This window comes from Scatophagus argus, chromosome 11 (genome assembly GCF_020382885.2).
Source record: "Scatophagus argus isolate fScaArg1 chromosome 11, fScaArg1.pri, whole genome shotgun sequence".
Lineage (NCBI taxonomy): Eukaryota > Metazoa > Chordata > Actinopteri > Scatophagidae > Scatophagus > Scatophagus argus.
Genome location: NC_058503.1, coordinates 11,474,246 through 11,762,603, shown reverse-complemented (window position 1 = coordinate 11,762,603; position 288,358 = coordinate 11,474,246). Strand labels below are relative to the sequence as shown.

At 40.8% G+C, this 288,358-nt stretch overlaps 13 protein-coding genes and 4 long non-coding RNA genes across 35 annotated transcripts in view; 7 read left to right on the top strand and 10 right to left on the bottom strand.

The window, feature by feature from the left end:
• hoxd9a (homeobox D9a) overlaps positions 1-1,442 on the top strand; it is a 1,866-nt gene extending 424 nt beyond the window's left edge. Inside the window, exons 1-2 of the mRNA XM_046405113.1 lie at positions 1-238; positions 769-1,442. The exon at positions 1-238 is cut by the window's left edge and continues 424 nt beyond it. Coding sequence (XP_046261069.1) covers positions 1-238; positions 769-1,013 — 483 coding nt within the window. The 3' untranslated portion in view covers positions 1,014-1,442. The remainder of the gene's footprint in view (positions 239-768) is intronic.
• A 10,201-nt stretch (positions 1,443-11,643) lies between these two features.
• On the top strand, positions 11,644-16,943 carry hoxd4a (homeobox D4a). The gene is made up of 2 exons (XM_046404584.1): positions 11,644-14,539; positions 14,946-16,943. The coding sequence occupies exons 1-2, from the start codon at positions 14,071-14,073 to the stop codon at positions 15,242-15,244; spliced, it is 768 nt and encodes a 255-aa protein (XP_046260540.1). The 5' UTR covers positions 11,644-14,070; the 3' UTR covers positions 15,245-16,943.
• A 3,715-nt stretch (positions 16,944-20,658) lies between these two features.
• LOC124067315 lies at positions 20,659-22,565 on the bottom strand. Its single transcript, XR_006844737.1, has 2 exons — positions 21,982-22,565; positions 20,659-20,803 (listed from the first exon to the last, which is right to left on the bottom strand). It is a non-coding gene; the product is annotated as an uncharacterized LOC124067315 (long non-coding RNA).
• On the top strand, positions 20,795-26,069 carry hoxd3a (homeobox D3a). Its single transcript, XM_046404583.1, has 4 exons — positions 20,795-20,933; positions 22,790-22,849; positions 24,485-25,031; positions 25,210-26,069. Exons 3-4 carry the CDS (start codon positions 24,587-24,589, stop codon positions 25,953-25,955), a joined length of 1,191 nt encoding a protein of 396 aa, XP_046260539.1. The 5' UTR covers positions 20,795-20,933; positions 22,790-22,849; positions 24,485-24,586; the 3' UTR covers positions 25,956-26,069.
• Positions 26,070-117,341: 91,272 nt separating this feature from the next.
• On the top strand, positions 117,342-124,176 carry hnrnpa3 (heterogeneous nuclear ribonucleoprotein A3). 5 transcript variants are annotated; one of them, XR_006844787.1, is made up of 12 exons: positions 117,342-117,497; positions 118,270-118,392; positions 118,550-118,696; positions 118,780-118,990; positions 119,095-119,184; positions 119,275-119,346; positions 120,373-120,420; positions 120,578-120,715; positions 120,833-120,949; positions 121,049-121,116; positions 122,583-122,652; positions 123,948-124,176. XR_006844787.1 is itself a non-coding variant. In XM_046405195.1 (11 exons), the coding sequence occupies exons 1-10, from the start codon at positions 117,492-117,494 to the stop codon at positions 121,099-121,101; spliced, it is 1,005 nt and encodes a 334-aa protein (XP_046261151.1). In that variant the 5' UTR covers positions 117,342-117,491; the 3' UTR covers positions 121,102-121,116; positions 122,583-124,176. The 5 variants fall into 5 exon arrangements, 3 of the variants coding, with proteins under 3 accessions (XP_046261151.1, XP_046261150.1, XP_046261152.1); XR_006844786.1 differs by having other exon boundaries at positions 122,806-124,176; XM_046405195.1 differs by having other exon boundaries at positions 122,583-124,176.
• Positions 124,177-124,537: 361 nt separating this feature from the next.
• nfe2l2a (nfe2 like bZIP transcription factor 2a) lies at positions 124,538-131,958 on the bottom strand. 2 transcript variants are annotated; one of them, XM_046405192.1, is made up of 5 exons: positions 131,769-131,958; positions 128,282-128,548; positions 127,917-128,009; positions 127,639-127,812; positions 124,538-126,556 (listed from the first exon to the last, which is right to left on the bottom strand). In XM_046405192.1, exons 1-5 carry the CDS (start codon positions 131,805-131,807, stop codon positions 125,291-125,293), a joined length of 1,839 nt encoding a protein of 612 aa, XP_046261148.1. In that variant the 5' UTR covers positions 131,808-131,958; the 3' UTR covers positions 124,538-125,290. The 2 variants fall into 2 exon arrangements, with proteins under 2 accessions (XP_046261148.1, XP_046261149.1); XM_046405193.1 differs by lacking the exon at positions 131,769-131,958 and adding an exon at positions 130,939-131,341.
• Positions 131,959-132,110: 152 nt separating this feature from the next.
• Positions 132,111-135,952, top strand: LOC124067649. The gene is made up of 3 exons (XR_006844788.1): positions 132,111-132,278; positions 132,390-132,531; positions 134,325-135,952. It is a non-coding gene; the product is annotated as an uncharacterized LOC124067649 (long non-coding RNA).
• A 1,023-nt stretch (positions 135,953-136,975) lies between these two features.
• On the top strand, positions 136,976-164,294 carry agps (alkylglycerone phosphate synthase). The gene is made up of 20 exons (XM_046405191.1): positions 136,976-137,220; positions 140,921-141,010; positions 142,181-142,271; positions 142,362-142,482; positions 142,583-142,657; positions 143,714-143,785; positions 144,714-144,793; positions 146,077-146,157; positions 147,276-147,401; positions 147,683-147,791; positions 150,830-150,957; positions 151,445-151,496; positions 153,055-153,131; positions 153,225-153,337; positions 155,046-155,115; positions 156,009-156,070; positions 156,858-156,947; positions 158,530-158,629; positions 158,736-158,793; positions 162,597-164,294. Exons 1-20 carry the CDS (start codon positions 137,036-137,038, stop codon positions 162,716-162,718), a joined length of 1,902 nt encoding a protein of 633 aa, XP_046261147.1. The 5' UTR covers positions 136,976-137,035; the 3' UTR covers positions 162,719-164,294.
• A 1,025-nt stretch (positions 164,295-165,319) lies between these two features.
• On the bottom strand, positions 165,320-204,295 carry pde11a (phosphodiesterase 11a). The gene is made up of 20 exons (XM_046404737.1): positions 203,147-204,295; positions 202,334-202,492; positions 192,031-192,120; positions 191,273-191,413; positions 189,994-190,058; positions 188,349-188,481; positions 187,102-187,177; positions 184,442-184,509; positions 184,254-184,346; positions 183,120-183,170; positions 180,252-180,398; positions 180,010-180,117; positions 178,767-178,876; positions 177,820-177,910; positions 174,509-174,609; positions 174,242-174,319; positions 174,062-174,125; positions 173,696-173,770; positions 172,639-172,722; positions 165,320-168,270 (listed from the first exon to the last, which is right to left on the bottom strand). Exons 1-20 carry the CDS (start codon positions 203,933-203,935, stop codon positions 168,037-168,039), a joined length of 2,757 nt encoding a protein of 918 aa, XP_046260693.1. The 5' UTR covers positions 203,936-204,295; the 3' UTR covers positions 165,320-168,036.
• A 1,254-nt stretch (positions 204,296-205,549) lies between these two features.
• On the bottom strand, positions 205,550-207,139 carry LOC124067485 (cytochrome c-like). Its single transcript, XM_046404863.1, has 3 exons — positions 206,982-207,139; positions 206,231-206,409; positions 205,550-206,134 (listed from the first exon to the last, which is right to left on the bottom strand). The coding sequence occupies exons 2-3, from the start codon at positions 206,400-206,402 to the stop codon at positions 205,989-205,991; spliced, it is 318 nt and encodes a 105-aa protein (XP_046260819.1). The 5' UTR covers positions 206,403-206,409; positions 206,982-207,139; the 3' UTR covers positions 205,550-205,988.
• A 1,234-nt stretch (positions 207,140-208,373) lies between these two features.
• Positions 208,374-242,988, top strand: osbpl6 (oxysterol binding protein-like 6). 8 transcript variants are annotated; one of them, XM_046403244.1, is made up of 23 exons: positions 208,374-208,778; positions 215,963-216,202; positions 223,699-223,821; positions 224,244-224,297; positions 225,754-225,867; positions 225,943-226,098; positions 228,230-228,374; positions 228,510-228,613; positions 229,136-229,228; positions 230,343-230,511; positions 231,410-231,540; positions 232,811-232,918; positions 233,320-233,451; positions 234,316-234,403; positions 235,607-235,860; positions 236,199-236,336; positions 237,256-237,319; positions 237,516-237,594; positions 238,315-238,459; positions 238,584-238,728; positions 238,949-239,075; positions 239,245-239,367; positions 239,984-242,988. In XM_046403244.1, the coding sequence occupies exons 2-23, from the start codon at positions 216,056-216,058 to the stop codon at positions 240,138-240,140; spliced, it is 2,796 nt and encodes a 931-aa protein (XP_046259200.1). In that variant the 5' UTR covers positions 208,374-208,778; positions 215,963-216,055; the 3' UTR covers positions 240,141-242,988. The 8 variants fall into 8 exon arrangements, with proteins under 8 accessions (XP_046259200.1, XP_046259198.1, XP_046259199.1 ...); XM_046403242.1 differs by having other exon boundaries at positions 228,203-228,374; XM_046403243.1 differs by having other exon boundaries at positions 225,943-226,113.
• On the bottom strand, positions 216,137-220,331 carry LOC124066655. The gene is made up of 3 exons (XR_006844635.1): positions 220,255-220,331; positions 217,007-217,209; positions 216,137-216,271 (listed from the first exon to the last, which is right to left on the bottom strand). It is a non-coding gene; the product is annotated as an uncharacterized LOC124066655 (long non-coding RNA).
• On the bottom strand, positions 239,070-240,033 carry LOC124066654. Its single transcript, XR_006844634.1, has 3 exons — positions 239,912-240,033; positions 239,567-239,596; positions 239,070-239,302 (listed from the first exon to the last, which is right to left on the bottom strand). It is a non-coding gene; the product is annotated as an uncharacterized LOC124066654 (long non-coding RNA).
• An 861-nt stretch (positions 242,989-243,849) lies between the features above and the next one.
• prkra (protein kinase, interferon-inducible double stranded RNA dependent activator) lies at positions 243,850-249,774 on the bottom strand. 3 transcript variants are annotated; one of them, XM_046403252.1, is made up of 8 exons: positions 249,521-249,774; positions 247,629-247,795; positions 246,982-247,063; positions 246,798-246,876; positions 245,770-245,887; positions 245,586-245,680; positions 245,324-245,486; positions 243,850-244,898 (listed from the first exon to the last, which is right to left on the bottom strand). In XM_046403252.1, the coding sequence occupies exons 1-8, from the start codon at positions 249,571-249,573 to the stop codon at positions 244,741-244,743; spliced, it is 915 nt and encodes a 304-aa protein (XP_046259208.1). In that variant the 5' UTR covers positions 249,574-249,774; the 3' UTR covers positions 243,850-244,740. The 3 variants fall into 3 exon arrangements, with proteins under 3 accessions (XP_046259208.1, XP_046259207.1, XP_046259209.1); XM_046403251.1 differs by having other exon boundaries at positions 247,629-247,804; positions 249,521-249,772; XM_046403253.1 differs by lacking the exon at positions 249,521-249,774 and adding an exon at positions 247,348-247,424 and having other exon boundaries at positions 247,629-247,769.
• Positions 249,775-250,052: 278 nt separating this feature from the next.
• Positions 250,053-257,118, bottom strand: casp10 (caspase 10, apoptosis-related cysteine peptidase). The gene is made up of 13 exons (XM_046403250.1): positions 256,499-257,118; positions 255,860-256,148; positions 254,794-254,899; positions 254,468-254,603; positions 253,405-253,478; positions 253,227-253,269; positions 252,685-252,701; positions 252,571-252,601; positions 252,383-252,481; positions 252,187-252,254; positions 251,940-252,060; positions 251,356-251,854; positions 250,053-250,982 (listed from the first exon to the last, which is right to left on the bottom strand). The coding sequence occupies exons 2-13, from the start codon at positions 256,138-256,140 to the stop codon at positions 250,820-250,822; spliced, it is 1,638 nt and encodes a 545-aa protein (XP_046259206.1). The 5' UTR covers positions 256,141-256,148; positions 256,499-257,118; the 3' UTR covers positions 250,053-250,819.
• Positions 257,119-257,728: 610 nt separating this feature from the next.
• LOC124067227 (protein FAM237B-like) lies at positions 257,729-259,801 on the bottom strand. The gene is made up of 3 exons (XM_046404393.1): positions 259,662-259,801; positions 258,974-259,325; positions 257,729-258,259 (listed from the first exon to the last, which is right to left on the bottom strand). The coding sequence occupies exons 1-3, from the start codon at positions 259,689-259,691 to the stop codon at positions 258,135-258,137; spliced, it is 507 nt and encodes a 168-aa protein (XP_046260349.1). The 5' UTR covers positions 259,692-259,801; the 3' UTR covers positions 257,729-258,134.
• Positions 259,802-263,030: 3,229 nt separating this feature from the next.
• Positions 263,031-284,106, bottom strand: LOC124067306 (disintegrin and metalloproteinase domain-containing protein 23). 5 transcript variants are annotated; one of them, XR_006844735.1, is made up of 27 exons: positions 283,664-284,100; positions 282,787-283,007; positions 282,380-282,456; positions 278,773-278,836; positions 277,770-277,852; positions 277,579-277,642; positions 276,601-276,673; positions 276,098-276,165; positions 275,850-275,915; positions 275,556-275,624; positions 274,524-274,690; positions 273,730-273,814; positions 273,538-273,625; positions 272,496-272,547; positions 271,142-271,241; positions 270,966-271,037; positions 270,797-270,883; positions 270,625-270,705; positions 270,457-270,507; positions 270,284-270,347; positions 270,052-270,157; positions 269,020-269,139; positions 268,688-268,856; positions 267,969-268,080; positions 267,420-267,510; positions 266,515-266,605; positions 264,536-264,575 (listed from the first exon to the last, which is right to left on the bottom strand). XR_006844735.1 is itself a non-coding variant. In XM_046404574.1 (26 exons), exons 1-26 carry the CDS (start codon positions 283,737-283,739, stop codon positions 264,530-264,532), a joined length of 2,352 nt encoding a protein of 783 aa, XP_046260530.1. In that variant the 5' UTR covers positions 283,740-284,100; the 3' UTR covers positions 263,031-264,529. The 5 variants fall into 5 exon arrangements, 3 of the variants coding, with proteins under 3 accessions (XP_046260530.1, XP_046260529.1, XP_046260531.1); XM_046404574.1 differs by lacking the exon at positions 266,515-266,605 and having other exon boundaries at positions 263,031-264,575; XM_046404573.1 differs by lacking the exon at positions 267,420-267,510 and having other exon boundaries at positions 263,031-264,575; positions 283,664-284,099.
• Between the last annotated feature and the right edge of the window lie 4,252 nt (positions 284,107-288,358).

Below are 288,358 nucleotides of genomic sequence, written 5' to 3'. Positions count from 1 at the left end.
TCGAACCACGTTTCGTTTGCCGGATTTCACTCCGGCGGTCGGCCGTACGGGACAAAGCCGGAGGTCCTGCCACCGAAAGCTGCAGAGTGCGACACGTTGGAGGCAGAGGCTCGGCCGCTCGCCGGTGAATTCGCTTGTGGAGTATCGGAGTGTCCAGAAAAGGCGACCAAAGAGCACAGTGGAAGTGAGCTTTCGAGCCACAGCGAGCCCAAAGAGGAGAAACAACAACTTGACCCAAGTAAGTAAACGAAATAGCCAGTCCTGATTTACAGCCCCTAAGAACTGTATGAGCTGGGTGTGTAAAACTGGAGGTTTTACTAACCTATAAAAGTGTCTCGTACTATACCGCGACTCGGGAAGGGGAAAAAACCCGCCCTGCAAGGGTTATTGCAGGGGATCCGAAAGTTTTTCATGTCACAGGACACCCAAAATAGATACACATTGCTCCATGTCGATACGATTTTACCTGAGCTAAACGAATAGATGGAGGTCTGCTTTATTTACCTCGGATGGAGACCTATCAGTAAAGGCAGCAAAACGTGTAATCTGCTGACATTTGCGCATTGTCTGTCACACTGAACATCTCGTTGTGCTTTTGGTTGCTTTTGATTTGACCCGGCGACCACACCGGTGTCCCTTCACGTCCCCTTACCACAATTTGGGAACAGATTACTTGAAGTTTAAAAATCGCCCTCATCATCACATGTGTCTTCACTTCGCATGCCCCCCCCCCTCCCCACCCCCACCCCCCCTTCCTCTGTTTTTCAGACAATCCTGCAGCAAACTGGATTCACGCACGCTCAACGAGAAAGAAGAGGTGCCCTTACACGAAATATCAGACTTTGGAGCTGGAGAAGGAGTTCCTCTACAACATGTATTTGACAAGAGACCGGCGCTATGAAGTGGCCCGCATACTCAGTTTAACCGAGAGACAAGTGAAGATCTGGTTCCAGAACAGGAGGATGAAAATGAAGAAGCTGAACAGAGAGAGGAGCGACAAGGAGCACATATGAAACCACCGCTGCTGCCATTTAACACATCTGATGTTGATACCAAGGAAGGCATCTGAACAATGGCAATTATTTTTGTAGGATCCTCGGCAGCCATTTCATTTTTTTTAGACCCTCTAGCGTAATATTGCGTGTCATAAGGTGTTGGCCGAGTAAGCATAAGAATCCCATGTGCGGGGATTTGTCTTGAGATACAGACATGGATACGGTTGATATCTCGCTATTTCGAGGCATCTGAAGTTCTCCTTTTTCTAGTTTTACACAAACACACACTGGGATGTTCAGGCAGAATTGTTCAGCATCCAACACACACACACGCACACACACACACACACCTCTACAGTATAGGAAGACGTGCCTATATGTGTTATTGCTTTTCTAGCTGTTAAGAATGTGGAGTTGTATATAAAACATTTTCACAGCTTAAACTACTTGGGCTGCTGTCTGTGTCAGTACACACACACGGAGGTAAACCGTGCTCTCACCTATTTTCTTTATTTGTTAAAAAAAACCAACAACTGGTGAACATAAGGTTTATGATCGAGAAATAGTCCCGCGTGTATTTGGGGAAAGCACATTATCCATCTTAGGTTAAACATTTGTCATCTTTCTCTGATGGGTTATTTCATTTAAATATTATATATATATATGAAATGTTTGAGGCCTTGTTTGCAGTAACCTAAGGCTACTGCACCACATCAGAAGAATACAAGACAAAATCCTAACCCAATACTTTCACCGTCTGACAGTTGAATTTTCTTATTTGTAGCCAACAAATGAATCCGGAGCAATTAAAGGGATCAAAATGACTTTATTTTATTGTTATTTCACTTTCCTAAAAAGCGCATTTGAAACGCAGAGGAACGAGCAGACCTAATAAAGTGTTTACGATTGGGAGAGGTGTTGCGGCGGATTTCCAATTTATTGTTCAACTTGTACGAATAATTACTTTAAAGCAGGAAGAAACGCGGCCCAATAAAGCTATAGAAATGGCTAGACGTCTGGCCTAAATGACTTTATGGTCCTGGCCACTAATTACACTCCTCTTTGAAACCCCCTTTTTCTTGGGCGTTTGCTGACAAACAGAATGTAGACACTTTTCCACAGGGTGTCTGGTCGATGAATTGTTTTAGAGGAAATCGCCCCCCACTTTAATGGTCACGTTTATTCTTCAACTGCACTTCCCAGCGATGGGAAAAAAAAACCTCCCAAAACTTCACTTTGACTGGTGTTCGATGCAGCGTCACTGCCTGATGAGTTCAACTTATTTTAATGTGTGAAACAGGGACATGAGTCCTGATTTTAACCTCACAGGCCTGCACGGACAAAACCTGGATAAACTAAACCGACTTTTAATGAAAATGAACTTCTAATTCCTCTCAGACTTGTGCATGAATGAACGATGGTATTTTTTAACAGCATTATTCAAATCAAAATGGGGAAGCTTTGAATTTTGCTGAGCTAAAAAAAACAAAAAACAAATCCAGTTTAACTCTGCTGGAGCTTGGAAAAGTAGTAAATATTGGAAAATTAATGAGAGCGCTAGAGGGCGATGTTGTTCTTTAAGTCTTCACGTTGGGCCTGCTGCAGTTCCTGCACAGCTGGAACATGCAGGCAGCACATGGACCATACCATGCAACATACATTCATGGATTCATTGATTTATATGAGAAAAACGGCTTTTTGAAGGAAAAAAAAAATATTCAGAAAATCCTTTCTCAAAGCTGAATGTTTTCTGCTCACGGAGTCCACATTGAGTATGGGGGTCGATTTTACAGCCTTGTAAACAATAATAACCCTACAATTTTCTACCCCGAATCCACAGCTGTTGTTTTTTAGGGTAAATTAATGGAACTTCACGGCTCTTTTACAGCCCAAGTTCCTAATTTATGTTTTTCAATCGCCCGTTAAAGTTGTTAATATGCATAAGTTGTTAAAAGCAAAAAAAAAATAAAAATCTCTTGATCATTTTCAGACACCACATTCCAGCAATAAGTCGTAGCTTACATTTGCACAGAAGAGCAACCAGTTTTAATGGGTGCAGAAAAGAGTTAGAGAGGCCGAAGCAGCTGAAGGAAACAACAGAAACAATTATAGTCCACTTTCAGGAATGCATTCCTCTAAATTTCCCCTTCAAAGTCCGTACATCCTCCTCCAAACTTTATCAAATCGATTTAGAAGAATAAGTGTCTTTACTGTCCGTGCGTCAGCCTATACTGTCCTCACTTGAGATCGTGAACGTACTGATGACAGTAAGTCAGTGAAGTTCCCACGCAAATTCAGCTTTCACATGTAAGCAGCGGCGCAACGGGGACGTTTACACGTAAATTACTGACATCAACAATAATATGCCACACTGGACCTTTGGAAGTAAATAAGTTGATCGTTTATTCCAAAATAAACAACGAAATCAATCACCGCGCAGAGTCCTTAGGCTTATTAAAATAGAAAAATACAATAAATTTATTAAGAATAATTAAAATAGACTGCAAAGAAGATTTATGTGACCGCAAATAACACAATAACACAAACACGAAGGGCCACTGAGTGGAACAATGTCCATTATCTGCAGCAAAACCCGGTGACAGTCAAGCTTCAGGGCTGAGGCATTTGGTGTGCATTTATTGTTGCTTACTTGCATCTGAAAACAGATTATAAGAGCTTTAAACACCGCAGAGCTGCAGTTTGACACGTCTGTTGAAAACGCGGCGGTGAGGCCTCCCTCAGCTGCTGCCTATTGAGGAGTTTCAGTGAACATTCCTTCAGTCATCGCCATTAAAAGTGATGGTTGTCATGAGGTCTCCAGTTGTTTGAAGCCTGACAGCCAATGGCGGCGCTCGCAGAGCACAAGATGGATGCAGGATACTGAAGCAATTAGAGAAAATGTTGGAATGATTACTTGCGTCTTGGTCTGATGTCTTGATGTATCGAGCTACGTGTGCGTATAGAGGACAGTGGACTTGGAGACAACGAAGGGACTGTCTCTGGTGAAAACTTGACCCCAGACTTAAGAAGTTCATCATCTTTATTCAGGAACATATTAGCCTATTAATACGCACGCGCTGTAACCTGATAAAACACCTTCTTGATCAAACATCAAGGGGAATTTCTTTAAATCTGTCCATAGCCACGCAGTCTCCTCCTCACGGTCCATGAGTGGGGTCAGCTATTTCACTGTGGCGATTAGCTGCAGCCATATTGCTCCCGTAGATGCTGTGTTTCTCCATGGTCACACACTTTGTCCAGTTCCGTGGAGGCTGCACACTGGGCCGGCCATGGGAACAATAAGAACCACGAGTTAATGCTGCATTTGCATATTTAACTCTGTATAACAGAGTTAAATAAAGTAACAGAGAAATACCTTATGTGGATGATATGTCGACAGATTGAGGTTATAGATGTTCCCTCATTACTCTGTGTGTGTGTGTGTGTGTGTGTGTGTGTGTGTGTGTGTGTGAGTGAGAGACAGAGGTTCTGAATTTGTGGAAACCTAGCTTCCTTTATCCCTCGTGTCAGACTATCCGGCATTAACACGGCCTTTAAACAAGTTTCCATTAGTCTGCTTTTCGTTTTTTTCGCCCTTTAAAACAAAACAAAACCAAAAAAAAACCCATAACGAAACCGTAAAACAGACGAGGCCTGTGACGCAATCTGACGAGCAGTTATGACAGGCCAGACTGTGACGTCTCACATCCTGTAGAACGCGAACGTTCTGGAACGTGCACGGTGAAAAGTAACTACGTACATTGTACCATGCTAAGCTAATTTGCACTTAACTTGACTTGCCTGTTTCTGCTAATTCTTTCATTCCTCCACATTTGAGAGACAAATATTGTACCTTTTAATTCAGCTCACATTTATTTAAAAGATTTAGCCGCTAGTTTGTCAGATTAATAACACAAAATATAATAGCAATTTAAAAGCGTAAAGAACAATAGTACAAAGAAGCGTAATAGCTAATAATCTAACTTTATAACATATTCTGAAATATGATTCTGCGTACTGAGTACTTTAGTATATTTTGATGCAGACATTTTGAAAGCGGGACTTTTACTTGCAGATTATTTACGCACTATGGCATTAAACTACTCTCCTACTGAAGAGGAGCTCAGAATAAAACCGGGCTGTCCAATAACGAATATAAGTCCAGAATCAGTCGTTAAATCCGGGACAGTCTGGTCCGTGCTGGTGCGCGTGTAGAGATAAACAATAGAACATATTTAACCATTCGTCACTTTCTTGGCCACGGACTTTGGTACGATGTTTTCAAGCTCTGAACCCATGTGCTTGGAAACACATACAGCACCGAAACAGTGCAGCCAACATGGTGTTAATGTATTGGTGTGTCCAGACATGTGGGCCAACGTCCTCTGCGTGTGAGGTCATAATCAGGCCGTGCAGAATTCTGTGATGAAAGCAAACCACATCAGCTGAGCCTTTTGATAATGATGTCCATCATAACACTGCCATAACGTACAGGCCCTACTTCTCCCTCAATTTCTGCCTTCATGTCAATGTGCCCTTTTTTTCAAAAATTTAAATTGTTTAATGCTGGGCGAGTCATATATATATATATATATATATAACAGACTCATGAATATGCAAACATGGAGACGTGCTGTGGCTGCCACGTCTTTATTAGTCCTCTCGGTGTCCAACAACGTTTCAGCAGTGTTTATAGCGTATCTCTCCCACCCATCGCCATCCGCATGTCTTAATGTCTGTTTTTTTTTTCTTGATATTAGTCCGGGGTTTTAAACCAAAACAGTGGAAGGTAATATTGGAGACAATATTGCACGGACCAGGACATCTATCTATCTATTTATCTAACCATCTAAATAAATGAGTCTGTTTTGTATATTAAAAGTCGTATAAGAGCATAGTTTAACTTGATTTGTACTTCTCTTATGATATGGAGACCTGCTGAACCTGAAGGAGGACATAATAAATAATCCTGCGTTTATCCCCTCGCATCGAAATTTAAAGCACATTTTCTCCTTTGCCAGTAACATACCCTTCTCTCAATGGCCTACACTGGAATATGGAGTTACAATAACGTCACATGTAGGCCTAATGCAACAAATCCTGGTTTCACACACACACACACACACACCTATAAGACAGGAAACCAGAGACCGAGCCATAGCCTGACTATAAATCGCACCGTGCTGACTCTGGCATGCCACCAGATGAACGAGGAACGAGAATGAAATTCCTTTTTGCTGCAGAAGTGTACACATGGAGCGGACTGCATTTGCAATATTTGGCCTTTAAATCTCGAGGCTCAGTGGTCATATATCTTCATTGCTTTCTCCGCAATCTCGTCTACGTGTTTATGAATAGCAGCAGGCCTGTAAGGGCGTGCAATGGAGGCAAAATATTTCGTACACACGATGCGCACAGATCGTATTAAAACACGTTTTGTCGCCTCGAGCAATAATTGTGCACCTGGAAGGCCCGTGTCACAGTGTATGGCTGCACTGTTTGTTTGTTACAAAAGTATTTGTAATAATTAAGCCTAATGAGATTTTATCAGGCCATATTTTGTCACCAGTCGGTGCATAGACCGCACAAAGAAAAACAAAAATAAGAAAATAAAAACATTGAATTTCTTCGTCCTTTCAATGGCTCAAAAAGCTTCCGATCGACGCCAAAACGGCCTCGATTTCTTACAAATTCATATTTTTATTATTCCTCTTAATGTTAAACGTTCGCCTCTTATTTTGGCAAAGCAATCCTTGCGTCATCATGATTTTGCCATATGTTAAATAAAAGATTTTTTTAGATTTTATGTTCCCAAAATGCTCTATTTTCTGTGTTATATTAAATAATTTCTATTATGGGGAAGCTAAAACGTTTTAAGGCTACATTCTAGCTGTTCTTTTGCTCTTAAACATTTTATGGTTGAGTGACAAAAACAAAAACAAAAAACAAAAAAAAAGGGGGGAGGAAGAAAAACCTCTTGTTTTCCTCCAGATGACATGGAGAGGCGCTTCTGCTATTATGCGCAAAGATGGGGAGAATTGCTGCAGTCTAAATTCCTTTTTTGTGAGAGGACAATTTACAACTTGGTAATAGACCTTTTTATGTGCCTCCATCGCCTGTCATTGGATGCCACTGGTCATGTGTGAGAGGGAAACGTCTTCATGGCTCTTTTCCTGATTTCCCAGGCGATTTTTTTCCCACTGCATTCTGAGCTTATGGCGTTCAAACCGATACGCCACGGTCGTCTTTTCGTAAAAATTGCATTGGTCTCATAAACGTCTGATCAGCACATATTTGCGGCATTACAGCGCTCATTCTCCTGGATGACAAGAGCAGCGGTCCAACTTTGTGCACATCTGACCTCTTCACACACACAGCAACAGCAGCAACAGCAGCAGCAGCGGCTTTGGCTCCTCACAGATTTCTGCAAATGCTCCGCATAGGTAAACTTCAGAGAATAAACATGGATTATCTCCCAGCTTTAGGTAAGCTTTCTGTGTGACACTGGGCTTTGTTTACTCGCGTGTGTCTGCATGTGAAGTTTGACAGCTTCCTGTTTCGTTAGTCATGTAAATTAGCAGTCGGTTATTTCACATGTTCACGGATGTCTTGAAATTAATTGTTTTTATACTCTACACTCAGAAAAGGTGGGTGATGGTAAGAAGGTAAATGAAAATGTACCCTCACTTCTGTTATGCTGCAAAAATCAAAGAGGCATATTTTCAGCAATAATCAGATGGATTATCACATGTTTTAATGTTTCATGTTGTGTCGACTGTGGCTCATGCTTTAAAGATTATCCTGCAGAAATGTGCCGGTAGACTGTGTTTGAAGTCAGGGATGTTGGTGTCTCAGCCTTTTAATTTATTTATTTATTTTGATACAGTAATTTCTCCATCAGTGAACCAAGTGAGCTCCATGCTAAACTCCACTTCGTTTTCAGTTGGAAGCAACTTATTGCATGTCGAATAGCCATTTTATGCCCTCAGTTTACCAGATTCGACAGTGAACATCAGAGTTGTTGTTGTGTGCATTTCTTCATCCAACAGAGAATGTGCATTGATCTGATGAACCCACCCACCATTTCACACACTGTTTACTTGCTAAAACGCTGCACTACAAGCCACGCAGAACAAATCTGTTTTGCTATATTCCACATATTGCATATCTGGCAGAAGAAGTTCAGTTTTCATAGCTGTTTTCAGCTGCCTGGAGATGGGGCCAGCTGAACAAAGACAGTATTTCACTGTGGCCTGACAGGCAGCTGCGAAAGTATTTACAGCCTTACTGCAATGCGGCAAAATGGACCCTGAAAGGCAGGCACAGGAGAAGCCTGAGAAAATCAGACAGGACTCCCTCGGTGTTGTCTAGTCTGAGTGTGTGCACGTTTTCTGTAATGTTTGCATGTTTTTTGTTACATCCAATTATGTCGAACAATGTCTGACCGCGGGCCGTGGACACATTTTAACACATAGCAGTTCCCATGAATGGATGTGGTTTCCCCTTTCCACGTTTAACCCCTCAGGACATGTAGTCCAGTCCAATATTAGACTCGTTTTATTATTATTCTAGTGGCATAGTGAGAGCTGTCGAAAACACATCTTTATTACCATTGAGTTTTATAAAACCGGAAAGGTGCAATGACTCTCTTTTTTTCGTTTTCCAGTTAGATACAATTATTATTAATTGAACTCATCACTTTTTCACTTTCATCACTTTGATCATTTTCATTATATTCAGAACAACAAGTTGATTTCGATGCATCTGCATATTCAGTCCACAAATCAGCTTGAATTCCAAAACATCACGGAAGGCTGTTTTGCAAAAGGCTGACCTTGTTTTTCCTCTGCAGTTTTATTCGTTTTCAGAACTTAATTAAAGATTCATTAACCCACACGCTTAACTTAATTAAGCTGATGCTGAAATAAATGAATTGCATGTGAAATCTCTTCCTCCGTCTTGCTCACCTGTGGTAGCAGATAACCTGTGATAAGGTTCCTTGTTAGTATGAGATGACTCTCTTTTTTTTTGCAGTGGAAAAAGGAGGGGAGGCCTTTGAAAGGCCAGCAGAAGGCGCTGTTGCCCAACAGTCAGCCTCTCTGCTCCTATTCAGCGGTCTGTCGCTGAGCGCTGTGATTGGCTGTGACTCGTGTTCATGTGATGTGGTTCACTTTTAAAAGTGGGTTTGGGAGAATCGTGTGTTTGTATGTAAGAAAAATCACATTGTTTAAGTTGTTATAGTATTCACGTTAACAAATGAGGTCATCTCTTCTCTTATTGCTCGTCCCTGCATTTGGTCCTAGATGAGTATTTTATGTGTTGAAGTCCTCCACAGACTGCTGGTTTGCCGAGGCCAGCAGTTGTTTGTCGTTAATGAAACAGGCAGCACAGAGCTGAAGAGCTGAAGATGCTGCGCTGTGGCTTCGCTGACTTCAGCTGATTGGACATTTTCACACAGAGTTGTAGTGTAGGATGTAGTACACAGAGTTAAAACACTGTGTACTACATCCTCGTCCTCGTCGCGGTGATGACAATAGTGATGATAAAGGAAGTGGTCTTCAAGAAGACTGCGGGAGCTGAGAGTAAAATGGTTACCTTCAAAGGCAAAAAAAAAAAACGGTTTAATGGCGTAAAAGCCATTAAACCCCAGAAAACATGAAAGCAGGAGCTGTGTGTGCGTATAGCTTCCAAAACACCCTGGAGATATTTTATTTTCAAATGATCTCCAGGGAAATCACTTTTTTTATGAGGACATGGGTGTAAAAAGTGACATTCCTCTGATTTGATGCCCCTCCATATATCATACCTGCCCCTCAGTGGCAGCCAACCAAGCCTCGACGTCATCAGCCCTCTTCAGATTGCACAGGAAAGGAGAGGAGGGGCGAAAATGCTCTGCACTTTGGGATTGGCCCGGATGGATGAATGACATCAGTCTTACTGTGTCAGGTTCACTGGGGAGAAAAAAAATGTATTTGTTGTATGTGATGTGTATGTTTGATGTGCAGAGGTTAACAGGCTTCAGTAAAGTGACAGGCCATAATTATGCCTTATACGATGGGGAGCAAAAATAAAAAAACAAAAAATGAGCAAAATAACAGAATATCATATAACTTTTAATATTTCTAGTATCGGACTTTGCTGTTTGTCTAAGCTTTGTATTAGTAACTTAAAGCTGATATGCATGGAAAATAAAAAATGGCTTCCTATATTCTAACCTTTCTGTCATGACAGTTACAACCTCCCTAACCTCTCAGCTTCCTCGTTTCTACGACTTTTCCTTAGTGCACATCAGCGCAATCGGCGTTATTGAGTAAGTGCAACTTTGAGGATTATTTATGGGCCTGCGCGGTGTTGTGAGTGGCTGCGAGGAAACACGTGATGCCATTAAAGTTTGTTTTATGGCCCGGGACTTGACAAGCCAAAATATAATTCTCATTGTGTATTAGTACGGTCCAGATGGGTCGGAATAGAGCTTCAATTGGCAGGGAAGCTGTACAGGGCTGGCTTCTCCTTCAGCATGGAGGTTTTCACCGCACGGTGCGCCTCGTGTTGCGGTCTCGGTGGTAAGCTGTGTTTTATGCTCATTATGCTCGTGGTATGGGCGTGTGATGTCACACGCATAGCGCTCAGGCTTTACCGTTTCCTGCCTCTAAAAGCGGAGGACGAGCAGAGGCGGTTAGATGACGCACTGCTGTTTAATCCCAGTTAGTGTGTTGTGTGTTTGAGTGCAAACCTTTCGTGACTCGGTCTGCTTTGCTTTGCTGGATGCTGTTGTTCAAGTTGCTGTTGATCTGCTTCACTTCCACGTGATTTAGTTTCTCGGTGGCATTGGGAGTTTGCCTGCCTGGTGGTGGAGAAATCAACCTGTTGTCACCAGACTGGTGTTTTTAGATATTTAGATTTTTAATATATATATTCCTGAATTTTTTTTGGATGAATCCTGGAGGGTTGGTTAAAGCAATACAAGTTTATGGTGATAAGTTGAGTTTGTGAGAGTCTGCAAATCACACTTCATAATTCGCAGTTCGTTTGTGCGACAATACGAGCTTCAGTTTTAACCACACTGAAATTTATAATCTGAGGTTAGAACAATAAAACATTTTTTCCTCCTTTTTATTTAAACAAACAAATTTACATTATGTGGCTGCCGCTTTATTTACTGTAGGCCGGAAGCGTTTCTTCTGCAGGCCTTTTAGTAATTAATTTCGTCAGTCTTTGTTTGTAATCCATAATGGTTAAATACTATAAAACACATGCTGGGTAGAGAATTTAAGCTTTATTTCTTACTATTGCCAATCAAAAAATATTCATTTAATTTCGCCCGAAAACAAGTTTCTCCAGGCCTCGAGTTTTCTGTCGCTCTGAAAACGCTCAGTTGGAGCTTTTGGACAGTAAAAGCTTGTATATGTGATGGGAGGCAAAGGAGGCGAACTGAACTAGTTGGCCTTTGGTTTAACGCAAGCTGCCAGGAAACGCTGACTTTATCATTCTTTTGTTGTGGATCTCGGCTTTGACCCGTCTGAAGGGCTAGCAGGGCAAGGTGAAAGGCAGGTCAGGCTGTCTAACTAATATTGAAAAGTGACGTGCAATTTTTTTTTAAAATAAAACATATATAATCTAATTGATATTTTGACTGTGAGTGGAACGAATGTTGTTGTTTTTTTTGGCTTTTTTGTTTAAACTTGAAAGGAAATGCGCAGAGTGGAGATAAAAGCCTGCTTCTGCGTTATGCCAAGTCTCATTTTGATGTATTTATCACATTCTGTATTATAAGTTTTTTTTATTTTTTAATCTGACAACGTGAATGAAGCTGGTAATGCAGCAGCAGCCAAGACGTTAGGCCTAAAATTAAACTGAATGACTCGATGCGTCATCCAGTAAATCAGTGGATTAAAACGTTCCCACGTGCCTTATTCCCAGTTAGAGAAGGAAACACTGGCTGCTCGTCTGGCTCAGTCTCGATTAAAGTGAACCCAGTGTCACATTTTACGAAATGAGCTTCATTAGAGATTAATTTCATTCTTCAGATCTCACCGTATCTGACTGAAAGCGTCATGCAGGCGCCATAAAAATTCATTACAAACTCTCGCGCTCAGATTGTTGTACATATTTGAACTGAATTACATTGTTAGAACATTGATTTTTGTGTGTGTGTGCTTGAAAAAGTACATTCTGCTCGTCCTGGTTATTTTCTAAAGCAACGGGCTAATTTAAAAGATGATCAGCCTTGATTCGTCTGTGAGGATGTTTTCAGGAGGGGCTGGCAGTGGTCGCCATGGTGGTTTAGTTAATGGCTGACGGGGAGCTGGTAAACTTTTGCACCCTTTGAGCTGTCACCAGGACCTAAAATAATTGAACTTTTTGATAAGTTTGTAAATGATTTTGTTTGACCTCCGTGGCCTCTCGCCTCATCCTTCGGTCATTGGTGATAAACTCCTCTGTATGAGCCAGCAAGTTATCTGTTGGTGAGGTTATTGCGCTTATTTCTTTGGTTATGAGGTGACAGCTGGCAAAGGTGAGCGCTGTTCATATTATTTAAAGAAGGCGTTTTACCCTCTTTTTTTTTTGGTGAACTTGGATTGACCTGATGCACAGAAACCTGGCCTGACCCGAGATAGATGGCTGATATTTTCGTTCCTGAAACTGACAGCAAGGCCCTGGGCAGCTGTGGGCTTACAGTTTTCTCCTCGGGGAAGCAGACTGACAGGAACTTTTGAAGCGGTGTGACGAGTTTTTGTGTCTTTTAAAACCCACCACATAAAGGCCAAATAATCCTCTGGGCTCAAGGAGAAGCTTGTACAGGAGTTAATAGGTAAACAATCAGAACAAAAAGCGGACAGTGGACAGAATAAGACGCTCTGATGTTATTATTACAGGAGCTCTTCTGGGTGCGTTTTGGCCCGTGTGGTTGTGATGCGCGCCTCGTTATGTAACCACGTCCCTCTGATGTTTCTGTTTATCCTGACTGTGGGCCACTTTGTGTACATTTTGTTTGACTGAAGTGCTCTGCAAATCAAGCGCTGCGGTTATGGGGGCTAAAAGTGGGCAGTGTCGCTTGCCGTCGTCTATATATACCCTGTAGAACCGAATTTGTGTGATTAAATCACAGTCACAGATTCGATTCTAGGGGAGTATATGGTCGATGAAAAAACTTCGATTTATTGGCTTATCGCGATCAGGTGCCTGGCGTGCTGTCAGCTGCTTACAGAGCTGATGTATGAGTGACATGACAACACAAAAATAGTTCATAAGAAGGTCTCAGGGGCCATGTTGAAACTCTGCAGGCTTAAAAGGAATCTGAAGAAGCTATCATGGATGGAAATAAACAGAATTATGAAGGAGTTTGCATTTCTGCTCAGATCAGTGTTATTGGGATGAAATGCCAGCGTGTATTCAGCGAAAGAAACGAAGCCACAGCACACTCCAGCTGTAGCTTTTTCCCCTCCTGTGAGTCGTTTGTGTGTCTACATTATTGATTCCCAGAGGCTGCTGCTGCTGCTGCTGGCCAATGGGCTCCTGAGACAGTGGGGTTTTTTTTTTCAAAGGGATGGGAGCAGATGAAGTGATGAGATTCGTGTAACTTTTGGATGACCCCTTCTTGACAAAGACAGTCTCCATCAATTGTCCTCAGTCATTATTCGCTGCTTTTATGCCATGGGGCTTTTTGTACCTTTTGTTGGTTTCTCTGTTCAACACCATGCCTTCAAGTTAGACCTTAGCAACTGATTTATTTTTTATTTTTGCTTGCATAAAACACTCAAAGCACAGGCAGGTTTCTTATTTCACGTGTTCATTTGTTTTTATGATTCCAAATATTGAAGTAAATTGCAGTTTTGTGTATTTTTCTTATGTTTTTAGCATTTTTTTTTTAATTGTCCAAATGTGCACAAAGATGTTTGAGGACCACATTTATTTGTTTGTTTTCCACCAGGGTCTAATTTTGGTTTATCTTAAGTTTGAAGAAATTGCTTTTAGTTGTATGTTTACCCGTTTATGGACCAGCATCACCTCTATTGGCCGATCTGGTCACATGGTTCGCTAACTTTATTCAGTTGACACCAAGTAGGAGGGCTTTATGGAGGGAGGAAAAAAAGACAACTCGAGAAAAATTAGTATTTTCTACCTTCAGAAATTAATGGCCATGAGTTCGTATATGGTGAACTCTAAGTATGTGGATCCTAAATTTCCTCCCTGCGAGGAATATTCACAAAATAACTATATACCTGAGCAGGGCTCGGACTACTACAGTCCATCGCAGGACACAGACTTTCAGCATCCAGGGATCTACCCACGGTCAAACTACACGGAGCAGCCCTTCGGCTGCGACGCTGTGCAGGACTCCTCAGTGCAGCCACGGGGTCATGTGCACGAGAGATCCAGCCACTCGAGCCCTTTTAGCGCACAGACTGAGCAGGGCCCCCCGGTCCAAGTGGCCGGACCACGGACTTGTGGACAGCAGCAAAACACAAAAAGCCAAAATGGGATACAAGCTAAGCAGCCTGCAGTAGTTTACCCCTGGATGAAGAAAGTCCACGTAACTACTGGTAAGATTTCTGCTACTTCTTCCTCTTCCTCTTCTTCTTCTCTTCTGAGAGCAGCCGAGACCTGTACTTTCGAAATCATTCAGTGTAATATTTATGGGAGTCTTTGAAAGGCCTCGCCAATTACACAAGTCATAAATTTTTATAGCTCAGGAAATAGGCCGCTAGGTGAGCTCCTGAAAGCTCCTGAAAACACATATTGACCGGTTGTAATGGTGCTTAAATCTCTAGCAAATCTGCTTAAATTCAGTTTAAATCGCTCATGCCTTCCGGCTCTCGCCTCCTCATGAATTCCCTTAAAGTTTGAGCGCCCCGGGTAGGGAGACTCCTCTTCTGTCGTTTTTGTCTGCGTGCTGCTTTGGCCACGTTTGGTGACTTTTTTTTTTCCTGCTTGTTTTCTTTCTCCCAGTGAACCCGGATTACACAGGACCTGAGCCCAAACGATCCAGAACAGCTTACACCCGGCAGCAGGTTTTGGAGCTTGAAAAGGAGTTTCATTTTAACAGGTATCTGACCAGGCGGCGGCGGATTGAGATTGCCCACACTCTTTGTCTCTCCGAAAGGCAAATCAAAATCTGGTTTCAAAACAGACGGATGAAATGGAAGAAAGATCACAAACTACCCAACACCAAGGGCAGATCAGCACCAGCCTCCAGCCATCTGCAAAGCATTCAGAAGGATAACCAGACTGATATCACATCTTTATAAGAGACGAAGGTGTCCCACCTTTAGAGATGAACTGTACATAAAAAAGACAAAGATTGCATCTGTCTTTTGCATGGACTGATGTCGTTTTTAGCCATTTTTTTAAAAATATATAATTTAACAAAAATGACCCCAGCAGTGTTGACTTAAGACTGAGTCAGAAAATCAACCAGTCTTGAGGTTTGAGAAGTTTTGAGACTCTTCGTTGTTTTAATTTCCTCAAAGAGACTCAAACACATCGAACCAGTTCTCGTGTTGATTTGAATTTTATTTTATTTTATTTTTTGTTTTGTTTTTTGTTTTGTTGTTGTTTTTTGTTTTTTTTGGGAAGGGAGGGGGGACGTTTCCCCCACTGAGGACATTTAATGAACAACCTCGGCTGATTTCATGGGTTTAAACAAAGTGTTTCTGCTCTTCTCACTTGGATTCACGCTGGCTGAAAGATTTAATTGCTTCATTCAGAACAGGGAAGTCCTTATTACACACACACACAAACACACACACACACACACGTTATTTCAGTTTCAGTCCTACTGAAACTTCTCATTAAACGCACAATATATATAATATATATATAAATGTATACTTGAAGTAAACATTATTTCCACGGAGCACGCCAAACACAACCTACTTTCGTGAAAATCCCGTGAATCTTTCAGATCTTTTAGACTTTAGTATGTTTTAACTTATTTTGTACAATAAAAGCCTTGAATTTTTCTTAGCCTAAATATTATTCCCAAAAAGCAAGACATTCCTGTGTGCAAACTATTCCGAGTGCCCTTATAAATCTCTCCTGACGTCTGTGTAAACAGTGTACATTTTCAGAGGCTCTCTCGTGCCATTTGAAACTCTAATATGAAAAATCATTTTGTTCCTGCATGGCATCAAATTGATATTGGATGTTTCTCATCGGAAATAATCAAATCCGGTATATTTAGGAGTCTAATTGTTTATTTTTCTTAATATGATTTTTACGGCATTATTTATTTGTTTAAAAAAGTAAACGTGTACATTTTCGTATAGCACACCTACAATTTTAATTAAAAGTATTCGTTAAGCTTTTATTCATCAAAAAAAAAAAAAATAATGTTTGAACTCTTGTGCATTATTAGCATGGCTATATGCAAAGTTTTAGTCTTTAATCTTGAGAGTTTTTCATTTACACCGAGCGGGGGGGCTTTCACGTCACCTTTCAAGGCAGATATTTCTTGTTTTATCCCGTCATTGTCTTCGGACAAAAAAACAAAAAAAGCCCAGAAGCTCTCCCCAGTACGAGGAGGGTCTTCTTTCTGAAGTCTTCACCATGAGAAGCTTGAAAAGGTATTTCAACCGAAGGTCGACAAAGCAGCAGTGGCAGGTTCATCCAGGGGACACATTTCAGCCGCAAGGACTGACCCCAACACCCCTGACCCGCCGGACAAGGAGGCATTTTCTTCTCCCAGGCGCTCCTCGCTTTGGTTTGGAGCGCTTTTCCACCCTTAAAAAGCCAAAGCGTTCAGAACAAGAGCCCGTCACAGTTTTACACGCGTTTTAACAGTATTTATGTCAGGCGAAGCCCCCAAAAGGCTCTGATTTGTGCGTTTGTCTCCTCATGTCAATATGCAATCTTTTTTGGTTTTATTTTTGTACATGCTTTTTACCTTGTATTGTGCATTGAGATGCGAGAAGTATATTGCAAAAATAAAGATTTCTACTGATTATGCATTTAAGTGACTGTATTGGGCGCTTTGTTGCGATTTTTCCCTTCTTATTTTCTCCAATGGAGAAATATTTAGATTCTGAGGAAATTTATTTTCCCGGCACCCGAGTTATTTTACAATTTCACCAGACCTGATTGCGCCAAACCTTATTTTGGTTTGATCTTTTTACTTATGTAGTGTCGCTGATTTCGCACCATTTGCAAAAGGATGACTTTTGGTGGGAAAAGAGTTTTTTTCTCCAGTGATAACAAGCTCGTGGAGCCATATGGACCTTTAGCCCCCTTTCACAAAACATCCACAAACGCACCAAATGTGCGCTGCGTGGGCAAATTTAGCCTCTTTGCTGTCAAGCATAACATCTACGGGCGGAACTACAACACTGGTCTACAATAAATGAGAAAGAGCTTTAAAAATATAATAAATAAGGAGCTTATACTCTGGCTTTTCTTAACCTTCTTCTGTTAGTTTTTATCTAAAGGAGCTCACGGTTGTGCAAAAACGTCTCATAGTGGAGCTTTTCAAGGTAATTTTATTCATTGAAAGACTGTGACTTGAGTATCTGTTAAACTTTGTGAATAGTTGTTACATGGGTCTTTGTTTTAGAATAAAAACACAAATGAAGTGTCCTGTGGAGTCAAACTGACAGGTAAAAACTCAGGTGGTCCTCCTGTTCCCAAACCAGTTTGCGACACATTTATCAGTAGCTGTTTTACGCACGTAATGAAAAACTTCATGGCCTCAGTTTGATATTAAGCCCGCTTCCCCACGTGGTTCACGACTCAAGGGCTTTATAGAGTATGACCCACTGCAACACCGACCTCCGACCCACCACGGTACACCGTCAGCCGTGATGCAAACAAAAGTGGTCATATATAAACAGACATGTGGAAAGACAATCTTAAGCCACTCAGCAGTGTTTTCATCCCGGCTGACCACTGTCTGATCCCCACTGAACACGCACGGGCACTTATATGACTCAGTGTGGCTTGTGTATGTGTAAGAGTGTAGATGTGTGTAGATTCAGAGAGAAGCTGAGACAAAGTGATGCTACCAATCCACCATCCTGCCATAAATGATCTGCACACACATAGATGCTGAGGGGAGGGTGAGAGAGGGGGAGGGAGGGATGGGGGAGAGAAGGGGGAGAGAGGGGAGATGATGGGAGTGTGTGTGTGTGTGTGTGAGATGGTGGGGGTTGGGGGGAGGGGGAAAGGGGGGGGGGGTCACAACTGGACAACTAATCTACCTAACACACTTCCTAGAATATAATTTAATATAACGTATTATTATAAGCCATTTAATATCAAACCAGAGCTGTGTGAACTCTTTAAAACGCGAGATGAAAAGAAATATATCACAGCACAGGCTTCCTCCTCCAGCAATTACCAGGTCAGAGCAGCCTACTACACCGTACAGTGTGTATGTAGCCACACTGACCTACATGTCTGAACAGCAATAAATGGGAGCCAAAGGCAGTGCCATTTTCAATGACACTGCACCCAGTGCACGAATACAACGTCGTCGCTCTCCATCCGGCCATATTTGATTTCCAGCTGTTTTCGCAGAAGCCTCTCCGAGCCAGACAAGCCCCTTAAGATATATTAAAGTGCGCTGTCTGCATTCGGAGATATAATCCAGAGACTATACCACTCCGCTCTCTATTCTCGACCACGTGATTGTCTAAATAATTAATGCAGCACGTCCCCCTAGAAACACGGCGTCGTCATTAATCGCAAGGACTCTATCAGACTTGAAAACTGAAGAGATCCCCCAAGAAAATAATATCCGATACCCGGCGCAACCGTAGCCCCGCACTTTAGCGACACATCCGAACCGATGGATGCTTGGGTAGGTAAATATTTCAGCATTTTTCATGTTGCTCGAGCTGCTAAATGACGATATCAAATGTCGTGATATTTGATAAATTGCTCCCTTTGATGTGTGCGCTCTGAGCTGAATTGTGTAGGCTGTGGTCTCGTTTGTATGTCTTCTTCTTTTTGTTCATTGTTGTTATTATTATTATTATTGGATGTATCAGAAATGGTAGAGTTTTTTTGGGGGGGGGGGGGCTTGTTGCTTTACGCATATATCCTGAAAGGGATTGATAGGATAAATGGTGAAAACTAAAGGGCAGTGACATGTATTTATGGATGCTCGCTCTGAATAAATGCTTTTTCAGACAGCTCAGTGTGGCCCCTCCACTGGGCCCACTGATATCTTCAGTCTAATGCAGGTTTTTTACCAATTTGGTCTAAATACCTTTTTAAAAAACAGAACAAAAAAAAACAGCATTGAAATGAAACATTGCTGTGTCTTGTTTGTCAACTAGAAACTGAAATATCTTGATTTACAGTCAAACTTTAAACACGAGATACCGGCTTCTTAATCTTTGCTTTTCTTTCTTTCTGTCTTTCTTTTTTTGCATGACATCAGACCGTTTCTGGTGTTTTGCCTGTTGTTGGGGGATGATTTGATTCAGATTTCTAAGAAGTCGTGGAAGTTTGGGCAGGCTGACAGTTCTGCCTCCTTGTAAATCATTCTCAGTAATTCCTAAAAGGGTGCGAGGCTGTTGGGGGGCCGGGCGAAAACTGTAAATCTTTCACTTTTATTACCCTCTGAACATATGCTGCGACGCTACCAGTCCTGCATCCCTTCTTCTTCTACTTCTTCTGCTTCTTCACAGCAAAGCTAATCCACCGCTGAAACCAGCCGACGCTCTCTGCGGCTCCAAAACCTTTCATTTTCCAAAACCATTCTGGTCTTTTTCACTATATATATGTATAAGTATATATATATTTTAAACCATGCTATTGGTTTTATTTCTTCTCTCTTTCTGTAAGTTAATATTGAAAACAATGCAGGAGAAGACGTGTCTCTCCCACGCTTTTGTGTTTCAGCAGTGTGTGAGGACAGACACAACAAACAAAAGATCATAATGTGGTTTATTTGAATACAATCCAGTCCCAGCTGGACGACAGAAGAAGAAGAAAAAAAAAAACCCACACACGTCGTTTATTTCATAAATCATTTTTCAAACATCACTGCAGTTGTAGAGTGAGGACAACGTGAGAAAGTATAATAGTATTGTTCAACAGTATTATCCAACACGCTTAACTGTGCTGCGGCCCACGTCGCACGTCTTATCGTGAAACTGCGGATCGCTCCTTTGAAACTGGACAAGCGAGAAGCAAGTGCACAAAAATCCGGAAATTAAAAAGTTGCTTTAACGTATAAAATGCACAGGAAATCGGTTACGATAACGCACGCAAATACGTTGCACCACTGATGCTGCAACTGCTGCCCTGATGGAGCATCACCATCATCATCATCGTCGTCATCGTCATGTGTAAATCTGAATCATTAATACCTCAACAACACCGTGAAGGCTAATGTGAGACTTTTAAACGCTGAAGTGCGGGCTTGTTGCTGCAATGCTCGCAAAATCACAAGGAGGTGAACAGAAAGAGTCAGTCAGTGGACGGGTTTCACACACACACACACACACACACACACAGTTCAGATGAGGAAATAAACGCCACCCTTTATCAAAATGGATTGGTGAGGTAAGGCTTGGTTTGAAGAAGAGAACAATCACGTGAACAAATATGCTTGTATCTTAAGGCAGCGCCTTTATTTGTCATCACAAAGCTTCCGAAACACCCAAAAATCTCCTAATGTTATAGCTCCCAATCTGCACAGGGCCTATCCTGCTCTGAATTCCTGTATATTTCAGCGGGTGATTGATTGCCAGAGATTTTTTTTTTTTCTGGAATAAGGATACCTTGTTCGCTTTTTATTGGTAGTTGAATGCGAGTCCTTCCATTCTTTCGGGAATACTGTCTCCATTGGTATATGGAAATGTCTGAAAAACAGCAAGATCAGGTTTAGGACAGCATTGTCTACAGACAAAGGCTGAAGGATTTATTCTAGAGACTGCGTGGAAAGGAACTGAGGCTGAGAGAGAAACCGGTTTATGACAAATTGATTCTCAGGTAAGAAACTGCATGGCAGAAAGCAACCTTTAACCACGGGTTAATATAATGCAGGAGAAATATATGTGATTTATTCCACACAAGGAGGCGATGCTTGTTAATGTCGCTCTCGCCGGCGACCGTGCGGATGTGGAGCCCACAGCAACCTGCTCAGAAACACGTTCATATAAGTATGTTTTGGGTTTTTTGTTTGGTTTGGTTTTTTTTTTATATGGAAGAAAAAGTGTTCAAACATTATCGACAGATTGAGCTCGAGCTGTCCTGCGCTTCTCAGCTGATTTTCACGTTTCGATGAAAAGCGGCTCGCAGGAAGAAGTAGGAGAGGAACTTTTCTTTTTTGACTCTTGGATCGTAAATCACATTAATTTGTTGTCTTATTGCCACAGTGGCGTTTGCGGTGATTTATGTGGTTTCAGCTATATGGCTTTGTTAACCTGCAACGTTATATTATATAGGAATTTATATTCGATGTTTTAAAAGATGACCGGGATGGATAATGAGAGAGGATAACGACAAATACTTCGATTTTCATACATTTTTGGACTTACTGGTAAGCTATTTGGTTAGCTGTGACTCGTGTGAATATTAATATTTTTTTTTCTTGTTGATGTTTTAAATAACAACGAGGCCTGAGTCGCAAAGACAATAAATGCTTTTATTTAATTTGATTATTCTACATTTTTCTCATTTTCTGCTAACACACTCCGCACTGCTGGGTGGATTAATTCATGTGCTCCACATCTTTCTAAACAATATTGCGCATCTTTGCAGAAAGGCTGCCGGATTTTCTACCGAAACCTACAAAAGCAAAAACCTGCAGTTGGTGATTTTTACATTTTGTGAGCATTTTCTCCAGGAAAACCAGACCTTGCATTTAACAACAAAGCCAGCGACACTGTCACTCCACATTTTTTGTTTTGTTTTATGTGAGAAATATTTTCCTAAGTTGTATCACGGTCAGATTTTGGAGGGTTAACCAGGAGAGAGGACTAACTGGGATAATAACACTCGACACTGGAGTCCGGCCCATTGTGTGAACCAAACTTACCGTAACAACGCGTAGGCGAAGAACACTGCTGTTTGAAAAGAGGAGCATGTCTGCTACTAGCAGCCCAGTGTGCTCACAAGCACTTCAGGCGCAGATTATCGACCAGCTTTAACAAATATTCCACATCGAAGGAGTCCGAACTCTCCATGATTACATTTTAAGTGCTTATCCTCGGACACAAGCGGGGAAAGACAGACATGGTTTCACACAGTCACAATGAAGAAAAAAAAACAAAAAACAAAAACAAACAAACAAAAAAAAAACCCTTAAATTTTCTGAGGTTTCATTTCCCGTCGGTCCAGCATCTTCTTCTGTGTCTCAGCCCCGTCAAATCCGCTTTGAGTTTAGTTGAGACTTGAATCTACTTGAAGCCAAACTGCTCGTTGTTCATTAAACTTTGACTTATTGCAGAATGACCCAAAGGTCACCTAAAAAAGCTTATGACTGCTAAATATTTGGCCTGGCTCTTTGTGTAAAAGTGCACATGTAAGACTTTTTCTCTTCTCGGCCAATGCAAGCAGAGACTTCAAGAAAGAAAAAAGTGTCTTCCAATTCGTCAAAATTCAACTGGCAAAAATACAATTAAATTTAAAAGGGTTAATATCATTCTAAATAAAATAAATCTTTGACTTGAGCTTTCATGATTACATTTTTAATTACATTTTTAATGGTGGACAGTATTGGGCTTGATCTTACTATTTTCCAGCTCTATAAAATATGAGCATATACACCCAATTTTATGTCCATATTTGACTGTGATTTAAAAAAAATCTAATGTGAAGAAATATTTATTTTATTTCTCTTCCAGGTCGTGGTGGGAGCAGTGATGAATGCGTGAGGGATACAAAACAGATTTGCGCGGATTTCGGTGAGTAACATTTCTTTAATGAAGGGAGTGGACAGCGCAGCCAACTGCTAACAAAGGCGAAAGGGTGATTTGTTATTAGGCTGCACATTAACGCTGGCAGTGTTTCACAGAAGGCCTAAATCACAAAAACGGACATGAGGAGCTGACTTCAACTCAACCTGTACGCGCTGTTATTCCAATGCCCCAAGTCCAGTTTTCAACAAGGCCGAGCGAATTAGAGAGCACATTTAATACTATTTGAGCACAAGGAAAACAGTCAGAAACACACACCGGTCGCGGTTGAGTTCTTGCCACACATTACTGAAAACAAACAAACAAACATGCAAATTATAAAACGTATAAAATCAAGAAGAATATCAGCACCTCATAGCACGTTTTCCACATTTTAACCGGATTACAAGATGCGTCAGCGCCAAACTTCGCTGCCTTTTTTTCCCCCTACCAAGTAAAACATCTCCGGGCTCTCAGCTCTCAGGAGTTTGGCTGCAGAGTCGCGCTCAGTCAGAATGGAGGCATCATTTATAAACCGAGCCTCTGTATGGGCGAAGCCGCCGAGTATGAAATTCTTTCCCTTGCCTTCCTCCTACGCTTAGTTTTACACTTCTGAGTGCCGCGAGTCTTGAGGAGTGTTTTGCTTTTCATTCCTCTCTGAGGCCGTTTACAACCATAACATTTGCGGTCATAAATTTTGCCGCGGTCCACACTGACAGGTGCAATTGTTATGCACGGCGCAGGCTGCACCTCCTCAAGCCACCAGCATACAGTACAGGGCCCTTTAATATTTCTGTTTCGATTTGGTTAAAAATGCTCTTCACAAACAGATGTAGCCGCAATCAGGGTTATGCACCGGGATGTTTGAGAATGAATTTAAAACTTTCGTTCACAATAAATGCTTACATTTGGCACGAATGGCTCAGAGCTAAGAAAAATCAACGTAGCAGTCAACATGTACGCGTTGAGGCATGCGTAAAAGCTAAAGAAATATCATATTTAACTCCCACCCCCACTCCCACCCAGCAACCCCACCCCCACCCTCTCCCCCCCAACACACACACACACACGCACGCACGCACACGGACGTAAGCACACAGTTACACACACACACCGCCACCACCCACATATTTGATATTAACAGTAATAACAAACAGTGGAGGAGATTAGTGCTGAGCTTCGTGTGTGCGTAAACTTGTGGTTCGAAACGCATGTGCGCGGCCTTGGTGGGCTATATTTCTGCTACTGGGAACAATGCATGACGGGCTTTGTCAGGCCTTGGTGATTAGTGAAAAGGGTATTGTGTGTATGTGTGTCAAATGCTGATTCAGCTTATTTCTGAGGGACTCCTAAAGCCTCCCAGAGGGTCCTTTTTTTAGACAAGTTAAACTTTAACTGTTTTGTGCCAGAAATGAGTCAGGCGACTTGAATGTGGGGCTGGGAGACTTGTCACTGCTATGACACAGGAACAGTTGATAATTTCTAACTTATTAGCTGCTAGCCTATAGCAGCTGGGTTCCTGGGCCAAGCAGAGTGACTCTCCTGGTTTATGGTGAACTGGTTTCACCAGACTGACGTTGAGGCAGCTCTAAAGGCCTTATTTTCATGTGTGTCCACATGAGTCAGAAATATTTCTCTTTATAGGTCACAGACTGGAGCAACGGTGGGAAACACCAATCACGTGAATACACAACATCCATGCCATTGGATAGAGTTGCACTGGCTTATTGGCTTTGAATCCACAAAATGCAGAAAGCAACATACTACGATAACTCTGGACTTTTTGGGGGCTACACTTACCCCAAACCAGACTCTTACAACTACGGCCCCGCTCATCAGTCCTACCCTGCTGCTAACATCGAGAGTGACTACCAGGGCTCAGTGTGTCCCATCCAGACCTCTGCTGTCCGGCCACCAGCCCTTAAAGACAGTGACCTGAACGGAGACTGCATGCGGCAAGGCAGCAGTCAAAGCAACAGCAGCAGCCAGTCCACGAGTATTGGGGAGCAGCAGGCTCCTCCACTGTCCGCATCATCTCCCAGCTCTAACAGCTCTGCATCCCAGAAGAAGAAATCCCCATCCAGCAGCACTTCTAACAGTGCCACACCAGCCCTCACAAAGCAGATATTCCCCTGGATGAAGGAGACCCGGCAGAACGCAAAGCAGAAGAGCAACAACTGCACCACTGCAGGTAGATGTTGGAGATGTGTGTGTGTGTGTGTGTGTGTGTGTGTGTGTGTGTGTGTGTGTGTGTATACGTGTGTGCGTGAGGGGAAGGGGGATGAGGATGCACTGGGCCTTGTTGTGCTTCCACTTTATGACTGCACTGGTAATACAATGGCTAAGACGTTGCTGTGGTTCCTTTACAGGTGGCGAGGTGAGTGATGAGAAGAGCCCACCGGGACCAGCCTCCAAACGGGTCAGAACTGCGTACACTAGCGCACAACTGGTGGAGCTGGAGAAGGAGTTTCACTTTAACCGCTATCTCTGTCGCCCTCGGAGAGTGGAAATGGCAAATCTGTTGAATCTCACCGAGCGCCAAATAAAGATCTGGTTTCAAAACAGGAGGATGAAATACAAAAAGGACCAGAAGTCCAAAGGGCTCGCACACTCTCCCCTGGGACACTCCCCGGATAGAAGCCCGCCGCTGAGTGGCCCAAATCACATTGGATACTCTGGCCAGCTCCAAAACGGCCTCAGCTATGACGCGCCCTCGCCCCCGTCCTTCGCCAAGCCCCAGCAAAACATGTACGGTTTGGCCGCGTACACGGCACCCTTGGGTGGCTGCATCCCGCAACAGAAGAGGTACCCGGGCTCCGAGTACGAACACCACGGCATGCAGAGCAACGGCGGCTTTGCCAACGCCAATTTGCAAGGCAGCCCCGTTTATGTGGGTGGGAATTTTGTTGATTCCATGCCAGCTTCGGGCCCCATGTTCAACCTCGGCCATCTTCCCCACCCCTCATCCACCAGTGTGGACTACAGCTGTGCCGCTCAGATCCCAGGAAACCACCATCATGGACCCTGTGATCCCCATCCCACATACACAGACCTCACCTCTCACCAAGCGTCTCAGGGAAGGATTCAGGAAGCGCCTAAACTCACGCATTTGTAATATGTGGTTCCTGTGTGTGCGTGTGCGTGCGTGTGCGTGTATGTGTGCCAAAATTATGTTGCGCTCTTTTTATTACCTCACTAGTCTAATAACTACACTCCAAGCGAGTAGTGTGTATTATTACAGTATTATTGATATTACTATTAATGCTATTGTGTAATTCTTTTCTAAATAATACAGCTTTGTCCATTTCTCTTGAATATTTGGGATGAGCAGAGGCAGACTAGCCTGGTTGTCAGTCGTTCCTTTTTTCTTTTCTTTTTTGTTTTCTTAAGTGCAATGCGCAGTTTTTGAGTGAATATTTCATTCCGTTACTTGAAGGTAAGTCTTGTAGATCACGAAAATAGAAGCTCATCTTTAGACAGAAGGACTTTTAGGGAAGATTTTTCGTCTGTTTGTCAGGATCTCATCCTCCTCACGGGCATCCTATTTATTTATTATTATTTGTATTATTTTGCATAATCTTTCGTACTAGCATATAGCATATTTATTATTTAATAACTTTTGTATTGCACATTATTTATCGTTTATATGCGAGTATTTATAAGTGTGGAGTTTTTTGTCGGATTGGACAGATCAGTGCACTTGGAAGTGTTGGCAAAACAGGGTTTGGAAAATGCTATGGCTCGCAATGTATTGTTGAAAAAGAGCATTTCTCATTGTAAATCTGGGATAAATGGGGCATTTTATAGTGTATAAACACCACTATATGTCCATGGTTAATCTTGTGTCAAACCTTAAGCAAAACGTAGACTATCGAAGTATGAAATATTAAACACACCAGCATGTCATTTCGTGTAGTCCATTGCTATTTTTTATTTGTCTTTCATTGTTATTACGTTCAGTTGCCATAAATTTATGAAACCCTAATGATATTGAAATGTTATATTTTATTGTGTTTAACATTTTGTAAATAAAGTGCTCAAACTTGTACATTTATGGCATTTTTCTTTTCTTAAACCGCAGCTCTGTTCATCTATTGTTCCCGATCATTTGGATTCAGCTGCTGCTGGCTGCATGGGAAACTGTCAGGTTACAGTACCGAGGAGGCTTATTGACTTCATAGCTCTACTATACTGTCCAAACAGAGAGAGCTGATCAATAATTAGACACCGGGATATCTAAAACTCATCAGACGGCTCTATGCTTCCAATGCAAAGTGCATTTCGGCGGTATAAAAGGCTCTGGAGTTTATTGATGTTTTATTGGTATGAGGGAAGTGAGTCTATGGGCCTATTGCGTCTTCCACTTGTCATTTTTTTTAGAGCCGGCCACATGATTACCTTCCCATCTGCTGGGAAAAGGGAATAAGCCCCATTTTCCTATAGACCAAAGCCTAATCACTTGCTGTCTAATTGATTGCTACACACAGAGACTCGTCTTCTAAATCATTTCTCATAAATTGGCGGAGCGGAAGTATAGAAACGTGTCCACTCAGAGGTGGGTGAGGCGGCGGCGGCGCACATTGGTGACAATAAAACCAAAGGAAGAAGAAAATATATATATGCTTTGACAATGGAAATGATGCAACAATGTATGTGCGTGTATATGTGTGCGCAGTGTGTGTGTGTGAGAGAGAGAGAGAGAGAGCGAGAGCAGTTCATCCTTTATTGCTCCTGGAGAGCCATTTCAAAGCTCATTAATCAAAAACTCGTCGCTTTCAGACTCCTCGCTGATCCCTCCTCCTCCTGAACAAAGCATTTGCATTCCAAATCCAAGAAACACATTTCAAACCGAGCAGCCCAATCTTTAAGTGTGGGGGAGATTTTGGGAAGGGGGGCTACTGTGTTCACAGTTTCTACATCCTCGGATTTAAGCGCGTATCCAAGGCAAATGAACCTCCATGACACACGAATCACCAGCGACTTTAGAGGTTCCCCCCAAAAACTTTGTGCCAATTAAGTACACGCAAGTATTACCCTGAATTTTTCGGTAACCAAGCTGATTTAATCCTATCACATTTATCACATTTTGGTTATGAGGCTAAAAAAAAAATCACCTCAGTGTTGAGTGGATGGCGGCCATTTTAACCCTGGATGAGCTCTTCCTTTCATCTGCCCCCCCTGCGGCTTTCTGCACAGCTCAAGCTGGTTTACTGAGCCTTTACTTGAGTTAAAATAATTTTATGAAAAAAAAAATACTCAGTGCGGTCTGGATTGACTCAAAGGAGAATGCACTGAAGACAAATTAATAAACTGAGATAGCATCTTTTCAATTAAAACCTCTTAAGCCTGATAACAAATATCAAGGCTAACATGTAATCAAAACAGGGCATGAATAGAAACCAGAATCTCACTGACTGTAGCACCAAATTGACCAATGGTGTTTCAGCTTTTATCCCCGCCATCTTGGCCCTGGCTCTGTATTTGAACGTGGGTGTAGCTCAGACCAAATTCAACCATCTGGCATATAAACAGGAAGTTTCTCCTCAATTGGAAATAGCAGGAGCGTAGTTCATTTGATTTAATCACCTCTGAAAGAAAAAAAAATCTACCACATAAAAAGTTATCTGGTTAGAAAATGACATGAAAACATGTTACTCTACTCTTTAGAAACTGAGTTTGAATCTTGCAAACAGAATCATATGGCTTGTTTTAGGTTTATGCTAATATTGTTATTTGTACCTTACACAGCATTAATAGATAAATAAATCTTAGCCAGGAATGAGTGTAACTCACACTTAAACCAAGACAAGCTTTGAGAAAACAGTGGAGCTCGTTTTGCGCTCCTGATTGGATAAAAGCATGGCAGACCACGCCTGCTCAGTGGAGGGTAATGTTTACATATGGGGACGCAGCCCTACTGTAGGACTAACTATTAATGAGAACAAGAGGTGCTTACAAGTCACCTCTACAGGACATCCTCACTGGAAACAAGCGGTTTTTAAAATTATTCCTGATATGTATATATATTTTCCTGTTATTTGATGATGGACACATCAGGTATCAACAGAGATGTTGGACCACCGAGCCAGCCTTTCATTCAGACTGTTTGAAGTAGTGTAAAAGAGGGGCAGTCACAGATGCTTCTTTTATTTCTTTTGTAACTACGATAAACTGCATGGAGAAATATCTACACCCGCTGCTCCAACACAAGACGTTGAAAAAAAAACAAAAAACCAGCCACTCAGAGAAAGTTGCGTGTGTACGTCGGTGCTGGCAGAACATATCGCGATGATTCCTCTGTGCAAGCGAGCGCATATTCATCTCCATCCCAAGAGGGCTTGTATTGTTTTTTTTTTTATTTATTAATTTATTATTTTTTTTTAAAACACGGGCTGGCTCGAGAGACAAGAGGGAGCACGAGTTGTGAAAACGATGCAGAAGAAATTAAGACGAGTAAGTAAACGTCTCCTTTCTCATTTACCAGCTGGGATTTTTATTGAACGCGTCCCATCAGACTTGATGGGCACCGACCGAAATCGCTGCGGATTATCGCCGGATCAAGACTTGAGTTTCACAGCAGAGCAGTTGACGGAAGTGAGCGGAGGAAGGATTTTCTGACAAAAACTAGAAGGACTGACCCGCAGTTCAGACCTGAAGAGAGGAGCGGAAGCCCTGAAAGAATAAGGGGGCCTGAAGGTGTGCTTTGGTTTTTTATCACAACATCCCCCAGCTAATTTATTTCCTGTAATGGAGCAATAGTTGCTGTTTGTTGTCTGTGAACTGCTATCACTCGTGATTAAAAAGCTCTAACTGTAACAACGTGAGCAAAGTGCAGGACTTATTGTTGTGGTTGACTCGTGACTTTGCAAAAAAAAAAAAAAAAAAAAAAATAAAACAAAGGAAAAAAAAAACCAACAACCCCGATCCAATCAGAGCAGCTAATGCACAACAAACAGCTTAAATGCCTGATGCTGCAGGATACAGTTTCGGGTTAATTTGCTTTGAAATCATTTGCTGTACGATGTGATTGTCCTTTGACTCAAGGGAAAGCCACCAGATTACATTGCTGTGGACCTGTGTAACTTTATATTCCCCTGGTTTATTTACACGGTTTTGTGTCTTTCTCAGTCTGAGCGACAACAACAAGCACTCAATGACTAATTTTGTGTTTCATTTAAGTTTATAAATCAGTGGATAACACTTCTATGTGGTTAAACCTGACTGCCTGCTATTATTAGACCATTATGTGATGAAGTTAAGTACCACAATGATTATTTTTTTTACTTTGTATTGATAAAAGACAATGTATTCATATATAAAGAGCAAATAAAGGACTTAATTTGCTTTGAAATGTTGTGTTTTCTCATCTGATGCTCATTCACTCACCATTCTTCTCTTTGATTAATGAAAAAATACAGGAAGGCAATCTCTTTCCTCACCGCAGTCAACGCACCTACACAGCACACGTTTTACACAAGGGTCCATATAACCTGTCCTATATCTTCCTTTTCGTTTCAGAGCATTAAACTGACGGGCTAGCAGGATATCACTTCTTTGTTCACACAGAGCCGTCGTTTGTGTTGGTGTTCAGCAATTTGTTGGTATCAGACACAAGGAAGAAGGAAAGCTGATCTGTTTCACACACCCTGACCAGCTGTAAATCCTGACAGAGGATGTGAATGTTAGAGGACACCATTGTCACAAGTCCTTCCTGTTCTCCGGCCTCTGCTGTCGTTAAAGATTCCCCACACAGCGTGTCGGTGAATGAGCAGAGGAGGCAGACGTCTCTGTTCGTGGTGGGGGCAGCTGTGTTGTTTGCCAGCTCATAAAGTCTGCGCTGTGTTTTTTTTTTTTTCCCTCTGAAAAGAGGCAAACTAAACATCCACTGCAGGGTTACATCACATCCACATGAACACTCATTGTTTGTTTAGGAGTTGCAGAGGTCTACATCTGTCCCGCTGGTTGTATATTATTAAAGAGGCCATATTGCATGGGAAAAAGGCCCACACACATACACACTGACCAAAGTGAAATCATCATTTAATAGCCCAATAGCAGCACTGGAGGCTATCCGCTGAGGAATAATTGACTGATGTGGGGTTGTTGTTCTCTATTTTGCATGATCTACATCTCAAGCACCTTCTGCAGCCCGTCAGCTCCTGCTCTCCTGTCGCCGGCCCCCGGGCAGCTGACTGAAATGGATTCCCAGTGAAGTGTAGGTGGTCCTTTTTCTGCAGTGTGCCATAACAGCAGGGTTACGGGTTAGTGTTTCCAATAAGCACGTGCAAAAATATTAAACGAAACCTTGAAGAAAGGTGGCAGTTGATCAGGGCATGAAAACCCAGACCTCATACTTTAATACATCAAGTTTCTTTGTTGCGTTTGTAGGCTTGCTGATTCATAAAATGCTAAAACTGTGAGAAACCAAACTGCTAAGAGTATCTGTGACTGAAGAACCAACCCACATTGATCATGCATGTTGTCGCAGAAACTGATGTGCGTGGATTTATGGCAGCTCTTATGTGTTAGTGATATTGATATAATTGTAACTATAATAAATGACTCACTCCTCTGGGTATGATTTAGAGGGCTTGGCCAAAAGGCTCTTCCCCTCCTTCCCTCTTGTAAAAGATGGCTCACTGATGTGAGGAAACCTGAAGTAACTCATACATTACCCGAGCCTAGACTACAATGCTCTGGTAGTCTATATCAGAAAGTATTAGTACCTCTACCCTTTTCTGATGCTCATATGGATTTCTTTCACGGCATTTTCCGTATGAAATTATGAGTGAATAAATTGCATCTTCATTTATCTTCGAAAAAACCCTTCTGTGCTGACTGCGATACTCAGCTCTCAGCGCTTTACATAATTATATTAGTCTTCTGCTACACTATGAAATTGATTGCCCAGGAAAATGAACCTGGCTTTGCTATAAATTACACCTATGGATCATAAGAAATGTGTTATTTTGTTTAAAATAGTACCTAATATAATTAGAGCTCTAATTCATGGCAAGCTACAAGTGTGCCTATTACAGTAACAGGGTTTGGAATTTAATCTGTCTGCTGGATAAAGAATGATCCTGTGTGGTTTTCATTTGTAATCCCAGACACATTATTTCAGTAAAATAGTCTGTGACTTTTAGATATGAGAGATGGATTGTTGAATGAATAACTATATTCATAAGTTTCAGTATTAAAGTTAACAATTCATCCGTGGAAGGAAGTTTCAACACCGATGCCACAGTCTGTCCTGTGCAACTTTTCCTTCACGGTGAACGGCAACACGGAAACTGGATTCTGATTCGTCGACGGTGTGCTGAGGGTGTCAGGTAGACCTCTTTCAGTCTGACAGCATGGATCTTTACAGGATGTCACAAGCAATATCTCAAGGGAAATTCACCTGCAGAGAAAAGAAATACTAAGACTAATGTGTAGTGTGTCCCATTAAAATCAATGGAAAAGCACATTTAAAAATTAAGGCAGATGAATTTTTCTTCCTGGTAGCAATGTGTTGCTCTATCTGCCCCGTGTGTGCTACTCAGCCCTCACTTTATTTCTTCCGACTGAAGTCACAATTTCATTTTAAAGAAAGGCTAAGTAATTTCCCATAACATCTGGGCACTGTAGGTTTCAGCAAATGTTATTGACACAGGAGTAAATAGCACATCTGTTGAGGACTCTTTTATGTGGCGGATTAATACACATTTTGTTTTCTAGTAAGTATTTACAGCCTCGGGATGGTTCAAAATAAACTACAATGCCCTTGTTCACTAAAATAAAATATTTGTGGACAACAGTGAAGCTTATGATACGGAAGAGTGAGGTATGTCAGACATAAAGACAATACTTGTTAGTGGGCTTCGCTTGTCACTTTCAAGTACACGTTGTTGCACGCTCAGGTGTTGTAGGGAAAGTAGAGATAATTTCTTTAGTATAGTGTATCTGTAAGTTGATCTTGTAGAGAATTGAATATATTACTATTTAGCCACACAAAACATACATGATTGAATGATTATATAAGAAACATATACAGGTACTCTTGGTGCCACCCCTCTAACAATTCTCTTTCTAAGTGTCAAACCTCAAGGTGCTTAGCCCCATTGTGAATCATACATCTTAAAACTACCCAAATGCAGAGACACATTTCCTACCGCTATTGTTCTCCCTACCTACAGGCCTCTGCATTACAATCTAAAATCCGAGAGCACTGTGGCACCGTGCAGGGTTAAGTAATTCTGCACCACTGAGAAAGACATTTGATTTCATTTGTAGTGTGTCTTGCAGCGGGCGGAGGTGAGCCCACCTTTGGCTGCCGGAGGAGTGAAGCGGCACACATATCTAGTGTTGGGAGACACAAAATTGACAATGCATTTATCTTTGAATAATGTAAATGTCCTGAGAATACGGTGGCAGTGGTCCTGGTGTGTCCGCTGAGGGCGCAGGGCTGTCAGACACTGAGCTCTCTGGCCCTGCTGCAGCATAATGTGGCCTCCGGCTTCCCTGGAGCATCCCGCTGCTCCGCTCTGCTCTGCCTCAGGCCCACATTCCTGCTTCGGCACACTGCACTAGCTCCCCTCTTAATTTACACACTGGTAGGAGAGGGAGTTAATGCAGAGGAGGCTGCCAAGAGGAATCTTATCTGCTCTCCCTCTTCAAAGCACAATATATCAAATAGAGGTGTGGAAGGTGACTGTGTTTTTCCAGCACGTCTCGTCTGCTCATTTGATCCAAGTAATATTTGTTTATCTAACTTCATTAAGCATAAAATGGAATCTGTGTAATGAGAGCACACACTTCCAGTGTTAGAATAGTTTCTATTATTTGAAGTAGTTGGCTTAACTTGAATGCCTCTGTGGATGGCTGTGAGTTATTGTGTCCAAGAAATGTGAAGCAAAAACATGTATTGTTTAAAATGGATGGTTCCTGGCAGGCTGACAGTGCTGTTCAGTGAGGCAAAGTGCCAGTAAATTGTTTGTCTTCTGCAGTGCTGCTCTATAATTCTTCTGGGAATAAATGGCATTGTGTTTGCCAAAGAGAATAATGATAGATGGGATAAAATCAAACTAGAGGATTTTGGGATGCACTCTGACCACCAGGCATAATCTGAATACATTTGTGTCCCCAGGAACAACGCTGGCAATTGTTTGTGCTTGTGTCTTCCCTGCCTTTTGTCTGTCCCAGGTAGCATAAGTGATTTCATATAGATAATTTTGAGTTTGTGGGCTTTGCAAGTACTCATTAATATCATCACATTTATTACACTACCATTTAAATCTTGATTTGTTTAACGTATGCTTTGGATTATTAAAATTGTACATTCATGCGCTGACAGCTGTGTGTATCCGACCGCTCTAGACGATATATGGCAGATGTAACGATGCATGTTACTCAGTATAAAGCAATGGCTCATAATGTTCCGAGGCGTAAATGTTAATGTGCAATCTGCCTGTTCAAGTGTCCTGTTGGCCCAACAACAGGAGCATGTCCCCATCTGTTCCCTCTCTCTGGAGTGCCCAGACAATACATTTCCCCCGCCAGGCCGTCCCATTTGCTTGAGCAGAGGTTCCCAGGCATTTCTAAGGTTACGAGGTGGCTCACAGTTCTCTGATCAGAACTCGCTGGTCCTTACTTGCAGGTAGAGTTGGGCAAGATTTTTGATGCTGAGTAATATTTAAATGTGCTGCCCTTGGCTTCCAGGCCCTATTGTTGCTGTTGCTGCAGTTCCATAGGATATGAGTGGCGAAAGACGAGCATGGCTGTCAGTGGAGTGTGATTTGTTGCAAGCCCAGCCTTGCCAACTGTGACGCACTGAAGTGTGACCGCAGAGATGCCTAACGTCTCCAGTTGCTCCAGGGCCAGCTAGTCAATTACACAATGCTGTCTACCCTGAACAATGTCATGTGCTCAATAATGGTCCAAAGGCAAAGAGGAAACCCATCCCAGAACAGTTTATATGAATGGCCACACCATTATTAGAATAGTTTTGGTCAGATATTATTGTTATAGTGTTGTGGTCAGCCGTAAAAATGCACAAATGTGTCTGTTTCTACCATAGTATTACTGTCTTCTAGAGTAAGTATGTTTTCACAAAAAGCTGCTCAGATTCCATTTTCTATTATAGTGCGGGAATGTTGTGCTGTGCAAGTGTATCTGGCTAGCTACAAAAATGTTAAAACTCAACGCATCAGCAAAATGTTCACTGACAACATGTTTTCATTTGTTTTCCACCAAAATACCAAGTCTTGAAATACCATATCTACTCACATCGAGTACTGCGTTGTTTAACTTCTATATGTTTATGCAAGGGGAATATGATGGTTTTGAATATGATAAAGAAAAAGTCCAAAGTGAATCAAGACATGGCACAATTATTAATTGTTCACTGCTTTTGTTGAATATTGAAAATAGATGAGACTTGTGATGCAAATCGTCTCAAGTTTCGGTTAAGTCCTGCGGCTTGTCGTGCCGACCCTCCACCCCACAGCCCACTGCTTTACATAACAAACAGCATTTCTCGGTGGTAGGTTTTGTGGAAGAATTAAATTTTATATCCAACATTTTAATACCTAGGTAAAATATTTTTTTAAAGGTGCAGTTGCCTGTGCGTTCAACAGTTGTAAAGTAACATTTTGGTTACTTCTGGACCTCAGCTGTTTATAAGGACCATGTGTGGGACCTCGTTCAAAGAAACCTGCCTCTCCTTTGTGAAACACTTTATCGTGTGGATGCAGATGGTTTTTTTTTGTTGGAACCTTGCACCTCATCCATTACCCTCGGCCTGCCAGAGAGATAGTGGAGAGTGAATCCATTCAAAAGGATCTCGACAGAGCCTGCTGCTCAAATGAACTTTCCGTGAACTAGGCTCAACAGCAGGATCCATGCATCAAAAAAATAAGTAATTTCTCCTCGCTGCTCTGGCCTGTGTTTCATACAGATTGCTACTATCAACACGTCCAGCATCCCCATGTATCAATCTGTCAATCTGATATTCGTTTGAGCACTGTATCTGTCTCCAAAGATTCAATCGAGTAGAGCCTAAGAATGAGCTGGAAGTTTTGTGACTATCTTGTCTTGTTGAATCAAGATTTTGCTGTGCAGTTTGTAAAGATATATTGAAAATAATCTACATACAATGGTGGGCTAGTGATGTGGATACATTTGTGAAAAAATGTTAATAATAATAATAATCATAATAAAATAATTTTAAAAAGCAGTGCTGTAATTTTCAGATACAGAAGTAGCTTTGGCTGTGGCTTAAATAACATGCTGCTGTAACAAGAAATCCCACAGAAATGGTTGCTCCAATGAAGAGATCCAGTGAGTGGGCCGCTCCCCAAATCTGCTTTACTCATATCAACACATTCATGTTATCTCTCTCCACTGCATAAACACAGGAAGATTGTCGTCGCTGGTGAGAATGATGCAAGCTACCTCTTGGCTAGTAAACGTTAGCTGTAACATTAGCCTTGCTATCATTTGGTGTAAAATTAAATGTAAGTAGACCTCAGCCCTCACCCATTTTTAGCTTAGTTTTAGTTTTGATTTTTACGTTGATATTGTATATTTCATTAGCATCATCACAATGCACATTTTTGTCACAGTCTTTGCTGATTAAAATTAACCTGCCTGTGATTGCAATATGCTGCTGTAAACAGTGGAATACTGAACATATACACAACCATCTTTATTATTAACTACTCATTAGAATGTTGACTGTCTTTCAGTGGTGTTTCACAGTACACATTGTGATGTTTTTGCTTTATCAGAAATGGATAATGTGAGAGAGAGAGAGTGATAAAAGGAACTGAAAGGTTGATGTTTGGAGTACAAACGAAAAGGCTTTTTGCCTGCTCTGTAATGGTACAGAAACTCTGGCACTATTGACATAGACCTTGGCTTGTTATATGAAAAGTCCGTGGACACAATTTAATTTCTGTCAGCAGTCAGGCTCCACAGCCACAATGGATTCCTTTTATGCCCTAGCCTCTGACTCTCACCGAGCATCTGTGTGTGCTGGAAACAGAGTCTCTGCCCGAAACCTTCCCCTCCTCCACCCACTCCCTCTGCCCTTAAGGTGCATTTCATCCACATAGAAAATGAAGTTATATCTGAACTTCGACCAATAGTCTGGCTAGCCCAGGGGAAAGCACTGTAAGGAGCTCGCGTTGCTATGACCAGGCAGCACAGACCGCACAGTGCTGCACAAATCCATCAATCTCCTTCTGTTCTACTCTAATGACTGCATACATAACGTAAACCATCTTCTCCATTCGAAATATTCTGCTGATATGAAATATGCTGTTTATTTTTTAAAAAAACAAACTGTACAAGTAATGTTAAACCACATTCTTTCTAGAGTGATTTTGCATGAGGCTGCTTTACTTATTTGTGGAAATGCTGGTAATCTTCCAGCTGCGATATGTCGTACAAATCATCCCATATGTGTTAAAGAGCTCTCGCACTGAAGCTGCATATCGAAGGCTGGATAACGTCCAGAAGGCTGCGAGTAAAGCTCCCTCATGAAAAATGTGTTGCTGACAACCTGGGTGCAGCAACTCTTGAAAATGCGACTGTTTCCGATCTTAATGGTATGTAGCAGAGCAGTGTGTTCATGGCTCTTTTGCTTATGGTGACTGACAGCACTCCAGTCAGGTCTGACTGACAGGAAAATAAATGACGCGATGTTCTTCTCGGGAAGTGCTGACATTAGACTTCTTTAGTCAAGGGCTTTAGGAACGTGATTTTCTACTAATGTGACTCGCATTCTGAGCTGTTTCTCCATAGTGAATCTGTGCACAGAGCAATGGCACATTATATTTTGTCTCATTGAGCATAACTATATCACGCTCCATGTATTCAGAATCTGACCTGCCTCAAACTCCCAGAGAGGCCAACTGAATGTGTTCCTGACTTCTTATATATCAGTAAAAAAAATAAAAAATAAAAAGCATATTCAACAGCTTCATTAGTGTGTCTTACTTAGTTGCAGTCTCTCATTTCTGCCACTTGGGCGACACTATAGCGATAGGCAACCAGATGAAACACACAACAAAGGTCTTGGCATTTTTTAGACATTTTAATGTGGAATTGTTTCATATTAAAGCTGCTGGAAGTAATATTTTTTTATGAACAATATGAAAGGATTCACTCCACCCCAGCAGCATCTTTTGCCATACACTAAGCTGGTCATCGTTTTCTTTTCGCTTTGCTAAACAAATACGCCCCAAAAGAGACTCAAGCATAATATTTCAGGCACAAGCACTCATCGTTCATCATAATCTCAACAAAAACTGATCCATGCTGTACTCTCTTGTATCCTTATCTCTACTCCTGGCATCTGCCCTCTGACAGGCACACATTAGATAAGACCGTCCTTGTTGAAGCTCGGAGGCCAATCAGAAGTGACAAATGACAACCTGCGAACACGACGATATAAATTTAAAAGGTGAGAATACAGTGTGTCGGTGTTGTGATTCAGTTTGTTTCTGTTCGCCCCAAGAGGACAATGTAATCTGCTAGAAACTGCATGTCACAGTTACAGTCATGTCAATCAGACTGTTGACAATCAGTATAAAGACTACAGTATCTACAGAGAAGCAACGCATGGGCGCATTTTTTCTGTGCCACTGTGAAATGTCATTAATGACATGTTGCTAACCTTTTCTCATTACAGTCATCCCATCATAAATCACACCACGTGCCAGTGGGATGTTGCCTCACTATTACAACAACCCTTGTTTTTGCTGTTTTAGTTTGAAATGCGTATCTACTGTATGTGTAACAAATTTATTGTCACCCATTAGTTGGTCTCCATCATTTCCTCCTCCTCTCAGCGTGTCCTCCTGCTGTCCCCCAGCAGTTGTGTCCAGCTGGTTGTCACATGATGTGGGAGAGCCACCTAAGAGATGGTGTCCCCGCCGCCCCCCCAGATCATTTGTCTTCATGAAAATTTTATGAAATGTGGCTCTCTTTACATTTGTGTCTTGCAGCTCATAAATGAAACATTGTACTTTGTAGCATTACTCACAAAGTGCTCCATACATTGTTTATTTATGCAATGCTGCAACAAATAATAAACCCAGCACAATAAAGTATGAGGGCTCAATTAATAGCTCTGAAAAAAAAAACTGCATGTAAGAGGCATTCAAAGTTTTCTAAGTCAAGGGATGTTTGTTTTCAGGAGAGTTACACTGTGGATGCATTGAATTATGCATTTTGAGAAATGCATAATTCAGTGCAATTCAGTGTTGACTCAAGGATACAAGGAGTGCAAGAAATGTGCAGGTCGAGGTCCAATAGCAGGATATAATTTATGTTGAAAGTAGCCTGTAACAGACCAGTATAGACTGACTTCATTAATTCAGTAGTGAGCTGAAGTCCTGACCTCAGCTCTGGGCGAACCACTGGGTCCACCAGCTTCTGTGACCCAAAGAAATCTGCCATTGAGCATCTCTTTTATCTGTCTGACTGAAAATAATAAATTTGGTCTGTCCACGTTTTAAAATGGATGAGAATCTACCGTAGCACTTGAACCTTTCATGGATTTTAACAAAGTTAAAAAAGATAGTAAATCAATTAGCATACAAAAGAAAATACCTGAATGACAGTGTTCCTTGATGTTCACAGACACAGACGTTCTAATCTCATCTTTCCAAATTTTGGCCATCTAGAAAAACATCTACATCGTTTGGTCTTCTCTGTTCAATGACTGAAGCTGTTGATGTTTCAGCTGCAGTGGTACCACCTGTATGAGAAACAACAAACAACATATTATTATTGATATTGGATATTGATATGATATTAGATAATTTCTCCAAACATCCACCTTTAGAGACATATGGAGTGACCCACACACTGCACTGTTGAGTAAGGCTATGCGCTAAAGCAGGACTTTGAGTAATTGCCATAGAACTTTTTCCTTGTCAACCCAACCAACCAATGGACCAACTGTAGAGAAGCTGCAACCAGCTAGCAAGTATTTGTGTTTGTGTGATAGCTGACATCTCATCCATACTTCCCCAGTTATTTTGTGGAATCATGCAGCCTCAGGATGAGTGATATTTATCTGGTTAATTTGGTGTTAATTTTCTTATTGCACCTCATCTTGTACCACATAAGGTATTTCTATCTGGTCACAATGCCATTTCTTAAATTTACAGTTTTATGTGAACACACTTTAGGAGTTTTCAATCAGAAAATGTAGCACATATTGTTGCTATGAAGACTGGTAATTTAATGGACTTTGGCAGATTATTATGAGGAGTTATTTCAATGCTGCATGAGCCACTAAAGTAATGTGTGGAATGAATGTTCAGTATCCAAGGAAGAAATCCTCTGTTGGCTCAGAGTCAGCACACAGACATTAGCATCTTGTGAACTGCTCAGAGTGCTGGATTACAACAAACTGATGGACAAACCCCTGCTTTAAGATAAAACAGCTCGCACTGTTGCTCTGTGTTTTTGGTTGTTTAATATACATTGCAAAATTTTATCAGACTCTGTGATCAATACTTTGGTGATCAGTTTGACATGAGATTTATAGTTTCAATCTGTGACTTGTTGAGGTGGCAGATTTATAATTATTATGTTGTAATGCTTGTAACACTACAGAGGAAAATCACACCTCTTGGCTTGATATGTGGCTGATAAATAATACATTTTACTTGCTGTATGGGCACAGTTTGTTATTAGTGAACCTGTCTGCACATCCTACAGGCAGCAGGTCTTGAACTAACATAAAATATCTGCCTAAAAGCCATCTGATATCTGATCTTTATCTGAAAATTACTTTTTTATGCTAATATTACTTGCGTGAGATTCTGTGCTTTTAACCTGCGCTGCCCATTAAAGACTGTGAAAATAGAGAGATTTGTTTCAAAGAAACGTAACCACGGAAAACATGTAAAAAGACTGTGAACTATGGAGCTACCAAGCTGTGGTGTTAGGCCAGGATTGGAAACGAACCAGCAGCCACTTGGCTCCAGCAGCCACTCAAGTTATTTATTTATTTTGTTTTACCACATTCTTATATTAACCATCTGTTTTGTGTAACAGTAAATAATAAAACAACATCTACAATATAAAAACAGTCGCCTAATTTATTAAACTCTTAAGGAGAACATTGACATTCTGTCTCTCATACACGCACACAGCACACACAAAAACACATAAAACTGAGAAGTGATGTTGTGGGCGCTACTAAACAACATGTTGACGCCTTCATGATATCCTCCAGAGCCAATTTAGTTGTATCTAAACCTTGGTTGAGAGACTACACGATCATTGTTTTGCTTTAAAACTATGTATGACAATGAGGAGTGCTGCCAAGCCCATATATTGTCTGGACTGACTGCTGACCACATTTACTGCTGGAAACTGCAAGTTTTATTTCATTTCATCAAAGTGCATATGAACGCATGCTCACGTGTGACTTGGTTCACCAAGTTGCAGCTTATAAATGCAGTTTCCAGCTGGCATTTATCAAACTAAAAATCATAAAACTTCTGTCCAACAGAAAGTTACTGAACGCAGCCCTGGAAGTGGCTGCAAGATGCAGACAGAACAACAGGTTTACTGGCCAGCTGGGCGAGACAGACAGACAGACCAGAGCGCGATGCACAGTGAGCTCACGCATCAACATAATGTTACTGTTTTTGATTTATCCAAACCTGGAGAGGAGAGAGTGCAAATTTACCTGACAGCTGCCCTGCAATTTGCTCTCAAGTTGTTGTTTTTTTTCACTTTCATGACCAGAAGGATGGTTCCTCTTCGTCCTTCCATCGCGTTGACATGACTGTTTATCAGACAGGACGCTATTTTCAATAACCACCATATATGACCTCCATATGAGCCGATTCAGGTATTGTACTTGTCATATACTTTGTTATAGACAAAGACTTACGCTCTCATTCTTGTGCTGTTTTTAAATTCATCACTGTAATCCAAGATGATGAATTCTGAGGTGGGAGAACTTTTATGAGGTGTAAATTACAGGTGAGGGTCATTAGAGATGATTAAGGATGATGTAATGAGTTTAATCCCCACCTTTGTCTAATATTGGGCTATTACCTTCTTCCCAACTAGCTTTTTAATGGTCTTGCCTTACAGCCTTTAACACAAATTAGCTAAACTTATCCTGACCTCAATATTTCTCTGTGGTTGCTTTAATTTGCAGGGGACAGACCTTCAGTGAGTCGCTGCTCATGTCAAGTGCTCGCTGGCTCACGGCACCTTTGTGTACTTGCAACACTTGTGCATTATTTAAAAAAAGACTGTAAATCAATATAGCAGTGAAACGTTTTTTAAAAGCTATATTTAATATTCTTCAGACTTTTGATTAAGTTGATTTGATTTAGTGCATTTGTTTCTTACATTTTAAATCTTTATCAGGCAAAATTTAAATAATTCCTTGCAGTGTTAACGACATGTTAGTACTGAAACCACTACAGGCACTTAAACAGCTTAGTTGTATGTTTGGAAGTTGCCATTGTGCTCGAGCCATGTCGAAGCAGCTTTTGACTGTCTTTCTTACCTGAATAATATGACAGGTTTGCTGAATTATCATCGAATGTGAAAAGGTAGCTTCCATGAGCTAAACTGAGATGCATTTCCAGTTTACATTTTGATGAATGGAAATCTGCAACGTAAATTTCAGCATTTGCATCCAAAATCGTGACGATATATTTTACACACAAAAGCTGGTCACTTTTTGCAAATATGACATGTTGTCAGGTTATATTAACAAGGTAACGAATTCATCTGGTATTTATTCAGTATCATGTAAGCAAGTCAAAAGAGGTTTTCATTAAACAAATCTGGTGAAAATAGGAGCACTGCTGTGTTTTCTGATCTCTGACATCAAACAAGTATTTTAGGAATAATTTTGCAGTAATTTTTATGTGTAAACAAGAAGTATCACGAGAGTCGCTGTGGATGATGAGCAGTTTGTGTTGGGAATGTAGATTTGTGAGTTTGTGTGCTCTCACCTGAGCTCTAAAGCAAATGTAGCTTCTTCTAATGGAAGTCAGAGTTGATTGTCAGCCTAATGTTCATTGTTTCATTTTTTAGGCTTGTGAAAATAAATTTAAGTTATGAACAATGACTTAATACAATCTATTATGTTCTGCATCATGAGGCCTTGGTGGTAAATAACTTAACTGGGCTTTCGTGCAGCTGAGAGGCAGCAATCGCGGGGAGTCAGAAGAAAAAAAGCCTTTGGCATTTTCAGCTTTACCAAAGTTTTGAGTTAGGATGATACCCCTCATGGAAAGTGGCACCATCCGTGATATTGCCGCCATATTTTTTCAGGACAGTAACACAAAGGAGTCTGTCCTGTTGGAGTTTCCTGGCACATGATGAACTGGGAGGAGATTCTTGTCTTTGAAGTGCATCAGTTGTGTCTTTGTTATGCACAGTGGCTTCAGGGAGGACCCCAGGAGCAGACCCCTGGTCCCTTCATTTCATTTACTTTCAGGAAGGGTGAAGGGTAAAGCCACTGGAATGATGAAACGCTGTTACCCAACTCTCATTGTTTTTAGGGGCGCCTGTATGTGTTCAATTTTCTCTTTAACTCTGAGCGCAGGGGGAAATTATAATTAATCTGTTAATGACAGTCGGGGCTGTCATAAGCTCGGGGAGTGTATAATAAATTGCTGTAATAAAAATTAAGATTGCATGCATCATTGAGGCCTTCAGAGGGTTTGTTTAATGTAGTTACAAAAATGGTAGCAGCTGATGTGGCGTCCACTGCTCTACCAGGAGAACGCTAATTTCTGAGTGACACTTAACCTGCTGTAGCTCAACCACAGCTGAGGGAGGTGAGGGGAAACCTAATGAGTTTTTCCTGCGTCCCATTTTGAGAATCACTGAACTGGATGGCCTGGTTTGTATCCGAAAGGCAAAAAAAAAAAAAAATGTCTATAAAAAAAAAGAACTTGCATTGTTCATGGAAAATTAATTGGACCCTCTGAAAATCTACCCAATTTCGAATTCAAAGAAAAGAATTCATTACGGTCAGTGAATGATTGGTCATTGTTTCGGAGGGCTCAAACTTTAGATAAATCACCACATGCTTCGAAAAGTCATGTGAGGGTTAAAGGTTGGCTTGTTCACTTGTTCCTCTTCCCCTTAACTGCAACATGAAAGATGCTGCATCGTCTGTAACAGGCACTCTTGAGAGGCACGGCGTAGTTACAGCAGCTGAGCACTTCCTCTTCTTTGATGAGAGACAAAGCTTCCTCTGTAGCACAGGGTCCCATTAGAGGAGAACCCTGGACTTGTGCCCTGGAGGAACAAAAGAACAAATCTTAAGTACTACGATTATTGTTTTAGATAATAAACTCCCACTGTTAGAACCACCTAAAAAGAAAACCATGCAAGTGTCTTGTTTTGCACCCAGGTTCATGCACGCTCTTCAGTTCAATGGGGATTTGCTGACATACTAAACAGAGGTTGGCTGACCGGTTTCCTGTCTAGTCACCACGGCTGTGTCACCTCTTCAGGCCCTTTCAACCAGAAATATTTGTCAAGGAGGAGGCTCACACCCTTATCTTTGGTTGTGTTGTTTGGGACACAAGGGGCCTCATTTGGGCTTTTGCCTGCAGGCAAGCTGGTATATTGCACTTGTAGCCTGACACCAGTTGACACAGCATAGTTGCCCAGGTCACCCTACAAAAACATGGCTCTCTCCTTGTGGATGAAGCCACCGAACAATGGAGATATTTTGGCTGACAGACAGCCCATGGTGATCTATTTGAGTAAGATTTTGGAGTGAAATTTAAAGCAATAACATCCTTCCTTTCCTGCTGTTCAACTTAGCAAGAGACTTGTTCCGTTAGAGGATGTGTCAGGTCACATCAACTCCTCTCTGGAGCTCAGTTACACACTATATTTGATGAGTAAACTAAGGAAAAAAACTTCAACAAAGGTAACTTCTTAATGTTTTACAGAGTATTACATAAAACTTTCAAAAACAGGGTTTTCTGAAATGCCTGTTTCAACTCAAGCCTGGCCTTTCAAAGCTGTAATCAGAAGTCGGTGGCTGAAACACTCAGTAAAGCTTGTGAGCTGAGTCTAATGGGGCCTCAGTGGAGGGTAGACTTGAGCAGCAGATCTTCCACTGAGATTCATCTGTATTGTTTTGCTGGTTTGTTACCTTTCTCTCAAAGAGCCTATTGCTCCCGTGGCTCCCACAACAATTATCATCTGCTTGTCTCTAGGCTCAGTCTGACTACACTGCGTTGATGTCTCGGCTTCTGTTTCTCATCCTCTTCATCTCTGTATTTACCTTTTTAGTTATGCATCAACCATTAGCCATGAAAAATAATTACAGACCAAAAGGACCAATGGGTTTACTTTTCCAAATTAAGTAAAACTTAATAATTCTCGCCTAAATCCTGGCAGTGATTAATGGCTGTGAGGGGACAAAGCAGAAATGTTCTGCACATGCAGGTCAACATCGTTTTATGGTAGATAAACAAAGCATTGTTAAATAAATACAAACCAACATTAAACAGAAATAAACTATATGAGGAAAGGAAATCATATACATATGCATTATAATGCTTGCTGTAATTCCACTGTCACTCAAAAGTTTCCACCAAGCAGTATGTTAGAATCATATAGGCAGTGCTCATCATATATAAGACCAAAGCAGCTAGCACCACCCCAATGGACCATCCACTTTTTCATACATTTAGGGAAAATATAATCATTCTTTTTAATTACTGCACCTAGGCACTCTATTAAAATTCTAATTCACCTCATGCACCTCGATTGATCTGTTCACAGTGGGTGGCTGTGGTGAAATGCACTGTATAATATTCATGCTGGTACGCCTTGGTTGTGCTGTGTGTCAGAAGCCATCTTGCAGCGAATCCCTCACCCACCTTGGAGCGCAGCCTGTGGAACTGATGAGGTGAAGAGCATTGCTCTGCAGCTCCATGCTAGTAATCACGGGACTGAAGAAACACATACATCATCTGCCACACAGGTTGGCATGGCGAGTGAAAAGCCTTCACATCACGTAAGATGTTGGACAAATGATGGCCATACGCGTGTTTGTCTCCTCACAGATGGCTGTGCATCTTCAGTCAGGAAAAAGCTGAGCCTGGCACTTATTCCCCTCCCCCAATCCACTCCTCTTGCTCCCTCTTCCTCTCTCTCTCTCTCTCTCTCCATCAGTCTTTTGTAGCACGTCCCTTTTTTTTCTGTCTCTCCTCTACAGGAGGTTTGATATTGGCAACGCAGTTAGTGCCCTCCACGGAAATAACAGTGGAAAAGATGACATAAATTATTTGCCAATTGTTTGACACATGCAGGGCATTGTCCTTGCTATAATCATCAGCACTCTGTCACCTGAAGGTATGAACGGTGCCACTGCTGCTTTGTGTCTCTCTGCTAAACCTCCTGGGCTTTTCAGGGCTCCTGCTCTCTTCTTCGATAAAAAGTGTAAGATGCACCTTTCCTCCAAGCAGCGAGGAGGAATGAATCATGCTTTTAAATTGTAGAGCCTCAGTGCTGGCATTCGCATATGTGCAAAAACATAAGGCCAGTGCAGTAATTAAGCAATAACAGTGACTACACTGCATGATGCATATTTTGCACATAGAGACCAAGTCACACTGCTCTAAAGAACACTCACCAAATGCCATCATCTCACTGTTGTCGAAGCACTGGAAAATATTTAATACCATGTACATGTGAAAAGCAGCAGGGACAGATAGCCACCAGGCCTCAGGTGATGTTGCTTTAAGTTGTAAAATGACTATAAATGTTTTTCTTCAGAACAATCCTGACATGCTGCTTTAAGCTCTCTGAAGTCCAGGTTTAATTTGGCAAATTTTTTGCCAACTTTCTGTCTTTGTTTTACTTGCAAGAATTGGTACATAAGAGAGACACTGTGTGAAAGCCCCACAGTTGGACTTTCAAGTTGTTTTCTCTGTAGCTTGTCACTACATGACATACAACTGAAGTTATGTTACTGTGAAGAAAACATGCTCAACATCTCGGATGAACTCCAGAGAGTTTTAAATACTAACATACTGCATGTTAATATCAAATAACTAATTAACAATGAGAAAGAACATCACAGTTACACTGGATCCTGTATATTTTACTTATTGTGCAATTATTAACCAGAAGATTCACCAGATATGCCAAAAAAGAAAAGAAAAGAAAAATCTGAAGTGAGATCAGTGAATCTGTCCAGGCCTGTTCAGCAGTTGCAACCAGCGATGAGTGGCACCCAATATATAAACATTGTTTTCCAGTTTTATTACTCCAGGCAGTGAAATTATATTCAGCAGTCCGTCACCAGCGGCTGCATGCATGTAAGACAGAGAGTAAGAGAGGAAGAAATGTTTGTGCATGAATGTTTGGTTTATTTTCAAAGAGCATGATGACATCAGTGTAAAAAACATTTTACTTAGCTCAGGTAAAGACTGCTGTTATTAAACTGTGAACGGTGATGCACCGTGATTCATATGTCGCATCCACAGTGAGGAAGAAAATTTCCCAGTGGCTTTGATTTCAAAAAGGGCTCAGGCGCATGGCATGCACAGTACACAACACATTATAGTGCATGGATATGAGATATAGTGCTGGATCAATACATGATTTAGCTAGATGAAGAATGATGTGCAGCTCAGTACAGGAAAATACAACAAGAGACGAAAACGGTTCCCGCTCATGAAAAATGCTCATTATCAATGGGGGAGGTGTTTTGTCTAGATATAATGAGATACTGTCATGCTGTGGTACAGTGCAGAACAAGCAGAGCCACCCCTATGCAGCCTGTACCATTCTATAATGTCCTTGCCCTTGATCAGTTCCCGCTGCCTTCAATTGCACTGAAACCCATTATAAATTAATCACCTCGTCTTGCAATTTGCATAAAACACACACAGCACCATTTCCATTCACCTCTAACTATGAACTGGATTAGGAGAAACTGCATTAAATGGCACATTAAAGAAGAGAAAGCCGATCTGTAGCAAGAGGCGGTAATTTGGTGAAAATGGCAGAGGAGCAATTCCTGTAAGCAGTAAAATTAATGTATGCCTTGCAACCATACACGGGTGCGTACAACAGCTGAGTGCATTTGGGAACAAAAAGCGAGAAATCTCTCCCATGAGTCCTCCACTTCTCTCTTGCTTTCTGTAATTTCTTCAGCATAATATAATCTGATTTTGCTGCCATGGCTTTTAGGTTTTGACAAATCTCTGCATACAGAATTGCACTGAGATTGCAAAGAATTTACACGTCTTATCTTCTGTGTTTATTTTGGCTGCACAAGGCAGTAAGATGTGTGCCTCCTGACTCAAATTATAACGGATTTGCCCAGGTGCGATGAGGTAATCAGCTATAAGAAAACCGCCTTGTGATTACTCAGACAACGAGGAGCCAGTCACGACAATAAACTTAACTGAAAGACTGAAGATTGATCACAGAGTTCTTATTTAGACAAACTCGACTTTGAGAAAAAGGCAATTCATCTGATCTGTCCTGCTGTATTTTCCCTATGAATCAGCAAAAACAGAGAGGCCATCCCTGACTTAGATTAGAAAAAAAAGAGTATAAATCATGTAATTACATTGTCAAAACAACATCTGATCTTTTGCACACACGCAAACACACACACACACACACTGTTGTCTACCGATTAAAAAAAAGTGCTTTCATCTTTTATGCTCTGCTTAGATGTTCCTAATTAATTTGAGTTTTCACACTAACAGCTCACTTCCTGAATTAAAAGCATGAGTATGAACTTGAGAACATGAGAATGAAAGATGCTAAATCACAGGACCCAATGTTTGCACAGTGTAACATTTCGATTTTGTCTGGCTTACATTTCTTCGATTGGTAAAACTATTAACATATTTGAGAACTGTGAGCTGAAAACAAGAGATAAGTGCATGCAGTATAATTACCAAAAGATCCGGCTGCGTAATGGACATCAGGCGTGTAAAGCCGCCTGCCCGACAATCTATTTTGGCAGCGAGGAGTCCATATTAACAACACAACAGTAGTTATTCTCCCAGTGCTTTCCTAAATGTCACAGTTTGCATTTGTCAGATTGCAATGTATCACCTAGAGGGGGGTGATGGGAAACCCTCCAAGAGTAACCTTGAATGGCAGCCAATCGGCACGGGACCAATGGCCTCCCATTCCTCTGCTTCACTGCACTGCACTGGTGCCGCACGCTACAGTATATTTAAACACATGCCGACACCCAAGAGGAGGAGAAATAACACCTGACCCCTTGAAACTGATATCCTCACAAGCAAGCGAGAGGGGAAATTGTTTAATGAAGATGGATCACGGTGATGGCTTTACATTTCATTTCTTAACAGCGGGCATACGGCTTTATTACAGCCAGTCCTCACCTTTGTCCTCTGCCTCTCAGACGAGGCACTCAGGAGGCTCTGTGTACTCACTTTAGTTTTGGTTTTAGTGCCTTTTTTGGGAGTTGTGTGAGTGTGTGTGAGTGTGTGTGTGTGTGTGTGGTGTCTTTTGCCTCCTGAATGTAAAAATCTGCCTGTATTGTAGAACCTGCTTAGCTGGCTAGTCAACAGGGAAATGTTGACAATTCAGCCCAGTTCCATCTGGCCACATTCTTCCTGGTCTAGCTGCTCTGTGAGGTCTCCTGTGAAATGATGTCCTCTATCAGCAGTGAATGTCACAAGCCCTACAACATTATTGCAGAACAGAATCCCCTCAGAGTGGATGGCAAGAAAGGGACTAAACATCTCTTCTGCACCTTGTTTAGACTAGTTTCCTCTCCCATTTAAAACTTTCAGTGCAGGAGTAGAATTTGAATGTGGTACGTTCAAATTCTACTCTTGCAGTTGTATCTTGAATGAAATTAGGATACCTGCATATTACAACAGATAGAAAAAGAAGGTTTGCCAGAAATGTTATCTGATTACATTGGAAGGCTGTGTTTATGGCTGCTATGACCAAACTGGAAGGTGAGGTGTAAAAGCTGTCATCAGAGACCGGAAGGCTGCGATAGTCGCTGAAATGTGAGGATAATGGTGCATACTTTCGGGCAGTTTCGAAATATAACAGAAATTGTCACGTTAAAAAATATTACAATGAACAACGACATATTAATCCAAACAAATATTTGATCTACAAGTAAATATTTATCCTTTTTAAAATTTTCCTTTATTTCATCACATAAAAGACCTGGCTAAGAGGGCAGCAGGGAAATATTATTATAAGGATTGATACAAAGGTGATCGTTTTTGTAGTGTGTTCACAGTAGCTGTTGTATGCTGTAAAAGAAGATAGACGGTCTTTGGTTATTTTGCATTAACACGTAGGATTTGCCATAATTACATGCTGTCTAATCAAGTTGAAGAAATAAATATATAAGCAAACCCACTGACCAAGAGTGCTAATAGCATACATTACAAACATAGCTTCAGTGCAGTCAGTTTCACCATTTGTTTCCACATTCAGTGTTTGACCTTCATAGATCCTAAAACACACCAACTGGCTGCATTACATCATCTCCTGAAATCACATTATTCCTGACCCACCAAGTTTCTCTGATGTAACAAGCTGGAGAACAAAGAGTTTTGAATCTAACCTGGAGCTTATGGGACTCTTAACCTGATGTTTACTTCATGAAGAAAAATTATATTTCATCTTCAGCGGGACTCTTGTTGTCTGAGAGGCTGAAACAAGCCGTGTACGCAGACATGGGCTGAAGCTGACTGAACTCAAGTCAGTCACTCGAGTTGTCACTGGCAGCTTTGCTGTGTGTCATCAAGTTCAACCCTGCTAAAGCGCAGGTCACGTCAAAAGAAGCAGCTGTATTATGCTGTAAATAGAGGCAGCTTTGCACAGACTGTTGTGTGTTTGGGAGGCTCATTCAATGACTGAGTTTTCTTCTCAGAGGGCTTTCTACAATGAAAACAGTTTTAGCTTTGATCCATTTTCTAATCTGGCTTTTAATTTGAATCTAGACTATAAACCTGAAACCTGCCTACCATTCTAATTATTGAGTCAGTATGGCAGAGAGTCAACGGTCGTGATCATCTTATTTGCATACAGATGCATGCAGTGGATGTCTGAGATGGAGCTGAGTCTGAACCTCTAAACCCTGGACCAAAGGCCAAGGGTTCAAATGGACAACAGGGCCCTTGGGCAGAATATCTGAACCCTTCTCACCTTTGATGGCAAACCCTAAGAGCATCAGCAGTGCAGTATTTCCCTGAAACTGAGCAACCTGCTAGTTGTATTGAATATTTTTACATCATGGAGAGATTTTAATCCACTTATGGCGCTAAACATTCTGAGGATTTGAGGCTGTGCTTCAACAAATTCAATTTAGCTCTGCGAGTAATTCATTTTTGTCCGGTATACTGAGATACAGATGGACATGTGGGTACAGTAGTGCCTCATGCAGGAGCAAGTGAATTTTAAATGAAACTTATTGGAAGTTTCAGTCATCAAAAAACTCTGATCTTGCTCTGGTCATGAACCAAAGGGAACATTTGTCTGATATAACAAAGATGTATGAGTTCTGCAGTACGCAGCTCGCTAGTCTTAATTAGGTAGCTACCATCAAATGGGAATTGTATCATCACATTGGTAAGTGTACCACAACATGCTCACCCCTAACCTTATACATTTATGAATTTCAATATTAACGGGGGCATAGAATACTTAGAGAAATAATTAATGCCGGACTAAATTGAGTTTGAAAAGCTTGTGGTTTACTGTGTCATTGGTGCACACTGTCAGCCAATTGCAGAGGCTGAGGGATTGGGAGGGTCAATGTGTAATGTCCATGCGATGAGTACTGCTGCTTTACGACTTCCATTTGCTCTGCTGCGGGCAGCCTTCCCACTGGTCCTCACTAATGACGCCTCTCTAATGCTGCATGGAAGAGCAGAGGAGGGTAATGTAAGTGGAGATAGGGGAACCACTTGGGTAAAAATTAAAACACGATAATTGATAATATTTCAGTCTAGCTTAACGGAATTGCTCCATATCATGTTCAAGAGGATTATCAATTAATAATGACTAAAACATACACGCATTTCATAATTGAAAGATGTGAGTATTGGATGTTGGTCTACGGTGTGGATATAATGGTCAAAGTACTGGATAAAACAAATGCTCGCCATGAAAGTGATACGCGAATTATGAGCAGTTTAAGTGCAGGCTGTACTCACATTTTGTTCTCTGGCAATTTATGTTTGTTTTATTTGCTGGTTTTATGAATCAAATGTATCAGTGTTATGAATTACTTCTGATGTCAAAAGCCGCCCACAAACCCGTCTGTTTGTCCACATCTTCCACATTACTTCCCCAATGACTTGTGATTAGAAAACTCTCGTGTTGTTGACACGCTCAGCCTCAGTCCCTAAGCGCTCACAGTATCGTGCAAACCGAGCCTCTCGTATGTGTCCTGCGATGTGTCTTTTGTGGTGTCTGAAACAAATGCCGTCTTTAACCTCCGTGCTTTTAGCAGCAGACTTGTTTTTGACTTAGTTACTTGTTTTTGCAGGCATGATGCTTTATAGGTTCATTGAAGCAATGGTGGCTGCTGTTCGTGGTGGTTAAGTATGTTATCAGGAAGATGTACTTTAAGTATGAATGGTACTCGTTGCAGAAAATGCCTCATTCTAAGGTGATAAAAAACACAACAATTCTTAGTTTCAAATCACCCAAAATCCTACACACTGGACCTTTAATTTAAAGAATTTCCCCTCTGGGATAAATAAAGCAATTCTGATTCCGATTCTGAAAACACCATGTTTTATAAGCTCCGTGTGTTTTCAACCTCAGATTTGCACTACACACAGCGCTGTACTCGAGTAAATAAATGCACTTAGTTACTTTCCACTGCTGCCCTGTGGCGAAGGTAATGGGTTAATAGCTGTCCAGGCTCGGCTATAGGTGAACTGGAAGAGTCATTAGAGTCGTGGAGCTTTCAGCTCTGGTGGTGTTGTGCTTCGGAAGTAAAATAATTGCAGGAAGCGAGCGGCCCGGCTAAATCATGCCAGTCTGGGGGACAGAGGGCAGCAGACAGGAGCTGGTCTGTGATGCCTATAAATGCATTTCCTCCCATGTGCCCCCTCTGATCCTGCTGTCCCTTATATCAAAGATGCTCTGTTTATGTATGGAAATCAATTGATATTGTGCATGATGGATTAGCTGTTGGCAGACCTGCCCTCTCTTTGGAGAGGAGTCAGAGGTGGCCCGATTTAATGGATAGCTTGTCGGCCTCAAAACTAACTGTGCAACTATCCTGAAACATAAAATATGCAGCTACTGATACTTCATGATGTCTACAGTGTACACAAATATGATGAGTGGTATGATACCGCCTCTTCCTCAATTCAAACTACCCTCAGATGGGACATATTTCACTTCACGTCTTGTAAAGTGCCTAAAAATCTGCACATATTGAATTTAAATGTGAAAACAGATACATTAATGTTTTTGCGAAGACGCAGTGTGACTCGTAGCACAGAGAAGCCTCATCTTCAACACATTATAAATGCTGTCACACACATGACGCTTCACAAACGTTTCCTTTTTAGACGGTTCAGTTTAACGTATGGAATAGGTGGATTATGAGGCGCTGGAGTGCTTTTTAATGGAGTTGCTTGTGCTTCTGCTTTCGGCTAGTCTGCGAAGGATAAGACAGATAGGTGGTCTAGATTAGATAAAGCTGTGTGTGCGTGTGTGTGTGTGTGTCTTCCCAGTCTTATACAAATAGGGAGAGCCCAGCAATAGCCATCGTCTGAACGTGCACTTTCATCCTGGTGCTGTTTCTTGCCTCCAGCGATGGGAGTGGATGACCTTTTACTGTCAACTTCCAACATGACAAATTACAGAGGCTGGATGACCGTGTTTTTTAGGAATGCAAGAGTTCACTGCCTGGTCAGGCCGCTAGCAGGGCAGCGGACCCCTACAATGGAGACAGATGTATTAATTGATAGATAATAGTTGTAGATATATTGACTGAGGGCTCAGTTTTTGAGGCCAGAAATGTGATATCTAAGAAAGCCTTTAAAGGGTTTTGCTGTTCCTTCCCCGCAGGGGCTGCCTGAACAGTACAGACCTGCACAGAAACTAGATCACATACCCAACATCAGAGCAGAAGACTCCTGGAATGAACCTCGTCAGTGCTTCTTGTGGCTTTGCCTGAATATAAAGACAAAATTAAGCGCAACCATTTCTTCTGTACTCTCTCTCTCTCTCTCTCTCTCTCTATCTCTGTGTGTGTGTGTGTGTGTGTGTTGTGTGCCCCCCTTGACCCTACAGACTTGTGCTGAAAGCTATGAGGGTGTGTGTGACATGTCTTGGCTGATGATCCAGAGGTGGCTCACATGCTCTGCTCTGTTGTGTTATGTCAATGCCCTGTTTAATTGGAGATCAGCTGGGCCAAATGCAGCGAGAGCTTTGCTATCTGACCTCATCGAGCTGATCTGTGCCATCCATTCAGCCCACTCTTTTGCAGCCACATCATTCACAGGCCTGTCGGTTTGCGCAAACAGCTAGTAAGTATTTATTATACTGATTACATGTGCTGCGGTGACTGCCAGGGGCCAGCCTTTTAAGATGCACACCTCACTCCTACCCAGTTTACATGCACTTCCTGCCAATAGCCACAGTGAGGTCATTGATGCATTTAGTGCTGACCAGACTGACAACTGTATGATCAGGGTCATTCACAAGACACAGTGAGGGCTTTTGTGTCTCTCGTCAGATGTGCAGCCATGTGGAAAATATTACATATTTACTTGCAGTGTTCATTCTGTCCCACACAGATTGGATCATTACATATTCCTCATTTGTTCAACGACACCGCTGTATTATGCAAATACTCATTGTAATGGATTTAGTCCCATAGACCAAATATTACTGCCATAGTTATCACATATTGCAGTGTAGCCAACAGTTAGTGAGCTGAGAAAATGAAACAGAAATTGCCCATCCACAGTTATAGAACTGAGCATTCTCCATTGTGGTGAAAATGATTATTTTATCCCCGGGGTTTTGAAACACTCATAAACAATCACACAGCTTTCCATGCAAGGAGAAATTCATGTTGTCTTTGATATTAACTCAGGTTCTGTTCTGGACTTCAGTGCAGTTATTCCATAAAAATTAATTAAACTCAGTTCATACTATGAGCGGGTGCTGCGTTAGTCACAACTGCACATCTTTTTCACTTCCTTCATCTCAAACATCTTTGCTGCAAAGGTAGAGGCCTATATTTTTGTCGTCGCATTGCAATGTAGCATTTTACCGTAAATAAAAGATAGTTAAGAACACAGCAACGTGTGGAGGAGGCTAAAGACTGAACACACATCTGTTTGCTATTTTCACCACTGAACTGGAAAGACATAGTCCTCAGTGCTCGGAGTACGTAGAAACAACTGTTTAGCTAATAAAATCTCTCATGCAGACTGAAGGACTCAACCACACTGTGGCAATATCACTGAAGGCTACCTAGATTCATGACTAGTGCTCCAATAAAATAAACAGCCAATAAAACATCAGGCTGGGACTCCCCTGACAGCACTTTAACATCATTACACTTTCAACAGGCTTTCATTGAAAACTTGAATACATATTTGACTGTTCCCTATTACTTGTAGTCAACCACAAGGGTCCAGACAAGGTTTTATGGCTGTCTACTTAATATCACATATCTCAAAGCTCCATGTAGTGCACCGCAAGCTCAGTGAGTGTGAGCATCTTGTGGGGAGATCTGGGGCCGATTTGCGCTCAGCATTGCTTACATAAACTCCACTTCCACCTAATCACTCTGCCTTGACATCAGTAGCCAGAGAGCATATGGAGCATATACATTTTCCACCCACAGAGGAATTCACAGGGACTTTAACCATCGCACAGGGAGTTATAATACTGGAATTTACAAATAATAATAATCATAATAATATGATTACCCAAAGATAGCAGATTATGGGAGAAAAATTAGCACATTAAACACCAAAAAAAGAGAAACATTAGAATTTAATGATGCGAATTATGTCTAAATAAACTGTATGACTGTTTACATTATGTTTTGTTCTCATGCTGAATCATTTACAACAAATTACAGCACTGTATTATCTGCATGAAACGAATCTTGCATAGTACATGTGTGATACCATGGCAGACAAAACATGTATGTATGCACGTTATTAAATGGCCAACATAAACTTTATGAAAGTTACTTTATTTTTACATGCAATCGAGCCAAGAATCACCTTTTAATGAGCTCTACTTTTCGTCTTTTTGGAAACACCAACAGATCACTTTCTGCCAGGTTAATCTTTTTGACCTTTGCTATTGCTACAGTATTTAACCCGGTGTGTATACAAAGGATTGTCAAGAGGATTACAGAGGTTCCTAATAGGGGATTAGCCAAATCCTCATGTTGTATGTTCCAAACTATCACAACCAGGGATTAGACTATCAGTAGTATCAGTATCAATAGCTGAAGGCTGCTGGGTTAAGAGGGTGATGTTTAAGACGTGTTGCTCTCCTTGTTCTAATTGAACTTCAATGGCTTGTAAATTTGACAACAGAGTGTAAAATTAAAGGGCTGTGTGCCACTTTCTGCTGAAATCAGGGAATAGGCGTGAAAGACATCATCATGAAGAACAGCTTTTTTCCCCTTTTGTTTTAACTCCGAAGGTTGGAGCTTGCTGGTTAAAGTCTGTGATTACAAGATGATGACAGGATTGCACATTCCATCAGTGTGTGGTCCATTGTGTGTGTGTGTGTGTGTCCTCCTCACACACAGAAGTGATGCCTGACTCCCCCTATAGGACTCCACCAGTACTTCAATACCTCATTGAGGCCTCCTCAGTGATGAAGCATATCAACAAGGACAATTTCATGAATACGCTGGTGACATTAGTGGGTTTCATGTCTTATTAAGTTAAAGCAGTTTTTATTAAAGAATATTAATTTTTTGGTGCAGTTTTGTTCACATTGTGCCTTTGTCTCAGATTTGTGGCATCTTCTAACATGACGTAACATTGAAGAGCTGTTGAATTGTATTGCATTTTACTCAGAGGTGTCCAGTTTGTTCTTATAGATGAAGATAGATATGAGAGGGGTCTTCTCAATATTTCAGACTACCTTCGTTGATGTAATCTGTCAGCGTGATACAAAACAGGTAGGATTTCTTGCATGACTATGCTGATAAACTGCTTTAGTTTCAGCTGGGTGTACCTCATGAACTGCCAGCTGAGTGTGTGTTACATGTCATACTGTGAACCTGTGAAAAATAAAGACAGACTTTAGATTATTTGAATGTAGCTGGACCTTGTAAACAATGCTACACCAAGCTGTTGTAATGCATGCCAAAGATTGCTACAATTGAACAAGATACTGAGTAAATAAAAATCAGCATTTTAATATTAATTCATTGTGGTTTTGCCTGGGATTATGCAGAGTCACTTATCTCATGTACCACCACAGTGAAGAACCCTCCCCACACCATCGCCTCCCGCTTACCCTCGATGAGACACTGAGAGGCCACTTTACTCCACGCTCTCTGGCTCAGTACTGTTTGTTTGTGTGTTTGCGTCCAGGCCAGGGGGTGCAACCAAAGGCCAGCACACTCCGCTCTTCAGATTGTGTTCTTCATTGTTTCCTCCTCAAGAAACACAAATAACTCAATTTGTTTGCGATTTACGTTTTAAGGCATCCCGCTTGTCAACTGACATTCAGGGAATTTCGTCGAGGGCTTCGTGGTGAGCCTAAGCAGAGACGCAGGGAGGCTGACAGCGCTAATGGCTGTAAAGATAAGTAGAAGAATGTTGACGCTTAAGAAAGCCACAGGCAATGGAAGAGGATGAAAGAGAGAGTTCAGCACTTAGACCGCTCCCTCACAATGGGGTAACACAACTATCAGCTATACCGCACTTAAAATCACTCCCTTACAAGAGTGAATAAATAAAGCTGACTCATGCAATCCCACAAACCAACACTGTGTTTGATGCCATTATATCATATTCTGTCAGTAAATGTCTCTGGCCGCTCGCCTGCAATTTCAGTGTGGTTTCGGCAGAAACATAAGGGTATAAATAAGCAAAGAGAAGACAGTTGATAGTTGCCTGTTGCGAAGTGAGATGTTGAGATTGGTGCTGTCTGCCTGCTCCTCTGTCTCTTTCTGCCCAGCCTCCCTCCCTCCATCTGCTTCTCTCTGAGGTGCAGCCAAAGTAAACACCATGTTCAACGCTCTCAATCACAGGATCTCTCAGAGGAAGAGGGGGCAGTGCCCTGGCACGGTGCTGGTGGCCAGACCTGGGGAGAGCGGCGGAGGAAGTAGGCCACTGCCTCAGAAACATTCTATCATTCCAGTGCCATCAGGGAATTCACATCTATCAGGGCATGTGCTCGCATACTCAAGTGCTCCTACTTGACATAAATATTTGCATGACACGGACTGACACGGGAGATCCTATCATAAGTCATACAAACTCATCATAGCCCATTACAAGCAGCACTCACAGTGACCACCAAGACAGTCAGTGGCTAAGTAGAGAATAATGGCTGACTCCTGGCCAGGCAGCAGCTACAGTTACAGAGACATGGGATCATTCTGTCATCGCGTTTTTAAACAAAATGTCATCCCTGCTATTAGATTGTCATTTTTAGCTGCTCTGTCACAGCCCTGCAGAAAGTCCAATGACTGATAGTTCTCCTGCTGAATGCCTCTCGGCAGTTATGTGCCTCTGCTTTTTCCCACGTACTTCAACCTTTGCCTGACTGCAGCACACATCACTCTCAATTGTTCTTTGTGTAGCAGCACAAGGAAGATCCTCTCCGTTATTTTTGGTGTATGAATGTGTCCGTGAGGTGTTGTGCGTTTGAGACAGGCCTATTTATTCTACTATCGTCCATCATCACCTACTGTATTCGAGAGGAAGTCCCGGCTTTCGTGCCACACAGGGGCGCAGTTTGCGTCCATGTGAACATTTCCTCCATTTAGTGTACAAAAAGAAAACACACACACACACACACACGCTTTGTGACAATATAGCTGGCTTGTTTTCCTGCTCGGCCTGTGCCTCTGATTCAAAGTGTGTTACAGAGAGCTTTGGCTGGGAACCAGCACAGTTTGCCAAGCAGGTTATCCCGCTGTGCTCTTAAACATAAATCTACTGTTAAATAGTAAGTCCTAACATGCAGGCATGTTGGTCTAAGTAGCCTGAATAAAAAAATAAAATGAAAAACCTGGTATGGTATGTTGGATTGGTCGAAAATGTCTCTAATATGCGCGTAAATTTGAAATGTGTCCTAATCTCAGTGTGAGTCGCTTTCCTGCTGCCATTCCATGTAGTGAAGGATTATTCTGCAGTGTAGATTTACATGTACAGTCTGCAGGTCTGCAGGTCCTTACATTCAGATTTACAGTACTGTTAGACTCCGTTAAATAACAGATGTCAGTGTGGTCAGTTCACATGGCTGTGATGGGGATTATTTGCATGTATTCATGCTGCGACTGTGCAGAGAATGATCACTGTCATCCCACAACAATGGAGCTGATTTATGAAATATGACAATACTGAGACATTCATGATTATTGATTGGTATTGTTAGCAGCTTTAAAAGAGCCATATGTCTTCATCTTCAGCAATGACACACGTATAACAAATAAGTGTACCACACTGTGTGTGCTGAAAACCCAAAGGGGACGTTTTAGGGTTCTGATACACATCACAGGGTTACTTCATTATGTCTTGTGTCATTATAGTGAGATTCTCGCATGAATTAGCAAAATAAATGAATATAAACCTTTTCCTTGACAAGCACATCCATAAAAAAACAGGAGGGAAAAGTTTGTTATTGAAATACAAATGAGTGTCTTATTAGACAGGTGTGCAATTATTGTACTATGATAAATACAATATCATAATGCACTTACAACTTTTACCACTTGGTGAGAGAGAGAACCACAGTATGTGGATTTGGAACCCATGCATCTTAGTCAAGCGTGATTCCTCTTGGAAATGTGTTTATGAAAATAATCTATTCTCTATTTGTTTTGGATTGTCAAAGACAGGAGGATGTTGCTTCCTCTCAAGGTTACTGAAGTCGCTCAGATGAATGGTTGTTTGAGACTGCGCTCGTATGTCAATGTTTACCCCATTAGTGACAGCTCCGAGGCAGTAGGCCACTTAATATTGTCTGTGGAGCCCCGACTGTCCCCACACAAAGGTTCAAGAGTTCAGCCACTTCCTCAAGGGTCTCATCACATTCTCGCCACATCTTGATTTTCAGAGCTACACGGAGAGACTCGACCTGTCAGGAGAGATGCCACAAAACAAACCAAAAAAAACAAACCAAAAAAAATAAAATAAAGAAACATGATGGAACACAGGATTGGAGCCAGGGCCCATCAGGCCAACGAAGCTGCCTCCTGGCTCTCTGGTTAGGACGCCTGGACGATGGAGCTCATAATAAAGGCTGCGTAGCGGTCCAGAGCACGGCTGCCTGCATTCAGCTAGAGGAGGAATTGATTGTTCTGGAAACTGATGAAGCTTGGGCACAATTAGATTGCAAGGCAGTGCTGTGAGGTGAGAGAGCACCTTGCCTGCCTCGCAGTTGATTGATGGTAAAATAATAACCGCTGCGTATTAACTATGGAGTTCACCACCAGGTTAAGGTGGGCCAAAAATTGCTGCTCTTATTAGATTCCGATATGACTTGCGATGTAAAAAGATCATTATTATTATTTTTTTTTTTTAGCGTGGCAGTGGACAGTCATTTTGCATGCAGTAAGATGGTGTCTTACAGTGTGTAGCTGTCAAACATCAACGGGAGGGTTTTGAGTTAGGAGGGCACTGGGTCAGGAGTCGCACCAGGACATTAGCGAGTGTTATTCTGACAATCCAGCCTGCAAAAACAGATGTGTGGCTTATTCAAATACAATCACTCACGCTGGAAGGTCACACAGGGTCCCTTTATGTTTCGCTGTTTCCTCATATCTTCTGCACTGCATCAATGTCTGCTCAAAAATGTGGCTCCTAAAAAGCTGCAGGAGCATCAGTGCATCATGTAACTGGACTTCAAGATGAATATCCTTTTTCATACATATGTCACAGAGCCAAACCAGTGAGCGCACAACCATATTATAATATATGAGTGAAGAAATATGTTAGTTTCACTGAGCTATCTATCCCTGGTTTAGATAAGGATTAGGGAGGCCAGACAGTCAAACAGCAAATGTATTTTTTTTGAAGAGTGTTTCCTCAATGTGTGGTTACAAAACAATTTTCCCTCCTGCTCAAAGTGTGTAATCCTGCTGGTCATTTGTTAGCCGGTGCATCTCCCTGTGGAGGCGAGGCCGCTGGCAGAGTGTTGGGGTATACAGGAGGTGAAGGCTTATAGTAGCATATCAGAGCTCGGGGATTCACGCTCATTTATCTCCATTTCTCGCACACGGTGTCTAGTAATAAAGGCTCAAGTGAAAATGGTGTTTATCATTGGAATGACAACATCTCCCAGATGCTGCAGAAGAAATCTAGAGAATAGATAACACATTACAATAACAAGTCCTTACTCTGCAGAGAATCCAATTAGGAGAGCCTTACATCATGATAATCTCGCGGAGGTGGACTGGTTCATTTAGACCGGTGGATAACAGAGCAGAGGGAGGTCTGGTCTGGGGGATCAGGGTTAGTTGCAGTTAGACCTGCAGCATACATCAGCAGCCATCTAGCGTGGGGAGCTTTACCCCCTAGTGGTTTAGGGGAGAAAAACAAGCCCGAGATGATTTTAATACACATTATGGAAAATGTGTTTAATCGCTGATTACTGCAATTGAGTGAAAACACCCACAAAGAACTGGAAGCATCTTAGTGAGTTTCAGTTTCTTTTTGACAATTACAGTTGAGTTAACTTCTGGCTAAACAATATGAATTGCAGGGGTTTTACTGCAGCAACCACCTGGGAAGTTTTCATATGTGCTCATATGTGCAGATGTTCATATGTGCATATGTTAGGAGCGACTGTGGTGGTGGGATATGTTGTTGTGTTGTTGTGGAGAGGGTGCTCCGCTGGGCCTGTCTGTTCTGGTGTGCTGGTTTCCTGCTGCTCAGCATTTCACAGGGCCTCAGGGGGACACAGGGGGGACATATGACTGGGCCATGCAAAGCTGAGCTAGTCACTCCTGTCGTTCTGCAACAGACACATCCCTTTGGCGTCCTTCTGTCTCTTCATTGGCAACCAAGTCGGCACCAGACACAGCGATGAGCCGGATGTTCCCTCTTCCTCACAGTTATCAGCTTTAGATCCCCCACATTTCTGAGCTGGTGACTGCAGAGCAGGTGCACATGTTGCCACAAGGGCAAAATGGACATTTCTGGACTCCTTTCTCAGCAAAACCCTCTGCTGACATAACAATTTACCACCCACTAGGACATGCTATGTTTGGATCTTTAACATTTACATGACCATGGCGTGATTTATTGGCGCTGTGATGTGTGACTTCTCGGTGCTGTGGGCTCTCACATGTAAAAGTGAGAGCACACCTATGCTGACACATTAGAATTCTGGTTCTTTGAAGAATTAGCAGCATCTACATATTTTTTCTTTTATTTACAATTATGCATGTACACCCAAACCAAATTGAAGGTCTGCTATATCTCTAATACAGAAGTGGATATATTCAGGAAAAAATATGAGCTGATTTAACTGAATAACAAAGAGGCCTCTTAGCCATTCAACAAGTTCTCAATCAATTCAAAACACATCTGATCTACAGCCCCTCCCAGTCAAATAAATGTGTAATTTTCACACATTTTGGACGCACTTCTGTGGATAAATTAACATGTAACAGCAACACAGAAAGTTGCACTAGAAAAGACTTAAAAAAAAATTTTAAAATGGCATAAATACAGTAAAGTAAATATGTCTTTGGTATGATGCATACTGAATAAGCTGCAAATGAGTTTCTTTTTGAGAAAAAAGCAAAAACTAAGAGAGAAATCAATGAATACTAAAAGGATAAAAGCATGTTTTTGCATAATTATATGCTGGTTCATATGAGCAGCCTGTGGTGACTGTCCTTTCTCTGTGCTGCGGGCAAAACAGTGCATTGTTTGTGATGAGCATGAATGCTGACCTTTGGCCTCGCCGGTGGCCTCTGCAACCCCCATGAAAGTTCACAGGAGGGTCAGAGAGTCCCTGTGCCTCCACAGACTGTGTGTTGATGGAAGCTCCAACCCCCACCTCACCCAACCCCCTTAGTGAGTCTGTCTGTCTGTCTCAGTCAGACACACACATACACACACACACAAACCAAACAAACAAAACCTGGTCATGATGTGAGCATGAGGTTCAGGAAATATTTTAGGTCTGCTTAGGTGCTGAAAATATTGGGTCAACACTTAAAAAAAAAAAAAAACACATTTACCATGTAGTCAATAGCTAATATTAATTAAAAAGAAACTCTGTAAAATGAAATGATTTACATCACATACTGTAAAATGAATAAAAGCTGAACTAATCTGCACACATTTAAAAAAAAAAAGAGTCCCATTGTGTTTTTACACAGTGATCAATGATGGCCTATAGAGATGCATACAGTGAATGTCACGATGTGGCGTTCAGGACCTCAGCTGCTGGGGAGGATTCATGCGTTTTCCCATGCTCTGTGGCTTCAGGCACGACCACTGGCAAATGGGGTTGATGCTCATCACATGAGATATCACATGCTGCTAGGCGGAACATCTAGCATGTCCTATACGTGAGATATGCTGCTGTAACATGGAGATCATTTTCGTTCGGGGAAGCCATTAATACTGAAGATCTCACAGTCCCACTGATTTCAGTATGTAAATTATTTTGTGTGAGCCCAGAGCATGGCAGAGTGCTCTGGGTCTGCAGTGATGGGTTGTTTAGGGATCAGATTAGGCCCTGTGTCATTTCATGCTAGAGATGATAATAATGGCCGCCTCTGCCGAGATGACTGTTGACATCATTACTCATGTGTTCTGCCACACGCATCAATCTTCACATGCTGTACAGACGCTCCTGAGGTGAAAGAATTTTTCACTTTGGAGTTCAGAAGAGGGTCACCGGGACACACACCCTCACATTTGAAAAGAGCACAGCAGGTAAACAAAAAGACTTACACCGCTCATTTTTCTTTCCTTCTCTTCGGCAGCAGATTACATTGCTTGATTCTACCACTCAGCTGACTGATATCTTACTGTACGCGATCTGGAGGAGTGTTTCTGATCCAGATCCAGATGCATGATGCTATCAAGTTCAGTGACACGCTGCCCAGCAGATGTTACAAGTTTGAATATAATATCCCTAAATTGTCAACTGGTTTGAAGTTTTGGTATTGTTCAAGACAAAATTGCATATTAAAAAAAGTCTCTTAGTACACGGGTGTGTCTTTTATAAGATCACAAAGATGTTTCTTTGACTGTGGGTGGTATAGTGGTTACACAGTCTGTAACCCTGCAGTGGTAAAGCTATGATCTGCCCACTGGGCTTTATAGGATAAAGGGGGCTAATCCTCAATGAAAGACCAGAACGTCACATAGCTACAGATCAGTTTCTTTCTTTTATGTTCCTTTTTATCCCCTTTGGGATCTCTGATGTCTAGGAGGACAATACAGATGTAGATGTGATGGTGTATCAGGTTTAAACAGAGGTATTCACCGCTGACAGGAGGAGTGAAGGTGCAAGAAAGGCAGGCTTTACCCTCCTAAACTGTGTGCTGTCATCTTTACAAAGTATGTTCAGGAGGTGTGAAAGGGATCATTAGTTGTGTGGCAGCGGAAGCAACCGTGTTGTCAGCTACCTGCTATTTACTTCCCCTCATTACTGTACGCTGGCTGGCGCTGGTGGGAGTGTCAACATCATTAACATGACTGTCATTAGTCCTGTCCCACACTGCATGGAGAAGTTAGTCCTGGGGAGAAAAATGAAGCCTCCTTCACCACCAACCTCTCTGCTGCTGCAGGGAATGCACTGTGAACACCTCCATTCAGTTGGAGTTGATGGAGAATAGGCTGCCTGAGAGGAAGAGACAGGAGCTCTGCATAGTTAACAGAAATAACTCCTTGTGAGATGCATCATCAGTGTAGTTTATGCCATCTGAGAGACAAATTCATAATTCAGAACAGCACAAATACATAGAATACTACAGTGTAATACCCCCTGACTGAGGAGACACTTTCACAGTGCGACACACTTGATGCAAGCACAACTGCTGAAGTCCAAGCAACAACAGTTTTTGTATATTCACAGTTGCTGCAGATGTACAATGGTACAAAAGAAACTGGCAATTTTGCCCATATTCCTCTAAAGGATCCTAATTTTTTACACATTTGACACATTTTATAAGAACACAAACACACCCAGAAACTATAGATACACACTTATAAACCACTATTATCCTGAGTCACTAACTCTATCAAAATACACTCTGGATCGCCCCCTCTATTGTCACCCCCAGTGTCTCACTTTTGAATTGGCACCTACAGCAGGATTAAAACAAACAAGATCCCTCACACCTTGTCATCTGCCTGACTTGGCTGGATGTTATTGTAGCCAACTTCAAGGCCTCAGCAGCAGCTGCAATCACTTATGGCAGTCTGCCTCAGTGCTCAGCCCCTCAGTGCCCCCAACTAGTTTCCCATCAGCCTTGAGGGGGTAGATCTCCTTGCACTCAGTTTCAACCCTCCTGCTCTCTGTCTTGCCTCGCTGAGACCTCCTCGACCTCTGCAGAGGTGACTGGAGAAGTGGAACAACCAAGCGCGTAGCAGTGCACAACACGTCCCCACGCAAACTGATTGCGAGTGGATCCACATATTATGTTTCCACATGCCTTTTGTACAGGGCTCAGGTTCAGAGTGGGAGGGGCTTCCAGAGGCACAGAACTGACCAATAGCAGCGCCTGGATCGCTGTGTGGCTCGTCTGATTTACGGTACATCATTAAGTCAGCGCATTCCTTCTCCCTGTGGCCCAGGTGGCTGTGGGGCCTGAGGCCCAGACTCACAGGAGCAGAGCGAGGCTCTCTGTGGAGCAGCGCACAGCCAAGGGGAGCAGCTGCAGACCAGTGCATCACCCCAGCAATGCCACATCCCTCCATGACAGGAAGCGCTTCATACAATACATCTCGGCACCCTCTGTGTCTATGAAGGATATATGTTGTCTTATTCATAGGTCTGCAATCCTGTTTTTATTCAACTCCAACCGTGCTACAACTGCAACAAAGATTAAGAGCTAAAAAGCAAGAGGGTGCACTGACCTATGGCCTGTGCAACAACAGGATGGGTCACAAACAGGCCGTCATTTATATAACTTTAGATGAAACGAGATTATCCCTCCAACTCAAAAATGAACTGTCAGGGTAGTTCGATGTTAAGGTCTCACTGAGGAAAATGCATTGGCTTGTTCCTGTAAAAAACATTCATTTAATTGAGGATTTATGTGCTATATGTTGCATGTTGTAATTAGTAATTTACACCCTAGTGAATAAATGATCTGCCAAACATGGTGTTTTTTCATCTCCAGTATCTCAGCCGTCACAAACAACTGAGGGTGGTGTGAGCCATGAGAGATTTTTGGAGCTGCTTTGCCCTCTAGTGGCAACTCACTGTGTCAGAGTCCACAGACATGACACCCCCCCCACCTCTGCTAACACACAGCCAGGCAGCCAGTGAATGAACCACAGCTTACAGTTAAACTCTTTGAACATGTAATAAGATGACTTGTCAATCTGCACAGGATTTCACATCAACAACTTTGTAATTTTTTGCAGACTGACAGTAAAAGAAATTAGCTGTTAGAGATTTCAGCACTTTATGAAACTTTACAAGCAGACTTTAATATTTACAAGGCTACTAAAAACCCTGGCAGGCCTTTCAGCTCTGACCTACGCATTAGTGACATACTGTGGTTTATGTTGGGGAAAGAGGCAGCTTACAAAATCTGGCTGTACAGCTCTTTGATTTATCAGTTTTATGGTTTGAATATACATGTGCAAGTGAAGAAGAAAGGTCACAGCAGACAGGACTCCAGGGTGTCTGACATCGACTAAATCAAAATCGAACAGCCCCTATTTGGTGGTGTAGTGTTTTTGTACAGCGATCAGTTTGTTTCTGTGTGTGTGTGTGTGTTTGTGTGTATATGTGTGTGGTTAAGAGAGAGAGAGAAACAGAGTGAGAGAGATATTTTATTTACTATCAAAGATGAGTTCATTCAGGAGGGAAAAAACGTTGCCGTCGTTCCAGTTCTTGGCTGAAGTGCTGGGAAATAGAAACAGTATGGTGATGAGGTACTTCCTGCAAGCTGTTCCTGTGTGTGCGTGTGTGTGCGTGTGGAGCGCTACAGAAATTGGCGCTGGTGTTGGTGAAAAGCTCCTCGGCCCCCTCGCTGACAGTGGTAACGCGAGACAGAACAGTGTGCCATTTGCTGTGTGTCTCACACACATGTCTTGACCCGGGCCAACTGGACAGGCCTGACTTCCAGCTCTGGCTTATCTCTCTGGCACAGCATTGGTCACTTCACACCCAGCGGCTTGATCGGGCCACATTTACATGGGATCACTGAGACAGAAGCAGGTCAGCGTGCAGCATTTTGTAATAATGTGGGTGTCACAGCGGCACCTAAAGTTAGTTACTGTTCAGTACCTCTCTGTAGCTTTAGATGGATAGATAGATAGTTAAAGCCAAACACAGATGCTGCATTTTATCAGTTTTGCTTTGATATCCTTACCTTTAATTTATTTAAAATACACTTGTTGCTGACATTATGGCCGTATGAGTGACTCCTGTGTGTAAACTTGTCACCAACATAAAACAATGTTATATTAAAATTTAAATGCATGCTTGTTTTGCCAAATATTCTTACAAACTTCTTACTTATTTAACACACATATTAATGTATAAAGCCCCCAAAAGGCATTTTTGCTATCCACTTAATTGGCTTTGGCTTTGGCTTTATATACACACTAATGCTTCTTTTCTGCCTGACAAATATCTGACTGGTCATCTGGCAAAAAAAAAAAAAAAAATCCTCATAATAATTAGCTTGAAACTCATCATCATTTTCTTGGTTACATACAGTGAAAGTAAGCAAACATAAACAAATGTCTTCACCCTTGTGTCTGCATTAATTCATCAGTGACACAAAATGAGGTTAAGCAAGCACACATTACCTAAATGCATACTTTGAAAAAAATGGCTTATTGAACAAAATGAATGGAGTAGATGGGGTGTAACATGGTCCAAAGTCTACAAACACTATGTTTGTATTTTGTGTATGGACACATTTTTTTTCACTCAAGCTCACAAGTCTGCAAGTAAACATTAAAACTTCCAACAAGACAAATACCTTGAAAAGCAGGTAACACCTACACACAATCCTGTTTGCTGACACAGTATGCCTACACCCGTCACACAAAATGAATGTCCCGCCCAATAGGAAAGCAATTTTGCAATGCATCACTTTAAGTGAGTGGACCTCTGTGCCGTAACGGCTGTCTCTTAACCTTTCCTTAATTTGTCTTGTCTTGTTATGAGCTCTCACAGTCCCACTATGTCCTTTCACTAGCAGGTTGCGAGTGCTGCACAGAGCTGGACCACATCAGGGCTCAATGTGAGAGGATGAAGATATGAATCGAAGGCTCCGGTGAAATAAGGTTTTGTCATGTTGCTCCCTGCTAGAGTCGATGCAGCTGTTTCCTCTCTCTCATTTGGTGTTTGAATACGCACAGAAATACTGCATCGCGATGCGAATGCGACACTCTGGCCCCTGTGTTGCTTCCTGTTGTCAGAGCGCCATCATTAGTGGGCTCAAAATGAGAGGTTCATAAAGAATAAGTTACTGCAACTTTCACTTGATTTACTGCCACCATCTTTCTACAGCACACAAACATCAAACACTTCATTTCAACAGAGAACTGATAAGGAGGTGTTATCTCAGTGTGAAGGAGGCAGTGACCTCCCATCTGGCTTGTAAGGGGTTGCAAGAAAAACATTTGCAACATTGTCCAGCATCGCCATCCTCTGAGAGCCAAGTTTAACAATGAATAGCTTGTTTACTACATCTATCGAGTGCGTAGCAAAAATATGCACGTGGAGAGCGCCGATTGCTGCCTTCTCTCAGGAGTGCAGCTTTCCCACTTGTGTAGGTCATCATCACTCTTGCTCAACAACCTGACACATATTTTGGTAGGATTGTCGCCACAAGAAGGAAGTTGTAAACCAGAGAGGCTCCCAGTGCAGGAAGCCTCCTTTCAGTGTGGACAAAGTCACCTTGAAAACATGGTGGACCATACACAGAGCTTGCAAGAGCAGGAACAATGCCTACCAGGGTACTCTCTTTAAAACTGATTGTTGATAATGATAGAAACTGATCACAAGGATCAGGCACAAGAACAAAAATAAACCCTGTTGCTAGTTTGAAGTGTTTTCCAGCAACATGTTTCAGATTGGAAAGTTTAATTTTTAGGACTTGTTTATGTTGTGTTTATTCCCTCTCATTCCCTGGACACTTTGGTAACGCCAACCCTTCATTAAGCCTTATTATGCACACCACTCACTCCACATCTGGCTTGGGGCTCCCAGAATGGCTCATTTGCCGTGCTTTTTATTGCAGTCATATAGTTGGAGTTGTAAATGACTGTGTGGCTGTGTATTGTCTTCAGTTGTGGGGAGAAAGCAGTATTCTCACCAGCGACGTGGAGCATTAATGTGCTCAAGTCACGGTTGCACATCCTGTGAAATCCTCTCAAACACAAGGTTTTTACAGTAGAAGTGCTTTTTAAATCGAGCAGCAGTGTCAGTTTTGAATCACAGCTTTATGATAAAAAAAAAAAAAAAATGCCATTTGCAGCAACAGTATTTGTACTTAAGTGGAAGTGGGTTGTTCAGTTTAGCTCTTGCCCTACGATTGGTTGAATGTCAGTTGAATGAGTGGCACGTAGTGGAGGGATTGGCAGCTCTATAACTCCCTCAGACAGGGTTGTCATCTGTGTCAATGACCCACCAGGGAGCAGGCCCTAATATCAAACCCAGTGCTGATGGATGACCACAGTCGAAGCTGTTAAAGGCACTGTCACAAACAGGTTTTTCCATAGCCCGTCACTGTGTGTGTGTGTGCGCGTGTGCACATGTCGTAAGTCAGATGCAAAGACACGGTCAGCCAAACCTGTAAGGACGGCCAAACCTGTAACAATTATGTTTTGTCAGTTTTCTGTGGCTCTCACATCACACCACGTATGCCTTTTCACAAACATTAATGTTTTGCCTGTTCACACAGCAACACTTTCCAAGAGCTTCTCATTGTGGTCATGCCTGTTTTCATGCATTTGTGACAGCAGTTGAACTGTTTGCCAGAGTCAAAACCAGAAATCCCAGCAGGAAATGTTATATGTAAATGATTATATGTTTGTTTTATTTAGATAATTCTGAATACCTTAATGTACATGTCTGTACTGGACATAGTAATAGCAGGTTTTAATTAGATTTCAAAGATCAAATTCATATCACAGAAATACCTCACACACACAGAGGGACGGACGGTTTGAATTAACACCAAAGCAGGGAGAGATTATTATTGAAAAACATCATGGAGGTGTTGCAAACCACATGTCAGCTGCTTCACACTGGCACTTCTCGCTACAGTAAACGGCCTCATTGTTTCATTGTTCTGCCTCGCTTCTTTCAGCAAACGTGGTTCATAGCGGCTCAAGTGTAAACTACAGTACATCGCAGGAAGGAAGAGGGACCTGGTGGTGGGGGTTGGGATCAGGATCCCAGACCATAAAACCTGGCAGCCGCCCTCCTGCATTGTTCACCGCCACCATTCCAGCCCAGTTTCACTATTTTCTCCATGTGCTCTGAGTATCCTGTCCTTTTTAGAGGCAATAAATGTTGCTGTTGTTCATCAGACAAACATGAATCCCAACCAGGCTGCACATGTGCCTTTGTTCTTACCGTGAAGACTCTTGTAGGCAGGAAGAAGGTTGTACTAAAAAGCAAATAAATACCCTGGTTATAGAGTTTCAAACAGGCATCATATGGGTCTAATCAGACACATATCAGATTTCATGCAGCATGTATTACACCATACAGAGAGCACAATAAATACATAAAGACAGTTCCAGCCTTTCGACATCCAAATCTCCTCTTATAGCACCACCTTGTGGCTGCACTGAGCTGCCTTCTGTTTGAAAGCAGCAACTGCTGCAGTGTCATATATCAACTGAAAGAGACACTGATTCAAAGTAGACTTACACTTCACAACTGTTTTGTTTGTCTTTTTACTGCACTAAAATCGTATCACAGCATTTTAATCCACGTAATACTGATAAATACTGCCATTTTGCAATTATTTTTTTTTCACAAACACAATAGAAAATGTGATAACAGGATGAAATACTTTTTAAGTAATGCTGCCACAAACTGTGTCAAAGCTGTTCACTAAACTCCCTATCATAAACCATTTCCCTTCTCTTATGTGTGCCGTGAAACATTCAACATGACCGCAGAAGGAGTGTGCAACTTTTGTGGAATGCAGATGCTTCTCTCTCAGTCTATTAATGTGATTTAAGGCTGTCAAGGAAGCCAAGCAGCAGGGCCCAGACAGGAGGCTGGACATGACAATGAAGCTCAGGTCCTGCAGAAACTGCTCCCCCTGCTGGCCGGGCCACGAGGAGGGGAGGATCTGGAAACACTGCAAGACCAGATGAAGGAATGTGATCTCTGGAACATCTTTGCAAGTGTGAGATAATGTTAATATGGAGTCAGTTATACATTATGAGTAATTTTGAAAAAAAAAAAAAACAACAAGAAAGAAAAACAAAAAAAATGAATGTTTATATTTATTTATTTATTTTTTACCAGAGTTGGTTATCACATTTTTCTTAAACAAATCAGTGTCACAATAGTGACACATTTCCACATATGATGTCCTTGTCTTTACCAAAAACCCACATTTTTATTCCCAGTTCATCTGATGACCACCACCACCTCCTTCTGCTTAAAGCTGGAGATACAGCAACACTTTTTTTTATTTTTTTATTGAAAAGCTCCTTACACTCCACGCTAAATGCAGCCTTTCTCTGAGATCAGAAGGACTGATGAAGCCTGTCATAATCATTTCTATGCTACATTAACAGAGGCAACACTGTAGTTTGCCTTGGCGTGGGCAAGTGTTGCTGAACAGCCTCAAGCATTTGGAAACTCCAACCTCCTCTCCCGCTGAAGTGAAGGGTCGATGTCTGTCTGAGTTTAGGAGTTTCACATCAGCACCACTTGGAGTTGCCTTTTAACGCTCTGTGTTTTTGTTCAGTGGAAAACCAACATTCATAATCTGTTGTAAAGTCCAGTTGCATTTTTTCCATCAGTATTTATGCATAAATCATATGCGCCTGCAAGTTTTGCAGAATCGACAGGTATTTATTAGACTCCATATTCTGTGTTCAAGATGTTTTGTTATTTGAGATGACTACAGTTTGTAGATCAGATCGGAGCTCCTGGGAAACACCCCCGCAGTTTCCAGCCACATGGTGTGTATTTTCAAAATCAATTTCTGTCTCACAGTTGGTTGCCGTGCCACTGAAGTCATCAGGGTCACGCACCTCCCTCCATAGTCGTTTGCCAGCCGCTTCCAACTGAAAAATGGAGCTTTCTCGACTAGAGGGGTATATGAACAGAGATAGCTTGACACAACCATTTGTTTGGCTCAGGTGAATACAGCCAGACAGCAACACAGTCCCTGCTCTGCGGCGGGGCTTGCACTATGGCCAGATCCTACTGGACACTCATTCCTCAAAGACGCTCCAAAAGCTCAGCTCAGACACACTGCTGCTGTGCCGTACCACAGTGCAAAAAGACATGGCTGGTGTTTTATATTTGCGGTATATATTTTACATTAATGGTCAAGAGTTTAGCGGAGAGTGTTTGGTAAGGGGGGAGGGTAAGTTCATAAAACTGTTCAGGTACTGGAATACACTGTATTGTACATGCACTGCCTGTGTATTTTAGAGATAAAACCAAGAGCAATTTTTTTTCTAGAACTGAATGATTTTATAATATAGGATATGTTTCATTTCTCAAATCCACTAATAAAAAAAGTGACAGAAATCTTCAGATTCTTAATTTAGGTAGGTAGGTATACTCCATTACAAATGAAGATTCTGCATTTGAAATCTTATGTAATAGGACATAAATGATATTGAATATCAAAAATAAAAGTACTCATTATGCAGCAAGATGGTCCCTGTCATTTTTAAATTAGCATAAAGTGCCATTTGATTATTTTGCAAAAGCATTAATATGTTAAAAACATTTTAATGTTGGAGTTGGGTCTTCCATCCATCCAATCCATCATATTTTGTTTGTAAAGAATGTTTTGTTTGCAAAATTATAATCTCCAGATTAACAGCAAAAACTACAATATTTACTTCTTCATAAAGGTTCAAGTGAAACATGTTGCAATTGCCAAGTACGTCCGTGAATTTCAGAGACAAAAATATCACGTTAATAAATACAATCAGCAATAAATGCCAACGATGATGATGTTATCTTACTCACATTAATTTCTCTGCTCTTTGTTGACTGTGTCCTGTGCCTTCATATGCAGAGTTTTGCTGTAACTCTTGTGTTCGGCTGTCACACTGCTGTATTATTCATAGTCTGCATACAGGTATGAACAGAAACAGCCCGGCACCTTGAGTGTAATGAATTTGAATCTGTGGCTGATTCAGTATTAGTCTGGGTTACTGCTCAGCCCCGCAGGAAATGAATTGCCCTTTATTTAACATTACAAATTACAGGTGACCCACAGTGAAGAGAGCTGCGAGTTTGAAAGGTGCGACAAATAGATTTAGAGGGGCAATGATTCCCTCCTAGATTCCTGTTGTGCAAATGCAAGAGATTAAATGACAGAGGATATTAGGAAATAATTTGTGATTCCCACTGTGATAAACGTAATGCAGTTAGGAGGCAATGAATATGTCTGTTTTCGTCACAATTAAATCAAATTAAGTATTAGATTACATTACACTGATTTGTTGTATTGCAAATTGTCGTGTTGATGGTGCTAGCAGAAGGCAAATGAGGATATAAGGTTAGCTTGGCTGCAGGGGTGGATTTGTTGGAGGTTATAATGGAAGTGGTCTAAGTGTTTCAGGACTGAATACTTTCATTAGACTTCCTGGACCCTGTGGTAAGGATTAAATCCTCCACTTTTTTAGTCAGCTTTAACCAAGCTAAACTCAGCATGGTGAAATCCTGTTGTCAGCATGCAGCGGCCACTTTTAACTTTGTTCTCCGAGAGACTACTCTGCCAGAGTGGACCACATCAGTCGCATGTTAAGATCGTATTACCTTGGAGATAAATCCATCAGTCCCCTCGCCTACGCATTGAGCCAAATGTGTTCAAACCACGCTTTACACCATTTTAGGCTCCCTCTCCAACCAGTGACTTGGCCTGTTGAGTAATGAAGTGTTGGAGTTCAGTAATGAGACTGTTTACAGGGCGTGCTTGTTTCACATGAATCAAGCCCAGTGTGTGGCTAGATAAATACCAGCTCGGCCCCGCACGAAGCCAGTCAAACCTTCTCCTCTGCTCAGGAAATGGCAGCCAAATTCCTGTGGAATGAATGAAGAGGAAATCTGCGAGTGGCAGCCTACCACGAGATCGCTCTGAAAGGAGAGGGTGGAAAAGCAGTGGCCCTTCCTCTGACGTGGACCCGGGCCAGGGCTCACTAGGTGAGACTGATGGAATAATAATACACATCCTGAGTGTTCTTTTCATTAGCAGCACGGTTTCATGTTTTTCATCATCCTGCTGAGAGAAATGGAGAGACCCTTATTTCTGAGCTGGACAAATTACCCTTTCCCCTCTGGGAGATGCAGCTGCATTCAATATCGTGTATGTGTGTCTCTGTGTGTGTGTGTGTGTTTGTGTGTGTGTGTGTGTGTGTGTGTGTCAGTGTGTTTTAGGTGGGGGTCGTTGCTGGATACAGGGATTTCCTGTGGAAATAATAATTAACCACTACATGCACACAGGGCCGGCGATAAACGCTTGGCCCTCACACTAAATATTGTCTTTTACAAGCAACCAGGTATCTGGATTCATTCCATTTCCTCCATGAGCTTTAGATGTGAAGCAAACTTCCATTAGGATGTAAGGAGTATTAGTTTAAAGCCATGACCTCAATCTGTCAGTTGTGTAAACCCATCAGTCCATGCTGTTTGAACTGAAGTGACAGCATGGCCATCCATATTTAGAACACATTATCGGTGATTCATATTAGCCCTTAACCAGCGCAATCCCCCCATTAACTCCACCTGCAAACACCTCATATCCCATGTGACCTATTTTCCCAATTACCAGTGCCATTACTCTGCACTTTCCCTCCCCATCAGCCATCAGCAGACATCCAGATTAGAGCGGATTTCATAGAAACTTCTCCGACTGTTACATTAGTGAACATTTTTCTGCACTCTTATTACAGAGCACAGAGAGGAAGAGTTACAGCTCCTCTCAAATGAAACAGGCTTGAGTGATAAATCTCTGGCACTAATGCACACGCTTAAGAGTATTTGACTGTAAATAAAGTCATGGGAGACATGTCGTACTTACATGGGGAAAGCCTTGAGGAAATGGCTTCCTCCTTGAAAGAACATCTGGGTGTGTGTGTCTGCAGCCAATCAGGATGCAAGTTGAACCCCCCCACACACACTACCACCACCACCACATTCACCCCTCATTGGAGCCCTCACAAAGGCCTTTAACACTGTTGTGTTTAGGGTAGCGTAACCCAATATCTGACAAATTATGACCTAACCATACTTGACTCATACTGATAGAAATAAACACCACTTTCATATGGTGTTTGTTTCAGCTTCTACCTAAAAAAAACAAAACACGATCGTCTTTTCGACGATGAAACAGGTGGAGCAGGCAGTCGTGTAAATATTTGTCAGATAAGTGGGATGACAGTTCATTCCGGGTCAATATATTGCTTTTCATCGTCATCATCAAAGCGTCATCCATCTCTCCGTGCAAACACTGGTGACACCTTAATTGCCTTTGATAATGCATTCATCCTGTCAAAACGAGGTGATAATCAAGTCGTTTCCACAGCAGTCGTCGATGTCCACGCTAAATCGGTGTTCATCTGATGCTACAGCACGTCACTTCTGAGGATAATCAGGGCACTCAGCTTACCTCATTTGTTTTATTTGCACAATATTTTTGATCATATATTCATACATCCACTCACAAAAGTTTTACGCATACCATCAGCTACAGTGTGAGAAAGCATGATGCACATTTGATGACTGAAATGGGACGTGGAGAAGAGAAGTGTTGCCTGCCACCCTCTGAAAATGATGTCTCTGCTTTCTTCTACACTTCTGCTAATATTTTCAACAGCCTTTGATGAGAAATGTGAATTACAGGCTGTAGCAGCAGATAATGATATATATTTTTTTTAACATAAACACATGGCCTAAATAAACCATCTTCACCCCCTTCCTATGGATTGTTTTATAATTGGGACAAAGACGAGCACTGAGTAAGACAACTTACCAGTGCCTTCTGGTTTCTGGCTGATATCAGCTGATACATCAGCCGAGCGTTTTATACAAATCAAAACAGACTTAGTCATAACATAACTCACTTGGTCCATATTGTCCAGTTGTTTGCATGCATTTTTTTTGCAGTGATTGCTTCACAGTTTTTCCAAGCTGTCGTACTGTCCCTCCTCTGCAGCCCGGCACAGAAACTCTGTTAAGAGGGAAAAATGTAAGAAATTTTATCCTAAAAAAAACGGAAACTTTGGAAAATATTCTTTTGATTTGTCTCAGTGAGACCGCCCAAGCTTCATACTGGCTGCAGATAATTTTTTATTTTTGCACAAAATGAGGGTTGAGGGCTTGTTCCCATCACCGAAGTATTACATAAGGATGAGTCCTCATAAAAGTCAGTATGAGCAGGAAGAATGATTACAGCAAGCAAAACCTGTTTGTTGCATGGGAGTAACATATGACATGTGTGAGTATTGTTTCAAGACAGACTTGAAAAATGTGAACCTATTATTATTATTATTATCATTATTAATTCATATGCATAAATAAGTCCTAACCTTTGCCTAAAGAAGGCCTTTTGAATCCACCTTATTTTTTTTCTTCTCTTCTTGGCTTCTTGCAAAGGTTTTCTGAGGAACTGCATCTGCCCTCTACACAGTAATAAGCTAAAACAAGTGAGAAGCTGTGTATATATATATATACACTGTGCAGAACTCACTAAGCGAATCATTTATCTATAAAGGTTGGAAAATAAACAAGTTATAATGCAACATATTTAACATATGTTTCATTTTAAATTTCCTAGCACTTAAACTCAAAGTTCAGCAGGCTGGCAATGTATTGACTATTTAGTTTAGCTTTCACTGGAGTGGAAACCACCGTCACGCAGACCATCAAGTGATAATTGGTTTGGAATGGAGAAAAGGTATCAAGGAACAGATTCCAGATGACACACCAGTGATGGAAACATCTTTTAAGTAAATGCAGCAGTCAGCTCCAGCACACAGCACCATGCTTCATCTGCTCAGGATTACGCAAGCACTGACCGCCTGCTGAAGCACAGGATTCCTCTGTAGTCTTCTTTAACGAAGTGCACGGCCACAGTTGCAGTTCTGCTCTGGGTCTGTGTGAAAGTCATTTGCCCAGCTTGTATGTGGGAAAGTAACTGAAGCTGTGACGTCCCGATGGGATACACTACAGATGGAGCAATTAAAGGCGATGCACAGCAATTGTCTTTTTTTTTTTTTTTTTTGAGCCAGACATATTGGAAAGTAAGTAGAAACAATACATCCCATCTAGAATATTTTACTGAAGTTCACAGAAAACAATATAACTAGCCACAGGAGGACCGAAAATTTGAGGCTGTAACTAAAATAGCCACCAAGTCTGTGTTGTTCAGCGATTTCTGTATTTTGCTGGTAAGTGGATCATGAAAACAAAACTGTTTATATGCAGTGTGTCTACCCACTGTTATTTTAATGCCATACATGTTCTCCTTGTCAAAACAGGTCATGATAAAAAGACTTTACAGTCAAATGGTTCCCACTTGAACAGAAGCTAAAAATCTTACACTGTTTCTACCTTATTGAGAGAATTTAGGTTCTACATGTTGCAAAAGAAGACATCCTTGCTCCTATGTCTATCAGAGATCATTCTGAAGAGCAGACCAGCCTCTCCTGGCACATCGCCCTCTAATAGACCATCTCCTCAGCTCAGTGGGAGGGGGACAACAGCAGGAGGGATTTGTTGGGAATTGTATTTTCTCTCCCATCATGGGGTCTTCTCCCAGCTCACTGAGCTCTGGAGGTGTCAGGACTGAGGTTGATGATATCAGGTTATAATTAATACAGAAATCAAATTCAACCCACTTTGTATCCTCCGTGATTTGGTTATTTTGTGTTGATTAACATTGTAGAGCACCATCTCCTCCATATGAAATATTTTAAACTGTTTACTCTCAGTGTTTTTCACCCAATAAAAATAAATACATTCATATTGTGTAAGGACACAATCTGATATCCTATTTCTTTATAATTCTGTCTTTGTAATAAATGTGCTCTCAGTTTGCTAATACTTTTTTTTTTCAGTTAACTCTGTGATGTTTTGTAAGTGTGTTGCTACAGCAGAAGTGCGGATGGCTCACACAACAGACACTCAGCAATTCATTCCATTATGGCAATTAAAAGGAGAGGACCTGGTGTGCAGAAATGGAAAGTAACCTGCTTGGCTATACAGTACGACTAAGGGCCATTTGGTCAGCAATCCCAGTCAAGGACTCCGAGTTGTAATTGAACCCTGCACACTCTCCTATGTTGGGAGTACTATTTTTATAAGCAGACAAACTATGCCATATTTGCCATATTTGTTACCTCAGCATTGCATATGTCACACCATGATTTGGTCTTGTAGTGTTCCTTATAGAAAAGTACCGCATTTATTTTTAATTGATGCTTGCTTTCTAAGAGGAGAGCCCAGTGCTGGTTATGGTATAATGTCATAATACAAGGCTGTTGAGCTTGCCACAGACAGGGGCCCCCCTAGTGGTTGGTTTGACGCAAGAATGAAATCTGGCATGATCTAAAGGTAATGTTGTGTGAACAACGCAGTGAGGAAAGATGAAGCTCTCATACCACTCTGGGTGAAAAAAAAAAGAAGAAAAGGAACAAAAAGATGAAAAAAAAACTTAGTCTACATTGGTTTAGCCTTAAAGCTGCTGTTAATTGAAATATTAAGGGTTTGTTTTAGCTAGATAACTAAGGAAGGCTAGCTATTACAGTGCTGCTACAGAACTGCCAAATGTAGGGGGGGGGCTACAATGGGCCCCCTTAGGGCCCTAAAATGTTAATAACTGGCTCTGGCTTCATACTTTGCCACTGCCACATATAGCTCCTGATTTAATTAGAAATAATGTTGATTGTATACCGATGTGTGCAAACAATAACAGCACATTACTAAACAGGTGGTTGTGTACTACCTGACCAAGTCCTTTCCTTAGAAGCAAGTATGTCTATCTCTCTTCACTGCTGTTAATTAATGACAAAGCATCACAGTAGTTGGTGCAGTATAATACTCAATCAACATAATAATAATTATAATGACAATAATGAGGGAAAGCAGAAGTTACTTGCTACTTTTTCAGCTGTTTCAGACTGTAATGAGTGTAACAGCAGATACAAAGGCTAGCATAACAAATAGGACATAAAAACATAATCTTGAAAGTTCTGAAACAATGAGTCGCAACAGATTCTCAGTCTGAGCTGCAGAGAAGATACAGATCACCGTGTGACAAATGATTATGATGATTTTGATATTTCCCTCAGACAATTCTTCTTTTTTCATTTCCTGGAAAATTGTCTCAGCTCCAGTCCTGTCCTGGTGGGCTTCCCTCCCGGTCCCTGTCTTCGCTCTGCAGTTTTTATTAAAGCTAACATTTGTCAGCAGGAAGATGGTTGATATGCAAAACGTGGGGCAGCTCACACCTCATGCTTTAGTTATTCTGGCTGTTTGAGAAATGAGATATGAGGAATGCCCTGCTACGACACAACAGATAAGAGACATGAGTAATGTTCAGAAGATTTTGGTGTTATTACTCTTTATTATATATTTTCTTTATTTGTACCTGAGTATGTTTGGAAGAATGATGTCACTGGAGAGAAAATATTGCATTCTGATGGTGAAAGTATTTCATAAACCTTTTAAGAGTGATTGTTATGCGTCAGCGAGGATCTGATCAAAATAATATTAGGTCGATTTTTTTTTATGGAATATGCATTGAGAATTTCTTAATGGTCTTGATAAAGGATTTGGTGCATGTTTCTGCTGTGTTTTTCGTCATATTAATGTAATAATTTAAAAAGAAATGCAAGAAAAATGTAAAACAAATGACAAAAGGAGTTTGGTGAAATGCAATAGATAATGTTTACTGCATTGCTGGCTGGAGCGTGAATTAATTTGCGGCATTCAGCCACAGTATTAATGAACAATTATTTATCACAAATCTGCACTATTCATACTTTTGCTGCATGCCACATAATGTAATTGCAGCCCAAATGTCAATATATTCTAGGTGTCACGTGATCCTATGGAAATTAAATTAATCTAACTCCTTCATGCACAGGTTGAGATGAATTCCACGGGGCTCATTGTTTCTAGATTTCAAAAGCTATTACTTTGCAATTTTATGTTTAGCTGGTTTAATAGTATAATTAAAACATTCAGGCTTTTGCCACGTTGACAAGATCCGAGCATATTTTTAGGTCCAGGAATTCAGATAAAGTTAAGTTGTGACTCAGACATGCAAGATACAAGATACAGGATAGGTTTATTTGTCACACACACAATCATACACATGCACTTAATGTTAGTCCATACTAAGCGTAACCACTGAATTATTATGTATCACGGAAGTTATTTACTGAAATGAAGAAGTCTTTTTTTCATCACTGATTTTGTTGTCAAACTTGATCTGTGACACAATAAGGGACAAAACAGTATAGTTTGAAAACGAGGCAATTTCTCTGAATATAATTTCTGCTGGCAAGATGAAGCGAGAGGACCATGCTGTGTGAGGAAATTGTTCTGCTAAGTGACTCTTCCCCTCGCATTGCCAAGCGGCATCTCTCCATATAAATGGCCATCCAGGCTATTTGTCAGGAACACACATCAATCTTGGTGCGTATCGCCACAGAGCCAGGAGGCAAGTCGGTGCAGGCTGCTGTTACCAGTCAGAAATGTGTTGAGCTTGTCTCCTCAGGCCATCCTCGCTCTGTACAGTACAGAGCAACAAAACTGCAGCCACCGTTCTGAAGACTGGTCACTTTCATTAGAGAAGTCATTAAAGGAATTACAGGAGCCCAGCCATAGATTTTTCTTGGATTATTGTGCTTGGATTTAGTTCAATTCATCAAGCATATAACTGAAATGCTGCTGTGAATGTTGCAAAACAGAGAGAGGGAACTCAATTCTTCCAGTATGTGTTCATGTGGGATTCTTATTAGGGATGCACAATGATAGAATTGCTGATGTCTAATATGCTGATATTTTCTAACTCATTTTGGCCAATACTGATATATGCACATATTTATTGCACCCAGTTGCAGAGAAGATGAAGCCTCCTCTGTAGTGGAATTAACATATCATTATGTCTACCCTACACTGTGATGGCCCTTTGGTAGCTGCAGACATACAATGCTTTTTAAGTGTACAAATTCACTGGGCAAAATAAGATAGCTACTTACTCAATGGCTTGCATTACATGTGCATAATAAAAGAGTCATCTTATCAGCCTGTCATATTGGGAGAAATGTTCATTTTAGGCCAATGCCAATATTTCATTATAAATCGTTTATCACTCACACCGATGACCTGCCAACACTATTGTGCGTCCCTAATTCTTATTTTTCTACAGCTCGCTTGCTGATTTCCTTGTGGCCTCCTTAATTACACCAAGAAGAAATATGTGGCCAGAATGCTAATCCAGTAAGGAGAAGAATGACTAAACGGGACTGTACAATCAGTCTGCACTTGATTTGTTTTCTGCCTCTCAAATAGACACAGTTCTTCAGGGAAAATGTTCAGCAAGGTGGTGAATCACATATCAGTCACTTCAGTCAACATCATCCCAAAGGTTCTCTCTTCATAAGAAAAAAAATTGGGATTAAGCCCTCACATGCCCCGCAAACGTCTTTCAGTCCTCAACCAGTCTTATGATAACTAACAATGAACTGATTGCACTTTATTCAATATGTTGCGTTTGTTTTGTCTGTTTAGTCAGAGCCCGAAATATCCCACTCATTTGTCGCAGTCCTCTAATGTTTTCCAATAAACTATTAAAATCACATCAATGAACCACATCACTGGAGTCTCACACCATCTTGTTGCTGTAACTACTCACCAGCAGGCCAGATTTGTATTAACCTACATCTGAAAATAGTCCCTTACATATGCACAATTTACTTGTGCATGTGATGTATGATACAAACTGCAGTGACTACCATTTTTTGAAATTATTAAGCCTTTAAAAACAAAAAAAAAAGATTAAACCATAGAAGATTAATCAAGTACACTATCTAGTAATCCTTGTCCTTGACTCATTGATAATTGGAGAAACACCAAAAAATCTTTTGAACTGAAAGCCTACACATTTCTCAGATCTTTTCAGCACTTACACCAGAGAAACATTTACATCTTTCTTCACTGTAGTTATTTTTTAAGGTTTAGTTGTCTGATAATAATCAGTTATCATAAAAGTGACATATCTATATGTGGATTTTCACCAGTTTCCTCCTCCACTCATTTTTCATGCTTATATTGTCATGACCTAGAAGAGTGTGTATTCAGCGGGATGTTTCTGATCTTGTGTCCTGAGCTGTGGAATAATGTAAGAGCACTGGTGTGTTGCTGCTGCGGCTGGGGAAGCGTGTTGCCATAAAATATTAACGACTTGGAAGCCCAGCCACATGACAAGATGAATGTAATTGGCCCTCGCAGCTCTATCTGTGCATGTTAATGAGATGGGATGGTATTTAAATCAGTCGCGCCCCAGACACTGTGGCTGCAGTCTAGAAAACCACAAACAAAGACGCAGTGAGAGAGCACGGATGCAGTGAGACAGATACAGAAAATGTCACGTATTATTCAGTTTTGGGAACCTACTGCCAGCATCTCTTTGTATTAATATTATTGGGGTTTTCTTTTTTGTTACTTTAAGCAGAACAATATTTGTGGCTGAGTCTTTGAATGATTTTTGATTTAAATAATGGAAACTGATGCAGAGTTAACTTTGTTTTTCAGAGAATCTGGAGTGCAAGCAGATGCTGGGTGTTGAGAGAGGCTGTGGACGAAAGCCAGATACAAAGCTGAGGTAAAGGTGTGCACCTGCACAGCACCTGTCCTGCCAAGGCTCCGGGGTCGAGCCCCGCCTGTCACCAACGGTCTGGAACAAAGCTGTAGTCCCTGAAACAAAATGTGACCACCTCAGGAGAAAACACGGGGCTGCAGCGGGAACAGCAAACAACAGCTTGAGTCTGCTTTCCCAGGGGGCAGGACTTGGGAAATTGTATCAGGTAGCAATAATATAACCTAAATCTTAAAGGGAAAGAAGGCCAGCTTATGCTCAGCAATGAAGACCACTTTAAGTATGTGTGTGTGTGTGTGTGTGAGGGTAAAGCCTCTCAGATTTCTGGAGAACTAAATGAATAAAAAAAAATCAGCAGATGGGATGCTGTGTCACTTTACTTTCATTATTCTGACAATTTTTACCTTTTATGTGACAGTGTTGTGGTCATCCTCACCGGCACCTCATAAAACCACACTCGTGTCCTCTGTTGCAGTCATGGGATGCTGGCTGGACAAAGGTGTGATCTATCCAAGCCCTGGTGTCTAAGACAAAAATCTTGGCATGCTGTGTTTGTATCTATGTGTGTGTGTGTGTGTGTATGTAGACTGGGAGAGACCTGACGCCAAAGGGTGGGGGAAGTGCAGGCAGGAGGACAGATGGTCTCCCTCATGGTGGCTGAAATAAAAGAGGGAATTAGAGGACTCCAAGGTGTACACTCTGACGGCAATTACAGCAAATAGATTGGAAGTGGACCTCCAGGCACCTGGGGAGGCAGCTCCGTGGGGGAGAGCTCCACCTCAGCGCATCTGGTTTGTACACCCCCAAACAAGTCAAGATAAAAACCACACACCCTGTCACTCCTTTAGGCCTAGACAGACCTTGCTGACCATAAGCATACTGCTGCATATCAGCATAAGCGTATGAACATAAAAAACCCCCCTGAAAATAAACTTCATATGCACTGTAGAGTTTGAAATGGATTTCTGTATTACCTTTTTTCTTGGTTTGGATACGTGGCTGAAGGATTTGCAAAACCAATTTCAGACATCCCTGGGAGCTGTTTTGGTTAGTTATTCTGCTGCCTGCAGGAGTTTGAGAACAGTCAATTATTTTTGTCTTGCTTGCTTCCGCCCATTGATTCTCAAACGATTTTCACTGCCCCTCCAAGTAAGGATATGCAGCAATTGAATTAAATAAGCCCGCCCAATCAATAAAAAATACGTAACACATCCGCGCTTCTCTTTCATAGCCCGTGGAAACTGAGGATTCATTGCAGATGAAAATGCAAACAAACTAAAAGATACTTTTATAGATCTATGAAAGCTGTTATGAAGTTTATGGATAGCCATCAAATATTTTGAATATAAAATATTTAATGCATCACTTCTGGCAATATTTGTGCACAGAATTTTCAACAGAATTTGAGCTGCTGTCTCTCTTTTCTGTGTGGAGCAGTAGGGATCAGCGGATTCCATTAGCCTTGCCCCGTGGCTGAATGAGTGAAATACCATTTAGAGAATGTGTCTCTAACCCCAAAACCTTGTGTTCCCATCAATGCATAAATGATCAAGTCACAGTCTAATGAAACAAAGGGCTCCCTGCCAAAGTCGACCATAAAAATAACATTTGGGTGAGCGAGATCTTAAGCTTATCCATTAACCTCAGAAAAGTGTCTTTACTGTTACTCCCACACTGCCAACACTGCTGAAAGAAAACAGCAATAAAAACTTTAGTGGTTCAACTGCAACATTTTATACTTAATTTAATAATTTTGCAATTCCTCTTGAAGGTCCAGTGGCCGAACTGGAACCATGACAATCCTCGATAACAAATACGCATCATATCTTCACAAACACCTTAACAGGGGCAGGGGCACAGACAAAGAAGATAGCATAGATGTTCCTTGTTGGCTAGTACAGCGTGAAGATGTGCACTATTATCATGGATTAGCATGAAGATTTACACACCAGGCTAAAAACAAAATGAGAAATCAGGTTTGCATTGTATACAGTGTAAATAAGGCCGACTTTTGGCCTATGAGTTATGGCCTGCAGAACTGGCTGCTTTCCCTTGTTGCATAAATTCATGAACAGTAAATCATTGGCTTCTGAAAAAACAAAGACCAAAAGAAAAAGATTCCAAAGCATAAAAGATACAGTTGTAATTAGACAGTGAACATATGTGACCAATCAAAAAGTTTGCAGCTATTTTTACCAACGTTTAAAGAAGATGCAAAGGGAATAACAAGAAAAAACAAACATCTTTCATATCTTAAGTCCTTGCTTGCAAAAATGAAGTGTTTTCCTGATGCTTGAGTGAACAGAAGCACATAATTGCTTTAATCTGACATGCAGATGTGCAACATGTTGAAGCTCATTTCTCTTCCAGACCCTTGAAATTAGAGAAACAAGAAAAGAAGGGATGTGAGCTCACTGGACATGCACTGAATAACATCCTACTGACTCAAGACCAAGAAAACGCTTGTCATTAAATATATTTTGTTTTATTAATTGGGGAATGGTCATATAAGAAAGCACAGTGCAAGAATAACAACAAAAAATACCTCACAAAAAAGATATAGATCATATTTGTTATTTAGTCATTTAGGGATATACTGTAGTACCCAAATCCTTAGATTTGACTTTTATATTGGGGACAGAGTCATGAGTCAAGGAAATGTTTACCAAGTTAAAATTCCTTCCTTGTGTTTGGTGATGCTGCTCCAAAAAGCACCCAGTGTTTTACTCATGTACGTATATCCTTCAGGACAAGCATAGTGAATCAGATGTGGTGAGGGATAATAAGTTCTACTATTGTGGTGAAAAGACAAGTCTGTGGCAGGTCGGCAGGTGGCTGGCAATCTCAAATTTATACTGTCTCTCTTTTTATCCCGACTTAAATGTCCTCTTGTCTCAGTGCAACCTGAGGAACAGCACTGAACTAAAAGTACTGTAGATCTGTTGCATATGTGTAACATGCAGACACTGAGTTCTGATGATCTTCATGTGCTTCTGAACTGCCAATATAAATGATCACCCTTTTCAAGCAAACACTTGCTTTTTCTTTCCACTGTGATATGTATACCTAACAAATAGCCGTCAATCTACCATACACACAATGTGTTTTTAAAATTTGAGCAGTCCTGGGAGAGTGTTTGCAGCAGCTTCTTAACATGCAGAGAATGAAAACAACTGACATTCACTGTGCATGACTGCTGTGTTTGTGTTGGATTGGACAGTCGGAGAATCGAGTCTGTTGAACTCATATGTGGTCATAAATAATGGAGAATATTTCTGGAAATAAGCAAATCTGTGGCTATGAAATGTTAAAATCCATGATAATAAAAACATACAGAGCTGGAAAAACTTTTTTTTTCTGTTTTGCAATCTCACATGAAATTTGGCAACAGCTCTGTTTTCCTTACAAGAGAGCAGAGTGCAACTGATGCCATGATGACATGTTGAATAAGGTCAGGAATTAAGGGTTGTAACAAAGAAAACAGCCGATATGAATCACATAATGAGCGTTATGAGCATACTGTAATGATTTGAGGAAGAACGTTAGACGTACACTCATCAGTGCATGCAGTCAATGCTATGATTTCGATATGCTCTGCACACTTCACTGTTTCCTCGGCTGGAGATTCGTCTGTTCCAGCAGCTGCAGGAAACTCGTCTCCTGACACAGCAAACATGTTCTGGTAATTATGATACTGAAAAGCGTACTTTTGCAGCAATTCAAATAAAATTCATCTATTTCATTTTCATTTTTTCTAAACTTTCCCAGCCCCTCACACGTTGAGCTGTGAGAATTTTAATTTAGTTTAAGAAGCAAAGCCGAACATTTCTCGTCCAATTATATGTCAAGTCTGATCTTACATCTTTTTTCATCAACACATTTGAATGAGTACAACACAGATTGACAGCTGTGCATCTCACTGAGCTGATAATATGCCTACAGTATAGACTGAGGGTGGTATTTCTGTACGAATACCCAAAAAGAGATTTATTTTCCCCACAACAAACACTAAGACAGCAAACTAATAAATAAACACAGCTCCAATAAGCAGAAATCTGTGCTTTTGGTCTTAAACGTAATCATCATAAAAACATTTAATCAAATGAAAATGAGTCTTATCAGATATTTGGAGTCTTTAAAGAACTATTCAATATCCTCCATGAATGATTTTAATAGAGTGAGTCATATTTCAGGTGGCCTGCTTTTCAGATTGTATCACTGCTCAACATTTGTCACCTGTCAAATTATTTTCCCCTCGCATGTCATGTTCATTTGTCAAAACAGCATTGTTCAAAGTTGCCTACTGCTTCATGTCCAACTAAATCAGATTTGTGAGGAGATTTTTATTTGGATGTCATATTTATGGTAATGCTAGAATAATAAAATTGTGCAGAATTCTGAACGCCATTTATCTAAGTCTCAGTGTGTTTAAGCAAATATCAGGACTAATGACTGGACCATAAAGTGAGAATGAGCAGTTGAATTTTTCAGGGACAACATATTTAATCAGTCCCCAGAATACATGCAGCAATTCTCCCGAAACAGCTGCTGCAGATATTAGTCAAATCTGAGTAGCTTGCCAAAAAGAAACAATTGGAGTCCTGTTCCTTGTGAAAGGCAGAAAAATAAAACCTTAATTACATTTAAAACTATGTTACTTGAATTTTGAAAGAGCATTTAGCCTCCTCGCATTAATGAGAGCTGGACTTGGCCGGGGTCCAGACCACCAGAGGCCACGACTGTTCCCAGGGCAGAGACTTACTGCTGCCTTTTACCAGAGTTTTAACACGTTAATATTTCTCAGTGTCTGATCAATGCCAGAGAAAACCATTTCTTATCATTCTTCCAGCTACTTAGAGCCACATCTGAATTACGGTTGGTGTATCCGATGCACATTTATTCTTCCCTCCTGACAGTTTTATGGAACTCATTATCCGCTTTGTGGCCATGGCTGTGAATGGAGAACCTGTGGGGGTTTTATGTGTAGCCAGTAGCTCCTCCACTGACCACATTTAATGTCCTCTCAGAAAAAAAAAAAAGAAATGGACGGGTCGGGGGGGTGGGGGGTGGCGTTGCAGTGGGGTCCACCCGAGTGCCCTTTGACAACAGCAGCAAGCTCTGCTCACACACAGAGTGCCAGTGTTGGATCTGTTGAAGCGAGGGTGAGGGAGCAGACCTAGAGCCAGACCAGAGTTTTATTTACCTCAGGTGCAACGGCTCATTATAATGGTGTTAATGAGGAGCAGATGTAGCTGGGTGAAGGAGGAGGAGGAGGAGGAGGAGGGTTGGTGTTGGGGGGATGGAGGAGTGAGGTGTGGTCTGTCCAGGGCGAGCCTATATGGAGGTCCTGTCCAGGGATTCCCAAACAAACCCCCACCCCCCAACCCCACCTACAACCAGTGCACCCGCGCTTCGTGTGTTAATATCTACTCAGCAAGTGCTATTAGCAAACACTGAAAACTGTCTACCACAGTGATTTAGTGGGCTCCTGTGAACACCGGCTATGTTAAAAGGTTACGGGGATATTACTGTAGTCATGAATGATTTAGACCTGTGAGGAACCTCATTGCTGAAAGTATTTAAATAAGGCTGTTGGAGGTTTTGGTTAGACATTGCACAAAGGATACGTCTGGCTGTATTCTGTATTTTTCTTATTGTCAACAAATTCCATGAAAATACCAAAACTGACAATTAATTCAGCAGAGTAACAAGTCTTTCCTGTAATTTCAAAGCTTGATATAACTTGTTGCTGTGTGCCATAGCCCTCAGTGGTTATCCAGAAACCACAGTTGTACTGGGTGACATGTTTCTTCACTATTCTGTACTTTATGTTGAGTTAGTTTCCTATACAACATCCTGCTGCACCAAATGTGTGTTAATCCACAGCTGAAAATAGTACACAACTAACACTGTTTACTCCTGCTTGAGTAATGTGTTCTACAGTGTCCAATTATTTTTAGATCTTTTAGATCAGGAACCAGTAAGTAGTGCTAACAGCTGCAGTGTCTGGCTGTTTTAGGAAAAAATTAAAAGACTATTTCTGTGAACTGTTGTGAAACATTTCCACAAGGAATTAAAGGGCTTGATAGTGCATTGTTGATTTTGGTCTGTTTGTGAGATGTGTTGATAACAGAACAGAACATCTCAAGCCTCATCTTTTAAACAAATCTTTCATTAAATTTATGTTTGACCTGTGCTTCTCTAAACAGTTGTAGATACAAGCATTATTGCTACAGATGACATAATAAATATTAATAAAGTAAAATTCCAAAAAGTCATTTTCATTTCAGCATTAGGACAATAATCTTTTCATACATTTATTGATATTGCTGTTTTGCTGTCATTTAATGTGCCCCCTGAATGTGTCAGCAAAGAGAAAAGCAACCCTTTTTGCTGCTGACAATGGAATGGCTTCAGCTTTGAGTTTGCCATTGTGACTTCTTCACTGCCTGAGCCCTGGCAGTAATGATCTCCATGAGCCCTCTGTGCATGCCAATGGTGGGCCATAACAGTCTTTATTCACCATGAAACCTCCACTGAGAGCATCTTGTGGTCCCCAGGACAACAATGCTGGCAGCCAAGCCCACAGTCGGCCGACTCGTCTTTTACGTTTTTATGGGCTTGGCCTTCCCCCTGCTATTGAGGCAAATGTAGGCCATCAAACAAAACAATTTATGACCCAGTCTAAATTTGACCTTGGGCCTCCTGAAATGCCATTGCCCTCAGAAGATGTAAAAACCCATTGAATGAGAAGATGTTCACATATGAAGACATAAACTGGTTTCTTTATTTTTCAGTGTGATTGGCATTACGTGAGAACATTTCACTTTTGTTCCAAGTTTGTGCACATGAAAGATCCTGCTCCACATGTTCTTATCTAATAGGGAATTTTAGGATCCTAGCCTCCATATTAGAGATAATAGTGTTGTCCTTCATGCCTGGAGCAGAGAGCAACTGTATTTTTACTGCCTGACCTCAAATATTTCTTTCTCTATAATTTTTTTTGGTTACTGACACAAAACAGTGACCTGGTTGACTTTTGCCTTCTGGTTTGTGAGCAGAGCCGCAGGGAATTCCTTATTTACTGCAGGGGTCTGCCTTGCCTTGTCTTCATTCACCAGCACAAGTTAGATTTCTGTCTCTCGCCCCGCTGAAAAGCTTCAGTTCTTTATAGCTTTAGTTGTTTATGGCTCATCCTTTCTAGGAGCTGGAAAACCCCGAGCTGCTGATGGTGTCACTCCAGATTTTTCCAATCTGCTTTCTCCATTACCAGCTTTCGATGGTTTGGATGGGTTTTATTTGTGATATTACAAATTGAACACAACATATTGTCCAACTATTCACAAAAATGACTGACCAAAATTGAGTCCAATATGGGATATGCAGAAGCACTAAAATGAAATAAAATAAAACAAACTATAAACATAGAAATAACAAGTTTTGTGCCCAAGATTAAAGCAAGACTCACAAGAACTCTAAAGAAAACAGACTTCCACTGTTGTCCTGGCCTTTTGCAGTTAATAAAGTATTACCCTTTAAATTAATTGTGTGTAGAAATTTCTGAAGGAACATGCATGCATGTGAATCCACAGCAGTTTAAATTAGATGACATTGTGACATTGTTGTCGTTTTAAATGTAAGAAAATAGTGCATTTCCTTGGAATATCTGTGCACATGTTTGCTGGATTCTTTGCATTTGCTGTAGAGAATGACCAAGAAGCATGAATGATACGAGATGAAAGGAGGACTCTCCATCTCTGTATGTTATATGGATTCTTCTCACGCATTTCCCTCTGAGACAAGGGGTTCAGTAATCTGTATCCTTTAGTGAGAGAACCCCATGGAGATGCATTAAAGAGATAAATTGGTATCATCCCCAGTGTGACAGACTCCTCATCTGTCTCTGCTCGCCTCCATTGATCACAATTTATTTTATTTGTGTTGTTTCATTATTAGGCGGAAGAAAAGCATTACATTAATAAAGCCCTGATTATAAAGTTAAACAGGAATGCTATACTGTTACACAGGAAGCTGAGGTTAAAGCACGAGGCTCCTGCACGCTTGCCCTTGTATCTTCTTACACAATAAACTGAGATCAGAAGCGGCACTGATCATTCACTGTAGATCTAATTCATTTCCTAACGATTATCAGGGTCTCCTGAACTAGACACACTTCTCTAAATAGATCACTAAAATCTCATGTTTCCCAGTAGTCTTGCCATATCTGAGACAAAGCTCTGAGATGAATTTTGTTTCAGTAATTTCACTGATACCCCTTAAGAAGAAAGACTCGATAATGTCTGATGTTGTGTGTAAATGTTCTGTGAGATGTAAATGTTCTATTTTACACGGTGGTGGCATCTAGTACAAGCTAACTCAATGGCTGTGTGTATCAGTTACAGTGATTATAACTTATTATGTATTTTCTGTGTATTTTTTTCCATCTTTCGAGAGACAAATTAACTCTAAAATGTTCTTTTAACATGATATTGATCTCAAAAACAATGTTTTTAATTCTTAATGATCATGCTCTAAGATGAAATAAATGATACGTAAATTCTACTTTTGCGACATTATTTGCTAAAAATACAATTATATTCCCATAAATTAGATAACTTACTTTAATCTCTAAAATAAATGACTTGAACAAGAAGGCAAGTCTTGAAACACCCACATACATTTCATTTCGCTGGTGGTAAAAGCATTATGATCCTGAAAGATCCATACGATTTAGTGAAATCTAGCACGGTGGCTGCAGACTGCAATGAACTGAACACCACTCGTCTCACTTTCCCCTGTCGTGGATGCCAAAAGCAAAAAAATGTCCAAAAAGGCCCTCTTTGGAGTCAGTATTTGGATTGTCCTCTCTGGACTCCTGTAGAAGCACGGTGCTGCAGCATGGCCGACCGAGTCCCACTGATACAGAGTTTAAGGAAATGAAAGCGTAGCAATGTTTAGTTTCAGGTGATTACACACTAATGAAAACATAACTATGAATATTACATTCCAGTTCTACCCCTAAATTTATCTGTAAGCAGCATTTTATTGTGGTAGCTGGTCGAGGTGGGGACAGAATTTATGATGTATCATATTTAAAAAGTGGTCACAAGTATCATGTTTGTGCATAAAATCTCAGTCTGCACTAGCAGTACCTACTGTGTGTACGTTTAATCAAAAAGAACACCATATGAAGATAACAGTGTAAAAAGCATGCTAGAACAACTTCAGAGAGCATCACAGAGGATATTGTAAAGTTTTCTTACAACTAAAGCAGTAACAATAGAGAGACTGTTCACAGCTCACTGAACAATATAAACAGGTTCAGACTGTGCTGAGCCTCATGTTTTAGGTGAGCTACAACTGTTTCACTACACAGCACAATATTTTACTTTCCACTCCACAGTAATCCAGCCGCCATGTCCAGCTATGTTTGAATCGCTGTTCTTACTGGAGATGTGACATATTCCACTGCAGACTCATAAAGAGAGTGTTTGGAGTCTCTGAGTAAGTTGAACAGTTGAGATTTTTCAGGTGAAGCTGCTGAATCATTGGGTAATTACCTTGATAAATAGTTCCATATATTTTGAACAATAACAGGGAATGTATTTATTAGCAGTCTTGCAAAATTACTGCAGTCAATAGCTGCGAATAATTGCAGTAAAAATTTGACCCTTGCATGTTTTCTGTTAATTCCTGGCTCGGTCACACTGAGGAGGCAGCCAGCAGAAACACTGTGGTAAAGGGCTGGGCCTTGTACTGTGTGCCCCAACTGTATGTCATGAGGTGATGTGGTAATGTGCTGACAGCACAATATTTCAACACCATTTTAGAGTGACCTGACTTAATAATTTTCCTTTTGAGTCACCATAAACACACTCAGTCTCACAGCAGCTTGGATTTGCACATTTTTCTGCTCAGTTGGGGTGCTGATGTGGGATCAATGACCAGGTTGTAGTGAACTTTACTTACAGTTGATCCTTTGTAAGAGACAATAGCAGACCAGAATTCTAGACAGACATGAGTAAGAATTCTGTTTTTATTATTTTTACACAATGTTGAGCATTCACACTCAGACACACTTAATCCTGTAAATGTTTGTTTATGAAAAAGTCAGAAATTTATTGCTCTTTTTCGATATGGAAATGAAAAATAACTACACCCATGTTACCATAGTTTTAGTTCAGTGCCTACTTGCTCTCTTTGATGATCACATGGAAAATGGGCTGGATAAACATTCATGTCATGCTGCACAGGTATTGGTGCCCACTATGAGAGTAACCCGGACAGGAAACAATTTCTGTTCCTTTTAACACATCACCCAGGTTGCTAACAGCCTTTTTCCACTTTCTTGAAACTGAAGAAACAAGCCAACAGGAGTCATATGAACCAAATAAAATAAGCTGTGAAATGTGAAATAATGGTAACATGCCCTGTGAGATTTAGTTGTGAATGTGTGGCAGCCTCAGTGAGACAGAACTGGAATGGGGCGCTCTGGATGCCCACATGTCATGTGCTGTACACCCTCATACAGCAGGAGCTCCTGTTAAGGTTATTTTTACTCAGGCACCTGGAGGTACTACAGACCTGCTCTGGCCTGCACATTCTTTTCCCTCAGCACAATCAGGTGTGAGAGCAAGTGATCTTCATTCCCTGCAATTAAGATTCTGCCTTCATCTTCTCCTGGTACACAATTACTGCTCTGCTGCTGTTTGCTCTAATTGCTCTTTCTGCAGGGATTGGTGGGAAGCCAGCGATTGTGATGGGTAGGGGATTATCTCCTTTCCTTTACTCTGGCCCCTTAAAAAAATCATTTGTAAACTCCCCGGTGTAATTACTGAGTCTCATGATTAATTGTCTATTGAAATTAGCGCAGGCCTTGCTTTCATTTTTACTGCAACGAATATTAATTAATGTTAACTCTCCCTTTTTCTTTTTTTTCGCCCTTTTCTAAAGCACATCCTCTGAATATTCATTGCAGTCTTGAAAAATGGGCACAAGCCAGTACCTAGAGTCAGAGTACTGACACTTGGCTATCACAAAAAAATACATATCTGGAATTAAAAGATGTGTTTTAGGCCATAAATAATATTTACAGGAGGTCGACAGGTGAAGAAAGCAAGCTCTTATTTAAATCGCGTCTCATCTGTTAGTCGAGAGGTGTCAGGGAATATGCAAAGCAGCTTCTCAGCCTTTGTTTTCCTTTAGAGAGGGAAGAATAGTCACATTTAATTCAGCGCGTATTTATTTAACCCTTGTGGAAAATGACAAGTTGAATAAGTGCCACATAATCACATTCAGCATATTGTCATACAATAATGTATAGAACGCAAAGTCACCTTGAATAAAGATCCACCAGGAGAATACATTTGGGTAATAATATGGAAATTTACACTCAGGTCTGAATCAGATTAACATTAGAATATGTCCATATTCTATCAAGTGGGAAACACTCTCATTGGCCTGGACACCACACTGAAGCTCAACACCCATAAAGTCCCAGTTCACCAGCTGACACATAATCCAACTCACACTGGTGTAATGTGATGGTTAATGACATATTTGTGGAGGCAATGTGTCGTCTTTCAGTTCAGTTTCAAGTTAACCCTCCTGAAGGCAAACATTATGTTTGTAATTTTAATTACACAGTTTTTTTTTTTTAAAAAAAGTTACAAACTTATTGAACAAATGAAACAAACAAACAAACAAAAAAGAAATACAAAAGTGATTTTGATAAAACATTGATTATGGTGGCACTGAGAGCCCCGGCATTAAAACTTCCTTACACATTTACTCAAATCATATTTTCTTTATGAAGAGGGACATAATGAAAGATACAACATAAGCACCATCAGTGAGCCTCATTGTTGCACTGGGTCTTCATTATGATGAACAATGGCACTGTAGTGACTCCCACAAACACCATTCTACTGCTGTGAATGTGCACTTGTGCACTCAGTGTGTATTATTCCACGGTTGAAAATAGTCCCCAGCAGACGTATTATTTAGCCCTGATTGCTTAAACCTACTGTGTCCAACTGTTTAAGGAGATTATTTAGCTTATCCTCTAATTTGGTTGATATGGCTAAATAAAGGTTAAAAAGAACTTTATTATGTAAACCTCTAGTATTAAACCTTCTATCGTTGTCTTTCCTGTACTTACAGTCCCTCTGACTTCTGTTTCTCTGTGTGCACTATAAGAAATCCAGTCGACCTTCATCTTGCCTTACTCAATCCACTGATAAAGGGATCATACCCGGCAGTTCAAACTAATGTCCTCACCTCTCAGTGTCTCTGAACGGGCACTGAAAAAGATCACAGCTGCTGTGAAATGGCTGTGACATAACTTGATCCACGCAGTGACGGCGCACACCACCACTTGCACCCTGTAATACATCAGTGCCAGGAAACAGTGGACGTGGAGACACACTGATTGAATCAGGAGCCATGGAGCCTCTGGGGAGAGTTCATCTATACCAAACCAGCAGCAAACACACATGGATCCCTCTAACTGTATCTGCTGTAACAATGTTTCAGGACTTAGCGGTCATTCGTTCAACTTCTTCCTGACTAAACAGAATGTTCATCAAATACTTCCCGAAAACCGAACCACAGCAAACTCGTGGTGAATTTATAGCGACTGATCCTTCTTGTAACTACAAAACTACCAATTAACTTTAAATGTTTACTGCATTTACCTTGTATTCTAAATTTATGCACATAATTTTAAATGATATGCATAACCTTAAATTAAGCGCATAAAAGCTGTTTTGATAATCGTGGATTTGGCTTGCAGTAGTGCAAAAAAATTACTGCTCGCCCTACTGTTTTAAAATGTTGATTTACAGCAGTTTATTTTCTGTGTGCATAAACGATTAAGTATTTACGGCCATCACTCTGCACTTCCTTCTTTATGTCTTCAAGAGTGGCCAACTGTTATGCGTCTCACTGTGCTGAGACATATAAATGTTCCTCCACAATAAATGACCTATAACTTTGACAAATGACAGTAAAATTGCATTTAAGGAGGGATAATAGAAATCAGATTTTCAGATTTGACGGGTTTTAAGCATGTCGTCGTAAGGTTGAAAAAGTTGGATCTATTTTGCTTCCAATGTAGTTCCACTGGGAGTTATAAAACTATTCTAAGTCAGGGTTTTTGTCATTAAAACACAATAATAACTGTTCTCATGTCAGGACAGAGAGGATCTATGATCATCTTACACCTTTTTTTCCCTAGAAAACACATTGAATGCCGATCGATGATTAATCTTTTTTATGTTTGGTTCAGTTAACGTGTTTCTTATCAGTAATTCAAGCCTCTTGTCACTCTGGATTGAACACTGCATGTTTACGTGGTGAGACAAAGGGCTGGAGATATAGTGGTTATTCAAGCTGAGGTTACATATGTGGTTAAAATAAAGACATGTTTGTGTTAATTAATGTTCAGTATGGGCTACCAGTCTTGGACAAATTTAGTGCTTATGATGAGATGAGAAATTATGTGGTTTAACAATGCTTTTACTGGATTGATGAGTGATTGATGAACAGACAGGAATGAGAGAGTTAGGGATGTATTTGTGTGGAGAATTATCCTGACAGCTACTTAAAGAAATGAAAGATGCCACTGGACAGTGCTCACCACTCCTGATATTATTTGTAGCCAATCAAACACATGGAGGGTTAGGGTTAAATTCATTTGACTTGTATACAGAAAATATGGTGTGCTCACTGAACCAGTCTATACAGTCTAAATATTTATGACATTATTTTGGCACCTGCGAGGAAGCCAAAATTATTAAGTCTTGCAATGTAGTCTAAAAACACTGTGATTTGTGGAACTGTTCTCCGAGAGACGGATTAACTGATGTATTGAATAAAATCACAACGTCGTTTTCTTTGTTTGAATTTGAGTGATAGTGCAAGCCACTTAAATTACTTATAGAATTTCTGTTTTACTGTCTAGCTGGACACTACATACTGTGTGCACTAATGCATCTCTCTGAAAATATGATTAGTAATTAAACTGTTCCCTAATATGCTAATTTGTTAAATTAAAGTGTCTTGGGCTCAGCAGGAATAATAAAGCCAACTGATTTAAAAGAAGTCCTCTCATTTGCGATATTAGAGCTGATAGTGACTGTACATCAGTCATGTTTCTCCACCTGTGCCTTCTAGCTGGGAACAAGGACAAGTGACTAATTTTCCCTTACAAGTGTTTGAGCTCACCCCTCCCAAAAAGAAAGTGGACTCCATCCCATCTCCTGCCCTGCTGTGACCCCGATCCTCCCTGGAGTTGCACTGCTCCAAAGTAGCCCGTGTTGCCATCGTTACCTCCTCCTGGCTGCTTTGTAAGGTCACCTGCTCTGGTGAGCTCTTCCCTCAGAGAACAGGCATAACTAATGTCCTGCAGGTTCGGGCTTGATGTAAATAGACTCAGCTGACAGCCTACTGTACAAATACTCAATTACGTTTGCTTAAAGGAAATGATTTGTTGCAACAGCGAGCACTCAACTTGTGTGACATCAGCGTTGCCTGGGCAACGGCGGCTGATTGCACAGGCTGGAATTAGGTATTGATCAGAGGAGGGGGCCTGGCGCCAGTGGTGGACTGGAAGCGATCTGCCTGCTACGATTTACAGGGGATGGGGGTGGGGGTGAACCGCCATACTTCGCCCCAGCTCAGAGAGCTGAAAACCCCTCAGGAACCAATTTACACACCGCTACAGTGCAATATCTGCAGCAGTCAATAATGGAAATCTGATGCCCCCTCTGCCATCAATGTGACCGCTCCTCTCCCTCTCGTTAGAGCACCTTGAAAGTTCTAGGCCAATCCATGGACACAATAGATTTCCGATTGTGTGGGGATATTTTGACTTTGCTATGCTGCGTGTAATTATACATCTAAGAAAGGTTGCCGGTTTGAACAGGATCTGTCCTCTGTAGTCCTTTTAAAATGGATCTGTGTTTAATCATCCCCGTACATTATTTCAAACTGTTTAACCTCTGTCTATTACTAGTCAGTAGGCAGTGGGTATCACTCAGCTTCTGCTTATACAGGTGTGATTTGAAATGCCATTCAAGTAGCATCTTCACTCAATGAATTGAAAGCCTTGACTCTTATGGGTCTTAGATCACTGCATAGCTTTACTTTGTGACCACTGTGTTTATATCCATGTTCGCACTGCATGGGTTTGGCATAAAGGCTGATTGCTTAAGCTTGCAGAAACTGTATTGGAAAAAAATGTAGTTGTTGAGAGCATTTCAAAAGAGAATAGAAAGCTATAAATTGAGAATTTTGCTTGAGATGTAAATTTTTCATCTCATTTTACCTTTTTTTGACATATGAGCATCATTATTATTTAAATATTCTTGATAAGCTTTGATGTAACAGTGGGTGCCAGGCATGAAACCAATAGAGCTAAATTATCCTTCATGAATCCTTCATAAAAAATTCTGATTTAATATTAGATAGACAGGTGGTGGTTCAGAGGTTAGTACTCAGTTTAAATATTGACCACAGCTCCTTCTACCATATGTGTGCAGCTTGCGTGTTCTTCTCATGTTCATGTGGGTTTCTCAGTGGTTTCCCCTGTCAAAAAAGACATGCATGTCAGGTACCGGGAGGTGAGGCACTGACCTCAGAACAGACAAGCACTGTACTGAGGTAGTTTTCTCACCTTTCAACAGATGACGTGTGAAGCTGGAACTCTTTTCATAAGGCAATCAAACATCAAACTTCTTCCCGTCGTGGATTTATTTGTAACAACAGAAATCAGTCACACACAAGATACATCTCACACACACAGTACTGAGTACCTGATTGTGGTTTAACAAAATGTTTCATTTAGCTGAACTGAAACTGAGACCAGCTGTTGAACCCTGAGTGTTGAAGCCTGTTTCTGCTGCAGACGCTTCATGCAAACAATGTCTGAATTTTTTTCTGGACCAACACGGAGCCACTGAAAGGTAACGCTCTATTGCCTTGATGGAGCCAATGACATTCCTGACAAGACAAAACTCCCTCTCCTGGCAGGGCTCTGCAGTGCAATCCACAGTGTGAAGTAACGCCTTGTGACATCTGAGGATGTTTAACCCTACAGGGCTCATTGTAGCCAAATATCTTCCTTATTCACAGGGAGACATCTGTGCTGCAAAAGATAGAGCCGTCTCTTTTACATTATACAGACCTTGGAGATGTCAGCCACTTGTCTCATCGCAGGAATCGATTATGGAATACATTCGCCATAATGTGATATATGCATATTAAAGTAAAGCCTCAAAGGCAACAGAGACTGCCTCTTTAATAGAATCCAGCTATCACCAAGAGTAAATTCCAAGACTTCGATGTAATGGAAAATCTGTCTGTCTGATCTTCCCAAAGCTCTCATGTGGAATCTGAAAGGCTGCTCACTCCTGTTTGAACCAGGCTGCGGACCCCAGGCTGTCAGCCACTTTGTAGTGGGGAGGCGGGGTGGGGAGGGGGGAATGTTGATATCACCAAATACACACACTGCAGCAAAGTTATGGCACCATCATCTGCAGAGCAATGACAGCTTCATAACATTTGATTTAATCAGACGGGAAAAATTGAACCATTATATGACATAATCTACAACTGTGATGATATATCTCGAATGCAATGTGCAATGGCGCTGATTAGAATTCATCCCTTTGTGTGCAATCTTTGAGAATCTAATCTAAGAAACAGCTTGAAACGAAAAAATCTTTATAACATAATCACCTGCTTGTGTATGTGTGCCTTCGTGTGAGCCCGTGTGCCTGTCTGCAAAGGTATCTATTAATTTTCTTTTGTTTTGTGCAGTATTATTACACATTGGCTGGCTCTGCAAGTTTAATATGTTGTACATCTTTTTTGTTTCATTCTTTATAGTAGGTTCAATGTCATTTCTTTGTGCAATCAATGAAGGTCTTCCTACCCGATCCACTGAAAGTCAAACCCAACCTATCTAGGGCCACTCTGAGCTTTTCTGTCAAATCTAAGAATCAAGCCCATATTTCTTGGAGTCATGTTGTGGTAGTCCTCACACCAGTTTGTGTGTGTCTGCGCACCTTATATACAAAAGATCTATTGAAATATGCATGAGGCCCATGATGCCTGCACTAAAAATACACTCAAATAGGGAATACATTGACAGCTCTGTTATTGAGCTCTCCTTGAGGTTCCTCTGTCACAACAGCCACGAATCGCTCTCAAGATTCATGTATTATCAAAAGCATGCAACATCACTGCTTTTCTTGTTCCCTGAAACACACACACACACGCACACACACACACACATACGCACATAGTCGCGTTTCCATCACTTTTGGGGACATTGCATAGACTTGCATTTATTTCTTGGAGGCTTAACCACCACCTAACCGTAACAATAAACATTACTTGCCTCATCCTAATCCTTACTTTAACCTGACCCTAACCTCAGCCTAAGCAAGTCTTCATCCTAATGTTTAATTATTTATATTGTGGGGACTTGCATTTTGTCCCCATATGTAAGACAGGTCCTCACAGTCACAGTGACTGTATAAACAGATTTTTGTCCCCACAACATTGTTTACATTAGCTGAATCAGATATTTTTATACTGCATTAAAATATACAAACACACACATATTTTTCCATGCAGCTTGATTTGATAATGTATATCTCTGGGATCCTTAAAGCTGTTATTTTTGTAAGTTATTTAACAGCTTGCAATGCAACAGAATCTCTGTCTGTACACTGCCAGTTTCTATGAATGGAATCGTACTGAAGATGTTTTCTAGCAACTCATTTACAGATGAGTTTTAACGATGCAGCCAGACACACCAGTAGTACATAACTGGTGTGAAATGAACTAGCATATACTAAGAAATTATAAAAGCACAAGTTACACACAACTTAGATTTAGCTAATGCAACCCAAGCTAGGGCTTACTGACTCTTTGAAACACACCCCAAGGTACCATGTGCATGTGAAGAGCAGTTAAACCATCCACCTTCAAAGTAATTTCAACAATTATTCCCATAATACAGCCAAAGTCTCTTTTTACTACCACAGGTGATCTAGAGGGCAGAGTTTATGCCACATTAGACACTGCTCTACCATAAAGAACAATGAGGGGATAGAAATTGGCCACCAACATACATGTGTAGACCCTTTTTATTTGACATAATATGACATAAAAGCAGGGCTCATATCTTGCAAACCCCCTTATGTTATTGGCTCTGTTAAAATATTTTTTTCTATATAATCACAGTAAACTGAGCCGTCGTCCTGTCGACGTTGACAAAAGGTGCTTTACAGTTTGGACTTAAGGGCCAAATTGGTAGGCATCTTTACCAGCTACACCTCTGTAATTGAGCAGATTTTAGAGAGGTGCTATGAAATACACCCGGCAACTTTAATAAGTTCCAGAGTCCTGGGCTCCAGGTTGCTGCTCCCAAGGTGCTGGTCTGAGTTAGCTAACATTTATCACATAAACATCTAACACCACTCCTGCTAAAGCAGACAAATGCCTTCCTGCTCTGCAATCCCTTCCGTAGCCATCAGAATCAGGGCAACAAATCCAGCTTTAATAGTTATCTATGGAGTCTCTCGCATGCAATGAACACCCACATTTATTTCTCTGCTTTCTTCCAATGAGGGTAAGTGGATCAATTAGTGAAGACTACAAGTTCAGCATCTTTACACATAGTATCAATTGTTAAGTTGAGCAATAGCAGGTCCCCAGATTATCTCAGATCTGTACCTCCCCTCACTTCCATCCCTCCTTCTCTCCCTCCACCAGATCCAAAGCTAGCTTCATTACAAATGATCCTCTGATACTCACAACCTTGGCACACACCTTTGGGCTAATGGCTCACAGATTGATTTTTAATTAGTAACACTTTTGGAAGGTGGCCAACTCAAATGGTCTTTTATGAAAAACTAATCGCCTTTTAGCTTTAAGTGTTAAAAGGTGTAAGTGGACGGTTTGAAGCTTTAACAGTATTTAGATTTTCAGAATAAATAAGAACTACTAAAACATAATCACTTGCATACATACATTTGTATGACTTACTCTTTTAGCGCAGCATCTTCAAGGAAAAGCCACATTTATCACCACACAGAGAAGAGATGACCTTACAGTTTTTAAAGTTCTATGCTGAGAGGACAGCAGTGGAGCAGATGAAAAGTGGGTCAGGTCAGATATCGTCTCAGGGTTGTTGAAAATTTTGGGCCAGTGAAATGTCAGTCCACATTAAACAAGCAGGTCAGATGAGACCAAAACTGTGTACCCAGTGAGTTCATCTGGCATGAGTTCATTACCAAAGTGTACCCAGCTTTGATAAACTGGGCCAGCATTTATGATGGTAAAAAGAGACACAAACAACATCTGCAACATTTTAGGCCCAGATGTGCACTCTGTGATTTGCTGCAGAGGAATGACATGCGATCCCTTGTGATCCATGTACTATTTTTCAGAAACCAAATGTCATTTTCACACATTATTACATTGCATATTTTACACACACACACATATTTTACGTTATTATTATTAAAACAGGATTTAACCATTTGTTTCCATCTTAAATACAGTGAAAGAGTATGCCATCATTAAATACTTGTTCTGTCAATATTTTGAAGCACAATAGCTATAAATAGCTATACAAGTTTAAGTTTCGAGACTTTTGCATTTCTTGGCAAGAATTGGAAAAGAAAATGTTTAGAAGCAGATGTAAGTATGAGCCCAACATAAAAGCATAGATATCCGAAGCAAGTTCTTTACACAAATACAGAGAACATTGTGGCCGTGCATGGGCAACAGGCTCCATGGAGAGTGATGATGAGACATATTCACAAACGTAATACATGATGGCTTTAGAATTTTTACTCACACAGTCAGTGAAGAGGAATGACAGAGTTTGCTGTGTAAAATCTCTGTGTATTTACTCTGTGTACTGTATGACATGGATGCCCACATGTGTACATCTGTGTGCTCTATTTGCCTGTATGTGTTGTGTTTACCTTGCTAAAAGGGGTACGCATACTTTCCTGGTTTTCAGTGCTATCACACATTCAACGCAGCTCACACACACACACTAACACATCTGACCTAACAATCCACTCAACAGTAATTTATCGGTGTTATCCATCATTATCATGTTTTATTATGGCCACCATCGGAGATATAATTCACAAATAGGCACACGCTGTAGAGATGACAGTGAGGGAGAGGGATGTCCTTTACCTTTGTCCTCTGCCAGGAGCCTTCAGGAGTCTCCGCGGCCCCATATGTAAGAGACCAAAGCCTGAATGGGCAGGGAATCTGGGGATCTGGGGAGCAGGAGCCTGTCCTGTTAGCCCGCTGCATTGTGGGCCAGCAGGACTCCCATTAAGTGCCAGAGAGAAAGAGAGAGAGAAAGAGAGAGCGAGAACACGGCAACAGCAGAGCAGTGTTGGTGCCACGTCACATGGCCACGTTTGTATTCGGTAGCTATAATTCACTGCTTGGGCGTGGGGATTGATCCCGGGCTGGACACTCCCTAGAGGAGACCTGGCACTCAGTGGAGTTTGATCCCTCAGATTAATGCAATAGGGATTCCCGGTCCAGGCCTTTGTCTCTAGCCAAACACTTAACGTCCCCCAAATTTGTATCCAGCAAAGGTTGAGTCCCATGTTTATTTGGGTAATGAATAGCTGTAATTAATGCACCTATTGATTCCCCCTCAGTGTCTCCTACAAAGGCCAGTCCGATTTCTAATTTAAAGGGAGTGGGAGTGTTAGCAAGAGGATGAGGAAAGGGGAGGAGAGCCCAGTATAGGCAAAACAATTGCACTATGTGCTCGCCGAATGAGAGCGTAATTGTCCAATGAATCACATTTGAATACATTCAATTAAATCTTTCAAGTTGAGGGTGTTCGCTCTATGCGTGTGGTGTTATATCACTTTGGTTTCTCTCTTGTGTTGTAATAAAAATGTAAATCCTTGGAGGGCATCTGAGAGTCGATGAGGACGTTTGCCAAGTAGCATCTCAGAGCTCTGGTGTCACACTAATAACCACAATGCAATTTTCTCACACAAACAGGCAAGAGTACATTAGCATATAATCTCCTGGAATTATGACTATACTAATCTCCATCACTGTGGCCTCCCAGAGGAATTCTGGATGTGCACTTGCAAACACTTTTAGTGCATACAGAGGAATTTTCTGAGCACTTCAAGGGCAGGAGGTTTCCAGTTTGCAAATGTGATCCAGTTATTGGACTATGATGGAAATGCAATGTTCTTTTCAGTCTGGATCATGTGTGTGTGGTATGGCTTTTGAGTCTTTTTCTTTGATCTTAAAGGAGACCTTTGCAGGGTTCCTTTAAATGCTGTTTATGTCCTTCCCCTTGCCGTGAGGCTCTGTGGCTGTGCCCTGTGTAAACACCTGGTCACCGCTGCTGTGGAACGTCTGACCACAGAACAATGAACCGCCAGCTGGTCCATCTATTATTGTTTATTGAGGTTCACCTCAAGAATTGCATTTGCCCTCCTGTGAGTAATTACAAGAAAATGAGCCTTTGACCTTTGATGTATATTGGGAAAAAACTTTAAGACTAATACTGTCAATATGTGTGTATTGATCACAACTGTAATTACTACTAAATACCTCGCCACTTCAGAGGTGGGTGGATTCACCGTTTGAAAGATGTCTGCTGCAATGTAACAAATTACAACACAGAAAACAGATAGCATTATTCTCATCATAAAGTAATCCATTAGATTTGTTCCTCCTTACCATTGAGTGTGATATTTAAATTAGTTTGAGATTCGAGGAGAGCACTGATTGTGTGAGTAACAACAATGTAACAGGGCTAGTTATTCAACTCATTAATAATACACTTTAACTAAATCATAGCCAGCAGTTCAGTCTATTGCTCAGTTTTCACCATTCTAACAGCAGTGATGATGAATAATGATTCATTCTAGCCTCCTAGATTTTCTAAGAACCTATGGCATGCCTTATTAAAGACAAAATAGGTAGAAGACTAATTAAGCAGACCAAATAGGAATGACGGCATGCCCAACTGCCAGAGCCAAGTAAGGGCTTGAAAAATGGCTCCTCTGCTATTTCAATTAATCAGTTGTATTTTGCTTAATTTTGTTTGACGTTGGCAGAGGAAACGTCCTCTGGGAGTATCTGTCCTTTGACCACTAATGCTTTAGTAATTCTTCCATCAGTAGGACCCATGATTGAAACAATCAAAGTGTGTGTGCGTGTGTGTCTGCAAGTGTGTGTGTGTGCACAGTCATTCGGGCCAGTGTTTGAGTGTGTGTGCTCACGTGTATGACTGTATTTTATCTTATATACAGTAAACACTGTGTATGCACCTGTGTATGTTTGCACAACAGAGGAGTATGCATCAGTCCGTCATCTGTCGTTCCTCTGTGATGTGTTCATGTTCATTTTTTTTCCCTCTGCAGATGAGTGTGGAGGCTGATTGCAAGGCCCACACAACTGAGAGTGCAACCTGATTAACCTTACAGTGACTCCAGAAGCATGTGACCACTGGTGCTTCCCCTCCTCTGCAACCCATAGCCCAGGAAGGAGATGTTGAACTTAACCTCTGCTACCATGATGAATTAACAATAGAACAATTCAATGCCCCAGTAATTACCAAACACTTTGGACACGACAACATTTTTCAGCTCTGCCACACAGGTTTGTCAGTATTGGTGGCTTTCACCTGGAATCCTGGGGCTCTTTGCTCTTCCTAACTTTGTTTTCTCTGACGCAGATTAGATCTGCCACCCCATTACAGATTCATTTTCCTAATTTTTCATGTCTGCGCCGCGCCCCATCTGCACAGGGCTGATAATTGTGGGGACCAGCCCTGGTGATTAACATCAGCAGAATTAATTACGCCCGCCATTAATGCTCCAGGTTGCACACAATGATCAAGAGAAATTAACTTTCTCCCAGGCCTCTAAATCATCTCACCTTCAAGTGGAGTGATGGCAAAAAGACAGGCCTGGAGTCCTGGACCCCGCTCGGCACCTTCTTAACCAAACATGAGGTGCGCATTCCACACCCACACTGCCTCCCACCAAGGAGATTATAGCCGCTGCTGATGGGTATCAATTACGCTACCTTATGTGGTGGGATGAGCGAGAGGTGTCCAGGGTCTGGTGACTAATGGACCTGGGTTGGAACCACCCTGCAGCTGGAGACCAGGGAGCTGACTGTTTCTCTGGCCAGGGAGCACCAGCCAGATGCTGAGGGGCTCAGTTCACTGGCCTGACACACATAAGTATATATCTGCACACCACATTTGATTGTGCACTCGGGAGTAAGGTTGCCATGTGATTGTCGCTTAGCCAGAAATTGACGAGGAAAAAAAACTTTATCACTTTGGTCAAGCAGTTTATTTCCCTGTCAGGTATAAAAGTTTATCTTTAAAAAGGGAGCTTGATTGGAAGACATAAAAAATTTTAAAAATTACCTTGTTTCATATCGTTTAAGATGTTATATTGTCTTTGTCTTGTAGCGTGTACAGCAGGCGAGCATCAATAGATGAGTGTGGCTCCTCAGAGAGAGAGTGATGTGTTTGTAAGCTATGCTAATGGTGCAGGCCCCATGCCCCCGCAGCAGGGAGAACAGTGGTAATGTCAGGAGGAGATAAGCAAATTGCGCCTGTATCATATTGACTTGTCAAGGTTAAGCAGTGTGAACAGAGGGAGGAGGAAGAGGCAAAAACTCTCCATCCTTCTCACTCCCTCTTTCCTTGACTACTGAAAAAGACATATGAGAGGCAAGACCAGAGGGCGAAGAAGTGAAGAACAGGAGGTAGACTGGTGGCTTTGCTTTGAAGCTCCAGCCTCCAAACAAAGAGTCCTGTTGAGATAGCAATCACATGGAGCAGACAACAGACACGTTTGTATGGGGAGGGTTTGGCGCTGTGCTCTCGTTTAGACTGATTTGATTTAGTTCCGCAGGATCTAATTAAGCTCAGACCCAAACCTCTTTGGAGTTTCAGCGTCCATATTGTGAATGTCAGCCTTTGAGAAATGGCCGTGAGCGATCAAACCTGTGTATGTGTGTTTTTATGAAACACATCACAGTGATAGAATAATGGCTGTCAATGGATACATGGTAATAAAATCTGACAATCGCTATGCATAAGGGGACATATAAATTTTAATGACATCAAATGTAGTAAACATCGTAACCAAACCAGTAACAGCAACGGCTCTTCCAAGTTGACTTGCACAGAAAAAGGGAAGAATGCAGTGAAAAAAATCCACCAGCACTGGCTGAGGTTCATCCCATGGTGATTGTCACAGTATTTCCCTTTCCCTCTAATTAGCTCCAGCAGTTTTGCTTGAATTCGGTGGATAATCCCCTGGATGAAGTGCAGTCAGCATCTTTCCTTTTCCTAAAAGCACGAGAGGTGCAGTATCATCAACTCCATCTTCGCTCCAACACTGCCTCCGGATGATTTAATAAGGTTAAAAGACTAGTCAGCAATTACCCCCCACTCTGTGGAGGAAAACTTTGAAACACAATTGCATTACAGCTGTAGACAAATGCCAGACACTACATCCACAAAAAAATGGCTATCTCTGCCTTTTAAAGTTAGGGCATAAAACAGTTTTGTTAGATACAAATATATGAATTCACACATTATTTTACCTTGGATTTTCAGAGTGTGTTTGTGTATCTATCCCAGAGCCTTGTAATGGCCTGGGTGAGATAGTCCAGAGAGTGTCATAGATTGACATTTACTGCCTCTGCTGTGGGGAAACAGGTAAGCAGAGCACGCCATCTACAAAGTAGTCCCCTTTGACACCAGCACTCTACAAATCAGGGCTGAAGGGCAGACCAGAACAGGGGCACTGACACAGAGGTCTTTTAGAGTTTCAGTTTGGCCCAAGAATGTGGCAGAGCGAAGGCAGCTGGGGCAGAGCAGCCAGACGTCTGGGATTTGTCTGGCACCGTGTTTGATTTTACTAACCTCAACATAAGACAACTCAAGGGGATAGAAGTGTCTGGTCACTGCCTGTCCCACTAAACCAACTGCATGCTTGCTCTTCCAGTGATAAAAGTTTCTAACTGGGTTATCCTTTCTACCGCAAGATGCATGAAAACCGCATGTGGGGGGTATCAGCTCTATTGAAATTAGCCCTCCTAGTTGCACTTATTAGATAATACTTCCTGTATTAGTGGGGCAGCAGTGATAGCAGGCAGATTTACAACCCTCCGTGGCAGGCAGCTCACTTTAACATGGGCTGCGTTAACTCTGCTCATTAAACAGAGGATGTCATCACTCCTCGCCACCGCTGCATGTTACATGTCACACATATCCTCCATAGGCCAGTCTCTGTCCACCTCCGTCCACAACATCCTCTAAATCTGTCATTGCCACCTGAACCAGGGTCCCACACCATCCTGCTGCAGCCTCATAGAGGCATGTGGTGGGCACATGTGGACTGATATACACAGGTGTTTGTATGTGTGTGTGGTACAAAAAGCATTACACAACCAACTCTTCCTCCACTCACTGTATGTGTGGACGGATGTGTGGGACAGCGGTCGGTCCATCCACATGGGGAGAGGTGTAGGCGTGACGCTCATTACAGACCCAACTCTGTACCCAGGCCAGATAAGCAGAACAGGACAAGATAAGGAAGCGTGGCCGGCTACAGCAAAGTGCAGAGCCAGATATTCTGATGCCACCACCAGATGAAACGACATCCAGTCCCTCGCTAAACATTAACTCTTTTGTTTACAAATGAAAGAATCAGAATCAGAATCAGAATTGTGTTTATTGCCATGTAAGTGAAGAGGTTTCACATTACTAGGAATTTGCCTTGGTGATTGGTGCATACATAGAACGTAAGAACGAGTAACATATAATAATAGAATAAAATAAAATAGAACAAGGCAAAACAAAATAAAACAAGTGAAACAAATATGGTTCTGGAGATAGTACAAAAGTGAGGAAGTACGGAGTGGAAGTAAGCTCTGCTTTAATAAACAAATTGGAGCTGCATTTTAATCAGTGCAGGGAAAACAAAACCTAAATGTCTGCTGAATCTGCATACCTTCCTTAAAACAACCTTTTTACTTGAAGAAAAGTGAATTCACAGACATTTTCAAAACACCATCTCCTGTGTCCGTCACTTCATCAGCGCTTACATGACACAGAATCTATAATTATACAGTGTTTTTAATATCACAATGCAAAATATTTCTGTTGTAGATAATACATTAAATTCCCCAAATACAATAATATTTTCCACCTCAAAGTAATATTGAGGAGCACTTCCGCTTTTTGGGTCTTGGTGTTATTTGAGAGAAAGAGAGAAAGGGGCTCATGGCAATGGACTAGAGCAGATATCAGGTTCAACCTCATGCTTAAGGCTCCCTCCAAAGTTGTGTCTATGCATTGCATGTAATTTATTTTTCAAAGCTCAACTAGTATCAGGCACAGAATATTTTCTATGCAATGGAAGGGGTAAAATTTGTAAATCTAAATTTAAACCTAAATTAAATCTGGATGAATGTCAAGAGCAATTCAGCAAATGCAAGCATTTTTATATTAGCGCCTGAAAGTGAATGCAAAGGTTTCACATTTCTCCAAAGGAATGGTACATAGGGGATTCTTTCTTTTCTTTTTGGATTGTCTATCCTTGATTCATTTTTCTTTTCTTTTCTCTTCACTTTGAGAAGTTTCTGTATACCTTAACAAAAGTCCAAGACATGTTTATTGTGGGTATTGTGCGATGAAAATGGACCTTAAGTCTGAAAATGTGTTGAAATGCACTGATAGTAATCACTTCTCTAACTAGATAAAAGGCCACTGAGGATTTCCTGGGTCAACTTGCAAAATGACCCACGCCAGCACTGGCTATTATACTACATTAGTCATCTACTCCTGGGACCATGCAGCCTTATGGTTATTCTTCTTTAAACAGAGTATCATCTAATTCAAAACATTACACAAATGTGTTTATCTGACTGCCTGTACATATGGCAACGTAAGTGTGTCTGTAAGCGTGTGTGTGTGTGTGTGTGTGTGTGTGACTGTAAACCAATACTGGATCACCAAGTGTGAAGGTCATAATTCACCTGCTTCATAGTGATGCAGATAGTGTTTACTGTATCCAAGTGGTGCCATTAGACATCATGTCTGCAGAAATTTAGCCGTTGCCTCTCATCCAACAGATTGCTCCTCTCATCATCAGCAGTGCAATCATTCTCAGTGATAGTAAAGCACAGGGGAGAAAAGAGGAGCCGGCCCTCCAAGATGGATGTGTGTTATTGTTTGTGGGATGACAGTGTGTTTCAATCAGGTCCTCTGTGCTCTAATCCCAGGTAGAGCTCTTGAAGTGCTGAGTCAGTTACTGCCTCATCGATCCATCACAGTGGGTTAGTAGTGGGCAGGTGTACTCCCTGGCTCCCAGGAGACAGAGGAAACACCTGCCCTGCACTGCTCGGGACTTCATCATCCTACCATTCCTTTGTCTCGTTCTGCCGGGAGCTCAACGTCGGGCCACAGAAAACTGTGAAAGCAGCACTTTTGTGGTCGTTTGTTGCCTGTAGACAAAAATTAGGGGAAAGGAGAGATGGTTTTCCCTTGCCTCCCACACCTGCCCCTCCCTTAATTCTCACCCAGGAAGAAGGGACATGCACTGAATGGACCGCACACAACTGCCTCAGAGCCGCACAGATCACAGGCTCACACCGTTTAAACAGAGAGCAGGCATGCGGGGTAGCACAAAAATGCAGTCCCCAAATCTTCATTTTATTGGACAATCCCTGTTTTATTGAAATGAATACTCTTTTATAATAGCTGTAGACGAGGATGACTTTGGAAAGCATGGTGGTTATTATTACATCTGAGAGCAGTGCGCCAGCGAGGGGTGAGAGTCTATGTTTCTCCTGCTGCAGGCAGTCAATTAGTGCCAGAGGGAAACACAGCACTCCTCTGTTACTCTCCGCTGAGGAGCTGTAAATAAAGGTTTTTATTACACCACACTATCTGTGTCTCTCCTCTGGACATCAATAGGCCAATGCACTGGACTGTTTCCTAACATAATCACTCCTCCTCTTTCTATTTCTCACTAAAAGCAAAAAGGAAGGTCACAGTCACTGGTTTAAAAATGCCAAAATGGTCACATTCTTGGATTGATTCTTATTTCTGTACTGACTGTAGCACCAACTTTCACTCAGATATCTTGGTACCTATCAATGCCATTAGTTCAATCAATCTATTATTCATTTGGAAAAGGATTGACAAACCAAACAATCTAACACACTTTATTGCTCCCACTGAGGATTTGGACAGAACCTGCAATTATCTGTGCACATACAGGAGAAGGAGAAGATTACTCCAAGCTCATCCTGACCTGTAGCTCGTTTAAAAGGGATTTGTCCTGGCCTGTCTGACAGTATCAATACACCATGTGATGGCTACCATGTATCAGACCAAAATAATCAGTCAATAATGAAAAGCAAACTAAGTGCATAGATCTTCATAAATTAATAATAACAGTGAATCTGACTGCTTTGAGCTCTGAGGCAAAACACATAAGAGTAAACCTGGACAAAGTTCAAATTTCTCCCAACAGAAAAATGTATTTTTGCCACTTCCTGTAAATCATAGAGACACTGCATTGAATGAAATGTGTTTATCCTTGCGACACTTAACATTTTAACAAATGAGTTTATAGTGACAAGCTTTTTTAAACCTCAAATCCAGTTCATCAATAATAGAATTTTATACAATATACTGACATCAAATTTACAGATAGTAACACACACACACACACACACACACACACACACTTTTGCTGAATGGTTTATAGAATGTGTTTATATGTGAATAGCTAGAATAATTTTAGACTATGCATAGACATTTATGACTTTAAGCAACAATTTTCACGGATTAATACTGCAAAATTTAGAAGCATTATTATTTATGTCACAGATCTTGCAAGCAGTATTTGCAATATATTTGAGCTCATCAGAGTCATCAGACTTTTTTTTTTCTTTATTTTCCCGATAGATCCTAAATTTCAGAGAAATTCTTTAATCATTATGCTGGAAGTAAATTCCATAAAATATACTTCTATGTTTAAAAGATAGAAAAAGCAATATATAATCTTTTGTGCTCCTGCAAAACATGTAATTCTGATGTACTTCTTTATTTGTTATGTTTTACATCGATGCTTTGCAATGCATCTAATATGTTATGTTGGTTATATGTCTGCTTTCAATCCTTACTGTAGAGAGACACAGAGAGAACCATAATCCAAGGCCACTGAAGCCAACTTTAGCTCCTGTAAATTGAATGTGATTCTATTTATATTTTGTGTGATTTACACCCAATTTCCTCTATGTAAGTGAACAGGAAACAGATGCTAGGAATTGTTCTCTCCCTAAATTCCTCTGAGAGAGATTGTAGTCAACACCGACATGTGAGATTGGCTTTGTACTTGCATGCGAAAAGGTAATAGACAGTGACTAAATTGACTCCCTGGTTTCCCTGCTCTGGATCTCCATTTCCTCAGAGTTTCCACTTGCGTACGTCCGTCCGCACAAACCCAGGTTATGGCAGGCAGGCTTCCCTAATGGAGTCATGGAGCCAAGTCTACGCATTCTCAGGACAAGGTCAACCTTAACACCCCAGGCACCATGGATGTTGAAGGTTAGTGTTTGTGAGGGACATTAAGTTCATAAAAACATTTCAATGACATATGATAAGACAAGGTGAACACGCGTGACTTGCACAGCTTGAAAAGGAAATAAACAAGTTCAATAATTATCTCTCGAACTCTGTACAATCTTGTACAGTGCAAGCATTATATCTTATAAATATTCTGAAAGTGAGAAAGCAATGCTTGAAATAAAACAATCCCGGAACAGTGGCCCTAATAAAGTATACTTTTGCTGTCCATCAGCTAATAGGCCAATAATAAAAATGTGTTCCCCATAATTACATTAATTATGGAAACAAATAGAAACAAATATAATTAAGGCTTTGAGATGATTGCTCATAATCAAGTAGCCAGACGTGTCGCACAAGGGAAAAATAATAATTTAATATGGAGGAATATTGTTTGACATTTACAAGGTGATATGATTGGAAAATAAAAGGCCCATCTTTTCATGGACCATGGTGCCATCTAGAGGATGCTGGAAGAGAAAGAATCAGGCACAAGAAGGCCATCATTTCAGAGGTTGTATTGGTAAGTTGGTAAGTTTATTCTCTTTGTGCAAATTGCATTGCTTGTATTTGGGTATAGGTGGGTTCAGTGTATCCAGAAAAGGGCCGTTTTCTGACAGCTCATCAGGGTGGATTAAATGGATTTAGTGTAGAGGTAACCCTACAGGCTTAGTAGTTCTTGTATGTCTGAACCTTGACACTGGCAGAATTATGATACAGCGCCCCCTACTGTTGGATCACTGCCTCTTTAACTGAACTTTGTGCTGAAGAACCCAGTTAGAACAGCAATTCTATTCTATTGGTATAATCAAATTAAAATGATGCAAAGGTTAAAAGACTATACAGTGTGATAAGTATGTGTGTGTGTGTGTGTGTGTGTGTGCACTTTGTATTTTCACTTGTACCACCTGATAAGAATGAAAGGGTTGTAAGAGGTTATATTCATGTCATCTCTCAGCTCACAGATGATTTGCAGCCACTTGCTATTCCCTCACAAAGATTTACTGTACATGAAATTTTTGCTGACATGGTTCTCTTTGGCCACTGCGTGTCAGATATATGGCAAACCATAATTTGGAGGTGTAAAATGGGTATAAAACCTGTATTAATTATTTAATCGTGGTTCTAAGTGCTTCCTTTTAGTCCACACCAGGATGTCATCCCCCTCTATTTCAGGGGATCGTTATATCACTCATTTGTCAGAAAAAATTACAATCAAGACCGAGATTGTATAGTTGTATGGTAAATCAGAGCGAACCAAGACTTTTTTATGGGTGTCATTAACTGTTACTAATTTTTTTTTTTTACCCCATTTGATGTAAATGAACTGCTAATTGCATTTAAATCTGAGTTCTCTAGCACTGCACCTAATTGAAGGCCTACTAGCATACGTACCAGTGATAAATATCCTAATCTACAGTGATTAAACAGAAGCTGATGTTTGAAATATAAATACCTGTTTCACTGGTTTATAAAAACGCCTTATGAAGGAACAAAACAGCCACCGTGAGTGCAGCAAATGGCAGTGTGTGGGACCTGTCACATATCTTTGTGTCACGGGGCAGTACAAAGACTGAGGGGTGTGATCAACAACCAAACAAACATGTTGTCCTGAGGTTACATGGAACATCCATCAAACTGCATCTGTGACAGGCTGTTACTGTACTGTTTCCTCTCACTGAGCTCGCTACAGTCTCAGATTTAGATCATTTATGCACTGAATTGTGGGATTATTTATAAGTCTCATTGCTGAGCATTTGGTCACAGGTTTGGAATATGATGTTGAGCCCACATGTAACACAAAATAAAGCAACTTTACCTACTGGCAAGTTATGTACTTTTCTAACCCTATGAATGCCATAAGCCAAAATGCATATGTGTTAATTAAAAAGATTATTGTCAATGCTACAAGCACTGTTGAAGTTTGTAGTTCGCTAAATGTCAGTGGCTCTTAGACTTGACTAGTGGTGGACATACTGTGACTTCATCATGGAGTGGATTCAGACTCAAGTGAAAGCATTCAAAAGGTGACTGAAGTATTCATACCGCGGGTAGCACCGCCCGTGTCAGTATGACATTATTATATATTACTAAACTATATCGTTATATTAATGCATATTCAGGTCTTTATAGTGCAGTTTGTAAAGACAGAGCTAATTCCTAATTCTAGTTTGTACTGTGTACTGTTATTTTGAAGCAGAAGTATGAAACAAAGTGTGGAAGTACTTTCCATCACTGACATTTAGTAAATAATAAGTAATAAACGTCAGGTACTGATGAATATTCAGCAAATTCAACTTGACAGATGAAAAATGAATCACAGTGCATCAGTACATTAGCTATTTTGCCCAAATCTATGTTTTTCAGCTTTTCTCCCCAGGGGGAGCAGCAGGTAGTGGTCGAATGTACGCAACATTATGTCAGTATTGGAGGAAAACATCAGCTGTCTGGAGTTAAAGTTAGCTTACACGTGGTAATAACTGTTCAAAAGAAAGATTGTGATTACAGTTAAAGACTATCAAAAACAAAGACTATCCATTTCTGCAAGCATGCAAGTGCGGATTGTTTGCTTGTTCAGACACAGAAAAAAACTTCCAACTAACATGACATTTGGACAAAACCCCAAACCATCTGTTCCACTTCGACAGCAGTGGCTAACACAGGCTTCAGATGCCAAGTGGTCCACTGCAAATGTGCATTTAATATAGAGCCCTTTGTTGATGTTCGCACATGGCAGAACATGAAAATAAATTAATCAAAAAATAAAACTAGCACATTGGTCTTACCGCTTTCAGTAATGTTCCATAACTAAGGGTTGTCTGCTGTATGTGTTCTGAAGCAGAAACAGTGCTACCCTTTAGGAATGAAAAATGTACTGTAAAAAACTGCAATTACTCATTTGTACATATTTAAAATAAGGGGAACAGGGCAGTCATAGAGCAGTAATACAGTAACTGCAATAGAATAAAAGGAACCACACACAGACTGTCTCTTGAATTTGAACTATCGACTCATCGTAAATACTCATCATTAATAGTGTCAGAAAAACATTACCCTTTTATTGGGGCTGTATTTTCCTCACACGCTACAATAAAGTCAATGACAGACATTGTCTAAATCGTTAAACAGTCATATATTTGGAGATGCTGGTCAGCTTCAACGGGGCTCAGTAGCATCTGACTCATAGATCATGCTTGCAATCAAGTGTTCTTGTCCGTGAGAACTAACTTGAACTGAAAACACAAATGTATGTCATGTTTCCACAATGACAGCTTAGTACAATATTAATGTAAGTCATGTTACATTTTATATGAGGCCTTTTGGTCTGGGAAACTGTCACTTAATGTATTAAGGGAATGTTCACAAGGAGTGTACTCTGGTCCTCTTCAGTATTGCAGTTTTGATTCATAAACAGTAAAATTATTACTTAATTTATGCTTGTTGTGGTCACAGCAGTATCCATGGTAACTTCACATGCTACAGGATACCCATCACGGCTCCTTCACAGACCAAGAGGCTATTCCCACACCCAGATTCTGCAGATGCTCCAAGTTCACTGCATGTCAGATGGTTTTGGTAATTAGATTAATGGCAGATTTGTGAATGAATCTGCCCCACCAAACCTAATGGGAACTTTGTGGCCCCAATGTACAAACACATTGTTCTGATGTCCCGTAACAGCTTAGTCAGACCATGTAGCAAAGGTACTAGTCTTATTGAGAATAGCAAGATCTGCTGTTAGTGGTAGTTTTACATGTCACATATCCTACCAATGCTACAAAAAAAAGTTTAAATGCATTAGTGATTTTAAACAAATGTTCTTTATTGTAAATATTAGACTTTGAATTATGCTATTTATGTGAATGAGGGTATTTATGTGCCTTTAGTAGAAGAATCCAGTTGCTGCTCCTCTTCTTCAATTACAGCACCAACACTTTGCAGGAAAATTCACCACTTGACTGAATGATCAGTTGCTTAGCAACAAACATGAAATGAACAACTGAGCTTAGAAATGACGCTCAGGATGAATTCACACCCAGCAACCTCAATAATTTATCACTGAGCTTCAGGATATTTCAGGCCTATACTGGCCCACACTGTTTGTATTTAAATTACTTATATATTTCTCACTTGGAAACTAAATGCACGACAATAGATGCAGTTTATTTTAAATTCAATGCCACGGTCATTATGGATTGAGGTCTGCCAAAGCAATTCATATGCTCAATGAGGATAAATTGCTCTGTCAAGTTATATTCCGTTTCACAGTAGATGGCGCAAATTAGCCTGTTTTTCATTGCATGAAGGCAGACAGCAAACAGGGACATAGTGTACCAACATAACATAATACACTTTAACTACATATAAGTTAAGATTAAACAATTCTTTACGTACATAGAGTTGCACATGATGATATGTTTATGTGAAACACAGTATTTTTGGATCTGATAGTCCAGGATGGACTGACAAGCAGACCAGCGGTGTCCTTATCACGTGATCCACTCAGCTCTGCTCCAGCGGACGTGTGCAAAATGGAGGTGAGTGGCAAGTAAATGTTAAAAATAAAATACAGTAATTTGTAAGAGTGCTGTGAAGCTATGATTAAGCTTGAATATATAAATAACATTGGCGAGGAAATGCACGGTGGTGTACGGTAATGTGTGGTCTCTCTATAGCTTCGATGTTGCTCGAGCCACAGTGCTGTTAACGGTAACGTCAGCTGTCAATGCAGCTATGCTAATGGTGGTCAAAATTGCAGCAAGCTAAGTGGGTGACGTTACCGCTGGAGAGCTTTGTGCTGGGTTACTGCTTCAGTTGGCTGTTAAATGAATGGTGTTAATCGAGTTTTGCAGTCGGTATTACGCATTATAGCAGCTAGGTTGGTGGAGGCTTTTGGTAATAACACCATGATCAATCTGCGGCATTCAGCCATTGAGCTATTGCTATTTGTCAAAGCTAGCAGGCTAACTCAGCCCTTTGTAGCCTGCAATACGGATTGCTGCCATATGCATTCATATGTAATTTAGCCACGATATGTTTGTCTGTGCACTGTGTTTACTTAACATACTAACTACTAATTGTAAACGACAATGCCGTTTACTGATAGGTTAGTCGCCATAGCAGGGGTAACGTTGCGGCCTGCTTTAAAGACCATATCAATACAATATCTCTGTGTAACGTTACTGTCACTTTTTTCTGCTGCACGAGCGCAGTGATGTTATGTAACCATGCCGTGCGTCTCTGCAGCTAGTTTCTTGTAGCATCATCCACAGCTGCAGTGATGTTTATTTTTTTTTAATGCTTTTACAGGACCGTGAAACTAAAGAACCAGAGCAGCTCAGAAAGCTGTTTATTGGAGGTCTGAGTTTTGAAACCACGGAGGAGAGTTTACGGGCCCATTTTGAGCAATGGGGAACTCTAACGGACTGTGTGGTACGTATTTTCTTTATAATTTGTGGCAAGATGCCCTGATACGATGATTATGATGATAATAATCATAGTGATAATTCTAAGCTGTATGAACTTGCAAACATGACTAAAGGCCAGTTAAACTGTTTCTGCTATCAGTGTATTATCTTGTTGTGTCTAGGTGATGAGGGACCCCAACAGCAAGCGTTCAAGAGGATTTGGCTTCGTAACATATTCTTCTGTAAGGGAAGTCGATGAGGCTATGAAAGCAAGGCCTCATAAGGTAGACGGCCGCGTTGTTGAACCCAAGAGGGCCGTATCCAGAGAGGTAAACAAATACCAGACCAGGAGGCAGATTCTGCAACAGTGTTAATGGTTGGTGTGTGCTCATTGATACTCATTTTCTTTCAGGACTCCAACAAACCAGGTGCCCATCTTACAGTGAAGAAGATCTTTGTTGGTGGTATTAAAGAGGACACGGAAGAGTACCACATCCGCGAGTATTTTGAGAAATATGGAAAGATAGAGTGCATTGACATCATGGAGGAACGCTCCACTGGAAAGAAGAGAGGATTCTGCTTTGTGTCCTTTGATGACCATGACACTGTAGACAAAATTGTTGGTGTGTGGTTGTTTAAGTTTTAGACTTGTTTTAGAGTTAACCGGGCTATAAGTAAACATAACGCTGTGGAATGAGTGTATTGTTTTTTCCTGTTTTCCTTTCAGCTCAGAAATACCACACAATCAACTTCCACAATTGCGAGGTCAGGAAAGCACTCTCAAAACAGGAAATGAATGCCATATCCAGTAATAGGGGTAAGCACACAATGAAATGGAGACTAAATTTTTACTTACTGACCATCATTGTTTATACTGTATGCAAAATGACTGTAATCTTCATATCAGGCAGGAGTGGAGGATCTGGAAACTTTATGGGAAGAGGTGGTAATTACGGAGGTGGTGGCAACTTTGGCCGAGGTGAGTAGTATTTGCACACCAGTTGAAAATGTGTCTAGGCTTAACCTAGCTAATGCAGGTACATTTAATAGTGATGTTAATGTCTCAAAGGTTTTTTTTTTCATTGTTGATAGATAAACAACTAAATTGTGCATGAATGTACTCATTTTGTAAAACCGGTTGTTCATCTTGATCTAGGTTGGGTGAAACTGCATTCTGTTGCCTCCAACTCTCTGTGAGCACATACTTACTTGTTACAGCCCTGCTAAACCCACAATCAAGGCAACCTTTTGTCAGACAATACGATTATAAAAGGTGTTGCTTGAGGTTCATAAAAGTCACTTCTGTTAACAAAGGCCAACTGTAGTAATTTCTCAGTTTATAATTTTGTGTTGATGCAGTTGTCGGACTGGTTTATATCTCAGTGATGAGGTAAGGTTGGAAGTGGCTATAGAAAGTCAGGTGACTGAAACCAGTCTTTTTAACATTGCTACAAAGCAGAAATATACTGTCATGTCCACACCCTCAAGATGCTTTGGTGTGCCATTCAGTCTACAATGCCTCTGTGCTGGCAATAGCATTTGCTCGTTGCTTTTTATTTTTAGGTTGTACGTATGTATGGTATGATATGGTATGATAAGATTATGGTGGTCAGCGGTCAGGGTCACATGTCACTAGTTTTGGGTGCACACCTTGAGACTGTGGTGATATTCATATGCATCAGTATAATGATAAATTCTATCTCTCCAGCAACTACAGTTACGACATCTTATTAAATTCTTGTCACAATGTCTGTGTCATATTTATCATGAGAACTGTAAACTACAGCTTGAGTGGTGCGCAGAGGCATACAGCTGTAATTCTAACTTTCTATCCACTTCAAGTGCATATTTGAAATCCTGCTGTAATGTGGAAAATAAACAGAGAGCGACTGTTTGTCAGATGAAACTACATTAGTGCAGACAATGTGTCATCTGTGACAGGGCTGCCAGAGTAAACATAGTGGTCTCGGTATTCACGCAAAATATATTTTACCCTTGTTTTTAGGTGGCTATGGTGGAGGACGAGGTGGTTATGGCGATGATTTTGACAATGGTGAGCTTTTATAAAACTTTACTTGAAGAAGTGAAAGAAGTCAAATGGACTACTCCTTTGGACTCGTTGTGTTGGTTAGAATAAGATATTAACTGTAATACCTCATGTCACTGTTCTACATTAGATTATATTGTAAGTTTGTTTTTCTTTGTTATAGGTCCAGGAGGAAATTATGGAGGAGGACCGGGTTATGGAGGAGGTCGAGGCGGCTATGGAGGTGGTGGTCCAGGGTATGGCAACCAGGGTGGTGGGTTTGGTGGCAATTGCGATGGAGGTTATGGAGGCAGTGATGGAGGTAAAAAAGTGTTGTGACTCCAGAATTGAACTGGTTAAACTAAAGTCCTAGGTATGCAACTTATAGTACTGGACCTGAAATCAAGATATAACTTAAAATTTACAATTACGTCTTCAGGATATGGAGGTGGTGGAAATTACAATGACTTTGGAAATTATGGTGGACAGCAGTCTAACTATGGGCCCATGAAGGGAAACAACTTTGGTGGCAGAAACTCAGGGGGACCCTATGGCGGTGAGTTTAACTCTCCAAATTCAATTCCATGACAATGACACCAAAATTTGTTCTTAAGGGTATTTAACACATTTTGTGGTCACCGATCCTTAACTCTAGGCGGCTACGGCTCTGGCGGCGGTGGAGGCGGCTATGGCTCACGGCGATATTAAATATTTCATGTTTTGGTAAGTTGCATTCAGTTTCACACCACCCTCGTAGCACAGTACAGAGTGAGCCCATGAAAGTGCAGAATAACTATTTGTTCTATCCTGTATCCATTCAACAGGCTTCAGTTCTTAGCAGGAGAGGCGAGGAGGTGAGCAAAGGAATTGTCAGGAAAGCTGCAGGTTACTTTGAGGCAGTCATCTGAAAGCATTAGAGGAACACACAAGTCAGACATTACTGCAGCTAAATCGGAGAAGTTTATGGACTGTGTACACAAGACATGAGTGTAGATGATACCCTTCCCTAATTGTGATAGATGTTTTTCCTACCAAGCAATTTTTTCCTTTTGTGCGTCTGAAGTGTGTGTATTGTGCCTATGGTATCAGGGGTAAAGAGTAAATTGTTTTTTTTTTTTTTTTTGTTTTTGTTTTTTTTTATCTAAAGTCAGTTCTTAATAACTTTACTTTCCTTTTTTTTATATGGGTTAATTTTCTGCTGGTCAATTAATCTTTTTGTCTTTTAACTTGGTTTTTGTCAAATAAGTTACATCAGGCCCTCAGATGAGTTAGAATCACTCACTTTTTTTCTTCTTGAAGTTATTATGATTGCTCAAGTGTAATTTTATTTTGTATGTGAAGCACAGTGTGTAAATCCTTAGTACCAGTGTCAACAAATATAAACAGTCTGGATTAGAATTAAGGGAATCCCTCACTCTTCCTTGTTCCCAGAAAACAGGATTCTAGATTGTTCGAATATTTTGATTAGTAGAAAAAGACCGAATAAAATTGTGTAGTAAAGTAACATGAAGTACAGTGCGTTATTGGTTCAGAAAAAGATTAAATGAGGTATTAATTTATCTGTGTTCTCATTGTGACTGTCAAGTTTAGCAATTCAGCCTGTCCAGAACTTCCTCCTCCTTTTGGAGTGTTATTTGAGATTTTTGTGGGTGAAAATAGTCTGCGATATACATACATACTGTATTTACTTGTACCAGGGTCGATGACAAGGGAGTTTTTGGTAGTCCTAGGGCAAGGGCCCATGCACCACCTATGCCAGTGTTGAGCAAGTAGGATTATAACAGCCGCAAGCACCTGCAGTTGGGCCCTCAGCATCGCTAGTGTGGAAGATTGCAGATGACTGTCAGACAGGACGTCTTCAGCCCCAGCACAGTGGACCAGTCAGCATGTTGAGAGAGAAGGGAGAAGGCAGCATCGAGCACAACGCCCATGGAGGAAGCTTGCAGTGTCGTTCCTGGTAGTGAGCATCTGTCTCTCTTTCAAGGCTAGCTAAACCCTCCAGCAGCTGGTGCTAGCGAAGAAAGACTAGTTCCTGGACACATTGGAGATCCCGTTGAGTCAGAGATACTGCAGTTTTACCTACAAATACTAGATTTAAGACATTAACAAGAAAAGGGAGTGAGTATTTCACAAAAGCTGACTTTAAGAAGATGGAGCAGGTAAGAGTAACCACTTTGCTTGATTTGCAGATGTGGAAAGAGGAATTCTCTTCTTGCTGAAAATCTGTAAAGACCTGATAACATGGAAGGTTCTGGATGGGTAAGACTTTTTCAAAATATTATCCAAGGCTCCTCATATATTAATCTAACAGTGCTTATGGTTAGTACACAAGGTGCAAGGGTTCTCTTAAGGTAAACTGAGCAGGATGACCTTAACCACACTGCTTCCATCTTTTATTACCTTTACTATCAGGCATATAGCTCTGATAAAGTTCATAGTGATGCAAGACCTGGGGAAACGGTAAGTTATCAGGAGAACCATTATTTACTCAGTATTCACTTTGTTAGATAAACATGTACAATCTATTGCCATACTATCCCATACAGCAGATCAGCCATTAAGGCTGTCTTTATGAAGTTTATAATGATTGTTTTTTGTTGACATATGGTTGTATTGGACTACAATACTGTATATTGAGAGGTGTTTGTCCAACCTGTTTACATACGTAAGGGAAGCAGAATATTAGAAACACCTGTGACTATAATGGAGTCCAGTACCTCATCGTCACTATGATCTCAGTGCTAAAACATGTAATTACATTGATACCTCCAATGTTAAAAAAAAACAACGTTATTGGCATCACAAAATATACTTAGTAGGGGCACAGTTGAATTGTATTGGACTCTACAGGCGTATCTATATAAAGGGGCCACAGAGTGTGTGTATATACTAATACCAGCTATGACTTTGATCACGCAGTCTTAAACATAAAGGAAAAGTTTTCAAATAATCGATTATTACTACTAATGCAGGTCATAGTATGGTAACATAAAAGGGCTAGTAATCAGCAGATTGATGAGCCAGTTTTAAATGAAGGAATAGGTGCAACCCCCCCCCAACCGCTCCTGTGAAAACGAAAATACTTAACATGACATACAGTCACATGAATATATGCAAAACATGGGTGAAATGTGTCAGCTAAGTGGAACTGTGGTCACAAGCTGAAGTGAAAGCGTAGATGAAACTTTTTCAGGAACTTTTTCATAAAGTTCTGACATTTGTTTACCTCTCGAGTTCAAGATAACTTAAGTTGTCTGGGGAAATTTTCTAAGGTTTCCCTATTGGCAATATTGGGAATTGCGAAGATGTTAACAGTTATATACTAACTTTAAACATGCACTATCAATGAAAATCTAAACACAAAAAATTGTATAACATTCTGGATAACTTATTTATTTTCAATACATATCAAACATACTTTTTAAATTGAATCATTTGGGAATGTCTGTGTCAAACATGTCACACGTGGTAGATAAATGACTTACATGATGACCTGCAACAACTTTTTATGTGTTTTAACTGTGTTATTTCCAAAATTATACATGCATTTTTAGGATTCCATGCAGGTCAGTCCTGCTCAGTGTGAAAATGAGAAAAATGCCTGCCAGTATGTTTCTCAATCAGCTGAAGGATAGTGTTTCAACAGAGGAATGCAGAATGACCAACTCTGTGGCACAGAATAAAACTGTGCTCTGCCAAAACACACTAGTGTCACTGAACCATGCTGTTTTATTTGTAAATGTAAAAGTGTGACTTTTGCTCTTAAATAAAAATGTTCTCCGTGACTTGAGCGTTTTATTTTGGAAAAGCACTTGAAAGCAATATATTGAGCCACAAATGTTTGTCTTCACTGCACAATATCTCTCTTCTAAAAGTCAAAAGGTTTCATTGTTTGATTTGCTTGGTTCATCGATGTCCTTGAGTTTGTTACCCTGTTTACCAGTTTGCCACACACCCTCTGAAGTTTGCCTTGAAAGCAGAAAATGGGCTTGGTGATCAAAGGTGGTGTTTGTGTGTGTGTGAAAGTGCATGTAGAGCACATACTGATTACGTAGGGCTTTACCTTTTGAATATGCTCTGCCGGTGGACCATTGTGAAGTTGTCATGAATGGCTCACACTGAGTATATCCTTCTATAGCTCGACAATTGTACTCTTTGTTGTGTAACATAATGAATGCAGTGGGCGTTTTTTTTTATTTCTTTTGCAACAGGAGTTGCAGAGTATTAAAAGATTTAGGTTACTGTACAAACAAGCTTGCTCCAATAGACGGCAAGCAGATTGCGAAAGTGGTTTAACCTAATCATGCTTTTGTTTCAGTACAGTATTCCTTTCGTGCTGCTTTGTAAGCCCTTTGGGAGAGTCTTCAAGTCAAGAACTGGCTTGAACATGTGGTATGTTACGTAATCATTCCTTAGACTATACATCCATCTGGCACCGATCTGTAGCGGGCTGTGGCCTTAGAGCACCACACAATGTTCTTTTCTCAGAAAATAAGAGGCCGTTAAGCTGTATGAATAGTTTATTGAAAAGCACAGAAGATTTTATAAAAGAATCTGGGCAGCAAATCATAGAGGGACAGTTATAAAATATGAGTAACAATGATTGAAACAACCATTAGCATACAGAAATATATTTACAATATATATATATATATATATACGTATATACACACACACACACATATAGTAACATGTTTTAACAATCTCAAAAGCAGATAACGTTTATATTTACAATGTTGGTTAAAGAATCTGAGGGTACAAAAGAATTAAAATATCAAAAATATTACAACATTCAAGAGAAGAGCGCAAAAACTATACAATAGTTTTGCTTAGCTACTAATGCTTCAAAGCTGAGTGGCTAAAAAGTTATTGCATAGTATTACTATGATAATATATATTATGCAGAAGGCAAATTATTGTCTTTTCTCTTGGTCAAAGTCTTTTTAATGCGGGGAACGAGGAAGATGCTGCCGTTAGTTGACTGCTGAAGGGAGTAGTCGGATGGGGAGTAGGAGTTACCCTTCTCGTCTCTTAACATGCTGAAGACCTCCAGGTACAAGCTGTTGAGTTGCTGCTTCATTTCCCTCAGGTTTGTGGTGTTCTGGCTCTTCTCACTCAGTAGATGATCCCTTTCCTGCTTCAGTGAGTCCAGCTCGCCCTCCAGACCCACTATGTTGTCCATCTTCCGTTTACGGCAGTTCTGGGCAGCTACTTTGTTTTTGCCGCGGCGGCGTATGTCTCGGACCAGGGCCAGCTGGGCCTCATTCAGTCGGTGCTTTGTCATCAGCTCATTGAAATCATCGACAGGAAGATTGATAATCATGTCTACGGTGAAGGGGATTTTGAGGGCCTTAGCCCTCTGCTCGTCTCTGGAGAGACGCACGTCTGAGCGCCTCTTATGCTTGTCTTTGGTGAAGGGAACGTTGTTGTGGCCACTCTCCTCTGCTGGGTCTGTCTTGTGTTGTTTGGGTTTCTTTTCCTGCCGATCTTGGGGCTGCCCTGTTAGGGTAGATAGAGAATCCGCTGGCAGAAGGTCATCAAGTTGGAGATTTATTGGGAACATATCTGAGTACTCAGATTCTGTACTTCCAGGGTTATGGTCCATCTCCTCCATGTCTGAATCACTGTAATGAAAGGACCCATTACCGTATACGGACTTGGCAGGTGAACAAGCATTTGGACTTGTGTTTGAAGAGATTCCTGAATCTGAGTCTGGCATTTCTGCTGTCAGACTGTGTTTGCCTCCGTCAAATTCATCTCCAGGTGAGAGGCTGTAAAGGTCCATTGGTGTGAAGGGAGGGTTGTTTGGGATATCAGACATGGTGTCACTTTCATTTCCTTCAAGGCCATGTTGACCAGTGTTGTCTTCCAGAACGGGGTTGGGGTAAAATATATCACAGAAACGTTCTGCAATGAAGTCAGTATTTAATTGAGGAACTTTCGCCTCCATCTGGCTGGGACTGGCTGATGGTGCCATGCTGGGAACGGAGCCATCAAATCTATTTATAAACTCTGCAGGACAAACATTTACATTGTTTGTCTCCCCCTCTGTGAGGTTGTTCATGGGGTAAAAAGTGTAGTTTGGATTCTGGATTTTGGGGCTGCTTGGAAGAGGATATGTTGTGGTCTCCAGCGTGTCCTCCATTTGCATGTTCAAGCAGTTCTAGAAGAAAGAGATGGAGACAAGTAAATCCAAGCTCACAAAGAATATAAAAATGTGTTGATGGAGTAGCACATACAGTGTATGCTCATATTTAATCCTACAGTGGCTACAGTCCAAAACATGAGCTGTGGCACACTGTCATGACTTGAAAGCTTGTGGGGGAAAAAAAAAAATTCCCAAAATCTATAAATTGGAATTCACTTGGCAAATTTCAAATTGGCATTATACTTATACTAAAACTAAACAATGCAAACTAGCACAATTATAAAACAAACCAGTTTTCCTTTTCAAAAACATTCTTAAAATACCTGCTTAATCTGCTATCTTCCCTCAACAGTAAGATATCAGTCGGCGAGACCTGGGACATTCAGCCATGAAGTTGTTCCAGCTGACTGTTATTTCAGTGCTGGTACAGCTGGATGAAACACAGGGTAGCCTGTAATTTCCAAAACTAACCGTATAAATGTCCTGTTGTCTCTCAGAAATCACCAATACCAGTCTCTCGGCTTGCTGTCACTGAGAGGTTAAACGATAATGTTATCGAAAAGCGGCACACATGAAGTGGCACAACATTCTTAAGTCTTATCAGCGGCTTGCCAGAACAACTAATGCCATGCTGTTTGATGGTAAGCAGCATGGTTAGGATTACAGTCCATTCCACTCTGACACAGTGAGTGGTAAAGACAACAAATGGCTCACCACTCCACCCATCAGCTAATGCAAATATGAGCTGCCTCGATATAAGACTGATAAGACAGCTAACAGAAAAAACTCTCGTGCACAATTCTTAACTTCACTGCAAAGTTTCAAAGAACACACCTACACCCTCTCTGAGAACAAGAAAAATTCCACTTCCCTATTTCTCTAAAAAGTCTTAACAATGAAACCTAATCAGAGTGGAATTTGCCTGGTGCACCTGTCCCACATATACGAGACCCCCTTCACATAGAGCAAACAAAAAAGCATTTGTCCTCTATTGCCAGGCTCCTGCAGTTGATGCATGCTTTGGGTACTTGTTCCAACAAATACCAACGCAAGCCACAATGCCATTGAGGCCGTAGAATGTATTATGTGTATTATACCTGCAGTTCAGGGAGGGACAAAAGCTCCATCCAGGCCTGCTCCAAATCTAGGGACATCCTCTGTGGCGGTGGTGATGACAGTGGATCTGGAGAGAGGGTGGCTGACAACAGAGATGGCTGCTCTGGGGACATCATGGGTACAACAGCAGTTGTGTCCAGGCAAACGGGGGTGTCCTGTCAGACAAACACAAGAATATGATGGTTTTATACAACTAAAAGTCGCGTAAAAGGCTGCAAACTATAATGTCACATGTGTGGCAAGAATCTGACAATCTTACCTCAGTTTCCTCTACAGGAAATGTCTCTGCCAGTAGCTGCAAACATTCATCAAATGACATGGCATCACCACTCTCTTCTGTGAAGCTGACATTCTGCAAGAAAGGTTAAAATACATACATAAATTGCCACCTAGTAACCTTGGTGGCACAGTATCTTTTAAAAACAGCATGTGACTTTATATGTACAAGGTATAGCTATCTGAAGAGCTAGAGCAGAATACACCAATGCAAAACTGCAGAGCCACTTGTGTTTTTGTAATCACACAGAATGAGGTGGTAACCTAGCTACGATATAGCTGCAGCCTATCAAAAGGAGTGGGAGCGGTCCACCTCTGACATGAATCATGAGGGCCATGTGCCTGTACCTGTGTAACCTCAAGAGGTGTGACGGCTGACTGCAGTGGGGCACTGGATGGTGGGCGGGGTATGTACTCTCCTGTTTCTTCATCGAGCTGTAGCTGTGCCAGCAGGGCCTTCTCCTGTTCCCGGAGCAAATGCAGCTTCTTCTGTTCTTGGAGCTCCAGCTGCCTTTGCAGCTCATGTTCTTTCTGGCGGTAGTTGTGGTCAAACACCTCGCGCCTAGCGCCGAGATCAATGTCCTGCTTCCACAGAATGTCGATCAGGTTCATGTCCTGGAAAAGAGACCAGCAGATGAATTTAGGGGGTTGTGAGACACAGCCATGCTGTCCACACGGTGAGAGTGTGAGCCACACTGGAGCAAGGAAGCGCGTCCCTCCTGTGAAACGCGGCTGCTGCAGTCGCCACACCCTGTCCCTCAGTATCTGTTCACCGACAACAACACTGGCACAAATGTCAAGGGGGAGAAGCCACATGAATAATAGATGCACTTCTCTGTTTTCCCATGTTGCCACCACACACCAGCTGAAGACACATATCCTCACTTGATACTCTTTCCAAGGGAAGTGATCATTACCCGTCCGGTTACAGTGAGGTGTGAAATCATTTGTCACCTTCACACTCAACAAAGAGGGCACACTCTTAAGTTCTTGCACATGTGACTTCATTTTTTTTTTTAATTTAATTTTAAATTGCAAACAGGGATTATTTTCATTATTGATGAATCTGCCAGTTATTTTCACAATTAATCAGATAACCGTTTAGTCTACAAATCTCAAAACATTCTGAAACATGCTTATCACGTTTCCCAAAGCCCAAAGCGACATTTCCGCATTGCCTCTTCTGTACAAGCAACAGCCCAGAACCCCGAGACTCTTCGCTATCATAAATAACAAAAAAAGGTGGCAAATAATTGACATTTTTGCTTGAAACAAGAAATTGATTGTTTCTGAAAATAGTTGGCAATTTTTGCAATTTTCTTTCAATAGATTGATCGTTGCAGCTTGACTCTAAATGAAGAAAAGTTAAATTCCAAATATTGATATGTTACATCACTTAGAAAATCAGATAGTTGGAAGTACATCTAGTTGACTAAAATAAGTTATTTCTTTTTAAAATTACAGTATATTATATTGTTATAAATATAAAAAATGTTATAAAAAATGGTGAACGGAATATGCAGAACTACAGACCTTGTTTCTTGGTTTCCTTCTAGCGTTGCCTTAAAGTAACAAACTGTTGATAACTGACCTCATCTTAGTCTGTCACAAGGCTGCACAAATACTTCTTGTCCTACATTTAGAGTTTACACACAAAGTTGAGTGCTGCCAACAACACAGAATGTTACGCACAGCCTACTACCAACTGTGGGATTCATTTAATATGGTTTCCTGCACATCTCCCGTCACAGGCCAAATGTTATTTGCCTTTTCAAACAAGAATGTTGAAAGATAAACTATACTGGTCTCTTCCTTGGGCCTTTTACCAGAACTTATTTACAGAAGGAAACAATTTCACAAGGCCCAGGGATGTTACATAAGACCAAGATACCGCCTGAGCATGTGACTTGTTTGTTCCTCAGATTTGAGAATAAACACAACTTATGGGCTTGGCTTCATAATGCTTGAAGTCAGTCATATGGCCATAACAGGCATAGCCAGAAGGAACCAGGAAATAAAGCACAAAGCAGAACAATACACAATAAAGAGGATGTGAAACTGAGGATAAAATACCATATGATAATATTTTCTCCTTTAGTTTTTCTTGATTAAAGAAAAATGTTCTGTGTAGTAAACTTTCATGAATTAATAATAATAGTGAACAAGCAAGGACACATATTTTAAGATACTGCTGACGTTTTTTTTTTTCTCTGACTGCAACTGTGGCACTGCAAAATAAGAACCCACTAACCCTCTTTGCCTCAGTGTTGCATCAGAGGCACAACCGCTGACGGATTACACATTACTAAGGCTGTCTACACAACCAGGCATTATGGCCTCTGTTGGAATGAGGAAGGGCCCTAAAATACGTCTGAACACACTTATTGAGGTCATCTATGTTTTCCAAACTAAAAACACCACACTTCTGTGCGTGGATCACACCTTTTAAACTCATCAGACTAGTCATCCTGGTTCTTTAAGAAAAAAAAAAAAAAAAAAAACATGTCTAAAAAAGGCCTGTCTCCTGCACAGAGGAAGTTCAATTGGACCTTTCACAGTCACTGATTAATTGTGCTCTTATATAACGTCACAGAATCAGTGTACCTTATCAAAGTATATCTTATATTATGAATCAATGCCAAGGGGATTGTAATATATGGCTGAGATCAGGTTATCGCTATGATATCACTAACATGGCTGTCCTAAGACCTGGATTGGCACCAGAACAAGGAAACTGGCTCATAAAATTACTTTCCCACACACAATACAGATGGCTTTATTTTAAAATAAAAGACAAAATACGGACAAAATAGACACCACTCCCAGCTACCAGAAAACACAAGATGAACACAGAAACATATTTTGAAAACAAGTCAATAGCTAAAGGTTCCTCGGTCTTCAAATGGACAATGGGTTTAGGTTGTTCATTTACCTCTCTTCAGGCTAAACACCGGAGGGCAGTGGTTTATTAGGTCTTCTTTCATCACATTTCAGTGAACACCTACCCTTGAACAAGGATGATGAAACACCAGCCACACACGTTCCTCCAAAACAGCCCTTTAGGCCCTCATCAGTCACTCGTGTACTTCCATTGACCCTGACTTATGGCAGGTTTATCCAAACACTACTACACCGCACAAGATAAGGCCACAAGTAAGGCCATACAAGAAGTATTCCAAGTTCAGTGTGTATGAACAAGACTAGACTGAGCTTCTTCTAGATGCCAAAATACACTGAAACATATACTGCTAAGACAGTACAACCTCTACACCAAGTCCAACTGTGACCAGCTTGTCTCTATCAGATACGGTATCACATGCTTGGTGGTGGTGGAGGAGGAGGGGGCAGTTACCAGAAAGTACTCAGGAGAGTCTTAGCTTTTAGTGTACCACACAGTTCAGGGTGAAATTACGAATTCATTTCATTCAGAGTAACATTACGCTCAAATATCGGCCTGTTTTATTTTATTTTATTTTTCTATTCTTATATATAGAAAGACGTGGCGTTTATTTTCCCGTTCAGGAAAAAACGTCACAAGCGAATGACTTGCAGAAGTGAAAGCGTTTCAGGGGTCAACATTAATATCTAACCTAAATAAAGAAAGACAGGCTTACGATGTATACTTTGTGTTTTCTTCCCACATTAGAGCTTATTTCTAAACTATAGCCTCTTAACTACGTCATAACCAGACTGTCGTTGCGTATTTGTTACCTAATTTGAAATAAAAGTTTATCCGAACTATAAGCGCGTCTGTATCCCTAACACACATAAAAACGAAGTTAACATTCAATGTCGGCGACCATATTCCTCACTTTTAAGAAATGCTCTCATTTACCTGTTGACCGGAATGCATCACCTCCATTTCCATCGTCATGGAGCTGTGTCTCGCCGTACAAAAACGCCTTATTAACGGATAAATGTGAGTGTTATTCCTCAAATGGGAGAATAAAATGGCGAGCGGTCCGGCGCCGATATAGTCCGTCGCAGTAGCAGTGCTGGGAGAAACCTGCTTCCTTTTAATCTAATGAACATTACGGAAATGATGGCCCTGCCTACCGAGCTGCTGCGCCGCGGGATCGTCCCCCTCACGCCGGCCTATGAGGCGCTAAGGGCTGCGTGTGCGTGCGTGAGGAGCCCCGCGAGAGAAATAGCCACCATATATACACTACTTACCAAATAAAAATGTCACACGACACCTTTTTGTATGCGTCAAAGTTATAATAACGCGTATAGATAACCGTGCACATGATCAGAAATAAGTTCAGTTGGTAAAAACAAACTTACATGGGATGTCACTCTGTCTAACTAGCGTCGAAACAACTAAATGATTAGGCCTAAATCTTGTGTGAGAATTAATTTAACATATCCAGCTGTTTCTAAGCCAGCATATGCCTAATTATAAAACTATTAAACACGCTGTCGTCCTTTTCTTTTTTTTTTGTAACTCCGTCATCAGAAGAGGTTTGGTTGGTGCATTGCGCCCCCTGCTGGTTATAGTTCACGGTGTGGCTGTGGAGCCCCTGGTGCCCTGATGTACCGTGGAAAAACTGAAGACATCCACGACTGACAACGTCGTCACCAAACTCTGAGAACACAAGGTCAGTGTCTGGAAGAAGCATTAAGATCATTTGTTTAGTATAGTAATACTTAAACACATGTTAAAGTCAGCATGCAGCTTCAAGTGTCTGCAGAACAGTCCCTGTCAGTGTGTATTATAACATTTTTTTAAAATCACGTTATTAAAGGATTGACATGTAATCAGTAGTTTATTTAAGGCTGTAGGTCGAGGAGGGAGCTCAGTCAATCTCAATCCTTTTTTAGGCTAGTTGAATTTTTTTCACAATGTGTCTTGTTGGCGATCAGAACTTTTAGATTGCAAAACCTTCCTCTGAAAGCAATCAATAACTATAGCTGTGAAATATAGGCTATGTAAAGGAGCTAAAGGTACAGTGTTTCCTTTTTAAATGTAGTGGAATAGAAGTAGACTGTAAAGCAGCATAAAATGAGGGCTACTCACATGACCACAAGTGAAGCGCTTCACAACTGTAATGAGGCACCATACTTGAGTTAATGTAATTAATCCCCCCATTGCTTTGTTATGTGTTTATTTTAACTGGCTTATATTGATATACTGGTTGAATGACAAGCCTATTAGGGACATCACCAAACAAACTATAGTAGTATTGCATATACAACAATAATTGCATAGCTTAAAGTGACAAACTTACAGCAAAGTGTAGGAAAGTAGATATCTCAATGCACATTTAATTTTTTAGCCTAAGTATTGTACTTAAGTATAAATTTGAGGTACTTGTGCTTTATTTGAGACTTGAATTTCCATTTGATGCTACTTCATACTGTTACATACACTAGCCAACATTTATATGACACTCTGTATATGGCTACTAGTTAGTCACTCCACACTTTTTGATTTTTACAAACTAAACATATGATCAATGTATAAAATATGGGGCATTCATATGCTGCATTTCCTCAAGAACTGACTCATCTTAAAAAGCTGGTTGCACATAAATGCATCAGTAACAATAATAATAATAATTTTCTCTGACGGTACAACTCTAAATAATAATCTCCTTTTATATGGTCATTTATGTTGCTAATACAAAATTGTATGCTTTTAGTTAAGTAAAGTTTTGACTGGAGATCTTTCACTTGTAATAGAGTTGTATTAATCTGTGTTAGGCTATGGCTGTGTTCACTAAAGTAAGCTACAGAGTTTTCTTCCACCACTGGTGCTATAGCCTACATTTAAAAACCCAGCAGTTGTTGAAACTGATGAACTACAACACCAAGATTCTACTTTAATGAATGAATGCATAGGCTAATGTAACACAGGCTTGACATTTTCCACAATGAGCAGCCTACTTGTGCTTTTGATGACACTGATCACACTCTTGTAGGATACTTTTACTGAACATATGGCTTTTACTTGTGCATTTTTACATTGCTGTGCTGCTCCTTTTCCTTGAGTAAAAGATTTGAATACTTCTCTCATCACTGGTGGACATCTTATCTTGATGTGCCTTTAAAACTGCTAACTTTCAACTGCAAATGACCTCGCTATCAGTCAACCCGAGATTAGTGCTATTTAAAAAAAAAAAGTTAAGGCTTATAAAATCCTTAAAGTTAATTAGATTTAAACCATTTTGACACATCGGCGCAAGGAAAAAGTCCGATCGAAATGTAATTAAGTGGCTTTTGAAATGTGTCAAGGTAATAAGACAGACTTAGTCCTGCCTCTAGCACCTATCTGTAAAGAACCTCACACTAAAGTGCAGCTCACTGTGCCACTGCGTGAAATTACACTAAAAAAGCCTCTTTTTTCCCCCCCTCTCATGCGCGCTCCTGAACACGCGTTCACGTTTGGCAGCTCCACGTCGACATTCTTCCAGCTGCATATAGTGAACTGCACAGGACTGGGGAAGAAAAGGTAAAAGCGGCGGTCACCACCGAGCGCTGCAAGTCCGCAGACGGACATGAACCGCAGTGAAAACAGGCGTTTGCACTGTGGACCCGGCCGTGGCCTGCCATATCCTCATATCGCTTTCTGCTTTTGCATTTTATGATCAAGTCTACTTGCCCCTCGTGTTGGATTGCAGCTGGTCCCTGGCGTTTACCTACATCAGGTACAGTATGATTTGCAGAACTTACTTTGCCTTTATCATATTACTTCTTGTGTAAATAATTGTCAGTGTAAAGACTGAGACGTGACACTGTGTGTTTTCTTGGATTATTTTGCACTTCTAAAGTTGCTGTCAGTTGATGTGGCAAGTGCCCGAACTACCTTCAAACTGACAGAATTTAATACTCCTGGAGCTTTCTGCTCTTTCCTCGCTGCTATCATCTATCTGCATTGTTTAGTGACTAGCTCATTCTCTAGGGCCTGCTCAATTCATAAAGTTGTTCAAGCTCAACAGGTAGATTCAGTGACACACCGGCACAGGAGTGAAATAATCCCAGTGAAGTGGAAACTTCAAACATGTCAGCTCACAATGAGGCTGGTTCATATGTTCACTTTGCAACCAGATGGCCAAGCTTAAAGAGGTAAATAAACACATTTTAGGATTTGTTCTGGTGGGACGTCCTGCGGGATCAACTATTGCACATGCCCAAGTAATATTTAGCCGTTTAATGATTTCTGTGGAAAGCTGACAATGAGTAAAAAGACTCCATCTGGCCTGCTTTACCTGTGTGACTCTCGGGAGGACCCACCACACAGCAAGCCTGTTTGAAGGCCCAGTCCTTGAAGAATTCAAGCCTTTGCCATTTCTTGTACTCTTGTCTTACACAAACCACACAAGCGATTTTCTCTCCTGCATTAAAATGTTTTGAGTAGAGGTTAATGCAATGAAAAATACCCCAACATAATCAAAATGGATACCTTGTTTTCCTTGCTTTGTGTGCCTTTAATACAGGTTAAAGGAGCACCCAGTCGTGAGGAGGATAAGCACAAGGACAAACCTATGAGGTGGCACTGTGGCTTTCCAAATAAAGTTCTGTGATACACTTAGACTCTAATTGCACGCAGTCAGTGCATTACAGAACTTTGTTTGGGGAGATCAATTCTCAAACAACCGGACATTTAAGTGTACAGCACGATGTAATTCCTGTTGACAAATCAACTGTTTTCTCAAATAAAGTTTCTCTCTCTCTTTTGGGCATTTCCATAGCCTGTGTCTTTTTTTCTTCCTTTTTTTTTGAGAATTCATAAAGGGCTCATTGGTATTTGAATGTGACTAAAGTAGTGGAGGAGTTTCTTATTATTTGTGTAGTGAAAATGTGTGCAGTCATTACTTAAAGAGCACTGCTGTGTGCCATATGGAAACAGTAGTCACACTGGTCAGATAACTGAGTCGAGGTGAGGCAGAAAGGTAAACAGTTCACATTGTTTCAGGTTTGAAAAAGACGCCGCAAATCTTTCACAGGAGGAATACTGACAGTAGGCTATGTCCGTTTAATAAGTGCATATATAAGACAAAAACCATTTAGTCACAACTTATAGATTTATCATCTCAGGGTAAGTAGGTAGTTAAAATATACTGCATGTAGTGGATACCGTGCCAAAATAATAGTGAAAACATAGATAAACGATATTTGTCTACTTTTGCTCCGTTGTTTCTTGCGTTTTTCCGAACCAAATGAAGCTGTTGCTAATTTTACCCATACATTATTTTTAACTTTACAAACCGCTGTTTAAGACATTATTTTGCAACCCTCAGTTCACTTATCAAAATATAATCTTCCTGTCCTCCTGAGTACTTAAAGTAGCAATTGCACAAGGGCTGAATTCATTTTGTTGTCTCGTAACAACTATGCAATTACACTGTAAATTCCAGCCTCAACAGCATATGCAACCAGTCGTATGTTGCAAGGCATGCTGGGAAATACGTAAAATGGTGCATTTAGATGTTCCTCTTTAGATCCTATTTCAGGACGCAGAGAGCGCGTCAGTTGTGTAACTGTTCAGTTTTTCTGGTTTAAAAGTTAAATAAAGAGAACAAGCATGTAATACAACAACTTTATTAGGAACCCTGACCCAATTAAAATCCGAAGTGGAACTGCAACTAAGAGTTTTTATTATTGTTATTATTATTATTACCCCAGCGATTATTTTCGTAGGTCCTCAGGTGCCATATCACCAGTCCAAAAACAGAAACACTTACATTTTGCTTTAATATAAGTCAAAGAAAACAGATTCTCTCTCATTTAAGAAGTTAGAACCCGCTTTTTTGTTAGAATGTTGCTGATTAATTTAACAATTTCGCTGATTAATAAATTAACCGTCTTGTCGTTTCAACACTAGTCTTAACAAATGCCTCATAACAATGTATCATCCCTCATAGTAACCGTCAGTAAGATGTATTATTTGGTATGATCCTACAATTATATTTTAGTGTCTCATATAGGCTACTCACTCACTCACTAAATGAGTCAATAGAAATTCCCAATTTTCCCGTTTGCAATAATCGGGTCACAATATGGATTATTTCCGACAGGTTTGAACGCAGCACACTTTCCCTGTGCTGACCTCTGACAGACGCTCATGAATCCGCTCCCTCCCTTCACAAACACGGAAGCAGCATGGCGTCCAACAGCAGCGGCGGCGACTCCGACAGGCAACGAATTGCACAGCAAAGACTGAGGATAATTGCCGGGCATTTACAGAGACCGGAGGACGGTGACTCGACCATCCTAGCCGCGGAGTGCAAAGCCCAAGGGGGCAAGACATGTGTCTCCAGTGAGGTGAAGACTATGCCGAGGAGGAGGTACAAGGCTGTGATGGAGCGGTAGACAGGGGTCCAGCCTCTGTGGCTATAGCTTGTTATTAAGTCAAACATGAGTGGACTAACACCTAAACAAGAGCCAGAGGTGTGACCCGTACTGACAGACTCGTTTCCGTGTCTTTTCCAGGCTTTCATAGCGAAGAGGGACAACGGCTTAAACGGTTTTAAATTAGCCTCACAGCTAACGTTACTTAGCTACGGAGTAGACAGTCATTTGCTAAGGAGTGGGTGCGGCTAGGTTTATACTCAGGAGTTTAACGGTGATTGGGTAGACTTTCTCGAAGTTGGTCAGTTGTAGTTTTTTTTTCTGTGACTTATAATACATAATTTGTCGTATGGCAGTGACAGTGAGGTTGCATAAAAGCTAAGCAAACGTGTTAACGTACAACTGTGTTCTGGCATTTTCTGCTCCAGATAACAAAGTCGTTGAATCAAATTTGTGATAATTTGATGTACAAGTTGTCGACCAGTCCACCGGTAGTTTTTGCAACCGTTACTGAACTATTACTATTACGTACAATCCTTATAGCATTCAATAGCTGCACATGAGCTATACGGTTTTATTCAACTGATACACTCAGTCCTTGTTGTACTAACATGCTGGTAGGGGAAATGATGATTTTTCTGAAATGGCTTTTTAAGAGATGGGTCACCTTAGAAAAGACATGTCATTTGTATCAACACACGGCGGGGACAGTGAAACTTCTGTTTCTTCTGTTGATCTGATTGGCCAGAACAAGTAGTGGTCTGACTTTCAACCTATTGGCAGCTCAGTTCCTTTTGAGGAAATGCCACCACACTGTGCTGACATCTAGTGTCAGTCCGAGATAACGACTGAAGCCACATGTAAAATCAACACAGAAAGTTTCAGCATTTGGTCTTGTGAAATTCATCATGTCCTGTTCTAGTCAACATGACACACTGGTGATATAATAAAGTATTAGGTCTTGCAGCCCCATCCACCAGTTATTATGCTGAGCTTGTGCCTAGGCTTTTAGGATCTACAGTAAGGAAAAGTGCAACACATACAGATAGCTGTTGCTGTGTTTCTCTTTGTCCCTGCCTTTTGTTGATTTGTACATACTTGCCATGCTGTGACAATACGTGGAACATACAAGGAACAGTCACTGTTTTTTTGGAGAAGTACCAAGAGACTTCCTGCAATTTTGCAGACAATCCTCACTGCTGCCTTTCTTGTGTGGTTAGTTAAGTACTTTCAAGTAAAGATCTAGATTTGCAGGTTGTGTGGTTTCTCAGCACCAGTGTTTAATTAAAAGCATACCTCAGCCTGATGCATTAATAAAGGCATATCCATTCCATTTGTGTGAGTTACATAAACGTACTGGTATATTAGACACACCTAGCTAAAATTAATGCAGTTTAATACAGCACCTCCACAGTAAATCCTGCCTTCATGAAGTTCACTTCATTTGGTTTATAGAGGTTCATTTTGGTAATCTTTGATTCTGTAGTTATATAGTGGTACAATATACTGAGACGTATTTCTGTGTTTAATGTGTCTGATGTTTTGCCAACGTGGTTGTACATTTGAACATTTAATTAAACGAGTGCAGCTCCACATAACCCATAACCTCATCTCAACTCTAAGACTGATATCACTAGCTGCAGCTTTAATCTGTTGTTGTTTCTGTTCAGTGACGTATCACTATACTGCAGAAAAATTCTCCATGCAAAATAGTGCCAAATGTACAATGCCAAGCAATTTTGAGTTATTTTTTAAAAATTTTATTCGAAATATGAGTGCAGTGAGGTGAAGATTATGTACAATTATACTTATAATCGATATGAAAGAGGCAACCAGATGGACTGATAAACAAAACATTTGCAAGACTTAACATCCCTGCTTGAATATTTATTATTTACATAAAAAATATATTGATACTGTGATCAATATAATTCAATTCAATTCAGTTTATTTATATAGCACCAATTCACAACAAAAGTTATCTCATGACACTTTCCAATTAGAGCAGGTCTAGATCAAACTCTTTAATTAAATATATAATATATATACTATTTTTAAATATCAGAGTTATCACCAGTACTTGTATATTGTGACATTCCTTTATCCAATATACTGTCCAGTTTAAAAAAAACTTTTCAGGGAGTAATAAGTGAGGAAACTTCAGGAAGATCAAGAGAGGAGCGATCTCTCCTCAAGACAGAAAACAGAAAAACATGTACCGGTAATAGATGTGTGTACAGAATTTGAGTGGAGATACACACAAACGGGAAAGCGGTTTTTCAAAACAAATTCATCAAAACCCACCATTGTCAGCTCTCTAAGCCACGTATTTACCTCATTTATTAATACATCTTTTACTGAATATGTTCAGCAGCTATGACAGCATATAACTGGTGGCAAGGATTCATTAAAGTGTGACTCAGAGTGTCACTCTCATTTCTCCTCTCACTCTTAATTTATAGGAAGCTTCATTTCGGCAGGTATTAATCTTAATTATGGCTTTTACACCACGGTGGTAGCATCCCTTCCCAAGTGACCTGTGAGTTATGGTTGCTCTGTGGTGATGAGCTGTCTCTGCACTGTGTGAGTACAGCACACAAGCTCAGCACAGTATTGGAGACAATGTAACATCGTTTCTGGTTGTGATAGCATTGGTTATAATAGAGCACCTCAAAACCGGTTGTAGTGATAACATTTGCTGTTCTGCAGTATAGTGATTTTGTTGCTATATATGTGATAATTAATTTGCTGCAGTATGGCTGTTTGTTGGAAAGAATCTGCTCATACAATATCCATCATGATACCAGAGTTACAATTCAGTATATTGCATTCTTTAAATTTGATTATAGGAAATGTGTCTTAGTCTCTAAGTAAGAAATGAATCAAATAAAAGTGTTTGCAGCACTCTTTAGGTATACAAATCAAGAAAATAAAAAAATTGTAACTGCCACAAATCTTTGCAGGTAATCCGTTAATTAAAAACTGATACAGTAATTTTGAAATTTGATACGCTATCGCAAAACATCATATCGTGATTCTGAAATGTACCAATACTTTATTACACCTCTGACCTGAAACTCAATGTAAACATTTGGACCTAATCATAAAAACTGAGCAGTACTGAAGCTAGCTGTTGATAAGGGTGCCATAAATCAAAAATATTTTTATGTGTTGGATGAGAAATAACTTAGGAACTGTCTGCTGGCTTCCTCTGTTGATGAATATGTCATTTGGATGTGTTGCTTCTGCTTTTGCTTTTCAGTATCAACAAGCTCTGTTCAGAGCGCTATTTCTCGGTAGTCACTCCGGGAAATATTGTAGGTGTGCCTGTCTGTACCCTCCTATATTGTAAATTTGCCAAGTGAAAGCTGGCTCTAGCTTTGATGAAATCAAAGGCTATGAATGACTGAATAAAATAAGGAGACATCGCTTGGTGAAATGCTGTATACGTGTGCCTTAAACATGACATTTCATATTGGCAGCAAGGACCGTCCTTATTTTTCTTGTATTGTTGAAATTGTCTATGCCGAAACTAGCATCAGCCCAGAATGACTGTTTGGGCGCATTAACAGTATACCAGGTCACACCTCTGGTATCACCTTCACACTTACTCTTATGATATTTATTGTGATGTTTTAATTTCAGTGTAAGGTGTATGAATTGACCTAACCTCTGCAATTATTTGTTTTTCCACAGGCAGGAAATTATGAAATGGAATGGCTGGGGATACAGCGATTCAAGATTCTTCTTCAATAAGAAAGGCCAAGCAGAATTTACTGGCAAAAGGTGCTGTTTAAGTCACATCGCCACTCTTGGATATCCTGTTTATGTTTATCTGTTGATGATTCAGATAACTCGAGCAGCACTAGGTCTCATTCTAAGCCTCAAATCTTGTTGTGGCACAGCTGTTGTGTGTCTAGTTTCAGCGTTCATACATTTAGATGACTTGAGGCTGGTGTTATGTGTTGATCATTTTCACAGCCCATACTGTGAGCCCAGCTTTTGAAATCAGTTGTCTGCTTCCTACGCTCACAGCAATGTAGTGCTACTACCACCTAGTGGTTGGCATTTGAACTGTTCATTGTTAATTGAGGTTACTGGTTATGATTTCAGATTTTCAAACAGAAACCACTTTCCAGTCTGTTCAAAAATGAAACATTAAGTAATTGTTGATTCACATGCTTATGGAGAAAAAAGATTTTAATGTCCAGAAACAAAGCCAGTTGTCCTCAGTCTTTTTGAATATGCCTTCAGTTTGCAACAGAAAGGATGTCTCTTTCCCCTTCTTCCATTGCTAGAGCAGTGGTATAAATGAGCCTTGTTTTTGTAATCATGATGTATGACTTTGGAAGAGACAGCCCTGTATGTTCGATTATAAACTGGCACGTGGTGTATGAGGATGTATTTTGAGTAATGAGTCGAGATGAACAGGATGTTTCACAGCAAACCGTTTCCTCCTGTGCAAGCAGTTGCCTCAAACCACTCTGTGCCCTCTCGACTGAAAAGTTACCTGAGCGGCGTGCAGTACCCGCGGCTGGGACACAGTTGAATGAATGTCAGAGACAGTGTTCTCCTCCTCCTCTGCTCTGTGCTGTGACAGAGGCTTTTTCATTATAGACTGTGTTTCATGGTCTCTTGGACAAAGGCACACCACAGTCCCCCTGATGGGCTGGCGCAGGCTGTGCCAGCAGCTCAATTATGCAAGGGATGGCGAAGGCGATCACACGGACAGCACTGTCACTGCTTTTCTGCTTGCCTAATAACCTCATTGGACTCAGACTCACACTCTGTTCTTATTAGAAACTGGCCTGATTTTCCAAATGGATAAACCCAGTCAAGAATGTAGATGTTTTCAAATGAGAGCTTTGACTTCCACTACAGGAAATACAGGAAATCCCCCAATGCTTAGGTGAATTTTCATTTTTTAAATGGTTGTTCTTCTTTTACAAAATGTAGGTATAGACTGAGTGGCCTGATCATCCCTGGTCTGAAAGACTGGTTTGAGGGTACCTTTGGAGCCAATCTGCAGCATAAAACTCCTGCAGCAGTGAGTGTCTACTTGTTGTGTCTTTAGTCAATGGCAAAGAACAGCACTTAGTCACAGTTAGTAAAACCACAGCGGCTTGTTTTGTTTCAGCCCATCATGACCAGCAGTGCTGTACAGCCTCCCACTCTTAACGAGGCCTTCGTGGAGGAACTGAAATCCACAGGTATCCCCATGTCTCATGAGTCAGAGGACCGGTTGTTTCGAGCCCATGGTAAGGCAAAAAGAAAAGGCATTTATGTGTTTAGCATGATTTTTGATTAAACAACAGTGTTGTTATTTTTCTTTTATCTCTTTCCTCTGTTTTCTCTCAGGCCACTGCTTACATGAGATCTTTGCTCTACGGGAAGGGAAATTTGGCCGCGTTCCGGATATGGTGGTGTGGCCAAGTGAGTTCAGAAGCTGTGTAATCTCTGTATTTTTATCGGTCTGTTTTTCTCCCCCCACGTAGCATCGCTTATCCCCGAACTGGCTTAGTTGATTTAAAGGGTTAATCTCTGCAGAGGCAGGGATATTAATATGTATGAGTGGAGGCTTAATAAGAAGCGTCAGGGGGAGGACGGTTGACACCCAGAACTCCACGGTGTGGCCCCGCACAGTACACACATGAATTATGATTCTGAGATTGGTTTTCTGTTGTTATGGCTGGCGCTGTTTTATTATGTAAATGAGTGCTGACTGATGGTTGGAACTTGATTAGCAGCCTCCCAAATGGGCAGCAAATCATCAAGCAACTGTACGTATTGTTTCATCCGCACCAGCACCAAATTTTGGTGATTTTTACCATCTTCGCAAATACAAACTCATTTGCTGTGTATCTAATAGATACTTTGACATGTAATTTGCATTTCTCAGTAGTCACGGCCACCCCCGCCTCCAAGTCAAGCTGTGTTTTTTAAGTGGACATTGGAGTTTGTTGAACTGTAATCCACAGGCAGAAGCTGTGTGTTTAATTGGATGGCAAAATGTACTAGAATACAGGCATTTCTCACTGCCTCTAAAAGCACTTGAGGCCAGTCAAGCACATCCATGTAGGAAGGTATTGCTACTCTTCCCACTCGTTCACTAGCGTGAATGGATGTGGGGCTCTTTGATTGGCCAAAGCAAGTTTGTATTGATCCAGCACATTCCACCCCAGAGAGCGTAGCTTCATGCAGCCTGGCTCCGCCTGAGGAAAGCCCGGAGCAAATCACAACTATCAGGCACATCGAAATGCACCCTGCCTCTCTGCTGCTTCCCCCAGCTCTAATGGCTCAGGCCATATACATTTATTTATTGTCTTCTGTATGCACATGGTTATGTGCCACTTTTATTTCCTTAGCAGTGTGTCTGCTACTAGTTATTATGTGAACACTTAATTTATGAATGCAATAGAGGACGGTAAACGAAAACATTTTCTTTATGATGGCCACTAATTTCTAAAACGATGTCCTGTGTCTTTGCAGACTGCCACAATGATGTTGTGAAAATTGTGGAGCTGGCGTGCAAACATAATGTTTGTTTGATACCTTATGGAGGTGAGTCCTGAAATCATCAGCTCTAATCAACGTATTTAACTGTTACATGCTGTACACACCGGGCCACTAGATGTGTATTTACATTTAATCCACTTGAATGTATCATTTTTTCCCGTCCTGTGGTTGTGAATTTCATTTTTTTTTATTAATGAGGCACCATAATTTATGAATGAACTTGATAAATAAGGCACTGCTGACGGTGCAGTAGTACCAATGCAGAATATTGTGCCTTACTGTGTGTGCTTTGTACTCTAGCATCAGAAAAAAAAATGAGCAGGCAAACCACTGTCATATGTGATATATTTCTAGAACCCCGTTTCTCCTTTCACTTTCTAATGTAAGCTACACCATGATGCCAAAATGACCAGAACTAAACACATTTATGTAAGTAAATACTGAAGCCTTCAGTTGTTTTAGAAGAATGAGTATATTTACACATATTTATTGTATTTTGTGTAATTGTCAGTGCTAACATTTAAACATATTGCAGCGCCTCCTTAACTTTTTCTTAGACAATGAAAGATTGCGTCTCATCTCGCATTTTTGCATAGAATTGCCAATATGAGTTTGCTACTTCTACCAGAACAGTTCTTTTTTGATACATTTCTTTCCTTTTTATTATAATCAAAGAAACCAAATTACTCAGATTATTTTTTTATTATTATTTTATTATGTCAGTGTTAAACCTAATAACCTATTAAAAATTGTGCCAAAATGAAATGAAAAGTTATGACTTGAATCAGGAAACATGTGATCGAAGTAACGTAAATAAGACAAAGCTTTCACTACTCAGCACTATGGTCACATTTCAGACAATATTTATTTAGGTTTCACATGAAACTATGAAAGCGTGCTGTATGATCACATGGTCCATTTGAAGGCTTCTCTCCCGTAACTGTGATTGTGACTGTTGTTTTTCCTCTTTCAGGAGGGACAAGCGTCTCCAGTGCCCTGGAGTGCCCCCCAGAGGAAAGCCGCTCCATTGTCTCCCTGGATACCTCACAGATGGTATGTAAACAACTGCTTCTGTAAGTGTCAGTCTGCAGTGACAACAACATCTATTAACCAAATCAGAATAGATCTGATACAGTTGAATAAATAGTATCATCATGAAATGTGAAACTTAAAATGTGGGAAATTAGAATTAGAGAGAGTTACTTCCTTAAATGTTTGCCCTTCATGAATTATACTGTAACATTATACCACCACAGTCTGCAGCTCCAAAAATGACCATAGATGTGTTGTTATGTGTTTATTGCTAATGTTTTTGCAGGACTCATTGATTGAAGAAAAAATATGCCAATATATATCAGCAAAAAAGTTTTCTGCTCCCGTCTTCTCCGATGTGAGGATTTGTGTGTTTTTTCTGTTTTATATAAATGTAAAATATTCAGTTATAGATTTAAGTCATTTGAAGACATCACTGTCAGAAAGAGTGAGGGACATTTTTCACATTTCTTGACTTCCCCAGTGAAAGTATTAATTGCGACCATAGTTAGAATTAGCACATTTGTTGTAAGTGGGCCACAACATAATTCTTATTCTAAGATAATAAATGTGTCACTAGGGCATCAGCTGTTAATTTTCATGGAATTCCAAGCATCTCATCACGAATGTGATGATGTTTCCGTGGATATGATATAAAACGGTGAATATTGTCAGCAGTACGGAACAACCCTTTGATCCGGGCTCAACTGTCTGGATGCCACTGGCCTGCTAGACGTTGCGTTTGGTGCCACGGACACCAGCAACCAGTGGTCTGTGTCAGGGGTCAGAGGTGAGGTGGCGCCAACGGAAGCACATGAAAGGAGCAGTGTGCTTAGAACATAAAGTTTATTACCTCTGGAGAATAATTGATGGCAGGTGTGAAACAACCCCCCGCAGGTAGGGGTAGGCCACGCGTTCAGCAACTCAAATAAGAGGCATATATTTGAAATTAGATGTTAAATTGAGTTTAACCTTGAGGTAACTGTCTCTGTCTCGAAGCCCCTGTGCACGCATTTATCCTCAGACCTGTGACCGTCAGGCTACGAGGACAATTTTCCAATGTTGTAAGCTGTCATGGGACTACTGTGGAGTGTGTTATTAATATCAGATGACAGACATGGTGAAACACAACATTTTCTTTGAAGATCTTTTAGTCTTCATCGAATGATTGAATGATGTGTTTTCATGTTAGACAAATGAAACAATTGGTGTTCGAATATTTCTTTTATCCTGTATGGCATTTAGCATTCATACAGAATGTTTTATAACCTCCTCAGTCATGTTGTGTGTTGCTTCTTTTACAGAACCACATTCTGTGGATTGACGAGAAAAATTTAACTGCCCATGTGGAAGCTGGCATCATCGGTCAGGAATTAGAGAGACTGGTAAGCACTGCTCATCCATCCGTTTTCATCCACTGGAAGAGCTTACATTATAGCAAACTGTTGTGCCAACAGACAAGCTGTGTGACCCACTCACATGCAGGGTGCCTGATGCTCAATCACCTTGGTACTCTTTGCTCAGTAGATCTAACAGGGTTTAGGATGGAGTTTGAGACGGGAACAGAGTCCTGAAGGGGAGAGATTAGAGAGCGACATGGCGGTCATGAGCAGATGGCACCATCAAGCTAATTCAGAAAAATGGAGACGGAACAGGCATTTGATGTAGAGGAATTCGTGAGCTGCATCTAAAGCAGAATGCACCTCTGCATTTAGACTAGACCATTTTGATGGAGCAGATGGGTCTGCATTATAAAGTGCCTTCCAGGGGAGTGCGCTGATAAAACGTGGCTCAAGTTAATCCCAAGTTGTTTTACTTTAAGGTCCTTATCATTATTACTATTAAATGTTCTGTCTAAAGATGCAATCTTTTAGGGGGTTGGGCTGCCTTGAGGAGAATATGTGGGTTCCTTATGACCTGCGCATTCTCGTCAAAAGCCGTATCGTGCACGAATCGTGCATCTGATGAAAGTTGTTGGGTTGCTCAAAGGTGTTTTTTTGTTTTTGTCACACTTTAAAATGACCCAAAAGTACATTGTCTCCTTGTTATGACCATGTGGCAAGTAGCTAAGAGATCATAAGAGATAATTAGTTTGTGGACTGCATGGGGCTGTGGAAGCTAAATGCGCTTCCCCTCAAGATTGTGCAACACAGATTTAGACATGTAGAAGTGAACACTCTTTATTTGTTATTTTACTAGTATTGATTAAGAGGTCTAAATACATCACAAGGAACTTCGCTGATCCCTCTTTTTGGTTTTGTTGGTTTATTTCACTTGGGGGTTTTTTTTTAGGCAGTTGTAAAAATCTCTGATGCCATAAAACTTGAATTTTAACACTGCAGTAAAAGAAGAGCAGTGAAATTCAGCTGAACTAATTTTTTTTTTACCATTTGCATGCTTATTCTTCTTGCTTCTTGTGGATTTACAGCAGCATGATTGTTTTCCCCATTTTTGGCTCACATTGAATTTGAACAACAAGCACATGTTCCCTTTTCCCCCACAGCTTAAGGAGAGTGGCTACTGTACAGGGCATGAGCCTGACTCCATGGAGTTCAGCTCCCTCGGGGGATGGGTAGCAACCAGAGCATCCGGAATGAAGAAGAACATCTACGGCAACATCGAGGACCTGGTGAGTCACACACCCTCCCCTTTACCCTCCTCATCTTTGCTTTAAACACCGGAAAACAGTTAATAAACTACAGTTACTGTAAAGTGACTGCAAAGGAAATTATTAGCAAGTTTTGTGGATTTTGACCTCCCTTCCAAATCCTGTGGTCACGGGATTAGTTATGAAATGCATTCATGCATGTAGCACACGTGATCACTGAATAATTATATTTTGTCAACATTGGTAAATATGTGTTTTTATCTCTAAAAAGTGTTGGTTGTGTTGCTGTTTTCTTTATGTAGGTAGTCCACGTAAAGATGGTGACCCCACGAGGGGTGATTGAAAAGAGCTGCCAGGGCCCACGCATGTCCACGGGGCCGGACATTCACCACTTCATCATGGGCTCAGAAGGTTTGTTACACTTCTCATGTGATTTTAGCACACCAGAGCACATGGGCACGTGTGTGCGTTTGTGTGTTAGCGTGGGTATGTGTGCATGCCTGTAAGCCTTTGAGATAAAACAGTAACATCAGGGAGGTTCTCATGCTCTTGGCTTCTTACACATTAACCAGCTTTGGTGAAAAAGTGATCTGTAGGTGTGTTAGTTAGGAACCGGCAAGTGTCCTCCCCGCCCCATCTGCCGTGCCCTGTCCTTGTGATTGCCCACAGAGAATACTGCCATATGCCAGGTTCCCCCATACATAATGAGGAGGTTCAGAGACTCTTGGCATCGCTATGGTAAACAGCTGTGAATGCAAACTTTATATTCGTCCTACAAAGCTCAGCAATCTGCTCCCTGACTGGGTTGGGATCATGGCAGAAATTTCATTTGTACTCATTAGCAGTGATTTTCATACTAAGCCAGCCACCAGTACGTGAAATCAAAATCAAATGTGCTCAGAAATGAAGCCACAACTAACTATTGTAGAATGTGATCCTTAGTCAGAAATGTTTCAATATTATGAAAGTGTTAGTGTTAGTTAATTGTTTACAGTTGCCAGTGAGTGATTAATGAGCTTCATTCATGTCCAGCTGCTTTTTTACATCTGCATTAAAAGATGTTTTAAAAGCCTCATGTTGAGTCTGCAGGTTTAATGTTTTGGCAGACACTTTTTCTGTTAATCAAATTGAACATGTAACATGCTTGTATGATTCCTTAATATTTGATCGGAGCTGCTGTTCATTGGAAAAAAATCATGAAATTTTAAAGTATGAAAAACAACTTTCATAACAGCATATTGCTTCAACCTAAAAATCTATAACTAGATGGAAGAGAAATGAATTTTGAATGAATCACTGTAATATCAGAATTCTTGTGTACAGTGTTTACAAAATAGAATTTTGTAGCGTGTACCATATCTCCAGATACTGAGCTTGGAGCACAAAATGAGAAAACTCATCATACATCACATACATACAGCAGGTTGAATGTTTTAAAAGACCCAGTTTATAAATTAAGGTTGATTATAATAGTTATACTGTGATAACAATGCTTCATAATGCAGGCACATTTTCTTTACACAGGGTAAAGAAAGTGAGCCTGCTGCTGGGATTTTGTCCTATAATAGAAATGGGAAAGGACCACACGTCTCTGAGAGTACATGTACTTGTGGGAGGCCTTACCTGTTACATAATAGGTCATACCATGACAGAGTTTTAATACCCCCCCCCCCCTCAGAAACAGCATCCTGCAGTCCAACAGCAGGCCACAACAAGGCACTGCACTATGCCCTGCATGTTAAGTGGTACGCATCCATTTTATCAGAAATTACTGTGAAACCCAGAGCTTCTCATTCACCGCACAACAACTGTGTCTCTTTATCTTCCTGACCTTGAATTAGCATGAATGTAAAGTATTTTTCTCTCACTTGCTTCAACCAGTGTGCACAATGATTGCAATAATCAATAATAATCTCTTTCGCTTGTAAAATCTCCTCAGCTGTGTAGGATGTAATGTAGGTGAGTGAAACCAGCCGGTGCTAATTTAACACACAGAGCCAGTTCTTTAATTCTAACATGGTAGTTTTACAGTGGTCAACGATTTTATTTGCCAGTAACCTTTTCAGACTCCTCATCACAAATAGTCCCTCTCTTGTGAGAAAAGGTTGATTAATAGAGACGGTCGCAGTAAAAAAAAGTCAGACTCCAGCATTTCAATGCGTTGCATTCATCCCCAAGAGAGTGTTTTTCTGACCTTGCTGTTCTTATTAACTCTCTTTATCTGTCACTGGCTCACCTTCTTTTACTCCCCTCCACTCTAGCTCCACCCTCACTTTCTCTCTCTCCCTCTCTCTGCTTCTCCGACTCTTCCCCTCCTCATTCGCTCGCTCACTGGCTCCTCCTGTGTCATGAGGGAGGGGCTTCTCCTGGCCTACAGGAGTCACATCTTTTCCACTGGGCCACTAGGGAGCAGCGTGTGGCATGTAGTGTCACCTCTGAGGGCTCATTAACAGCCATGAGGGGCTCCTAATGGAACAGGCCATGTTCAGGGGGGAGATACATCCCTAAATAGACATTGTCTGTAGTAACACTGCAATAGGTTTGATTCACATCATTAAATACATAATAAATTTCTTAAAAGTCAATGCAATCCAGTTAAAAAACAACATCACAAATTACTGCCTTAAAGATTTCTGTTGAATTCACATCAACACCCTATTGACAGTGTCAGCACTAATATAATATTCCAAGTTCCACAAAGGTAGCATTTATATCTATATTTAGATTAAGGATTTTACAGGGTTGTCTTTGTGGTTGCTCTGTAATTTTCATCCACTCTGTAAAGAAGAGAATGTACTGAGTAAATGTTTACATGAACAATCTTGTATGTTAGCCTTTTCCTTCAAAAGTCTTAGAAATGTCCATAATTTGTCAAGGGTTATGAAACTGGGAAACTGTTTTTTTTTTACCCATTTTCCATTTTTTGGTTTATAATAAATCCTATTAATCTTGCAGGCTCGGGTGGTGTACAACTGGCCAGTTTAGTGTTATATTTTTTGTTTTGGTTTTTTTAGTATTATTCTGAGACATATTTGCTGTGTAAGGTTGACAGTGTTTTTTAAACATGCAATGTGACTTCCTCAGCAGCAGCAGCTAATGGTTGACAGTTTTCAGTGTCACAAGGTCAGCCAGAGGTTTTGGCAAACCTGTATATGTGTTGCCGCTCTTGGCCTCACCGCCTTTGATAGAGCCCTGCTTTATTTCCTCATGCTCTTAAGTTGATAAATCTTAGTCGTCCCCCAGTGTGTGGTAGAAAACCAGATAGTCTAGCTGAAATGTGAGACGAAGGTCACCCAAAAGACCCTCAGGACACGTACCAGAGCCCAGTAAAAACGGTCTTAAGTTCCGCTGTAAGAGGGGGTTAGGTAATATAACTTGTGGGAGTTGTCTGGCTTCTTTTTGTTCTGCTCAAAATCTCTCTTCCTCTCCCTCACACATATTTCCCACAGGAACCCTGGGTGTGGTTACTGAAGTAACAGTCAAGATTCGTCCCATGCCGGAGTATCAGAAATACGGCTCAGTGGTCTTCCCTAATTTTGAGCAGGGAGTTGCCTGTCTTAGAGAGGTTGCCAAACAGGTAACATGTTAATCTGTCTTTAAACATAATGCACTTTGTTACTGCTTTCTCACTCTGTCTCAGCATGAGGTTAAGGCCAGAAACTTTCTGAGCATGTAAGAGGTTTGCCCAAACAAGCACTTTCAGGTCTTCATCCCATCCCCAGAAAATCTGAATGTAATGAATGAACCTTACTGGTCTGAGTTGAGTTATCCCTCGTAAGGTACTAACAATGCCAGTATAAAGCAAATCACAAACTTATGAAAGTGTAAAGTTGAACTTTCTGTCAGATACATGGAGCTATAGGAAATGACTGAATGTTTAGGCTGTACGTCAAACAAAAGGACAAAAACTTTAAATTTAAAGCTCCAACTGTTGGGCTCAATGTTTATATTAATGAATGGTGATTGAAATTGGTTTGATATCATTTGGAAAATTTATTCAGGCATTTTATTTTGTTGGAATTGTTATTCAAACAGACTAATATAGAACAACTTCCATTTTTCAGAGGTGTGCCCCGGCGTCTATACGACTCATGGATAACGAACAGTTTAAATTCGGTAAGTTCAGTTAGGTCATTAACAATACATGCTAGCTGAGATGTAACACCTTGCACACCACTGTGGACATTATTTCTGGTACACAAACATTACTGTCACTTAAGCCCTCTGAGTGTTTTGTGGTAGCAGTTAATTTTACAAGTAGCATTTTAACTTACCTGGTTTTCATTGTTCAGGAAGTGTTTTTTTCTTTTGGACCCCAATTTTAACCACTGGCTTTGATCAGAGATCTTTTGTAGCATCAGGAAGGCTTTTAACCAGCAACATGATAATAATCATATTTATTTTGAGTTGAAACTTGTTTCATGCACTGTATTTTTCTCTGGGTTTGTCGACTTCATCGATGTACTGCGCACTCCTGAGAGAAGAACAATGAATGGCAATGGTACAACATGCAGTGATTTTACCTTCTCCAGCACAGAATTGTTAAATTGATTATCATTTCTACAGTCGGATAGCTGCATATGCACAGACAAAGAATTGAAGCAAGATGAAAAATGACCCTGGCCAAAATTAAGTAGTTGTTACGTTGAAATTTTATGATGTTGTTTCTTAAGCTCTAGTGGAATGCATCTGGCATTGCCAGAGATCACTGTAAAGTTCTTCAGTCTCCAGGGATCTCATTATCTCCCCTATATTTCCACTTTTCACAGAGTAGGCACTTCTTAGCATTAAGCAGGGAAGATGAAGCGACCAGGTTTTGCACTAATAACTAAAACTCATGGCTCTATGATACCTTCTTGGGCTTATTAGTAGCTTGTCCTCACTTTTAATCATGTTGGCTGTTGAGTAAGGAGAGTTGATGTATTCACAGGTCTTGCTCAGACTTGGTCTACAACTACAATTTAGCACTGCCTGTCTTGATGCACAAGATGAAAAATGAGAATGTTGTAGTAAGTAGCCGCATGTGTTGATAAGCCAAAAACATAAAAAACAGCCAAACCACAGAGGGGAGAGTTAAAAGCAAAATTATGTACAGTGTAGGTGTAATTTTCTCTCTCTGGATGTTGAGTATTTAATTAACGAGTATGATGGCTGCGAGGGACCTAAAGACCTGCAATCAAATTTTGGAATGGAAACAATTAGGACACTAAGTGATGAAGAGACTTGAGCATGGGGGGAAATAAATGAACTGTTAAGTCTCGGCGACATCACCCGTGACTTTCCTGCTGTGATTGATAACCATCCCATTGGCCCCAGCCCCTCATTTTCGCTTGTCCACAGGCGCTTTTGTGCGTCCGATCAGGAATAAATCAAAAAGTGTGGGTGAGGAAGACGGATATCGCTGTGTCAACCCCACTTCCCTTCGGAAACCCTTTGATTTATAGTCGCTGTCGCTGGCAGCCACTGGCCAGTTGTAAAGTTATTCAAATGTTACCATTTATATTTCCTGCTTTTGTTTTGAAAGCCCAAATAAATCTGATTTGCTTGCCCTCTCAGAACACTGAAGGATGCAGGCAGAAACAGACTATGAGTAATGAGTTAAAAAAAAAGTACCTTTTTCAGACCCACTTCTCTGCGAATTAGTGGAGCTGACTCTTATCTGGTATTTTTACAGGTCATGCCCTGAAGCCTCAAGTATCTTCAATTTTCACATCTTTCTTGGATGGTTTAAAGAAATTTTACATCACCAAGGTAAAAAAGTAATTGAATGAAAGTGAATGTCGTCAGTTGCTTGCCCCGAGTGCTTTTCATGAAAAATGAAAATTAACCTCTTTAATCCACCAGTTCAAAGGGTTTGACCCCAACCACTTGTGTGTGGCCACACTACTGTTTGAGGGAGACCGTGAGAAGGTCCTGCAGCACGAGAAGCAAGTTTATGACATCGCCGCAAAATTTGGGTAAGTAGTTGTTCTCTCTCTCCTCGTTCCTGAATTAAAACAACACATTTCAGATAAGAGCAGTCACAGGTCCCAGCCATGTGGAGCGCAGAAATGACAAAGCACCGTTTGGTGCGACTTTGAACATGATGGGGATCTGCCTGAGGCCCTGATGTCATTTTGTTTAACCAGCCATTATGTAGTAGCAGCGAAAAAGATGGAGCAGCACAGTTACACACTTCAGACTTGGGCTTCTACTCAGTAGTTTGTCTTGTTTTGGATTGATGGATCACCTGTGGATGTCCTCCTGTCAGGCTGGCTTTTATGTTAAAGTAGGTGGGGTGTGGGTGGTGATAGTGGGTCGCAGCTCCCCCTCAGGACAGCGCAGGGCGAGTGGACAGAGCCTTGGTGTGCTTCACTGTTCTGATTGATCATGAAGTGAATCAATGAGGACTTTTGGTAGCAATCAGTTACCTGTCAGCCTGAGAGGGATGCTCTGTCTCTCCTTTAAACCATCAATGATAATTTCATAGATGAATTCAACCTAATATGATTTAACCAAGAATGAGTGAACAAGATTGCTTAATCGTGATTCTGAGATGGCTGTGAAGTTGGATGTTTCAATACATGGTTACACTGTTAGACTTGACAACATTGAAGTAGTAGAGGTTACACATGTGAATGCCATCTGTTCTTCATTCTGAAATAGTTTATTCTGAATATTGAAAAAAGACAACAAAAAAGCGGAAATGACAATCCTAAAAATGCAGTGTGCAACTCAACAGAGCTTTTCCCCCCAACTAACTTAAGGGACTAAATTAGATGTTACCTTGCATTTTCCACTATTCTTCTCTTCGTTTGCCATGACCAAAATATTTTCCAATCTGTTTGTATCACAACAGACTACTAATTGATGATGGTTAGCTCAAGCCAACTTTCAACTGAAAATCAGCAAAAAGCAAAACACTGCACCTTATGTTACATGGAACAAATATAAATTGAGCTCTTGTGTTTTCAGGGGAGAGTTATAAACAAAAAGGCTTCCTTAATTAAAAAAATAAAACATGAAAATGTGTCTAATCTATTCTTGATATATTTAAAGCATTGTTTAAATATGATAAAAGCTAATCAGAAACCAACAGCTCATTAGAATACAAGTTTAAAATGAGAACAAACGAGATCCTCTCAGTGCTCCTCAGCAGCTGGAGTCAGTGATTCCTTCCTGGGTAATGCTCATTTAACATACTTTAATGTTAGTGTTAGTTTTTGGCCCAGTGCCCAGATTTGCAGGTAGCTCGAATTGTGCCCTGGTCATAGCCAGCAATTAAATCATAAGAAACTTGTCAGTTACATGCAGCATCCCTTGCTTTATTGGATTATTTCACATAAATCGTGATCACCCATCAGATGAAGTGCCAGTGATTAATTGGTGTGGTTCTGTGAAGAACATTTTCTTGTGGTGTGGGGAAACGGGAAGAAGGGTGGAAATCAATATAGTGATTTTGTAATGAGCATGGTCTGATTAGTTTGGGTGGTAGATGAAAATTTGATTACCCACTGCAGGTGATGGATGTGTGGCTGACCTGTGGCGAAGCACAGAGCATAGCTTCATTGATCTGTATATTGTTGGATTGACAAGCTCCCAGGCAGCTGTTGTGAGGGGAGCGCACTGAACAACAAAGCTAAAAGAAAGGCGCTGTTAAATATTAACCCTGTTATCTGCTTCCAGGGGCCTGGCAGCTGGAGAGGACAATGGGCAGAGGGGCTACATGTTGACCTTCGTCATTGCTTACCTCCGGGTAGGTCATTCCTCTGTTTTTGTTTTTTTTTTATCTGCCAAAGCTGATGCGTAGGTGGGGTGTGTGGGGAAGACAGCAGATAGGATAGTGAAGAGCACAGAAAGGCTGCAGAGTGTGACCTCAGGAGGTCTTTGATTTGATCTGGTCACAGTTGTTGTCAGGGGATCTAACACAGAGGTATCTACATCGTGAGCAGAGGGCATGTGCTGTAGTCAGACTCACAATGGAGAGTTGTCTTAAGTCTACATAAGTGAAACATAAGTGAGCATGAACTTAAATAACTTTTGTTACTCTAGAATTTATGTAGTAACATGCTTTCTTATATTTCATGTAGATTAGAAATTCCATGACTAGACCTCACCTTGAGAAAAACGATTCCCTATAGACTGACATGTGTAATTAGGTTTCTAACTGTATTTTATATGTCTGCACATGCATGACAAAGACTTAAGGGCTACGAGGATTATACATGGCAGCATCATCCTCAGAAACTTATGTCGGGTCACATGGAAAAAAAAAACTTTTAAAAAATGCCTGGGAAAGTTGCATTTTAAATCTAAAACATGCATGTTTGGGCCAATATTTGAATGCTTGCATTGGAATACATAAGGAAAACAACTGGGAAGACAGAATGAACCTCAAAGAACCTCAAAAATGAAAAATAATGGAAAATCGGTAAGCCATAGTTCCATCATAAGGTTGGGGGTAGTGGAGAAATCTGATTACTGATGAACAAGTTTATTTTACAGGTTTTGTGGTAACCAGGTTGCTACGGTGTGTGTAACCTTGTTTGATTACCTGTATAATGTGATTCCCTCCACCATCTTGCTTTCTTGTGTGCTCGTAAATCTGCTGATATTAGCCTACTAATGCTAATACTGTATTCTGAACAGGACTTGGGGATGGACTACTATGTGATCGGGGAGTCCTTTGAAACCTCTGTGCCTTGGGACAGGTAAATACTCTGCTATGACCTGCAGGCTTTTCTCTGTTTGATTTAAATCGCTGTAAACACTGTCCTTTACTCACCTCCCACACAGTCAGTCCTAACATTTCCCCTGCTTTCTTTTATTTCTCTTTGCTTCTGTCTTTGAGAGGCAATTAACTGGCTCTGCGTTGGCGGAAGCTTTGCCTCCTCAGCCTACAAACCCGCCATTACTGACACACATGCACACTCTGCAGGAGAGACCTATTTGTGTGTGTGTTCTGTGTGAAGAAATGTGTGAGCCGCATATTCATGTCACATCCACATGTGGTGCGTTCTGCATTTTCTCCATGGTTGCAACATTGTGTTCTCAGATACAAACACAACAACAAGAACAGGAACACACTCGGCCCCGTGTTGTGTAACATGCCTGACGGGTGAGACCAAGAGATCAGGCACTGAGGCGAGCATATGTGCCTGGCTCATTACCCATCCTCCTCCCCATCCTCCCCACTCCACACACGGCTGCACATGCTTAGGACTGGCAGCCATTTCCACATCAGTGGGAACCTCTCCCACAATGGTCGTCATGTTAGTCTCTCCTCTTCCTCCTCCTCCTCTTCCTCCTCCGACCTCTTGAATTGTAATAATTTAGCATTCCTGCTTAAGTGAAGCTCCTTATACGTATGAGTATTGTGTTTTAGATATACAAATATCACAGGTGAACCTCTGAAGTGATTTTGCAGTTCTGTTTGATCTGGTTATTGCGATTATCATCATCATCATTATTTTTATTATTATTTCACTTTGTTTTCAGGGTGTTGGACATTTGCCGGAACGTAAAGGCACGCATCATTCAAGAGTGTAAAGACAAAGGAGTGCAGTTTCCACCGTTATCCACGTGCAGGTAATGTTTGCAAAGGATTTTTAGTCCCCCTATTTGGACTAGCTATTATTTAACATACCTCAGTTTCTGGACCAATATCAAACCAACACTCAAACTTTGATTACTTCAGTTTACGCATTTTTTTGCACAAACCTTTTGTCTTAGATGTTACAGGAGAAGGTGGTATCATTCTGTCCTCAACATATCCCCTGAAAAGGCCAAAGTCAGGAATGCTAACAAATTGCCTTTCGATACTTTCTGACTTGTCTACGCTGTCTGTGACACTCAAGATCCAAGCCCACGTGTTAACTCTGAAAACATGAATCTAAAAATAGGTCAGGAATATGTACTTTCATTTCCAAAAGAAGTTTAGTAAGAACCTAAACCAGCAAGGTACTATAGTTTTGAACAAATGTTACTCAGTCAAGACTAAGTGCATTTGTGGGGGACTATTTTCAGTGGCATAGTAAAACACATTTCGGGCTTGAGTGAATATTTACTTAAGGTTAAGGTATTTAAGTTTGACTCAAAACAAACAGTGGTCCATGTTCATTGTAATAAAGGACCATGTCCAGCAGTGCAACAGAGTCTTTTTCAGGAGTTTTCAGTTATTTGTATACAGTAATAAAGGTATATGGCACAGAGATCATATCAGGCATTTGATCCACACTTTAGAGGAAAAATGACTCAGCCAAGATGAACTTTGCCGAAATAAAATTGTCTAAAATTGTGATGTAAATCAGGATAAAAAAAAATAAGCATGCAAACCACCAGAAGTATTGAGGTTGTATACCCACTCCTAACCCCGACCCTTGCTGGGAACACAAACACAGACAGACAAACAGAGAGACAGACAGAGAATCTGACGAACAGACGGCGAGCCGGTTGAGGAGCACCAGACTTCTGCGGACAGATTAGGCCTCAGCCTGATTATGCTACAGCCATTCATTTCCCGGCTGCAGTCTGTCACATGATTGATTTGTCCATTTAACCTCTAGAACAGTCAGCACGCCAGGTGATGGGCCATGTCAAATGAACAAGGGCTCTGCACCCTGCTCTCTAGAGAGAGGGAGAAAACATGCAAACTGGAGAGGCATTTTCATCTCAACAAAACACCGTTTTCAGATGTTCTTGAAGGGGGACTTTTCGATTTAATGCAGCGTTTTATTTAGTGGCAGCCAAATGAACAGTGCAAACAACAAACAAACTGATCCATGTTCTCTTCCGCATCAAAGTTGAGTCACCCTGTTATCTGCAGTACAAATGTGCCTCGGATAATTCATTTGCTGAAAGCCATTTGCTGACCATTTAATGGCTGATAATGTTATGTTATTAAAAGTGACAGTGCTTCCACCCTGCGTCTGCTTGCTGGAAACCATGAATGGAATTGAGGTCAGGGGTTCACTGGAGAAAGCCAAACCTCCCGCTTTACTTTGTCTTCCAATTATAAAGGAAAAAAAATGCATTTATTGTATGAGAATGGAGCTCCTGGAGAAAGCAGAGCTTTTTGGATTCCTGTAAATTAGATTTTCACATCTGAAGGGAAAACAGCAAGGATTCTTTTCTGTATGTTTAAACATGACTCCTGCCTGTTTTCTCACAGGGTGACTCAGACGTACGACGCTGGCGCATGTGTCTACTTTTACTTTGCCTTCAACTACAGGGGACTCAGTGATCCAGTACACGTGTATGAACAAGTGGAGGTATGACCAGTTAGGTTTTTTATCACCATTATTTCCTGTGCTTTCACAGATTGCAATTACATCTTATGTGAATTATGTATTGAATCTTATATGTTTCATTTCCCAGCATGCAGCTAGAGAAGAGATCCTTGCCAATGGAGGGAGCTTGTCACATCACCATGGAGGTACTTCAACCTGAAAAATTCAGAGAGTAGAACACTGAAATTGATGGCATGATATTTGCACCTTCTCCTACATTATAATTTATGAGTGGCAAAGGCAGCAAGGCGAGTTTCCCCAGCATGCTCTTCCGTGCTAGCGAGCAGGCGGCCAGTCGGGCTGTAAATGTGCATTTGGCCAGAGATCTTTCATTGCTTCCTTCACGTGTCCAAAATATGTTCCAGCAGCTCAGATGAATTGCTCTGACTCGGTTATTTGTTCATTTCAGCAGTGACCAAATGAAACGTGAGCAGGGCAGGGCGGTGTAGCAACTCTCCGGGCCCCCATCAGGGCTAACCGAAATGGCTGCCTTATCTATATTGCCATCCGCCTCGCTGTTTTCATACATCACTTCAGGCTATTCATCACACCTGTCAAAAACAGTATGCAATGAATCAGCTGCGATATTAAATCACAATTTTTCCTGAAGGCGGGGACGGGTTCAAAATTAAAAGATTGCTAATAAAAAGGAGGCGGCGGGCTGGGGTAAATGATGCCGCCGTTATCGCTGGCTGTATACTGACCTCCAAACGGTGGCCCAGCCACCCCGAGCAGCACGGGGAGGTGACAGGGCGGAGGGTGGTTGGGTGGGGGGATATTGATGCCGCTCCCGCGTGCGAGGCCCACTCTGTAATTGTGATTAATAACAGTGGGGCTCGCTATCTGGGCGCAGACAGGCCGGTTTGTCTGCCCACAATCAGCGTTTGACAAATGGAGCTAGTTTCACTGGGTTTTGTGTATCAAACAAAACAGATGTAGTCAAGGATGGTGAGGTGGGAGGGCACCGGTGGAAATATACATTTTTGTGGCCCTGTATTTACAGCAGGTCAGTGTTGTGCTGTGTGGGTGTAGGTGAAGGAATCTGGGTGTGTGGAGCACTGCAGGACACAATATTCAGCCCAACACTGCCAGGTGTTGACTGCTGTCCATCAGAGAAGTACAGCCAATTTCATCGTAAGCTGGAGTCTGATTTGTCGCTTAGTTATATTTTTGATTATTCACTGGTTCTGAAAGCCAGGACACTGGGAGAAGTGTCCTCTTTAAATAGGTCAGCAGTGTCGCAGCGGTGGAGAGTTGTTGAACATCCATCACCAGGAGAGTCATCCATCTATCAGCCCTGCACCTCACCTTCTCAACCAATACTATGGGTCGGCCCTATCTCAGGAACGCAGGGGCCGCTACCTTACCCCGTCTTTCATGTCCTGACCCCCATTTGTCAGAAAAGTCCAGGGAGAGTGAGAGCAGTGCGTCGAGGGGTTGAGGCTCAGCTTGGCCAGTCACCTCTGTGTGAGAGGCAACCCCAGGATGCCCAGCATCTTCATCTCACCTTGTGGCTCTGCAAAGCTCCAATCTTGCAAACTCTGCCACCCACACAATGCATTCCATTTAAGAGAAAACTAAAAGTGACCTGGTTTAGTGAAGTTCCTGTGTTGCATTTTGCCACGGGCTTACCCTTTATTTTCCACACAGGAGAAATGTGACACTTTTTTTTTCTATCTTTTTTTTCTTAAATGTCATTTCTGAAATAACCACCTGCACTACTTCGCATGTCTCAGCTGCACAGCCCAGGCTTGGTGAGATTGATTGCAATAGCGAGCAAAAAAGAGAGAATATGACAAGATAGATGTGTAAATTATCACAGTGATGGAGGCAATGATGCAGTCCCAGCACCTTCTGTTTTCTCTCCTTTTCCTGAGAGGAGGGGAGGGATGGAGGTGGAACAAGAAGGAAGGACTGAAAAAGGAGGAGGTATTAGAGAGCAACGTACTTTCTTAGTTACTGGGTAGCAGCTGATTGGCCTCTCTGTCACCATCTGGACGAGCGTGTGGTATCAGAGTCCCTGGTGACCCTGTTGTCTGCCCTGTTTTGTCAGGAGAAGGGCCTCACTAGCCTCATGGCTGATCCCCATCTGGGTTTCCTGGCTGGACTGTGATAACACGGTGCACTAATGCCCCCTCCCTCAACATGTCCTATTAACACTGGAGCTGCCCCTGCTAGTGATGCAAAGAGAGGCGTGTGAACACTCTCATCATACACCTTCCTATTTTCAGACCTGTGTATCTAATCTCAAGTGATTATACTGCTGGTTTGAAGTGTTTACACAGGCAGCAGCACCTGTTCTAAGCTGCTCTATTCTCAAACAAATCTTTTTGAGTTTTGAAATATAGATATCGTGTTTCTTTTAAGTTGACATGACCTCCAATTGTTAACATTTAACCAGATCTGATATAGTTAAAGTTCACTTCTTCAGACTGACTTTTATGTTGGTCACTGGATTTTCATGATTTGTCCTGTATTTGATTATTTGATTGAAGAATGTGAGATGTTGCAGATGCTGCAGGGTTGTTCACACTGTGTAACTGCACATCCACAGTTTTATTCAAGCTGTAACAGTTACTTCTATTTGATCTGTCCTTGTGCACAATTTCCCAGAGCCAAAACTAAAACCCGAAGATATTCAACTCAGACTGACAAACTGAACACAATGGCAATTTTTTTTTTTTTTGCCGTTTTGCTTTAAATTGACAATTAATTTTTGTTTTCTGTTGACTAATTGACAAGTAAATTAGACTCAGCCAGGCATGGCAGGATTAACTGGTAAAGTGGGGATGGGGTAAAGATTTGCCACTGGACCTCAACCACTTTGTTTAGGAATAAGAAAATACCTTAGATTATTTTGTACCTTAGTGATTCAAATACCTTAACAAATGTGCACTTACCAAAGACCAAATGCAGTAACTCTAGGGCTTTTGGGACCATGGTGGGGTCTTTTTGCCCCTCTGCAGTTACTTGCTTAGCTTGATGAGGTTTTTTATTGCTTGCCCACTCCCCATTTGTTTGTGTCTGTCTAATGCCTCAACTGTCACATTTTTAAAAGGATTCTTTAAATCCTCAGCAACTCCAGATAATAATGATAATATTTGTGCCTACATTCACACAAAAAACCAAACCAAGCAGCTTTAGTGGCTTGTACAAAATCAAAGTTTTTATTGTATTGGAAGTTCTCTAACTAGAGTTTGGCTCTCCAGTGAGGTTTTCCCAGTCCTCCGCAGCCACCAGACCTCTCGCTGGCTCCAGACTTTCTGCTAAGAACCTGTCGGGTACAGGCGCTGTGGAGTATGTCGGAGTGGACAGCTGGTGAAGCGGTGGGCACTCACACTAGGCTTCATGCCACAGCCGTTCTCGCTCCTCAGGTTGGGGGTTTGGGTGAGGAGGGAGGGGAGAGTGAAGAGCTGCTCCAAGCCAAAGTCCTGCTGACAGCACCATTGTGTGGTGCTCCACGGTTAGCTTTGGCACCCTGATGGTGATCAGGCCAGTGTCAGAGTGCCCAGAGCGGCGTTCAGGACAAGGAAGCACAACAGCCTCGAGGGTCAGCTGCAGGAGCGAGCTCGTGCGCACAATGAGACAGAAACACACACAGAAAGACGCTCCAGTGACTCTGGAGAGAGGGAAATGGAGGGGAGTAGTGGCTCAAAGAGTGAGGGAGCCGAGGACGGCCCGCTACAGCCGCCAGCCGGCCCCTCCTCTGGGAACACACAGAGCCTAATGAGTTTGATAGTCTGCTGAGCTCCATAAATCATGCCATGCAAAACATTTCTCCTCTCTGAATAAAAGCATTTATCACCCTCTGTTTATTCACTCACTCTCACAAGATTGATTGGCTTCCAGCAGCCTGCTGAGCAATCAGCCGTGCCGATTCCTCTATTTCTCCCCTTCGGTCCTTTTCCTTGAGTTTATTTATTTATTTATATTTCTCTCTGTCATTCAGTGGGGAAACTTCGGAAGGAGTGGATGAGAGAAACCGTCTCCGATGTCGGCCTGGGGATGCTCAAGTCTGTCAAGGACTTCGTGGACCCCAATAACATTTTTGGCAACAGGAACCTCCTCTAATTTCCCACTCCTGTCCATCATTATCTCACCTTTTTCTAAAAGCATCTTGTGCATTTTGGATTAATAGATACTAAATGTAAATTTAAAATGCAGAGAGATCATTCTCATCTTAAGTGTCATTCGGTGCCATTTATAAATTCACCCAAACCTTTTCTTTTACATTAATTTGCACTTAACATGCTGTAACCGCCATCATCGTTCACAGTAAAGCTCGTTTCTTGCTGTTGAGTCGCGTCCTCGGCTTGTTGTTGGAGCTACAGCAACGATGCAGCCTGACGCGATGCAACAAAACCATGACTTTGTTTCATTGTTTAACCAGTTCCCAAATATCCTTGCCAACATAGTTAATTCATCTGTTTTTACTTTCCTTTTGTGTGTTTGTGGCACTTCTTTAGTGGTAAGTTCGAGATGAATTCGCTTTCTAAAGCTCTGTGCCTTTCTAAAGCTTTTGTCTGTTACCTGTACCTTCTACTGCACACCACTGGTTTGCAGTTAGTCCCTCTATGAAGCAAAATTAAGTTGGACATGATGTTTTCTGTGTTTCAATGTCGATGTCTCCCCCCCATGCCTTGTACTGACCTATTGCCTTTGCCACTTTTTCTGGACTGTATGTGTGTGCCTCTGCCAACAAACACTAACACCCCCCCCACAAACACACACCCCCCCCACACACACACACACACACACCTTTCCTACATTATAATTACAAAGAGAGAGATTCCTTGTGTTCCTTGTGTGTTTAGTTGTTTTTTTTGTTTTTTTTTTTTTTGGACTGAAAGCATTTTACCTTGCATGGTTTGTTACTGAGAAAGTGAAGTAGGAGGGGGAAAAAAGCCATTGTGTTTTTTCAGTCTTGCCTGCTTCAGTGAGACTGCGTTTGCAATTTAAGGCCTCTGGATCCTGGTGCTTACCTCGTACCAAAGAATCGACGCATCAGATCATGCAGACGTAATGTAAACATGTTTGACCGTGTGACCACCTAACCTTCACGAAATCTTAATAACTTCATGCACAGCTCAACTGTATTTTTTTTTTTAATCAGCATATGCAAAAATTACCCTTCTGAGAGGTATTAATTGTAGATATTTAGAATTGTTACATGTGCTCAAATTCTGTTCATCTAATTATTTCTGCTCCTTATAATTGGTGTTGCCCAGTAATTCCTCCTGAAATAATGCCTTGTTAGTGTTTCTGTAATGTGTGAAGGTTTTTGGAGCGGTTACTTTAGAGTACATTTTGATACCAAACTTGTACCATTTGTTACTCTTTACAATTTGGAGCAAAGCAAAGCTTTAAGAGAGCTCTTTGCTGAAGATATCTGCCCTCTTTTTCCTTCTGATCTGTGCTTCACATGTGCTTTTCCCATCATGTCCCTTTAATTCATTATATTTCCCCAAATAAAATTTTTCATTACGTACCCGTCATCTGATGTTTTTAACCCCTTGTCAAAACCGTGCAAGAGCTTTTGAATGTTAAGGGTGTACCTTTTTGTTATTTTCCATTTCTCTTAACAATGTAGTAACATCCAAGTACATTTTGTCAATGCTTTTTGTGCAATAAATAGAACTAAAACATCGCAGTTGTTGATTTCTCTCTTAGCAAATTACAACGCTGTTCAGAGAGCAGAAGTCTCTCCCTGCCCTCATACATCATTTCCAATTCAGCTCTTCAGTAGTAGCCTTTATTTATGTTGTCAGACAGTGCGAGGAGGGTCAACAGGAGCCTGAGAGAAGCTTTTTGTTTGCTCTTCCTCTACCTGCGTCACACTGAGCTCAAGGTAATCCAGCACAGGGGGGGTTTAACTGAGTCTTGTCTTTTGCTTCCTAACAGGAAGGATTTCTGTCTTTTTTTTTTCTTTTTTTTTTCAACACACAGGCTCATTTGGGAGTCATCTTCACCCACACAGCCACCCACACACTGCTTGCCAGCGTCACTGCCACCTATCAACAGCAGCAGAGCTGAAATATACAGCACACTCTAACACTGTACTTCAATACTGAAGACTGTGAATGAACTCAAGAACAAGATGTGACAGATTTAATATCATCTCTGATCCATCACTGTAATTGTAAAAGTTGTGTAATACTGAATACAGATTTGTGCATCTGCAGCTAATATCTGTAAGTTATCCCTGCAATCTGCAATGTGCACTTTCTTTTCATGCATTTCAAATGTGTCTCAATGAAATGTGTCTATGTCTGCAGTATTTCATTGAGATATATTTAATGTGCAAGCTTACATTTGTCCACATGGGGTCAGCACTGGACTAGGAGAAATATTTTGTAATCAGTGATGGAGGATGTATTCAGGTCCTTCACCAATACAGAAATATCAAAACACTCCAGTCCTGCAGAAAATGTCACTAAATTAAAAGTATGTATTGTTACCTAAATGTACTCATAATGCAGAAAAGTTACCACTGGGATATTGTTTTTTCTAAATTGATATTACTGGTGCATTTGACAGTATGCAGCATTTCCTGCAGTTGCTCAAGGTGGAGAAAACTTTAACATTTTTAATATTCAATATTCAATCAAAGTATTTCACATTCAAAGTGGAGTACAATGCTTAAGTGAGTGCACGTTTGTGGGAGAATAAACAAGAGGACATATAGCAGCATATTTTTATTTAAATTCTGAACAGAAACATTGCACATTTGCCTTTTCATGCCTTAGGTTTCTTTCAGTTTAGCCAGCTGTGAATACATCCACAGTCCAAACTGGGAGAGGAAAGAAGAAATACAAGAAGCACATCACATTGCAAAAAAAGACAAGTAGAAGTTGGCCACATTTGGAGACCTAATAGAAAAATAGAACAGCGATATTCATTATTCACGTAACATGATGCAGTAGAATTTAAATCATGCATTTCTGATGAGATAATGTGTTTACTGATGAAGTTCAAAATACGAGGTATTTGTTGGCTCACATGTTTGCTACATCCTTAGCAAGTGGTTGAATTTAATACTGCATAAAACATGCAATTCAAAATTTTTCTGGTCGACTTCAATTCAGCTCTTCAACTAAAATACAGTAGAGCACACAGATCCATGCCACACAATGTGCACAGTCACGTTTTAAACCCCAATCAACAAAGCTACAACACAACTTATAAGGCATACCCCATCCAAAAATAATACTTAGAATATCAATAATGTCAAAATAAAAGCCTGTGACTACCTGGGCACTTACAAGTTTCAATGTCTGAGTCTTCTTTTGGAGATTGTAACAGTTATTTAAGTAGCATAGTGAACCTTGAGATAAAGCCAAATATTGGATTAAAAAACAAAAGTCTGACACTTGAAGAAAAACACTTATTGGCTGTCTGACAGAAGGTTATGACAGGATACCACTCGTATTTTTCCCTTAAATAAAGGTACAGCCACCTGACGGCTGACAGCTTGGCTTGGCATAAAGACTGGATGTAGGGGGAAACAGCTAGCCTGGCTCTGTCCAGGCTGAGGTAACAAAATCCTAATACCAGCACCTTTAAACTTCATGAATTAACATGTTATATCTGCACTTTGAGTTATGTTTTTGGTTTGTTATGGGATATTATACAGGATAAAAAATTTGTCAGTTTTGTTTTTAATGATTGTTAAGCACTTTGGAAACCTGTTTTTTGCTATATAAATAAAATGATTAGTATTATTATTATATTATGTGTTGGACATTTTACCATTTTCAAAATTTCTGTAATGACAGGAATTACCTTTGACATAGCAACCTACATGCTGAAAATGTCTAGACACACTGGCTTTAACCTGGTTGCTAACAGCACAAGCTACAAGCTAGCAGCTGTTAGCCATTTTATTGCCAGGGCTCTCCTCCCAACAAGCTTCTTTTAATATTATTTTCCTAGGGCACTGTCACTGAATCCTGGGCAAGATGACTGTGATTTGTTTAAAGAAATACAAACAATCCATGGCATTTTTCCCCAGTAGCACAAGCTAATGCTGGTGGAAGCCAATCACTCTCTTGCAGATGGCCGCCCACATTGAGCCGGGGTCTGCTCCGAGGTTTTTGCCTCCTGAAAGGAGGTTTTTCCTTGCCACTGTCGCCAAGCGCTTGCTCATGGAGGTTTTGTTGGGTCTTGCTGGGTCTCTCTAAAAATCAAATTAAAGAGTTTGGTCTAGACCTGCTCTAATTGGAAAGAGGCAGCTGTTGTGATTTGGTGTTGTATAAATAAATTGAATTGAACTGAGCCAGATCGTAGCTGACAGAGTACTTCAGACTTATTGTTTTTATACTAGCCATCAGTTGAGAGTGGTATCTTGTCATCTAACTTTCTACAAGAAAGTAAGTATATTTCTTAAAATGTTAAACTTTACTTTTTAGAGCGGAGTTTATATTAAACATGACTTTGCCTTATGTTTCAGTTGTCAGTGTTTAATCAGTAGGTGAAATGACCTTTTCAGCAGAAATTAATGCAATATCAGAAAAACTTCATCAAGGCACATTGTGTGTTAGTGAGTGTGACAAGTCAGACCCTGCATTTACAAAACTGGGCAAAATAGATTTCTGTATATATAATGTGAATGCTTTGTGGCTAACATGGGGTCAAGACATAACTGCAGTCATTGGTTTTACAAATTATGGCAAAAATATGTCATGGTTTAACATGGATTTCCATACTATCTAAGAATCTCAGTGAGGAGGCCATGCATTTTTCATTAGGATCTTAAAACAAGGCACAGGAAGGGAGGGAGCAGAGCACTCAATTTGCATTGCAAGCACCGTCAAAGGTCCTGCTGTTCACCCCTGCACCCCTTTGTCCTTCTTAAAGTCTACAGCAACATTACAATCCAGAGTTTACAGGTTTTTAAACCGCACTTGTAAATAACCCAATAGCATATGTACAGATTTACAAAACATATCTCTGTTGCCCCTGACAAAATGTGAGCAACAAGGAGGTACAGAGAGCAAAATGAACCACTGCACAGCAAACATTCTCCTCAACTATTCTCCATGCCTTGTTGTGCCCAAAAAATCTGTGCAATGCCCAGAATAGTTAGTGTTAGCTCACTGGTTGACATGTTGACTCAGAGGTTTGAGTTTCCCTTCTGACATGGTGTCATCAGCTGGTTTGTAGCTGCACTGACAAGCTTGCCAAACAAAGCTCTGTCAGCCTTCAGCACAGGAAGACTGAAGGGAGCAGAAAAACTTCTATGAGAGCGCCACGCTCAAGTCTCATCTCTAGTAGCAAAAGCGAAGAGGAGCAGACCCCAAGAACCTCAGCATGCACTGCACTGCCTCTGTTGCAGGCTGCATTTAAGAGGAAATAAGCCAAAGAGACCAGCTTGGTGATGGTATCCGAAGCTAACTAACAGGTTTAGATGTTGTGCCATCAGCACCATCGCTGCAGCAGGGCGTGCTACCCATTTTGGCCACAGTGCAGCCACTTGTTTCTGTGCTGTCACCACCGCAGGGGCTTGCCGGCGCAGACACACTCTGGCCATGTTGTCTCTTCTTGTTCAGTTCCTCCCATTTGGCCCTGTTAGCTTTGATCATGTCAAGCATTGGCTGAAGTTTGGGATTCAACTTGACCAGAGTCTAGAGGGAGAGAGAGGAAGCGGGTAGAAAGATGAAAATGGAGAAATATATATGAAATACAAAAACAAAGTTTGTTTGTTCTTGTATAACCACTACATCAAGTCACAGAGTTATGAGCGTTATCCTCGCCACTGTCGCTAAGTGCTTGCTCAAGGGGGAATGTTGGGTTCCCTATAATTACAATTTAATTAAAGAGTTTGGTCTAGACCTGCTCTAACTGAAAAGTGTCATGAGATGACTTTTGTTGTGAACTGGCGCTATATAAATACACTGAATTGAATTGAACTGAATTTATTTTTCTTAAAAATAATTACCTGGTGATGTTTTATAAGAAGAGTTAACAGCCATGCTACTCTTGATGCCAGTGCTAACATGCTTGAAAACATTATATGTAAACATTATACCTGATAAAGGTATAATGTTTACCATGTTCACCATCATAGTTTAGTATGTTAGCATGCTACTATTTGCTAATTAGCATTAACAACAAAGTACAGCTGAGGCTGATGGGAATATCACTGGTTTAGCATTTGGTCTAAAACTGGTCAAATATTGGCCAAAAAAAAAAAAAAAAATTGTGACCTGATCAGTCAGAGCATCAAGTTTGTTATAGTTCATCCTGTGAGCAGCGATAATGTCTCTTCAAAATGTTATGGCAATTAATCTAATCTTTGTTCAGATATTTCAGTCTGGATCAAAGTGGCAGACTATGTGCAGCTAGCATGGCTAAAATACTTACTGCAATTCTGAAGGTATTTCCAGACTCTTACAAAGGTGCAATATGTTAGAGGAAGGTCAAATATCAGTCAAGGCCCAACTCCAGGGGCCTCCACACAATTTAGACAATTCTGAGGTACAAAGTGGTATTATGAGATAGAACAGACTAACTGTTTAGCATGCTAGACGTCTCTGCAGCTCAAACCATAGACCTCTTTGAGCACAATGTTACTTCTAATTCTTCTTCTAATTCTCACATATTGCACCTTAACCTCATAGATGAAAAAATACTGTGCAAAAAAAGTAACCCATGTCAAGTTCCGCCTCTTTTTCCTCATGTAAAGCAAAATGTTAGCCAGATGTTGCATATCTCCTTGTTCACTTTATATAACATGAAGCAAAATGAATAATTTCATGATCAGTCATTTTGGTATTTATTGATATTTCTTTCTGATATTCTATACTTTCATACAATATACCATATTAATATTTGCCTGTGTTGTACATGTCACTTCAGAACAGTGAGTTTTTGTTAAATTGTGTTTCTCAAAGATCAACCACTATTTACTTTACTGAATATCGGACACTTGCCCTCTGAATATAATTGTAATACATGAGAGGCACAGACTGGAGGCTGGAAAAAGCAGCACATTATTCACCAAATGCACTATATGTGTAAAACAGATAATACATAGAACAAGTACAAAGAACACCCTGCTGCCATAACAGCAACATACAAGAGCTTGATAGTTTAAGGGAGTGAAATGGCTGCTGTTTAAAGATTAGAAGCACATGTAAGACTGAGATAAGTTGCTTTTGTCATTTTTCCATGGTGAACTATAAGTGGCAATGTTGTCATCCACTGTTTTAATAAATTACCTGAGAGACGGGAGGATTTTGTTCCCTCTGTTCTTTCTACATTGTCTACTGTGCCTATTGGAGTTCCAGGGAAATGTGTAATTAGCTATTGTTTCATTAACCCTGCTTCATATAGAAATGGATCATGTGGACCCTAAACACAGAACAATGAAAATGTTCATCTATTCACACACATATAGGAGTCGAATGGGCAACCATTGTAAAAATGAGTTAAATAATTATGTGTGGCAATAGACAATCCACAATACACAGTGAGTTGAGGACATTTGGACATACTGCTCTATATTTTCCTCATTTCCAACTTTATACAAAACACACACAAAAAATACATGTTTGTGGATCATTTTACATATTTGTTTTCTGTGGGTTGCAAATACTAAAGTCTAATAAATAGGTGAGAGCATGCACCCTTGAGATTGCGTACTGTATGTATGAAAGAGAAATCAAATCTCTGTGTCTGTTATAGTTGGGGGAAAAAACACAACTAATCACTGAACTGCCTTTGAGATTGCATTTACATTCAGAGGGTGCATTCACTAATTTATATGAACGATTAAAACAGTTGTGTGGGTGGGCGACGAGAGGAAAGCTCTATATTGTGGCAAAGTTCAGACATCAAGAATATTTTCGGTGCTAAAGCAGCCATCTGCCCACTTTTGTACATTAGGAATTCATAATTCTTCATTTACAGTCAACTGAAAACAGTCCTGAAAGTGTTTTTAAAATTATATTGTAATTGTGGATTCTCGAATGAGAGAACTAGCTGCTCTTTCTTCTGATATGACTATAAAGAGATCATTGGGGGGGTGGGGGGGTTTAAATCCTGATCGAACCAAACAAGGTATTTTAAGGCATAAACTGGGGTTTTGTGAATTAGCATCATTCTCTATTCTCTTACATTAATTGTGGTACATTTATTGGGGTTGTTTTTTTGTTTTTGGAACTCCAGGCACAAAAGAAAAAGAACAAATGATCCAATAACAGTATTTTTTAAAATGCAGTGCAAGTCCGTGTCACATGTCTGTTAAACTTATGTGGCCAGAAGACCCCAGTAAGAGAGCTTTTTAAACTCAGTGAAACCACTTGTTTTTTCTTAAACAAATCTATATTTTATAAACAGTTTATCAAGATAATTTTCTGCAGGTCACAAGATTGAAAATAACTGTTTGTTGCAGAGTGTAATGTGCTAAACAAGTGGGCGCTGATTACGTTTAATCTTTGAAACCTTCGTGACACTGTTGGCATGGGGCCACACAGAGCTCTAATTTTCCAAAACTACAAAGAGCAAGAGAATTGATCCTCTTAATCTTTACGGATTTGTCTCATCTGTGGGTTAAAAGAAGAGACTTTTCAAAATGAGAACAATTTACTCCACAGCATAAAGCCACAGTGACACACATTGTCACTGGTGTGTACAGCACCATTACTCCATTGGGTTAGATCCAGAAGATGAAGCAGAAGAGGGGAGAAAAACTGTCATACGGTGTCGTATGAAGATGGAAAGTTATATAATGGGGGGGATTAATATTCCACAAAGTAGTGAGCCACCACCAGGAGAAGGAGATCAGCGAGATCAAGAACGAGATCTCTTCCGCCCACGGACAAAAACCCTGCCGCCTCTGAACTTTCTCTGTTCTCCCCCTTGCAAATTTAATTGGCAGCAGCACGATCGTGAGCTCCATATCTGCATTCTCCAAACATCAGCTTTTACATGAGGCGGTGTGGAGACAAGCCCCCCACGCAGACAACACACACACACACACACACACACCGTCTTTGATGCTTTTTATCTACACTACACAGACAGTAACAATGGTGAAACCAGAGCCTGGCAAAGATTAGTCTGCTCTAACTTTTGACACTGATCCTAGGATAATTCAATAGATGCGAAGATGATCTATTGTTTGTTTTCTACTCATGATGACTAAGAGTAATGTGTTTAATATGACAGTAAAGAGGGAGGAGGTCTCCCTGTGTGGTTTAACAGTACAAAAGCAGAGAAAATCTGTAAGAAGGGATGAACTATTTTATCCTCGGCTCCTTTCGCAGCTCTCATCCGTCTGATTTTATTTGCTTTCATGAATTTACCTTCAACACGCCTCATCTCTTAACAGACATGATCTCCTCAGTAAGTCAGCCTGCGTTTTTCTCCCACACAGCCTCTACTGCTGACAGTGGGAGGGGCAGGTGAGTCTCTCTTGACGTCATTCAGAAACACACACACACACACACATTACTGTACAGGAGAGAACACAGTATAGATTTCCATTAATTCCTTGAACGATAACCACTAGCTCTAACTCTGACCCAAACGTTTTCTCAGCTGGGATGCTACAATAAAATCGGCCTCTCCATCTGCGCGTTAGACAAAATGCCTCAGAAGAAAAGCTTGCAGTCAAAGAGTAACTCCTTGTTTATTTCATTACTGTGCAGCAAAGCCCACGGTACACTGTCTTAGTGATGGGATTTAACCCGACTAGCATCCCAATTCTCTATTCACACACTCCACTACCTCTGAAAGTGCACATTCACTCTGAAGAGAACAGAATGTAACCTTGATGTTTTTCCAGAGCTTTCAATAATAATAATAAAAAAAATCATTTCTTTTTCAGTGAGAAACCTGTGTCTGCCAAGAAGGTTGAATAGTTGCTGGTGACAGTTTCATTGCTGGCGTCAGTGGGGGACAATAGCCGAGGAAGGACAGCGTCTACTGATGGAAAAGGCGGATGTGTGACAATGAAGGCCAGAGAGCGGCGAAGCTTGAAGCGTTACCTCATACAGCGGAGCACAAATTCCATCAATCCACTCCAGCTGAAGCCCTGGCAACTCATCCTTCCTGTTTCGGTCAAAGATGGCCTGAAAAACGCAAAAGTTAGAAAGCGGTTACAGCTACATTTGTGCTCGTGCTGGAGACACAAAGGAGACACATGAGTCTGCTTACCACAAGGCTACAAGTCAGGCTCAAAGTCCCTAAAGTGCTGCTTTAGTTTAAAGGAAAATCTCCCTCAGCTCTCAAGACAACTGAGTTTATTTCACGTCCATTTTCTATTCCTGCTCATCCGTCTGCAGCCTGAACTTAAGAGGCTCCACTGAGGCTGTGCTTCAGAGATAGTTACTGGGCTACGACTTAGAAGTTAATATTTAATTTACAACACCCACACGCAGAGCGCTAAAGGTTTGACACAAGCGGCAAACCTGAGGCTACTGCATTAGTTATTTCAGAGGGGAGGCAATGTGGCCTGGCTCGATTAGTCAACAGCCATTAATTGCACACAGAGAGCTGTTGGTCCCCCCCTTCCCTTTCAGAACTTGCAGCACAGTCGAGCCTTCAAAGCTTCCTCAATCAAACACACAGTACTCCTCTGTTAAGGTGCTGTGGCTTTGAGGACAGTGTGAATGCATTACAAATTAAGACAACATCTTCATTGGGACCAAAGTCCTTACCTGCAGCTATTATTAGCACACTATTTTTACATCTGTGCGAGAAATCTTGTAGTGCCCCACCAAAATGTCTCGTGTGTATACAGCTGAACGAACAAAAAGGCCAGTGTTTGCTTTGAGTCCTTTGTCAGGAGAAGGTTTTTCTTTTTAAGGATTACTCTTACAACGTCTACAGTTTGTTCTTAGCACAGCAGCGAGGCAGCGGAGCGATCGAGCTGACGATTCACTTTTCTCACTCTACGAGACACAAGCTCTCATATTTCCTACACGGTCAGTGTGTTTGGGAAGTGCAGAGAAAATGTATCTTCAGCATCGCCAGCTCGTGGAGGTCACGAGGTGAGACGAATTGCACGAAGGCACGAAACCAGAGACGGTTGGATGTACTCACGGAGGGCGTGAGCTTCAGCTCTGATCGCTCTCTGTCGCCCTGCTCGAAAAACTCGCTGGTCACCAACTCTGCAACCTGGAATGAGAGAAAAGATGAACGTAAGGCTGCAACAAATGCTTATTTTCATTACTGGTCGATCAACTGATTGTTTGAACCACACAATGTAAGAAAATTGTGGAAAATGCCTGTCACAGTGTCCTGAAGCTGAGGGATAACCATAAGACAAGAAAAAGTAGCAAATACAACTTAGAGGCTGCAAATAGGACATTTTTGGGATTTTCTTTGCTTTGCTCAGTTGTTTCAGCTCTACAGTAGATGACTGGTTAAGAAATAACATTGCATCATACATAGGAGAGTGTTCCTCACCTTGCGTGATATTTCCCAGGGTTTGGTGACAGCACCAAGATCACATGCTGTCATCATCATGGACCTGAGAAGAATCAGATTAACACAGATTTTTTTTTTTTGTGTAGTATTTATGGCATCAATCAATCATTTGTATTCAATCCAGTTTCAAGACACCTTTTTCTGTATGCAAGACATCACCTGCACATGTCTCTATGAGCCTTCACGTTCCAGTTGTACTCTCCATTGCTGACCATCTCAAAGAACGTGTTTCTGTTCCTGCAGGGGAAATGACACATCTATATGTGCAGGTGTAACTGATAAACGATCCACAAGGGGGCAGTATTACCTAAAAGAAGCCTACAGTAAACCGCGTGCTTCATTGTAAATTGGTTAGTACACTGGAGTCTGTGGACTGTCAGGAGAGCCTGTAGTTTAATAAGCAGCGTGGTGTTAAGCAGAACGTACTCAAAGTAAAGCGTGAGGTCCGTGGCCAAAATCGACTGTTTCAACAGCTGCATGAGGTCACTGTACTCTGTGGACGAGAGGTTGGAGAAGATATTGTGACCCTGCGGAGACACATACAGAGATAACACGATGAAGAATTACTGGGTGAACATATGGCACTTCTGCACACACAGAGCCTGGCATAAAGGACTACAGTCCCTGGATGAATTATTCATCATATTTAGCAGGGGTATACTTCACAGAAGATCCATATTGCTCATTACATGGGTTTATTTACAGACGTTTTTCAGAATTTAATAAGAGCCTGACTGTTATACTAGACTGCAGACGGTACTGGATGATAACATCCTTGGATATGACAAACATGTTATATAAAAACTACTGATAGGAGGCTGGAATCTGGTAAGTAACCTTATTTAATCCTGAAATACTCTGTATTTTTACAACCATTTATTGAGAAGCAAATTTCAGGGAGCTTTGCTATATGTGTGAATATTTTCACCTCAAGATTTTTGGTGATGATTATTAATTAATTTGATTTTTAGCAGTATAAGCCTCAAACAAAGCAACTAAATGACTTGTTAAGTTATGCTATATATACATGCATTTCTGGGTGATAACAATGTATCATGTATTACAGAGATAAAGGAAACTATTTTGTTTATTGTTGTTGAATTTTGTTAAGCGATTTGTCAAAAAGGTCAAAAATAAGAAAATTCAAATAGTAATTCAGATTAACAGGTGAATTAAATATAAGTTGTAACTACTGCATCACTTTTATTTTTCCAAGTTGTGATGAAACTTTTATTTAGCCATATAAATCCACATACAACTTGAGTGTCTTGAGTCACCCTTCCTCACTTGAGCACAATATCGCGGCAACACGACACCTGATCTGGAACAGATCTGGCATTTTCTGCTACGGTTTAGTTCACTGAGCTGATTATTAAGTAATGAAAAAAAATGCTCATTTGAACAAAAAAACTGTAATGGTAACAATCATGCAACAATAAAACTGAATGGATATGTGCAGGGGGAGGAAGGAAGCCAGCAGCTCCTAATAAGTGAGCAACATCTCTCACTTGAGGCTCTCTATCATTAAAACAGGCCTCTCTCCATCATGTATTATACATTCACCCAGCACTTAGGCACCCTCCTCCAGAGGAAGGTTTCAACGGATGGAGAGGTCTGTCTGAGGAGAAAACAGAAGATGGAGAAGTGATAATAGAAGAGGTCCAGAATGAGAGAGATGATAATTGGGAAATGGGTCGAGATCTTCGAAACTGGACGACCACTGTTTCCCTTCAAAACGCAGAAAATCTCAGTCTAAAGACTGTCACAGTGTGCCTTGGATTCCCCTCACGAGCTTCTGTGTTCCCATGAAATATTGAACTCCGTGACAGCAGAAACACACAGGACTTCTCTCATTTTGTCACAACTGGAGCAGATGAAGGAGGGAGGCGAGGAAAATAGGAAGTGAGAATGACGAGGGGAAATGGAGAGATACAAAGGGAGCGAGTGACGTTTAAAAGTTTGCATTTTAAATGAATGGTTTGTGCGGGGCCGGCGGATTGAATCGTGAGCTTTCCCTTCTACTTGAATTAGCCACACTATTCATTTATATGCTAATAGGACAGCGGTAGTTCAACCCCATATCAACAGAAACCATTATGATATTCCAGGCAAACATTTGTCAGCTTACTGTGTTGGCAGCACCGTGATAATGAAGCCAGTGGAACATACCCTGCTATGGCTCACGTCTCAGCTGCTCGCTCAAAACGCCTTTAATTACAACTTCATGCAAACCCAGTCACCTGGTAAAATGTCTCTCTCAACCAATTACCACCAAATCTATCGCCTCTGTAATTACATTGATTTGAGGGCAGCAGGAGCTATTTGTTTACTTGCTCACATACAGCAGACATCGAGGCAACACAGCGTTGCCTTCAGGCGCAGTGGGCACAAACTCCACTGCAGCTTTTTAAGGTAAAGTTTGCTTTAGCATCATTCATTCATTTCGATGGCACGAAACTAAAGGGAGAGATATATATATATATAGTAGGTAAGACAAACGAGTATAAATATTCTGGATTTCCTGAGCCCATGTAGTAAATATGCTTTATATGTTCAAGTGTTTTCACAAAGTGGTGAACCTCTCACATCCAGTCGCGATCCAATCACCTGCTACCAATGACCCTCTTTACCTGTGAAATGTTACGAACAGGTGTTTTACAAGCAGTCCACAACTTTCCCAGTCTTTTGCTGCCCTTGTTCCAACTTGTTGCTGACATTAAGTTTAGAATAAGCAGAATATTGCAAAAATCACTGAAGCTGCTGAGGTAACTTTGCATTGTTTTCCACTGATTTTTGTCTAAAGAGGATTTGCAAATTATTACATTCTGTTTTATTTATGTTTTACACAGCATCACCTTTTTTTTTAAATTGGGCTGATACACATTACATTAAAAATATTTAGACATTTTGGGACATGTGCTTTTTAACACCACTATAAGTGTTAAATATTAACAATCTACAACCAGCTGCATATTCTGAGACTGGAAGGAGTCAAAGCTCCAGGAAGTCACTGTGTCCAGATATTGTGCAGCACACAGTCAACAATAGAGTTGTAATTGTACACTTTGGCTTTTGGACAGTGCCTGTCTCCAGTCTCTAAGTTAACCAGCTGTTGGCTGCAGCTTCATATTTAGTGAGCAGACATGAGAGTGGAATCGATCTCATCTAATTATAGACATAAAAGAGGGCATAAATATATTTCCCAAAATGATGACTTTTAACTTTAGGCACACGATTTTAATCATCTACCACTCACGGTTTTGGCAAGCATAATAGACTTCTTGGCACCTCGAAGCAGAAAAGCTCAGGTGTTGCTAATGACATTAAAACTACAGTTTGTGGTTATGTTGGATTAACTGTTAAACTGGCAGGCGTGTCTACTATTCTGTCCTCGTCTCTGTTGAATGTCACTGTATTAGACTGCATCAGTTTCAGCTAGGTGCACCTCATGAACAGGCATCTGTGCGTATGTACCGATAAATTACATTCTCGTCTTTCTGGTTGTTGCAATCATTAACAGGGAGGCCTTTTCATAAAAGTTATTTAAGTGCAGAGCAAACAACTTAAACCTTAAAAAATGTGGTTTCTCAAATGGAGGAGCAGTTTTAAACATTTAAGAGTTTGGTTGCAGATGTTGTTTGAGAGGGCCTGATTTGAACAAACACAACATGCAGTGGTAGATATTAACAGAATCTTCACTGTAACTGCATTGCAGCAGATATTGGAACATAGCGCACCTCGCTCTGCAGGATCATAACAGCATGGTTGAAGTGGTGGTGCTCCAGTGTAGCAGAGGTCCCATAAAGCAGAGCGAGGGCTGAGCCCGTCCTGGCACACACACACACACACACACACACACACACACACACACACAGGGATCGAGAGGAGGCGTAACATCATCAGCATTCAACACATATTGAGAAACAAAGTCTGCTGTTGAGTCTGTTGTAATTCCCTCACTCAACTCAGCCAACTAATGGCTCGACAATGAAAGAAGCTTGAGGGCCATAACCTAAACTGCAGCTGAAGTTCAACTGTTCAACAATGAACATCATCAACATGTAATGTGGAGGAAAGAATACTGAGCTTGGTGTGCTGGAGATGAGTCACGTAGGTCAGGGTGTGTAGTTTAGGTAGTTTTAAGCTGTGAAAACCGCATCTAAATCTGTTGGTGTGCTTATTTGTTTTACAAAAGGACATTCACATCAGATGTTGGTGCCGTATTCGCATTCAATTTCAACTTAAAGAATCCCTATGCTGTTCATACGCTGTGGACGTGAACACCATCAAAAAACACAGAATCCACACTTTGACCTCATAGTCAAATGTTTGTGTAAAGTGTTGTTGCATAAAACAAACAAACATCATCTTTCTTCCATTTATTTTCCGTCATGGTTTTAGATTTAGTTTACTATAACAGCCCTTGTGAGTACACAGAACAAAAGGTTTAAGCAATTTAATGTACTCACTGATCTAAATGTGCTCAGAGTCAGCAGTGTTTACAATCTCATCGTTAAGCAGACCCTTATATAAGCCTTATACAACTTGCCACTTGACTCTTGCTGATCTGGGCTGGACTACTGCAGACTGCTGCAGGTGGGAAAACACACTATAAACAGTGTGTGGGAGGCAGTGTGTGTGTGTGTGTACGGCAGAGACAGGGAGAATAAGTGCCAATACTTACTTCGCCTGAAAAGCATTGTTGGTGCCCCTGTGGTCCAAGTCATGGCACACACAGCCTACGATGAGCGCTAGGATCTCCACCTCTGTCAGAGTCTCCTGAAAGCCTGCCGTCTGCTTGGCACAAGAAGAGTGGAGAATGAAAAAACAAAACTAATATATACATGATCAGCTGACAAAAATGTAAACAAACAAACAAGTAAACACACACACACACAAAACCCCACTCCAACATCATCCTAAAAACCTGTGTCTCCCTCCATAGCCAGTGGGACTGCAGTAACAGAGTCAGACAGGGACCTTTTTGGCTTGGATGAGTGGCTTCTGGAGGCCATGTGCTGAGTGAGTCACCATGGGTCATTGTGGGGATAGCGGGAAAGATAGCACAGCCCTCTGCCCACTCATTAAAACACATGGCAGGAGAGTGGAAGTGCCCAGAACAGCTTACACACTACTATTTCATTTCCCACTGCCAACGATCTATTCAGATGGGACACCCTGCATTAATGCTGTGCTTGATTAATTGAACCACATGGTGGTGTTTGTATAAGAGTGTGTGTGTGTGTGTGTGTGTGTGTGTGTGTGTGTGTTGCCCCAAGGACCTGATAAAGTAAAAGCCTGCTGGGACCACATGAAGTAAATTCTCTTGGGGTTCTTGCCAGTCAGCCTTCATTTTCCCTGGAGATTTTGTGCCCCAGTCTAAACCCTGATGGTGTCATTGTTTTATAACCATTACACTGTGCAAACAAGCATATGATTTTAAGGCAAAAACTTGAGTATTGCCAGTTTGAGTTAAAGGAGTTGACTATCATCAAACTGTGCTTAAAGTATCAAATATAAAACTTTCGGTTCAGAAAGAAAAATTGCGACTCACGGCTGAAATGAAGGGTAATGAAAGAAGAAGTTTTGTCAGACGAGCTTATGTTCATTTTTTTCAAATCTTTGCATCTTTGTAAAATACTGAATGATTTTACCTCTTTGAGCTTCAGTGTACTTTACAGGGGAACTGCTAACCTATGAACCTAACTGTACTTAAGAACAATTTATCAATAGAGTAAATCTGAAAGTGACTTCCTACCCGTGACAAATTTATGTGCTCAGCTTTGGTACTGTTGATTTAATTAAAACCTAATCGTCGTGTGATTATTTGGGAGCTTCCTCAGAGAGCACAGCTTTCCACACCAAACCCAAGAGTCTCTGACCGAAACTGATCTCGTGATCTACAGTTACAGTAGTACTCTCCTTACCGTCAGCATGGCGAACATGCACTGGCAGACATTGAAGGCATGTCTCCAGTTGTGATAGAGAACCATTCTGTAGTTTTTTCTGACAGTCAGCAGCCATCTGCATAATGTCTGGAGGGGGAGAGAGAGAGAGAGATGAGCGCATGGGTCAGCAGTTGTCACGAGGACACGTTAGCATTCGGCCAACCAAAGGAACAGTTTTCAGTGAAGAAATACCTAAAAAAAAAAATTATCCGTGGTCTCACCTCATAATCGATCTTAAATTTCTGCACCATTCCCAACTCCATGAACATTCTCAGGGCGGCCGTTATCATTGCATCAACGTCCAGAGAGAAGTCGTCAAACGAGAGCTTATCGATGCCCAGCTCGCAGACCAGGGGGATGTTGGCGGCCTGTTTCGTTGTGGCAGGATGGAGGAAGTGATAAAGGAGGGAAGAGAGTTCAGGGAGCAGAAGAAAGATGGAGAGGTCAGAGGATGCCGTGCCATTTTTAGATGATACATGGAAATATGGAGACATGCTAATTAAGACTCCATGGACTCATTCGGAGAGGGTTAAGATTAATGAGGGGGCTTTAGTGAAGGATTTCACTGCTGTTTACTTCTCAGAGCTCGTTGACAAACATGGTTGTGCAGTAGTGATCATCAACGACTTTTTTTCATCATTATTCAAACGAAAACTTACATGATTCCAATTAACCACATTCATATTGAAGCATCCATGTCTCCTATCCGTGGCTAATGAGCACAATGACCAGATAACAGTATGTCTTGTGCACTTCTAGTCAGCATTTATGCTAGGACCATTTTGTTCTTTTTAACTTGTGTCTCATCCCAACTAAAAAAAAATCAAGTCTCTCTTAGAAATCTGTGCTACAGTTTCAGTACAGGTGTGTTTCTCCTTCCTCTTCCTCTGCCTTCCTGTCTAAGAGCACCGTGCTTCCCTCACAAATGTTTGCCTGTCAGGTCAGCAGGTATTCTCCTCTCTCTTAATTCACAGCCCCGGGTTACAAAATGTCAGCCGGGTTTGTTTGCCGCTGCCATTTGCACTCCAGTGGAATCCGGTGTACACCATAAGGCTCCTTATGTAGAGCAGTTATGAAAGAAAGTGGGGTGGAGGGGGGGGTTGCAGGAAGCAGAGTGTGGTGCTGGATGTAGGAGGGAGGTGGGGGAGCTGAAAGATCACACAAGCACACTGGAAAGCGGGGTTCCTCCTTTGCAGCCACAAGGGAAAATCCTACACATGAAAGTGCAGCAAAATAGGTCATATCTATATTTCAGAAATGTCAATGCCAATTATAAATGTAGATATTTTCATGTTTTCATCTTTATTAATAATTCATTGAGAATGATTGCCTATTGATTAGAGTAATCCATTTCAAATACCACAATTAGTTTATTGTCATTGGGGAATTTTCAGCCCATATTTATGCTTTGCTTGCTGCCGCAGTTCTTTGGAGGAACTGCAAAAGACAGGACGCCAGTAATTTCTCTCTGTTACAGTACATGTTTTATCTCCCATTAAATTTAATGAGAGATTAATTGGAAAAAGATATCATATCGAAGGGCTCATGAGCAAAACAAATGCATTATGAGCTGCATTTTCAACATTTTACCTTCCCGCTATGTTTCCGACATCGGAGGGGTCTAAGTCTTCATCATGCTTTTGCTAAATGGAGAGGTTTAGTAGAACAATAATGGGCTTTTAATAGTTTTATTTTCTCTAATATGTCTTAATTGAGCTCAACACAAAACCTAGACATTAAGGAAAACAATGAAATTATATTATGGCAATTACCTGCACCACCAGAGTAAACCTGATAACCACAAATTGTAATCCACACAGAGTGTGTGTACACACACAGCAACATATAAAAGCAAGACTGTCTTCAGCGGGGACTTTGGGTCAGAAAATATTCAAACATTTTATACTTTATATATTTGGAAGGAAACAACACAAAAGACCTGTTTTCTCATTGAGGTATGAGGACTTGCTGGAGGTAACTGAGGGGTAAGAAATTGCTCCACATCATCCTTCATCTTCTACTTAGGAGAAAATGCATGCAGGAAAACAGTTTCTCTGAACTGAGATCAGCCTTTTAACAACGTCTTTTGTCATTTTATTAAAAGAGAAAAGGCATTTCAAAACAGAAACAATATACTCCTATGATCTTGGTCATAATTTACAGATTTCATTTATAGGAAAAGGTTGGCATTATTCTACAGTGTTTTTATGGTCAAGCAAACCAAAACCAATAATGCAGTTTTGTCCGTGTCTCACTATTCTCCATGTTCCCCACTGCATCTGTGACACTCAGCTCCAATTTTATCCATTAGTCTTGATATGTACAAGTTTTTAAAAACGTGTCACAAATATCATCTTAATTTTTATGTTGAAAAATTAAGTATTTTTCCAGCTTGAAGCACCCACTCAGTCACAACCAAACTGAAAATTTAGCGAGGACTATTTTCAGATGCAAGTCAAAGGAGCCCTAAAGGAAGGTTTCTTTTTGACAAAACAAAAACTAAACAAAAAGTTATGTTTGTGTTCAGCATTTTTTACACACCGTGTAGAACCTTAATGCCACAAACTGTGACCAGCAAAATGGCGTAAAACCATGTGCACAGGTTTGTTATCCATAAGTTAGGCAGGATGTTAGATGTTTGATGATGGTTTTTTAATTTGTTGCTATGTGTTTGTTATTTGTATTTAGCAACATGAACAAGATTTTCTGTTTTCTCCTCCTTAATAGAGGTGCCACTGCCGTACTTGTGCCGCAAAAGTGCTGGATTTTTTATTACTCGCTTTGAACAATAGTTTCTTTATTTACTTTTATTCCATAGATAAAAAACATAAAACTGGGTAAGAAAAAAAAAACCCTTGAAAAGCACAGGAAGTCATGTATGTGTGATTTACGCCAACTTCATACACAAAATCTCCAGTCTTATCCTTTAACAGCCACGTTACTACAGTTAAAGGACAGGGCTTTAGAAGAAGTCTCACGTGATTTGTGATTTTAATATCTGTGTGGAGCTCACCACCATAAGTGTTTTGCGAGGAAGAAATGGGTTCACTGAGACAAATGGAATCGAGACAACAGCGACTGTCTGTTACCTTGAATTTGTCAACTTCAGTCTTGGAGCAGGTGGCATGGTAAGACAGCACCTGCAAAATAATGGCACAGTGTCACTCAATGCATTTTCGAATCATTAAAATAACCAGTAGGACTCTAAAGAAGCCTGACTGTGGCTATACGGCTTGAAAATACTGCAGACTGGTATTACAGCATTACACACAGCAGATCCTCCAGATGAGGAAGTTAACACTCGCCCCTGGAACAGTCGACAAGAGCATCAGTGTCAGCCTTGATTCCATCGCCATGTTCCTTTCATTTCCTGAGAGAAATACCTGGCTCAGACCTGCAGTTGCTTATTTGATCATAAACGCTCATGTTTATTCAGTGCTGCCAGAAGCAATGCATCTGCATATTAGTTCATTCTGTGCTTCTCGTTTAAATGCTCTATCTCTCTGCCCAGTGCTTCTCCTACCTTGAAACAGAACGGTGCTAACTGCTATAATGCACCTGAAAGCTCCCCATTGTAATCTAAGGACATACCGTAAAGGCTGAGTAGTGCTGAATGGCTACATACTGCAGGGCAGATGAGGGATTGCTTTTCACTGCCTCTCATTAATTTTCAATAAAACCTTTGTTGAAAATGTTATCTACAAAGAGAGATCAGCACTTTTTTTTTATCATGCGTATTCTTGTGGAAATATGAGAAACCAAAAAAAAAAAAAAAAAAAAGCCACAGAAACCCCTAAGAGAGAATAACTAAGGTTTTTTATATTAGCCATGCAGCAGCCGTTGTTTTCACCGACTCATGGGTAAATGTTTCAACGCAGAGCATATGTTGACTGGAAAGGAAAATAAAGATACCATTATAGCTAATGGAATAGAAGAACAGATAGGACGCACAGGGAAAAATCATGTGAGAGAGGGTATGAAAGCTAACACAATGAGCACACAGGCATGACAAAAGGAAACTGGAGTATAAAGGAGGAGCAGTGCAGAATCAACTTAAGTCAACACCCTGAAGCACCATTACAGTTTGCATAGTGATGGTTTTGCAAATGAAAAGCGAATTAAAAAAAAAAAGAAAACTGTTCAAAACATGATTGAAATCATATATTTTTATTTTCAAATTGTAATATGTGATGTGAACATTAGATGGGATGTGATTCTCTTACATCCAAAGCCACAGACTGCTTGGCCCAGGACTTCTTCACCTGGTCATACATGATGGTGTTGTTGATGCCCAGCCCACAGAAGATCACAAACGCCTGAGAAAAGACGGAAAAGGAAGACGTACTCATCAGTTTCCCAGACATCCACAGGCTACTGTAAGACGAGGACCATGTGGAAACAAGCACAATACCTCAAAGAGACGCTGGTCTGCGTCATCGAATGGTTTCCCATCGAGTCTGTTCAGCACTTGTGCGACACCTGTTACACAAAGTCAGTTTAGCCGTACAATATAAACGTAATGTTTCGAGCTCGATGTTGGTGAGGTAACCCAACTCCAATTAAAACAGGATCAAGCCCACACACTGTATGTCATTGACTAACATCCCATCACATAAGCAGCAATATATCCAGATATTCTACAGCAGTAAGATCTGCGGTGCACAACTATACTGTATAAAATGTAGCACTGGAGAAATTACAATTAAGCTACTGTTATCTTTAACAGGACGTCCAGTTTTTCTTCACAACACTGCAGTGGAATTGAAATCTTTTTATTTGACAGCAGTATTGTTGTTTAGATGGCGTCTGTCATCATCTAATTAAAAACAGAGAAAGTCTTTGTTGATAAAGCATAAACATTTAACTGACAGACACTGTCTTTTATTGTCACTGAGAAATTATGCTGAAAAGTAATTACACAGTGCATTACCATTTTTATTTATCTCTGGGAGGTCAAACAAACCTGCCACCAAAGTGACATTTTAATTTCAATGTATAGCCGGAGATCCACTCAGGTGGCACAGGATTAGTGCTGTAGCTAAGAACAATTTTCATTATGGTGTCATTAAATTTAAAATAGAGGGCTGATGTCTTCTCAGATCTATTATTGCTCCCTCTGTAATAAGCATGTAATTTCTGATGAGTTGCCGCAAAGATGGCCCTAAGCACAAGCAAACTGAATGGCTGCTTGGAGCCCTGTGGCCGCCACATAATCTTTAACTACACCACATTCCGGATGTCACAAGTGCTATTTCACCAAAAACCACAATATGACAATAATTCAAAGCTCCATTTAACTGAGAACACAGTTTTGTGTGCTGTACAACAGGACGGGCAGATTGTGGACTACGCAGGAAGAGTGTAAGAACAACAACATTAATGTCCTGGAGTGTTTGAGTCCAAGTCCAGATCTCAGTGTCAGTCAAGACATTATGGTTGGACTTATGTGCAGTGTTCTGATGTGCAGCACTGACGAGGGACGACATGTTTTTCGCAGCAGATATTTCAGCATCACCTGGACAGCGCCGGCATAACCGAAAACATTAAAAACTAATCTTTTTTTTTTACATGAATGTAAAAGATAACTTGTACTTGAAAATGAGCGCACACAACCAAACTCTGTCAAACTTTCTAACAAAATGGCAATTCAGGCTAGCTAAAACCAACACTTTGTATATAATATAAATTTGAAAAATGAGCTACTTAAAGAAAAATATTACATTTAACATTAAACCTCATTATTGTTAGAGACACAATAATATTGAGTATTTTGCATTGTTATCTTTACAAGGAGCTGGCTGAAACCTTGGCAGATGACACAAGGTCATCCTTGATTTGCGAATTTCATCTCCTGCTTCTTTGTGTGTATAATGGTTTTTCACTCTGGAAAAACCTCAGATACCACCCACACACACACACACACACACACACACACACACACACACACACACTGCATTTCTTTCTCCTGTCACTCTTTCTGCTCTTCTTCCTTTTCCCTCACCGCTCCCTGACAAATGCACTTACACCTACACGCCAAAAAAGCAAAAAAGGTGAGCACACACACACGAGTCTTCACCAACAATCTGTGGGCAGATATGCTGATCACTTTGCCCTCAAATAAAACTAACGACTTCCTACGTCAGATCGCAGTCGACCGAGTGGAGCTGCCATCATCTCAGCTCAGTTCCCCCCCTGCAATATCCAGCACCAAAACCAGATGAGAGATCAATGATTTATCAGAATGTCAGTGTGGTGTTGGCCTGGGGCTGATTCACAAACAAAAAGCAAACAGCCAGATGAAGGGACCTCCACCTCCCCGAGTGGAGCGAGGGTGCAGGGTGGATCTATCTAATCACAAATGTGCAGCCTCGACTGAACGCATGCTCAAGCCCCCCATTGTCTACTAAGCAACATTTTAAACCCACATTATGATTGCATGTGATTGGTATATGATGTTAGCACAGATACACTATATGGCCAAAAGTATGTGGACAGCTGTCTTTTGCTTTAGGGGTGTTTTTAATGCTTTGAATTAATCCTACTAGTTCCAGTTAAGGTAAACAACAAAATGTAATCATATTTAGATTACCATTGGAATCGAACTTAGCAGCGACAGTTTGAGGAGGACACTTTTCCATTTCAACATGACAATACTCCCGTTCACAAAGTGAGGTCCGTAAAGTTTTCTGAGTTTGGTGTGGAAGGACTTGACTGACCTGCAGAGAGACTGACCTCAACATCCAACACCTTTGGAATGAACTGACAACTATGGTCTAATCTCAGTGCCTGACCTCACTGATGTTCTTGGGGGAAAATGGGCTCAAATCCCTGCAGCTAGGTTCCCAAATCTTGATAAAAACCATTTGAGAAGGGAATGTAACAGGAGCATGTTTTTTTCAGACAATTACATGTGTAATGGTCATTTGTCCACATATTTTTGTCCATGTAGTGTTTTGCACATCTTTAACTTTAATACTATTACCATAACATATGCAGAGGTACAAAAATGATTCATATTTTACACACCTCAAACATGTTTAAGAGAAAAGGAAGCTCCATGTGTTAACTCACCAATGATTTGGTGGTTGCTGTTCCATATGGGAACACAGAGCACCGAGCGGATGTGAAAGTCCGAGAACTGGTCTGCCTGGAAAGAGTGTGAATACTGTATGCAATGAGAATGATCATCCATTTGCATCAAAAATGTTCTTTCACTGTTCTCAGAAATGTAACTCTGGTTTTAGGTTTATGTATAAATAGAACAGAGTATGACACCTCGAAACTGAACATCAGCTTGGGCTTCAGAAAACTGTGATGATTATTAAACAAGAAAGTCACTGGCAAGTTTATCAGTTACAAAAACAATCTGTTGCAGCAGCAAGTTGCCGCCCCTCTTCATTTCAGCGGAGCCTGATGGTAGCTTTTCTGCCCAGTACACATTTTCCACTTTTCTGTCACTGCTGCTCACGGTTGACCATGTCAACTTTTGCTGCTTGCAGCTGAAAGCAGAGCTGACTTCTAAGATATCCACTGTGGGATAGTGTTTATGTCTATGCAGCATCAGCACAGGCAGGCACCTCCAGGGTTGAAAAGGCCTTTATCCTGCAGAGATCAGTTAACAGCTGACAAAATGGAAAAATGGGTAGTATGTGATTTCTCTTTATGTGGTTCCAATAAAAAAGATTTAGTGCTGGTTCTAAAAAAAAAAAAAAGAAAAAAAAGTACAGAGTCAAAGGCTGCTGAACTTCTTGTTTTTCCAATAGGGCTGCAGGCTAGCAAAAATCTAGCAATATGTGCTTACTATATCCTGTCTCAGTTGACAATGTGAAGACAGCCATTTTAAACTTCACACCTGGATGGGTCCTTAAGGTCATGGAAATCATGTGAGAGATCAGAGTCCAATTAATCAAGGTGTGAACTGTTAGGAAACTGTCTTTCAATGGTCTCCTTCATTTCTGCTTCAGATCATCTCTCTTCCCTTCAAAAAACGTCCTCACATCACTCTGCAGTCGTTTTCACAGCCATTAATGAATCCCATTGGACCGCAGGTGACACTGTGTGAACATCCTGTAGAGGTTTCAAAAGCTTGGGATTCCACACTAGCCAATGCAGGTAAAGATGCCTACTGGATAAGCAGTGAAACATCTTCAACATCAAGCAGTAAGCCTGGTTTTGATTGGGTACTTTTAGAAATACTATAACCTGAATGATAAAGGCACATTTCATACTGGTCCTTCTGTAATGCTGGTTAAGATCAATTCATGTGGCTGAAATCTCAATGATGTCAGATTTGAAAGGTGTTTTTAGGGTGTGTTTACCTCAGCATCAAAGCGAGGATCCTGATAGGCATCACTAATGTTCACGGGCAGTCCTGTGGATGCTACCAGTTCTGCAATGCTGTTGTTGATGAGCCAGTCTGAGTAAGATGATTTCTCCATACTGTCTTTGAAACTAGGGTCATAAAACAAGAAGAGAGGAAGACAAAGAGAACAGAACAGAAGAAACAGCACCGGACCAATATTTTCCACTTGTCTTTTCTCAGGAGAGGTTTGGTTCTGAAATAAATCTCAAATGCACTCCTTGTTTTTTATTGTATTAGTGTCTAAAAGGTTTTATTCTCTTTCACACCTGAACTGCAACTTTGCAAAAGACCATTCTGATTTCTCCTTATGGACTCCTCTTTTGCACTGACTTGCATTTAATGAACTTCTCCTGCAGCAGATATCAGTACGCTTCTCCTGCAGCTTATGAAATAATGAAAAGTTAATTGTGCGATTGTCTTCCTTATTGCCAAACGCCCCCACACTCCACCATAAAAACACCTGCATCCCTGCACAGACTTCCCATTCACATTAATTGCAGCGGGCAAATGCAGCTGACTTCTTACCTTCAAACACAACAAGGTGGTGTGGCTTTCAAGAGTAGAATAAAGATGGAGAGACACCAATGTCAGAGCTTCTGAATCCCTTTGTTCTTGTGATACAGCTCAGTGTGGATGGAAACCCACAGTGCAGCAGAGAATAAACCTCACGGGTGTGATGGCAAAGATGCCTCACCTCCTTTGTCTTTCTTGCTCTCTTCATTCTCTCCGGCTCTTCCTTGTGTCTTATCTATCATTTAGCAGTACTGTACACTTGCTCAACAATATCCTCCCCATGGGGGCAGCTGGGTATCGTAAGGGACACGAGAAATCCTACAGCATGCTCACCTTTTGACACCAAATTTATTCACTTAGTTACGCGCATAAGTCTCTAACAGCAGCTCTTGTTATTCAGATGTGAACCTTCAGGAAGACTAGTGTCATCACAGAGATAATATACTTTTGTCATTTCATCCTGGTTTGAAATATTGCTACAAACTATTTATTTAATATGTGAATCCAGAAAAACAGATCTGTCAGAAATGTGTTTAGTCAAGCAGACTGTCGTTGATTACCACCAAGTTCTTACAGTTTCTTGCATTATGATTTTATTAATAACTGCTGTGGTTATCACTACTGCCTTGAAGTGACCGTATCAGTAATGGCAAGCGTAAGACTCGGGGGATAGTTTTAGTCTTCCCTTCAGTGTTGATCTTCATCCATAAACATCCCACGCAATATTAAGCCTCTCTTTCACCACTCAGCCATGCCTGGCAGTGGAGAGATGCAGCAAAACCCAATTAAGTAGGGTTCCTACAGTGTGCCTGCTATTCAGAATCAGCATATTACTCCCACAGCACTAAAGAATATTCAGTTTTCATACTACCCTTATTTTTTGTCCTTGATCGAAGCTCAGACAAGTCCCTGTGCAGAATATCCAGGTGCAGTGGTGCCAATGCCAAACAAATATGGAAATAAGATCTTTTAGTGACAAGGTTACTGGTATGACAATTGGGGAAAATGGAAGGCAAAGCTATGTTTTTCATCAGGCCAGATGTTGTTGAGGAGCAGAGTAGATTTTGACACAGAAACACCATACATACCTGCTTTCAGTGTCTGCGCTGCACTTAGGAGACAGCAGCTCAAAAGACTTGGTGAACTTCACCACCTGGAAGATTTGAAAGGGAAGAAATCATTAAAGCTTTTGGAAAATGCAAATAATACTTGCTGATAAAAACTGAGGCAGACAGAAAGGACAGACACTCGCATGCACAAATGTAGTGGTGGAAGAAGTATCCTCTCAGCCTCTGATTAAACCTGCAGTGCCAGACTTTTACACATAAATGAACGTTACACTGCCAAACTTCGCAAGGTGCTTATTAAGCCAATCACTGCCAGATAAATCTCTCTGGATTTCACAGTAAGCCAGAGTTTTTAAATCTGGAGTCTGCAACTTTCTTTGACTGTTTGTTTCGGAGTTTTTTTTTTTTTATATCAACCACCATTGTTTGCACTCCCAGAAGTGGGAAATAGGAAAAACACATAATATACAGAAAACAGGTGTGTGACGTTATAAACATATTATGTTAGTGTTTGTATAATGAATGAGAATGGACGGGAAAACAAAAGCTCTGCACTACAGGTTTAAGTAAAAATACCAATACAACAATGTAAAAAATATGACTAAAGGTGTGGCATTTTAAATTCTACTTAAGTGAAAATTATCATCAGCAAAATGTACTTAAAATATCAGATGTAGAAGTACTCAGTCCGCAGTAAAAGTATCCTTCACTGGTAAACTATCCTTCTTAATACTGATGCATCAGTGTCTAAACAGCATTTTACTGTTGTAGCTGATCCAGGTGGAGTTAGTTTGAACTACTTCATATTAATGTCAGCTACTTCAGTTCTGTGGTTCCCAACCTAGAGGTTGGGTCCCTCCAGAGGGCCACAAGATAAGACTGTGAGGCCAACAATTAATGAATGGAAAAAAGAGAAAAGAATATGAAAATTGTTCTGATTGTCATACTCTGACTTTTCTATAATTTTTGCTGTGTGGTGAAATATCTGACAATTTGACCTCGCTGGGCCTCAAACACTTATTTAAATGAAAAATGATAAGTTTAGAGCAGAAAGCGCTGACGAACAACTCAAACATTTGAAACAAAAAACGAGGAGCCACAGCTACACGCTGTTTCTATTTAAGGCCTCACAAGTCAAAAAGGTTGGTTTAATCTCAAGAATTATTATATTACTTTCAGTATTAATATTACCACCACTGTATCTGCACTTTGTTATGTTTCACCACTGCACAAATGTACAGACAGACAGACATACGCACAGACAGACAGACACATGTGCAGCAGAGAAAAAAAACAATACCGGTGACTCAATGTCCTCCAGCAACTGAACAGAGCAGCGCTCGCACTTTAGCAATGTCTGGGCACGGTGCATGATCTTCCTGACAATCTTCTCCAGGTCAGTCTGCTCCTCAAACAGGTCATTGACTACCTCCAAGAGTGCCTGAACACCAGCAAGAGAAAAAGATACCGCTGACGTTATCCCAACAACCTGAACCACGTACTGCTGTAAAACTCACTAAATAAGAAATCATTATTATTATCATATTTATTATTATTACCAATATTACTATTGTTATCCATAAACCAACTGCATGACACTCTTTGTTATAACTTAGTTTCCCAAATAAAAGTAAATTAGGCCCTTTATCTGAGGCCATGCCAATCCAATTTAATACACAAGCACATAAAAGTCATATGGTGTAAAGCGGCTCTCTGCTCTGTTCTCAGCGCTGTGTTCTCATTATGTTCCCTCCTATCACAGATCAATGTGTGACATGAATTAGTGCATCTCTTAACATTCCCTTGGAGGTTTAGATTGTGATCCAGGCTCTGTTCTGGATGCCCGCCCATCCCCCCACCACAGATCCTGAGAAAATGTCCATGGAACTCTGCATGCTGCTCCGTGATCCCCCACTGCAGTGGCAGCAAGTGGGCTGCTGAGGCTAATCAATACTCAGCCTCGGTGTCAGCACTGTTGTGGGTGGGGGTGGGGGGGTAATGCTGATCCCAGTGATGGGGTGAGGGGGTTATTATCCTGGTTGGCCCTGTGGCCCTTACCCGGCTCCTGTCGTACTCCTTCCTTGAGGCGGCGAAGAGTTGGGCATTGGATATTGCAATACCACAGAAAGGGAGGTACATCTGCAGCACCTGTGGGAATAGTTAACACAAAAATGGCAGACTTCGGTCACCACTGATCTACATGATGAAAAACAGGGTGATTCATTTAATCATTTAAGACGGTTCCTGAAATTACTGCTATACATATATATATATTTATATGTTTGTGCACATTTCTCTTGAGATGCTCAATACCTTCAATTTCAAGGCTTTGGTAGCTTTATTTATTATATGACATATCTTTAAAGGTATCCTGTGATGTTTTTGGACATCAGCAATGCTAGCAGTCTGTTTTTTTTTCAATGAATGGGTCCCCGTATTGTTCGTATTGTGCACAAATACATTCACACTCCTGCCAAAGGTTTCACACTTTTCCACTCATCCACAAATAGCTATAACACACAAAGAAGTATAGAAATGAGCCAGCAAAGGTGCTGAAGCAGAAGCTGGCTGGTAAAGCTGTTTGTGAATAATGTAGGATTAAAAAAAAACAGCTTTGCAAATGTTTTATAAGGATGGAAATGCATTTGAAACATTTGCTAGAGCTCGGGGATACACATAAACATGTTTTAGCGAGAAACACTGAATGTAAACAAGTTTTGTTTTGTGAGAGAGCTATTTGGAAAATTAGGCGAACAAAGAACAAAAAGTGAATGAGTGATATTTTCACCCCCAAAAAACTTGGCTCTTGAACAGGAACAAATAAGAAATGGTCTTTCAATGGCATCATTACTTGCTAGGACAAATTAATCAATTCAACGGACGTTTTACCATTTGACTGAATAGTCTGACTTACTGTGCCTTGGGCGGATAACATAAACTCCCTATTTCACTCATATTTTTCTTCACATAAATAATGTAATCACTTGATGTGGCCAAATGACTATAGTTAATTTATATCCTGAAATCGAATCAGCGTCTTACTGGTTTGAAATCGAACTACATTCCTTTCTTCCTCAAGACTGTCGATTTATAATAAACATTAAGATGCAAGCACACTATCAGCCGCACACTATCGGGACAGCTGTGATGTGAGTACACATGTTCAATGCTGTACGACTACAAGCCACAGTGCTGCCTTATCTGAAAGACACTCAGCCCCCATAACATGAAATCAATAGAATTTCAGTTGTGTGCTTCCTTCTTCGGCCTCTTTGCTTAGTTATCTATCTTTAGCATCTGGCTGCTGTGTAAACAATACAATCAGTACAACAAATCCACTAATATTTACCAGCCTTAAGCGAGACCTGCAGGGTAGGGACACTACAATAATACGTGAATGGGAAGTTACTCAGCTGTGGCAGCTGATACAGGGGTATCTCGTTCACCTTTTAGAAAAGATAATGTATCAGTTACTCATCAGCCACAAATGAACACGTAAAGAGCAGAATCCTATAGCACTGCGTTGATAACTGGGAGGCTCACACCTATGCAAAAGTCATTTTTTAGGTTGTTCACAGGCTGGAGTCAGGGACCCCATATCCAGTTGGATATGCAGAAAATGAACAGACAAATGTTGGCTATTTATATTTAATTAATTCTGAGAAGCATATTTTTAATATATATGTTAGCGTTATACATTTGGAGCTTCTTCTGCGCTCTTGCAATTGATTCATAGACTCACATGACAACTTGAACACTCTAATTGCTGGGGTCATGATGATTGTGGAATAAAAATGGCTTCACAATAGCGGAAAAGGTTGAGAGATCCTGCTCTAATTGCCGCAGTTTCTCTTTACAATCAAAAAGGTCCCCTGGGTGAGTGAATATCTTTAATTCCACAGCATATATTTCATTGGTAGTATGGCTGATGTCTGAATTTAAAGAGCGTGTTGACAATAACAAGAATGGATTGTCTATACTACACAGAGACGCAGAGAGACGCAGAGAAGCAACAGAATGAGGAAATGTATGGAAAGCAAAAGCTTGAAACATACAGTGTGAGCTTTGTCACTCTTCTTTACTCTGCTTTACTGTGTTTTTTCCCCCTCAATGATCCAACACCACACAACAACATTAAAACATATTTGCCTCTATGGTATGTCACACTGATGTGCACTGTTTAGAATTATGCTAAGTAGGAATTGAATTGCTAAACTAAAAACATTTTTGAATCATTATGTGACATGAACTATTACTCTGTCACACTAATGAGTAGATTAACTTAATGCACTTTGTTCAGTCATTATGCATAGTCAAGCACCTTCTGCAAGTGTTATCATACACGGAAAACAGATGATGCTGAACAATAAGCTCACATATAACGCTATTTCAGCCGTCCTATGGAATTCTCTAATAATGATCTTCCAGAAAGACAGTGGCCATCAATAGCCCCAGCAGGAGCAGATTCATTAGCGAGCAGGACTTTGGGGATCTGGCTATGGATCTGCCTGTGGAACAGGCAAACCCAAGAAAAGCACTGCTGCTCTCTAATTACATTCTGTCAGGCAGGCCATTATACAAGGTTGCATTACAAACAAGACGTTTTTGCCTAGAGACCTGTGGACTGACCAGTAAAGAGTGGTTTAATAACGAAACTAACTGGCCAAGGCCTTAGGGACAGTCAGTTCCTCTAACCTCAATGACTTCCTTTTCTACGACTGGAAATTCATATGATGCAAGCCAGGGGAAATTACAAAACTGACGCGTTCCATCTTCACTAACCATGTGCACAACAAACACTAGTTGATTCAAAAAGCTGTTTACAAGGTAAGGTGAAACCATTGTTGTCCTTTTTTTCCAAGACAAGTTCTCAGGAATAAAAATGTTATCGTATAGAACTCGTGTGCATAGCAGTGTAGGAAACACACTTAACAATGATTGTTTCTTTTGCAGGTGACATTAAATATTTATGGAACAGAAATATACACCTGGACAAATCTTACAAAGCAAGTCACTGCTATATATTATTACCTCCACAGATAGTAAAATGAATATCATGAAATAAGAGACACTTCACAGGTAATTAATGTTTCCTCCCATTATGTTACCATAATATTTACAAACAAAAATATCATATCACCAGATTTAGCATTTAAAATACACTGAACAGACTGGCAGTAATGAACGGGTCCTAATACAACACAGCTAATAAACACTGTGCCACATCAGAAGTGCTGCATAATAACGATTATCCATAAATAAATAAAATGTTCCACACATCACAGGTACATGGAAAAAAGCCGAGAGTAAAGAGGGGATGTTGTATCTGTGCAGTAATGTCCAAATTGATCAAGTATTTGTAGACATTTAATATTCATGATGAATAGTCTCATGGCGATCATAAATGCTTCAGACCCAGTTCTGCTGGAAGTATGAAAGCTTTCAAACTGCAGTCACCCCTTTGGGTTCGTCTTGTACTTTATAAACTTTGATTCAGAAACGTGTCCTTTCTTTCCTAAGATGACGTGTAACTGGTGACAAGAATATGAAAACAAAGACTGCCGTTATCTGTTTTGTTTAAATAATTACAACCAAATTTTGAAATTCAGCAAAGATTCAACAAAATGTAACATAAAAGATCCGCTGTCCTATGTGCAGATGAAAAATGACTATGCAGGGTTGCAAAACACCCATGTAAAGTTATACACTTAAAATGCTTGCTGATTGCACATTTGCTCCAAATCAAGGAATCCTAACCATCCTTGTAATTTCTTTAACCAAGGCAATATGAAAAACAGTTCAGGGTCAATACAAGCCTAGCCAGCACAGAGTCCAAGACCTGAACACTGTGTCATCCCCTCAGTACACCACGCCATCCACATGTATTCGTTATGCACATATTGCAAAGGTAATCGTTATAAGAGCTTTACCAGTGTAGTATGATGCACTCTGTAAATTTAATTTAATCTGATATCCTGCAAGAATGTATTAAAAACATGTGACTCCAAGCAGGGAATTGTGTTCTCTTCTTTAGCTGTAGAATTACATTGGGAAATTGTGTAAAAGTGGTTATTACAGTGTTGGTTCAAGCCAATCTGACAGGGAGTCTGGCAGCCAGAGGGAGAACAGCAGTGACTGGAGAATGCTATTTGACAATCGACTCACAGAGGTGTTAAACTACACCGGCAAATGGAACCAACACGGCGAGGTACATGCACCTTTTTAAGAGAACAATAATGAAAACGTCCTGAATGATACATTTCATGTAAAATCTACTAACATTTATTAAAAGATGGGCAAAGTGAATTAAAAGCTAAATCAAGACAATAAAACAAGACGTAGAGATAGCGTGGTGAGTTCAGCTTTTAAGTCAACAGCCATATTCATCTATGGCTGATAATGAGACAATGCAATTATACATGCGTTGAAGCTCCCCAGAGGACTCCAATCCTGCAGGGCAGCAACACAACATAATTAAAGCAGCATGGGATTTAAAACCAGCCATATAATGTGTTTAAACATCCTATAAGGTCCAGTGCGTAAAGGACTACGTATGTTTTAATAAAGGTACACTAAAGTCTCTAATGACATCTAATGCAGCATCATTTGGCGCTTTGAAAAGTGAGATACCTTTTCTGATAACAAGGTCTCACATAAAAGCAGAGCTGCAGCTGTGCTGTGTCGGGAGCTTACTGTGTTCTCTGATGCTAGCATCGCATTTCATTACTAATTCAGCTGTAGCCATCCCAAGCATTAGTGTGATGTTAATGCAATGTGAAACATACTCAAAGCACAGAAAGGAAAAGAGAAAAAAAAAAAGAATTCGTAATCTGCATCTATTATGAACAATGGGTAGAGTCTAGAGAGCTCCAATGAAGAAAAACACACTTTAAATTAAAAAAATAAAAAACCCAAACAGTGTTTCTCTAAAATAAAAGCACGACTGGCTTTGTGCTTTCATGTATCATCTTTTTCCCCTTTAGGGGCTCAAAGCTGCAATAAGAGAGCAAGTCAGTGTGATGTTTGTCACTGGCTTTCTGCTACATTTAGTCAAGTGTGCCGATGGACTGAACACGTGCTCCTCGTGCCTCCCCGATGATGGTAAAAAGTCAAATAAGCAATCCCTCACAAACAGAGGACTATCTGAATCAGTATGAGATGTCACATCCCCACCTACTGCTGTGACTTATCATATTTATATATTATTTTCATTCAGAGATTCTCTTGGCTCATATGGTTGATCCAAAACATTTGTGTTCTGTAGACACAGGTACACAAATCCACACTGGGAACCTGTTTGGTCCCAGTCTGATCTGTGGTCCATTGATCAATATTTTGCCTAGTGTTAACTGGCAACCTTTCAATTCAATCACACTCAAATGTTGAAATCTAAATGGTGACTAAATCAAAGGCTGAGACTCTCATTGTCCCACTAAGCACAAGTGGGAAACGCTGAACAATTACAGATTTTGAACAGCTTCTAGAAAGCTCTTACTCTTTGTGGCATTACAACAGGGTCCTTTGGAAGACGCCGCCTGAGGAACATTTGATGATACTGAGAGACAAACTATGACCTCGCTGCAAACCGAGCACAGAGACATGGACTCAGGGCAAATATGCCACACATCAGACTGAGTTGGAGGAATCCTTTAAATAATAAAGCAGTTTGGACACAGGAACAAACAGTGAAAGAGCAAACATTACCTGCTGATTATCAGACAACTGACATGTACTTAATGTTGCTTGTGAGATATCTGAACAGAAAGGATGCAAGAGGAAAAGACAGACGTAAATGCAGAGGATGAGTTACATTCAGACACTGAAAACAATATGTGATGTGGATAGCACTCCTCCACTGCTTTCTCAGTGTTGTCACTGAAAATCATTGTTACTGTCATCACACAAAGAAATCTGATTTAAATATCAAAACGATACAACACCCACAAGCCAAAGCAAATGACAAAACTGACTTCATGTTTTAGAATAAGTGCTTCAGATTGTGTCATGTAATATTAATTACACAGATGTAAGGGCAATTTTTCACTTTTCAGGAAGATTGTGTACTCACAATACTGAATAGCTAATACACAAATGTACTCTGAATATACATTAAAAAGTAAAATATAATTTTTTCAAAGAACAGTCATGATGATAAATCTAATCTGTTAGATGTGAAGCCTCTTCCATAATATAATTCAATTCATATTAATTCAAAATGTGCTCTTTAAGCTTAAAGTGAAAAAATACAATGCAGTAAGTCAAATGAATGATTAAAGATTTCAAACTGAGGACAAGCATTATCATTAATCAGTTGAAATTTTGGCATGTGTAAGAAAAATTGAGCTATAGTGTCAAAATTGAAAGAGAATAGATTAATTAAGAATTAGCAATAGGAAATTGCTGAGAATTCTCTAGAGAATCGCTGCCTACATCTCAGCAATTTATTCAACAATTCAAATAATGAAATAAAAGCAAAATGGCTTTTCAAAATGAGTATCAGGCCACAAAAAGGCTCCTCTGACCGAAGAACCACCAAAAAAAATGGAGGAAATGTTCCACAGAGTGATCCATGTCTGCAGGTCCCAATGCAAACCATAACATACAAAAAGGGCAAAACCTGAGAAATATCCTCTTCTTTATTTGAGAAAAATCCATCTTGTTTTTAATATATCTGCTATTACAAACTCCTGAGTATAACAACATTGACAGTGACGAAAAATGACAGCTCTTTTATGCCTTTGTGACGCTAACAACACATAACAGTATTTGCCTACAAAAAAAAAAAAAAACAGAGTAACATCCCTGAAAATGTCAAATATGAATCATGAAGCCTATGATCATTTTACTTCAGGCCTGTTCATTCCTCTGCACTTCACTGGGCTGCAGTAATAACAAGAATAAGAGTCTAAAGTCATCCTGGCAGCTCTGTTAAGCTTTACTTGGACACAACAGAGACAGCATGACAACATGCTTACAATGGCAACGTTAACTTGCTGAGTGTTAGCAGGTAATGTTAACCATGTTTAGAGTCAGTTTGGCGGCATCCGCTGTTAGTATGTTGGCTTGCTAACATTCGCTAATAAGGCTAACTGAAAGGCCACTAGTGTTGCAGGTACTTTTTCACAAACCAAAATACCGAAGAAAGTTGGACCTGATGATGGCGCCAATGGAAAACTTATGGTATCATCATTACATCAGCCAGAGGAGAAAATTAATATTGGCACCAAATCTAATTGCAACTCGTTTAAGACTTTTCAAAACATTTTGACTGAATAAAAAAAAAACCCATCAAGCCAGTCAAAGGTTGACCAAAGTGATTTGGATACATCATGCAGGAACCATGCACATCTGTTGCAAATTTTGCCCCAGTCTATAATGTAGACGCTTTGACATTTCACTGGCTGATTAACCTTGTGGTGAAGCCAGAGAAAAATTAGGACCTATCATTCATGGCATATACGAACAAAATTTCTTTGTTCTGTGGACAAAAGCTTTGCTGCAAGTGTGGATGAAAGTTCAGACCAAAATTCTACCTTGTGGAAATCTTTGGTTGTTTCTTGGCCATTGTGACTCGCCGGATCACGCATTTGTCTGCGTATGTGTCTGTCCACAGCTAATCTCGCTTCTATACTGGACCTATCTGCCTAATATTTTTTCTGCACATTTTAAACAATATGCTCAAGGACCTCTCATGGATTCAGTGATTGACAACTTTTTTTGGAAAACCTACTTTACTGACTGCTGTGTTTTACACCACTATTGACTGCAGAGTCCTCACTCATCTTAACCAGCCAGCAGATGTCGCAAGCGATCAACAACTCTTTCGCTTTGGAGCCTTGTTTCCTCTAGAGACGACGTATGGTGTGTGTAGCAGTCACGTTAATCTTGGGGGATTCTTTTGTTGCCATTTTTACTCAGAAATTGACATTATACATTGCGGCTGTTTAGAAACACATCAACCCATTTCACTGTCATACACAGCCTACCCTGAAACCGTACCTGACTCACATGCCCCAAAAAACACCTGGGAGAGATCTGTACTGTAATGAATGCATTTTTTTTTGCTAGTTTTTACCTCTTTGTACTTGATAAAGTTGTTTGATTCAGAAATGCAAAATCTCTGCGATGATGGAAGTCTAACTTTAAAACGTGCTATATCAAACATTTAAATAGTGATGCAATAATAACTAATAATGATTGTATATCAAGACAATATATTGGAATCAAATTGAAGAAAGACAAAGAAAATTACCTTGTTAGCCAAAAGCTAAATCAAAGGTTACAGTAAATATACTCTCCCCATTAATGAAGGAGAGAGGCCACGGTCTGCAAACAAGAACTTATTGAATGACAGACACATTTTCACTTCTCTAAGAAACGAGGTAACAAAGGGCATTTGAGAAGCTCACATAAACTCCTTTGTTAGTCTGACAGACAAAAAATCTGGGACAATTTAAAACAACTGACGGGGGATTGGCAAAACCGCACAACAAAGCAGCTGGAGCTTAAAGACAATGGTTTTCTGATTGAAGGGTAAGCAGAATCTGCAACTCTCCTCAACACATACTTTGTGACTTTTGTCAAGATGACAGTACACACAATCAAACTGGACCTCTAGATCCATCACAGATATATCCTTCAACCTGTTATCTTTGAACCTAAGGTGTACAATTCTGAACTCTTAAAAACTCTAAATGAAAAGACTGGACTTCCTCTTTCTAAAAGGACATTTAGATTCATTCACTGAACCAATAACAAAGATAATTAATGTCTTACTATATTAAAGACATTTCCCAAGGACTTAAAGTCAGCCATTCATGAATCTGAAGTCCTGACTTACGTGAGCAATTGCAGACCTATTAACATTTTACCCCTCATCTTCAAAATGGCGCCATGTTTTAAGACTTAAAGAAGGCATTTTACACTGTTAACCGCCAAATACTCCTGCGGAAATGACCAAAATTTTCCTTTCTTCTCTAACATACTGAATTAGAAGAGCTCTTGCAGGCAGAGTTCAGTGTGTAAAGGGTATATATGAAATGGGTGTGCCTCAGGGATCCATTCTGTGACCTCTCCTGTTTAGAAGCATTTAAATGTTTTACCAATGGTCTGAACAGGGTTAACCCTGATCCAAGTAGTCTCTCATGTTAATTATTTTAGCATAATCCTCAACTTAAACTTATCCTTCAAAAAGAATAAGTAAAAAATGAATGCAAATAAACAAATGCTATCCAGTTAATTTTAGGTATGCAAGAAACTGCCTAACAACTACAGAAGCAATATGAATACAACAATCATCCCAGCTTGACATACTGTGTGACAAGCTGGACTCAAGCGAAAAGTAAAACTCTGAAACCCATTCTCTCTATGTGCAAGTGTTAGACAGAAAACCCAATGCTTGTCATCACTGTAACAGCATTTTTTAAGATCCAAAATGGCAAGGCTCCTCGATCATTTAGTACTTTTTAGTAAGCAGAAAAATTCTGCTCCAAGGGGGAGGGGGGACTATTTAGTCCCTTCCAGGTCCAGCTCCTTCAGCCATTCATGCTCTCCTGTAGGAACTTCTCAAATCTGGAATCCCCTTCCAATTGAAAAATACTTTACCATCTACAACACCTTCACACAAAATCTCCCAGCCTGGTGTGTGAAAAATTAGACATGAACATTTCTAATCCACATGGTACACTTCTCATTCTTTATTATCATTGTTGCTGCTGGCTAACGTGCTGCTAATTTGTCCCATATTCTTTGCCTGAAAATCTGTCAGTATTTTACTGATGATCTGGTATGTTCTTCTATGACTGTGACTTACAATTCTGTGTTTCATGGCTTGCATGTTAGATGTATATCATAATTTTGCTAACCCATAACTTGATCTTTAACTACATCACTCTCTAATGAGTGATGTAATTTATTTATGTCGACTGTTCATGCAGCTTTGCATGTCTGCATGCATCAGAAGATAGTTGCATTGTTTGGCTTTGTGCTGTTATTGCATGGCTATATATTATTGCTGGATTACTGGACTGATATTTTGCTGTTTCCTGTTGCTGTGCGTGGTTTGTGTTCAGTCTTGAGAATTGTTGTTTTGTCACTGTTGCTGTGTTTGTGCCATCTTGTTGCCTTTGTTCTGTGAATTTTATCACTTTATAGGTTTCAAAACATCTCACCAAAGCACTGCAGTTGAAAATTGGCCAGCTAGCTGACACTGGCACATTTACAGAAATGTTGATTAATGTCTGTGGCTCTTAAATAAACAAAATGATCTACTCTGCACAAGCCAAGTAGGTAACATTGTATTCCGGCAGCTTGTGTGATCTTCACCCAGCATTTATACTTAAAACCACAATAATGAAATTACCTTTTCATCATCTTCAGTGAAGAGTTCACCACTTGAAGACTTATTGATGGCCTGAGCAACTCCAATGATCTCTCCATCACTGTTGCGGATGGGCATGCACAAGAGTGACTTGGTTTTGTAGCCTGTCAGCTTGTCAATTTCATCACTGAACCGCCGATCCTGTAATCAACAGGGACAGTACAAAATAAAGGCACGCTGTAAGCACTTATTGCACATGTGCGGTTTTCTCCACACGCTTTCAGTTGACAGTGCAATAAAATGCAACAACTCACCGAGACTCTGTTTTACAAACAAAACGGTGTACAGTAAAGGCTACCATAGGCAACAGCATAATTTCAAAGACACATGCATGACTGGAAGTGCTCAGATGGTTGCTGTGCTTGGACATTAAAGCAGTGTAACTCTTGATTTCTATTGCTCTGATTGTTTGGTTAACCAAGAGGAAGAAGTCTGCACAGCCTTCTCCTCACTGAGAAAAGGGCCCAGTGGCCTCATTAAGCAATGTGGTGTCTTTTCAGCTCTAATCTAGTGTTGTCTTACTTTCTCAGAATCAGTGTAAAGACTGTGGAATATCAAAAATAACAGAGAGATGCTAAATCTCCTTTATTTCCTCGTTTTTTTTTTCGTGAGTCAGTGGTTTGACACAAGCTTTGACTATCAGTGTTGGCATCCATGCTCTTGTCTCTCAGTGAAATGACAGACTGAAAGTAAATGATCTGTCTCCCTGTCTGAGTCTCTCTCTCTCTCTCTCTCTCTCTCTCTGTGACTCATGCGAATGCGCACACGCATCCATGCACAAAGATGAGCGGGCACCTGATAAGCGTCAGGAATGTTCACTGTCTCTCCGTGTTCTGCCACATATCCAATGATCCCTTTGCCCCACGGCACTTGAACTTCGTCTGAATTCATTGAGGGCAAAACTGTGGTACCCGCGTGCACATCAAAGAATTTGGACACCAGTGTCTTCTTGTTGCCCGTTCCCTCCACTAGAAACAAGGAGCACCGGTCTGCGTCGACCATAATACAAACAAACACGAGGATTTTGTAGCTGAGACTAGTTAGATCCAAGTCGTTAGATATGTCTTTCACAAGCTCCAGGAAAAACTCTCTTTCGTTGTGTTCTTTGAGGTAATATTTAAAATCCACGGCTGTGGACGGGTACTGAGGGATGTTGACTCTGGACTCCAACAGTGCGCTTAGTATGTGCGCAGTGGTCGGGGGTAGAGAGCTCGCTTTCCTCAGCAGAGCTCTCCTCCTCATGCTCGTCAGGGGCTCCTGGGCCCTGGAATTAACATGTTCGTCGTATGTCCTGTTGACATTGATGGCCTTTGATCTGGCGAAAGTTTTGCGCAGCTCCTTCTGCGAGGCTCTCCTCTGCAGACCATCGCATTTGCTCGCCCAGCTGTCCTTGCACGCGTTGCTCTTCTCCTCTTTCGGCTCGGCGGGAGCTGCAGCCGCCGGACTTTTGCTCGCCTGGTGATTCTTGAGCCATTTTTCCACCATGCTAAAATTCCCCTTTCGGTTCAGGTAGTCCTCGAATAACTCGGGATGCGAGTCCAGAAAAGTTTCCACGTCAGAGAACACCATATTTGGCACTGCCATATCTGTTCTTCAGATGGTCCTCAATGAACCAAGTCCATGAAGTCGAGCGGGGAAATCTCATCTATGAAGCTTTACTTAGGGTTAAAGCAGAGAATCACTTGAATACCTTAAGTTTGAAGATGCGCTATGCAGGAAACACCCCCCGGAGCCCTGACTACATATTCAGTTCCTACTCTGTGGAGAGAAGGATGGAGACTCCTTTTGCGCACCAGCATATTCCTCCACGGCATCTCAACATCGCTCACTTAATCTGAGAACATTAAAAGCAGATCCAGGCGAAGCAGCGTGGGAGCAAACTGAAGCTCGCGTAGACCATCACAGGTATTGGAAATCTCACCGAGTGCCACTACCGCGCATCGCCGTCGTACGGGTCTTCGTGTGTGCAAATGACGCTGGCTGTGGTTGGCTCGGTCCCGCTGACGCTCGCTTCGTCACACATGCAGGAGCTCCGGGTTGCTTCAGCACTCAGCCCTCTGGCCATTCGAACCGGATGACCTCCTTAGAAAGGCGCTGTAAATATAATGGTGATGGTACGTTCATCTACCATCTCAGTATGCTTGATATGTGATGCATATTGCAAATTGTGTAATGTAGTTATTAAACGGTATATAAACGGTGGCTTATGCTGGAGGACGTGTGTCCATTAATGTTCATGACTTTCAGGAATAACTCTGTACCACTGTAGACTTACAGGGATTCTTAAGAGCAAAATATTGCCATGTGGCTGGATTATAATTTACTGAAATTGTGCTTCAGCGGCGTCAAACACGATGGATTCCTATGCAAAGTAAATGACTGTCGCCTGAAGAAAAAAATGTGTTTCATAGCTTTCAGGCTACTGTGTAACAGAAACTCCAATTCGACAATACACCTGTCTCACAAGCCTCAAACCTCGGCAAATGCTCAGTGTGCGGTGGTTGGTCTACAGCATGTAATGAGGCTGTGTAACGCTGACTGTTATTGGCAGGAAGACGTCAGAAAATCAAATTCCTTTAAACAATATTATCAGTGAATCTGTGTGCAGGTGCGACATTTGAACGCTAGAGGGAGGTGTACTCCACAACTTGGACTGAGAATTTAAAAGTTAAAGTCTAATTCTGATAGGTTAAACAGTCGAACCTGATGTCTCCCATCATGGACACCCTCTGTCCGATGATTTACATCAAAACTTAAACTGGTGTACCCCAACATGGAGTCAACTTTCACTGAGGCCAAACGACCTTAAAGAAATAACCAACATTCACAACAATCTAAAGTGTAACACAACAAATGAAGTCACGTCATGTGCAGGGAGAAGCCTTTGCATTCTGGGGAAAAAATGTATGTATATCACATGATACACAAAAATCCAGTACACATTGAAGTAATGACTGTACTAAAAAACGTCAGACTAAAACAAAATTTATCCCCTTTCACTTAGTGGGGAAAGTATAAGATCTACATACACTCTTTGATGTATATCAAAACACAGAGTATGCGAGTTTAATTCGGTTCACAAATCTACATGGAATAAGCGCAAAATTATAGAATGTTATGATCATTAATTTCATCAGAAACCTAACAGAGGCCAGATATTCACTTATAAGAACTTAGACTCAAAGAATTACAAAAAAATAGCAGTTACATGTCAATTTTATTCAACTTGTAAATTATTTTTTAAAAAATGACATAACAAAAGACTGTTAGGATATCGTCACATCTGAAGCAGAAAAGGCACAGGCCCATTCATTCTTTGAACAGGCACTTATTAAGACAATTATAAACCAAGAAACTGAGATAACAGAACATTGGATGACAGTTAATAAGCAAACATAATACACAGCTTTCAGTCCAGACATTCACAATACACAGTATATGGTTTAATAATTTATGTTAGAAGAGTGACCTGTTAAAACCAGGGGATATCATACACAAAAGAAACAGAGGACCAGCTGTGACAAACACATCATGCCAACCCCACTCAGATTGTTCATTCTGCCAAGTTTTAAAAGAATGACGACTCCTGCGGGCCTTTTGAGCAGTTTGTCAGGGCGCAAGACAGATGAAGAGTTCTTTATGAAGTTGCCGACTTGAGATATGCTATAAGGTCAGCTCGTTCATTCTTCTTTTTGATGCCAGCGAAGATCATCTTTGTTCCTGGAATGTATTTCTTGGGGTTCTCCAGATAAACCATCAGGGTGTCTTCATCCCAAACAATGCCTGGAATTAAAAATGTGCACAGACAGTGTGAAATAATGTTAAAGCCATACAGCATGATTCTCAGGACTGTTCAAATACTGTGAATCCAGTACTTACCTTTGCTTTTGTTGGCATCGGTGTAAGAGAAGCCCTCTGCCTGGCCTGTTTTACGTCCGAACAGACCCCAAAGGTTGGGCCCAACCTTATGCTTTCCACCATTTTCCACAGTATGACACTGTGCACACTTCTGGACAAATGCCTTCTTGCCTTTCTCTATGTCTGCAGGCATGGCTTCTCTAGAGAGAAAAAGTATTTATTAGCTTTACAGTACTGTGAATAATTACTGGCTTACTTAAATTTGAAAACTATAAAACTATCTCCATTCAGCCACAAGAGGGAGCTCTCTTCTAAATTGAGTAACAAAAGGTGCCCTTTGACGATGTTACAAAACGGACTTTGGTAACACAAAGAACGTGATGGATATGATAAAACACAAACAGTGTACGTTTAGGCCACTATCTCCGTGATATTATGAAGACAAAGGGGAAAAGAAGACTAGGACAGTCCTCGAGTCCAGGGTATGTTAGAAAGGCCTAATGTTTAGACACCAACACTAACCAGAAACCCATGTAGGATATATTAAAACATCAACTGTAAGTTAGATGGAGACATTTTTACAGTAAAAATATATGTGACTGAGCTTTTCAATTAGGAAGTTAGGGCGTATTGCCAGGAAACAGGAACACCGGTCCTAAAACACGTTTATAAGGAAGGAGCCGGTGTAGAGACACCTCCAAGTCACGTAGACGGACATTACACTGAAAACAACGACAAGATAAGCCTAATATCTTAATGAACAACTTCTTACCTTTTCGTGGTACGCGTTCAATCGACCTATCGAGACTTAATTTCTCAGATTTTGTCCTCTCGCCGGCACAGTCAGCACCGAGTGGCTCACGAACGTGTCTCGCTTCCAGCGAAGTTACTCCGCAATCCCACGTCACTCGGTCACGTGACTTGTTACATCATCCAAGTTACGACAGACAAGACAGACGTCTGATGACTTGTGTGCTGTAAAGGTGTCACACCCAACAGAATAATTTCACGAATTATCTTTAAAATGTGACTGGATTGTATTTAAGGATCTCTCAACCAGAGTCAGGGCATGCGTTAAGTTTTCTTCTACATTTTCATGGTTATTTATTAACAGCCAAGTGTGTTACGTCACAGCGCTGGAACAGACAGCAGAAAGGCTGTCATCACGCTTTCAAAAGTGACCTTACAGACCTTTGAATCCCCAGAATGTCTTTTGATTTCTGCATACACAAAATTCAGACAAAATTCAGTTCCTCAAAAGCCTTCGGATGAACTTCAGTCGTGACATGGTGTGTTCTCGAGCATAAGGGTTAATATGGAGCAGGTCAAAGTTCAGGTTGGGTAAGTCGGCCATGAAATCTGATCCCAGCCATCTTTTTGACAGACACACACAGATGATAAGAGTTTACAGTCACCCTTTCCCACAGGCTGCCTCTCAAGTTACAGTTGTAGATAAAATACTCCCCCCATAAATCCCACTGTGTGTGAAAAGCCCAGGAATGCACCAGATTACAAGATATCTTGGCAATGGAGCTCCACATGCAAACGAGCATCAGATGATCACACACAAAGTCAGTGGTAGGAGTTCACAAGTATTGTGCACATGTGACTGAACTAATAGTTTAATTTTTTCATTACAGCATATGGATGCGTGATTGAGACCTGCTCCTTAGCTTACAAGCAAGTTTGAATAAGCAGGCCCAAGAGCTGGTTGATTTGATTTTAAGTTACAGTGTAGGGATGTTCACTTGAATCATTTTTAATATGGAAAATAGTATACTTGTGGCACCACTGACCCACATTTGACCTTAGGTGTTGAGTGTTGGATTTATCACTGGAAATGTGATAGAAAGTGGCCCACTCCAGGCTATTTTCCAATCAGGAAATTCATCAAGTGGCTGCCTTAAGGTCACTAAGTAGCTATAATACCTAAAATGGATATCTTGAGGCAGTGGCGGACTCAGAGAGGACTTCTTCACAGGAAGGACACCACACACAACTATGTTTTGTCCACTAGAAAGCCACCCTGAAGGCCACTTTGTCATGTTTTATCAACCAAGAAATTCATCCAAGAGTGCACTTTTTCGACTGGGAGGGAGGAGGGGGGGGCCTTGAGTTCACCAGTGAACTCCAGGACTCTTCCAGACTGTCTCATAATTGGCTGCTCCTCCTCCGAGGTTTGAGCGACTCCATTGCCGTGTTTTGTGATGAGCCATTGTCCGCCAGTGTTTGATCCATTCCGGCGATTTCTTCCCGCTCAAAGCCGATCTTGCTGCAGGGAGGAGCGTTGGAGTGCAGTTGAGCCGAGCGGAGCATCACAGCCCGCATTCAAGGAAACGGGCAAACACAGCACTTTTCTTTGACTTTCCGTAATGTTCTGCCGTCCGCGCAGCACACGCCTCTAACACGAAGAAACAGGTGTATTCGATGGGGACCCTAATGGAGGCCGTTTGCCTTTGAGAAACTGGGAATCTCTGCCCAGTCCAGGGAGAACCCCCCCACCGCCTCCCTCCTCAATTGTTTCCTGCGCCAAGAACTGTAAAGACATGGTGATTACACCGCATCTGTGGTAAGACAATAAGATTTCTCTCTCCTCCTCCTACGTAGCCTCAATGGCTGTCTTGCTTAAATAGAGAAAACTGTCATAACAACGCTGCCGTTGGCGCTGCGGCTGCCCCTGTTTTGGCTGTGTTGGCTCAGCCGCTCAGACTGAGACTCCAGCATCTCATCCTTTTGTATTTGCATCCTGAGTGAATCACCGAGGACCAGTCAGACGTTACCACCTAGCCTCCGCGCTCTTAGCTAGCTGCTGCTAGTCCAACACGGGGGATGACATGACCCTCTGCGTCTCTGTGTCAAAAAATGTATGTCCCATCACTACCAGGGCATTATTATTATTATTTTTATCCATAGGACTTGTAAAATATGGATGATATTGTGGAGGAATATAACAACCAGGCAGTCAACTCTGTAACTGACTTTAACGATGTAAACGTAATGCGTCACTGACAATTTCACCTTTTTTTGACGTAGCTTCTGCGGTCCCAAGTTAGACAGCAGTCCCTTCATGTATTCAGAGTGTTACCGGTGATCGTGATCTCCTCTCACGAGCGTTTATCGTTACGTTGTCAGTGTCGAGACGCGAACTAATTGAAAGTTAGCCAACTTTTTTTGTTCTTGCTTCACAACATCAGTCTGCCTCGTTTTTTTTTTCAACTGAAGGTCAGCCAGTGACTTTGCAGTTGTTTAAAATAACCCTTAAGGGACATAAATTAAAGAACATCAGAGGAAACCGGGACGACGCATTTGTAGTTTGTGACTGGCTTGCTGTGTTAAACAGATGCTGCTTTGAGCTGCAGTGATGATTGATTTGCTGATATGTTTCTTGGCCAGGCCTGTAGGACCGTCATGTTGAAGGTGTCCCTGTCCCCATTGCAAGGGTGTGTGTGTGTCTTATTGTTTGACAGACGCATAGGGGATAAAGACAGCCTCACTTTGAAGCTCAAAAATGTTGGACTCAGGTTGTGTTTTCTGCTCACATGACATTAATAAGGACTAAAACGACTAATTACTTCTTCTCACTCATTTAAATAGCAGAGCACAAAGTTCATTACAAATTAAAGCAGTTGCCAGACTAATCTGAGGTTTTAAGGGCTTCTTAGTCTTTATAGCTATCCTTTTCATTTGTTTTGATGATTTGTTCTTGATAATCACCACTTTGTGTTTTTTTTTTTTCATTCTCACTTGTTATTAGTCTAATCAGCTTTTGGTTCTTTCTTCTCTAGAAGTGTGGTTTCATTCAAAATGCACAGATGCCAGTTTGGACATGAAAAGTTATACTAATTTTTATTTTTTGAGTTTTCTTTCTTTTCAACCTCTTAACAAAGTAAGCCAAACAGTTAAAGTGCATTAGTGTTGTCTTGACACAAAAACTGTAGGACATTAAGACACAGTATGAAGCTAACAAATTATGGTTTGTACCAAGCAAAACCGGACAGGAATTCAGTGCCAACTGTCCGCTCTTAACGCATCCCAATATGGGCACAAGTCAGTCAATACTTTAAAAGTATTGCAGTGTGATCTCCACGCTCTACCTAGATGATGTAATGTGTGCAGCGCAGATTAAACTGGCTGTGTCCAGTTGGTGTTGTTAATAAAAAAAAAGAAGAAGACGGGCCTACTTTAAAGAGATGCGCAGCTTACTGCTTCCAGATGTCACACAAGATCTGCACCCATTTAGCCTGCAATTGTACACCCAGGTAAACAGTCAAAACACTGCTGTGCTGATCGATATGCATTGTTAGCCAGCTGTAAATTCAGACAATAGTTGTCCTTGAAGACCCCGTAATATAATCTTGGGACATGAGTCTCCTTTTGTTGGCCTGCTTTAATTATGCAACTGAGAGGGGAGATCAGTACGAACTTGGTTCATTGTAGAAGGCTGGTCGATAATGTGATATTTCAGGTGGCCTGGATGTGGTGACAAGACAAACATGGATGTCTTTCGACCCCTTTTAAGGCACAGTTACCATGACGCTTCATTGAATTACATGTTGTTTGAGTTTATGTTTAATGTGCATTAACTGCAGCAAACATCCGAACAGACCTTAGAAAGTGACCTCTGATTGTCTTCTTCTTCTTGTTTTTCATTGGCTTGTTTTTGCTTTGGGTCTCGCAGTGCCACCTCACATATTGGGTGTCTGAATTTCAAGTTTATTTTCTTCATCCTCCTCAGATCTCGCAGAGCAGGGCACACAGATAGTGGGATTACTGCAGTCCCCCCAGCCTCTCAGGCAGCTCTGCGTTGCTCCTGGCTTGACCCACGTCAGGACAGATGATAGTCGCCGCTTTATTCGTGATACTCTATTGATCCCTGCAGGAGAAATTTTACTTTTCACTCTCCAACGCCCTGTAAGGTCACACGAGACGCGTTTGCCAAATCAGAATCCCCGGAGCCTGTCAGAATTCAGCATCTCATTTAAAGACATTGCAGTGGAGCCGACTGTTGTTGTTACAGCTGACTGAAACTGAAGCTTGTGGTTGTCTCTATGCCAGGCTGCTCAAACTTTATGAAGGTCCTCCCACCTTTGTTCTTTTAAAGTAAGAGGTAATCATGAGGGATCAAGTCGAATAACTTGCCAATATCAGTCATATGGCCACAGGCACTGTGGTCGTGTTTGCCAGCATATTTATTGGACTAGATTTCTAGAAAATGGACCTCAGCATCCTGTTTGTCCCTGGGTTTTGTGCTTAGCCGATACTGTTTTTTCCATCCTGTTACCAGTTGATACTCAGGTATCAGCCACATCAGCTGATTCCAGTGCATTAGAAATTATCATTATTATTACTATACTACTTTATAGATGTTTTTTTGGTACTTTCAACCCAGTGTTTTTCCTGTTATCCAGCAGATATGTAAAGGACAAATGTAAGCATTTCCTTGAATTTGCTTGCCACTTTCAGACAGAGCTTTTCACTCGCTACATTGATGCTCTGTAACAGAGGGAGACTTTGACATTTTATCACTGTTAACTGCAGTATCAGTTCACTACCAGAGTGGTCGGGCAGTGGTGGCCCAAAGGTTAGAACAGCGAGCTTGAATATGGGTAAGTGAAAGTGAAAAAGCAGCAGCACCACCGAGGTGCCCCTTAATGAGGCCCTTAACTCCAAACGCTTCAGCGGAGCTGCTCAGTGGCCAGCAGCTCAGACTGTGGTTGTACTGGACATGTTCCAGGTGTGAATGTGTGCAACTGTGTGAATGTGATGAGGGCATTCCTACAAAAGTGTGGCATCCAAGTTTAAAAATAGTTAAATAAATAAATGTAATTGAAATCACCTTAATGCTGCAACAAACGATTAATTTTTATTATAAATCTACAGGGTATTTTCTTGTTTCTTTGCAAAAATTGTGAAAATTTTTACAATTAATCCATTATCTAGATCAGTTGGTTAATTTTCTGTTGACTGACTAAACACCTGACTGACTGACTGACCATCAGAGCTCTAATCATCAGGTCTCAGTGACTGCAACCACGTGATTTATGGCGATATCTATAGCCATCAGTTTACCATTACCTTAATGCCTTAGTACTAATGAAAAAACTAAACTAAACTGGCCTGGACTCCTGTTTATGCCCTATCACCAGTGTTGTTTATTCGGCTTGTTTTAATAGGCTCAAGCTTAATGAGCCCTCTATGAACATTTTAAATTTAGACAGAAAGTCATTCCATGGTAAATAATCGGTGAATGACACTGCTGCTTGATGTTCAATCACCCCCCCACCACAACATTTCTCTTGACAGTTTTCATCATTACTTTTGATTTGGGAAAACCGTGTCCCCAAATACTGCTGCTTTTCTGGGGCATGAAATGAGATAAACAACGTATTTCATGTGTGTGATTTGGCTGAGAATGCATTTTGGGTAAAGGGAAGAGAAAGTGTTTTCTTGCTTAACTAGACATTTAACGAATGGGGGGCCTCACAACTGTGAACTTAAAATGTTTATGAGGAAATTAGGCATTGGGTAGACTAATTTCATAAAGAATTCTTTATAGTGTGAAATGCAGCAGCACAAACAAAAGAGGCTACATGTTGCAGATATATTATTTTGTAAACCTTCACTCTGTTACCACACAACAAAACATACATACTGTAGGTAATGTATAATGATGTGTCATTACATTATTTGTTGTTTCCCAACTTTTGATTGGATTCAAAAAAATAAGTTGTCTTGCAGATCATAAGCATTTCAAGTACATATCTTGTATGTGCTACATGTATTCATTTCAGTGTTTTGCAATGTCACACAACTGTTTTTGCAATACCACTCACTTATTTTAAAATACCACACTTCCTCATACTCTCTCAGTACACGTTGCAACCTTAACCCTAATGTTGGTGGGATGGCAAGCCAAGCTCAGCCTCATTGTAGCAGTGAGTGTAGTCAAGTCGGTTAAGTTTGGTGACTTTTTACTCCAACTTGAGGCATTAAAAGAATGTCGACACAAGGGTGCTTTTCAAAGACTACTGCCATTGTTGCCTCATGTAACTGAAAGCTCCCCTTTGTCCAGTAGGATCTTGAAAATGTCTCAACCGCATCCAATTTGAGCCTCTGAGTTTTGAATCAGACTTTGGAAAAAGGAAATTGAGCACATGCATCAACAGAAAAAAAAAAATCACATCATACAAAATGTTCTGTTTGAGAGACCTGCACTCATACAGTACACACACACACACACACACACACACATCATCAGACAGTCACATATTTGTGAGGTCAGTAGTATTTGTTTTGAAACTGGTCTGGAAGGTCTTGACAAGGTGCTACTGTAGCATCCACATGGCAGGGCCAGCTTTGTCCTGCTGCCTAAAGGTCTGTAATCATGGTGACAGGATTTAGAAGATTAAGCTCATGACTAATCAGTTCCTGATCGAACTTTTCCCAACACAGTGGCTTCATATGGAGCATTTATTTAAATAGGAGTCAAACAGACACTGTGGCACTTTTATTTTCTCATACACTGAAAGTTTAGCTTGAGCCAGTAAGCTGCAATGAGTAGTCAATTATTTGAATGACAGAAAATTAATTGGCTGTACTCTTATTTGGATTGTTGGTTGGCACTGGATAGAGTCACCAATGTTTCATAGACCAAATGACCAGAGATGTAACTGTAAGATTAATCAATAACCGAAATCTTTAGTTACGCTAAAAAACAGAATTGTTTTCACTCTGTTTTAATGTAGTGTAATAACGCAGACGTGTGCCTTTGTGTTGATAGTGGTCAACTTACGTGTTCTGCAAAAGTTTCAACTTCACTTTTCTTTACAGCAGCTTTGTATGTGTTTTGGCATCTTTCCATCCTTTTCATGGTCTCACAGATTTCTGTTTGTGTCTTTCACTTACAACAAATCTCACTGAAAGGATGCCACATTAAGTCTAGCTTACAAACTAAATTGAAATTTTTTTTGAAACAGTATCCTAGAAGTTTATCCTAGAAGTACTCCTCTCTTCTGCCTCCTTATTAGGTCAAGGAGAGTGGCTCTATTAAATAGGCTAAGTGGAAAACGCTATCTGAGTGGACTTAGCGTCTTGTCTTACAGTAGCTTAGATCCTAGTTGGCTTAAGACAGGGCCGGGATGATGACGTTGTTAAAGGATCTGAATTATAGATTATAGTGTGTGAGTGCCCTGCACGGTTGCATGTGAGAGTGTGTACTGCTGAAGTGTGCTGAGCTGCTCAGTGGACTCTCACAGTTTCCTGACATATGGGAGAGCACATCCTGTGGTTTAAACCGCAATCCCTGTGAACACAAACAGTCTTTGATACAAAATATGTATCACTGCTTGTTCATCCTGCACTGTCACACTCATCAATCTATCGGTCTTTCAGAATTGGTGAAGCTTTGACCAGAATATGTCTTGTGTCTTATATTCAACCACAGCACTTTATTGTAGAGCAACTACTCACAGGCTGAAAATACTGCACACCTGAGTGCCATGTCTGCTTTCCACCGTACATGATTTACTGTGGAGCTGTTCTGTCATTCTCATCTTTTCCTGGGTTTAACTCGTTCATCATAGTTATATGACAGAGCTTTGTGATTTCAAACGCCTGTAAATACTGCACCTTCTGAATCTTATCCCCAAAAAGTCACATTATAAACACAGAGGTATTTGACCAAACATACTGAGATATTTGTCCTTGTAAAGGTCCAGTGACGTCCTCCTCAGTTTCTAAACTGCACCGGGACTGTTTGTTTTCTGCTATCTCGCAATCGATGTATGTTTGTTTTGTCAGTGCTGAGACATCCTGAGAGCTTAGACAATTACACAGCAGCACTGCAGGCAGTGTTGTGGGTGTCAGCATGGAGAAACATGCTGCCATGACTAATGATGAAAACGAGCACCCCCTGTTGCCATCTGAACAAAAGGTTAACAAGACATTTTGAATCCACTATATTTAGTCAAGCTGCAGTCCTGCATCTACAACTTGGTTTCTTAGTTTAAGCCAGTGGGTGATGTTGTTATAGCTGGTTTAGCTTTGAAGGTGGCCATGACTGCTTTGTGACCATACAGTAGGGCTGTAGATACATTCTTATATTGATTATATTCATACGGTCCTTGTGTAATTACCATCATTGTTGTGGTTTTAATTAGATTTTTAAGGGTTTATGTGCACAGCCCTGGGGGTGTAACTACAGTCAAATGGATGAAGTTATCTGCTGAGTTTTCTGTCTGTAAACAGAGTCCAGTATGTATAGTAAGATGTAGGGTCCAAAAGTCAGAAATATCCAATTCATTATTATGTAATATGAGCAGCTAATTCTCCCATTTGAGAAGCTGGAGCTAACAGATTCGTGATGTTTTTGCTTGAAAAAATAATTAATGATTACTGAGTTAGATATCAGATATATAATATCTGATATCTGATATCTAATGCAGCTAGGAAGATATACACTGTTTGCTGTTTGTCTGAAGTGAGGGGACAGCACATAGGACACACAGGCCAAAGACAAGTCTGAGTCTTGTCTTTGGCCTGTGTGTCCTAACTCTCGACTGGGTTAGATTAACACATTGAAATTGAAGGAATTCTCAGTAGTTCATACACTCATTTCTTCAAGGAATAAACTAGACTAACTGTTGTTTGATCAGTGACAGTGTGGCTTTGTCTGGTGCTAAGCAACAGCACTGCGATAGAATGAGGAAGGTGAAGTGGAGGCGATAGTTTAACTTCCTGACCTTTGTTTTTCAGATGAACAGCAAGCAGTGAGACAGTGTCAGAGGATGCTCCTGATCTGCAGGGCTCAGTGCTGAGGGAGGTCTACGGAGCCAACTGGTGACCACCATGTCTCACCACCAGCATTACCAGCGAGGCCCCCACGGCCGCACTATGAGCTCTGAGGAGCGAAGCTCCACGCTAGTCAACAAGACCTCCACACCGGTTCACAAGAGCGCTTCTTCCTCTTCCTCTTCCCAGCGCGACAGCCGGCAGGTAATTACCAGGTCACAGGAGGACTCCTCTTCTGTCCTTGTGAGCTGCCACAGCAAGTGAATTTCCCCACTGTGGGATCAATGAAGTTCATCTTATCTTTCTGTTTGATAGCACCGACTTTGAATACATGCGACTTGAGCAGAGGCAATATTAAGACTCTACTTTCAGTGCCTTGTGAGACAGTCTTTGCAACAGAAAAAACAAACATGACAGAAGGGAAGCAGGCCTGCCAAAGAAATCTACGATTGTGAAATATTAATTCAGCAATTTCAGTGTGAGAAACAAAAACAAAACCATTATGTGATGACCTAGTTAGTTTTCCCCAAAACTTGCACATGCTTTATGTATATTCCTTCAAGGGCTGTCCTCAAAACAAATATTAACAGAGAGAAGATGCAGACTTTTGTTCTTTTGCTAGTTCTTAAGTGAAGTTCAGTTTTATTTGTGTCACAGCACAGACTGAGTGAATACTACAGTAACCACATCAATAGTGCGGCATGACCGGAATCCTTCCTGTAGTCCAGATTATCGATCATTTGGCCAAATGACAGTTAACGATTATTAATGTCTTCCCTGTGAAAAATCTCCAGAAAAGAGTAAATGACTATCAAGCGTACAGGACCTTATCAAGTGATTAGGTGACTAATCAGCTAAGACAGAGCAGCCTTAAGTCCCTGGCTGGTAAGTAAAAACTTTGCAGAGGCGCGGTAAACAATGAGATACGCTCTTATTTCACAGTTCACAGGACAAGTGCTTAAACTTAACCCCTGCAGTAAGCCGTGTGAAGCCCCCAGCCCTCTTTACCTCACTGAGCTGCTGTGTCACTGTGGCAATGCAGAAACAGGACACCGAAACTGGAAGCTCTGACATCACAGCTTTTCCGTCGGCACTGGGTGATGCATATTTCATGAGGGACAGGCGGAGGCTTGGTGCTCCACTGAACATGTGGCACGCTCTGGTATGCTGTGCGGGAGGCAGCCCAGTTCATGTCCGCGGGAGATGACTCTCTGAAGAGGAAAAGGGAGTTGGTTTGAGAAAAGGGAGCACACAGTCAGTGGCCTGCTGCTTGATGAGGCAGACTGTTAACCCCTCCAACCCATTCATTCTTCCCTTCTTTAATGTTGCCTACTCACTTCTGATAACAAGGCCTTCATGGGTGAAAGCGTTTGGCATTTCATTTCCCAGACGCTCCATACTCTTAAAGGCAGCTTAATCTGAGAGCAAGGTTATCTATTAGCTTTTCTTCTCTTATTCATCTCTTTTAATGTGTTTAATGAAGTCAGGTACTACCCAAAGAGGCATGTGCTAAGATAGCAGCAAATGGGAGTCTTTGCCCCGTAGGCTTCTTTCATTTTGGGCACCTGCTTGATCAAGATCTCAAGATAGTCAGAAGTGTATTGCAAGGCTCAGCAGCACATGAAGAATTTAACTGGAAATTAGTTGTTGATTGTTGCAGCTGTCTTGTGTTATGATGATGAACAGTGTTAAATGATGCAATCCTGTATCTGTAGGCAGTTTGGGCAATTTGGATGTGTCAGAGACAGGGGTGCCTTTCAAAACCACAGAAATCCTCTCCAGATCCAAACGCCTGAGACAGCTGAATGCAGCAGCACGGGATTTCTGTAAGGATGTATGAGGAAAAGTCAGAGCATATGTCTCCGCTGACTTTAAAGTTGCAGTAAAACAAATTGAATGTGTCTTCAGCCTCTGTAACGTGACATTTTGAGGCGAAGCGGGGTATGTGTATGGACTGCTAGAAAGTTGGCATAGCAAGGTGTGAAACAGAGCTGTAGAGGACTGCTGCCCTCCGCCCACTCCTCCCACACTGTGTTGTTAGATCAAAATAAGAGAGAAGTGAATACATTACACCTGAGCCACACTGTCCGACTTAATATCAAAACGCTCCCCTCTGACCCCTGATATCACTCTGCCAGCTACTGCTAATGACACGCTAACAGTGAAGTATGGGGGTTAGCTTGTTGCCAACAATGACATTTGATGAATAAATGTGTAGGCACTTATGTGAAGGCACTCATGTTCAAGATGAGTCATCTAATTTTTTTTTTTTTTTTTTTTTTTTAAATGAAGAGAAGAAAGAAGGATTTTGATATGGACACATTATCCATATTGGTGTAAGATGAAGGTGGTCAAGAAAAGGCTAGAAATACATGATGATTATAGTTGAGAAAATACTTTGTGAGATTAAAAGTTCAATCTCATCCCAGGATACAGTAAAAAACAAAAAAACACATTAAAAAAATCATAAAGTCTATTTAGAATAGCTGTTCTGGAGATTTCAGTCAAATTATGTGATCTTTGTGCAGGGAGTTTTCAGAGATATTATGTCCGTAGATCGCTGTAGATGTAATATGCAGCACAGTACATCTTCCCCAGGGACATATGGAGGAAGCACAGTAGATGATGAGAAATGACCCTCAGTTTTTGAGGAAAAATAAGAGTGGAGCATTTTGGTGGGGTGGGGGGAGCCTTAATGAGATCCAGCCCCCATTTTCAAATCGATACGTGTCACTTTCCCCTCTGCTGACGACTGCTGTTGTTCACTCCGGAGACCCAGAGCAATTAGAGGCACCACCTGCAGTAAGCGCATGGACACACACGCACACACACACACACACACACACACACAATGATTCAGGATGTCACTGCAACTATCAGTTTTTTCTTTTGCTGCTTGTCAAAAGATAAGATTGTTGTGGCTCAGAGATAGTGGGAGGAAATTATGGAATCACTGTGTCCGGGGCAAATATTTATGAATGGTCCCTTTGATTTACGAGAGTGGAGAAATCAATTATTATCAAGCGATTATCTGTTCCTCTTCAGTCACATAATGGCTGTTTTTATGGAAATGACCAGAGCAAATTGATATTACTGTAGATGAAAGAATGATGAAGCATAGACTCAGTATCTTCTCTCTCCTGTACACACATTCTTCTTGAAAATGTTATTAAAAATGAATTTATTTATTCTACTGCCAGGTTATCATCGTAGAATATGCTGGTTTGACAGGTCTGATAATATCAGACAATCTCAACTATCAGAGGAGATGGGCTTGATAAAGAAAAGAAATAAATTGGAAAATGAAATGGGTAAAAGAAAAAAAACAACAACAGCAGAGCACAGAGGTGGCTTTAATCTTCTGTGTCTGTGGAAGTTGTCTTTCCATGGATATTTCTGGTCTCAAATTAAGTTTTGCCATGATTTTCTGCATGACATAAACCACCTTATCCCCTGGGCTGTGTTGCTTAATATGAGGAGACTGTAGCTTATTGTTTGATACGTTGTCATGTGATGCCTGAGTGATACTATCATTTTCCACAGAGATTCTTTTAATTGAACTCTGAGTTTGTTTTAAACCAAATCCGTAAAAATACAGAGTATTTTTGTATAACTACTCTTTCTAAGGTCAAAAATGAGCTTTAATGTTTCAGTAAAATCCCTCAACACAGTTTCCCTCCTCTTCCTCAGTCATTCCACAATACTTTCACTGAATCAGCCACAGCTTCTGTTGCTCCTGCAAGTTAGATCAGATCACACATGTGGACTGTAGGTCTGTAAATGAATTAGTGGTGTTTACACAATGCATGAGACTGTGATAATATGCACTCTCTCAGGGTGTTAACTTCTCCTCCGCCCACACTCCACTTTTACTGCTGAACCAGCCAGACGCTGTAGTGAAATCCATCCTCACAACAAGCCCTCTGTGATCATTAGTGGCTGAAATATCATTGTTCTGTGGTGACTGTGAAAGATGATGTGGGAACATCTTACAGTTCTAACACATAGTTTTGCAGCACAGTATGTTTTTTTGACACGGCATTGCAATTTCAATTTCAAGCCATACAGCAAAGAGAATTGAAATGTGTTAACTCTTAAGACTGAGTGAAGCTTCTCTCACATCTGGAGATTTCAGTATGAAAATCAAGGATGTCTCCATCGTCAAGCACAGGCCTGATGGCTGACTGTACAGTTATTTTGCGATCCTTCAGACAGAAACAGGCTTTATGCTAACGTGAAAAACAGAAAATCTTTACCCTCATATCCTCGGGCGACCCCACTCGTAACATCTTGAATCTGTCTGACCACATCACACAGTTGAGACGTCTATCTGGAACAAAAGAGTAGAATTTGGTAAAGTTGATAAAAGCTGGTTTTTGATGCTGTTTATGGAGCCAGTGAATAGTCTTAGAAGTTTGTATTTATGTTTGTGCCGTGATGAGTTGCTACTGAAGCCTGAGCTTCTTCAGCCTCATATAAATAAAAACTGTAGACTGATGAGTCTGTGCTGCCTACGGAAGCTGAGACAGGACCTAATTGCAATAGATTTATTTTTATTTTATATTAATTTTGTAGTTATCTCTTGTAGTTATTTATTTATTTTTTTAAATGAACTCTAACTTATTTTTACTATCACTTGATACAAAACAGCTGTCACATCCCAAAGCTGATGTGACTGAATGTTGCTCAACAAACCAATTTTCTGTCCTTTATTTTCTTTATATGCACTGTGAAGTAGGGAATAAACTGGACTTGGTTAGGCTGTGTCTTTGCAGTGCAGCAGTAGAGTCCAGTATCAGTGTCTCTGAGAGAAGCAGGTGTGTGAAAGAAGCATCAAAAGTGGGCTAGCGTACTGATGTTTATAGTGCTGATTTAGCCTAAGGTGTCCCCAAGGAGTGTTTGTCCTTTCTGTTGCTCAAACCTTAACTGTAATAGTCTGATTCATCGGAGCATTTAAAGGTCTACTGTGAGACAGTGCAGAGTGTCACTGCAGACATTTGATGCCATAAGACAAAGGTACACTGTTAGCTTGACTTATCTGACTTCAGACAAAACAACTCATTTTACTGTCAGTTTTCTTTAAAATATCACTGGATCATCACTGGAAAAGATGCAAAGACAAAAACTCAAGTCAGAGTTATCCAGTACCAAAAGAACAAGTTCATGAAACAAACCTTCTACAGTTTTGACTCATTAAAACAGGCAGCCTCTTGCTGAGTCTGCCACAAGTCCCTGCTTTAGAAGTGAGAAGTAAACTCACCAAGAGGGACCAGCTCATTCAGCTTGAAATTATTCTGCAGTGAAATCAATAATGTAAGCAGAGTGTAGGAAATCGCTAGCTTAATTCATTTCCATTTTCATGGTCTAATAAAACAAGGAAACTCTCTAACTCTACCAGTAATTTTCATATAAACTAGCAGCTGGCATATAGGAATTGATGATTTGTTGATTTACGTTGTTGATGGTTTGGATCTGAAAGTGATGCCCAGGAAAGTGCATTGAATTGCAATTTTTGCAGCACAAGCTATTCTTTATTTAGTGTAGTATTGATTTACCAGTTAAGAGCGAGATGAAAGTCTGCTGGTAGTGCACACAGAAAGTTTGTGTGAAGCGTCTCTCACAGGCTGCTGCTCGTCACCTGTAACACTGTTATGTTGTAAATACAGAAGCAGTTGAAGATGTTTTCACATTATTCCCTAAAGTTGCTCTTCTGTTAATGACCTCAGCATTTTTAGCATAATGAGTTTGCTGTTTCCTTTTACGATACGACTGCTTTGAATGGTGAGGCGCATTCTGCTAATGAAGCTGAACTCCTTTGCTTCCTGACCACTGAACGGAGACAAGAAACACGACCTCATTATCAGACAGATCTGTTTGCCTGGTCATTAGATTAAACAAGCAGTCATCTCCTTCTGTTAAGTGTCCTGCAAACCAAGGTCGGCTGTCGCAACGTTCACCCTACAAGCTGTCTTGAAGGTCGCTACATCACACCGTGCAGTGAAGAGCCACAGGCTGTTATTTGGCTGTGTGGAGGAACTTGCGCATGTTAAGCTGTGGGTTTTGTCTTAAAGGCTCTGCCACCACTGATTCAAGTGAAAATCTGACCCACTTCAATTATACTGCAAGTAGTTGCATTAATATTTTGTTTAATCTGATGGATATCTACCCAAAAACTGATGATTGCATGCCAATTTAAGGTGTTGCTGCACAGAAATAGGTGACACCACCATTTTCTCATCCACCAGACTAGTTAGAAGATGACAAAGAAAAACGAAAATTAAAATTAAATGATGAAAAAAAAAAAAACATCACTCAGTAAGAAGCTGATTGAGGGAGGAAAATTTTCAGGACCCTTAAAGATGTTCTAAGAAATGTAGGCTACCACTAAGAGAGATGCAGGTATGTTCTCAACTTTTAATTATAGGATTTCCTCCAGTAACTGAAAAATCTGTCAAAGTATATCTACAGTGATATTGATCCGATGTAAGTAGTCTTCAAATGCAACGAACGATCATGAAAGGTCAAAGCATATTTGTGATGCCAGAGGTTTAACTCTCATCCGTCACTAACAAACTCTTTCTGATTACTAATTGACTTCAAAACAAATCTTTAGTAAATTAATATTATGCAAAACAAATTTTAGGATAACACTTTAGTAGCAGTAGGTACCCTTATTTACCCTCATAAGTGGTTTAAAACACAATGCAGGGCAGTTAAATGCAGCGATAAGGACATGATTGAATGTTTATGTGACGCTTTTGTAGAAGGGATGTGTGTAAGACTGACAAGACGCCTGCCATAATTATGAAGGAGTCTTTATGAATGTTTATGACTGTCATTAAATGTCACTCGGCCGAACTGTGCCACTTTTAATGACATTGTTTGAGATGACATTTGACATTAATCAAGTCAGCATAACCTCTTATAAACAGGTCATGACAGGTTTAATTAGCTTAACTTAAACTTTTTTGCTTTATGTATTAACAGTACATTAAACAGTTACTTTCCCTCCTTATAAAACTAATTGTCAGTTAACCATTTAAAAACATTTTTTAACAACTTAATACCCTAGCAAATAAAATCAAATCCTATTTAAATGCCACAGAAAACAAATGTTTTGGCTAACCAAAAGCAACCCGTTAACTAATTGATTTTGGTAGGGCAGCCCTGTTACTACAGAAGCAGATAAGATGGGTGAAGGGAAAGTAAGCATGTCGGTTAAAACATTTCAGACAAAGTGAAAGATGCTGAATGGATCACGTCATGTCAGCACAGTGGGATGGTGCTGATCCTTGTATGACATTTTGCCTCCGTGATTCTTCCCAGTGGGAACGATGGTATGATGTCTTACCTGGCCTTGCCTGGCCTTGCCTGGCCCTGTCTGGCCCTGCCTGGCCCTTTACTCCAGAGGCATCACTTTGATTTACAGACCCACCGGCAGCAGGAGGAGCACAGTCAGGAGAAAGCTAATGGGATGGAAATGCTGAGAGAGCAGGGGGGGATTAGAATGGGGCGGTTGGTTTCACTTTTAATGTGTAGTATAAGAAAAAAAAATAAGGAAGTGTTAAGTTTATTTCTGTTGTTTCCTTCTGTTTAGCATGACAGGGGCATCTTTTCGTTTTATTACAGCAAGTGTTTTCAGTCTGGAGGAGATCATGGGATTAGTTCTGACATTGCTCTGTATCTTTATTCCTCCCTAGGAGACAGACAACTGGGAAATCATTGAGGGCCTGAAAATTGGTCAGAGCAACGTCCAGAGGCCTGATAAACACGAGGGTTTTATGTTGAAGAAGCGGAAATGGCCCCTGAAAGGCTGGCACAAGGTAAGAGCCACAGGAGGGGCGAGACGCAGAGAGCTTTTGGTGCTGGAGAAACACTTTGAAACACAGCTGCTCCTAGAATGTTAAATAGTTTGCTGTCTAGTTAAGTGTTGTCTCTTGAAAGAAGTTCCCATTTTCATGCATCTTAGTTTACCCTCTGTGGGCCTCTCCCACAAGCACACCGGATATTTCCTTTGAAGTCACCACCTTCAGCATCAGCATGACAAAATACTTGAACACCAGTGGAAACTAGTCCTTCTTGTTAGTGTACTTGAGCTCACATCGCCACAAAACAGAAAGATCAAATGTCCTGCGGCTTAAGACAACAAATAATAATATAATCAGGTCCAATGTGATCTTTACTCAGTGTCTGCCCTTCATGTTATTTAACCAACACATTATTTTTGTTCTTGTTTTCTCTGCAGCGGTTTTTTGTTCTGGACAATGGTATCCTGAAGTACTCCAAGTCCCCCATTGATGTAAGTAACCCTGACTATAACCCACAGGCAGAATCAGGGCAGCCTGGCCTGACATCGGCTTGGTTCGGCAGTGAGTCAGCAGAAACATCTGCTGCACGGATCGTGATGTTCAGAGCGCCTCAGCACGCCATCTCATTTTGCACAGAAGCTTGAATTTTGTAGTGGAAATGTAACTCATGACTGAGCAAACCAAAGCAGTCATCAGAATTCATCAAGTGCCAGTGTTTGTAGGGCTGCAGTTGGCCGAATGATTAAGGCTCTCTTCTTTCTTTATTTTCAGCTGAATAGTTTTCTGATATTTACATAAATGTAAGCATATGTTACAGGGTGGAACAGTTCATCAAAATACCTTTGAAATTGCAGTATGGCCAAGTAAAATATCCAAACAGCAAGAGCTGCAATTTTTTGATTAAGGTATAATTAACATATTAATATAGATGCAGCATTATGGTGCTACAGACTTTAGGGAACATGCTTGCTTGGCACAGACCACAGCAAAAATCAGATCATCAGTGTTTTTGTTTTGTTTTTGTTTTTTTTCATTGTAAATGAAATGCAAAACAATTACCATTCCCTATGAAATCATGACTCATCACAGTATCTTTTGAAATAATCACAGTATTTTAATAGGTTTTTGTTTTCATATTGTTCGGCCCTGCTGCATTATCTCAGACATTATGGACAAGTGGCTGCACTGCAGTCAGTTTAATCACTTCCTTTTACTTCAGTGTTCAGTGTTCACAGGAACACTGAGGCCTGCTTACAACCCAAGCTCTGATTTCCTCTAAAGTTCTCTAACCTGTTCTGTCGAGCCTGTCGACATCTCAATGGTCTGTTTAATGGCACAAGCCTTTGACCCACAGTCTTTGGAGCAGTCGAGCCAGCTGAGTAGATTTGAGAAACAGTCTGAATGTTTATGGGACGCACGTTCAATCTGTGTGTTACAGACAGTAAGGGAGTCCAGTAACTAAATCTTTTTTCACACTAATTCAAAGTACGAATGAATACTGGGACCGTCTTCTGTGTCGAACAAAAACAACAGTGCAGTATCATTTGATATCTTACATATGAATATGTTTTGAATACAGTTTTATTGTGTTCTTGGATTGTTTTTTCAAGCTTTTCTCATGTGGTTCTGTCAAGTTTTTTATTTGTGTTATTCTCACTTGTAGTGGCACAAGGTGGAAGTCTTTATTCATTATTCTTTTGTTTGCAAACCAAAATACTACCAAAAGTAATCAGTTTCAGCTCTGGCTATTTTGTGAACCAAATTTACCCGATAAATGTCTGAAGATCAACATGTTGTTAATATGAGTACAATAGGTCAACAGAACGGAGGATTCTTTGGTTCTTTTAGATTTTAAAATGTGAAAGAAGCTTCTTGTAAATGTAAAAATGATAAAAAAATGAACAGATTTTCCAAACTGACCAAATATGTGTCCCTCACTCGCTCCAGATCCAAAAAGGCAAACTTCATGGCAGCATCGACGTCGGCCTCTCAGTCATGTCCATCAAGAAGAGGGCCCGTCGCATCGACCTGGACACTGAGGAGCATATCTATCACCTGAAGGTAACACTGATGGGAAGAGTCAATATTGTCATTTGACAGGAGGTCATTGGATGACTGTCTGTCCTCCCTTCTTAGGTCAAATCTCAAGACATTTTTGACGCCTGGGTGTCCAAGCTGCGTCATCACCGGCTCTACCGACAGAATGAGATTGTGCGATCCCCCCGGGAGGCCACCATGCGAACTTTCCCTCCCCCAGCTGCTACTGAGTCCCCCCAGCCTGCCTCGAGTGTGGTACGTGAAGCCAAGGTGAATCCTGTCTCCAACCCTCCCGTGTACTCATAAGTGGGGACGCTATAAATAACTATCATGTTCTTTTTCCATTAGTTCTTTGAAAATAGTGAAAAAATATCTATGCAAGGTCCAGAGCCCAAAGATATTTAATTCACAGTCACATAAAAAAGACATTCTCACATTTGAGAAGCTGGAACGAAACATTAATATTTGGTATTTTTGCTTGAAAAAAATTTTAAATTATTAATTATCAGAATCATTGGTGATTCATTTTCTGTACAGAGATCAGCTAAAAAACTAAAATGCAACATTACAGATTTGATGCTGAATTGGGCCTTTCTAATCAAAGCAGCTTGAGCACTTTTCATACTTCTGCTATGCGTCGAGTTTGAACGTTCTCTCTCTCTCTGGGTGCTCTGAGCAGAGTGAAATGACTTATTCAAGATGTATGTCACGGGGACTGAGAGATCGCCTAGTTCAGTTTTTATTGGAAACTTGGAGAGTGTACCGAAATATCAACCCAAAAGAGAGGCTGTAAAAGTCACTGAACATTCACAGTAACAACAGGAAGATTTTATAGTCAGACTAGATTGTGTCTGGCTAATTTTATACTTTGCACAGTGTTACCCTTTGCGGTTAACAGTGACATTTCCATACAAATACCGCTTTATTAAACACACTGTGTGTTGTAACCATGGTCCTGATCTGTTATGTGGCTAATTGCTAGACTAATGGCTGTGAATGTGCAGACTGAAATCAGCCCACTGTAGTAATGTTGATTGAGCCAATAACTGTGCACAGATCATTAAGATAACAGAATGTGTTTGTCCAGACGTTTCAGTTTGCCTTTGGTAATGTTTCTGAGCTGTGTGTAAATCTGAGGCTGCAGCCGCCGCAGGTTCTCCTGGGAGTGAGACTCTGTGCCTCATGCAGGCCATCAGAGGTGATCAGTGGGATCTGGATTCAGAGCAGCTGGCTGCAGTCTGATGAGCTCTCCCAGAAGAGCAGCATAAATGAGAGACTCCAATGCTGGAATCAGAATTAACTGCTACATGAAAGACTTTTTCAAACTTTGGAAGGAGGACTATTGAGGTCTCCTGCAAATACTTAAAGAAGCTTCTGCATGGCAGCATTTGTTCTGTACATGTTCCTGAATTCAGATAACACAACACATTATGCCGATCGTGATTACGTTCAAGCGGCTGTATTAAACAAGTTTGTTTTTTCACATCTACTTTAAGGTTCTGATTCACTGCAGCTTTTGCAGGTGGGTCAAGTGACTTGGTCATGGGCGCAGAGGATCCATACAGTATGGCATAAATCCCAGTGATTTCTTCTGTGATCAGTCATTTCACAGAAAATTTTTTAAAAGGCATTTATTAAGAAAAAAACCTAAAATACCAAATATTTGCTGATTCAAGCCTCTCAAATGGGATGATCCATTTTTTTTCTCTGTTTTCTATTTTAGCAACTTGAATATATTTGGACTTTGGACCAGTAATCAGACAGAATAAGGAATTCATAGACCCAAGATCAACTGGGGATCAGGGAAATTGTTATGAACAGTTTTCACTCATTCCTGGAAGTTAGATCAGAGCTCGTTAAGCTTTTCTTATCCCATCCCTCCTTTTATAGCCTAAGAAAATAAAAAGGAGCCAACTTGAGCTTAAATGAAATAACAGCATGCAGAACATGACCTTCATGTTAGTCCTGAGGTACTCAACATTGCCCAAACTGCCAGAGTTTTTAGTAACAAAAGACATGAGGCTTGCCTGATACACTGACAGTGATCAAAGCAGAAAAGCAATGCTCGTGTTTTTCCACTGTTGTCTTGTTGCTTGCCATCAGAATCTGACATGGATCAGATTCATGAATCTCTGTATGTGCTCCTCTCATTAACTCTGGTCCATTTTATCTGTAGACAAAACTGTTTCTCTGTGAATAAAAAACATAATCCATAGCTGAATCAATAATGGACATGATTGTTAGTTGCAGCCCTTCTCCAGAATATTCCTTCCTTCACAATGTCAGTGCCACTTGAATAACTCCTGTATGGTCAAAAACAATTCAGCACAGTACAGTAAACTCTGATATGAATTTTCAGACAGAACAAGCACATCTCACCCTACAGCAGGCCAAGCCGAGCAGCCTGCCATGGCAGCCGGTGGCCCCCAGCAGCAGCAGCAACAGCAGCCTGCCTGCTTCCTACAGTAACGGCCAGAGCAAGGTGGCGGCTTGGCTGCAGGAATCGGAGGAGATGGACAAGTGCGCAGAGGGTAAGTGCACTTTTCAAATCTGATTTTACAGACAAGTAGATTTAATAACGCTTCAGGCGTTACAATCAGTCCTCTGGACCCTCAAATGGTGGCCCATTTCATGACACGTAACACTGAAAGTGTTTGTATTTTCAGAGCTCGCACGATGCCAATCCAACCTGACCGAGCTGAGCCGGTTATTGCAGAGTCTGGAGATTCTGCAAAGGACACAATCAGCACCCAACTTCACAGACATGCAGGTGAAAAAAAATTCATGCACACGCAGACACAAATGCTCATATAGAAACACACACACACACACACACACATATCAGTTCAGAGAGCAGGGGAAGCAGTTCAGATAGTGTTCATTCAGAGGTTTGTGAGTGTGTGGAGCCTGAATGACTCTGGTAATTATGGAGGTGTGTCAGTCTAATGCAGGAGCAGTCTTTTCAAACCCCAGAAGTCACCTTCATTACTTGTCTAGACAGACAGGGTTCAGCCGTGCTTCAAGAACACCCGCCTCCCTCGCTAACTGATCTGTATCTTTTAAAATATTTTTTATATAGTTTTTGGCTGACAAGCATTTGTTGTTTTTTTTTTTAAACACCACACCTCCCATTTGTCTCAGTATTTTGTTTGCAATTCATTTGTGGGAATGTTGCCCTTTGTTGCTCATTTCACTGCAATCAATGTGTGTGTGTGTTAAGTTTTGCTTTGTCTGTGATGTGCTTTTCCAATTAACCACATTTTGCATATTTTGATCCACGTGTGCCACAAAGACCAATTGTGTTGAATTGTCAAAGAAAGAAAAGCGCTTGAACAGAAGATGGAGAACAAAAAGTGTCGGCAAAGATGCAAAATTCCAGCTTCAGGTATCTCTTTCTGATTTTTGACACTTAAAGACATACACACACACACACACACACACTGGGACAACTTTAAGGCATTCATTTTGGTCACAATGAAAAATAAAAATAACAAAAAAGACAAAAAGCTAAATCTTTTTTTTTTGTTTTGTTTTATGTTGTTATTCAGTGATTTATGGCAAAAGGTGCATATATTGAAAGGAAGTATAGACACAATATAAAGTGTCTATCCATATACATAATTACTACCCAGTTTAAGAGTGAACTAACGTTGTTTTGTCAGTGGTGGGAGAGACCCTGATGTAACCGAGAAGTGACATGTTTGATTCCTGTATGAGTCTGTCTGTATGGCTAACGTGTTACTGAGCGAGAGTGAAATGTAAAATATCCTCCCACTGCTCTCTTTACTGGTTGGATTGTCACAGCCCACACACAACAGAAACAAAACTGTTCCAGCTTTTTCTCGATCTCTTTTGTTCTTTAGTCAGTCTGTGCCTCAGGTGGCACTTTTAAGTGTGGTGTGTCGTGGCCTGATTACTTATTTTATTCCATCTTTGCTAATTCTCCCTGATTTTGCCTAATGTATTAATCTGTGCTTCTGAAATGACTGAATGCACATTCACTCATTGTTGTTTTTTTGTTTTTGTTTTTTTTTTAAACAGCTCCGGTGCTATAAAGGGAATTTAAAGACATTTTTCGCTAATGAATAGATTTGGCTACCAAAGAATCTAAAAGCTGCTCAATAGAGACTTCTAAATACAGCAAGTCAAAAACAAGCTGAACTTGTGGTTCATCCCAACGGGCAAAATAATCCAGCTTCTCTTTTGGCCTGTCACCTTTGATTTACTCGTTCTCGATAGCTAACGAGTTTGATGACCGAGATTTGTGATGAGGATGCAGAGTTTTTTGGTAGCTTCCTCCACAAAAGACTGAGAAAAAGGCTGTTGCTGCTCCTCAGTGTGACATGTCAAATAATTGGCACTCGTATACTGTACATTCAGTGCTAGCCAAGCTTCATCATGCAGAGGTCCATGCCCTTCACGGCTGTCAGACACACAACACATTATTGTGCCTCTCAGCTGATTGACAGTGGTCCTCTGTGTTCGTCAACTCTGTCCAGGTCCCTCTGTCTGCCAGCATGTCCCCCATCCGCCTCCACTCATCCAACCCTAACCTCTGTGCCGAGCTGGTGGACTTTCAGCCCCCCGTCTCCCGGCTGACAGACAGCGTCGAGTGTGCCAGTGACTACATTAAACTTCAGGAGGAATTCTGCACCATCGCTCAGAAAGGTAGGCAAGCTGGCGAGCGTGTGTGGCTGCAGCACGGGGTTGTTAGATGAGATATGTCCCAGCGATCAGTTCACTTAAATCACTCCGGTTTGTTAAATCCTGGATCTTTCATACCGTAGTTTTGCCCAGTGTTGCTGTTGGTTATGATGTCACATTGTACTAACTGTTCATGGTTTAATGGACAGTTTTTGCCAATTGCTTAACCATATTTTCTAAAGCACTCGCCAAATTAGTGTCGCTTAATCATGTAGTCAGTTGACAGAAAATGAATCACCAATAATTTAGATAAGTGATCTTTTAAGTAATTTATCAAGCAAAAAAATCCCACAGGTTTGCCCGTTCCAGCTTCCTGCACCTGAGGATTTGTTGCCTTTCATTGCTTTATATTCTAGTAAAATGCATTAGAATTTTCTTTGGGGTTCAGACTGGAACAATTTAAAGATGTTGAGGACAGGTTTTTTTAAAATATTATTTTAAGACATTCCAGACTAAATAAAGTGATTAATCAGAAAACAAATGAACAGAGCACCTGTTGCAGCCTTAGTTACAGTTCTGAAAACGAACTACTTACATTTTTACAATGCGGAACGACACTGCATATCAGCGTATCACTGCCCGAGTAAGAACAGGAAGAAGTCAAACTAGGTCATTAAGTAAGAATCCCTTGCAGTAGTCTTTCTGTTTCATTGTTCACTGAGAATTAGACTCATCCAGTTATAAAACACAACATCCTCTACCTGTCATTTACAATATTCAAAAACTGTACAGTAAAACAAATTCCCTGTTGTGTAAATGTGTTGGAGGAATAATGGTTCACATGTAAAGCAAAGCAGCTGAGAACAATTGTAACTGCGCCGTGTAAAAGATACTAATTCCCTTGTGTCCTGTTCCTGTGCAGTCCACTCTCTGCTGAAGTCGGCCTTCAACACAGTGGCCATAGAGAAAGAAAAGATCAAACAGATTCTCTCTGACCAGGAGCAGTCAGACCAGTCAGCCCAGATCAACTCTCTCAGGAAGTCTCTGTCACAGGTAATGAACTGTCTTCCACCATTACCCATCATGCCTTTCTCTTCTACCATTTGTTAGGGTTAGTTGATCTAAGCCGTTTGTCATCGTCGGCTACTTCGCATTCTGTAATGCTAAGCGTGATGCTGTGGTAACGTTTAATTACTAGGCATTGATTGGGACATTACTGGGGAAATTATTTCAGTAATTTGAGCGATATGTCTTTGGTGTCTCTAAACCCATTTTGTAGTCGTTAGAAGATTTGCTCACGCTGACGGGATGTCAGATTAAACACACAAGATACAGCTCATTCCTGGTAGTATTAGAAGCAATTGTGTGTGGAGATGAGAGAATAGGAATGTGAGTAGTGAAAGTTCAATCATCTTTTCCCGTATTAATTGGTGAGAAAGAGAAATGCCTTGTGCAGTTCATTAACTCTGCTCCTTAGGGCTGTCTCTCTCTACTCCAGTGCATTAATTGGACTGTTCCTCTGCTAACGGTTGACATCATTTCACTGGAAAATTTCTGCTGCTTTGTCTCTGTTTTGTTCCTAATTGGATGCTTGTGCGACAGTATTGTCGTGCGCTGGAGGTCAGGTTTTCATGGCAAAACTCTGTTGGAGACTGATTGTGAGAAGTCAGTGTTATCATATCTGCAGCTGCTTATGTAAACTACTTACTGAGAGGGTTACTGAGAGGTATTTTCATCCTGGTTCTCTGCTCACAAAGAAAATGTTCTCAGTGGAACTACAAGCAGGCAATTTCATGCTGAAATGACCATAATTATCCATACTTGATGCTGATTTGGCTAACATAGACATCTGAAGCCTCATATTACCTGCAGCTAACCCCTATGCATTCTTGTGCAGGATTTTTGACTGTAGTTTTGATCTTTTGCAGCGTAGTTGTTTGGGTAAGGAATCTGTTAGCTGCCAGGAAGAAAGACAGCAGCAAATAATGTGAGAGTATCAGGACAGAACTTGAGAGGTTTCAAACCAATCCTTTGAAACATGAAAACATATTTGTATGTGGACATCCACAGCCCTTATTGGTGTTTAGAGTCGGTATCGGTATCCAGACTGCTTTCACTAAAAATGGTCCTCAGATGTTGTTGCATGTTTCCACGCTTTCTCCAGGTGTAACAAAGAAGAAAATTTGTCCAGCCACTGGTTAAAAGCAGCTCTTCAAGAGTTTACTATACTTTACTATGCTATCAAGCAATCAACAGTGAATGTGAACGAATATGAATGTGATGTGAACAGAAAATTTCATGTGGAAAATTTTTCATCATTTAGGCCCTGTCCCAAAACGCAGAACTCCGAACCAGACTCAACCGCATCCACTCTGAATCTGTCCTGACTGAACAAGTTGTCAGTGTGAACATCATCTCCTCGCCTGACGAGGTAGGTCACTGTGGTCAGTCTGGCACTGACAGAGCTTATTTCTGACCCTTACACTGATAAAACAATAAGGCTTCCAAGGCTGGCCAGGTAGTTGTTGTGTTTGCCTCCTGCGCTCGTCAATTGCATTATTGATTCCTGTCCTTATATATTGATGGTCTTTCTGATACACCCTGGCAGGTAAGCTTAAAGGATCATTATTCTATGCAGAACCTGACATCAAGGTTAATGGAAAAATGACTAATTAGAAACGGATGGGAGCTTGCCCTCCGGCAAGGATACACGCAGTGCAAAATGGACTCCGTGTTTGTCTTCTGACGGTGTTTGTGTTTGTTCAGGTCTGTTTTGGTTCTTCACCTGTGATCATAGCGTCATCTTGTGTGTTTGCATGTGCTTGCCTACAGGCTGGGGAACAGATGGGGATCCCTCTGACTCAGCAGGCCTCTAATGAGAGCCGACTCTCCATGTCGGAGTCCGTCTCTGAGTTCTTTGACGCCCAGGAAGTGCTTCTGTCAGCCAGCTCATCGGAGAATGAGGTATGACAGAGGATGGAGAAAGGACGGCAGTTTGGACCATGACGAGCAAGGTTGTAGAGGAAATAGATCGGGAGGGGAGGGTTAAACTAGTCTTGCTGCTGGGAAGTCAGATTAAACGTCACTGTGATGGTTGCGTGTGGAGCTGGAGTTAGTCAGCAATTAATGAGGGCAGCATGAAGAGCAGAGATAACATGTTTAACGGAAACTCAAACAAAGTCAGGCATACGGGAGGGCTTCTCTCTGCTTTTGATCTGCCCTGAGGCTTAATCCCTCAGTTTGCGTCTCCAACTCATAACATGCCTCTTCTGTCTGTTCCTCTTGATTTGCAACTTCCAGCTTTGTTAAAAAGGCCGTTTGTACCACTTTAACTCCCATGAATACCCTGCTCCAAATGTATGTGGTCTCTGAAGAGCCATTGAGCATTGAAGCTCCCCGGGCATACATAGAGCCATGTTGAAGGATTGCTCAGCGAGGAAATTCATCAACCCCCACCCTCCATCTCCATCGGCAGGCCCATTCAGACCTGTGTAATACTGCTGGCCGAACCTTCACTAGCAGCAGTATAAGAGGCTATTACAACATTAAACAACCGCAAGTTGCTACAATATGCTCCTCTGTGGCGCCAGCAGTAGCTTTGTTGTGTTTGCTCTATATAAAGTCTAAAAATGCTGCAGTGTCTCGTATTATGATTGCTGCAGTGGGACAGATAGCCGACGACTGCTGCAGTTTGTTAGCCACTGGCAAAATGCAATAACTGTGTGTCTCTCTTCCTGTGAATGTGTGTGTGTGAGGCTAAGGCAGTCAGAGTTTGTGTTGTACTCTACTGCACTGACTCACTCCGTTCTGTACCTGTTCCCCTCACAGGGCTCAGACGATGAGTCATATGTCAGCGATGTGAGTGATAACATTTCAGAGGACAATGCCAGCGTGACTGATAACGTCTCCAGACAAAGTAGGTCCAGTCCGGCACCACTTCGAGCCTACACCGAGCACCCATAGTTCCCTATTACAAAAATTCATTACAAGAGGGCATCCCACTCAGTAGCGTACACCAGTACAGTTCTGGGAAGCTCATTTATCAGTGTGGCTGAGGCAGCTGCGAAGGGCTTCTCTCAGACTTAATAAAAGCTATCTGTGTAAGGAGGGATGGGATCTTTGGGATCATACCACAAAAACACTGTGGGCTTCTACAGTCTCAAAGCTATAATAGGTGAAATTAGAATTATTATTTCAAGGTGATTGAAACATTTATAGATGGTATAAAAAGAAAGATACAAAAAGGCCTGCTACACAAGACCTTTTAATCAATACAAGACATTTCGGTCTATTTGACCTTGTGAATCCCAACCCTGCAGCAACAGAGTGTCCCAGTTAGTTGACAGTGGTATTGCAAAGCCAGCGTCATCTTACACACGTTACATTACACAAACCAACAAAAAGAAACACAGTAAAATGATCCAAGCGTGTTGCATGTTTTACCCTCTTTACACTTAAGTTTTAGGTTTGATTTCAAGATCTTATTGATGGCTTTTAGTGCTCTTTGTGGCTCATGGCTCATTCCTGGCTATACTTCTGACCTTTTCATCCCACCAGAGCCTGTACGAGATTTGAGAAGCAGAAGTATTTTTTTCCATTTGAAAGACTGTTATACCAGGTTGTTACCATGAAGGGACACAGTGCTTGCAGTAGTTGGCTGAATCATAAGTATATATTCTTAAAACAGTTTTATCACAGAGCTCATCTTGATTTTACTTGATTTGCTTCTATTTCTCATATCTGTTCTCATATAGTTGATGTTATTGGTTAAGGCTGAAACTTATTTTCTCGGTTAACTGGTTTAATGGTTAAAATAACATAAATATAAAATTTCAGCTCGTCACTGCGTGCGGATCGACACATCTGGTTTTATTCCAGCAACAGTTGAATGTATCATGTTTATTCACTGTTACTATCATTTAAGATGTTGTTTAAAAACCTCACAGTTAAGTTGGACATTTTTCCTTTAAAATTGACAGCTAATTGACTTTTAAAATAGCTTATCACCTAGTCATCGTTAAAGCTGCCCTGTTGTTCCCTAAAAGTTTGCAGGTATAGCAGTAACTGTCACAGATAATGTACCTTGTGCAGATTGTTGATGGTGGTCTTCTCTCTCCAGTGGCCAATGGGGACTTTGCTGGCAGTGCCTTCCGTAACGGGCGGCGCACTTGCCTGCCGGCGCCCTGTCCCGACACCAGCAACATCAACCTCTGGAACATCTTGAGAAACAACATCGGCAAGGACTTGTCCAAAGTGTCCATGCCTGTGGAGCTCAACGAGCCCCTCAACACCCTGCAGCGCATGTGTGAAGAGCTGGAGTACAGCGAGCTGCTGGACAAGGCTGCCGAGACTGAGGATCCATTTGAACGCATGGTAAAGACGCTATCACTCGCAAGCTCCTGGTCCAATCAGATTCTCATCATTCACATTTTGCTTAGATTTTGGATTCTGCGACAGAGGAAGTTGCAGACACACATTTTAAATCCTGCTGTGTTTCTGTGTTTATCACACCTGACTCATGTCTGTGAGAGAGTGGTACGCTCCAGTGCAGCTGCTGACCTTGGATCCTTGGGTCCTATTTTTATCAGTCTTTTTGTCCTTTTGATTGTGCCCAAAGCTAACACTCTGCTTATTCCTGACAAGATATGCTAATATGAACCACTTAATGCCCTCCATTTTATTTCGGCTGTGTTGTTTTGGCTCTTTGACAGGTTCTCGTCGCTGCTTTTGCCATCTCAGGCTACTCGTCCACTTACTACAGAGCAGGAAGTAAGCCATTCAACCCGCTTCTTGGAGAGACTTATGAATGTATTCGGGAAGACAAGGGCTTCTGTTTTTTCTCAGAGCAGGTAGGTCTGTGCTCAGAAATGTTAATGATGCTCATAGCATTTTAAACAGAAGTATTATCATGGATACGCAGCCATTTTTTGGGGATCTGCTCTTCTGCAGCATTTATGTTAGTGGTATAAAACTGCGATTTCTAACTTTTTTGGCTTTGATGACCTAAAACAAAGCAATCAGTACTTGTAACCCCTCGTAGTCGAACCGTTGTGAACAGTCAGGTTTTCTTCTTTGTTTTACTGCATTAACATATTTAAGTCTCAAGAAGGTAACACGTGTATAATTTAAATGTAAAAAAAAAAAAAGCAGAGATAAAAGGGCAATCTAAAAAATATATCATAACTTTGTGCATAAAGCATACAGAATCTCCCACTGGAATAAAACAGCCCAATAGTCGAGCTTCAAAGATTGTTTTTAATCTACAGCTGACAAAACCTCACCTCAGTGTCTTTTTCTTTCCATCACACCAAACAATCTTCATCAGCAGTTGGAGGATCGTTGTTTTATTGATTACCAATATTTGTCATTTTTATTATGTGCTGTATTTCTACTGTGACGAGGAGCTCCATCACACAGCACAAAGTCATGACACACACTTAGCTTTTCCTCACATTTTAATAAACCTTTCATGGGTGCACTCTTGATAACTACACAACTAACACATGGATTTTATAAGTTACCTATTAGTTCGCTGATTATTTCCTTGACTACTCAAGTACCTGGGGTCTGAAAAAAGTCAGTCTAAAACACAAAAATATTCAGATAGCCATTATGTTAGAGAAAAAAGAAGAACATTTCACATTTCATGAGCTGGAAACTGAAAATTCTCTATGTCCATTACGTGTCCTCAGTTTGGACTCTGTCAGAGACGTTTGTGATTTACAGTCTCAGCAGCTGTCACTGTTTTCATTTGATCTTGTTTCAAAGGTGAGCCACCACCCCCCCATCTCCGCCTGCCACTGTGAGTCTAAGAACTTCACCTTCTGGCAAGGTAGGTAACATACCTAATTAGTGTGGGGAGCTCCTCATGGGGACCAGCTTAGCAGAGGCTGCTGCCAGTCTCGTTTTGCCTCTTTATTATCCAATTCAGATGTTACTGTCTAGAGAGAGTGTATTTCTTCCATTTTGAGAAAGAATGCAAAGATTTGACTTGTCATTAAGTTGCTTTTCACTCATTTGCTTTTCAGACATGAGATGGAAAAACAAGTTCTGGGGAAAATCGATGGAGATTTTACCAATCGGGTCGGTGAATCTCATGATTCCAAGGTAACTTTGATTCAGCTGCTTTGCATAGCGACTAAACCTAAAGCCACAGATTTCATCACTGCAGTCAAAGCATTAAAGCATCTCTGCTGGAAGGGATCCTGGTGCTGCATACCACTGATATCAGAGTTACTGTAATTATCAGTTCTGACTTGTGATTAGCATTCATATCAATAAGCAAGACATAATTCTGTCTGGGAAAGTCAAGACTTTTCTAGGAGCTGTGATACACATGGTGTTCATCGTTCAAGATAATCAAACCCAAATTTAATGGACGTTATGTGGTCAGTGCCCATTATTTTCATCCCTCACACAACTAACTCGTCAGTCATATCAACAAACATGGAGTCTTTCTCATTCATATCACATATGATATGTATGTGTTGTGAGAGCAGATTCTCAGCATCCAACACTTAAATCTAGTATTGACTTAAATATTTCAGTGATTCAAGTCTATGCTTAATTAATACAGAATATTTTCTAACATGAAAACTATAAAATAATGCTTTTTATGTAGTATTTCAGGGCAGAAAAGTCCTTTGTAAAGACACCAAGGCCTTGCCTCTTCAGTCAAATGTAAATACAAGTGAATCCATGTGAACCCCCTATAGGTTCATCTGGCAGCAGTCTGGGGAAGATTGCAACAAAAAACTCTGATTAAGACTTCATAGTCTAGACAGCATCTATCGTCTGGCCAATCAGCTGTTATTGTGGTTTTTGAAGGTTTGGAGATCACTATGAATGGAATAAAGTCACCACCTGCGTACACAACATCCTCAGTGGACGACGGTGGATCGAACACTACGGCGAGATCACCATCAGAAACACAAAGAGCAGCGCCTGCCTCTGCAAACTTACCTTCGTCAAGGTAAAGCATCTCCAGTAATCAGTGTGATTTAACCTGTATTTTAGTGTCATTTTTATTTCTCTTAACCATAATTGCATTTTAAATATGGCCAAGGGAAGCTAACAGCATGGTATTTGTCCTTCAGGGAAACTACTGGAGTTCTAATGTGAATGAGGTCCAAGGATTTGTGATGGATCAAGAAGGAAAAGTGATCCACAGGCTGTTTGGAAAATGGCACGAGGGCCTTTACTGCGGTGTCCCACCTTCTGCCAAATGCATCTGGAGGCCAGGTAGGCACTGGTGCTTCATCCGCACTCACATCTGGACAGGACTTAGTATAACTTGGTGTTGGTCACTAAAGGTCCAGCGGATTTTTTTCAAGGGACTTCACAGTGCGAAATAGAGAATTCTCCATAAGAGACAGTAAATCTGGACAATGTAGATGGAGAAGTTAGCAGTGTTGATAAATTAATTTTAATACTTTTGTTTGTGTCGTTTCCTTTCTTTCAGGCTCGATGCCCACAGACTATGAGCTGTACTATGGCTTCACCAGGTTCGCCATTGAACTGAACGAACTGTGCCCTGAGTTGAAAGATGTTTTGCCCCGTACAGATTCCCGATTCAGGCCTGATCAAAGGTACAGCCTCAGATCCTTGACTGCCTCTATGCTGTTGCTGCCATCACATCTAACATCAGTTTATTCCGCTTGTAAAATTGTGTTTGTCTGATGAGTGCAGACTGAGTGAATACTTGAGTCTTGCTTTCTATGACCATCTGATTCATTGTGTGATGTTTGGGTCACACAGGTACCTGGAGGAGGGAAACTTGGAGATGGCATCCTCAGAGAAGCAGCGCATTGAGGACCTGCAAAGAACCAGGAGGAAGTGGAGAGAGGAGAACGGCATCAAACAGGAGCCATGCTTCTTCAAGTAAGCAGAGCGACTAGGAAACTCCAGTAATATGTTCACATGCTGTTCTGAATGTACCCTGATTCATTCATTTGTATACCAGTCTTTCGGACGATAATTTCCAATGACATAAATGTTCATAGCAATTATTGGGACTGAAATGTAACTGGCCTACGATCACAAAGAGAAATCACCCAGTGACTGAAGAGCATGTGCTTACCTCATATTTAGCGTGAGTTGAGGAGACAAGCTGCAGACCAGAGCTGCAGAGACAGACAAAAACAGTCAGTTATCACACTAAGTAAATTAAAAGAGTGCCAAGATAATTGATCAATATAAAGTTTATAAATGTGCCTTTGATTTCCATTTTACATATTGCTGTCAGAAATCACACAATCAGTAAAGTTGGCTAACAACTGAAAAACAACTGAGTTTTACCAGATCTTTTTTTGTTGCAATTCCATTTCTCAATGCTCATTAAGTTTTCGTAAATATCAGTTTGCATGTAGAAAGGGATTTATTTTGCATACATCTCGTTTATATTTCTGATTTCAAGCAAGTTTACCAGCCAAGATAAGATCCACCCGCCCGGGCCTCCATCTCTTTGTGAATGACTTCTCCTCCTCGTTGATTTCAGGTTTCACTGGTCACAACTGTCACTTCTCCCTCTATTTTCTTCTAGGAAAGTGGTTGATGCCAACCACAGGGAGAGGTGGGTCTCCAACAACACGTACTGGGAGCTTCGCAAAAACCCCGGCTTCATCAACATGGAATATACAGTGAACCTGTGGTAGCAAACAGCTCGACGTGTTCGTCAGATCGTCATCGTCTGACAAGAAGGCTGTTACCTATGCACAATAAGGTGTTAAAAGAGAAACATGTTAAAGTTTAAACATCTCTGTGCATGGACTGCAGAGCTGAGGGATGACCCCATGCCTAGCAACCCTGTCGAGGTTCTGTGGCATTGCCACATGGTCATCCATCGATGGAAACATCCTGTAGGATCACCTTTATTGTGCTTGTTGAAGTTGGGCTGTCAGGGCAACAATCATACCACTCCTATGTAGATCCTTCCTCAGCTCCTTTGACTTCTGAGTATGTCCTTGCCTTAAAAAGACACCCATACGACGTCACACCATTTAGCGCTTTTTCGTTCAAGCCATTTGATTTCTGACAGCAGTTTTGGGTTAGACTAGTCTACGAAGTTTTGATCACCTACTATACCGTGCATGTTTAGAGAGCAGCTTTCACTGGCATAAAGCCGTATTTATCATCAATTATTGTAGAGAAAAAAAAGAGGTATTTTTATAAAATATCTTGGATTCAGAATTTAGTGAAATAGCATTATGTAAACTGGCAGATTTTTATTTATTTTTGCCTTTTAATACTGTTGAATCTGTATGATGGCAGTACTTTCTCTTGGGACCCAACTCATTTAAAATGAATCGCGACCACAGCAGAGGAAGTACGACAGATGGAATTTTTGATGAATATTTTCAAACAGTGGCATGCAAAGCTCATCACGTGGTGGAAAGACAAGTAAGATCCAAATGTAAATCCCATTCTGCTGTTTTGGACATGTGATGTGGGACACACCTACGACCTTTACACGCTTTTCTCTTACAGATCTGTCATAGAGTCCAGTTTCTCTTCACACTGGAATCTAGTGTAAATAGAGGGACAACCTCACCAGTCTTCCCCTGCCCTACTGTCTAATTTTAAACATCGTGACACGAAGCCAACTCCTTGGAATCACATGGTTACATAAATACACACAACTCCCTCCATATATGGCGGGCACACAGTCAGACTCCCTTCCTGAATGTGGAGCAGATAAATGTGGACTAATTCAAACACCAGACACTCGTCCAAATCAGATGTCTAAGAAAAGTAGGTTGCACAGATTGTAATGCCCTCGGAACTTTTATGACATGTGAGCAAACATTTCCAGTATGAGGCTATCAGAATTATTAAAAATTCAACAAAGTATTCATTTTCTACAATGACATAATCCAGTCCACCAAGGCCCAAAGCAACGTCTTAAATTTACATGCTTATTCTGACTAACAACCAAAAATTCAAATTCAAAATCATATAAAAACTAATAAGAGGAGTAAACTTTTTCTCACTGGAAGGAACTGTTTTGGTATCTTTCTTGATAAAATACCTATATTATTAACCAGTTATCAGAACAGGAAGACGTTTTCTTTATCAGCCAAAACCACTCAGTCCATTATGAGACAGCAGTGCCCCCTACAGGTCATCCCGTGAAAATGAAATCTCATGATGCTGAAGGTCAACCATATTAACAAGGGAATCTGCCCTTTTTTTGTCCTTCAGTGTTCGAGATGGGACAGCCGAATACGTCTGTACAGTAACAGTTGTACTGCACAGGAGTCAAAGTTGATATTTTAATGTGTCTGATCCCACAGAGACTTTACGGCTATGATCAAAGCACTGGTTAATTATTATTAGTTTGTGTGTTTAATGCAAAGCAGATAAGCTTTAATGTTTCAACTAGTGTCCCTGCTTTTGTGTTACAAAGCAAGAAAACACAGGGCTTTCGGCTAAAATCAACCCCAACTCACACACACACAAATAGTCACATGTTGATTCCCCTCAGCCAGGACTGCAGGGTGAAGACACTGAAGGGGACAAGGAGTCAATATAAATATGTAGAATGAAAAGCTATGTGAGGCAAATCCATTGTGTGCTCTGTTCATATATGGTACTGTAGATGACAAACCAAAAAGGTAGTCCTGCTTTGCACCCATATCATTTTTTAATATACTTATGTGCTTTTTTTTATGTTCACCCTCAATTACAAACAAACAAAGCTACAACACATCAGCGTAAGTTTCACTTGCTGTGCCTTAATGCATTTATTAATGCCTCACAAACACACTACTGATAAGAATCCCCATGCCAAGAAGGTATGCCATTAACAACTCTGCACATTACCCAGTTTTCACCTGCCTAAGATAAATTATATCAATAGACAATGTTTAGGATTTAGCTGTGGACAAACGGCTTACATTTTTAAGCAAGAGGTCTTTGAAATAAGGAGAGGGGGAAAAAAGGTTTATTTGACTGTAAAATGCTTGCAGTGTTAAAAAGATCTCTTGCACTGCTCTGTTACTAATACAATTTTTGGTGATCACTGTAAATACAGCACATTTAGAAGATGGGTCACTACTGCAAAAGGTGATTCCTTTTTTTTTTCCCCTTCCTGCGCCAGTGACTGAAATCACAGCAGTTAGGCGAGGAGGTAGGGGTAATGCTAGTTTGTGTAGTCAGGCTATAGTGAAAAAATACTCATGAAAACCTCCTCATGCTTTCCTCATCCATTGTTCTACCTGCATGTCTAGAAAACTTAGCCTGCCAATGAATGTTGCAGATGCCTTACAAAAAAAGATTTTTATTTATTCTTTTTTTTTTTTTTTCTCAATTGGATTCTCATGTGTGCTTTTGTTTTGGAGATTGCCATGTATCACAGAGCACTGTGTCAGCTCAGTTTCTTTCAGATCTATTTCCCAATGGGTACCTTCTAAAGTGCAATTTTAACAAAGTACATATCTTTCCATGAACACTGTACACGGCTGCTACATAGTGCTTGTTCTAATAAAAAAACGGTAAAACTCAGCTAATAAAGAGTGTGTGGTTTATATGCAAACAGCAAGGCCATAAAAAGTCCTGTGAGAAGTCCTGTGTCAGTTAGTGGTCTTTAACAGGACTGAAAATAGTGAAGAATGGCCATGTCATTGTCCCGCAGTCCAGGATGGTGCCTTTAAATGTTTAAACATGCATATTTTTTGTCTCATTTAAGAAGTTTTAAATTGGGATTTGTTTCATATTTTTCAAAAGTTTGATGGACTATCAAAATATTTGTTGATAATTTTTCTGTCTATCAACTAACCTAGCTGAGTCAGCTCCAGTTCATCCAATCACAATGACTTCTGTCTTTTCTCTTAAAGTGCCTATTTGTGTGACACAGGAAAAATATTTAATTAGTGCAAACATCTTTTTTTAAATTAAATATAGATGAGAAATAAAAGCTTGCAGCTAATTTATAGAAAATAATCTTGATACTTGTCAGAAAAATAAAGACATTTTCCACAAATGGCTCAACCCTAAATTCTGAGACTTTGTTGTAAAAACCTTGGCTCTGTAAATAACTGAAATCAATACATTACAGATTTTTTTTGAATACGTTTTAAACGTTTTAAAAAATCCTTTTGCTTGATCAATATGTGCTTTCTTGTCTCTTTCTAGCTGTTAAACCGCACAAATCAATAGTGAACGGACCAGTGCACAGGCCCTGATGTAATTGCCTTTGTACTAATACAGCAGGATGCGCAGCCTCATAAATTGACGGCTGTCAAGTGGTCGGCTCCCAAGAGAGATTTTACATTCATTAACACTACGCCAGCTCCGGAAAGAACCGCGGCAATCTGTTCTCTCAATACCGTCTGTTGTATGACCATTACCAGAAACCAACACTCATTAACATTTAGTGTTTATTTTATGGATTCATGTAGATGTTGTTTCTGCTCTGCCATCAGGGTTCAGTTTATTCAAATTTATTAAATATATCACACGGTCCTGTGAGGCACACACTGAGAAAGAACAAAGCTAACAGACCAGCAAAATGGGAATATAATGTAAAACATTACATCTATGTAATAAGTCAACCAGACAAGGACAGCAGGGGATGTATGGTTGTATGAATACTGACAGACAGAAAAGTGGAAGTAGGAAAAATATATGAACAGCCTAAATAATCTCTTTTTTGATACAAATACATCTTAAGGTAACTTTTGTTGATTTAAGAGAGGCGAGGAATTTAATAGCTCGGTGTCCTCTATTGGCTGTCTACCACATTAAGCTCTCAATATATTCCTATGTGCAATAAAAATATAAATAAATAAGTGAAACCTAAAAAAACATCTGCATCCTGACTGATAAAAAGAGAAAAAATTCCAATAAAATCAGCACTGAAAAGATGCAGGCAGGAAAAGCACTGACAGCTTAAACGGCGTGTCTAAAAAGGTCACGAGGAAGTGCTTCCTGCTGTTCCTACTGCATCTCCACGTGCGCTTAAGTGCTTATGTTGATCCTTTCAAGTAAAACATGACAGTACAACCTGAAGACATAATTTAGATTCTGATTCTTAACGCTGACAGTTTGTCTTCTCACAAGTACTGCTCTAATGTTATCTGACTCAAGTTAATGTAACTTCAGTTATTGTTGAGCATGATCTGCTTTGTGATATAGAGAATTATAAAAATATACCTGGACTTCACACTGTCCACGGCTGGGAAGACTAGTGGAAAGAACAATCTGCAGCTCATATATGGGACAATGGAGGTGAAGAAAATGTAGACTGTGATGGTTTTACTTGAGGGAGGCCATGATCTTGATGTACTGGAGGGCGTTGTGTGCTGCGTCGTTGTGAGCGTTGCTACAGGAAATGCCTGTGCCGTGGCACACAGTGACCGGCGAGGTGGACAGCTCAGCCAGGCACTGGTACTGGCCGTTTACAGTCAGCTCATCTGCAAAATACAACCAACAACAGTTAATCGAAACTGATCAACATCTTGCATCGGTGAGGATGTTCAAGTTACGATCCTAAAGATTTTCAGCAAGCCAGTTTTTAAGACTATTTCCAACAAACTATATCTACAAAAGCTAGAAAATGGTCATATTCTTCATTTTATTACTTTATTATACAACAAGTAACTTTCTTTGTCTTGGGTCATTTGGGAAAAGTCAGGACAGACTTTCTAAATCTTTGTTCAATACAGCTGTGTACTCAATAGTCCCATAATATCAGAGTGAGCCTGCAAAGGACAGCATTACTGTACCTGCAGCCTTTTCAAAAAGAAATGACAGATACTGTTTGGAAAGCAAGGAGCCATGTCAGCTGAACGAAAAGCAGCTCATATTTTAGCAAATAACGTAGCGTGTGTTTTCTTACCAATGTCAAAGTACGTGACCTCAAAGCCCTGCTCCTTGGACAGGTCCAAAATCATCTGAATGTAATCTGTGTTGGGAATGCTCAGCGGGTTTCTCCTAAGTAAGGACATCTTCTCTGCTGACGAGTTCCTTAAGTTCTCAAATCGGACACTTGGTGTAGGAGTCTGAAACACATAACAGACATGACAATTGACTTTTCATCTCAGAAATGTTGCCACTAATTCCAGCGGTCACTTGGGAAAGGCGAGAAATATTTGACGTACCCATGTGATTTCAGAAGAGCCTGACAGACTTTGGAGCCTTGCCACCATTTTCTCCGCAGCTGCCTTCTTTGCTGCCTTTTTTGAATATCCCACAGCTGTCAAAACAACATCAGACAGAGATTAAGAGCAGGCTGGACAACGCAAAAAGTACTTTAGAGACTTTGCATAAATGTCTCATCCATACCCTTCTCTGACAAGGACTCCATCTGACAGGTAACGGTGAATTCTCTCTTATGTGGTGGACCAGCCTCCGTTAAAACTGTGTATTCAGGAAGACGCCATCCCCTCCGCAGAGCTAACTCCTGAAAAACAGTTAGATTTTTCTGGTTTCAGAATAATTGTTGTGCATACGGCACGATTCATACTACTTCATAGTATGAAAATATTAATTATTAGTGCGTGTCACTTTCACTTTTACAACTTCATAGGCAGATACAATTTTTAACCTCTAGAAGCACATACATTTTTACAAGCTTCCCCACTTTGTAATCATGATATTTACAACGTCAGACAAGACACATGCACACATACACACACAGAGCAAAACAAAAACTATAATGAACACCTCACCATTGTATGTCAAGTTGCAGTTTACATCCACGTCTGTCCAGACTCATATAATACATGTAATGATTGATAGAAGTGTTTGGTCACATGGTGTAATGACAATCACTTGAAACTCAGTATCAAAACTAATGAGTTTGTGAAGGACTACAATGCTTCAAATATGGATGCTGCTGCAAAGAAGCTCCAAATTCTAAAACGTGGATGCTTTGGACATCTTCACTTCGGCAGCACAGAAGATGAACACCCAAGGTCGGTGTCGCCATTTCAGTGCATGACCAAATGTAAAATATGGTTTCAATCTGCCCCTTCAGTTCCTGAGTTATGGTGTTGAGCAATGGACGGAAAACAATATGAAGTCACAGTGAAGTGACCTTAGACATTTTGGATTTTAAAAGTCATCATCATTTTTTCTTAACATCCTAAAGTCAAAATTGGCGTAAGGATTCTTGGTGGTCAGAGCTCACTCTGACAACCCAAAAGCTAACCAGTTCATCCTTCAGTCCAAGTGGACGTTTGTGCCAAATTCGAAGAAAATCCCTCAGAGTGACCCTGAGATATCAGGTTATGAGAACAAGTCAGAGGGACATGAACAAAATCCCTCTGGCACAGTAGGAGTATCAAGTAGTACAACTGTGATTTACACACCTGCAGGGTTCCCACCGAGTTGGCATGGTTATTCATTTCTGCCGCAGCACCGTTACTCTCAGACTTCACAGGCACGTTCCTGGTGGAAATTGCACGAAAGCATTTACTACAGCTGCAAACAGATCAATTCTACAGACAGCTTGCCAATTAATTATGATTTAAAAATCATTTCAGCTCTACTCACACTGCATCCGCATCTATCTGCAGAATATTCATGAGAGCCTCTGCAGCCTCGTGTTTAGCAGCCTTTTTACTAGGACCTTGACCTGAAACAAAAAAAAATGCAATCACACACACAACCCTACAGATTATCTAATATGTTACAAAAAATATTTCACTGTCAGATTAACTGAAAAAAAAACAAACAAAACAAATAACCTCAAGTCAGTTAGCCAAGCAAAAAATAAATATGCTTGTTTTAAATGCTGGAAACCCACAAGGTGTTTTTTTTTTTTTTATTCCAGAAAGTAAAGGTTAATCCAAGAGGCTACTGCAAAGGACATGTAACAAAATCTGCCTGTTTAAACATGTAGAGACTGTTTCTCATCACCTCAACACTGAGAGCTTTGCAAATGCTTCACATCCTCTTCACTGGACCTGCACTGTTCTATCCCTTATGTAAGATACCTCGATTAAAAAAACAACAACAAAGCATACAGAGGAGAATATATTTAAGTTTGTACTGCAGCATCAGACAGCGAAACAGAAGTGACAAATAATATGTTGCACTCTGGAGTGCTCTTTCTGGATTATCAGCATATGATTTTCAACTCAAATCCACGGCTTCATCCTGTGACAGGCAGTTATCAGCACAGCAGGGGTGGGGCTTACCTGTGCAGCTAACGTCTCCGATTTTCACGCTGAAGACGAAGCTGGGCTGGTGCGCCTCTCCTTCAGCCTTCTCCATCACGTACACAGGAATGTTCCCAGTCTTGGTGCCGTATTCATGTAGGATTTGTATAGGCGTCTTCCCAGGGTTGGGCCTCTGCGATTCATGTCTATTCAGGTTGTGTGTGTTAAACACGCATGCACAAACATTATCAGCCAAGCTGTTGCCATTAAATGTCGGCGGTAAATGTAAATCTGAGCTGCGAATCAGTATGCATACTGGAAATAAGGAAAGCAAACAATGTGAATATTTCACATTAGGAAAAGACTACAATTAAATAAAATGTATCTGCCAGCATTTGTGTTTAGAAGCCAAATAATTTATTTTTTTTAATTATGCATTTTTTTTTCATCAGATACTGACAGCTTGTTTGCACATATGAACTACAAAATTAGACCTAATTACATCACCATACATATCAAGTTATTTTTACAGGACATTTTATTTACCCGTGTGGTTTTAATTATGTTATTTTAAGATTCTTTATCATAATCCAATTGCAATTTCTGAATATTATTAGAATTAAAAATTGGCATGACATTGTCTTAAAATGACAACAATACAGTTTATCCCAATGATTTCTGGGACAATATATCATCCTTTAAAAACATATTTCATATGTTTCATAATCCTGTTTAAATTTCTAATTTTACTAACTGCAGAAATGCCTCCGTGTCAGCTCTCCTGTCTTTTAACATCTTTGCTGAGCACACACGAAGGAGCTGATGTTTACTGAGATCTGTGTGAGGACAATGAGACTGGTCCTAATTTGATTTGAACATCTAGGAAAGTAAAACTCGTTTCATGTTTTGTTTCTTTGTTCCAGAAACCCACTGCTTACACTCACACTCTACAACAGTACAACCATTTGCTCTCAGGTAAAGGATTTCTTTAACAGAAAATATAAAAACTGATATCCAATCAAACATTAAAGCAAGAAAATATGAGAGAGAAAGAGGAAGCGGGAAATAGAAACCACATCACGCATATGAAAGACTGTCACAACACAATACAGTTTTTATGGCTTCGCTATTCACAAAGGTGATTAAAATATTAAATTAAATACACCGAAGCACATTTCTGGATTGACATAAGAATTTGCTGGGAACAAAAATGAAAAGCACGATGTGTAAATGTATGTCGGCGGTCATTTTTATTCCCGACACCAAACGGTTGTCAGTCCCACCCAGGGAGCTAATGCTGTCACGTCCAGTACTTGCTATTATGCTTAATCGGGTTCGGTTTGATATGAACTACAGATTTGGCCAATTATTTCGAAAGTATTACTCGAGAAACTACAATGTTATGACACAAGTGAACGAGGACTTGTGTCCACCAAACCCAAGAAGTTAGCCAGCTAAACTAATGAGAATGACGTTAGCTAATGGCGCTGTTAGCTCTCGTCAATTAAAGATAAATTTTATCTGATGCTAACAGAGGGTCTCTGCATGACACAAGATATAATAAGAACCACGTCACTTGATGAGGGATTATTAATGCCATCATAGCAGGACGACCCAATTCAACAAAAATTTAGTTAATTCATCTAACGTTGAAGAAAATGAACCAGAAGGCCTGCCAAAATGACTAAACACAGCCAGCTAATACAGCATTTTCTGCAGATTGCTTGTTATCAAAAATTCACGTTGAGTTTCACTGACAATATTTAATTCAAGTTACTTGAGAAACTTTACTATGTTGATTTTATCAAAACCACACTTCATATAGAACCTGCTATAATGTTAATGTGCGATCACTAACACTGTCAACGTATTACCGTTAATGGTTAGCATAAACTAAACAGTAACTGGTAACAAAAATAAGATAAACTAACCTCGTGTCGGCGGTGGTTTTCATTGCTGTTGGCTGTTGCCCCTCTTCAGTCATGTTTACAATTTCCTGATTGTAGATTCTGTTGCGGGTATATGAAAAATCTCAGACACAAATGTGTTTTTTTTTCCCGGCATCTAGTTATAATATAATGATATATATGAATGTGAAGTGGCCTAAAAATGCTAAAAACTTCATTGAAGCCTGGCCGGGGAAATAACCGAATTTGCTATCATATCAACATCCGGGTCATCAGCGGGTCAATGGACGTCCCTGTGTGTCGATTCATCGCCACCTACTGGTGATTTTGTCCAACTGCATACCTCATATTATACTTAAAACTGTTCAGTGCTTGATCAGTGGTCGAAGAAGAATTCAGATTCTTTACTTGAGTAAAAGTGCTAAAACCACAACACCAAAACACGCCAGAAGTAAAAACCCTGTGTTCAAAAGCTGTAGAGAACCACAAAATGTGCTTTAAGTATTACCGTAAAAGCAGCCTTTATCTTGTAACATATTGAGGAAGAGGCTTATTCTCTGTCTTCATTCATTTGTTTATTTGAGTAAGAAAAATGTAAAACAAACAAACAACAATCCTCTGAGCTCGAGGTGACACATTCAAATTGCTTGAAAATCACAGTTGTTATATTAACAATGAATGGCTCCGGGGTATTCAAGTGTGCCATTTGCCAGCATAAACAAAACCAGAACCCTGGCACTGAAGCAGCTAAATGGAATTCAGCCTTCATTCATTTTATAGTTTACACCTGCTACTCCTTCTGTGACATGTCAAAAACATCAAATATGAAAAAGGCCTATTAAAATTATAGTTCCATAAAACAAAAAAAAAACAGTACCAAAACCACACACAAGATTATGGTTACTTACAACAGTTACATTGAAGACTCAGCAAATTATGGATGCAATAAAAGGTGCAATTACATGCATATAAACAAACAGAACAAATGGATAAATAATAAAATACAGTTTGGCCAATAGCCACGTCTGAAAGCACATGCTAAATAAACTTGAAAGAATAAAAAAGATGCTTCATTTACTCCTAAATCAATGTGAACGGTTAGCTAAAGCAGTTCAACATGTAGTTGGAACTTGTGCATGCACTCAATGCACTAAATCATAAACAACAAAATCATCTCATCTGAAAGTCCACTTGTTAGCTTTTTCGGAGCTTTCACCACATCTCACATTCGTCATCAGCAAACGGAAGTGCCTCAGCTATTGTTATATAGTTATATACATTTAAAGGAATGATCTCAATTAAAAAGATGGCAGATTGATTTCATCAGTGGTACAGAACGGGAGGAGGGTCTCTTGGAATCGGAAAGACCACTTTCTTCCTGAGTGAGAAGGATGGTTGAGGCATCTGCTTTTTTTGACCACTCCCATCAGTCTTCTGGCTGACATCCGCATTCACTTTTGTTAGGATAGACACGATGTCAAAGCCTCTGGGAGAGAAAAAAATGAGAGATGTTGAACTAAAAAAAAATATGACAGCCACTTATATTATTGTGTTGTATTTTACACATATCACAGCAGTAACTTAAACTAGAGATGGAAGAACTATTCAAATCCTTTAAGTGAGTGAAGACAGCAATAACACAATTATTAAATTCAATTTTAGTATGGATGTATGGGCGTTAAAATGCACTTCACACATGAAAAGTAAATATACTCATTATGCATTATCATATTATAAACTGTAACCAACTAATAAATTGTATTTAAATAAAGTAGTTTAGAAAATGTACTTAGTTACTTTGTACTGATAAAGAAAAAAATCACATCATTCAAAAGTATCTTAAACTTAGCTTCACTAACCTGGGCACCATCCGGACAAGGTTTTGGCACAAGGACTGAATATACCAAGTGCCGTTTTTCTTCTCTCGGTAAGAGATGTAAGAGCGAACGGTGGACATTCCACACAGAAAATCTGCTTCAGATGGAATGGAGTCTTTAGCTACAACAGCATCGCTATTAACAAGCCTGTACGCAGGGCCATCAGCCTCTACGGACACAGACGCCTGTGTTTTTTTGCCCTGACAGGCCTGGATGAAAAACAGCTTTGGTTTTTCGACCAGAGAACGGCAATTTAATCCATTGAAACATTCCATCAGCTCCCTAATGTCCACGGTGTGTCCGTCCACACCGTACACGCATCCCTCCTCGCCGTGGCTGAGGATGCAACATACCACACAGTCCATCTGACTGTGGTCTCTGCTGCCGAGCTTCTTCATCACAGACAGAATGTCGTTGCCCTTACAGTCCCTGTGTGTCTCTATCTCAAAGCCAAGCCACCCAAACACTTTGTGCAGACACCCTGAAAGGCATACGCACACAGAAAGAGCAGGGATGAAAAACATGTACCACTTGTCAGGCAAGAACTTAATTAAACATAAGCTAACCTTCATCAGTCATGGTCCCATCTCGACTCTGAAGACCTTTTTGAGATGCGGAGAAGTCATAGTTGTTAATTATCAAGCAAGTGCCTCTCTTTGCTGCAGTCATGGGATATGTCTCCAGAATCTACAGAGATAAATCAGTAATCAAAAGTAAAGTATTAAAAGCAAGACAGAATTCAATGTAACACTTGCAGTTGTAATACAATAAGGTGATTTCTTTTCGCCATAAGTAGCAGATTCAAACACGTACTGTGTTTATGTTGGTAGTCAGGGGCATCTCCCGTTTTTGAGGAAGCATTTCCGTAACATCACTTCTCACTATGGGACGGGTGATCGCAGATTGGATTTTTTGGGCAAAGACGAAGAGACAAAGATTATAATTGAATAATTGAAAGGTCTGATGTGTAAATCACCAATAGGTTAACGCAGAAAATACTTCTAAAGACCTTCAGAGCAGACACTGTTGCTTTCTTCAGTACTTAAAGCACTCAGTTGACGTTGCAGGGCCTCATGTCCGCCTCCACCATGAACCATATTTGGACGATCTAGACAAGTAACACAAGATGATGCAGAATAAATCCATCCACTGCGCTACACTTAAAAACAAGATCCAGGGGTAAACCAACTGACTCACCTACAGAGGTGTTGGAAGAATTCAAGCTAGACTGGAGCACAAAGGAAACGAGCATTAGAGGCATAAAGAAATGTCACGATTTATTTGTTATGCAACTGACTTTTAGTGACTCACCTCAGCCAGTGGATGTTCTTCAGGAAAGAAGGAAAATGCTCTTTAGGATTATAATTTTCGGTAAAATGGTTTAAAATACAACATATGTTCAGTGGGGTTGCAGTGAGTGGATTCACATATGAATCTATTTTACAGCATTGCGATTAGACATGCTGCAGACAAGGGAAAAAATTACAACATCTAAATTACATATGGTTGCCCATTTCCAACAATTAAAAGAAAAAAAACCCATCACCAAGTGTGTATTTGTTTTATAATTTGGTATCTATCAATTAGGAGACACAATATCATAAACTGACTGCTGTCATGAAAGCAAAGGGCAGCAAATGGTTCATTTATGTAGTAATTTAAGATGAATAAATGCTGTAACATTATCATGTGACGTTATATTAAAACATCTGGGTGAAAATATCCTCTGAAGAAAAATCACAGACAGCAACACTTCTTCAAAGCGCCTACACACAGTGTAATCAACTGAAACCACCAGGAAGTGTTTTCAACATGTAAACACACTTTAGAGACAGGCTTGTGATTAGATTTACCTGGCATTTCGTTTGAGAAAGTCCTGCCATGAGAATGCGGGACCTGATGAAGAACACAGAAAAGAAAACACACACGCTGCAGTAAAGTGACGGTGTGTTACGAGATGAGACAACAGCAATATGCTAGAAATCTTTAACTGCAACTCAAAGGGATTCCAATCAGTTTCACAGAACATACATGGTTTGGTTCATAGGTGCAAGTCCTAGACCCTGGATGACCCGTTTCTTGAGCTCCGGGACTGATGGGAGGTACTGCAATTAAAAATGACACAAGTCAAAATCATATGGAATGCAATTTACACGCATATTAACCAGCAAATGTTGACATTTAATTCAGACGAAACATTAAAGCCCCCATCCAGTCAAAAATGTGTTTTTCTTCTTGTTCCTGCAGTTGAATGTTTGAGCCTCGCTGGGTATAATGACGCATGTGCCGAGTCTGACACATTTCAATGCGTTCACTGAAAATCAGATTTTACGAGGCCGAGCTTACGAGCATGAATTATGACATCACAAATGCAATAAGTGTGATGTGGAAACTTGAATGCACTGAGAATGGACTTCACAGTGAAATAGGGGACATCTTGTGTCCTGCACTTAAACCTATGAAACGAAAAACATGCGCCCGTTCACATATTTTTTAATGGGGGAGAGGGTACAGTTGTCTTTTTTTTTTAGAAATTTAATGTAGTAATTATACCATTTTCATTAGACACACACGAATATTTATGTATGCCTTAATACACATTTGGAATTATACAGAACAAGGAAGATAAAGAGTTAGAGCCTCATCATCCTCATCTCTTTCACCTTCTTCCTCCATCCCTCGTTAGTCTCTGTGCATGTGAACACATCCGTGTACATGTTGTGGGGACAAATCATCACACATCTGCTCATACACTCGCCTCGACAGCGTACATGATTAACTTTTAGGATTATGGTTCAGTTTAAGATTAAAATAAGGGTTGTGTTTAGGCATGAAGTGGCTCTGGTTTTAGGCAGGAGTAAGTCTCCAGGGGAATTCATCTCAGCTCTCTCTCACCTCACCATGCCCTGTCTGCACATTTTTTATTTTTCATTTCTGTTCCCCCTCTTCCTGCTACAAACTTCCTCCCTACCTGCTGTACCACTACTGTTAAATTTAGTTTTAAGCTCTTTGAAAGTAAACCCGTTTGTGTGTCCCTCATTCATAAAATATCCGTTATCAGTAACATTAGCGATGGGAGTTTTCTGGCGCTTACCATAATGTGCTTTAAACTGAGTGATCTTTTCTGTCAACGCGGGACAGACTGGCTTAATTACGGTCTCCAGTAAGTCTAGATTAATGTCACTGATGAGGTCCATGTGCTCCATCTGCCGGAAGACCTCCAGAGTACTCTGAAAAGTTAATCAAATTTACAGTTACTCTTTATATTGAATTTTATCAGCTAGACTTAACTTCATAAATGATGTAGAAATATCTCTCTGAAAAATGAAACATGTTATGATGTTGTAGCACTATTTACAAAATATAATGTGGATGACTACAGCCGTTTGACTCGAGTCGACACTCTGGAGGTGAACTCACAACATTTTCTTCCTGAAATCTACGTGGGAGCTTTTTGCCTAACAAAAACTTCACATTTTTCAAGTCAGCATCAGTCAGTTCCTCAGACAGGTTGTAGAGCAGCTTCCTGGAATTAGAGAAAAATAATTAAGAGTAAATAAAACTGTTCAGTGTTGTCAAAAGAGGACTGCTGCTGCACCGGACACGGTCACTATGGTACTCACTATTCTGAGGTCATTGAATATTTATTTAGCAATGAGGAAAAAACACTATTTTCGCCCTTCAAACTGATCCAATATCAATGCACTTGTTTCTTTTTCATTCAAAAATCTAAATAATTATACGCAGAGCTTAAGAAGTACTTATTAACTGATTAGTTTGTTTACAGAAAATGAATCAGAACCTACATTCATTAATTGTTTAATCATTACAGCCATATTGTCACAGTTGCACCTTCTCAAATGTGGATATTGCCTAATTTTTGATATCTTTTATGACTGCAAAAGGAATATTTTTGGCTTTTGCACTGCCTTTTTGGACAGTGAGAAACTGTGATGAATTATTGTTATTTTTCACTATTTTTTGCACAGACTGAAAAATCATCAGTCATCTGCAGGTTAATATGCAGAATTTTTTAGCTGCAGTCCTACTTTATGTTGCTTTAACATTAGGCTGTAACTACACATTACTTATTAATTGTGACTGGATATGTTCATATACTGGCATTCAGTTTTTTGAAACATAATGTTTAAAGTTTATTAAATGCTATTACTTTCTAATCACAAAGACGGAGGATGGGAATCTTCAGATCATAGGATTTAGAGGTTGTCAAATTATAATCAGATATAATCATTTATGATCTAATTTAGTATGTCATTTAAAAAAAAAGTTTTGGAATTTCAAAATAAGATGTGTGCTGAAACTGTAAATTTATACAAAGAAAAACTGCCTCTGGCCATATGAAAGCACAGATTAAACTCAACACACAATGTTCCCAATGACCCACTATTATTTTGCAATGTATTTTCAAGGTTTTTCCTGTAAACAAATTACTGACTGAGAAAGAGTAAAAACAGAGGCAGACCACCTGTAGGGAGAGACGAGGCTCCTGGTCGTAGATCCTTGGCCCGTGAGATTGAATTGACGGGCCAGATGTGTCCTTTGGATGATCAGGAGAAGCTCAGTGAGCAGGTGTGGTCGCTCGGAAGACAGGTGGGCTTGATCCGCCAGACGAGAGAAGAGGTCGCTGGCTGACTCCACCGTGGTCACGTTTCGGCCCAGGAGGTCGGCGCAAAGAAAAGCCAAAGCTTTTACCTCATCCTTACACAGGGCTTTCCCAATGTCGAACAGCAGCTTCTGGAACTCCATTTTATGCACTAAAAACAAGGCATGAGATGGATTCACTCAGACTTCACTCTGCTGTGAGGTAGTCAGGCCTGACACTCCTTTTTTATTTTACCTTGACAAGCGGAGCTCCTGAAATTGATCTTAACCATGTTAAGGCATTAAGGCATTCAGAAAACACTTTTTATTAGCCTGCATGATTCAAATGTGTGTGTGGGTGTGGCTTTTTATTGTGACACCTCTGTGTGAGTGTGTGTGTGTGAGAGAGAGAGAGAGAGAATCAATGTTGAGAAGTTACGGGAGTTGAGGAGGAAATTATTTTTAGAGCCCACCCGAAAACAAATCTCACGATAGATAAAATAAGTGCCACCACTTCACATACCATCACATGATCACACGAGGTCCAACAGAGTGAAAGGTACCACCATCCAACGCCACACTTTGACTAGATGCTCTGCTTCCTGAAGGAATCGGCTGCGCAGCGATACCCGAGACGAGTCTTCAGCAGGTCTGACTGAACAGGGTGTGTGTCGTCCACTTCAACATGCCCAGAGTGTGGCCATTGCTCTGTCTTATTGTATTTTTTTATCGCACACGCGAAACTTGCGGGGACTTTACGCTTTCCCTGAAGTCGAGAAGGAAACAGAAAGCGAAATTAAAAGAGAGAGCGCATGCGCCCTGCGGAGCTCCTGTCGAGCCAGGTGTCGGTGCTTTCCAGGTTGAATCACATGGTACAATGTAGCCTAACCAAACAGCGCGGTAGGCTCTTAACTGACTTCCACATTGGTGTTTGTTTGATTTGTTCCAATTGTCCAGTGTTGTTGTTTAGCTTCAGCTTGTTAAATTTGGGTTCAAATAAAAGACAGCTGAGCTCTCTCACTGTGGTTTACATTAATACGGTGATCATTAAAAGTGCATTATTACTGATGGATGTGATATGTGGGCCCTCTTAAGATCTGCTACATGTGATGTACAAAAACAATTTAAAAGAATTTAAAGGAATAAAATATAAACTACTGTTTGTGTTGTTTTATTTTTGCGAGGTAGAAATGCTCTGTAAATATGTCAGATCCCTAATTATTAAATATTTTACAGAATCCAAACATGGCAGGCAGAGTGTTACTTGCTACAGAAAGTCAGTGAATTAAAGGAACTTGGGATCCTTGTGCCATTTTACATCATAATGATACAAAACAATATGTGTTTCATTTTTAACCTGCAGCCAACCATTACATTTCAGATTTGCTCCTCCCATGGAGAAAAAGTTTGGGGGCCCTAGATTGTTCCCGGAAAGAAAACTTTAATTTGGTATGACTTTTGAGACAAATGAAGAGAAAATGTTATCAGCATTCAGTTAGTTGTGTTGACTTTACAAGCTGGTGGTTAAATAAAAATGTATACATTCAAGTTCTTTACAGGAAATCTTTGGGAAAACTATTATTAATTATTCATTTACGGCAATGAAGGTACTACCATGTAAAGAGCAGTCTGACCGCCGGGTAACAACTGCATTTGGTCTGTCATATTTTGACCCTAAGTGGATGGCCCAACATTGACAGGAAGTGTGCAAATGTTCTGCATGTCCTCATCATTTCCTCTGAGTGTGGTCAACATTATTTGGCTTTTTGGTTATTTACTAGCAAATGTACATCACAGTTTGGCCACTCATTTATTGATTTTGAAGGAAATCTGCTGACTGATGTCAAGTGTATTTGGATAGTCAAGGTGTACAGTTTACAACCACATTACATGAATTTGTTATACTTGAAATTATCAGACAAACAAGGAAAAACAACCAGGTAATCCTATAATTAGTTTTCGACATGTCCATACATCATCACCTAAAAATATTACTTTTGACTAGGACACATCACACTCATGTCAACAATAAGAGCAACAACACTTGCTACTGAGAACCACAGAAATCCTTTGAGTACCTGAAAACATCAGAGTGAAATATTGCTTTTCGGTGCCAAAGAAAATACTGAAGAAAGCTACCAACAAAGAAATAATATGAATTATTTGTGGTAATGTGACTTTGATTTGGACTTGGTCTTCAGGGTCTTGATGTGTCCTCTGCGTCTCACCCTGACACTGAGCCACGCACGGGTGTTCACTCCTGAGCTGTTGAATCTGAAGGACTCTATAAAGGACACACACACACACACACACACACACACACACACACACAAAAGGGTTGAGCATGCTGTAGCGTTTATCCATTCAGTCAGTTCTTCTACATAAGAAACCTCACACAGAAACTTGAGTAACCCCGTTAACTCTCCTCTGCCGCCATTCACATCCAGCAATACAGCCGCACCTCAAGGCACAGCTCTAAAACCCAAACACACACATTCATCACTGATCATCATGGTCACACATATATAAGTGATTGGCTACCACTCAGACAGGAGACAAGACCTGTGCTAAATCCAGGTGGACGAAATATTCAACAACACTCAGCAACACCACATTGCAGAAACATTCAGTTACTCATGCATTCAATTTTTTATGAATAAAATCACTGGCATCAGTATTAAAGTACTAATAGTAAAAGAACACATTATTTCAGAATAATGTATGTGAATTTATAGGATTATAATTATAGATGAATTACATTAAAGCTGGTAAAGTTTCAACTCCTGATTTATTTGCTGGGTAGCTTGTGTTATTTAACAACAACAATAATAACAACAATAATTGTTATTGTTTTGTATTTGTAGCATGATCAGCGTTGCTCAAAGACACTTTACATGAGTTAAGGTGAAAAACAACGCATTAATATAACGCACGAGAAGAAGAAGAAACCACAGCAGACAGCAGTGATGTCTGACAGATGTGTGGTCGGTTGACTTACTGTCAGTGATGAGGGAGTGTCTCCTCCCCAGGCCGTGACTCCTGGACAGCACGCAGTCCAGATACAGGTCCCAGAAGACCCGGGCCAGGTCCCAGAACAGCGCCGTGTGCTTGCTGTTGTCTGACGACCTGAGGAACACCATCAGGTCCCAGAAGGCGGGCACCGTGTCAGCGATCCTCGGGGAGCGCATCTCCAGCAGCAGCGCCGAGGAGGAGTCCCAGCACTGCGGGTTCGCCCGGGGGGCAGTCAGGGGGTCCACGTGAGCCGGCTTCTGGCCCTGCAGCGGTACGGCGCACACGCAGCTCAGCACAAACACCGCGGCTGCAGGTATGTTCAGGAGCACTGGGGCCATCTGCAGAGGACATCAGCTGTTTCTGCTACTGATTCATCATTGAGTGATTGATTAAGGAGCTCGGTGAACACCTGAACACACAGATTTCGCTCAAAACAACGTTTTTTAGGTCCAAGTTTACGTACCATGAACGCTATAAGCTTAATGCATTTCAAAAAGTAACATCTGCAAACATTTAGACTTATATCTTGTATGTGTATTATGACATATTTTGAATTCCAAATCGGGCCTGTACCTAACCTGAAAATGAAATACAGGATAAAATATAAATAACATTATAAAGGTAGCCTAAATAACGGGCAAACTGACAATTTTGCAATGAAAAAAATTACTTACCACTAAAGCTGGGCCGAATAACATGACCATAGTGTTGACTGGAGTTGGCAAATATCTGTCGGGTCTTAACTGACGTCAGTGCCTCCCTCCTTTGTGAGAAGAGTTGTCCAACTGCTTTCCACGTTTATGAATGTGTTTTGCTTTCTTTTAAATACATACTATTTTGTTTGGTTTTAGCCATAAATGGCATAATGCTCGACAAGCTTCTGTGATAATTTGATTATCTATGTTGCCCTAGTCATATTCATTAATTCACTAATGTATTCTTGTGCATTGTGGAAAGAGTGCAACATCTGAAGGAGCAAAATTAACTGTTGAGTTGTCCCTATGGGCTACAAATTCTTGTTAATGAATGGAAATTATTCTAGTGTATTGAGCACATGTTGTAAAAGAAAAAGGCTGTTTCAAGTTGATTCTGCACAGATTAATCAACCTGCTCATCAGGTTGTCAGGAGAAAAGCCACTTGTTGTTCTCTCATCAATACTGTATTATCAATTATATAAGATGAGATATAATTATTTCCTGTGGGAGTTCCCTGCTATCATACTAACCAAAAATAAGTACATTTTAGTAAACATTTTTGTACTAATCTAATATAATATATACTGAAATTAACAATTGTATTATTATTATTTATATTATACCATTATTATTCATTCAGTTGATAATCAGTTGTTTTAAAAATTGTAAAAATGTGAAGAAAACATAAGCAGTCTGACCTCAGAAACTTGGGTGGTTCTGATTTTTGTAAAAACAAGCTTAGTCATGAATGGTGCTTCAGAAAGTGGTGCACGAGTTACGTTTCTATGCTTTTACTGAAATGTCACACGCATACCTGATCTCAAACATAATGACTTTCGCAGTGAGAGGCCAGCGTTAAATGTGCTGGGTGGGTTTCTTACTCAGTCATTCATTGTTCTGATGATGCAAAGAAGCAGACTTTACGACAATTTCCACTGCAAGGCCTTAATTATAACTTTTAAATGCATAGCATTTTCGTATCTGAAACACAAAATGTAACGTTAGGAAGACTCTACACAGGAAGAGAGGCCGGATGGTACAAACTGTTATTATTAAATGGGAATTACTGTTTATGAGCATGTGCTATGTAGGAACATTTCTAGAACAATCCACAAAGGTTTTTTCTCCACATGTTGATCATTTTGGCCATACAGATCAGTGATTCCCAACCACACTGGGTACTTGTACTCCAAACTGTGATGTGTACAGGGGCGTACATGGAAAATTTTGGAGTAGCTCCCTTGAAGAAATATAAATTACAATTTGATTTAAAGTACCCATTGAGTCAGCTGAGTATGTGAAACTGCATTCAAGCAGAGAAGTTGACAGTTAGCTAAAAAGTAGCCCAGTTAACCGCTAGCTGGATGTAAATGGTTAAAATAGTCAAAAGTAATCATTGATCGGTTCAAATATAAACAGCTGAAATAAATGAAAGCAACTGATAAACAGCTGAGATAACTTAAATTAACTGTTAAATTAAATAGGCTAAATAAGTAGAAGTAATCAATAAACAGGTGAAATGGTTAACTAAAAGCCATGGAGAAATGGTTAAACTAGCTTGCTACTAGCTAGTTTTAAACTTTAGAGAATATTAGTTCCCAACCTGGTTTTTGGGAGTCAGGACCCAACATTTGGAAAGGAATAAAAAAAAAACCCAAATATAGTTCTATTGCATAAAATGTATATTTTAAAATTACTTTTCTCTAAATTTTGCCTTTTTCGGTCCTATACTGATTTCTTTCACCAGATATCTTTCAAATGAAAACATTTTTAGAGGACAAAAAAATTATTTTTATAAGTTTGCAAGTATTGCTTGTGGTCATGTCTTAATCAGGATATCAAAACTAATGCAGTAGTTTTGACAGCAAAAAAAATCATATTGAAATGTGGTAATATGTGTTGAAAGTTTTAAAAAACTGACTGATTATGAGCCTAACAATTACAGGAGGTAGACATCCAATCAAAAATTCAGCAATGAGTGAGAAGAGGAGGGTTTGTGAAGAAGATGCATTGTTAATTTAAATCTCTTTAAAATTGATGGGCTTCACTCTTAATGATGTCTGCAAGTGTAAGCCTTTCCTGTTCAGCTACCAGATTGTGGCCAGGAAGCACAGGGGAGATTTCTTGATTCTTACTTCAAATAAAACTTTTCTTGGTCTTGAGGAGCTTCAGCATTTATGACACACTGCAACCTATACTATACAGTTAGCGGCAGACTGACAACTTACTGCTAACATTTTTTGCTTTCTCTTACTCATTGAATTGCTCAGTTCACTATGCACACAAATTTCACATGCTCCTTAAAGGAGCTACACAACTCTAACATCTGTTAACTTACAGCCGATTGTCTCTTTATACTTTCTTTTTCACCATTCTCACTTGCACAATAGCTGTCACTCTACGGTGAGGTTTCACACATATCTATTTTTAAAGACAAATTCGAGTGAAATACTCACGCTGTCGAGCCCTCCTTGCATGCCCTTATGGTAGATGAAACATGCCTCCAACAGGGCCTGTGTGTTTTTACTAAAGAATGAGTAGTTACACTTCAAATCTTAGTGACATAATACAACAATTTTAATCTTAACCAAGGAGACCAGCTGCTTCACCCTACATGCATCACAACCTTCTGTGTGTGCCCCACTATACAGCTGGTGCTCAATAAAATTTTTTAGCCCTTGAAACTCAGGGCACCTGATCTAAAATACTGATATCAGTTAAATATTCTGTGTTACATTAAATATGTCAGTTTGTAAAAACTGAATACTTAATAATACCCTAAAAGTAATAAAGGTTTCCAAGTAATTATACCTAGACCATTAACAGTGTGAGGAGTAGAAATACTGTTGAATATAAAGTATACTGAACTCACTGGCAACACTAACTGAGAAAACAAAGTCAGTGAGGTTCAGTGAGTTGCTGTCTTAAAATTTTCAGTCAGATAAAATTAGTTTAGTGGGGTTATCTGTCAGGAAAAGAAACACGGAAACGCTCAGATAAAATTTGTCAGTAGTAGTTTATTCATCAGTCCGACTGTACATGATGCAGTGAGAGAGGGACACCAGACGATGGGTAACATGGAGGATTACAACAATGCCAGTGCTATGGCAGCACCTGGAACACACCAACTATCAGCTGGACTGGAAATAATAGCCCTGCACAAGGCAACTGTTCAGGCCTCGATACGCACAGGCACCACAACGTGTGTTTGTGTTTGTGTTTGTGCATGTGTGTGTGATTAAAAACATTGGATCGGATGAAAAACACACAAAAATGATTTTCAGTTCCACAAATGTAAAAGGGTGCTCTCTTGTTTTTCATTGGAGATGTTATTTCAGTTCTTCTTCTTTTTTTTTCTTTTTTTTTTTTACTTGTTCATTCATAGTTTGCGTACGTTGAAGCAAAGTGAAACGAGCCGTGGGAGTGGCCAAATACAAAAGATTAGCAGATCAGCAGAACTTTTAGTAATTCAGTGTCTACACTGATGTCATTATTACCCATACTTTTGTGCAATATCTCTCTTTGCATAGTAAATAAAAGTTAAATGTTTTTGTTGTTGACATGCACCTATCTTTTGTAGCATATTTTTCTTGCGGAATTTGGGGGACTCCCATATAGAGTTATAAGCCCACTATAGTGATTGCATGCAGCGTTTCCTGTAGAGCTGAACTTTCATTTCTACTAAGAGTTCATGAGAGCGGAAGGTTAAGCCAGTATAGTGGGTGTTGATGAGGACTGTTACGCGAGACCTGTTTGGACAGGTGAGCGCCTGCACGGACAGACTTCATGCCCTCAGCAGTAGGAGAGGCACCGCTGGCTGCAGACAGAGGGGAAAGTGCCCTGTGTGCAACAACATCCATATGTTCAGGTGATTGGTTCTTTGGCTTTTGAGTCACTGTTGGAGATACTTCAGGGGGCAGGGGTGGGTAATTTTGTGGCGTTAATCTGACATGATCTCAGTCTGAATTCCTCTAGAACTGACGCGCTTCTTCTCAACACCACAGCTGCTCGGTCTGCTGCTGTGAACCTTTGACATCCGCCCGGACAATCTCAGGAGGCTGTCCAGCGTGTGGTTACAATTTTGGCCCAAATCACAATTGCTTTTTTTTTTTTTTTCAATAACGTTGCCAAAAACACCCGCTATACACAATGCTAAGATTTAAAAAAAACAGGAAAAAAAAAAACAAAAAAAAACAAAAAACAAAAGCAAATTATGTCTTTGTAAAATATGCTGTTAATACCAAACCTGAATTTATGTACAGCTGTGTGTGTGCAGCGCACTGCCCTTTTGGGTCCTTACATGTTGCATTCTTTATCATCTATAGCACCTAAACATGAGCTATAGGAGCTTTAACCAGCTTTCCACTGTGTTTGGTTTTTACCAGGCTACCTCCTGCATTAGACAGCCTAATTCAGTTTTTTTTTCCTCTTAGTATGTTTTTTGCGGTATATTCATAGCTTTCGTAGCCATGCAGAGCTCGTCAGAAAGGGCTCTTCATGCCAGGGGGGCCAGCAAGCAGCACACTTTGTGCGGATAATCATGCCAGGTGAGAGAGTGGTGTGGATTCCGCCTGAACGCCTGTGCACTGGCACTAAAGGATGGAAGAGGAGCTCCGTCACTCTAGAGATCAGGGAGGAGAAGTGTTGGTTTGTTAAATGGGTGAGGTGGAGTTGAAAAGGCTGCATTTCTAATGTAACTACAATGGAATTTATTAAAATGTCCACTATGTCTTTTTCAAGTAAATCTAATGCCAAAAATCAGCAGCAATAAGTGCAGTCCAGCTGTCAGATAGCCAACTAAGGAAGCCTCGGAGGAGTCCGTCTGTGATTGCCATCTCTCCTTGGGTTAAATGGCTGTGGCGTTGGGGTCATATCGCCGTTTCTTCACATTTCTTATGAGGAGACAAGAAAAAGGAGTCAGTGTGTGTTATAATTAGGTCTGCAACACAGCTAGTGCAACCTGGGCAAGCAACCACACTCAACTCTTCAGTTTACAGAAGTAGATTCAATCCAATATCCAAGAGTCCAAAATAAAAGTATTTTTTAAAAGATCAAAATGCTGAAGACATTCAAGTGAGGAAAGGCTGGTCCATGTAAGAGGCAGTCAGAAGAATTTATATTCATAAGCCTTTACATCCCCATTCATGATGACTGACAGTATGGCATGCATACTGAAGACCAGTGCTTTTCTTTTGTGCTTTGATTTGTGACACTGAGCACTGGATAGAATTGACCTAAATGAAAACTCATCCAGTTTATCAAGCAAAAGTACACCAGAGTCTTCCACCCAAAAAAGCTAATAGCGAGCTGTGAACTTTGAAGGTTTATGAATATAAATGTCCTCAGTTGCCTTATTCTTCTTGTACGTGCAACATCAGTTTACGATGTGAGGAAGTGTACGAGATATGTCTCATTACCAGTTTTGATGGGACAGACATTAGTTCCACTCAAAACATAATCACCTGGGAGGAAAGCACTAACATAAAATATATACTCTATAGAGGAAGGAAAGAGGAGACAACCACATAAACAACAACCACAGCAGCAGCAGCAGCAACAATTACTACTACCACAACACTGGGACAACAACGGATACGACAACAGGAGTGATGCATAACCTCCCCGTACTGTGGCTTGTTGTGGGGCTTCTATCACTCTGTCATGCACCTGTTCCAATAGTAGGCCAGTTGAAGGTGGCACTATTGTTGTGCGTGGTTCATGCAGTGCAATGCGCCGTGTCTGTACCAGGTCTGTGAAGCAGGCAGCAATGGCAGCTGGTGTGGGCGGGTCCAAGAGTCCTGCTCTGCTCTAGGGCGGAGACTGGCCATCGAAGTGGGTGTGGCCAGCCATGGCACAAAGGCTGCAGCCAACAATAAGGTCCTGGCTTCTGTCTCTCTTTCTGTGTGTGTGTGTCTGCGTCACTCTCGCTACTCCATTTAAAGCCTCACCCACAAACAGTAATGAATTGAGAAAAAGATCATGGAAGCGATGAGAGCATGTCAACCCTGGACCATATCACTCTTGGTTTGGCTCAGCCTTTGTGCAATGAACTGTCCTCCTCCAAATCAACAAGTCAACATGCAGATATGTTTTGCTTGTTATTCTGTTGTTTTTTTTTCTTATTCTTTTCTTTTTTTTGCTTTGGTGACCATGATGCTGTGCTATCTGGCATGCTTTGGTGGCTGCAGGACTGTATTTCTCAGTTACTCCTTAGGCCTTTTTAGATTAAGATGTGTAACACCCCTGTTGCTCAAGACAGCAGGCTAATCAGCAGTAGATTGGAACTTAATAAATATAATCTTTTGTGCAGTACAGTACATTTCCTGGCTATACAGATATACGTTAGACGTCTATCTTTGGATTTCAGAGGGGAAATAAAATTTAACCTTATTAATACAAGCCTACATTTAAACCACTTAGCTGTTAAAAAACTATTCTTCCCCTCTGTTATCAGGTCCTTCCCTGAACATGCATGTCAAGCACTGAGCTCTGCCCGTCCGATCAGTTTGAGGTTCTGCTACAGACCCACAGATGACCCCCACATGGAGCCCAGCGTCTCCTCAAAACCCTTTACATGTCTGTGCCTTTAGACATCATCCAAATCCTCTTCTTTAAAAAAAAAAAACAAGAAAAAAAAATGGACTGCACACGGGATGAAGTTCAGCAGTTCAGATAAAAGTGTTTTCCACGGGCGTCTCAGCACAAAATGTTCTGTGTCTGTACTGTCCACCTTGGGGTCCATATTCTGTAGCAGGAGCTCAAACCCTGGTGTCTAGAAGCAGCAGGGATGCTAGAGTTACAGCAGGAGAGGCATGCGGCGTTGTTGCTTACTTAAAGCCCCATCCAGTCCCCCCCAGCACTATGGCAGCCACAAGGATGGCTCCGGCGATGGAGCCTATTATTAGATTGGTGGCACTAGGACCTGTAAAGGGTTATGGGGAAAAAGACATGAGTTTCTATACTCACTTACTGTATAAATAACATGTAACTATACAATGACGATTTCACATTGAACAGAAAACATAACCATAGGTATACTATTACAGTAAAATGACTGAATCTAAGAATGTATCTTGCATGCTTTTCAGCCCCCTTGAGTGTGTAACATGAAGATAATGAAGTAGAGGCTCTGGGAATATTTAAATTTATCTGATGTCAGATGAGGTAGTGATTATCAGTGGTTTGTCTTGTTAAGGTTGTGCAGAAGACTAGACCCTGGGTATCCATCACTGTACAGGCTTAATTAAACAGAGACTGACAGGAGATATGTGTGCACGTGGCCTGCAGTATGTGCAGTAGAAAATGTTTTTAGGGGTCCCAGTCACCACACAGCCTACCACTGACTGACAAGCCAGGTCACTAACTGGACACTTCGCAGGACTGTTTTCCATCTAAATGCCCCACATGCCCCAGAAAGGAGAGGATCACGGGAGCAACCACATAACGACTAAGAATAAGAGAAAGAAAAGAGGAGAGGGAGGATGAAGAAAGAGGCTTGTAGTAATGGGGAACAACAGGAAGTGGCAGGAGAGGAGGAGGAGGAGGAGGAATCCATCAATCAATCACACGACACTGAAAACATCCAATCACATGACAATTATATGGTCATCACCAACACACAAGAAAACACAAAGCCACCGGGACGCACACACGGGCTCAGGCCGGCTCACGAGACCGCCCGCACACTGAGGCACCACTATGAGAGGAAGAGCTGTGAAAGGGTTAAAGATGCTTACTCTATTCCCCACCCTGTGCCTCCAAAAATCACCCCCAGGGCCAGAATGGTCCCTGCTACTGCCCCTATCAGCCTGTTAGTGGCCACGCTCACTGTGCAGAGGGAAAAGGAGCATTATTACCACCCTGTCAAAAACAAACAGCAGACTTCTGCTTCAGAGTCATGGATGAAGTGACACGGTTCCCTCTGTGACGCTTCCCACCCCCTTTAAACCACCTCCCCGTCCCCGTGTGGTCAAAGTATCATGTGTACAGCAGAACTGTGTGTTCATTTCATCTTCTGAATCAAAGTAAACAAATGTAACACTGATTTCATGTTCTCCTTCACTTGCCATTTTACATGGGGAGTCTTTACAACCCCAGTACACCCGTGAAACTCATGTCTAAAAATCTGTGCCAGCTCGGATCTAACAGTGTGGCTGAGAATGACATAGCAATATTGCAGAACATAAACAGTATGCATTTCAGTTAAACAAGTTAAGTGAGTGCAGATAAACACGTTTGTTTTTCATTCTATCAGGCGCCAGAAGTTGTAAGAGGTGGAAACCGACCCTTGGGTCCTTCGTCTGGAGGGGTCTCAGGCTGCTTAGGTGGGTCAGGCATGCTACAGTCTGTCCCTGCCCAGGTGGTGTCACAGGTGCATGTGGCTTCATTGTTGCACACCTGTACAGATCAGACAGGAACAGATGAGGCGACGAGGGGAACGTAGGAGCCGTAAATAAAGATGCTGACACTCTGGGGTCCTTTTTGGGAACTATCTACTCGGGCAACATTCCCAGCTGCCTTTATGTTGGGCATTTATAGAAGGTTATTCTTCATCTAAACAGGCTCCTACATAGACACTACAGTGTAAAGATGACAAAGATAAAAACACACTTGTGGAAAGTGATCGAGACTAATTATATCATAGTTTGCATTTTTTTTCATCCAGATCAGCTTTGTAAAGACTAATATAATTATACCCACATTTCTAATCGAAGCAATGGCTCCAGTGAACCACAAAGGGCTGGACTCCAATATGCTTTTCTCACAACAGACATTTTGACTAATGATAGCAGGAAAAGCATTGATGTTAATAACAGGGTAGGACAATCTGGCCAGAATATCACAATCTATTTAGTCTCAATCACTGTGACAAACTCTTTAAACAAACATCATTCAGTAACATTTTCTCCTAAAGATCTAACTCAAAGCTGATTTTGTCGGCTGGAGATATTTTCCACCAAAAGATTAAAGCCTCCGTTATGGGTTAATCTGAGGAAGGACTCACCCCATGGGCTGAGCACACCTGTCCATTAGGTCCAATAGGGCAAGTGCTCATGTTGAGTGACTGGATGGGCAGACACTTGCGGTCAAGGCACATCATTGACGGCCCACAGGGAGTCCCATCCTCCACGTAGCCTAAATCGGTCTCATCCTCCAACAGGACGTGGCCCCCGCTGTGAGGGAAGGATGGATGGAGGGAAAGGAGGAGAAGCATAAAGGAGGAGGAGAGAATAAAAACGCTGAAGATTAAATAAGACAAGGACGGAACTACTGGTGCTGAATCTACTAGTTTCCAGGACTTAAATGGGTCTTATTTTATAGTACACATGTGTTTACCTGCAGTCAACCAGCCTGCCTTGATGGTTAAAGGAGGCTGGGGTGATATCTCCTTTTACCATTCCAATGCGTGGATTGCGGCCAATGTTTGTACACAAAAGGTAACCACAGAACACGTCACTGAAAAAGACAACCGAGATAAATCTGTACAGACGCCAGTCTTCCACTTAGTATACAATTCTACTTGTCGGCTCTTCTGATTTTTTTCATCGCTTTAAAATTGTATAATAAGAGCCATCTTTTTATGACCAACTGCGCTAACCAACTAATTAATAGGACCAGACGACTGCTTAATTTAGTCTGTTATGGTTGCTTACCTGAAGCTCCATTTACCCATTATGATGTCAAGCTGACCTTTTAGATAAAAAAATGTCATCATTTCACTTATACTACACTCATTTTTATAGGCTTGTGTGAAATTTTGTCATAATTGGTGCAAGAGTTATGGCTAGTGACCTTTGACCACCAAAATCTAATCAGTTCATCTTTGGGTTCAAGTGGATATATGTGCTAAACTTGAAGACATTCTCTCAAGGTGTTCCTGAGATGTCACATTCACCAAAATGGGACACATGAAAACATAATGCAAAACTGCTGGAACCTCAAACTGTAAACAACAGTCCAAGTCAATTACTGCCCTAAAACATCTGTAAACAGCTATTTTATCTGTGTGTCAACACAGTGCAAAGTCTATGAGTAGGCTTGCAGGCACTAATGTGGAGTGGACAACACAACAATAAAACAAACCTGGTGGAGAAAAGTACTTTTTTTTGTCACAGGTATGAATAACTGCCATTTTGGTATCTGACATTCAGTTCTTAAGACATGAAATGTTAGGACAATGTTACAGTAAGTGATGTGCCCTTTGTTGCCCTCTATTGGTTGGCTTGAACTTGAAACTCCTCCATTTTTGGGAATGAAATATAATGAGACCAAGGACCAGCCTCTATGGGGAAACAAAAAGCACAGTCATGCTGACATGTATAGAGGAAGTAGCATAGTTAATTAAATTTGTCTTCCTTAAAAACTCACTGTTTGCTACACTGGATCCATCTGTCTCCATCCTTTCCACAGTTGCCCTTCTCTGTGCCCTCCGTGTTGAGCTTCTCATAGCAGAACTTCTCAGAGCCTCCAGACTCTGAGGATAAGAGAGGAGGGGTGAACTGCACCAACTGCAATGAATACTCAATCTCTTTATGATGACATTTTTTATGATGGCCCTCTACTAATACAAGCTAATGTGAGGAAGGAATATTAATCTTACTTGGCCCCCAGATGTATTTACACTGGTTCTCTCTCATCTTGCACTCTCCATTGTAGCAGCGGCCCTTCAGTGAGAGTAAGATATAAAATACAGTATATCAGTCTACTGCAGTGCTGATGCATAACAGCTCCTTTTTTGACTAATACGTTACCTAACGCAATCAGTCTGCGTACCTGGTTTACCTGGCAGAGGTAACCATCTTGTTTATGAAGGTTGGGAGGGCACTGCAAAGAGTGACAAACATAAGACTTCTTTTTACCCATGCGCATCATCTACAACTTGCACAGACAGTTTGAAACCGAAAAATATGAATATACGGTAACAGTGCAACACAAAAACACCTGTCCAGAGTCCCCCGAGCAGGTCTCTGCAATATCACAGTCATGCACGGCATCGCGGCAACTGTAACCTCGTGGATAAAACTGGCAAGAAAAGGCAGAGAGGAGTCTAAATTAAGGCTTCAGAGTATAAATTAACATTTTGTGCCGTAAAAAGGAAAAAACAAACCGATACCAGACACGTGTTATTGCAGCATGGGCCATCACTGCAGTGTGCCCCATTGGCGAGGGAGCACTTCTTGCAGCATTCCTTGTAGCACTCCTGAAAACAAACATGGAAGGAGCTTCATCCATCTGTACAAACAGACAACAACAACAAACAGACTTCCTGAAGTTAAACTCACTGCTCTCGCTCCACAGTCGCACTCCTCTCCCACTTCTACAAATCCGTTACCACATTCTGTTGGCTCGAACAGCTGCCAAAAGAAGCCATAAGAGAGTGAGGGATGACGCAGGGTGATGCGTGACTCATGACAGCTGTGACATGTAAAAGACAGGGGCAGAGCTGCGAGCATCTGACCTTGGTCGGCCTGTTAAACAGACACGAGCCGCCACCTTTCAGAAGAAAATCCTTGTAGTCCGTGATGCTGCATTTGGAGAATCTCCGGGGGTGTTGGACCCTTAAGAGAGAGGGAGAGAGAACAGCGTGTGGTAATTAACCAGAAAGTGCCGACCAATGCAGATGGAAGCATGGTTCAGAATGCAGTGGGAATTCATGTGGGTGGTGAGAGTCCCACTATCTTTGTTTTTCACTTTACGTTTGTTTTATTTCTTAAGCTTTGTGATGTAAAATGTAAATGGACTTTTTACAAAATAGAATGCAATTTAACAGTGCTCTTTTATCACATTATACTTATACCTTAAATCCCAGGTAAACACATTTCCCAGCACAAACATTTTTGTAAATACTTTTAGTTGCAAGCAAGAAAGTCATCACACGAAAATGGCTTCAGGCAAATCCACCATCAAGGCATGACTGGGCTGCAACTGTCACTGAAATACACCATATGAAGAAATTGATTGTATGACTACAATGTGATCAGTACATAAAATAATGGAAAAAAATGGACTACATGCTCTACAGGATGTAACCCACCGACTGTAACTAAAAAACCCTGCTCTCTACTGTATGACTCATATCAACCATTTTACTCTTCTCCATTTTTTTAACACGAAAACTCCAATAAAAAGAAAGTTTTAAAAAAAGACAATTTAAGACCTGTTTCACATTTTACAACCTGAAGTATGACAGCATGACTAAAAATCAAAGATAAGAAAAGATGAAAGATAAAGATGAAAACTGTCTAACAGTAAAGATGAAACTGCCTATTTTTATAATATTTTTCAGTACTTCCCAGCAGTATATAATAATCATTCCAATTAATGAAATTAATTTAAATATATCAACTTGGATCTGGATAAGCAGCAGCAGAAACATGGTTTCTATCTGCTGTAGGTACAGTATCAGTACTGACAGTGCAAGCTGCAGGTGCTGACTGAAAAGCCACAAAAAAGTTTTTGGAAAGACTCCATCTACTGTCAAAGCAATTCCTCCAATCGGATACAAAAACATCTGACAACTAATATTACTGCCGACAACAGACAAGGAAGCAATGTTAAAGACTTTTCAGCCTTCTAAAGCCTTTTTGTGAGGAAATAAAATAAGATAAAAAGATTTGCAGATACCTTGCAAGAATACTGTCCAAATGTTATAAGAGTCAGAGCATCCATACAAGCAAAAACTTGTTAGCTGTGACTGAATAAATTAATCACTCATTTAAAAAAGCGGCAATCAAATGCTTTCATTAGACAGTTAAACTGCAGTTACACTGTCCCTCTCTTTTGTGTGTGTGTGTGTGTGTGTTGGACATTACCCAGTGTCCTCCATTATGCAGCCAGTCCACGTCTCAACACAGCCACATTCCTCTGCAAACAGGAAAGAAAGAACAGAAAGACAGGAAGACACAGAGAGAGAGAGAGAGAGAGAGAGAGGTATGAGTCAATGCACACATGGAAGACAACCAAACTATGACATGAAAATATGTTCTAATGATTCCGTGTCCACTTTATCGACTCGAGAGTTTAGAGTCAGACTTCTTCGAGCCGTCAGCTGAGAATTCACTTTATTTTTCACTAACGTACTCACAATACCCTATCAAGCTCGACCAGTTCTTGGATGATGGTTGAGTTTGCTCTCTTCAAACATGGCAGCTGTTAGGACTCTGACTTTGCCTCATTAAGCACTGTGATAAAAGTATGATCTCAAAACTAATGGCATAAATCCCTCTGAAGCCTGACTCAGCTGAAATATACTTTTGCACCACTTTTCCAATTCAGTCAGTGCATCTCTCCATCTGTCACTAATGGCACACGTAAGAGTTGACAAGAGACAGTTTGGTAAAGTTAGAAGGCATGTTTTTGTTTTATAGGCACCATCTGCTGCTTTAAAGACATTATGCTTCCAGACCTCACATTTTTAAATAGAATTTACAGATAAATGTACTGTCGTACTGTATATTCAGGCCATTTAGTACTATAGTAAGTTGCTTTTATGTAATTGAGATGCTCAGTGAACACAACAAGGAAACGATGTATTATCTTAAGTAAGATCAGAGTTGTGCAGTGATGCCAGAGGTTTAAGAAATCTGCTGTCACATCATCACAAATGAGGGTAACTGAATTTCTGATGCTCAAAGCACTAAAAAAATGGCACCGGAAAATTTCAGAAGAAACATCTTTTAAACAACCATCTCTCAGACTGATCTGGTCAAACCAGGTGGTTTTCACATGTGTTGACTCTGCTGACCTTATTCCACCACTGTGAGGCAAAAAAGAGTCCCAACTGAGAAAAAAACCTCTGTATACCTAAATACAGTTTGAGGCAATTGGAAAACTATGCATGTAGTTCATGTATACTTCTCTTGGAGGCTGGGTCCCACTGGATGCCCAGGTTCTGAGCCAGGCTCTGTGACAGAGACCCCGCCATGGCCAAGCTGTTGCCATACTGTGGACACAGCAGAAACCAGGGATTCATTCAGCTGCAGTCACACACACACACTGTGATATGTGTAAACAGTGCGATGCTCCATGTTAGACAGCAAATCTGACCTCATTAACCCCTACTCCACGGCTCACAGAACATATGCCTCCAAAGTACGCTGCGCTGCTTCTGCGGTAGTGGAAGGTCACATTTCTGCAAGAATGATGGAAGATAGAGGCAGACATAAACAACAGAAGAACAATAAAAACATCACAGAGGATTAGACGTGCCAAAAAGTCATTCTAACCCGATAGCAAGAACAAAAGCAGCAGCTGCATGCCACATGTACAGTGAGTGCAGATGTGATAAGAGGACCATGAACTTACAAAGATGTACATAGGGAATATTATGAGAACAAAATCAAAGTATACATAAAACTTATGTCATACTAATGTCTTGGTTAGTTATTTTAAGCAGCAGCTATCTGTGCTGCATCCATTATACACTACTTTTTGAGTCTCAGAAGTGGTTGAATTGAATATTTGGGCCCATATTTTTATTGAGTTCAGGCCATGACTGATAGCATGTAGAATCTAAATACATGGGCATCGGAGAAAAACCTACGAACTTCAAGAATACTTAATATTACAAATAAAGCTTAGATATTTATATATCTTTTATTCTGATTGTTTATATCTTTTATTCTGATTGGTTTTTTATATTTATATCGTGTTGTTTTATATTTATAGCATTAGGTATTTTGTTAGGTTTTTGGGCTTATACCGGGACCGGGGAAACTAGTTTCGTTCCACCTCATGTTTCTATATGTGTGAAATGACAATAAAGTTCCTTGAATCCTTGAATCATGGCTATAAGGTGCAAAGAGCGATAGGAAAATATTTGGTTTAAAGAAAGAACTTACGAGATGAGGTGCACGGCGTCGGCATGGTGTTTGATGCTCTGCTGCCGGTACTTGGCAAAATCCCGCAGCATTTCCAGCGGCCTCACACTGATGGGGATGTGGTCCTTGTCTGTCCAGATCTCCACAGCAACGAGCACCACACGTGTATGTAGTTGCTCTTTGAAGACCTGCCATTGAAGCGTGCAGTGAATGGGAGGAATAAAGAAAGGCAGAGAGAGAGAGAGGCAACAGCACAATGGAGAGGAAAACAACAATGGGTGTGAATTTGCATCTGTACTGTCTGAGGAGGGCAGACGAGAGGATGCAGCACACTGGGAAAAAGGAGGAACAGGGGAGCGTTAAAGCACATCATGACAACAATGCAGAGCAAACTTCAAAGAGGCCAACTCAAGGTTAGAGATATGTGCTCCAGTATGGCATGTATGGGGGTCTTCAGCTGAGTAATATATCAGTGGGCGGCACAATGTAAGGACATTTTTTGGTGGCTACCATGGTTTCAATGCTTCTGTGTTGTACTGCACACTCTTATCATGGAGGAACTATTATAGTCTGTTGTACTCAGCCTTCAGTCTGCCAACAATCTCACAATATAATAATCACAATAACAATGGAAACATGCTGATGTTTAGCAGGTATCATGTTTGCTACGTTCACCGACTTAGTTTAGTATGTTAGCATGCTAATATGTATTGGCTCAACAAAACAGACGTGTCTTGCTGCTGGTGGCACAAGAGAAAAAGCCAGTCACTGGGGTTAATTCTTTGGGGGAAATGAATGTCTGCATCAAAATTTCTATCAATCCATCCTGTAGTAAGAAACATGACCTGTCGATGGCGCTAAATGAAAAGTTGGAGCATCAAAAAACTCATTCCATGCAGCAGATGTTGAGATATTTCACTCTGGACCAAAGTGATGGACATTACCATCAATAGAATTGCATCTCTAAAGCGACTAATAAAAAAAATGACTAACTGCATGTGCATAAAACACATACTACACATTTATCAAAGGTTAACTAAAGCGTGTACTCACAGCATCCACAAGATTCACCACCGACTTGGCAAAATTCCTTGTGTGCTGCTTGGTCTTGTGTCGTTTATACTGCAGGCACAAAGAAAAAAGAAACAATAAGTCAGAATATTCAGAAATAAGCTGCAGTGAGTTGATGGTGCTCACATAAAGTAGCTCCCTCTTGTGGCAGTACTGCAGTGGGGTAAGTCTGAAATCTTAATGAGGTTCCTGATGTGAGAAACTAACCGCTATATGATATTAAACAGAAAGGAAAAGAAAGCATTTTTTGTTGTTGCTTTAGGTATAAACACATACCATACTGTGGTCACTGACAATCATGATCTCCAAATACTTCATCTCTTCAAATGTACCGCGAGGCATCTGCAAAATAAGTCCATTATCAATTATCGGAGAGTATTTTCTTTCTAAAGTCCCATTATGACCACAGGTTAGACTTTGAGTATGTACATCTAAGTTATTAAAATTCACTGCATAAAAATTCAAGGGTGGGTGAACTCAAGTTTGTTGTATTACTTCATAAAGAAGTTAGATCAGAGACTTACTGCTCGCTTTTTCCTGCGCTTCAGCCAGGACAAATCACCCAGCTCCGAGAAGAGCTGCTCCTCCTCAGCTGTGAACACAACAGGAACCAATGACACTTCAACAAACGATAAAGTATTTACAAAAGGGACTGACTCTTTCATGAGTTCACAGGGGTGTGATTTCCTTTTTTCCCCAGAATATCCATAATTGCTTCCCTGAATTTCCCACGAATTAAGACATTAAAGTTGATCAGATGGACACAGCATCTCTTGCTTGATGTAAAATAAAGTAAGGACCTTTTAGTTCGCTTCACAACACCAATTTCTAACACTGTACATTTTATTTCAATAATTGTTAATTAACCATTAATTGCTCCAACCCCTCATTATGTGCGGTCTAACTTGCACGCTTCATGATGAACGCACATACAGCGGAAGGAAATGTCGAGGTCAAGAGAGGTGTGGTAATGGTTAGAGGTGGAGGGCGGGTGTAGGAGGTTATATAAGAGGATTGAAACCCTTACTCTGTTCCTCTGAATCACTGTTCCAGTGGAGAGAGGCCATTCTTCGTAATTTGTGAGGCCTCGCAGCTGTATCCTGCAAGGGTGTGGCAAACTTATTAAAAGATTAGTGAGAACAGGCGGGCACTAGTGCTGGCGAAGGACTGTGTTTACTACGAAAACTGTTTATACAAAACTTTCAAGTAAAACAGGAGTTTAAAACATAGGGTAGTGAATATTAAACACATGCTTGCCTATTGAACTGTGTGCCTCTATGGAGTGGATTAATTCAATATTACTGTTTACAAAAATTGTTGAGAAAGCTGTTTGCTTTCTTATACAAGAGTCAGATGGATGAGGCTAAAGCCAGCAGCATGTAAGCTGAAACAGGAAGCCTGTCTCTGTCCAAAGATAACAAAATCCCACCTAGAAGCACAAGCTCACTGTATCTCATTTAGAGATAGATAGATGGATAGATAGATAGATAGATAGATAGATAGATAGATAGATAGATAGATAGATAGATAGATAGATAGATAGATAGATAGATAAACTTTATTGATCCTAGGCTGGGAAATTGCATTAAATATGTATTACATATAAAAAAGGAAGTGTGAAAACACTTCCAACACCACAATTTTATGGGTGGGTGTATGGGGTGGGTGGGGGTTATGGGCCAGGATATTTCTTGGCCTAGCACAGTCCCTTTTCTCGGCCAAGAAATAATCCCACACATAACGACCCTGTAAAAAGTAAATTGATGTTTTGTTCAACATATTAAACATATAACATTTTAATTTGTAAGCTTCAGAACTGCTGGAAAGAGAATATTTTGTTTCATTTTTTCTTCTCTCTTTCTTTTTTTTGCTGGCTGGGGATATTTTGGATATCACTTACTGCAGAGGGTGTTGTGCATGTGTGGTGGAGGTGATGCGACATGAGAAGCTAGACAAAACCCTTGTGTGATACATACTTCGGTTCTGTGCTACAGGAATAACTTACGATTGAATGAGTCTGTTCTAAGGGCTCAATTAGATACATATGGACTCCATCGTCAAACATGCCGCTGCCAGGCAGAGGGAGATGAAAAGGGAGAGAGACAGTCAGTACCGAGTCAATAGGAGCAGAGATGAATGTATTCAGAGATATTCTGAACACGGAGAGGATTACACACAACTCTGCTGTTGACTTACTGCAGCCCGTTGCAGGTAGATAAGGCCACGCGGGAGTTATCGTTCTCTCTCACCTGGCCGTGGTAGTAACAGTGCTCACCACCCTAAGGGAAGAAGACACAGTGCTAATGCAGGATCACAGCAAACCCCAGACATAACTAAAGCAGCATTACTAGCAACAAAACACACTAACACACATCACTTAGATCCCGCATTATCTGGTGTGTCGTATTTTTTACTTAATTATCATGTGTGTGAACATCTCTGGGGAGGTAACAGCTTATCTGACAGATGCCTGTTTGATATATTTGCAATGCATCTAAGCAGGGGGACGCTATGTTTGTTAAGATGTGCAGTTAATGCATTGCAAGGTGGTTCCTGGCACTATCTGTGACTCAGCTGATAGAGACAGGGTGAGCAGAGGACATTGCCTCCCCCCCATCGCTCTCTCTCTCCTTCTCACTTCACCCATCCCACGCTGCACTGATACTGCAGAGAGCTTTCTCTCCCTCATCACATGACCAGAGCTCCAGCAGGAGGATGCAGGGGTGCAAAACCCTGCTGATTCAGCTAGAGTGTGCCCAGCCCAGCCCAGCCTGAATCAGCAGCAGCAACAGCAGCAGCAGCATCCATCTCTTGTTCCTAACCTGTTTTTCCCCCTCTCTCTATCTCCTCTTCCCTTCTATAATAATCATATGCTTCATACTTTCGCATTTCTATCTATCTATCTATGCGACTCTTCTTCTAGCACATTTGTATTGGTGTGACGGCAATTGCTTGGATGACACGATGACAGCTGCAGTGCTATTTTGAAGGCTTGACAATACTAGATAACATGCAAACTGATTTACAAGAACTCCTAAGCCTATTTCCCAAAGATTAGTCCATTAGTCCAAACTATGTGTGTGCATTTTGTTTCACAATGTGCATGACTCAAAATACAAAACAGCAGGACGCATTGTACCGGCCGAGGAACCCACACAACCACACGCCACATTTTTGTCACAAGCAGAGAAGACTTTACCTTTGACAGAACAGGCTTTCCCCCCTCATAGTGGATCTCAACATAATCTGAAGATAGCAAGTCACTGTGAAAAGAGAAATGTCAGTTGGTTTGGGTGGAGGGATGTGGTGCAGTGACAATAAAACCAAACAAACAGTCTGGTTGTTTGTGCTTTCTCTGACTCACATTTTGTGGTTTTAAACTGACGGTGAGTACTGCTTTGGCTGGCGTTTAAACAAGAAGACTCATCACCACTGCTGGGATTAGCCTGCACAAACACTCCCATGGCATCACAAAAGTGCAGTGGGGATGTTAAATGTCACCCGCCCTCAGGAAAAATTATGATGCATTTACTTCTCAGAGTTATTTATTATCACAGGCAGAGTCTGCACAAACAAAATTGCATTTGGTAGAATAACAAATCTTTCAAAAACAAACTGTTGTAACAAGCTACTACAAGTACAGTTTCACAGTAACATAGTAGCCTAAGTTATTAAAAGCATGTGAAACTTCATTTTACACAAGGCTTTCTTCTTCAACAATTCCAAAAAATTAGATCAGTGTTGAGAAATGGCACACATATGAGGAACAGAAACAAGTAGCTTGACCTGAAAGCTTCCAATGAACCTTAATGTGACATATGATCATGAGGCCTCGGCTTCACCTTGAACACAACAGTCCTTCCTGCAGTTCCCATTGTCACTGAGTCAGCGTCCCTCACCCGCTCCACACACGCAGCCTCTTAGCTGACAGCTGACTTCCAGAGACCGCGATTTCTGCCACAATGGCGCTTTTTTTCCGAGTAACCTTGCAAATCAAAAACACCCCCCTCTCTGTGGCCATGTAGTGGCAACTCAGTGCAAATGAAACAAAAAAAAAGGATGAACGTGATGGATCTGTCTTGTGACACCGGCAGCGTGACATTTCTGAGTGATGCTTAGCACCACGCAAGCAGGAAGTGCACCATTATGAGGGAAGAGTCGAGGCATGAGTGGCGCCTGTGAGAGATTCCTGAGTGAGGGTCTATTTATAGCTTGACAGATGAGGCAGGGCGAGAAGAGTGCATCAGTGTGTGTATGAGTGCGTGTGTGTGTGCGCGTGTGAGCAGTGGACAGCATCGCAGAGCACGAAGGAGTAAAGCACTGGAATGTGAGTGTACTGTGATGTGTGTGAAAGCTGCTAAAGTGTGTAAGGACCATGAGAAGGGAGTCCTGCCCTGAGGTCTCTCAGTCCACAGGAGACTGAGTGCCACAATGCAGCAGCAGCAGCAGCAGCAGCAGCAGAGGAAGGCGAGACAGAGGTGAGGCAGAGAGGGAGGACCAAAAACTACAGGAGGTTCTCACATCTGGCGACAGATCAAATGCAGCTCTGAATCCTGTGGTGACACATGCCGTTGTCGTCACTATTCATACCGCTACCACATGGAAACAATCTGCTCTGAGCCTGTGAAGAACAGTCAACCACGCTAAAGATATTCACCTTTCTCAATCACGTTTCAGTTTTTCCCAAAACATGATTTATAAATGAATTCCTTGCTTTGCAGTCTAACGTACAGTAAGAGGTGAGCAAATAAAGTAGACCCCATTGGCGGGTTGCAGACCTATCTATATTTAGATCAGCACTGTCGCAGCTACAACACCAAGCGGAATTCAAACCCCTGTTCTCACACACACAAACAAAAAAAGGGCACACACTGAACTTAGCTGATGTATCTCAGAGATGACCTACGATACAAGCAAACAGCTGGGAATCAAGGTCACACTTTCAAGCCTCTCTACGGCTGGAAAGACTTCCTGTTGTACTATGTCTCACAATATACAGGACAACATCTTCTCAACGCCAAGCACTGTGTCAGTCTGTGAGATTTTGTGAGCTGGGAACGACAGAACGAGAGGCACATGCATCTGTCTCTGCTTCTTGCTCAGATACTCGCACATGTGACAATATTTCACAAAAGAAAACCCTGATTATATTAAATTAGAGGAGACTGAAGACAGACAGAAACCTTGAACATATCATTGCAGTGGATTTTCAGATACACGAGCAAAAACTCTTCAGTAAACACAGTCGGATATATGGTATAATCTGACCTTGTATATTTGTACAGTAAGACACACACTTTTCACTGCAGATAGCTTCTGAAATCTGCACTTTGTGTGTTTTGTATGGTGGCACTGAAATGATGGTCAAACTGCTACAAAGATGTCAGAGCATTCATTAAATTGTGCCAACGGCTAGCAAACTAAATAGAAGTCTTGTCAATCAATGAGATACGTGTCTCCCTAATTTATGGAAGTGAAATTACTCTCAAAGGTTAGCGTTAGATTGTGTGTTTTTCTGATATAAAAAAATAAGTATAAAAATAACCTGTGTTTATGACACTTCTTCGGTGATGGCTTTGGCTACTTTGCGTTTTGCAGCAATTTTACATAATGCAGCACCCAGCCATGCAGACAGTATAAAATGTAAATATTTTATTACAGAACCCAGCTTTAAATCACCTTAACAGAACCTGAAATTCAGTTAGCGTTTTAATGTCCTTGTTCACATGCACATTAAGCCTTCACACACGTGTACTGTGCTTTGTGAAGGAAGAAAACCAATATCATCGAGCGTCTCCAATTGGGACAGTTGTCAACGGTAGTAACTTTGGTTTCAGAATAATTTTGTAAACAACTTGTCTTTGTCAGCAGTCTGGCAGCTGAAATAAGACTGCTTTTAACTCTCGGATCAAACCAAGAAACCAGCATGCTGACGTATTCAATTACATTTTCCCTGATTACATTATCTTCAACTGATGACGCATTAATCAGTCGAAGATAATGTCACCAGCAGCAATCTGGTGCGTAAAAGTACATATCATTTACAAACAACAGTCGTCTACAGACATGATTCACATGTGTTATCATTTGGATTTTCAGCTCCCTCACATAGGTGTTTCACTGACTGACCACGTTCTTTTGTGTGTGTCTCATTAATACTAATGTTGAACAAAATACAGCTTACAGTGCACATTTAGTTTGCATCAGCCCTGTGTTTAAATTACTAAAACTAAACGGCCCTGAATTAAACCACAGCTTTCCTTTAACAGAATCGCATGTTTTTATGCACAATATGCTGCAGTACATCCAGAGAAAGTGTGTCATTATGAGTTTGTTATGGCAGAAATGTTTCGACTATGATTACAAAGCTTCTCTTTAACCTCAGGATGATACATCACCGTCAATGTGAACTTGACGGCAGATATTGTTGTGAGAGACACACAAATCACTATAGCTGAACGTTCAACCACAAGTCTAGAAGTTTGCCAATAATTTTCCCACAAGCATGGATATGGCGACTGTATGCATCATGCTAACTGTGCACTCATCTACATCCATTGTACAGATGCATGAGCCTCCTACAACTATCCAAAAAAACCACAATTTTTTTTACATAAATCATTTCACAACCTTGTCTCAGGGTCTGACCAAAAGTAAACACAGGAAGTAGAAAAGATACACAATTACCTGCATGACAATCTACATCCATAATTTGCAGTTGATGACCACAGTGGCTGAGTAGCTATAAAGTAAATCATTTGAGCCAAAATGAGTCGCTGTAGTTCGATGAGATGAAGAGGACTTACTTGTTCAATGTTAGATCCAGAACAAACCTGGAGCCAAACGCCTCTAATTGGAAACTGGCTTGGGCGAGGTGGACTGCCTGTAAAGGGAGAATGGAGTAGTCACTGCAGATGATGGCAGTGATGTGGGTATACTGGAAGACAAGCATCCTATACAATGGATGCTCCGGCATCATTGCATTATTTAAAACACATGAAGCTTATCCATTAATCTGCTGTGACGGCTATATTTGCTTTGTCTGACGATGGGCAGTTAAATCACATAAAACGTAGGGCTCCTGTTTAACACAAGCCATAATGTGGACATAAAACTTCAAGCCTACTGATCACAACAGCATCTCTGTGAAAGAACGTCTCACAGCATCTGAGTATCAATCTCCCTCATCCATCTCTTCTTTATGCTGGCTTACCTGCTCTTCTGTGGCTTGGTTCTTGGCCCGGGTGTCCAGGTCATGGTAGGTACTCTCCGAGTCCTCGTTTAGGTAGTAGATCAACCGCGAGGGGTAGGTGATCACATGCTCTACTGCATGGTGAGTGCTGTTGTCTGTAGCAGGTGCTGCAGTTGCCTGTTGCTTTGGCAGGGCTGGCACTGCGTCCCTCTCAACCTTGTCCTCCTCTATTCCTTGGGAAACTACAAAGGAAAATCCACCGCACAGACATGAAAAACCTGACCGGCCCACATGGGCACACATGCACAGAGAGCCAGCTGTTATCGTTTATGCATGAATTGAACTGATAATACTGAGGCAAGTGGCCAGGGCTTCACTGCAAATCTTCAGGACACAGTTCAGTAAGACTGGTTACATGCTGTAGTGTACTGACAACCACATATGGCCGTGAAGCTTATTTAGAATACAGAATATGAACTGCTTAATTTCACTGAGATGTACTTTTGATAAGCTTATTGCTTAAGTGAAAAACTCTGTACAGACAAATAAATGCAGTGTGCATTATGCAATGTGAACAGCCTCAAACAACAACAGCATTATAATATCATACACTTGTGCAAAAAGACTTACTGTGACTTTTAAATTCGGATAAAGAACACTATATTTTATAGTCTGAACAAAAGATGCTGTGATGCTGTAGTCTGGCTCATGCACCATCACGCTGAAGACGTCGCATATTAAATTAAACAATTCCCTTTCTTCTTTGGGTAAAAACACGATGCAGCGCACCTGCAGCACGTTGTCATTTGTTACATCAGCTGAAAGTAAAAGGTTTATTTAATGACATGAAAGTGACAGAAAAAAAAGAGAAAAGCCAGCAGGCGATTGCAATACGTACCGGATGAGGCTAGTGATGGATGAAGCCAGGGCGAAAGGATGCTGACGAGCAAAGTGGCCAGAAATATCAAATGCATGATTCATATTTGATAACTGAAATATCTCAATATCAACACATCAACGCAGTGAATATCTTGCGGCCCATCGTGGCGTGGAGGTGGTGCCGTGCAGGGGCGGGGGGGCTTTCTTCATGGATCCAGAAGGCACCGGGATGCTGCTGCAGTAGCGGTTGAGGAGGAGGATGAAGAGGGGGAGGAGGGGGGGAGCAGAAAGAAGGCGGTGGCCAGGCAGCTACTGGAAGTCAACCAGTAGACTCCTCCTTTCCTCAAGTGAGCACAAACATGTCCTTCCTACCTCCTGGGCAACAGGAAGCCCGTGCAGGTGACCTCAAAGGCATGGCTATAAAAACACGCCAACGAACAGAAAACAGGAAATGACCCTCCTGACATTGAAACTAATGATCACACAGCAGTAGCCCAGGTTAAAAAATAAAATAAAAATTAACATTTAAATAATCCAGCATAGAACACATTTTTATTATGGTCATTACAAAAATCAATAATAATAATTATGATAGCTAGCTAACATTAGCTTGGTGTGGCTAACATCTTTAATTTCATAGTAAGCCTATGGCTGATTTTAAAAGTAAAATTTGACCACTGCTCCTCACTGATAAAAAAAAACTGTTTGACCCTTTACCAATACCACATTGTAAAAAAATATTCCCCAAGTACTGCAATTATATTTTAACCCAAGGAGAAATGCAGAGATATTAGCAGTGAATATACTTAATTATCCAAAGTGAAAGTAATTCGCTGTTATTGACTCATTTTAGGATTAATTTTTATTTTAATGATTTAGCTGTCATGCAACATTAACTATACTGTTGTACTGTCGTTTAACCTATGACTGTATGCACTGCATACATGTACCTACAGTACAATTTATATTTGATGTTGATAAGTACATAGCAAAAACTTGTAAATAAGGAAGGTATGATAAATTCCATTTTGGGAAGTGCAGGATCAAGCATTTTAGTCATGCAAGTCCCACAACTTCATGGAAATTCACTTCTAAATTCACTTCTAAATCTTCAGAGAACCCTTTTACCCATCATGTAACCACGCTGTAGCTGCCAAGATATGCATGGGTATTGTGCAAACACATGATTTAAACTTTAGTGATTTGACACATAGTTAACTGGTCAAGAGTGATACTCAGCCTGTGAAAACAGTTATATCTTCCGTGTTTCTGGCAAAGATTTTGATGTTGATATGTACATTGTAAAAACTTGAATTGCCTCCTCCCAGTTGTATCCCAGTTAAGTTGCAGTTTACATCCATGTCTGTCCAGACTCATGTAATATATGTACTGACTGACAGAGAGCTTTGCAAAACTCAACATCATCAAAACTTTAATAAACTTACTTAAAGGAAAAAGAAGTAGGCAAACACAAAGAATCTGGAAGTCCAGGAATTAAGCAGTGCAAACAGAACAATCGAAATCCAAAAAGTCAACAAAAGGGCTCCAAAAGGTAACCAAAGACCATCAGCAACACACAGAGATACACCTGAAGCATGATAAGGTAAATGACACAGGGTGATACAGAAAAAATGACACAGAGGGAGGGCACAGCTTGTATACACAAGAGAACATCAAATGTGGGGGGCAAACAGACGGATGGGAAATGTAAAAGTAAACTAGAAACAAGAGGTAAACACTACAAAATAAAACAGTAACTAACTAAACAGAAACTCTTAACCATGATATCCGGCAGCTCAGAAGATGTATACAATCAGCAGAGTTTCAAGGTGAACGCCCAAGACTAGTGTCACCACTTCAGTGTCTGACCAAAAGTGAAATAAGGACACAATCTTCTTTTCCTGCAGTAGATGACGGATTAAACAGTCACCACAGTGATGTTCTGGTTCTGGTGTCTGGTTGTTTTGGTGTTCAGTGTTCTGTAGGGCCTTCCAAAGGGGCGCATTTGGAGCAGGTTGCGTCAGGGTTTGATCAGTTTGTTTTGATACTTTTTCCCTGTTACTTGACTCTGGTTATTGTGAATGTTAGTGTCATTATTAATACTAGGCTATTAGTTGCAACTGTGCTACTCCTGCTATTAGAAGTTAGATAGTCTGCAGTGAAAATGGTCTATTCCAAAAACACTGGGATCAGCAGTGAACCATAAAGACTTCATCAATCATAGATAATAATATATAGATAACAGATATGTATGTAGTGTCAAGTCTGTGTGACACGAGCTACAATCATCAAGTCATGAGTCGTAACTACATGGATCATATGCATGCACGCACACAGACAGCTCCCCCTCAGGGCTGAATGGACCTCGGAGGGCTGAGATGGTCATTTTGGGTCACTGGCGATCGAGTTAACTGAGACAAGGCTGTGTGATGATCTGACGGAACAAAAAATGGGGTGAGTAAGCAGCAGTCTGCACATGAACGGTTGAAATTTTGTTAGTTCAACCTCAGGCTGGTTTGGAGAACACCTTTGTTGCTTTTAAATTTGACTAATCGATTAGCAACTAATTTCACTTCTACAAAGGTGTTTTTCTTTTCTATAATTTGGGATTGATGCAGAAAAGACAGTAGTATTTTTTTGCACTGATGGCTCATTATATTCATATTCAACATTTTTGCAGCACAGGCTTTACTTTCACTTTTTCTAACCAGTGTGTATTTTTTTTACTGAGTTAGGGCATAAGTAGACTTCAAACTTGTTTATTTATAACAGAAAGTCTGTGTTACAAACTTAGGGTGTGACTTGGAGGAATACCAGGCAGAGAAAGTCTAGTAAAGGAAGTTATTATAAATTCCATTTTGGGAAGTGCAGGATCAAGCATTTTAGTCATGCAAGTCCCACAACTTCATGGAAATTCACTTCTAAATCTTTAGAGCACCCTTTTACCCATCACGTAACCACGCTGTGGCTGCCAAGATATGCATGGGTATTGTGCAAACACATGATTTAAACTTTAGTGATTTTACACATAGTTAACTGGTCAAGAGTGATACTCAGCCTGTGAAAACAGTTATATCTTCCGTGTTTCTGGCAAAGATTTTCCAAGTTTAAGAAAATAACCAGTGCTGTCATCAGGGTTAGCTCTTATCTCTGCAGGGGTATGGAAGATAACATTTTTTACATTTTTAACAGGTAAAAAAATAAGATGGGACTTATTTTGAGTGTTGCTCAGCCAATTCAGAATCAACTTTGCCCATTTTTTCTTGTGTGTGTGTGTCTGACAAGTCCCCCAACTTACTGGAAGTGCTTTAGTAAATCACTGTAACAACAATTTAACAATGCTAATGCTGCTACGTACTCATATTGTAGAAATAACAACATTTTTATAAAAAGAACAGAACATCTGCAGGCGATGCTTATGTCTGGAGACAGGGTTGTGATGGCAGCGGATTTACCGAGTTGTTTTAGCAATCATTTTACAGTGCAATGAGTCTCTCTGCACATTCACATTCAAACCGTGGAGGCCTACCACCAGTTTAATGAATCACGCCTTCTAAGAGGAACGCAAAGGCAGAAGTAAGATTAGGAAAGATTACGACCCCAAACTTCTGCTGACTGAGCAATCTGTACATTTCATATCGAAAGAATGCACGTCAACAAAAAAAAAAAAAAAATATGCAGCATTCAAAGCTTTTTTTTTTTACTCAAGCAGGAGGGGAAACGTGCGCTGAGGTTTCACCCCGATGTTCAGAGAAGCAGCCGCAGGTCCTCTGAATGAGAGCATTCTTCATGGCGACCAATAACTTTTCATGTCCATGTTTGCGCGTCAGCTGGGCGCGCCCACTGCACATCTCAACTCCTCCGTACACAGACACAGAGTTTAGCTTGGATGGACTCACGGAAAGACAACACATGCGGCACTGAGGAGTTTTGCAGCCGAGTAAGTAAGTGACGGACGAGGCCCAGGAAAACGGAGGCGAAAAGGCTAAGTTAGCGGTCACTTTCAGCAGGGAGCTGTCGCTGTTTTCATCCCAGTTCTTCTAAAAACAAAGAGCAGCGCTGCGCTGTGAGGTAAGCCATGCACCCTTCTTCTTCACATCTAAAGGAAAAAGCACGTTAAGACTGTGGGTATGCCAATAGTGTGTATGTGGCACTTAATATGCTGTCAACTGCTAGATGTTTGTTATATAAGCAATGTTTCTGCATTGTTTGCGGATATATAGTTGTTGATTTCACTGATTCTGCTTTCAGTGTTTTGTACAAGCAGTTTCTACTAGTAGTCTTTTTAATTACTGTTCAGTCAAACAGCCGTCTGTCCAAAAAATGTTACCCTTTTCTCTTTGAGTTAGTTTTAAGTCTTATTCTTATTCTTCAGTTAGTTGGGTAGATATTTTTTAATACATTTCTGTATTGTTTACTGAGATATCTGTAGCAAATTTTTAATTATTTACTTATTAATTGGTAGAGTGCACTGGGTTTCTGTAGCCTATGGCATTTTGCCCAGATAGCTTCTGTCTAATCTGATAAATTTTTTCAGTACATTTTTATGGAAAAGATACAGATTGGTTTTATTATGTAACCTGTTTCCTTTTTTTTGCCATTAAGACTGAGATTTAAGTCATATTCTTAATATTGTTCTGATAGTTTAAGACCTCATTTACATTATATAGCCTGCTATAACTTTTGTTTGTCAAAGTTTTTTAATCAGCTACAT

Coding starts and splice junctions, on each gene's coding strand:
- hoxd4a (XM_046404584.1), top strand. CDS start 14,071: ATGGAGGGAGGAAAAAAAGACAACTCGAGAAAAATTAGTATTTTCTAC. Junction 14,540..14,945: donor GAAAGTCCACGTAACTACTG/GTAAGATTTCTG, acceptor TCTTTCTCCCAG/TGAACCCGGATTACACAGGA.
- casp10 (XM_046403250.1), bottom strand. CDS start 256,140: ATGGAGTTCCAGAAGCTGCTGTTCGACATTGGGAAAGCCCTGTGTAAG. Junction 252,255..252,382: donor CAACAGTGTCTGCTCTGAAG/GTCTTTAGAAGT, acceptor CCCGTCCCATAG/TGAGAAGTGATGTTACGGAA. Junction 251,855..251,939: donor TGGGACCATGACTGATGAAG/GTTAGCTTATGT, acceptor TATGCCTTTCAG/GGTGTCTGCACAAAGTGTTT.
- LOC124067485 (XM_046404863.1), bottom strand. CDS start 206,402: ATGCCTGCAGACATAGAGAAAGGCAAGAAGGCATTTGTCCAGAAGTGT. Junction 206,135..206,230: donor CGATGCCAACAAAAGCAAAG/GTAAGTACTGGA, acceptor TTTTAATTCCAG/GCATTGTTTGGGATGAAGAC.
- agps (XM_046405191.1), top strand. CDS start 137,036: ATGGCGTCCAACAGCAGCGGCGGCGACTCCGACAGGCAACGAATTGCA. Junction 147,792..150,829: donor CTTCATCATGGGCTCAGAAG/GTTTGTTACACT, acceptor TATTTCCCACAG/GAACCCTGGGTGTGGTTACT. Junction 158,794..162,596: donor CTTGTCACATCACCATGGAG/GTACTTCAACCT, acceptor TCTGTCATTCAG/TGGGGAAACTTCGGAAGGAG.
- LOC124067227 (XM_046404393.1), bottom strand. CDS start 259,691: ATGGTCATGTTATTCGGCCCAGCTTTAGTG. Junction 259,326..259,661: donor TATTCGGCCCAGCTTTAGTG/GTAAGTAATTTT, acceptor TGTCCTCTGCAG/ATGGCCCCAGTGCTCCTGAA. Junction 258,260..258,973: donor ACACTCCCTCATCACTGACA/GTAAGTCAACCG, acceptor TGTCCTTTATAG/AGTCCTTCAGATTCAACAGC.
- LOC124067306 (XM_046404574.1), bottom strand. CDS start 283,739: ATGCATTTGATATTTCTGGCCACTTTGCTCGTCAGCATCCTTTCGCCC. Junction 278,837..282,379: donor CTGGATCTAACATTGAACAA/GTAAGTCCTCTT, acceptor CTCTTTTCACAG/TGACTTGCTATCTTCAGATT. Junction 277,853..278,772: donor GAAAGCCTGTTCTGTCAAAG/GTAAAGTCTTCT, acceptor TTCTTCCCTTAG/GGTGGTGAGCACTGTTACTA.
- osbpl6 (XM_046403241.1), top strand. CDS start 216,056: ATGTCTCACCACCAGCATTACCAGCGAGGCCCCCACGGCCGCACTATG. Junction 232,919..233,319: donor TCATCTCCTCGCCTGACGAG/GTAGGTCACTGT, acceptor GCTTGCCTACAG/GCTGGGGAACAGATGGGGAT. Junction 236,337..237,255: donor TCTGTTTTTTCTCAGAGCAG/GTAGGTCTGTGC, acceptor CTTGTTTCAAAG/GTGAGCCACCACCCCCCCAT.
- pde11a (XM_046404737.1), bottom strand. CDS start 203,935: ATGGCAGTGCCAAATATGGTGTTCTCTGACGTGGAAACTTTTCTGGAC. Junction 202,493..203,146: donor ACATTCCTGACGCTTATCAG/GTGCCCGCTCAT, acceptor TGTTGATTACAG/GATCGGCGGTTCAGTGATGA. Junction 174,126..174,241: donor GCTCATAGAGACATGTGCAG/GTGATGTCTTGC, acceptor GATTCTTCTCAG/GTCCATGATGATGACAGCAT.
- prkra (XM_046403251.1), bottom strand. CDS start 249,573: ATGACTGAAGAGGGGCAACAGCCAACAGCAATGAAAACCACCGCCGAC. Junction 245,888..246,797: donor ACTCGGTGGGAACCCTGCAG/GTGTGTAAATCA, acceptor ACTGTTTTTCAG/GAGTTAGCTCTGCGGAGGGG. Junction 245,681..245,769: donor GGAGTCCTTGTCAGAGAAGG/GTATGGATGAGA, acceptor TTGTTTTGACAG/CTGTGGGATATTCAAAAAAG.
- hoxd3a (XM_046404583.1), top strand. CDS start 24,587: ATGCAGAAAGCAACATACTACGATAACTCTGGACTTTTTGGGGGCTAC. Junction 25,032..25,209: donor CAACAACTGCACCACTGCAG/GTAGATGTTGGA, acceptor GTTCCTTTACAG/GTGGCGAGGTGAGTGATGAG.
- nfe2l2a (XM_046405192.1), bottom strand. CDS start 131,807: ATGACGATGGAAATGGAGGTGATGCATTCCGGTCAACAG. Junction 127,813..127,916: donor TTCCTGTAGAGGAAACTGAG/GTAAGATTGTCA, acceptor TTTGTCTGACAG/GACACCCCCGTTTGCCTGGA. Junction 126,557..127,638: donor TGTCCCTCCCTGAACTGCAG/GTATAATACACA, acceptor TCTTTCTTCTAG/AACTGCTTGAACATGCAAAT.
- hnrnpa3 (XM_046405195.1), top strand. Junction 120,421..120,577: donor TGGCGATGATTTTGACAATG/GTGAGCTTTTAT, acceptor TCTTTGTTATAG/GTCCAGGAGGAAATTATGGA. Junction 120,716..120,832: donor TTATGGAGGCAGTGATGGAG/GTAAAAAAGTGT, acceptor TTACGTCTTCAG/GATATGGAGGTGGTGGAAAT.